This window comes from Pteronotus mesoamericanus, unplaced genomic scaffold (genome assembly GCF_021234165.1).
Source record: "Pteronotus mesoamericanus isolate MK-2021 breed Mesoamerican mustached bat unplaced genomic scaffold, CSHL_Meso_final scaffold_1186, whole genome shotgun sequence".
NCBI lineage: Eukaryota > Metazoa > Chordata > Mammalia > Chiroptera > Mormoopidae > Pteronotus > Pteronotus mesoamericanus.
Genome location: NW_026555302.1, coordinates 6,935,974 through 7,224,331, shown reverse-complemented (window position 1 = coordinate 7,224,331; position 288,358 = coordinate 6,935,974). Strand labels below are relative to the sequence as shown.

Genomic DNA, 288,358 nt, shown 5'->3' with positions numbered 1-288,358 from the left:
GGGGGTATGATAAACACAAATGTTTTAACCAAGGGAAAACAGGAGTTAACTAGGAACCAAATGAAGACAATAGAAGTGCAAGGATGGAGAGGAACATGCTCTCAAAACTTCTAAGAATGGATAAGATTGGTGATTGGATGTGAGAGGAGACACAGAGGGAGGTGACTGGGGTGACTCACAGGTCACTGGGCATGGGGACTGGGTGGGTGGCAGCGTCATGAATGAGGAAGAGGACTTACAGGAGGAAGAATACTTTAGGAGAAGAGCAGGTAAAATGATGAGTTCTGTTTGGAACCATTTGAATTGTAGATTCCTGTGGGATAGCTTAGTAGACAGTGTCTGGGACCACTTGGGAGTATAATCCTGAAACCCAAGGAGAGTTCAGCTCAGATATGTAGCTTTGGGAATCACCCATAAACAGGGGACTGCCTAAGGCAGGCATGCTGGGCAAGGGTGGAATCTTGGGAAAGACTCGTGTTTGTTAGGGGAGTGGTGTAGAAGAGACAGTCAAAGAGGGCAGAGTCAGGGTGGCATGAGTCAAACCAGGAGGGGTAGCATCGTGAATGGCTGAGCAGGAGAAAAGGTTAGGGTAAAGAGCTTCATGCAGGAGTGAGTGGTCAAGAGTAGATTGTTTCAGATGGGTAGTATAGGGTCATTGAAGACCTTTGTCAGCAGCAGTTACAGTGTAATGGGTGGGAGTTGGAAACCAGATTTCAGTGATCTAAGAATGAGTAAGTTGTGAAAAAATAGAAAAGCAAGTATACATAAACATTCAAGAGGCTTTGCTGCAAAGGGACAGGGAAATGCTGCAGCAGCTGCAGGATTGTTGTGAGGATGTGGGGACAGCAAGTGTAGACGTCAGTCCTAGTAGCTTAGCTGGGAAAGAGAAGAGAGGTTGTTGGGATACTAGGTATAGGAGGGTGTGAGGAGAGATGACAGGTTGTTTATTTTTAAAAGACTTTATTTATATATTTTTAGAGAGAGGGGAGGGAAGGGGAATGACAGGGAGAGAAATATCAGCTGGTTGCCTCTCGCATGCCCCCAACTGCGGATCTGGCCCGCAACCCAGGCATATGCCCTGACTGGGAATTGAACCAGCAACCTTTCAGTTTGTAGGCTGATGCTCAGTCCACTGAGCCACACCAGCCAGGGCGATAGGTTGTTTTTAAGAGTGGAAGAAACTTGACTGTGCCTGTAGGTTGAGGGGATAGAGCCTCAAGGGGAAGGTACAGGCTGAGACTATCCAATGGAGCCTGGACTGGAAGGAGAGGGAGCAGGTGAGATCTAGACCACAAGTAGGAGGCTGGACTGACCAAGGGGAGGACTCTCTCTTTAGCCTTTAGACCTGGAGGAAAGAGGGTGAAGTATGGGGTCATCCTAGATAAGATTTTGGGTTAGGCTAGGGGTAGGGGCAGGAAGATCAAGTCATTCACCCCTGAGCCCAGGACTTGCCCCAGCTGCTCCCTTAGGATGTGCAGGCTTCCCCACAGTCCAGCAACTGAAGACGTAATGCCTGGTAGAGCAAGACCTCCTCTTCCTGGCACCAGTGCTATGTGGACTTAGTTCCAATTGTCGTGATGTGCCCTACCAGTTCTTAAACCATTGTAATAACACCTTTGTGTCCATCCATCTATTTTTTCCATTCACCTACATGTGAAGGCTTTACTGTGGGCCAGGCATTGGGCCAGGTGCTGGAGATACAATGGTGAACAAGGCAGGCGAGGTCCCTGCCTTTGTGGATCCTATAGGCTAGTGTTCCTCATGGTCCCCACAGATATCTTGGGCCTGGTCACTCTTTGTTGAGGGGGGCTGTGCTGTATTTTGTAGAATGTTTAGCAGCATCCCTGGCCTCTGCTCATGAGATGCTAGTAGCACCACGCCCCAGTTGTGACAACCAAAAATATGTCCCGTCGCTGCCAAATGTTCCCTTGGTGGACAAAATTACTCCTTCCCATTGAGGGGACAAAAAGTATTACCAAACAAGTGATCACAAAAGTAAAAACAAAATTCCCAAGTGTAAAGACACTCTGAATAAAACAAGCAGGTCCCATGATAGAGAATGAAAGGAGACTTTCTTTGGGTTTGACTATGAAACAAGGCCTCACAGATAAAGACTTAAACAGAGGCCCAAGGTGTGGGACGGAGCCAGTCACAGGAGGAATGTGGGGCTGAAATTCCTGGCCAGAGAAATTCCCAAGGCCAGAAAGGGAGTCTGCTGTTGGAAGAACAAAAAGAAGTCTCATGGGCTGGGGCCAAAGAGAAAAGTGCAAGATGAGACTCATTCTAAGAGCAGTCCAAACATTTGTGCCGTGTTTTAAGTAGGAATGAGATGTGTGTGGATTGTTTGAAGAAGATTGTCCATCTGCTGAGTGGCGGCATGCTGAGAAATTATTACAGTGGTTCAGGCAAGAGACCAAGGGTAGCCCGGTGCAGGCAGGGGAGGTAGAGGGATGTGGATGGACCAGGGATTTGCCTCGGTGTTCCTGATGCCTCGCATGTTTTGTTCACACCGAAGGTTGGCAGTACTGATTCTGGGACGACTTTTACTTTATTCAGTAGCATTTATTGAGGACCCAGCATGTCCTGGTGCGTAAGACACCAACCATGCAGCTCCAAGTCTGGGAGGGAGACAGACACTGAACAGCACTGTGTGGAAGGTGTGCGATTCTCTAAGCATGAGATGTTGTGGAAGCCTGTGGAAGGGGCGCCAAGCCAGCCTGGGGGAAGGAGGAGTGTCAGTGGAAAGTGGAGGAGGTGGCACCTAAACCGAGTTATTACAAAGTCCGTTGACCAAGTGGCGTGCAGTGGAAGGGACGTGCCAGCCTGGCCCAACCGTGCAAAGACGCTGAGCGGACAAACAGCACTGCAGGGCAGGGGCATAAGACCCAGAACAGGGGCAGGTGAGAGGAAGCGGGAGGGGCTGACAAAGGCCAGGTCATGACAGCAGGTGCAATCTTGGGGTCACACGACAGTGTGGTGGAAAGGGGGGCAGATGAGGGGTGTGGGGTCTCCAAGCTCCTCTGCTAGTCTCTGCTAGTTCTCAAGTCTGGAGCTGCCAGGACTGCTCAGTGTTCCTCCTTGGGTCCCACAAGGTCCCCACCGTGGCTCCCGAGAGCCCTTGTCCCGCACCACTCCTGGCGCACCAAGGTGACATCGACTTCCACAAACCCAGCCCCCACTCCCATGCCCTGTGCTCTCACTGGCGCTGCTCCCTAAATCCTAGAAGGAAATCCCCCAAAAGAGAAATCACAAGGTTGTTCTCACAGTTAAAATAAGTGCTATCCACTGAAATGTTGAAAAATAGATTTCTTTAGTAAACCGGCAGCTACTTAAAATGATGTAGAAACACATTTTATGTGAAAAGATATTCGTGATCTGTTGTTAAATTATAAAACAGCGTGTACACAGTATAATCCCTGTATGTGTATGTGTCTGAGAGTAAAACGAAATGTTAAGCGCTTATTAGCAAGTGGACAGAGTTACAGGGGATTTTAATTTTTATCCTTGACTTCTGTACTTTTATAATCTTCTAATACACAGTCATTATGTTTGTGACAAGAAACAAGCAGCAAACAAAGCTGCTCTAGGGATCTATCTGGTTGCCCCCCGCTCCCCTGAGTGGCTGACCTCGGGCTCCTTGTAGACACAGCAGCGTTTCTCTCCAGGACTGCAAGCGAGACTAATTCATTAAGTGCTTTCAGTCCCAAAGATGACAGGAGCCAGGAAAGCATCAAGTCTTGTTATTACGACAGCCGGTAGCCTTGATGTCTGTGTGTTTACTTATTAACGGGACTTGGTGTGCCACCCTCCCCCCAGCTCCAGGACCTTCCCAGCAGACTCGGATACAGAGCACATTCTCTACCTGGTACAGCCCATTGGTCAGAACCACCTCAGGGCCAGCTCACCAGAGGATAAAAACAAGAACACTGTCCGAGGGGGCAAAATGGACTTGAAGGAGTGCTGGCTGGGGTCGGTGAGGCGTTAGGTGAATAGAGGGCTCAGGAGCAACCTGGACTCTGGGTCACTTTCTTTAAGCTGACAATTACTGAATGTCCTTTTCGTGCCAAGCTTGAGTATTGTTCTTTTACCCTTTTTCTCCATTTAAACTTCACAACAGTTCTGTGAGGAATTATTCCCATTTTAGAGCTGTGGAAACTGAGGCTCGGAGAGTGTGGATAGCGAGTTAGTAAGAGTGCTTAGGTTTTAACTTAGCTGTTTATTCACTGAACCCCCTCCACCCCACCGCCGTCTCCCAAGTTAATGGGTACTGCTTAAACGGAGGGAATTTTATTGGAAAATATTCTATTGATTTTGGTTTAGAAGTCACCCAGCATGGAGAAGATGCCAAATGCTATTGTTAAGTGGGTGGATGGATGGGTGGATGAGTGAATGAATGAATGAATGAACAAAAAGAATGATTTTTAAAAGGTCATATAATCATATAAAGACAGAGGAAATCACATTAGTGACTGATCTCATAGATAATTGCTACAGATGGATGTGACCAGGGTTCACTAGCTCTGTTCCTCACCTAAGATTTACAAGTATGTGCCTTCAGTGGAAGTAGACTCCAGGAGAGTCATGTTTTGTTTTGTTTTTTTTAAGATTTTATTTATTTTTAATGAGAGGGGAAGGAAGGGAGAAAGAGAGGGAGAGAAACATCCATGTGTGATTGGTTGCCTCTCGCATGTCCCCAGCCTTGGCCCACAAGCCACACATGTGCCCTGACTGGGACTAGAACCGATGCCCTTTCAGGTCACGGGCCAGCACTCAGTCCACTGAGCCACAGCGGCCAGGGCTGGAGAGTCATGTTTTGAGTGCTGGAGAGAACTGGGATCACACTGGGTGTGTGGCTCAATCAGTCCTCACAGGTCAGGTGCAGAAGAGGTTCCAATTGGTTCTCATGCACAAAGCAAGATGTGTGTTTTTTTCATTTGCAGATTGGTTACCAGGTGTCCTAGCACTTTGCCTGAGGGCTCCATCCTCCAGGTCTAGGGACACAGAGCAGCGAGGAGGCCCAAATAGTGCGCCTCACGGTCCACTCACGAGAGAAATGCTTTTTTTTTTTTTTTCCCCAAGGGTGTATCAAACCGGCAGCCTCTTCTAGGCTCAAATGAAGAGACGCTTTTCTCCATGCGTGCGCTGTCAGCTTTAGGGATGTGTGAGGTTGGCTATGGGTCAGCAGGTAGAAAGGGAGGGACGCTTTGGTGCTCATTTCTTCTCTCCTTCCTCACCTTCCTGGCTGTGCTCAGAAAGAGCTCACACCAGCCGTCCTTTCCCAGCCCTGCGTTGGTCAGCCAGCAACAGGAGCGAGGGCCACTGTGTCCGGGCCACTGCGGGAGCCTAGAAGAGAAACACTTGGGGCAGCATGATGGCCCTTGTCTCCCAGGAGTTCACAGCTGCCTCGGAAAGAGAATGGATATCAGCGTTAGGCTGCAGAGCAGTGCTGTGGATGTGACCGTGAAAAACCCAGGAGTGACGTGGCTGCGGGACAACTGGCCTGGCTAGTTTCTTCTTCTGAAAAATGAAGGCCCTTGGGCTGAACTCTGCTTTTTCCTGTTCGTCTTCTATGCTAAGAACATGTAGTTCTTCCATCACAAGTCTAACGAAATTCACCAGGGAAGACTGGAAGGAGCAGGCTGCTTCTGAGAAAGGACTCGGGACTCTTGGGAGAACTGCATCTCTGCCTGAGAGTGGGTTCCTGGTCCCGGTGGCAGGTTGTAGCAAGTCCCATTTGACAGATGTGGCAACTGAGGGCCAGATCCCCTTCCCCAAGTGGCAGAGAAGTCCTAATGCTTGCAGTCCAACGGCTGCAAGACAACGGCCTTCGCCATTTGAGAAGAGGTGCTTTCCCAGGGGCCTCAGCCAGGGCTGTGAAGGAGTCTGGCTCTCTCTCCTTGACCTTCCCTCAGACTTCACCCTTCCTCACCAGCCCCATCCAATTTGGACTGGGGCACTTCTTTTAGACATGATTTCTAAAAGATCACACACACACACTGAGTGAGCTCTTTGTATTTTATTTGGGAAATCATAAATGGCTCCAGGCTAAATGAAACCCGAACCAATCAAATAACTTTCCCAGGGGCTCAAAAGAAACAAGAGTCACAAAACTGGCGGAAAATTGAGCTGATGGAGACACCCAGGTGGGTGTGGGGGAACCTCGACAAGGGAAACACTAGCCAGTATTTCTATCTGCCTCTTTCTGTTAGGACATTGATGCTGTCTCGTGTACCAGCAACTGGCTCCTGATTATTCTCATAACATCGGGGCAGAAGGGGGAGAAGATAGTGAGGCAGATAAAAGCATTCACATTTGAGGTGTGGGGGAACTGAGCCACACATGGAGAGCGAGTGTCGGTTCAAGTCCTGTGGATAGGCTTTGGGTTCCTCAGATAGAAGCAGGTTGCCCACACTCTGATTCCGTCCTCCAACAGCTCACATTCTATAAGCCCAAGGATTTCCTATTACATTTATTTTCCTTCCTTTCTGTTTCTCATCTGTGAAGGCAAGGTGTCAGGTATCGGGACAGCAACAAACTTGCCCAAGATTCTCCCAGTTCTAGCCCTGAAAGTCTCACATCCAGGGAACCCTCCGAGTTCCAGGCAACCCAAGATGGTTGGTCGCCTGGAAGGTGTGCCATAGCTTCGAAGGAAACCCCTGTCGCGGGAGAGTGTCCCCTTCTGGAGGTGGTCTCACGTGGTAGTTAAGAGCGCGGGCTCTGGGTACCTAGCCAGGGTGCAGATCCTGGCTCTGGTCTGTGTCCGTGCCAGACCCCGGGGCAAGTCACTGGACCTCTGTCCCTCAGTTGCCTCATCTGTCAGAAGGGGATAATGTTCATCTGTACCTCAAAAGATTTCTATGTGGACTCATAGAAATCAACATATAAAAAACACTTTTATTTAAAACAGTGCCTGTCTCCTAATAAGAGCTCAGTAAATGTGAGGTACAATTGTTATTTTGTCCGCGTATGCCTGTTACAAAGATCATAGGCTCTCAGAATCGATGGGATGTCTTCATAGATTTCATCTCAGTGCCCCCAAATTTAAAGCGCTTCACAAATCATAGTGACAACCCCTTCCGTGTCCACCTCCTACCCTCTTTTGCTCCCCTTGCCCCGTCAGTGGTAACAACTGCAGCCGCTGGAGGTTTGTTTGAACGGCCTCAGAGTGGATGCCCCTTCGCCTGGTGGCAGGACAGGCCGGACGTGATGTCTAAGGACCTCTCAGACTTGAATGCATGCGCCAGTCACCTGGGGATCTTGTTCAATGCGCGTTCTGATTCCGAAGGTCTGGGCGGGGCCCAAGATTCTGCATTTCTAACCAGCTCCTCGGTGAGGTCCATTCCGCTCCAGGGACTACATGCCCTCTGAGAGCAAGGCCGCCCGGGGATCAGCCTGTGCGAGTCTGAGCCAAAGCTCTGAAATTCACGCCCAACTGCAGTTCCTCAAGATGAGAGCGTCCGCACTGGAGGCGAGTGGGCGGGCGTTGCGTGGAGTGTTAGAGGAGAGCAGCTCAGGGCCGGGTGCGGGGTGCCGGGTGCCGGGTGCCGGGTGCCGGGTGCCGGGACTGCAGGCGGGTGCGGAGGCCTTGCGGAGGAGTGCCACTTCAGCTCCCAGAGCTGGTTCAGGGCGAGTGCTGCGGCCATTCCCTTCTCGCTCACTGTGTCCATGGATTTGCTCTCCTGAAGGGCAGGCACAGGAGCGTAGTGCTCCGCCATGGCCCAGGGTGAGTGGGCCACACCCAGAGGGTGACTGCGGAAAGGGTCAGAACTGCTGGCCTGAAGGGACAGAAGCCCCGAAGCTGGGCTCCCAGTCTCCTCCCCGCAAACGGCCCCACTGCGCCCTGGCCTGGGAGAGATCTAATACTTCCTCAGCCACTCAGAACGTGGGTCTCATCGTCTGCCTCCACGTTGGGGGGATGGGCCCAGCTCCCCCAAACTAAGGAGCTGAGTACCAAAATAAGCATAAAGAGCAAAGCCCTCACATGTGCGGCATCTTGACTCCTCCCTAGAAGCCCTGAGCTGTAGAGTCCTCTTGCCATCCCTCCCCAAAGCACCAGGGGTACTACTGTCGGGGGCAGCGAACGTGCTCCCGCCCTCGGGCCTGCACAAATGCCGGAGCGAGCTCCCGGGGGGGGGGGGCGGGTCAGGGATGGAGCCGGCCCACTGATCCTGCCCGCTGCTGCTGCCCACGTTCCCTTCCACCAGGCTGGTGCTAACTTGAAAAGCGGCCTTGTGATCACGAGGCTAAGAGCTCTCTATAGACCCCAGTGTCACCCTGGAAGATATCCAGGACGCAGCCTTTCCAGTTTACTCCCCTCCAAATCCGCTGTCAGCAGCCGCGCGTTTTTAATCTCCCACGTGTCTGCCCCGTGCACTACACATTTGTAGCTGCCACTTCGGATCGCCCCCGCATGGCTGCTCCCGGCCAACTGGGCCTTCTCCTTTCTTCCCAGAATGTTCTCCAAGGACAACCCGGCAGTGATAAACGCTTCCACTCTCTATTGTTTCTCTTTCTTGGTAAGCCCCAGCCCCAGCCCCCAACTCCCACCTTCAGAGCCTGCCCAGCCCCTTGGTGCCCCCTCCCGGCAGCCGCCAGGGACGCAGCCTCATGCTTCCTGATGGATTTGACAGAAGTCGAGGTTCCAAACACGGCTGCCTTCCCACCCCGTTTCCCTGAAGGAAAGTAATGCTGTTCTGAGGCGCCTCACAATACGATGCAAAGTAACGGTACCCCAGAATTGCATCGTGTCCCTCCAATTCCTAGAGCCACAACGGACCTCACAGGTTGTCTTCCGTTTGTTTTTTATTGTGATGAAAAACAACGTAAACATTACCATTAACTTATAGTTCAGTAGTTTTCCGTATAGTTGCATTGTTGTGCAATAGACCTCTAAAACTGGTTCATCTTGCAACAGTGAATTTCCTTCCCGCTCACCATAATTTCTCCTCTAGCCGTGGGCAACCACCTTTCTACTTTATGTTTCTGTGATTTTGACTACTTTAGAGACTTCATATGGGTGTAATCATGCAGTGTTTGTCCTTTTGCGACTGGCTTATTTTGCTTAGCATATATAATGTCCTTGAGATTCAGTCATGTTGTGGTATGTGACAAGATTTCTTGTTAAAGGCTACGTAATATTCCCTTGTGTGTATACACCGCATTTTCTTTATATGTTCATCTCTTGATGGACACTTGGGTTACTTCTTCAGTTTTTTTCACCCCTTATTTTGCAGCTGATCACCCACATTGGCAAAGTGACTGGCCCCAGACCACAGAGCCAAGCAGATACCTGTTTGTTCAGATTTTTATTGTTGTCTCCAGGGTTCTGGCATGAGCATCTGGGTGGGTCTGGTCCGACCTGAGGTTTCTGGGATAGGCCCAACTCGAACTCTGCAGGCGGAGAGGCAGGGGTGGCCCCCGGGCAGGTCCTGATGCCTGTCTGCCTGCATGAACGTCCCACTCTGGATGGGGCGGGGTCAGGGGTCCCATGCCGGTGCATGCTGGAATCTTTATAGGAGGCAATTGTTGATAATTTTATGGAGGTGTGCTACTGGTATTGTGTTATATGCTTTAAAAAGAACTGCTTTTAGAAATGCATACCAAAATGTTCATAAACTCCATGTATGATGTCTAGAACGTGCTTCCAAGTAATCAGTAGAAAGTGTAGATGAAACAAGGCTGGGAGCTCATTATTCCATACTCTCTACATGTTTAAAATTTTCCGTAATAAAAGTTTTAATTAAAAAAAAAGTCTAAACTTACATCTGGATAGGGCCACACTTTGTTTATTTAAGATTGGGGGTAGTTATAATAATTTAAAGTGGCTTGAACACGATAGAAGTCTATTTCGCTCTCACTTACAAGAAGCCTGGCCATGGGCAGCTCAGGGCAGACGTAGCAGCTCCATGGTGTCATTAAGCACCCAAGGTTCTGGATTTCTGTTTCAAACCCTAGACACAACTCTCTCTGTCAGCAAGGTCACCTCATAGTCCAGGACGGCTGCTGGAGCTCTAGCCATCACATCCTAATAGACCAGGAAGCAAAGCAGAGGAGCCAATAGGAAGACTCTTGTGAGTCAGTGCACATTAAGCAGCCTTCCCAAGACACCAAATAGCACTTCCACTTAAACCCAGTTGGGCAGAATTTGGTCACATGGCCACACGAGATTCAAGGGAATCTGGGAAATACAGTTTTTTGTTTGGGGTAGCAAAAGGTCCTGCTAAAAACTGAGGTTCTCTCAAAATGTTACATCCCGTATGATTCCATTTAGGTAACATTCTCAAAATGGCGGAATGAGAGAAATGGGTAACGTATGAGTGGGTGCCGGGGTGTGGGTAGTGGGGAGGGAGGGAGGCGGCTGCGGCTATCAGATGGTAGCCCCAGGCCTTGTGAGGCAACTGTCCTGCACCCTGACTATCGCGGTGCTCGCGCGAATCTATACATGCGACACAGTTGCATAGACTATACATATGCAAACATGCATGTGCTCCTGTAAAACTGGCGAGACCGGGACGTCACTGGACGCTGGGTCCTGGTGTGATGCTGCGCTGCAATGTTGCAGGATGTTACCATTCGGGGAAACTGGGTGAAGGGTATAATGGGAATCTCTCTTATTTTTTACAAACTGCATGTTAATCTATGGTCTTCTCCAAAATTGAAGAAACAAAAACCAAACAAGGTCCTATTACTAATGAGGAAGGGGAGATGTTATAAGCAGTCTGTACCATAAACCCAGCTCTCTGCTGTAAAGGCTCAAGCTTCTTAGCATCAGCAAGACTCCAGTCTAGCCGTGGGTACCTCCCAGGCAGCCCATACTTGCCCATGGAGGGGAGGAAAAGCCTTCTCTCTGAACTCCCAGGTTCCAGAGCTGGGCCTATGAGATAACCTAACAACAGGCAGATAAACTAAGATGAAAGGTATACAGATTGATTCATTTTTAATATTATAGGCACAGGGGCACCAGATGGAGAAAAGATAAATAAAGAGGCGGTGAGATATATGAGTTTATATATCATCTTAATAGGGGAAGAGGAGGAGGAATGTAGGAACTTAGGGTAAAGTAAATGATTTTTAGGAAAGATGAATGGGCCCTTGGAAGAGCAGATAGTAGATACGACCGTTTGTGACAGTCTGTCAGCGTGTGATGTCGACTTCTAGTCAGTCTCTCCTGTGATGAGAGTCCATCCTCCCTGATTGATGGCGACACTCTTGGGAGGGGATTTATGGCCACGGAGTGTGTCTGTCTTGAGGCCCACAGCAGAGTTCAGAGACCGCCCCTCCACACGTTTGCTGTTTTTCAAGTGCCTTCAGCCCAAAATAATAAATGTTCCAAAATGGCATATCTTGGGTGGCATGTCTTGAACTCCTTCACCAGGTTAACATAGTTTCTGTTAAAGTGTAAACCTCTAGAGGGCCCGGGCCAAAGGTATGTCCTGTGTCTTTGAAGCTTTTACCTCCTCACCTATATGGTCCTGAATAGAGCCAATGAAACAGATGATTTTCTATCCTCCCAGAAGCTTCGATTCTGAGAAAGCACCAACTGTCTTAAAGGTGTTGCCAAACTAACAGAGAGTAAAAGGGGGCCTTGGACTAATCAGAGGGGGCAGTGAGCACAAAGGGACCTTTTGGATCCATAGGTAGCAGCGGTGGCTACAGTGAGAGCCGGAAGGACTGAGGCATATCTCACAGCAGCTTTTGAAGAATCTGGCCTGTCATCTCCCTCCGTGTCCTGGGGCTCTTTCCTCAAGGCATTACGGAGCAGCAGCTGCCGTCTCAGCCCCGGGCTGCTTTGCGGAGCTAGACTGTGCCCCCTTGGGAAGAAGTGACCTACCCGTCGGGCCTCTGCTCCAGGAACCTTCCTGGAGGCTCTTCCCCATGGCAGATAGCGCAGTGCTCTGAGCTGCCCCAGGGGCACCCGGGATGGGGCAGGGTGGGCTGTGAGGGCCTGGGGTGGAGCCTCACCCACGGCCAAGGCCCCTCAAAGGCAGAAATATTCTGAAGAGAGAGGAAGGCAGGCATCTGGCGAGAGAACAAGGGGTTCAAGCACCGACCCGGGAGAGTGAGGGGAGGCCCAGAGTCAGGCAGACTCAGCATCAAAGGGCCTGGAAAGAGAACATGGAGGTCCCCCTGGCAGACCCGCTAGGCCCCGAGGGACAAGCAGGACAGGGGCCACTGGCCAGGCCTAATGGACTGGGAGTGGCCTCCTGGGCTATGGGTCAGGGCCTCTCAACTCTGAGCCCGTGAACTCCCGGGGTGTCTAGAGGTGGGCTGGCGGTGGGGAGGGGGGGGTTCCATGAATTCCGTGAACTGTGGATAGATTTGGTGAGGTTGGGTTTATTTTCCAGGGAGAGTGTCCATGGCTTATATCTCAAAGGGGTCCATAATCCCCTAAAATTTGAGAGTGCTACCCAGCAGTAGAGATAGGAGCTTGGGGAAGGAGCGGGGAGGCAGTTATAGGTAAAGGGCCAGAGCAGAAAGATGCGTGGGAACGTACTTAGCAGTGGCTTCTAGGCTGAGCTGGTACCAGCAGCCCTGATCCTCCCAGTCCCCGTGGGGTCTGATGTCCTTACCTGCACTCAGTCAGGGTGGAGGTCATGACCAGGGCAGCCAGGGAGCCCTTATCCATGTTGGCTCCTGCTGCTCTAGTCCTTTGTCTCAGTTCAGTGAATCCCTCATGCTCAGGACCTCCAGACCTGTCTGTCCCACTGCAAAATACGCCCATAGCCCCCTGTGCGTCCCCATCGAAGCCCCAGCAGGTTGTCATTGTGGCTAGGGTCTGCGCTTCCCTCTTCAGGGACCCCTTGCCTGGCTTGTCCACAGTTGCAGCTTCAGTAGTAGGCTCGCCCAGTGCTGAGCAGATGATAGACATTCAGAAGTCAGTAAATATCAGCTGGCTGGCTGGCTGGCTGGCTGATGGATGGATGGATGGATGGATGGATGGATGGATGGAAACATGAGAGAGTATGTTGTCCTATGGGTGAGCACATGACACCCAGGGGATAGTCTGAGGACCCTCAGAAAAGCAGCTGAGGCTGCCCTTTAATCTAGCAGGAAAAAGAGGGGAGTCTGACTCCTATCTCCATTGAGGTTAGGCCCGATTCCACCCACAAGATACATTCTGCAGGGTCCTTGGCAGGAAAGATTTATTCTCATTAATTCTTTGCTACAAATTCAAAAGCAAATCAGGCCAAATGAATGGAGGGGGATAAAGGACAATAAGGAAATAATCACACCTGAGGATGAGTTAAATGGGTGAGTCATGGATTGAAAATTACCAGGCCTAGGCCTCTTTGTGGTCTAGTCAGCCAGTCAGCATTCCAAGAGCACTTATTGTGGGCCAGGTGCTGAAGAGATAAGAGCGGTGGGAATCCTGGGCAGGAACACACGCGGCAGAAACAGCCTGCCCCTTTCCCGCCATGACATTTACTTGCGGTCGCAGATCCCCGTGCTGTGCTCTTAAGGGGGAATGTGCATGTTGGTCCAGACGGAGCTCTTTCAGTTTCATGAGAGTGTCAGCCCTACCCTCTGCTCGACTGACTATCAAACTGTGACATGGCCTATAATGGGCATTGAACCGAATGTAGTGTATTGAACTGAAATTCACATGACATAAAATAACTATTTCAAAGTGTGCAGTTCGGTGGCATTTAGTACACTCACAGCGTTGTGCAATCACCACCTCTATCTAGTTGCACATTTCCATCACTCCACACCAAACCCCATACCCATTAAGTAGTTTCTCCCCAGTCTGCATTCTATCCCTATGAATTGGCCTATTCCGGAAGTTTCATATACATGGATCAGGTAATATGTGAACTTTTGTGTCTGGCTTCTTTAACATAATGTGTTTGAAGGTCACCCATGTTGTAGCATGTTTCAAAATGTCTTTCCTTCTTATAGTTGAAAAACATGCTGTTGTAGGTGTATGCCACGACTTTTTATCCATTCATCCTTCGCTGAGCATTTGGGCTGTTTCCGCCTTTGGCTGTTGTGAATACTACGTCCATGAACACATGTGCACGTGTATTTGTTTGAGTGCCTCTTTCAGTTCTTCTGAGTATGTTCTTAGTAATGGAAACCTTCTAAGTTTTTGCCCTAAAATTTAAACATGAATTTAAATTCTGCTGACAAATGCTTGTCAAAAGGTCAGTGAAGAGAAATATTACTCATGGCAGGTTTTCAAACTTCGGTTTTTTGATGCAAAACCCTTTTGTCACACAGCTGACCCCAAACTCTCATGCATAAAATAGAAAAGCAGACATGCTCTGGGTGAGGCCGACGAAGAGGCTGGAAGCCCTGGGAAATCAGCCCCCCCATACTACCACCCCACTCCATCACTCCCCACAAGACTCGAGGAAGCCCCCTTGGTCCCCTGGACTCTGGGCAGCAGCCATCAGAGCCGCCCTGGACGCCCTAAGTTCCAGATCCAGCTCCCCATTGGAGAGCTGTGGGTGTGAACCCTCTGCCCCACCCCCAACCCCACTCCCCGTCAGAGAGTTGTACTTAGGTTGCGTTAGGTCCTCGGGCTTGGAAATACAATAAGAAGCTGCCTTTTGCCGTGGCTGGTGTGGCTCATAAATTGGGTGCCAGCCTGTGAACCAAAAGGTCACCAGTTGGATTCCCAGTCAGGGCACATGCCTGGGTTGTGGGCCAAGCCCCAGCAGGGGGCGCATGAGAGGCAACCACACATTGATGTTTCTCTTCCTCTCTTTCTCCCTTCCCTTCTCTCAAAAAATAAAGAGAAAAAAAAGCTGCCTTTTTATATTGGTGGTGACCTAGTAACTACCAGCATTCCTCTATAGATCTCAACCTCCCCTTGAAGAGGATCCTCCGGAGAAGGCCCTTGCATGGTTTAGAGGAAAGCAAAGCTGAGCCCCTCCTAAACTGACTTGTTCTATCCGACCGTATTTCCCTTTTTGCTTTGGTTGCTGCGGCGCTCAGAGTTGGATTTGGAGCCCGGGAGCAGCCGTGCTGTGTGCTGCCATGGCTGGCCGCCGCTGCTGTGCTGCCCTCCTTGCTGTCTTTATCAATTCAATTTTCATTCTATTGAATGTTACATGTTTCTGAAGCACCTAAAATCCTTTGTGTGAGGAGGTGAGAAACTAAGAAACATTTGCTCACCCTGGCAGCCGTGCCTATACATGTCTGCCCACCATCAGCCCCGAGCACAGGACCCCAGCTGGCCCAAGGAAGGTCATGGGTGGCCAGAACAGCCTCCTCATACCCCACTGGCCGTGGCTACAAGAAGGAGATGCCACCCTGGAGAGATCAGGTGACAGTGGGTGGGCCCAAGGCCTTGCGTATCCATTATCAATTCCAGCTTAACCGACCCTGAGCACCTACTTGTGGACAGCACTCTATAAAAGGCAATGTAAGGATGATCTCCGGCCACTGGGAGTCCTAGAGAGCGGGACAGCGCGTGCCTAAAGGACTGTGGTTAGTACGTAGAAGTGGAGTGGATTGTCACATGCCCAGGAGCAAAGGGGAGAAGATATTTCTCATACCATGAGATCTGGAGGAAAAAAAATGAGGATTTGATACAGGTTTTATACCCAACTGGAAGGATAGTCGTGTTCCAGTCTGGGTTGTGCAGTTAACGTACATCTATAAAGCTGTGTGTGTGTGTGTGTGTGTGTGTGTGTGGCAGTAGGTACCCAGGGGCTTGTAGTAGAGTCTGGTACCACCCAGCCTGCCTGGTAACACTGTCCTTTCAAACACTGTAGGGCCCAACAGACCAGCCAGCCAGACACACAGATGCACTCTTGATGCCTGTGTGTCTTGAAGCTAGAATTACAGAGCCTGGGAACAAGATCCACAGGCAGAGATAAGACCAGCCGAGGGACGCAAGGAATGTTTAGCTTTTATCTTTATCTCTGAGATAAAACCTAAATATTTCCGTATACACCCATGTGTTGAACAATGATGGAAAATATTAACAGTGATTATCCTGGGTCATGAATCTGAGTGACTTTTATTTTCCTTAGACATTTAAAAAATCTTTATTCATGTTCATGTTATGAGAAAAGAAGTCAATAAAAGTTGCATCAAAATAAGCATTTAAAGCTTTTTATACTGTTGATCGCCTGCCTGCAAGGGGTCAGTCAGTGGCAGAAGTAGAAAGAAGAGGGTAGATCCGAGCCTTTTAGATGAGGGAGCAGGGGAGGGGGACAGTCGGCCGGAGGGTGGGGACGAAGCAGATGGGGGAGGGAGGGGGGGCAGGGAGGTGGGCGGAGCCCAGGTGCCCCGGGCCATCAGCGCACCCGGTCTCCCAGGACTGATGAGAATGAGTGAGCTTGGTTGGCTGTGGGTGGCTCTCAGCTGACACAGGGAGCTGCTTCCTCCCAAGGCCTTAAAAGCCCCGGTGGGACTCGGTTAGTGGGTCTCACAGAGGAGCCCAGGCAATGACAAGATGATGTTTCATCTAAATTAATAGGCTGAAATGTTCCAGGGAACATGGTTTTGCATTTTGGCAGTTGAGACTAAAAACTGAGTACTAATATGCATTTGCATTTCCTGCTTATCTGTGCCCACTGGTTTTTGCTTTCCCACTGTAGATAAACTGAGAGATTTATGTTGTTTTCAAGCAGAGGTTCCAAGGCCTCCAAAGGGATCCATGTGAATGATAAAGTGGTGATGTGTCGCCGTGGCCTTGGTTAGAGGCCTGGCTTCCACTGGCTGGGGGACCTTGGGAAAATCACCTCAAAATAAACTGAGCCTCAGTTGACATATGTGTTAAGTAGAATAATAGTACTGTCCCACCGCAGGTCACATCACAGCATTGCTTCACGCTTTATATTAGGTGATGTGAAAATACTACATAAATGATAAAGGCGTGTGTGTGAAGTTACTCTTGTAAATATTGTTTCTTTTCAGAAGAGCTTTGGTTGTTTCTGTAAAGTGTGCGCATGCCCTGAAGGGCTGTCTGGCCATGACCCAAAGTCTGACCTTGGCTCCATCCCCCGAGGGGGTTCGCATGGGTGTTAGGAGACAAGCCTCCACACGCTTGTTCAAAGGAGAGCCCTCCAGATAATGGGCAGAAAGGGCCCAGGACCGTGCAAACGTACTTTTATGTTATGAGTCAGGATCTCAGAGGCGGCCATAACTAGTAGGAGAATATAATCTGTGAATTTATAGCCACGGTTCTATTCAGAATGAGAATTATTTACGATTTGATTATGCCCTTTGCAAGCACATTAAGGGGTTGCTGAGCTTGACTCCCTAGAGCGAAATGGAAAATTTTGAATGTAAAACATAATAATGAAAATACAACCAGTGACTATAATCAATTAGCTTGAAGAAGTGACGCATGCACAGAGCCAAATGCAGGAGACGGTGATTGTTCTTCCGCACTGTGGCCATTAGTCACTATGGGGGTGGGAACCACACATACACTGTGCCTGTGCTTCTTCACGGGCAGTGTGGGACCAGCTGCCTGAGCACCACCTGGGAACCTGTTAGAAATGCACATTCTGCAGCCAAACCCAGACCTGCTGAATCAGAAATCCGGGGCCTGGGGCCAGCAATGCACTGTCACAAGCCTTCCAGGGGATTCCGATGCTCGCTGAAGATTCCGTGACTCTTGTCCCAGCGCCTGCCCCAAAACAGTTTGCGTTGACTCTCTTTGTGACTCTCTTTGTGGTTTCTCATGCCTTATTCTCCATGCCAAAATAACTAAACTTCTTCACTCTGGTTAAACTTACTCTAACACTATCTAGTTGTATAAGCTAGACTAGAGCTATGTTCCCAGCCATAAACCAAAGAACCAGGAGCATGCTTCTCAGCATCTTGGTTATGCTGGGACAGAGGGCAGCTGCCAACCACAATGTGTGGCAAGAACCCAGGGTCCTGAAGCCTTTAAGTGCTTTAAGATCTTGGAAGTAAAACCATCCAATGTGCTTCAACAAAGGTGTCTTGGTACCTAGTTATGGAAAAAATGCAGGGATGGAAAGGGGGATGCAGGTATGCAGGGTCACTCTTAAGCCCCATGATGTAATAGAGACAGCAAGGAGATTAGTGGTCGTCCGGGGCCTGGGGAAAATGGGAAAACGGAGGGTGACTGCCTAACAGACACAGGATTTCCTTTGGGGTGATGAAAATATTTTGTAATTAGGTGGTGATGGTTGCATAGCATTGTGAGTGTACTAAAATACCACCGAACTATACGTTTAAGTGGTTAAAATTTGAATGTTATGCAAATTTTATCGCAAGTTTTTTAGAATGATGTTTTCATGAGGAGGGGTGAGTGCACGTCTGTGTTCCCTGCTCCCACCTCCGGCCACAGGGGAGCCAGGCCGGAGAAGCTGCTCCAAGAGTGCTCTGTCAGCTGGCGACCGCTCTGAGCCCCGAGCAAGGGGCTGAGAGAGCAGGCACCGGGTCTGAGGGCGTGGTTGGACTGCGGTCCCTCAGGACGACTCCCTGAGGCCAGTGTACCTTTTATTGGAGTAAATCCTCCTCCCCTCTAGTTCGAGATTCCACTGGGATTGTGGAGGGGCAGGTTAGAGAAAAAATACTTTGTGCTTTGAAACCAGTTGTTTCCAGTTCCTTGTGATGAGCACAAATTGGTTTATGCCGTCAGAGGCAAAGCCTGGGAGGCCAGCCGCTGCCCCTCGGGGCGGAGAAGGCGCCTCCCTGGGCAGACTCCCGTGGCCGCAGACGGCCCCAGGGAACTGGGGGGTGATCTCAGGGGCCCCCGTGGGGCGTGCAGCCTGGATGAGGACCAGGCCCCTCTGCTCAGAGGTATAATCAGCTCTGATGGGCAGAGGTTGAGGCTGTTTTTCTAATTAGAGCTGTTAGAGGATCCTGGCAGGGCAGCAGTGGCTTAATTTAACAGACCCAGGACTCATTGAATTAGCAGATGGAAAGGGGATGAGAAGGGCCTAATGTGAGAGGTGCTGGGGCAGAAATGGGCAGGGTCGAAGGGGGCTCGGTGGGCATCTGTCAGCAGGGATGCGGTGAGGCCAGACCATGTGGTCAGGGGGGCTGCCTGTGAATGTCTCCTCATTTGTCGAAGTTGCTGTGCAACTGGCCATGGGGCAGAGCGTCCTTCCGTCCTGGTAAAGCTGCCTGGGGGCCTTGCTCATGGAGACCTAGATTCCTCAGGGCCGTTGCCCAGGGTCTCGGGGTCACCTGCCTCCCCAGGGACGCTGCAGCTCCTTCCGCCTCCTCCCTTTCCCGGAGCCCACTGCTCGGGGCCCACGCCACCAGGCAGGGGTAAAGGGAGAAAGAATGGGAGACCCAAAGCCGTGCTGCTTAATTTCACACCCCAGCCACGTTGCTTCCTAGTGACCTGGGCAAGTTACTTTAGCCTCTCTTGTCTGGTCCAAAAAAAAAAAAAGACAATCCTTTGCTCTAGACTTTGCTGTGAGGGTGCACTGAGTGGACAGTAAAGGCAGCACCTGGCACGTGGAAGGCACTCCTCCGCTGTGACCTCCTGCGCTTCTCTTCCGGCTCTGTCTCCAGCATCAGCCTAAGCACGGTTGACACTTGAACAACACGGGGGCTTAGAAGCGCCACCCCGCACCCCCGCACTGTCAAAAATCCACGTATAACCTTTGACTCCCCCAAAAGCTGAAATTCTAATAATCTGTTGTAGACCAGAAGCCTTATCAATAACAAAAACAGTTGATTAGCACATAGTTTGTATGTTATATACTGTGTTCCAAGAATAGAGTAAGCTAGAGAAAAGAATGTGTTATCAAGAAAATCATAAAGAAGAGAAAATACATCTACAGTACTGTATGTATTTATTGAAAACAACCGGTGTATAAGTGAACCTGCGCAGTTCAAACTGTGCTGTTCAGGGGCCCGCTGCGCCTACATGGCCAAGCCCGGAGAAAACATGGCACGGCTCCTTCCCCAGAAGGCCTTATCTTGTGAAGGCCAAAAACCTGCACATGTGAAACACAGAAATAGAGGGAAAAATAGACTAGCGTTTGCTGGATTCCCATTATGTGCCCGAGAAATAAAGAAAGATACTGCATCTCAGTTCCTTTATGTAGGAGATGGCCCAGAACTGAGACACGTGGTGGTGTAAATAGCTGGCTGCTGGGGGGTTAGGGCTTTCCTTCCACTCCCCTCCCTGTGATCATCTCCTTTCACTGACTTAACAAGTGACTTGCGTCCTCCGCATCCCCGTCCCTTCAATGCTGCCAGGCTGGCTGGACTCTTCTGTTGCCTGGCTACCGGGCAGGTGGTCCCTCAATGTGGAAGAGAAAAGCTGCCTAACATCAGAGATTGGCCACGGACGTCACTGCAGGATAAATAAATATAGAACATCAGGAGATTATTCACTTAGAGCCCAGCCTCTCCGGCATGTCCTTGCTGTGATTCACCAGATCAATTAAAGGCACCGTGATTCAGTGTGTCGGAGAGGCTGTGAAGAGGACAGGTTTAACCTCTCCTGCTACTCCTCTACCCTCCAAACCCCACCCCTCCCACCCCCAGTCCACATCCCCTGCCATCTACCCCCAGCCTTACCCAGGCCTCCGATGGATTTGCTCCTCCCTCGCCTAGGATATAAGTCACCACTGCCTGTTTCAAGAAAACCAATTAAGAGACCGTAAATCGCTGTTGACTAGAAAGGTCACTGCACAGGCTATAAATACAGGCATTTCTAAAGCAGGAGTGGGAGTCTGCAGCGCATCCCCTCCCTCCCACCCACTTCCTCAGCTGAGGTTTTCCTGGGGCAAAATCAGGGGACGTCCAGCAGGGGACTCATCTTACAGCCTCTCAGTCCGGGGTGCACCTGGGGATCCTGGGCCCCTGCTGGGACCGCCGGCTTCATTTTGTTTCTCTTCATAGCAATTATGTCTTCACAATGTGTCAAAGGTATGTGAGTTCAAGATAAAAACTTGGAAAACATCGAAAAGCAAAATGGAGAAATAATAACATAGAGGCCCACCCCTTAAAAAATCTGTTAGCCTTTTTGGATATCTTATTCCCACCCTGCTCCCAAGCTGTACGGATACATAATTGTTCTTCTCTACAAAAACATGCCGAAAGAGTGTCAGTCAGTAATGCTGTTCTGCGGCCTGCTTGCTCAACAGCTTTTATGTTAATATCATGTCCCCATGATATTCTATATGTACATATTTAACTTTCCCTTGCTGTGAAGTGTTTGGATTGTTTCCAGATTGCCACCCCTGCAGGACGCTGCGTCAGTGAGCGGTACTGACTGACAGTTTGCAGAGAGCCATAACTGCTCCCTTTGGGTAAACATGCAAAGTGGATTCAATGGGTCCTTGATTTCTAGGATTAGCACCTGTTGACACATTGCCGTCTAGAAGCTTGGCCCTAGAGACACTTCATTGGTGTGTGCTTGTGACCATTTTCCCACCCACTTGCCCCAAACTGACTACCCATTTGTGGATTTAGTCATGTTATCTTAACCTAAACCACCACTTAACACCTCCTCCCACATCCCTCGAAGGCTCTAGAGCCACCAGGAGCCTCACCTGGAGTAGGTGCTCTGCCCCCACCCCCAGCCAGGCCCTTGTGAGATCCTCCTGCTCAGGGTGGGGAGTGGCTGAGACAGCGCTGGGTCCCAGGTGGGTCCGAAGCCAGGCACATGGTGGCGGGAGGGTCCCTGCCCAGGGTCCTTTCTCCAGCGTCCGGTAGATGGACGGACGGGCAGAGCGGGGCGCCTGCGCTCCCCACTGGCACCCGGCCACCAGCTCTGCCTGCACAGTACCCGCCTGAGGCCTGCTGCCAGGAACAGGGAGTGAGACCTCCCTCACCATCAGGAATATGGGAGGATGAATTAGATCAAGTCCATTAGGCGAACTTGACGTCCTTTGACTTACAAAGCAGCATTATTAATAATGTGGGAAATGAGATTATTTCAGAAACATCAAGTGGCCATGAAGTAAAGGATATCAAACCCAGAGGAGAGTCGTCCAACTCCTAGGCAATCTCTTTAGCCTCATTAGGCTCCTCTTAATTGGTGGGAAGTAAACTATGTAGCTGTACTAGGAGGCCTTTGAACAAGGAGTGTTCACCCTAAACACGTCTATTCTTGAGACTTGCTTGCTCTATAGTGAACGTACACGACAGTCCAGGTACCTGCACTCAAGTATCTGTGCACTCATTCCTTCATTCATTCGTTCATTCATTCATTCGTTTGGTGTTTACAGAGCCCCTAGCACACGCTGCTCGGTCCTGACCAGACGCGTGGGATACAGAGATGAACTAGACACAGCCCCATGCCCGAAGGCTCCCTTCCCCGCGTTCTTTCGCAGTTAAATGGATCTGTAATCAAATAAGTACATAACTGAGAGCAGTGCTAGTAGAAGATACACAGCACCTATTCCAGGCTGGGGGGGAACCAGGAAACGCTCCACAGAGCAGCTTTGCCCAAGGAGTGGGGGCGGGAAAGAGTGAGGTCTAAGCATTTCACTCTACAGAGCCCCCAGCTGCCAGGCTTTAGCCTGCGGGGGGCGCGGTAAGGGAGGGAGACAGAGGAGGACCTGATTAGATGTGCTTTAGGGAACTTAGTCTGGAAGCAGATGGAAGGGACTGGGCGGAGAAGGACTGGAGAGGGGCCACTGCTGGGCCAGGAGAGAGCCCCCAGGAGGCCGTGGTTGCTGGCCTGGCTGAGGCCGGCTGTGCCCGAATCCGGCTCCCTGTGCGAAGCCCGTGGGAGTACTTAGCCATAGCTTCCCACCTGCAGAGATTCTGATCTCCCCTCCCCGGCGCTCCCTGGCCCGGTCTGGATGGAATCTGGGCATCTGGATGGTAACAATCTCCCCAGATGATGCGGGTGCCAGTTTGGGAACTCCTGGTCCTCCAGATCAGAGGTTCTAGAAAACAGTGAGTTAGTTTATAGGCTTTGTAAACTGTAAAATGCTGTGCAAATGCAAGTGATGTGCTTCTCAGGATTTTTCTCACAAAGTAACTGTGTCAGCTGTCACCCAATGATCGCTTCTCTCACTGTGTGTCACCAGCAGCAGCTTTGACCTCCAGCCTCTAACTCCCCTGGATCTGTTTCCCTAGCCGTCCTGCCTCTGACCAGTCAGGACAAAGAAGAATTCTTCTTCTCCTATGGGGAACAAAAGAGAACCACTTTGAAAGTGACTAATCCTCCCTCTTTCCCACTATCCACTCACCTGTTCATATATTTTATAAACCCAAGTGACATTCCTCTGGTTTTAACTAAGACAGTTACTCCCAGCCTGCATTTGCTAACCATTCAGAACCCAGTTACCTCCTCCCAAAGGCAATTCCTTGACCTGAGCCACACAGGGAAGCTGCTCTTCCACGGACCTCATTGCTTTCCTGTGTGTGTGTCAGAGCCTGTGAGGACCAGGACCGGCTCTAACAGGTTGAGCTCAGATAACTTCAGTGTGGGCAGGGGGTGGGGGGCCTTCAGGGCAGACAGGCTTGGATGCCGATCCTGGCCCTGCCTCTCACCAGTAGCGTGGGTTTGGACAAGTAATCTACATTTCTGAGCCTCAGTTTTACCATCTCTAGACTTAGAAATGAGACCCCCATCCCAGGGGTCTTGCAGGATTGAAATGAAGTGATGCATGTTAGGTACCGGGTATGCATTATGCAAGAATACTGAATAGCAGAGTTGCAGCTTCTGGGAAGAGAGATGTCACAAAAAATCGTGAGAGCTCAAGGAGTCTGCAAACAAGGCAGCCTGGCTCCATGACTGCTTCCCAGGGCCAGACCTGACCCTCCAGCCTGCCTTGCTTACTGGGCGGTATGCTCACCAGGCACAGAGAGCTGCCCCTCTCTGGGCATCGCGTCCAGGGCTCAGCCCTTGCTGTGCTCCGTGATCCAGAGGACAGCCTCCTCATTCAGCACACGCCAGCCTCCAACCTCCGGCCCCAGGCGGGCACAGCACATTTCCTTGTGCACATACCTGTCTGTCACCCGACCCCTTTCTGTGAGTCCAAAGATGGCTCTGGTCAGGCATCAAGTCAATTGGAAAAAAGTGAAAATATCTGGCCACTCCATCTACATCTTCAAATGCATTCTCAGGAAAGAAGAGTAGGTTCTCTTCTCTCCTCTTCTCTGGTCCTGTTTCTTCTTTCTCCTTTCTCCTCCTTTTGCTCATTTCAAAACATTCTTAAGTCCTCGATCTGATTATCCACCCAGAAGGAAGTTGGCCCCAAGGTGTCCCTTAAAAGGGAATGACAGAGAATGTCTTGGGCCAGACCTGCAATGACTGAAAACTCAATATTTGCAGAAGGATTTAAGTTACAAAGTGCTGTCATCACATTACCTTAGTTGGTCCACATACCGGCCTTAGGAGGAAGGTAAAGTCATTCAGTAATAAAGTAGCACTACCACCCGCATTTTGCAGGATGAGAACACAGACTTGTAAGCGATGAAGGGCCCTGTCCAGGGGTACACGACTCATAAATGGCACAGGCTGGGTTTGAACCCAGAACATTGGACGGGCAGGATCCACGAAGAGCCCAGTCAGGCTTGAATTGAAGACTCCTATTTTGGATGGTGGGAAATAATGGTGCACAGATGGTAGCAGAGGGCACGGAAAGGAAGAGACAGATGATTACCAAAATGCAAGAGACAAGTAAAAGGTGACAAAGATAATGCCAAGCTCCCAAGCCTTGGGGCAGAAGGAGTGCCGTCAATAGAAGGAGGAAATATTCACTACAGCTGACGTATTTTTGAGCGACTGCTACATGCTAGCCACTGCAAAATTAAGAGACTTTTGTGGATTTTCTCACTGGGTCCTCCTAATTGGTCCTATGACATAATCACTATTCTCCCTATTTTAGACATCTTAGAGACGGCAAACTGAGGCCCAGTTGACTATGTGATTTGTCCACGGTTACAAAGCTAATAAACAGTGAGGCCAGAGTCTCAACCCAGGTCTGGCTGCCAGTCTTTAGAATCCACACTCTTAACAACAGCATTGAACAGCCCTCCCAACCCCCCTGCAGATATGAACTGGGGTAAAGGGAGAGCTAGTTTGGTGAGCAAGGCAGAGCTGGCCCCTGCAGCTGCCATTTCCCCTACGGGGCCAAATTCACCTGGGAAGATGGTGGCCTTTGGAACACCAGAGAATGAGCAGAAAGAAGAGATGGGTGGAAGAAAGTTGTGGGGTACAAGAGGAAAATTCCCCAAAGCCCAGAGAGTCGTAAATTAGGGACGTTGTGTAGGCAGCAAGCCAGAGAGGAATGAGCAGAAAACAAAAGGAAACAGATTAGAATCTGCACCAGTTATTTTGTCTCTAATTGTCTACAATATTTCTTTTAAGGCCACTGCACCGAAAATCCAATAGCTGAGCAAAACTCCCCTAATGCCCAGCTCAGCCTGGATGTCTTTGTCCCAGACAGAGGATTCTGATCTTTAAACCAGATAATATATTATCTCTTGATAACATGAACACCCCAAAGGAAGGAAAGGCCCAAGAACCTGAACATCCTGGAACCGGCACGTTGGGAGCAGCCCTTAGACACAGGCAGCCAGGCCCTGCCCGTGGTCTCCTCGGGCTGTGTCCCCGGGGGAGAGCATGTCTGCATGCTCCTTTCTGGGTCACACATGTGCCCTGTCCCAACAGCCCTGAGCTGCTCCTAAGGCCCGAGCAAGCCTCTTTCCCTGGCTGTCCTTCCATGGGTTGCACGCTCCCGCACCAGTAGGGTGGCCTAGGGACCGTTCCCTGGGGACAGTGAATGGAGCCTGGATGTTCGGGGTGGAGTGGCCACACTCAGATGCAGAAGGTCAAGTTAATTGTACTCAATATTGTGTCTCAGATACTCCACATTCTCATTCATCATTAGTCTGTGCACGTCCCCTCTCTTGTTTTATTTATTTTTTTCTCTTTTATTCTTATTCTCATTCTTCTCCTTTCCTAGTCAGCCATTCTAACACCTTTAATGTGTATCCATTTTTTGGTCTTTGTTTTTGTTTTGTTTTATTTATTGAGGTACAGCTGACATAACATTATGTTAGTTTCAAATGTGCGATATATTGATTTGCTATTTGTCTACATTGTGAAATGATCACCACGATAAGTCTAGTTAAACATGTCACCTTATATAGTTACAAAAAATTATTTTTCTTGTGATGAGAACTTTCAAGTTCTCTCTTAGCAACTTTCAAATATATAATACATTATTATTAACTATGGTCACCATGGTATGAGGGGGACTAAAAAAAATAGGGATAATCTTCTTGACAGTGGGCCCCTTGTAGTACAGGCTTCCCCTGTTAGGTGAGTGTCCTAGGAACCCATCTGCATCATTGTACCAGCTGGCGTTGTTGTGAGAGGCTGCCTTCAGCTTCAGTGAATTTTTTTGAAGACTCTTTCAATACGTTTGCCCATTTCATGATGGGTGATTTGAGTGCACCTGCCCAAACAGCACTGAGTGTTCAGCAGTTTTTGACCAAAAAAGTCATGACCCCCATGCCCTGCCCTCCCTATTCACCCGATCTCCCCCTTGGCAACACTTTTTTTGCTTCCCCAGATGAAAAAAGCCCTCAAAGGGAAACGTTTTTCTAATGTGGAAGAGGTGAAACAAAACATAGCAGAAGCACTAAAAGGCATCAAAATAGACAAGTTCAAGAACTGTTTTGAGTGGCGTAAAAAACTGTCTTGATAGGTATATTGCATCAAATGGAGAGTGCTTTGAAGGTGATTGAAGTTTAAATATGTAACAATAAATACACAATTTCTTATAAATAAATCCTGGGTTTTTTTAGTCCCTCCGTATACATTACTTCCCCATGACTTACTTATAACTGGAGTTTGTGCCTGTTGTCCCCCTTCAGTCATTTCTTCCACCCCGATTCCGTGCCCCTGGCAAACCAAGAATCTCTTCTCTGTTCCTATGAGCTTGGAGTTATGTTTGGGTTTGGTTTTTGTATGTGTTCTTGAATATATGAATTGATCTGTATGCTTATATTTTAAGTTTATGTAAGCAGTATTATACCTCTCATTCTGTCTTTGTTTGTTTGTTTTTATTTTTTTCATTCAGCGCTGTGCTAAGGTTCTCCTTGTTGCTATGCGTTGCCATGGTCCACCCGGTTCGCTGCTTTCAACAGCCGCGTTCTCTGAGGTGTGCATCTCCCTGATTTTACCTCCTCCCTCCCAGTGAGGATCAACGAGCTTGCTTGCAGGCCCCTGCCCCCATAAACCACATGGCGGTGAACATCTCAGGGACGACCCCTTACGGATGTATTGAGAAATTTGGGGGACAAAGACGCTGCTCCTCAGACCTGCTGAACTCACGGGAGCACCGGTCCTTGGGGCATGCTACTGTCTGTCCCCCACAGGAGGTCCCCACAGGAGGTGGCTTTGCCGATCCTGTTCATGGTTGTGTTCCTTCCCCAATCAAACATGTGCCCAGAGGGGCCCGCCCTCCTTAGGACAATGAGCGGGGGAGCATCGGCACCAGTGGGCACCCCTCCTTTCCCCACTCCCAATCCCAGTGTAAGGCTCACATTCGTCTCAATGATCCTGAGTGCATATTTAAAGAATTTTGGCCCGAAGGGACCCCCACTAATTACCCTACACTGGATTTATACATGTTTCAGTCGGGTCCTGCCTCCCCATCTCCACAAGCACGTCCGCATGATGATCTTGTCAAACTTGTTCAACTGGCTGTCCCCGTTGGCTCGCTGGCCTGAGGGGAGTCAGGAAATGGGAGAAAGGGGAAGGAGTGTGCAGCACTAGACACCGGGAATGGGACAGGCCAGGGGAGGACGGGGAAGGGAATGGGGAGGAGGGGTGCAGGGCCATCGCGAGAGGCGTCAGCCGCACAGGTAACAAGGGCACATCACCAGGGGAAGGGTCGAATTCTCCCATGGAGCATGAGGGGGGCAGTGGGCTCCCTCCCCTGACTGAGACAGAAGAAGCTCCCACCCAGCGCCCTGCTGCTGCTTTGGGCAGAGGGCTCTGCCCATGGCACTGAGAGAAGGGAACAAGGACGAGACTGGATGTGGCCTCAGAGTCTCCCTTCGGGTTCTTAGGCCAGGGACCTCAGAAACCCAGGCAACTGTGGAGGTCAAAAAAGAAGCCCTTTGCCATTGCTGATGTGGCTCAGTGGATTGAGTGCTTAGATGCAAAGCAAAGGGTCCCCGGTTCAATTCCCAGTCAGGGCACATGCCCGCGTTGCGGGCCAGGATCCCAGCAGGGGGCCCACGAGAGGCAACCACATATTGATGTTTCTCCCCCTCTCTTTGTCCTTCCCTTCCCCTCTCTCAAAATAAATAAATAAAAATTTTTTTTTAAAAAAAGGAGAAGAAGCCCTTTTAGGGATGTCCACTCAAGAGTCTTGGGGCCACCACCTGGTGCCAGCAGGAGCCTATCTGTCCTCTCAGCCACCCCTCCAGCTCTCACTGACCTCCCCAGCTCTTCTCTGGCAGGGACAGATGCCCTTGGCCATGACGCACCCCCAGCTGCTGTCTGCTCAGGCCTGGCCTGTGTGACAGAGCCATCGCTGCCCCAGCTGCCTCACGTAAGTGTGAGGCGCAGGCCAACCCCTCTCCCCGCAAAAGAAGGTGAGGGGTGTGGGTGGGGAGGGAACTCCAGAGAGTCCTGGTCACAGAGGGCAGGCCCTGGGAGTGTTTAGCTGGCAACAGTTTTGTCCTCTTCGGCGGTCATCAGTCCCTGAGTTGGCCACCACTGAGTGCATTCTGTCCAGATCTGCTAGGCCCTGGGGGACACATGGGGCCTCTTTCTCCTGCCCTCGGGGAGCTAATCAGGAGGAGGCTGGTAGGATGGAAACTCCACGGTGCCAGCCTTGGGTCCTAACTCAGACTCTTGCTGTATATGACCAGGCAAGTCACTTAATAGTCTGATTTCCCCCTATGGGTGGGGTTTTTGTACAGTTCAAAGAAGGTGTTAGTTCTCTTTTGCTACATAACAAATTACCACAAACTGAGCAGCTTAAAAGAGCACACACTTAAAACAGGACACCAGGCTCAGCCAGCAGGTCCAGTGCTGCAGGGCCTGACTTCAAGCTGCATTCAGGATGTCCCCTGGGGTCACGTTTTCATTTGAAAGCTCCATGGGGGAAGAATCCAGGCCCACTCTCACCTGATTGTTCAGTTCCTTTTGGGCCATTGGATTGAGGGCCTCCACTCCTGCTGTCCAGTGGACTGAAGGACAGAGGCCACCTTCTGTTCCTTGTCACATGAGCCTCCCCAACATGGCAACTTGCTGCATCAAGACCACCAAGGGAGAAAGTCAGCCAGCACGAGAGAAGCCAGACCCTTATATAACCTGTTCACAGCAGCAACACACCCTTGCCTTTGCTGTGGTCTGCTGGGTGGGAGCAGGTCCCAGGTCACATCTGGCCTCGAGGGGAGGGGAGTACACAGGTGTGACTGCCAGGGCGCAGAGCTCTTTGGGGACTATCTTAGAGCCTGCCGGTCATAGGAGGGGATACAAATGAAAGCAGATTGTAAACTGGAGACTGCCGATTACGGGCACTGAGTTACTGTTATCATTTGCATCTCGTTGCAATAAGGAAACGCGCCTACCTGAGGTAATAGAGAGGATGTGGGGATTTCAAGGCTAAATTGCGCCCTTAGCTCCGGGCCCTCGGGGACACGGCTGGGGCCTGGCCAGCTCGCTGCAGTCCTCTCCACGCACGCCTTCTTGGCGCATGGTTTTAAGGCCAGCCTTAAGCAGCCACAAAATGTCTGGGTCTTCCTTTTCCCTCAAATAACCATGTTTGAAGGATTTTTTAGTTTACAGGTGGCCCTTGCATACCTGAATCTCAGGTTTTGCTCACAGCACACCTGTAAACTGAATTTATGGTTCATCTTTCATTTACAAGTGAGAAAGGTGGTCAGTCTCCAAGCTCAGGTAACTGGTAAGCGGTACGTTGGGCCTCCAATGGGCCTTCAGTCCCGTGACCACCTGTGCTGCCCTGCCTCACTCCCCCGTCACCCCTACCCGCCCCCCTCCACCGTTTCCAGGCTATTTCTGCTCTACAGCCTCCAAGGTACTGAAGGACAGGAGGCCGGGCATGGAGGGCAGAAAGAGGGAGAGCACTGTTCTCATCCGGCTTCCTAACTCCCTGTCTCCTAAACTGGCTGGGCACACCCCAGGGGACTAGGCTGGGACTCTCAGCAGAGTAGGTGCTCCCTGCTGCCTCCCCAGCTTCCGGTCACTCCATGGGCCTCTCGTTGGCGAGCAGGGGAAGGTGGAGTGCTGTTTTAGTGAAGGTGCATAAATCCTCCCGAGGCTGGCTTCATCCCACACCAGATGTTCAGTGAACCCCTGAACCATGGCTCACCACGTTCACGGGCAAAGTCTGGTCCTGAATGACCGCGCTCAAGTCTGCCCAGAGGCCATGAGCAGAGAGATGCAACTTGCTGCCCCCTGGTGCTGGATCAGAGTCATAACCTCCAGGCCCATAGAAGAAATAGTGTACCCGGAGATGATCGCCAAACTTTATTTACAAGGTACCCACTGTGTGCCAGGCATTGTGTGTAATGCAGCAGAGAGATAAGTATAAAACAAAGCTCCTGATCCCAGAGGACACATCATTTCTTGGAGGAGTCAAGATGTTCGCACACGAGCGTTGACAAGTGCCCTCCCAAGTCAGGGTTGGGTAAGTGGCACATGGGTAGGCATTGCTGGAGGAGTAGAGAAAGAGAGGGGGGTGGGGAGAGAGAGACGCTCCTGAAAGCCCTTCCGGAGCCCCAATCATCTCCAAGAGAGTTAAACCCCTTGCCCAGCGTCCACCCCCTGCCTTGCGCCTCCCCCTCCCTGTCCGGGCCTCCCAGATCTTTACGGGCCCTGGAACCCCGTGTCCCTCCACACTCCTGCCCTCCCCACCATGTCTACTGGGTGAGCTCCTACTCAGCTTTTAGGATTCTGCTCCAACATAGCATCCTCCTTGGCCTGTGCGTCTCTGGTTATGTGTGTCTCGCACCAGATCACAAGGTGTGTTAAGTGTCCTTTCATTACGAGGCTGTAAGTTTCTTAAGGATGCAGCCTGCCTGAGGGGCAGAGGGTTCATGGGGGGTGGGCAACGGAGGGTGAGGAGGGGAAGCGTGAACTGGTGGTGAGCACGCAGGGAAGTGGGGCAGGGCAAAGCATTGGAGTGTGGTCCACGGGTTCAACATGCCCTGCAGACCATGTGGTGCGGGGCAGGCTCTGGAGAAATACAGGGGCCCTGGGGCCAGAGCAGAGGCCAAACGGTGGGTAGGGGTGGTGCTCAGAGGCAAACCTGCAAGATCGATTAGGAAGACATTGCACCGGGACGGGCGTGACATGCAAAGGGGCTTCCCTGACATGGAGACGAGGAGACTCGGGGGAGCCAAAGAAGGAGGGTGTGAACATCTGGGCAACTAGGGGAACATCCTGTGGCCTTGTCAAACTCTACGCTGCGAACTAATCATCTGGGACCTTGTTAAAATGCAGATTCTGACTCCTCAGGCCTGCTGTGGGGCCCAAGGTGCTGCCTTTCTAACCCGCCCTGGGTGCTGCCCGAGCTGTGGTCCGAAGCTGGCTCTGGGAGCAGGCAAGTGACACAGGAGCGGGGTCGGGCGCGCGCTGTGCTCCAGGAGCACACGGTGAGGAGCAGGTGGTGTCTTTGGGTGAAGAAAAAGGTGCCCCGCTGCCAGGTGAACACAGCAGGGTGCGTGGCTCTGAGCAGAGTGCAGCCTGTGGTCCTGTGCCCACTCACCCTTTGAACCTGTAAAATCTGCAAAAGCCTTCAGAGCAGCTCGGGTGGAACCACCAACAGACAGAGGTCGGAAGTGGGGGAGCCCGTGTGGAGAGCGGGTGGTGACTTCGCCTGAGTTTGAGCTGCCTGTGGACATCCGAGGGAAATGTCTGTCCACTGGCAGCTGGAGACAGAGCTGGAGCCCCAGCGTGGGGACTTGGAGGCTTGTTGCTGCTGAAGCACACAGTGAGGGAAGCTCGGTGGGGCAAGATGGAGCCCAGGGACCAATCTGACACGCAGGGACTTTCTCCCGGGTAACCCTCCTCTCTCAACATCTCCGCTCCATTTGTTGTCTTGCAGGTCTCCACTCCCCTACTGAATGTAAGTGTTCACAGCCTTTCTTCCACCCTCAAGATGCGAAGCTCCTCCCACCCCCCCGCCGTGTTGGCACAACCATCCCTGGTCCCCATGAGCCTGGGACACTGAGAGGTCCCATTCAGTGGCCTGCAAGAGGAGTCAGCCGGAGGCCAGACAGCCTTGCACTCAGAGCCGCCCTCTGTTCCATGAGCCCATGTTAGTCAGGACATGTCTCCCCGGACTCGCCATAACCTTCCCGGAGTCAGAATGCCACCTCCCTGCCTCCCCTGGGCTGGCCCTCGTTTTCCACAAGAGTTGGAAAGACAGGGGAGAACCCCTACCTCCACCCACCCATCCCCCAAGGACTGGGCGTTTGAGCCAGGGCAGAATTAGGCAGAACTTTTGAGGTTCAAACCCTGTCCCCTCCACCTGGGTCAAGGTCAGTGACCCTGGTATTTGTACCACAGAGGGCAGCGATCGAGGGCAGGGCGTTGGGGTGAACCAGGCTGGGTAGGGTCTCAGCCAAATCAATCAGAGGCTCCCCCAGCACGCGTGAAACAGGGATGACTAAGAACCGGCCCAGTGGTTATCTGGAGGACTGACTGAGATGCCCCAGGCGTGCTTAGGGCACTGCCTCACACAGACTAAGCCCTCTGTAAACAGAGGCCATCTTTCTTTGTGTCTTGGAACCTTAGGGGAGGGGGTATAGTTTAAACAGGGAGTAAGGAGAGGGGACAGGAGAGGGAGAAGAGCATTAAAGGAGAAAGACAGCAAGAGACTTTGAAACTGGGTAGAAACAGGAAGCAGAGTGACGCCTTTGGTTGGCATCCTGCCTCCTCTCTGTCCTCTCTGCCGGGAGCCCCTGCAGGAGGCTGGCCCTGGCCACAGCCAGCCCCTGGTGTCCTGGGGCCGGGACCCTCCCTGCATCCAGCTGGGTGGAAAGTTCCAGGAGGGCTCCCAGCCCCCGCCCCGTGCCCACGCGTCTCTCTGCAGAGTTGGATGGGGCATCGGGCGGATGACAGCGGGAACGGTTGTGATCACGGGCGGAATCCTAGCTGCGGTCATCCTCCTCTGCATCATCGCGGTCCTGTGCTACTGTAGGCTCCAGGTCAGTCCCCGCGCCGCAGCCAGGAGCCCCAGCAAACCACTTCCCCTTTGTGGGGACAGACATGGCAGGCCCCTCTCGGGTGACAAAGCCCGAAGCCATGGAATGGGGGAGGTTTCGGTCAAGGGGGCTGGGGCGTGGCGGGGGGGGGCGGTCAAAAGGGAGCACTGTAGGTCCCACACGCACACTTTGGGGCTCCCAGTGAGAGCCACTGTGCTGTGTCCCCGGCAAGGCTGAGATTTAAGGGGTGCTGGGCGATTCTAAAAGCTGCTCCCTGCTGCCCTCTTCCCCCACTGCCCAGTATGATTGCCTGCCCCTCCCTCCCTGCCTCCCGGCCCCTCCCAGCTGCGCTGAGTGAGGACACTGGAAGCAGGGGAAGGGGAAGGGAAAGCCTTGCAAGGCTGGGAATCTGCTGACGGAACGTGGCCTCTGGTATTGAGTCCAGTCAACAGAGGAGCGGGGTGAGGGTGCCATGCCACTCAAAGGGGGCCCTCCATGCTCTGCCCCCAGTATTACTGCTGCAAGAGGAGCAGAGAGGAGGATGCCGAGGAGGAGGAGGAGGACCACGACCGACCCATACCCCCCGGAGTCCCCCCCTGCAATGCCTGCAGCTCCCAAGCCCTGGACGGCAGAGGCAGCCTGGCGCCTCTCACCAGCGAGCCCTGCGGCCAGCCGTGCGGGGTGGCGGCCCGCCACTGTGCCACCTGCTCCCCATACAGCTCCCCCTTTTACATACGGACGGCCGACATGGTGCCCAACGGGGGCGGAGGCGAGAGGCTGTCCTTTGCTCCCACGTACTACAAGGAGGGGGGCCCCTCATCCCTCCAACTGGCAGCCCCCCAGAGTTACCCGGTGACATGGCCAGGCTCTGGGCGTGAGGCCTTCACCAATCCAAGGGCTATTAGTACAGACGTGTGACCCTCTCGCCCCGACCCCCACACGCACCGGCACAGACACCCCAGCGGAAGGACTGGGGCCAGCGGCGACCCCTCCAGCACACCACAAGGACTGTCTCCATGACCTTGGCTTCCCTTGCCCTGCACGGGAAGGGTCACCAGGATTGAAGCTGTCGTGTGCATTGAGAAGGAGGGCAGGCCTGGTCCCCCGGCCCAAGGGTGGAGCCCAGCAGGTCCTGTCGGCAGCTTTGCCGGTCTCTCCGTTGGGATGTTGTTCCGGCAACCCCTGCACCCTGGGTCTCTCTCACCCCGCTCACTGCCCGGCTTTGCCAGACTGTGAGAAGAGGGAAAGCCATGCAGGGGTCCGGAGGCCTCCAGAGTCCTTGGGGCGTGAAGAAGGGGGACGCAGGGCTGGGGGCCCGGGGACAGCTAGGGTACCGCAGCCCTGGAGACGGAAGAGGGGAGTGTTAAGAGACCTCTTCAGGACTCGCTTGCTAAAGTGAATCCAAAAGCCAATTCACCATCTAGTTTTGTATTTTGGGGTTGTCATAGAGACCGCAGAGCCCATTGCTGCTCAACACAGATGTTGACTCCTGAGCCCATCACAGCTCTGCGCCCTTCCTTTGTGGAATGCAATGAGCTGGCGTTAAAAGCATAAAGTGATTGCAGGGAATGCACCAAAAAGCGACTGCCTAACCTTGGCTCCCCGAACCCTTGCTTGGCTACGGGAACCAGCTGCCAAGCTGAGGACCTTTTTCGAGTCACGTTACTAGGGTTCGAGTAGCGTCATGAGTGAGGGCCCGCCGGCGGGCTCTTGGGGCCGTGGTCCCCCGCACCGAGCAGCGTGTGTGGCTGCAGGCCTGTGAGGACATGTGCACTCTCAGGTGTGTGTGCGTGCACCTGTCCCCACCGCACACGGGCTTCTCTGCCTTCGGGGGCTGCAGAATGGAGGGTCTCAGACGTTGCAGCTGGAAAGAACAATCTGACTGCCAGGCAACAGGAGGAAAAGGCGACTTAGGTGGCTGATCCCCACAGCAATCAGGCGGCTGGTACAGGATGAGGCTGCCACGTAGGCCCCTGTGGAGCGTTCTGCTCAGGCACCCAGCCGTGACATGGGAGAGCCAGACCACCCCTCGCACCAGGGACAGCCGCCCTCACTCCTGAGGACTAGAGGGAGCTGCCTGAGCAATTGGATTCTGCTTGCTGTGCTCCCTCCATCCCCCCGCCCCTGTCTCCCGGTAAGGGCCTGTTCACCGCTGTCTCTCCCCAGCCCCCAGGCCGACTCCCACTCCCCGCTGATAACTCAGCCGTGGCCGTTTGAGTGAATGCATCCGATGAGTTTTCCAGTGGCCGTTTGAGTGAATGCATCCGATGAGTTTTCCAGTGCTGCAGTAAGCGAGGGCTGCATCCCCTCTTAGAGGCATAACTAACTTCACCGCTACCACCACTGACTCCTGAGTCACTGAACGCTGCAGAGGGTGGGGCAGATTAGGAGCCAGCCCCTCTGCTGAACTCCTGATTTCGCGTTTGAGGAAGCTCCGGGCAGTTGGGCAGGGGAATCCACCACACCTTTGCACGCTCTGTTCAGGTTCCTGTCACCTGGCAGCCCAGTCTGTAATTAAAGCTCACTGGGTTGAGACTCAAAGGACCTCGGTCTGGTCTCACTTTGGTCACTCATGAGCTCTCAGACCAGTCACTTACCTTCCCTGAGAACCCATTTTCTCCAGGGAACTGCGAGCTGGCCCGATGGACTCCGAGGGCCCGCGCGTGCTGCACGAAGCCTGGGCTTTGCGGCCCGGTCTGCCAGGCCCTGCTCTCGCTACCCGCCTGATCCTGTGTGCAGGCATGTGTGCCGCGGGATGAAGGACCACAAACACAGGACTGGCAGGCAAAGCCATCTTAATCGTCCGTGAAAAGCACACGTTAGTCTGACTCTCCTGTGAGTGACCTCAAACAGTAACATTTCTCTTACACCAGGAGCCAGCTCTAGGGGGGTGTAACGAGACCTGTCTCCGAGTCCAGAGGGACCAGCTAAGGACAGCAGCTTTAACGCCCCTGCCACCACCCGCCCTGACTGGGCCAAGTGCACCCCCTTGATGTGAGTTGCTGGGCTGGCAGCCCTCGCCGCTCCCTGCCGCCCAGCCGGTGCCTTGCTGCTCTGGAATTCCACAGCCAACCAACCCCAGCAAGGGCTGCCCCCTCCCCCGCAAAACGACAGTGTCATTGTACCTCTTGCCTTTGCAGAAATCAAGACAACCTGGTCAAGCCACCCGCTTCTTACCCCTGATCTTTTGGGGGTCCCCACGTGAAAAGCATCTTGTGCAGCCCTGTCTCCTTAGCTTTCCCAGCCTACATCCTGTCACCCCACAAATGAAAGTCTGGCTGGGCCGCTGGAGAGACGTGGGCCCCGGCTCCCCCACACTCAGCCCCACGTCATTGCTCGGGGCCCGGACTCAAGATCATCCCCCACCTCCCTGGAGCTGCGAGGGCCTCGCCTGTGCAAGAGGAAGCTCAACCCACTCAACAGCACCGTACTTTCTAGCCATGGGACAGTGTTTGGGCACTTTCCAAACTGTCCCCAAAAAAGGAAGAGGAGAGGCTGGGAACAGCCTGTCCGCCCGCCGGCCTGTCTCCACCGGCCCTTCCCGGCTCCTGCGCAGACTTCTCCTGCGTCTTTGATAACTAGGACTCACAACCAAGTCAATGTCAATAAATGAGGAGTTTGAAATAGAAATCCCACGGGGTCCTCCGTTCTTCACCTGGGGAGGGGCAGCCTGGCACAGACATAAGCGGGAATGCTCTTTTTCCTCACCCAGAATATCCATTTTCAACACCAAAGTTGTCTACCAGCCTCCCCTCCCCTCCTGCGTCCACACCAACCTATATCCTCTGCCTTGTCGCCTGCTGTCCTCCCCACCCCCGGTCCCCACTGCCTCAGTCTGAGCGCCCAGGGAGGGTGTGCTGTTTGTGGGAAAGGGCTCCCTGAGGTCGCAGGGGCCCTGCCCACGATGGGGCGCCTCACCGGAGAGCAACCCAAGCATCAGCCCCTCCCTGCCCCCACCCTGCCCTCACTGTCCAGGCCTGTGGTGTCCCCACCTGTAGCTCTGCGCTCAATCACCCAGTCTGAGGAGACCCAGGGTGTCACATGGCCAGCCCCTGCCTGTCGGGAAGGGAGGGAAGAGACTTTGGGGACCAGATCCTCAGCCCTGACCCTGGCAGAGACCACAGAAGCAGGAGCAGAGCAGCGGGAGGACCAGGAACCAGGAAACAGCTGTGTGTGGGAGGGGGGAGGGGAGGCGGAGGGGCAGCGTGGGTCTGTGGGGGGCCTGGAGGGTGCATGAGGGAGAGGGGGACGCTCTCTCCCTGCCTCAGGGCCACCTGGAGCCCTGACTGTGGCTGGCGGGGCAGCTGGCGGCCTTTCCTTGGCAGTGCAGCACCCCTCTCTGCGGGAGACCGCCCCCCACAGTTACAGGTGAGCTACTTCCCCAGGAAGTCCTTTCCAAGGGCGGCTGGTCCTTTCCAAGGGCGGCTGGTCCCTGGGGAGGACTCGCCCAGCCTCACGGGGAGCGCTTGGCCCCACCCTTCCTGTCTGTCCTGTCATCAACCTTCCCGGCCCCCAACCCCCCATCTACACCCCTCCACCAGCAAGGAGCCCCCACCACGGCTAGGAGCTGGGGGTAGGCGACGCAGCCCTCCCCCCTGGCCCACCAGCTCCCAGGCCTGCTCCACCCACTGGGCAGGACACTGTCGGTCTTCACAGGCGGCAGCGCCCAGAGGCTTGGTGGCTGGCTCACGCTGGGCATGGGAGGTCGCCCTCCCTCCGGGTCTCCTCAGAAGATCACAGCTCATCGGCTCCGACCACAGACCCCCAGTCCCCAGGAGGAACACGGGGCTCCAGTGCTGGCCTGCAGGTACAAGTCAGGTGCTGGCTCCACCCCAACCCACTCGACACCAGTGGATCCTCCTGGGCCGAGCTTTGCCTTGGGCCGGAGGTGTCCTACCGCTGGGAATCACATCCTTATTCCTAACGAAGTGCCACTCCCCCGGCAGGGTGTGTGGTCTGGGTCTAATGAAACGTCCTAAAATGAGAGCAGAGGTCTGACCCTCCTGACAACATCCTCTGAATTCTCTCTCCAAACATCAAGGCCCCAGCCAAAGGGGTCCAGAGGGACCAGGGGACTCTAAACCGCAGGAGGGTCTCACAGCCCCTCACCCTTGTCTCCCTCCCCCACCCAGTCCCCAGGACCCCACCTGACAGGGAGTCATGAGCTGGTGACAGTGAATGAGGAGGAACCTAAAGGAGAAAAATGAAGTGAGAATTTTAATTGAGGGGAAAACTGGTCATAAAAAATGTGCCTGAGATAGGCATTGGAAGGGCACATAAAAAACAAACAAAAATGTGTTCCTCTTGGGAGGACATGGGCAATCGTGCGATGGAGCAGAACCCAAGCTTTTCAATGTCTGCCTTGTTAGGTTGTTTTGAGTTTTGTGACTCTCCATTCCCAAAAGGTATTTTTTCTGAGTTAAATTACATCATACTGTGCCTGAGGATAGGGTGCATTCCAGAAGGTCCCATGAGGCCCACATGTGCACCCGGGGGCAGAGCCCTGGGGGAACACCTGCAGAGGCCTCTGCTTCGACCCTTAACTGCAGGAGGTGCCCCGTTGTTGGAGAGCGGCCGCCTGGGCACATCGTCACCCCCTAACACGCTGCCACATTTGAGTCCTTGCAGCTCTGAGGCTGGGACGCGGCAGCCAGAGAGGGCGCCTCCTGGGGGACTCTCCACAGGCACAGGGTCCTCTGGGACACAGGCGTGGAGCAATTTTCTCCCCCTGAGGCAGAAGACTAGGGGAAAGACGGTGCCAGCCAACATAGGTTCATAGTCTATACATTTTTTAAAATAATTACTTTGTCGCGGTAAAATATATCTAACATAAAATTTACCATCTTCACCACTTTGCGTTCGCATTACACTCCCATTGTCGTGCGGCCATCACTGCACTCTGTTTCCAAAGCTTTTTCATCGCCCCAAACAGAAACTCTCAACACTTACGTCTGGATTATTTTTAACAGCTATATTTTAGTTTTCTGTTAAAACAGTTTTAAGGGAAGCTCCTCCTGCCAGTCCTGCCCGAAGGAGGGGCCTCCCCTGTCAGGGGGCAGGGTGGTGAGCAATCTTCTCTTCCCTTCTCCCAGGACAAAATGTCTTAAGCAGAAACTGGCTTCAGGGGAACTCCAAAAATAACAGGACTGGAATGTAGCTTTGCAACCTGTTCTGAGGGAAAGGGAAGGGAAGGCCTGGGGAGGCAGTGTATTTTAAGGCGAAAAGGAAGAGGATTCGGACAGCGAGAGAATCAGCCAGCTGGGCCGTGCAAGGTTCTCCCGGCCGAGACCCCAGCGGGTCGGCGTGGGCAGCGCGGAGGCCAGGCCTCCTCCCTCCCTGGCTGGCAGCACACTCAGGTCCGACGCCCTGCCGGACAACGGCATGGACGGCCCAGGTCCCCGGCGCACACTCACGCGTCCCCAGGCGGAGGCTGCCCATTCGGGCAGCCCGGGGAGCCATCTCAGCTGCAGACCTTACTGCACTGGGTCTGCTCCGCTGAGCAGCCACCGTCCCCTCATGGTCCCCAGGCTGCCACAGTGGTGGAGCGCTGGCCACAGAGAAGGAAGGGGAAGGCGAGCCAACCAGTTGCACCCCAGGTTCTGCACAGGGACTTCAACCAAGCTGATGTTCGAACACACACGTGGTCAGTGGACCCAACCTGCAGAGTTGGAATGGAAATGCATGTGCATCAGGTATCCAGGAAGGGTCCTGCCTCTCCTCGCAAAAAAAAGAAAAAAAAAAGTTTAAAAAGAAAACAAAACAGGAATTTTCTCAATCCTGTTCATCCCACTTGGAATGACTTTTCAATTACAGCTCCGATCCCACACACCAGTCTTCACCAGCACAAAGTTTAGACGTTTTTCAAACGTTTTCTCTGATTTACTGACTTACTCCTGGGCCACCCCTGCAAGGGACCGCTCCCTCTTTCAGCCGCTCTGTGGTGTTACAGGTTAGAGCGCTGGTATTTGGGGTGTCCCTTGTCTTCCAGGGAAGACAGGCAGTCCGTGGAGGGTGGTTTTGCAGCTGCCCCGGCCCAGCGCACGCCCCCTCCCCCCCCCCACCGGCCCGCACAGTGCTCTCTGCGCAGTTTTCGGTCAGTCAGCCGGTCTACAAAGAAAGGAGGTTGCGGCCGCTCAACCCAAGGTGCGTGCTTGGAAATCCTTTGTTCCTTGTCCTTAGGCTCCTCTTATCCTTGGACTGGAGACCACTCCACTGAAAACTTGTATTTTAAGATAGGAGATCTCCTGAGAATTCCTATGTTTCTAAACTGCAAGAAAAAAAAAATCAAATTTTCAAAATTGACTTCAGATCTGGGAGAAAACTTCTATGAACTAGTCAATAGATTTGCTGTTTTTAGTTGAGTAGAGAATAGTAGGGACAGAAAGCCAGGGGAAGGTGGGAAAGGGACTGAGGTGGGTGTTCTGGTGCTGCTGCCCAGATTCTTGTTTGGTGACATTCTAAGGCAGAAACTGGTGACACCTTCTCCCACCCCCAACACACAACTGAATGACAACCACACTTAAGAGCCATTGCCCGTCAGCGCACTTCAGGTTAGGAGCAATTCCCGAGGCCCTGTTTACAACCCTACCCTCCCTCTTACCCAAAAAAGCCGTGTGAAGGGGCCCAACACCTGAGGAAAGCGCAACAAGAACAGCAGGTTCCAGGCTCAGCGTCTGCACTGCACAGCGCCCCTTAGGGCCCTGAGGCCGCCTGACCACACAGCGAACTTTGGCTCTTGAATTTGCCAGAGGAGGGCAGTTTTCTTTCCCACCATCGATGACCACTGGCCCCCCTCTATAAACTTGCTATTTTTTGGAAATACAACCAAGAATCAATCAATGGAGAAAAATTAAGATTTATTTTTGGTAAAACCAGACGATTGATTTGAATAAGGCACATCCTTCAACATGCAGCAAATGCAAAAGCAATCACAGTTGGAATGACCGGGAATGTCAAGAACGGCGACCTGAATACTGGCAAAGCCCACGGGGTTTTGCTAAATAGAAGAAAAAAATGCAATTGTGTTTGAAAGTCAAGGTGCTGCTTCTTTCTCTGATGGCTGAGATGGCAAATAGGTTTCCATCTCAGGAAATCTGATCGACTGGGAGCAGCTGCCGGTAGCTTTGTGTTGATGAGGTTGGGGCGAGGGGCAGCCTAACATCCTGCGCTGCCGCCCTGCCACCGCGTTCCCCAGCCGGTTGCTTCCCGAGTCCAAAGCTTCTTTTAAATTCAGGTAAGTGCTCTGAGCCAAGGGCAGATTTCATTTATGAGCCCCAGTGAGGAAACGTGGGAGATCATTTCCCAATACAGGAGCCACTCTCTGGATTTTTAAAGACATCAAACTAAGCTGAAATAGATACCACAGGTAATAGAAGGGAAGGCACTAAGGACTCCATTATTCAGCTTTACAGATTTATCTGCAGACTAGCGGATGCTGCTTGTGTTCTCCGGCTGTTTGGGCAAGGCCAGTGCTCTTTCTTAGTCTATGTACATATTTTTAAAACCAGGTAGAGAAGCCATGCCGTAGCTTATTAGTTGGAAATGAGTGTTAATGAGTCCAGTCTCAGTCCCCGTAAGGCAGATTTAGACCACAACCTAGAACCTAAACTGTGAATCAATAGGAAAAAGGCGTATTTTAAAGTCCTCTGGAGAAACTGTTTTACGTAGATATCTTAATTTACTTCTCTCTAGGCTTGGTAACATCTTCTCTGCAAATTTATTATTATTCACAAGTGTGTGACCCTTAAGGCTCAGGATATGATCAGCTCATAAAAGCCTTTAGAAAAAAATGTAATCATTTTGTATTTCCTTGGATTGTGATTAAGAGATTTGTAATCAATAATACTCAAAATTCATATATAAAGTATCAACAGTGATACACAGTGTTGAAGGTACTTTAATTTTGAAAAAAATAACCAAGACAAAACCACTATGACTGTTCAACAAATTTAAAAATGAAATACATTGTGCTCAGATTGGCAAACAAAATATTAAAATGAATACTGGTATTAACTATATATTTGACTTAAACAGATATAAAAACTGCTTTTATGAAATAATTTATTGAGCACTTTACAAATATGTACTGGTTTATGTTTTATTTTCAAATGATACAAAGTTTTCATGTTGCTTTTTGAAAGTACTTCTTTACAAATAAGCTACATGGATATAAAGTTATTCTCGTTGAATGATAACCCTAATTAGATATAATCACATTTCCTATTTAACATTAGTTTTTGAAGTACTAGACACCTGTATATGCTGGGAAACAATTTTGATCAGAGATATGCTAATACAGTCCTGGCGAAGATCATGTTGCTGAATTATCACTTTCATGTGTTATACTTGTTATTTTCTAATGTCAGTGCTCATTATGCCACCTCTCTTTAACAGATAGAAGTATAATTCAAACAATTAAAAACTGTGAAAAGGTCAAAACCACCTCAGCACCACCACTGTTCAAGGGGGTCCCTTAGCTGGGTGGGGTGGGGGTCATAGGTATGCTGGGCCTTACCACCGTAAACTGAGAGGCTTTCAAATGAAACTCATTTAAATTATTTTATTGATTTAAAAAATAGAAACTCTATCATTACTACCCCTAGGGATAGGAATCCCCTGGAACTTCTCTGCCAACCCTTAGAAACTTACTGGGGAACCTAAAATTTATACCACAGGGGGGAAAACTCAAGTCCAGACACAATTTCTGATTCCACCAGTTGCTTCTAGGATGCTGTTATCAGTCAGAAAGTTTTATGTTAATATATGATGTAATGAGAGTTGTTCTGTGATAATAATTAAATGGTGGTGTTTGGGTATCATGTATGTTCATATGCCCACAAGTTCTTGTTCTAAGTCAAATAAAACAAAATATCTATTGTAGGAATGAAAGATGAACTACTGAACATACAAAAGAAAATCTGGAAACCTGAAAAATGGAGGAAAATAGAAACAATCAAGTAGAAATTAACCTAAGAGTCTATTAGATAATAAATTTTATTTGTTCCTTTAAAAAATATAAAGTTTTATGCTTTAAAAATAATTTTTTTCATAAGAAGACCCAGAGCTAATATACTGCTTCTTTTTAAAATGATCTCTGAAGCAGTGAACAGAAAACTGACAATAGTTTCAGATGATTACACTTATGCATGGAAGGAAAAGTATTTTTTAACAAAGGCTGACCAGTAAAAGTTAGGATTTTTTGAAATTTCCTTTTCTAAATTATATCGAAAGGAAATAATGGAAAACCATATTCAACTGAATGAAGAAACAAGAGTCTTTGTTTCAGCTCTGATCTGAGTCACTGACATTAGACACACACAGGTCACACTGGCTCTTTTGAGATCCGAGGCAGCCCAGGTCAGCCGGCCCACGGAACAGTTCTACAAGGCACCATCGGTTTGTGTGATGTAATGCTAGCATCTGAGACCTAGAATGTACAGGAAAAAATTCGAATATGGTATATAGATCTTTCTTCAATTTATTTCCTCTGAGTGTATATTGGATCGATATTATATTCACTATGCTTTGACTTTTTATTCAGGTGGGCTTTTCCTCGACTCTGTTAGAAGGTTCCTTCCTAAAATCCCAAATGAAAATCAACCCTTTAGGTATGCCTCTACCTGAGTTAGAATAGATTTATCTGTTTTTCCTGTGACAGATATTTCCAAATAGATAGATATCTATATCTTCTGTTTCCAGAACTCCTTCCATGCTTTAATCCGATGACTTCTCTGCTCTCCTGCCAGCAGACGGGCCAAAACCTAGTTGAGACACTCCAGGAAGGTGGTGATAGTTCCTAGGACGGCCATGTAATGGGACAGGCCCTTCATTAGGTCAAGATCACTTACCAGAGTTCTGCTTTCAGAGCTCAAATTTAAACAAACAAAAAATCCTGCTGTCTTCATAAACACTGTCTCGATCTTTCTAACAATCACAGAACATGGTCTGACAATTCATATTGACCATTAGAACCTCTTAGAAATTATCTACCATTTTTGCTTCCTCTCACTAAGTATACATCTCTTGCATTTCTCTAATTGCTAACCTAATGGTACTTCTAACTGGCAGATAAAGAAATGAGGTGCATTATATAATGTTCTATTACTGTTTAACAACTAAACATGGTAAAGTTAGGTAATGTACCTATGTAAATTTTATTACTCAGTTGGTTATTAAAATTTTTTCTTCTTAAAGGACACTCACACTCTCGTCCTAGACAATTATAAAATTCTATTCAGGGGAGAGAGAAATGGTGATTAACAAAAATTAACAAAAGCATCAGAAATATGCTAGTAAATACTACTTTAAATGTTCTGCTGTTCATCTGTAGGTCTTTAACTTACATAAAAAGCATGTCTGTACAATAAACCTATACTTTGTTCTCTTCCTACTCATGACTTTTAATACATTCATTTTTTTCTACCCATTTCCTGTCTTCTAAGATGGTTTCTTGCTCCATCAGTGATTTTCGAACCCCATCAGCAGTGGGGCTCTCTGTTCCAACTGAATCTTATGAAGAATCCCTATGAAACAGCCAAAGCAGAACTGTTCCAATACAGGGTGGGGGTAGGGGGTCGGGGGGCACAGTAGACACAGCGTGAAAATCAGTGCTCGAGATAATTCAGAAGAGCTGAGGTAAAGGTACAGCCACTTAGAATGTCTTCATTCCCTATGAGTGTAAACAATTCCCCCATTGTTTCCAATTTTAAAAAACATTTTTTTGAGTACAGCTGCTTTTATCTCAGCTCATTAACAGAAAAATAGCATAGTGACTTACATAAACTCTTTAGGTATTTGAATACAAATTTCCTTTTTTCATACTATTCAAAAGTGCAAATTAGTATAAACTGTAATCCCACAGCTAGACTATTAAAATGAGTTTTTGAAATATTTCCTATATGATACAAAAATCACTCTGTAGTTACTCTGAGATTATTTTCCTGTGCAATAATTCTGCTGCTCTATTTTTAGATTTAAAAAAAGTCAGTTATATATACCATGTTACATTTCCAACCCTATTTGCTTGAAAGACAAGAAAACAAAGTCAGGTCAGCTTTTAGCTTTGTCAAGCTTAGGTTAGAAACATTTTACAAGAAGTGAAAAATAGAAGGTCTTTTCCCCCAAAAGCAGCTCCCTTGTGCATCTCAGGCGATTTCCGCACATTCAGCAACTGCCCTGCATGGACTCGGAAGGCTTTCAAGCCGACTTTAATGAACGCACAGCCCCTGCGGCCCGCGCCGCCACCTACAGCCGGCAGCCCTGCTCCTCGATGAGCCGCACGGGCTGGACAGGCAGCACCAGGTGGGAGATGCGGCTCCACAGCCCACTCAGCTTGTCCGAGTCCATGTGGTTGAAGGAGTGGGGCGCGTTCGAGCTGGTGAACCGGGCCCAGAGCAGATCTCTCACCTTTTCTTCCGTCTCCCTGGGGCCGACGCTTGCCTCCAACGTCTCCTCCTCTAGGAGGACGGTCAGGACCAGGGCCACGTCTTTGAAGGCGGCATTCTCGTGGTCACAGTACTTGTAGAAGATCAAGGTGGAGCCTGCGGGAAGGGACTCGAAGCGGTGCACCACAGCGGCCTTCTGGCCGTTCTCAAATCCTGAGCTCAGGGCCATGTCAACCAACAGCTTGACCGTGTCGCTGTCCTGCAAGGTTCGCCCAGCCCCATCGATCTGAATGGCTGAGACCTTCTGGGAGGAGGTGTAGGCGTCAGCGACACGGTGGCTGAGGCACTTGAGAGTCTCCCTCCCCTCTCGAGCCGCTGTGAATATGATGGTGGCCGGCTCGGTGGGGTTTGAAGCGTTGAGGTGCTTCTGGAGAAACTTACGTCCCCTCTGCCACAGGAAAGGGCTCTGGCCTGGGAACGCCTCCTTCAACTGGCTGAACTGAGCCAGGAAGGCCTCCAGAGCTGGATTCGGGGACACTTGTTGGGCTGGTGAGAAATAGCTATGAGCGGAGCTCAAAACAAGAGCCACAACAACCAGGAAACCAAAAATGATGGAGCCTGTCAGAGAAGGAGAAAGATAAAAGACAAAGTGGGAGAGAACATGAGTCAGAAGTCAGGCCTGGGGTGAACTGGCATGGGATGCGGTGCTGTCAGATTTACCGGCTGTGGTTAAGTTTCTTTTGCCAAAATGCTTTGAACTTCCTGCTCTTAAAATCTACCAGATATAGGGTTTTCTTTTTTCTGATTTCTTAGCTTTAATTATTTGAAGATACAATATGTTTGTTAAAAGGTAAAAGCTAAATTTATGTACTGGTTGCTATAATATATATGTTGCTGCAATACAATATAAAGATACGATTTAGGAATGAACTATCAGGATAGTCTACCTTTTCAAAGTACCTACACTACCTATAACAAACCGTTTTTTGGTTAAGCGGTCAAAATATAAAAATGCCACTTGAGAGGTTCATACTGAAAAGGCAGTTCAGATTCTTGTTTACTTTCCTCCTGTGGGACATTCCCATTTCGTTCAGGATGGAAACTATCCCCCAGGCCCGTAAAGGAAAAACCCCTTAAATCTATTGCTCTATCTTACTGCTACCTACTAACTTAAAAAAAAAAAAAATGATTAAGCTGTTTAAATCTGCAGGTTTTTTAGTATTTTTCTCTGAGGATTTCTGAGTATGAATCAACACTATACTAAGACCAGCTTGGTTCTTACCATAGCTCCAAAAATCCCTGTTATTGATGTTTCTGATGGCTTCCTGTGCATCCTCATTGTCTTCTTCCAATGTTCGTGTTTCTTGTTGATGACTTTCAGCTTCTAGGGGGGGAAAAACATTATTTTTAGACAGTACACTAATGAGAGTGCCTATACCTTTATAGCTGTTACCAAACCAAAGAATTACTTCAGAGATTTCTATCCTTTATAAAATTTTCTTTTATACAAAGCTAACTTTTTCCCTGTCTTTTCCTTATGGTTCGTTATTATTTTTATTCTACCTGAAAGAATAAAATGTAGTGCTAGAAAATTCATTTAAGAATACTGTTGCTACATTCACAGTTCTTCACTGGTCCTTACATCAGGGACAAAGAAGCAAAGGTCCCAATAGTGCAGCCAAACCTATCTAAATAAGTCAACCAAAAATGTACAAAACCAAGAAGTGATTTAAGAACTGTCAGCTGTACACAAGACTCAACATCACAGGACAATGATGCTCAGATTCTGGTGTTCAAGTCTCATGTGGCTCCTTGGGGCCCCTGAGTCCACACATAACAGAGGCACTAAGTTTAGAAGCAGGAGAGATGACCGTACAGTTGCAAAATAGCTTGCAAAAGCAAGTCTGAAACTCTTAGTGAAGGAGGTAGACACAGCCGGGACTACAAGGTTAAGAACGTTCATCAACTATATAAAAATGTAGTTGTGGGTAAGACACCAATCTTAGAGTGTGGGGTGCAAAGCAGCGCAGGATTTTGTAGTGCTCTAACTCCGCGCTCTGCAGTGTACTCTGGAGTGCAGAGGGGTATTCGACCCCAGCCAGGTACCTCACTCAGCGGCGAGAGCTGAGTATTGTCCCTAACCCTTCCTGGAAAAACAACTCAAATATCATACTGTATTAAGGGAAGAAACAGAATCAGCTTTACCTGCGAAGGATATTTCATTTAGTCATAAAAAAAAAATTTTTTTTAAACTGTCCTATCACAAAACGTAAAGACTGAAAGGATCTTTAATGATCCCCCGCTCCAGCCTCCAACCTTCCCTTTTATAGCCAAAGGTCCAAGGAGGGTAAGGCTTTGCCCGAGGCCACAGGAAGAAATGTGGCTGAGCTGAGATTAGAACAAGGCTTCTCATCTCCTCAATCAGCTCATTCCATTAAAGTAAGTTGCTTCCCACAAATAAACTATATTTTAAAACAATATTTTCTTCCTCTCCTCAATGGACCTGCAAACCAGTGAAATTCTGATGGCAGATAATGGTCCATGTAACTTTCATTCATTTCTGCAGTTAACAAATACTCATAAAGTTGTTTCTCTGAGCCAGGTGCCACAAGACACAATGAATGAGAGAGAGACTGCCCCTGCTTTCACTGAAGTGACAGACTATTCTAATGATTAATGAATGAAATATATATTTGCGATCAGTCATGGATTTATAGTTAAACACAAATTTCTAGCCCTTAGGTCCCGGAGAAACAGGGTATCTTATATTTTATATTCCTCTGCATTGACAAATAGTCATTTCAGATTGGGCTCTTCAGAGTACTTGTAACATACAAATCCACACATCCAATCACAGAAGGTGGGAGCTGGAAGAGACCAGCTGGATATCATCTTGTCCAACTTCTTCATTCTACAAATAGGAAACTCAAGTTACCGAAGTTAAAAGATTTGCCCAAGGTCACCTAAGAGGGAGGGCCACAGCTAGAATCCACGGCCCTTGGGTTCCAGAAAGGACTTAGCATGCCGGAACTATTATCTTCATAAGGGATGATATGATGCTTGCTCTTAATATACAAGCCAGGGGAGAGGGGCTAGGAATCAGATATAGAGAAATTAATTGATTTGCTCTAAGTCCTATAAAACTGAAATGACTGCATTAAGGGTGCTTGCACCATAGATGTTGGCTTTTAAATTTCCCATCTCTTGATTTTTGTAGCATTTAGTTTCTCCAAAACTAAAAGATTTTAAAAATTGTAAGTGAAAACATGCTCATGAGAAAAAAAGAAAAAGCCAGAGGTCAATTTTGTAAAAGTCATGACCTTTTTTTTTTTTAAATCATACTACAGTAATACAAACAGTAAATAAGTGAAACCTTTGTTTAAAAATGCAGTTTATTTAATAGAATGGAATAAGCTAGTCTAGGAGATAAGAAAGCTCATTCTAATCACAACTCAGCCATCTCTCTTTATGTGACCTTGGGCGAGGTCTTGAGATGTTCTCCGGAAAGGACACTGACCTATGATGTGTTGTCAGTGACACAGCAATGCAACACGGGACAGAAAGGTCAGTGGGCTCTCTCACCTGGCTCCACCAGTCGCCTCCTCAGTGTCCCCTGGCTCTCCAGTCCTGCACTGGAGGGACCAGGACTCTGGGCCCCCAGGGAGTCTATGGCAGGTGGCTCCTGGGCAGCTCCAGGCCTGCTGCTCGCTTCCTCAGGGAGGTCCAAGGAGCTGCTCCCTGTCGGTGCATCTGCTCTTCCTGCCTGGTCACCTGGAGAACCGCTGGGCTCTGGACGCAAGGATTCTTCACCCAGACTTTCTGAAGAGAGCTGATGCTCTTGTTCGCCATCCTGAAAATTCTGGCTAGTCTCATGTTCTGTTTTATCCTTTGGGTATTTTTCACAATTTGTTTCGCTGGGACTTTCTGATAGATCAGCTGTACTGGTGCGTCCTGAACCTATTGTTTCTACCTCTTGGGGGTCTTTGTTGAGGCCAGCTGGAGGGCTCAGGGTCTGAGCTTCTTTGGTGGCACTTGCTGTGACTATGGTCTCCTGTGCCTGAGAGTTTATTGATGGTTCATTTTCCAAATCCTTTTGAGAGTCTATGGAGATAAAAATTTATCATTTTATTGAAAAAAAATTTTTCCTTTTGTATTTTAACAAAGTCCCTGAATAATAAGTAATATTTACATAGAGTTTTGTGGTCAACAAGGCATTCTTCCTAAAATTATTTTTCTCGACATCCACTAAAGGAGATTAAGACAAAACAAATTTATGTTAATGAATTTAGCAAGTACTATTAATGTAAAACTATTCTGAATGACAGAACCAATGTTTGGCTGCATTAAAACATCCTCTTCCCTAATGAAGTAATGGATCTAGCCGATCATCATCAACAGCAACTAAAACCATTCTGCAAAAAGCTGATGAGTTTTATGACCAAACAGACAACTGCCGAACCAGGTGATCAATCTTAACGTCACCCAAAGAGGGAAAACCAGACATCATTAACCTCCCGATTCAATGCAACAGGAAGTACCACCTAGGAAGTCTTCCTGCACAACAACCGAAATCTGAATCTGATCATGCTTCTAGAGCTAACTACCAGGTTCCAAGAAACACAGGGAGGGAGGAATGTATTAAATTATGCCTCAGGAATGCAATCAGTAAAACCCAGAATGTGGGACATTCCAAGGGACAAAAGACTCTGTTTCTTTAGTAACAGCAAGAAACAAAAACGAATGGCAAGGAAAGGGGGAAAAAAAGGAGGGGTGGCCTGCTGATTAAGAGAGACATCAGAGACACATCAACCAAATGCAATGTGTGGACCACACTGTTTAGATCCAGTGTCAAAGAAATCAATTGTTAAGGAAATATTTATGAGACAATCAGAAAAATCTGGATGCCAGATATTTGATGATATTAAGAAATTTTTTGTTCATCTTTCACAACAATAAAGGTATTGTGATAGTGTTTTTTTTAAAAGAAGCCTTACCTTTTAGAAATAAGTATTCAAGTATTTATGGCTAAAATTACAGGTCTAGAATTTGCTCCAATTAAATGATATGGGGGAAAGGGGAGGAGAGGGAATCTAGGTGAAACAATATAAGCCATTATGTTGACAGCATATGAAGCTGTTCAATGGCTACATGGGATTCATTTCATCCCTCTCTCTACTTTTATATGTTTGAAATTTTCATAATAAAACTTTAAAAAATTAAGCAATCCAAAAGATACATCAATCAAATGCAGTGTGTGATCCTACTATAAAAAGAAAAAACAAAAACAAAAAAGCACCAACTGTGATCGAAACAAGTGAGTAAATGTGAATACTCACTGGATATGTGATGAGATTAAGGAATAACTTTTTATTTTTTTAGGTGTGATAATACTATTTTGGTTATTATTTTTAATCTACTTTTAAAAGAAAACTATTCACAAATAAAATAATGTAATATCTTGGATTCACATTTAAATATTCCAAGGCAGTCCACAAATTCAGCATTATATAGGTAATAGTTGAAGTTAGATGTTGAATTCATGGAGGTTCATGATACTGTTCTTTTATATTTTTAAAAAACATCTTAGTAAACGATTTAAATAAACATGCTCTTCAGAAGAGAATCTGAAAAATCTACTACATATTTTGCCAATTTTGTATATATTCTCTGTATACACATAAGTAGGATGAATTTAAGTTTCATCTTTCCCTATAATTGAAAAATCCCCTCTAAATATATAGTACATCACTGTTTTCTTAGTTTTTAAAACCATCTTGATTTTTTTAGATAAGTAAAGATTTGCCTACAATCTTTTTCTAAATTTCATTGTATTCTTCCAATACTGTATAATTATAAGTATGGTTACTGTTTTAGAGATTCCAGTCTCTAAAACAGTAACCATACTTATAATTAAGATCTGGTATTATGGTAAAATTCAGTAAATATGAAAGAATAAGAATAACCATACTAAATTAATGAATTAAGTTAACTTCTGTTTTACTTCCAAACTTTCAGATTTCAGTCAGTCTTCAGAGGTTTTCCCTCAGGACAGCCCTAGCTTCCTACAGCACCAACGTCAGCACGCACGGCACAAACTCATCTTACCCTCTGGCGGATCCCCAAGTCCTCTCTCCGCCATGTTTGTCTTCTGCCTCTTCAGAGTTTGGGATACTTTTTGTTAGTGTCTGGTTTTCCTTGTGAAGATGTCTTGTTTTCGTCTTCTCCCAGGTCCCAACAGACTCATGCTTCCCGTGGACCCAGGAAACAAGGCATATATACAGTCACTAAAATATAATGGAAAAAAAAAGTAAATGACTTTTTATTTATACATGGGAGAAATGCCAATTTCAGCTTTATTTATTACATTTGTTTGGTTTCAGTAGTGTTTCCTCTCTAAAACTTTTTCTAGTGAAGAAAAAACATTTTCTGCCTTTCTTGAGGGTCGTGTTCCATGTTCTAGACTACAAATAGAAAAAAGCTTCAGATTATTAACTTTGAATGCCATAATCTCCTACAACATTCCAGTGTGGCTGAAAGGATAAGACCAAGTGACCAGAATCTTAAAGAGAACATCTATGAAATTGAAATAAAAAGTAATTCTAAGAAGAGAAATTTAAGTCACTGCTGACTCACTCACTGGAGATGTCCTGTATGTCTTCAGTTTCTGTCCAATATAAATTCCTCAGACTTTACTTGTCAGGAGCTTATCTTTAGCTCCTGTCAGGAGCTAAGTAACAATGCACAGGGGCTACCTGCAAACTAAGATAATTGCCTTGGTATTTAGAGTAGGAAACACACATTTGGAGTTCCATTACTGCCTTTTTAATGGTATTCTTTTGTAAAATATAGAGAAGTATCTCTTTATAGAATGCCTTTTTAGGCAGTACTCCAAGAAGTCTGAAATGTAAATTAAGAGCCACATACAAAAGGAATCAAAAGCAGAGGCGATTTATAAGCAATAAAAACAATTATATCATTTTATAGTCAAAATCTTATTTTTTTTCAAAAACAATTATTATCTGAAGTTACCTAACCTTCATTATCTGTAAAAATGATTAAAGCTTGCTATGAGGATTAAATACAAAAGTATATGTGATCCTCAAAAAAATTAAGAACTACCATATGATCCAGCTATTCCACTTCTGAGTATTTGTCCAAAGAATTTGAAAAGGTACAGGCACCCCTATATTCATTGCAGCATTATTTACAACAGCCAAGATATGGAAACAACCTACGTGTCCATCAGTGGATGAATGGATAAAGATGTGGTACAAATATACAATGGAATAGTACCCAGCCATAAAAAAAGAATGAAATCCTGCCTTTTGCAACAAAATCAAATTGTATGGATGAACCTAAATGAAGTAAGTCAGATGGAGAAAGACAAATACCATACAATTTGACTAATGTGTAATCTAAAAAAAAAAAAGAACAAAAAATAAAACTAACAGATACAGAGAACAGATTGGTGGTTTCTAGAGAGGTACTGGGGCAACTACATGGTGAAGGATGGTAATAAAACTTTCAGGGGTGATCACTTTGTAGTATATAGATATTGAATTATAATGCTATTCACCAGGAGCTTATATGTTACACACCAAGTTTAACTCAATAAAAAACCAAAAATAAATATATGTGAAAGAGTTTTGTAAAGTGTTGTATTTTGACAGGCTAGTCTTCTTTATATGTTTCTCACAACAGAATTTTGTGAAATTTAATCTTAAAAATTAAAATTTTGATCCCAAATGCCTAGCACAGTGTCTGGTGTAGAGTAAGAACCCCCTATTTTAATGGAAAAGAATATGAACGAACGGGTGAGTGAAGAGCAGTGCCAATTATAAACAGGAAGGGCAGGGAGGAGTTAGGGACAGGCCTCCTCTCCGCATGTGTACACCTATGGACCGTGTAACAGAGAAAGGATCAGTGTTTCCTGGGGGGAGAAGAACTGACTGGACCAGGGCATGAGAAAACATGTTGGGGCCAAGAAAGTGTTCACATTTTTATTGAGGTGGTGCTTAAAATTGTCATCAAATTTAAAATCTGTACATTTTATTGCATGTAGAATATCCTCAATAAATCTTACAACAGAATGCTTTCAAAACATATTACTTGGTAACAAAACGTACTACTCTAGGTCACAGCCAATAAACAATCTGCAGGCTTCTGGCCATGATGGAAACGTAGATAGATATGCTTTACCTCCTTGTACAACCAAAAGGAGAACCACCAATTTAAAAAGAAGAAACAATGAGAACTGCCGGAAAATCGAACCGTATGGAAGTCTGACAAAGGATTTAAAGAAGAAACATTCATCCAGACCAGTAGGAGGGGCAGAGACTGGAGAGGGTGTGCAGCGAGGGGGTGGCTGGCAACCTGGATGGTCCCACATTCATGAGCAGAGAAAAACAGTGAGGAACAACTGGGGACGGAGACAGACTGCCCAACCCAGGGTTCCAGCACGGAGAAAATAAAGCATCAAAACCTCTATAAAAGCCTGTGGGGGGTTGCAGCAGCAAGAGAAACCACAAGTCTTTCAGGAGAGTCCATTGGAGGGGCCCACAGGGTCCTAGAATGTACACAAGCCCGCCCATCGGGGAATCAGCACCAGCGCAGCACTTGGAAGGGCACAAGTACTTGTGGGAAGCAGGGGAAGTGACTGAAAGCCAGGTGAGAGCCCAGCAAGAGGCATTGTTCCCTCTCTGACCCTCCCCCACATACAGTGCCACAACACAGCGACCTGAGTTGCCCTGCCCTTTGAATGTAACAGGGACGCCAAGAAAAAGAAATATGGCCCAAAGAACAGATCAAAACTCCAGAAAAAGAACTAAGTGATGAGGAGCTAGCCAACCTATCAGATGCAGAGTCAAAACACTGGTAATCAGGATGCTCAGAGAAATGATTGAGTCTGGCAGCAACATAAAGGAAGAAGCAAAGGCTATATAAAGTGAAATAAAGAAAAATATACAGGGAACCAACAGTGGAGGGAAGAAAACCAGGACTCAAGTCAACAATTTGGAACAAAAGGAAGAAATAAACATTCAACTGGAACAGAATGAAAAAACAAGAATTCAAAAATACAAGGAGAGGCTTAGAACCCTTTGGGACAACTTTAAATGTACCAACATCTGAATCATTGGAGTGCCAGGAGGAGAAGAGGAAGGGCAAGAAATTTAAAACTTATTTGAAAAAAAACAATGAGAGAAAACATCCCCAATCTGGCGAAGGAAACAGACATACAAGTCCAGGAAGCTCAGAGTCCAAAACAAGTTGGACCCAAAGAGGACCACAGGAATACATATCATAAATAAAATGCCAAAGATTAAAGATAAAGAGAGAATCTTAAAAGCAGTAAGGCAGTTACCTACAAAGGAGTTTTCATAAGACTATCAGCTGATTTCTCAAAAGAAACCCTGTAGGCAAGAGGGGGCTAGAAAGAAGTATTCAAAGTCATGAAAAGCAAGGACCTACATCCAAGATTTCTCCATCAAGCAAAGCTATCATTTTAGAATGGAAGGGCAGATAAAGTGCTTCCCAGATAAGGGGAAATTAAAGGCATTTACCATCACCAAGTCCTTATTTATGAAATGTTAAAGGGACTTATCTGAGAAAAAGATCAAAACTATGAGCACTAAAATGACAAGAAATTCACAACTATCAACAACTGAACCTAAAAAACCAAAAACAAACAAGAAAAAACGAAGCAAACAACTAGAACAGGAACAGAATCATAGAAATGGAGATCACTTGGAGGGTTATCAGTTTATCAGCAGGGAGGGGGAAGGGGGAAAATGGGGGAAAAGGTACAGGGAATAAGAGGCATAAATGCTAGGTACAAAATAGACTGGGGGAGGTTTAGAATAGGATAGGAAATGGAGAGGCCAAAACCTTGTACGTACAACCCATGGACATGAACTAAGTGGGGAGAAACACTGGAGGTAACAGGAGTATTAGGCAGAGGGGGCTAAAGGGGAGAAAAAAATAGGACAACTATAATAGCATAATCAATAAAATGTACTTTAAAAAAACCACCTGCAAAGGAACCACCACAGGTATTCCTATAATCTTACAAATGCTCGAGATAACATCTTTGTCCTCTCAAGGTACAGGCCGTTCCTGTAGCCCCTGGTATTCAGGCCCTTTGCAAAGTGTCACGTGTCATGCTGTGGTATCTGAGAGGTCTGGAGGCCACTAGTCCAGAAGCAGGTCAATCTTTTGAATGTGTCCAATCCGTACCAGGAAGTGTGCGCACTCGGAACCTCCCTTCATCATGGAAGTGAGGCGGAGCCTCATCCTGATGGAAATGGGGAAGTTGGAGACTTTCTGCAGCAGCATGAAAAACCATTCTGTACTTACGTCTGAGATACCTTGGAAGGCACCTTTTGCAAAAATGAACTGATGGAAGACCCCATGTATTTCTCATGGCAGAAAAACATTTACGTTTAGGGGAATCCTTTCAAGGTCAATGGTGAAATGTTGGTTTCCAGTGGCCACTATGTGGGGGTGACGGTGAATTCATTTTTCCACTTAGGAAAACTTAGGCTCATCACCGGAAGTCATCTCCACTTCCTGTGACCCTGAACGCTTATCGTTTGCTTTAGCTGTCTCCAGGAGGGCCTGAGACAGGTCCCACAGTGAGGTTTTGTTCTCCACACATGGAGCATGAACCAGGTGGCAGGATGAGGAATGTCTGCCTGAATTTCAGTATCCTGGCACTTCTCTAAGGAGCTACCCAAATTTGCCTCGCTGCCTCCTCTGCTGGCTACCCTTCGTGCTCCATCTCCTCGGACCAGTGGTGATGCTGGGACAACCTGGTAGGTGTTCATTGTCTGGCGCACGGAATGACCCTTGTACTGTAGGGATTCAAGCAAGTCTCGCGGGCTCCAACATATATGTTGTAAGAGTACTCTACAAATAGATGCATATTACATATTTATATATATATATAAATGTTATGAATAATAAAAATTTAGAAGTATCCAATTCTCTTTAGTGCCCTGTACAGTTTAATATATACAAAAAATTAAACACACAAATAGAAAGGATAGACACAAACTTCCGTTTAGTGCTTGCTTCAAGGATGGGATTTGACTACCTCTGTCAAGTGTCTTTTAAAAGCACAGAGATAAATGTGGCAAAACGTTCATGTGACCTAGGTACATCGGTGAATGTTATATTCTGCACTTTCCTGTATGTTGCAGTTAATACTTTTTTAAATGTGTAATAAAATATATTGGCTTCTGTGGGGAAAAGAATAAGAAAAGGCTTCCAATGGTAGCTCTTTGAGCTGAGAAGCAATGAACTGAGTCACCATCCAACCACATTCCCCCATACATTTTGTCACAACCAGTTGGGAGGAGGTAAGACAAGGAAAAGCTGCTAGGAAACAGTAGGACCTTACCCAACCTCTGGTCCATCCTAGCCACGGGGACCAGGCAGCAGGAGGGGCGGGAGGGGGTGGGGAGCTGGCAGAGACCCGCAGAAGAGGGAAGGCGGGCAGCAGGAAGCACTGGTATCCGCAACACTGAGATGCAAATGTCTTTTAAAAAGGAGAAAGAAATAAGAACTTCAGCAGCTGAGAAGGATGTAAGAGAGTAAGAGAATAGGTCCATCCAGGATGGTAGTTCAGATATAAATGTCATCAGGACAAATGTGTGGCAGTCAGGGCCCAACAAGCATGTATCTTTTCTTCTATTTTTAAAAGCTTATTTTAATGAACGATGCCACCTTAGGCTCTGGAGATAAAAAGCAGCAGATATCTTGGCCCTCAAACAATTTACCATCCTGCTGTGGAAACAAACACCATAAAACATACACAACGACAATAATTGCTAACATTTATTGAGCGCCTTCTTTGGGCCAAGCAGCCTTCCAAGCACTGTGTGTATGAACTCATTCAATCTTCATGACAATCTTATGATGTACGGACTATGGTTATTCCTTCTCTTTTCCAGATGAAGGAAGCGGGTGCAGAGGTTAACTTGCCCCGGGTCACGCAATAGCCAGAATTTGAAGGCAAACCCAGGTCAGCTGGCTGCAGGGCTGTCTGCTTCCTCTACAAGCTGTTCTCGAGTCGCACGCCCAAGGTCCCACGGAGACCGAGGGCCGCTGGGCAGACTGAAGAGCCGGGAGGGGTATGACTCATCTCACCTTACTGGTACCTATAACATGCTGATGGCCACATACTCTTTAGATGCCACAGAGTTCTTTTTTTCGCCTGGGCTTGCCTGCTTGCCTGGGATTCCTTCTCCTATGACTTAGGGATGAAGCTTCACACAGTCCCCCACAACCCCGGGCAACTTTCTCTTGAGGAGACATTTTCTTCCCCGTCTGCCCCAGCGTGTTTCCATTAACCTTCTACTCCTGGGTCTGCCATAAAATACCAGGAAGTATTTATAAAAGCCATCTTGTAAACGGCCACTATTATGTGTGAGTAATATTAGCAACTCCTCCACAGTAGGGAAAGAGACTGATGTGGCTCGCATAATCCAAAATAGTGGCTAACCCTCCAGATCATTTGCTATGAAAATTTTAGAAAAATTAGTTTGACGGTATCATTAATTCTTATACTTTAAAATTCATCTATTCATTAACTCTGGAGCATTCTAGGATAATCTACAATTAGATTGTAGTCCAAGTGTGGTCATAGTGAAAGGACCAAAGCTGAAAAGCTACAAAGCTTTCTGAATTTTCTCCCTTGCTCAGTTTTATGAACTCTCCCACATGTTGTTATTTCTGGGAGCAAATCTGTGCAGGTATGTGATAATCACGTCTGAGGACAAAGTACTCTTCTTACTGTAATATTAAAATTAATATTTTTGCTTCTTTTGCATATATATTCACATGGCTTATACCGACACCACACAGAACTGCTTGTGAGCAGGGCTACAATAGTGCAATCACTTTAATTAATGAGAAGAAATGTGACTGAGTTGTATCCTGAAGTATCAAGTGACTTTCAGTCTGATGGGAAATCTGTTTGTGTGACCAGCAAGGTATAGTAACAGTCACTACCTTGCAGCTTTATCAGCACCCAATTCCCATCCTTTTAAGCCAGTATCTAAACACCATGGAAAGGCTGCTGTTATCTCCCTCCAAGCCCGGTCCACAGAGCACCTGCACAGGTCTCCTAAGGCACTATTTATAAAATGCAAATTCCTGAGCCCCGTGAACAACCTAAGGAATCAAAGTTTCTGTAAGATACAAAAACAGAAGACTTTTCCTCTATTTTGCTGATAATTAAAATTCCACATATATAGAGAGTTTCTCAGTATAGATCTGAAAAACTTTAGAGGACAATAATATTGATTCTAAGACCATCCTCAAAAGCAATTCTTCAAAGTAAATCTTCACTTTGGAGTTTTTATCCAAGGGTTGATGATAAACTACTAGTCTTCACTCAGTTTAGCAGTCCACACAGTTTATTCAGCAATATAACAGGAGAAACTTCCACCAGCATAGACATAAGGCAGATAGATACAGGGTAGATCTCGGGTACATTCTTTATACAGACTCAGGTTTCATATCAGGTGCCAGGCATGGTTTCTTACATAAAAACAGCCATTCATTCCTCACCTCCTCCTCCCTAAAAGAGCCCTCATTTTCTCCGGGGAGACAGGGTGCCCTAGCCAGGCACTGCCAGCCCCATCCCTTTCCCTGGCTCCCCAGGCCCCCTTGTGAGCCAGGACCTTCTAATGAGATGTAAGAAGAAATCGGTGAGGGGCTTTTGAGAAAGATTTCCTTACCAAGTAAGACAGGGTCTTCTTGAAAGGAGAAATCTTTTTGCTTCCTACCTCCAGCCTTTGGGACTGAAATGCCTGAAGCAGCAGCAAGCCACACTGCAATCACAGAAGATACTATGAGGACAAAAGCCAATGTGATAAGGATCCCAGAGGGAAGAAGTGAGAGAGCCTGGGACCTTGAGAACATTGCTGAGTTGCTACATAAGCACTGGGTTATCTAGCATCTTCAGTGGAATTTTAAAGTTGCTCAGTGGCCTCTGAGATGTTTTCAGCCGTTTCGTCCTAAGTTTCTTAACCCGATCTCTGGTTCCACAGTTGTCACAAGTGAAGGCCAGCACGTGGCTAATGTCCAGCAAGACCTTCTTAGTTTTAAGAAAGATGCTTTCCTTAGACTGCTCGTAATACACGTGGAGTCAGGCTTGGTAACGCCTGTCTCATACGGGTACTTTTCCGTTTCCTGGGTAGGACGTTCTAAGGATAGTCTTTGTTTCTGCAGGGCCAAGAAGTGTAGACAGTGGCACTTCTGCATGTTCTTGTGCGTCCCTGTGTAGGTACTGCCTGGCAGAACGGGACTTCTCTCGAGTGGCCAGTTATCGATAATGTCAATGCCACACAGAGGCCAAATAGAGCCAACAATGGATAAATGATTATATATGAATAAATTATATATATATAAAATTGCTGATTAATGTATAAGAGGTGGGGTTTAGAATAACGTAGTGTCTTATTAAAGTGTCTAGTTTTCACCAAAATAATCTAGAATCCAGCTACAATGAAGATGCTTCCCCACAGAAGTTATCACTAGAAATACCATTCTGGAGGACATGGTTAGGGGCACCTCCTCCAGCATGACCTTGTCACATGTCAATCATTAGGTTGTGGAGCTTTCTAGGAGGGGTAAGCTAATTCCAAAACATAGGGAACATGAAATAATCTGGTTCTAGGTGAACAGTCTGGCTGCAATGCTGATTAAATTCATGCTGAACAGAACAGGTGTAGACCATGGTAACAGCCAACAATTTAAACGGTTCCCCAAAGTAGTGACAGTCTGGATCAGATTTAAAAGGAGTCATTTTTCCATCTTCCTTGGGTTGCTAGTACAAAACCCTCTAGACTTGCCGTGATTTTGACTGTTTAAGAAGTTATTTGCTTTGGCCAAGTTTCTTGTTTAAGGTCGTGTCTGTTCTAGTCAAAATCAACTGTAATGCAGGGTTAAAACCAGCAATTCTAGAGTCATGTATCCTTTTTCTAACCAGCGGAGGACCCAGAAGAAATGGATGGCAAGCTTTTTCAAAGGTCCACCTGGTAAGATTTTGGGGAGCCCACTCAAGTGGGAAAGACCAAGGAAGAACAAGGCTTCTATTAGCAGGATTATCGGGATAACACTCAGGGCAATAATCAGCCCTGTTAATGCGGTCCAAGAACACCTGGTAACATTCATTTTCGATAAGTTCAGTTTGGTACAACCAGTGGCCTAGTTCTAAACTAGGGAACCACTGTTGTCCACAGTCAGGGCAATGGGAGTTATCTGAGAACATCTGGGCCTCCAGGGATAACACAGAAAGAGAGCAATGTAACAATAAGAGGCAACAATGACAGAGACACCCAAATAACCAGTCCTATCACAGATGTGGTTTAGCAATTTCTCAGTCCAACCAATGCTACTTGGAAAGAGTTAAATTTGGCTTGCACCTCCGTGCAATTCTTCAAGATTTCGTTGTCTTATTTTTCACTCAATTGCAACTCAGTTTCTCAACTCAGCGACTGATCCAGTCTATAACGTTATCAGTCACCTGCTAGGAGCACAGATCTCAGAATAGCTCCTTCTAATCCCAGCTAAATTAGTTACTTTTTCTTGTGTGTTAATCAGCTGATGATCTCACGCAGAGGCACTTGGCTCACTCTGCTTTGCGGGTCAGCTATTAGGTCTGCTTGGTCAAAGAGAGGAGCTGACAGGTCCAACGGATCTCTGTGGGCGCTGGCACTCCTGCCGCTGTGACTCACGTACCCAAGTCTTAAGGTCTTGGCACTTTCCAATGACGTAGCGGGGTCAGAAGACCTGGGAGAGTCCTCTTGAGCGTAGATCCAGTGAAGTCTTTCCTGAGGACCTGAGTCAGGACCCCAACAGAGAAGGAGCTGACGCTGAGCTGGCTGGAGGGTCTGGGAATGCTTCACATACCTGTAAATGATAACACTTCAGACAACTCATAATGGGTTTTGAGTTGCTCACAATATTATGACAAACATGCATTTGGAAATCATTTGGGTTCAAACCAATTTACCTGTTGGGAGTTATTCTCATGCTTATTTGGGCACAAGGAAAGGTTTTGGTTCATTTAAGATTTGTACTAGCCTAATTTTTTTTTTTTAGGACTGTTTCCTTTCTCTACTTCTTTGTACTTTGAGAATAACCAGGTCTGTATAATCATGTTTAACCTGGTAGAACTTTGAGATTTCTTGTATACGTCTTCTGTGAAGTGGGTGCCGCATACAGTATTCCCACCAGGCGGGAGAATAGTAACAAAGGTGACAGCCTTTCTATAACAGACTTCAATCCACCCAGGAAAAAGCTTACAAAATTAGTAAATAATATTCTTACTAGGGAACAACAGGAAGTTGGATGCAATCCTTTTGAAGGCTGAAAAAGAAACCAGGAGGGGTAGGTCTCCTTGCCCGCATCCATTTTAACAGGTCTGTGCACATCGCAAGGTAAAGGCAGAGTCCTGAGAGATTCTCGGAAAACACGGTAAACCAGTTGGAATCTGCAGATGTTATCATCTCTGCAGTCCTTCCCGGCATGGATGGAACACGTAAACGAGGTGGGGCAGCAGGATGCATGGAACAACCAGAGAGCCGCCTAGGGGGTGCCTCCGGTCGTCAGAGTGCGATGCACTCCCTGACTTTCTCTCGTGTTATCTGTGAATTTTGAGGCTTGCCGTTTGAGAGTGCTAAGGAACGCAGGGAATTCATGAGCGCTGAGACTGTATAAAAGCGTGGCCTGGATAGCAGAGGGAGGGACAGCCTTAGCTGTGGCAGCCAAAGCATTTTCCTTACAGACATTGGCAGTGGCTGTGCCTCTCAAGATTTTAAAATGGCAATTTTCCAAGGCAACTGAGGGGCAGCCTCTGACAGGGCTGCAACATGGGGTCAGTATGCTGACCGAAGCCCCAGGTGAGGTGCAGAAAGCATCAGTGCAGATGTACTGGTGTGTTCTTTGAGGTTAGGTAACAATGGGTGGGTGAGAGCTACCAATTCAACTCCTCGGGCAGAATAAACAGATGGTAGGGCTCCTCACTCGATGACCTCTGTCCTGACCACAGAGGGCACAATGGCCTTCCTTGAGCTGCTATGGACAAGAGCCACCAGCAAGTTTTGGCTGTCATACTGGGAAATCTTGGGCGTCCAGTACATGGAACTTGTGCACGATGAGTAACAGCCCCTATGATCATGGGGTTTAACTTAGAAATGAGTGGTAAAGTTATATGACTGAGTCTGACAGTGAAAAGATACAGAATTTTGGATTTTTAGAGTGAAAAAAGGGGAAATTTAATACCCCAAGATACTATTTCATATCCCCCAGACTGGCAATAATGAAAAAGTGTGACAACGGGGGCTCCGTAAGCTCTAGGCGAGAGCGCCCCTCCCCGAGGACATCTCCATGGGCAGGGGCGAGTGGAAGCCCTAAATTTAGCCCCAAATGCTCAGAATAAATCCACCCTTACCCCAACCTTCATTTCTCCAGCTTCAAGAGTCAAGCAAGCACTAGAGCTCCAGGCATTCGTTCCTTTACCAAGAGAACACTAGCTCCCACAGGCTCCAACCAGACCACCCCTCCCCGCCCTTCAAAGCAATGCCTGTGGGCCGGAGTCAAAGTGGGCCCTGAGGGCTCAGAATAAGGGTGTCTGCCACCAGCCCCTTCCTCATTCCTTGGCCTTATCACCACCAGGTGAACAAAGGCCTCCGAAAATGCTCCTGGCGAGATTCACAAACTCCACCCCCACAGGCACAGCTTCGCTGCCAACACCTGCTTGAAAGCACCAGGGCCAAGAGATCCCACCAAACCTGTACCCTCTTATGTCGTTACCCGTGAAGCCAGAGCTTCCTAGTCACAGTTCATCCCCCTCGTCTCTAATGACTCTAGGGGCAGTGAGACAACATCCCCTTCCCTTGTTTTATTTTTTTCTCCTAAAACATGTACCATTTTGATATATTAAATATCTCAGCTATTAGCCCCTACTAAAATATTAACTCCTTAAGATTAGGACTTCTTGTCTTTTTATTTACTGCTGTGCATGCCCAATAAACATTTCTTGATTGAGTAAACAGTAACTTGAATCCTTAGACCCTAACAATGAGAGCATAAATTAGTGTACCTACTGTTGAACTAATTTGGCATTATCTAGTAAAGCCAAAGATGTCATTTCTGATAATTCAGTAATTCTGCTCTAGGCTTTTATACGCTAGAGAAATTTGCACGTGCATTGAAAAACAGGAATAAAAATTTTTATTCACGGTAGTACTGTGTATATAGCAAAATAACAGCCAAATGGAGGTACTATCACACAACAGAATACTGTATGGAGACACACAGATGGGGCTCCAGAATATAATACTGAGCTGAAAAATAGAAAACAAGTAGCAGAATACACACACACAGTTCCATTTACATAAAGTTGCAATATATTGTTTAGGAATAAATATGCAATAAAGTTAAAAAGAAAAAGATAAGCACAAGGATAATTATTACTTTTACTGGGAGAGGGAAGGGGATATGATGGAGAGGACAATCATGAATTTTTTCTTTCTCTGAATCATAAATCCTAATAGCTTACATAACCTCTACTGCATCGTGTATAATTTAAAAAGAAAGGGTAGAGTGGGATTAGCCATGGGCTAGAAAGAGAGATTAATAGGTAAAACCAAGCTTCCACCAGGTGGACGAGGAGAGCAGCAGCTCCTCTGCTTGGAGGACAAGAGGGCGGTGGGTAGTGCGAGAGTGAGGGAGGCAGGAGCCCTACAGAAGGCTCTGCATCTTTGTTTTTCTCATAAAATTGTAACTATCTTCACAGGAGTACAGTAAAACAGGCCTACCTATGGCTGCTAAGGACGAGAAAGTTTATCTTGGTGTCCCCCACCAAGGCGCGCACCTGTCTGCAGAGGGGGTATTATGTCGCAGGGTGCAAGTTAGAAAAAGGCACCCCCTATCCAGGCAAGAGACGACCCAGAGAACCTCACTTAGCCGGGTATTCGGCAGTAACCCCGTCTGTGACAGAACACTTAGTGACAGTAGTAACATTCACACGGAGTGCCACTACCTGTTCTAAGCACTTTACATGTATTAACTCCTGTAATCCTTACAATAATCCACTTGAAGAAACAGAGAGGTTGAGCAACTTGCCCAAGGTCACACAGGTCACTGAGAAATCGTTTTGCCTCCAGACAGACAGCTTCTGGAGCCTGTGCTCTCCTCAGCCACTACAAAATACCACATTTCTGAGGCAGCGACTATTGAGCTTAGAAAGGCTTCCTAAACTATTCGCAAAGTTCAAAGAATACTCTTCAACTGTGTGTGTATATACTGATTGAGGTAGATGGGAGAAATTATCTGTCATAATTTTTCACTTCCACACAAAAAGGTTGAGGATAGATTTCAGGGAATGCTGAACCCCCTGAAATTATGTATACATTTTTTATGTACACTTATGCTTTTTTTTTTCAGGAAAGAGAGTACTATGTACTTTTATACTCTCAAAGGAATCTGAAATGGTTCAGAACCATTAGATGTTGCTTCCTTCCTCAACTCTATTAGCTTAAGTGAAAAGCAGTTGATTTGAGGCAACTATATGATTACTATCAGACTTGTAGAAATGCTGAAAACATCTAGAATCACCATTTCTCTGATTATTAAACATAATTGCTTAAATTATTAAATTATGTAATTCTTTAAATTATTAAGGAAACCACTGTGTACTAGGACTAATGTCAATTCCTACAGATATATAGAGAAAAGTCTTACAGGACTTCTAGATGACCTGGAAATCCAGGCTGGAAGCAATTTTAGGTAAAAGCTAAGGGTTTTTATATGGATATAAAAAGACTATAGAGATCTTAGGAAATTTAGGAAGGCCCACACAAGAAGCTATGGGATGCCTTTACTTTCAAACAAACCTAACCAACAACAGTGGGCAAAAGTTAAAGTTTAAAGAGTTTCCCTACTGCACAAATACTACACTAAAGAAAAACACAAATCAGGATTTTTTTTGTGTAAGAACTAACGTAAATTTAAGATTCTTCCTGAAACTTTATTAGAAGAAATGCAGTCTTATTTAATCCACTGAAATTTACATATACTGACGGCAGCTGAATGTATATAATTTACCTTCTGTAAATATTCTGATTATATTTCATTCTTTGCCATTTCTTGAATAGACATTAGTAAGCAAATTAAAGTCTACCCTTGATAGACAAATACTATTCCCCTATTCTTTTTAGTCATAGGATAATGGAGGTTTCAGAATGAGTCAGGATTGGGTGACATCTTCAAGCAAACATATCCCTTACACTTCAGTTCGGTCTCAGCTAAGTCCTCATGTGCTATACAAAATCAACAGATAGGCACACAGAAAAAATGTAAATGCTTTAAACCATCTTGAGTTCCCGTTTTAAATATTTTCTTCCATAGGAAGGCTAATCAATAATCAAAACTGTTGATTTTGTTTGGTACAAGGTTGTTTCTCTAAGTTTCAAAACCTCTAAAGTGAACTCTTTCGAGTTTCCTATTTCACAACTAGTTTGGAATTTAGCCGATGGGAGATGAAAGAAAAGGAATCAATCACTCTTCTTTTTAAATTTGCATAAACTAAATTCTATGTTCAATATATTGTGAAAATGAGTGCTCCCAACAAAGTCTTCAGCCTGAGTTTTGCAAAGCACTACTTTCAATCTGGCAAGTCTTGCAGCCAGAGCAGGCACACAGAGACCATCTCCAGCAGTGCTGAGTACACACACTGTTCCCTCTCGTGAAGGACAGATAAGGCAAAGGGAAAATAGGATCCTGGCTCGGGCGACAGCTGCAGAACATCCTCCCCTCCCCCAGCAACTGACAAGGCAGGTGTGCGCACACCGCTGGCACACCGTAAAGGGGAATACTGGCTTAGGAGTGTACTAGCGCACTGAGATCTACCTTGCCCTAATGGACTAGAAGTCCAGAGTTCAAATTCTGCCTAGTTTCGAGTTAAAACCTGGGCCGCTAAACCTTTTAAACAGGGAGACCTAATGCCCAGCCTAGGTTTTTCTATACTTGTACTAGCTATTTGTGTCTGTTTAAAACTAGTTTCTAAGTCTTGCATGCTGCTTCTCACCGTATCTGCTGTTATAATCTGCCAGGATTATTATTTTCACAATTTTCCCAATTCTCTATTTTTCTGAGTACAGAATGCCTTCCTTTCCTACCTTGCTTTCTCCCTCCCTCCCAGCTCCCCTAACTTGTACCTCAGCTTTAGATTGACCAGTAGAGGCAAAAAGCAATGCAGAGAATCAATGAGTTGGCTAAGATGTTCAACAGAAGGAAGCCTGATTCTTAGTTTTAGCTCCACTCCCCGACCCCCCTTTAGTATCTACATCACGCCAACACATTTCTATTAAACTTTTTATTTTGAACTACAGTTATGCACCACATACTGACGTGTAGGTCAACGACAGACTGCATATAGCACCACATAGGGGCCTGTGGTCCTGTAAGGTTACAATAGAGCTGAAAAGTCCCTATCACTCAGTGACTTCAAAGATGTAGCCCAAAACATTAGTCATGTGTTTGTGGAGCTGCTGGTGTAAACAACCACTGCGCTGCCAACTGTATAAAAGTGTAGCACACAGTTATGTATGGTGCTTATACTATGTTACTGGTTTGTGTATTTACTACACTTTTTAACCTTTATTTTAGAGTGTACTTTTTACTTATAAAAAAATTTTGCTGAAAAACATCTCCTTTACCAAGTCTCTTGACTAAACCATTTTCTCTTGTACTTGATTCAATCTCAGGTTGCGTAGTTGCAGAAACACACTCTACCGGCTTGAGGCCTAGAAGTAACAGGCTGCACGCACCCTGTGGCCCAGGTTGTGCGGAAGGCTATCCCACGCAGGTCCCCAAAACAAGCACGCCCCAGGGTCCAACCCTACATTCCATTTAGTTGTTAATTCTCCTGAGTCTTCGATGTAAGTTTTGCCGATTTTACCTGTTTTCTGTGGCCTTCCCTGGGGTCTGTGACCTTGGCACTTTTGTTATTTTGTAGACCATCCCTCAATCTGGGTTTGTATAATGTTTCCTCATGATTAGAAAAAAAGAGGTTATGCATTGTTGACAGGAATGACACCACAGAAATGATGACGCGTCCTCCCAGCTCCATCTCCTCACTAGGTTCCTGGCCCCCCTGGTGATGAGAACCTCTATCGGTTGCTCACGTGGTATCTCCAACTGTCAGGTTACATTTTTCCTTTCTAGTTAATAACTATCTTGGGGGACACATTGTACAGACTGCAAATATCCTGGTTTTCCTCAAACTTTCACCTACTAGCCTCACAGGCAGATCTGTCCACAGTAATTACTACAGTATTGTTTGCCTAATGGTGAGTTTCTATTTCCTCCTCTTCATGTTTATTCATTGGAATTCTTCTGTAAGAAAGAGTTGTCCCTTCTCCCTTATTTATTTAGACAACTATGTCAGCCCGGAGTCATGGACACTTGTACTTTGTTCTATGCATTAAAATCCCATACTATCATTTTCGTTTTGTCGTTCAAGTTGTTCCAGCTTTGGCCGCGAGGAATTCCTTTCAGCACGCCCCCGGACTTTTTGTGAGCACTTTCTTAATTTCACACACCACAAGGTGTTCCAGCCTGATCTTGTATTTTCCCTGCCCCAAGCCCTGGAATCAACTACTCCAAAAACTCCTGCTCCCTTTCATGGGAGGACAGTGTTTAAAAACTAAGAGCAGGGCGCTCACTGCTACTGTGGTTTCACTGTCAGGCCAACAACTTGGACAACCGCCACTAATATTTGCTTCCTTACTAAACTCATTGGCTGGAGTTTATCGGCATTACTTGGGACCTTGTTAGAAATACAGATTCTTGGGCCCCACCCCAGACCTGTGAGGCCAGAATCTTTCAAGGTCCGGTGCAGGAGTCTGTGTTTCAACAGGGTAACAGGCTCACCAGATGATTCCAGAAACACGGCTTTAAAGAGGAAAAGCTACTCTTCCTTCACTATAAACCCTGTATTCACTTTCCTATGTTTCTCTCTCATAAAAATAGGGAAAAATTAGCCTTGGCTAATGACTTGGGTATTATTCATACTTTTACTGCCACAACTAATAAAACTATGTGAACGCCTCATTTGTTGAGGTACTAAACACTTCCCTATGGTTATTTTCCTATTATGCTTTTAAATGTGGTGGTCATAGTAGTGGTTACAAAGTACAAATGCTCTCACTTTTATACAAAGAAATTGTAAGTGAGCCGCCCTCAACTCCTGCCCATATGCCTGGAAGACCCAACAGCCGCAAGGTGCCCGTACAGATATAAACCCCGTGCAGCACTGTCCTCTGATGTCAGGCTGCCTGGGCCTGAATGACCTGCTCAGCACCTGACCTGCAGCACTCTCCTCTTTGCCTCGGTTTTCTTAACCACCAAATGGAATGACGCTGCCTAGGTAAGAGAGGCATTGTGAAGGTTAAAGAGAGATGTGCAGCACTCACCATTACGGGGCACAAAAGAAGTCCTCAAAAACTTTATTATTATTTGATTATTAAATAAAAGTGCACCTAGAGGTTTTATTTCCTGGAATGGGGAAAACAGGGGAAATTGTGCTAAAGGAAAGCCCTGCTGTACCTTCACTAGTAGGTCAACGGGGTCAGAGAGCCCTATTTATATACTTAAGATCCTCAGAAGTTAACAAACCAACGTTTTAAATTTGATTTTTTTTGTAAAAACATCATGAAAAAAAGGTTATGAGATTTACATTAGGTATACTATGGTCAAGGGCTAAGGGGAGTATAAAAAATTACAATTTGATCTGTTGAGGTAGTGGAATTACGGGGGCATTTTCTTCCATTCTAGTTTATCAACATCATGTGCCACAAACTCCTTTAATATAATATTAGTAAAGAGGAAAGTAGCCCAATTAGTAATAACATTTTCCATTTATTGCATCTAAGCTGTCCCACTTAGTATTCCAAATAACTACGTATCTCCATTTCACAGATGAGGAAATGGACTCGGTGATAAAGCAGCCTGCCACGCCACGCAGTGACCGAACAGCAATTCAGCTCAGCTCCAGTCCCCCGGTCTAAGCTCCTAAGCACGTTGGGACCATCCTTCTTTATTCACAAGGGCTGGACTGGCTGTGCAAAAGTAAGGATAAAGTATAATCGCTCTATTGAATTCTCTCTTGTGGGACACAGGACACATAAGATCTAGAATGTTAATAAAAATTTAATCCAATTACAAATCGACATGAAAAATGAAAAACAGCATAAAGCAAACAAGGCTTCTCTGAGCACACTTCCTTCCGAAAACTCTAGTGGCACTTCAGAGAAATGTGGATTTCCAAGAAATACAGTTTAATATGAACTGTTAGGCAAAAAATGAATTATATATACAGGACACAATACATTATTAAAATACCCTACAATCCTCAAATAATTACTACCTAAATTCTTAAGTTACTTTATTTGTGAAGTATAGAAGCTCTTGGCCTAGTATTATCATCTCTACAATAGAAGCGAAACTAAGTGAAAGAGAACTTGAATGAGTCACTTATGGTTTCCTGATAAACTATAAGCAAAACTAGTTATCAAGTTATGGACTCTGCATTCAGCGTAATAAAATTAATGAGAGGGGGTGTTCAAAGTTTTCATAGCAAGTGTCAGTTTCTCAAAATGTTCTAATTCACACAAAGACATTTTTACTTCCTCCACCATAAAGTTCCTTTTTAAATTAAATGATATTCCAACAAGCCATTCATATTCTAATCATGTGCTTAACTGTCACAGCCCTAGTTCTTAAAAAAGAGACAAGGAAAGGATCTCTCATGGATCCAAAATAAAATGTTTTAAAACCTAAAGGCGGCCCTGGCTGGTATGCTCAGTAAACTGAGCGCCGGCCTAGTGAACCAGAGGGTCACGGGTTCCATTCCCAGTCAAGGCACATGCCTGGGTGGGGGGGCCAGGTCCCCAGCAGGGACAAGTGAAAAGTGGCTACACTGTTGTTTCTCTCTCTTTCTCCCTCCCTTCCCCTCTCTAAAAAGAAAGAAATAAAACCTTAAAAAAAAAAAAAAAAAGAAACAACCTAAAGACAGGTAAAACTGAAACAAAACCCAGTAAGTTGAATCTGGTTAAAATAACTCATTTCTGCGTTTGAGTTTAAAGTCTAACAATTAAGTAATACTGATAAAATATGGATTACTAAACACTTTCTTAAAGAAGAGAAAAAGAGGGTAAACTTTTTCATCGGCTATGAAATACAATTGGGAAGACATAGTATGTAAGCAAAGTGGTAATTGTAGGGTCTTACTAAAACTTCAAACTTTGCCCTTTTTGGGGCCATTAAGGTTACAAAAAGGTGAGTAGGGATTACTATTTAATAAGGATTAAGATGACAAAAGATGGGATTTTAGGTACGTAAGTAAAGGGAGTAATTACCCTGCACAGGCACATTTCCCCTTTACATTTTGAGCCTTACAGGAATTCTGCTTCTCTCTCAAAGTCCAAAGCAAACATTTAACCCCACCTTACCCTATTTAGTAAGATTGTTTCTCTTTCTTTCTTTCTACTGCAACACAAAAATACCCCCTACCAGCCTGTTTTAACGTTTTTTGTGGTAGGCAGGTGGGGGTGGGGAGAGATCGTTTCTGAAAGATTTTTCAAAAAGACATCAGATCGAATATTAAAACATGGAAAAGTTGTACAGGTGTTTGAGAGACTTACCAATTCCAGCGGAGTTTTAAATCTTCTACGGTCAATGTCAGAGGAGCACTTCTAGTGTTCGGGTCCACGAAACCAGGCGGCACCCCTCGGACGCGGGCCGAAGAGAATGTCGCCCAGTCCCGGTCCACGTGACGATGACCTCTGCTGGGAGGGGAGGCGCCCGCGGAATGCTGGGACTGGTAGTCGCCCTGCCCCGCCCCCGCAGTGTACACCCCCGCCCCCCACCCCGCCCCGCTCTCCGCTGCCCAGCGAGCCGCCAGCGCCAGGCAGTGGTGAGCGCGCGCAACAGAAATGCAGACGTTCCCACATTCTCGTGATGATCCTCGACCGGGAAGGCAGGCATTTCTCTGCAAGATGACCCTGATTCTTATAATGACCCCTAATTTAGGGGCTGGAAGAACCCATGAAGCCAACGCAGTGAGAGGCGCTACCCAATGATACAGGCCAGCACCAGTCAGACTTGACTTGAACCCAGCCTCTACCCTTAGGAGGTGCGAGGTGCGTGTTGTCAAACTCAGTTTGCTGCTGTCCAATGGGGTTGTTGTGAGCAAAAGAGCTTATGTAGTAACGGTGTCTGCTAAATGACAGTAGCAAATGATGAATCAAAATAGCTACTATATGGATCTATTGATTTTATAAATGTGAAAATTGAAAAATGGAGAGTAATTTACCCAAGAACACATAATAGGATAGGGGCAAAGTCAAGTACATTTGACTGGCACAACACAAGTTTGAACTGTGCCGGTCCACTGATACTCAGATTTTCTCCCCAATAAATACACGTTCTGTGGAGTTTGGCCTCCGCAGAATCAACCAACTGCAAATGGAAAACAGGACTTTCCCTCTCCTTCCGAATCCACGCAGGCAGAAGACAGACTGTATGCACTGTTCTGTGCCACATTGCAGAATGAAGTTGCCCATGCATGCGTTTTGGGATGGGCAGCGTTCCTGCAACCAATCCTCCTTGCATAGGGAAGGAAGACTGTAGTTTTTTCCACTGTGCTGGGATCAGGGGCCCTAAGCCCCTCCCTGTTCAAGGGCCAACTGTTAAGTCTAAAACTCCTGTTTCTGACCTACGACAATTCAAAACAACATAGAAGAAATCTGTTCATGTAAATCTCACTTCCCTGTACTTCATTTTTTCCCTAAAACACTGTAACACACTATTTTAGTTATTTTGATTTTTATCTGACTTCCAAAGAATATAAACTCCATTTATTTAGAAATCCAGTGTTAAGAACACCATGTTTGTAGACTTAGGACTAACAGCTACGTATGCACATTAATGCCAGTCATTTAATATAAATTGTAATTTTTATAGATGTCTCCCCTAATACCCTAAGGATAAGAAATACACTCGTTAATTTAATTCAAATTTTTAGTTATTAAATAACTAGGAATGGGTGTGAGGTGGGCAAAAGTAGGCAGGGAGGGCTGTCTTTTCTGTGCTCTTTCACTGCTGGATCCCCACCACCTACAACAGGATCTGGCTAGCACACAGAGGCTCAAATATTTATTGGAATAATGACTCTATATGGAACAGTGATCTGTTTGGTATCTTCACCTGTCAATCATCCTCTTTTGGCAGAAGTCACAGGATTTAAGAACACTCTTAGGTGCTGTTTGATAATTGACTTCGATTTCTAACTCAACAAAGAATAAACAGAAGAATATTACAGTCCATTCACTTCACTGGATTTAAATTTTCTTAATTTCAGTGTAATATTTCCCACTAGACATTTTCATTTGTATTGTCTTTATTTTATCATTTGTAAGAATGAGTAAATGGAAATCATGTCTTTAATTTTCTTCCTCGTTTAATATTTTAACTATTTCCTTATCAAAAATAACAATGTTACGTCTATTGTACTAAGTTATGGCCTCAAAGTTATTTGCTTATCTGAGCACAAATGTGAATATCATATATAATTATTTAAAATTAATAAAAATTGTTAAATGAAAATTGTTTCATTTTAAATAGCTGCTTTACCCCTGGCTTAGCAGCTCAGTTGGTCAGCACATTGTCCTGATATGCCAAGATTTCGGTTTTACTCCCCAGTCAGGGCACATACAAGAATCAATGAATGCATAAAGTGGAAAAACAAATTGATCTCTCTCCCCCCATCTCTTAAAATCAATTAATAAAATGTTTTTTAGAATAAAATGGCTGCTTTATTTAGAAATCCAGTGTCAAGAACACTAGGTTTGTAGACTTAGGACTAACAGCTAAGTATACATATTAATGCCAGTCATTTAATCTAAATTATAATTTTGTCTTTCCTAATACCCTAACGATAAGAAATACATTAATTTAATTCATTAATTTTTAGTTATTAAACTAAATAACTAGGCATTAATGAATATGAGATGGGCAGAAGTAGGTTTGAATTCAGCCGCCTCAGGAGGCAGTGGGGCTAACCCAAGCAAGTCACCGAAATTCAAGTTTGTTCGCTGATTTTCAAAGACTACAAGAATCTGTAAATAATGAAGGCGGGCAATTTGAGCACTTATAAAATTGCACCTAAGTGCACTGTGCCATCGTGACATTCTGTTGCAGTACTGAAACTATTGTAATCATCCTAACCTAAATGTCTTTCCATACAAAATGGAAACCTACTTTTGCCCACCCCTTTATATTGTTATAATCATTTTCCCCCCTTACCTGTTTTCTCCTTTGATTCACTAAATCACTCCACATATTTAAAATTCCCAAAGTAATTGTCTAATACCCAGAGCTCATGCCTCCTCTTGGTGGCCCAGCAATTCCCTTTTGATATTGGCCATGAGTCTACTGTCTCTGTAATGTCACCTGTGTTGGGCACACCTGTAGTGTGGAAAACATCCACAGCAGAACATGTGACTTGCCTAGCTTTTCCTCACAGTTAGGATGGAAGTGGGAATTTGTCAGGTTGCTAGGTGCAGGGGGCAGATGTGGCAGTGCTAGGATTATGTATTCTTATTACTTAGATGGAATAGGGAAAATCCTAGGCAATTATGTGTTCATGTTACAGTTACCATGCATCTGATTTTACTGTTGATTCCCATGATTCATTTCTTTGGGAAGCCATTCCTAAGCTTTTACAAGCATTTTTAATGACAAAATAACACATGCACTGATTAGTCAATAGTATGTATAACCTCTTGTCCCTTCTCTTTTCAGTATGTTCCCCAAACCTAAGTTTTACAAGTCTATATCCACAAGTTGCCTGTCCTGGTCAATGTTTTCAAGAGGCTTTTAATATATGCATTGATGTTCATAATATGAATGTTGTGTATTAATGCTTTAAAGTTTTATATCCTTTAATAATTACATTACAGATCTTATACTATTATATAATGAGTAATATAATAGTTACCTTATAGAGAAAACATTACTTAAAACAAATAAAAGCCAGGTATTAACTAAGTACCAATACTTTTCAGCATTTTGTCAGAAAAGAAGTCTCCACATTTTCCGAACATACAATCTAACCCAGCCTGACAGCAGAGAATATGCTTTTAATTTTCCCTTAAAAGGTTTTTCTTTTTAAGTAGCATCTCCCTTGTGACTGTCCCTCCAGTTTCTTTAGCTATATTGTACGTAGTAAACAAAACTGAACAGGCTAAAACCTAGGTGACTCGGTAAAGCATGTAATTCCTTGTGTCTGTGGCCAAAGTGAAAACGTAGTACATTTTATTTCATTAAATTGAAATTTGTGTCCAGTCTGAACAAATGAGTTGCTCAAAAGCATTGTACAGTGGTTTAAAATACTTGATAAACAATACCTTCAAAATTTTCAAGTCATCATTATAATTTGCATCCTAATTACAATTTCAAAAATCTATTCATTAAAATCAATTGTAAGAAAACGAAGAAGACAACTTTATATTTTGAAGGTAACACTTTCAATATTTAGATTTCACACTAATTCAATTCCCCTTGCTTCAGTCTATGTAAATTCGGTTAGATGTTTTCAGATTATCTATCTCCATAAGTATGGTATGTGGATATGAAATAAACAGTGCTTTTATTCATGCCTTCTTATTCAGCAAACTAAATGCAGAAAACCCTAAATCAAATGCAGTATATCAAGTCATTGCCAGAATCAAAGGAAAAATAACGGATCACAACTTAAAATTACAGCTATCTTTAATCAATGTACTTGTTCGTTTCTCTTTGTCCATAACACAACAATAATAAGGTTCCGGGAGAGTGCTGCTGGACACTGCTTCTCTACAAAAGCCAGGAATGCCCACTTTTGCTGCTGCGCGTACGTTTCGCAAGTGTAGACACCCGAGTATGCCTGCAGTTTCGATTTTGTACACTCTCAACAGGTGACTTAAAATTTAACTGCTCTCATAAGGAGCCTGAAACCAAAATGTTCTCCAAGAAAAGATGACACCTGCAAAAATACCGTTACCATCATTATTCCTGCTAGGGACAGTGCTGGGCTTGGCTAAGGGAACAGTCGGTCAAACAGGTCTCAGGAAAACTGCGCAACAAACTGGGGATGAGGACCGAAATGTCTCGCTCCCTCCGCCTTTCCAGACACCCTGGGAGCCAGCACGGGCGGCTCCCGCGTGCGGGCAACAGTTGCCACGAGCAGCTGGGTTCAGGACACGCAATTTGCCCAGCCAGCTGTCCCTTCTCCACCGTCCCCTCCCCTCCTTCCCCCAAAGCCGAAGACTGCGACGCCTTCCTCCCTCTTCTCCTCCTCTTTGGTGCCTTCGGCCAGGAGGCGGGAGTGACCCACAGCAGCTGACCCAGCGCAGGCACTGCCTCTCTCACAGCCCTCGGACACACCATGGGCCCAGAGGCGGGTTTGCAGCACAGCAGCGACGACGCAGGTGGCAGCCCCAGCGACTCTCAACTGCCCCCCTGACCACCGCGACCACCGCCTAGAACCCCGAAAAGCCATCGCCACTAACGGCAAGTGACTCTAGGGCCCCCCCAGATCATCTTGGTGATAAACTCTAGTTACGACAACAGCTATGGCGGGCGAGGGGCGGAGGGCAGAGCCGGTGATAGAAGGATGGGGCTGGTACGTCACACCCAGGCCCCCGCTGCGGGAGGGAAGGCGCCGGCTCGCCCCTCAAAATGGCGGCGGCAGTGACGCGCCAGCCTACGAAATTCCTTCGCCGTCGCGCCACGCCCGGCGGGAAGTGAGGTTTTCGGAAGATCCGCCGGAAGTGTACGATGGCTTGGAGCCCCAGGTGTCCAAAGAAAAATCCCCGATGGGAAAACGAGTCCAGATGGAAGAGTTCCGTCCCCATTATGGAAAAGAGGAAGTGAGAGAAAGCGCCTATAACCTCCGGTCTCGGCAGCGGAGGCAGCCGCGACTCCAGGAAGCCGGCGAGATGAAGACGCGAAGGGCTGTCCGCCTTGAGCAACAGCATTCACAGCAGCCTTTGCTACAGCCATCACCAGTTATGACCCGGAGAGGGATACGGGACTCTCATTCCTCTGAAGGTGAGAGTAACGGAGGTAACGCTCCCGCAAGCCCGGGAGCGAGCGCAACCTGCTGGTGTCTCCTCCGAGTTCATCCCTGCTGGCTTTCGGGTGGCTTCTCCGCGCGCTTGAAGTGCGTCCCCTCGTCGTGTCTACCCCCACCCGCTGGTGGGAGAGAGGCACAGGTGGGAGGACTGAAAAGGCAGTTGTGCTCTGCGCACCCCAGGACATCCGTTTAGGGGTGTCAGGATTGCCTGCTTCTGCAGGGACGGCGAGTTAGACGGCAGGCGGGTCACTCCAGGCTGGGTTTCATTTCGGTTTCATTTCGGTTCACTCTGTCCTGCATCTTTTTCTGTTGAAGCTACTTCCATTTCCTCATTTAATTCTCAAGAGGCCAAAGTTCCCCAGTTGTGAATTATGGTTCAAATCTAACCTTCCAGCCTTTATCCATCACTATCCACGTGGGGAGAGAGGGAGGAAATTTGTGAGTGAGCGTTTTGTGGGATAGCGTAGTTGGTGAACTGACTTGAGACCGCACCCAAATGCATGCACCGAAATGGGGTGTCAGTTATCCTGAACTTGAAGCCCCGGTGTCTGACAGACCTGAGCTGATTGCTCTCTCTCAACTGTGGTGGTCTGTGCCCAAAATTCGCCACGTTGGGGGCCCTTGGTGTAATTTCATTGGTTAAGTAGCACACCAAAACAAGACTCTTAGTTGGTTTTCATCTAAATGGGCCAAAAGTATACTGACAAGATGAGAGGAAAGTTTTACGTGAGTCACAGGTGAATGAACTCCCGTAATCCAACCTCCCTTGCTCCCCAGCCCCCACCTAACCGTCACAGGGACGTTTCACGTCAGCCCCTTGGAAGGCACCTAAGAGGTAAGAACCAGGAGATTTGAATCACAATGGGATTACATAGTTAGACCATTGATGGATGTGAAGAGAACACGGATTTTCAGTTTAGAGCAGAGTAATAGCCTGCACATTTGGAAACTTTGTTAAAGATATGTAAGTTACTATAGGGTGTCGTCACCCAAGATAGTTATTTGTATGGAAAATAATACAGTATTTAATAAATAAGAATATAAGAATAAACTGTTTTGCATACTCACAACAGTAAATCTACTTTTGTCCCGCCCTGTTTTTTAAATTATGTTTTGATTATGCTATTACAGTTGTCCTGCTTTTTCCCCCTGTGCCCCCCTCCGCCCAGCACCCCCCAGTCCCTCAGGCTGTCCCCCCACCATATTTCATTTCTGTGGGTCATGCGTATAGGTTCTTTGGCTACTCCATTTCCTATACTGTACTTTATATCCCCACGGCTCTTCTGTAACTACCTATTTGTACTTCTTAATCCCCTCATCTGTTCACTCATTCCCCCACACCCGCCTCCCATCAGGCCACCATCGAAATGCTCTCCATACTCATGATTCTGTCTGTTCTTGTTTGCTTAGTTTTTTAGATTCAATTATTGATAGATAATGTATTTTTTTTGCCATTCTATTGTTCATAGTTTTCACCTTCTTTTTCTTAAACAAGTCTCCAACATTCCATATAATGGTTTGGTGATGATGAACTCCTTTAGTTTTTTCTTGTCTCGGAAGCTCTTTAATCTACCCTTCAATTCTAAATAAGAGTTTTGCCGGGTAGAGCAATTTTAGTGGTAGATCCCTGCTGTTAGTGACTTGAAACATTTCTTGCCCATCCCTCCTAGCCTGCAAAGTTTCTTTTGAGAAATTGGCTCCTGGGAACTCCCCTTTAGGTAACTAACTGCTTTTCTCTTGCTTCTTTTAAGATAGTCTCTTAACCTTTGACATTTTAATTATGTGTCTTGGAAGCCCCACTCTGTAAGTTTTATCTTTTAAGATTATAACACTTCTGACCTATGATATATATTTGAAGGAACATGTTATATTTGAATACTTATGTTAATTCTGTGTCTCTTTCAATATCTGGAAGAATGCTTTGCACATATTTTTATTTAACATTAAATATGTTCAATGGTATTGACTCTTTCACAGAGCCTAATGCAGTTATGTAAGTTAATTTTTTAACATGTAAAGGATTTACCTGTATTTTAATATTATCTGTAAGGATCTAAACATTTTTCACTCTTCTGCATTCTTCCAAATCCTTTATAACACTCTAGCTCAGTGATTTTCAACCTTTTTCATCTCATGGCACACATAAACTATTTGCCAAAATTCTGCAGCACACCAAAGAAATACCATTTATTTTGCCAATCTGACAAAAAAAAAAAAAGTTAGTTTTGATTCATTCATACCAGGTGGCTCTTAATGTGTGGCTGTTGTCATTTTTTTATTTGACAATCTAAAGGAAAAGAGATCTGTGCCCCTGACTACATAGTGAGGTATTGCATGTTTTAAAAATTCCGGTGGCATAGTGGTTGAAAATCGCTGTTCTAGCCCATATTTTAAATTTTTTAAGGCAATATACTCTTGTTGTAAAACATCAGTGGGGAGTAGTTTATTTTTTCATGTTAAGAGTAGTTCTGACTCAATCTGTAAGTTTTGGTAAACCTAATTTCACACATTTCTAAAGGAATTAATTACTTTCATTTCTGCTCATATATTGCTGTCAGTATGCATAATCTTTACCCAGCTCATATATCTGACTTTTGACAATTGTCATATCTGTTCTTTAGAGAATGAACCATCTCCGCAAACTGTTTTAAGCCAAACAGTCTCAAAGAGATCTATGACGAAAACACTAGAGACTCCAGGTGAGAAGAGTGATTTTGTTTTCTTTCCTTACCTGCCAACTTTTTTTATATACAGATAAGAGTCTGGTTTATCAAGAGTCCCAAATCATACCATATTCAGTTTTAGGGAATGTTCTTAATAGGTATTTTATTGAATTAAGCAGTGGGTCAAGAAAGGACAGTATGTACTTAAGTACCTGCTAAGTACTAGCCACTTCATATATGTTAAGTCAATCATGTAACTGTCACAAAGCCCTTTCGTTTTCCCCAAGTACCTCACTGTCGCTCTCCCATGTAATAATTAGCTACCCAGTAATTCAGGTGGGTAAGTACCTTATCTACCTTTCATTTAAAATGGATTAAATGGTCTGCGTAGTAAAATCATGATACAATATGGTAAGTCTTGTCAGTTTGATACATTTCATCAACTCTATAATATGATCATCTTCAGACACACCACCATGTGTTTTATGTCCCACCTAGAAGGAAAAAATGCTGCTTACTTGTAATATGCCATAGATTGCGTGCTGCATCCCAATTTCAGAGATGTTGAAGTACAAGAATGTTTGCATCTTAGTATCAATGTAACATAGAAATAGGCTACATTTGATCATCTATTTAAGTTTTAAAACTTTTTAACTATTTTGAAAAGCAGGGGAAAGGATTCACTTCAGTTATTAATGCTCAGTATCTTTTGTTTTAGGTACATTTATTTTTAGTTTGTTTGTTGTTTTTTATATTGGGACAATCCCACAACAAATGATTGTAACTTTTGAAACTGATCATCTGTGGATTTGTTTTTTTTTAACCCAAATCCTGATTTATTTTCTTATTCATTGCTTCTGTAAAGATTATACTTTAGAGTTTGAACTGTTCTATTCTCAATTTAGATCAAAATAAATCTGGTTCAAGTTCAGTTCCCTTTATGCTTAATTCCTTGAATAGTGTAGACTGTGCTAAGATTATAAACTATTGTAGAAAAATACTTTTAAGTAATTGCTGCTATACTCAGACTTTCCAGGCCATTTGGAAAAAGCATATTCCTGAAATTTTATTTACAGTAGATTTAATTGCATGTCTTTTATACATGGAGAAGGAATAATGTCTTATTTTTAAAATTTATGCGTAGTTAAGTGAATCGATGTACTGAAGACTGTTGAGCAGCAGCCTATAGACCACTTGAAAAATATAATGTAGTAGAATGCTTTGAACAGTGTTTTCGAGTTCACATTAAGCCTGTATTGAAGGATTGATAATGAGGTACATGGCTGCAGAATGTGTGAAAAGAACCCTGGATCTTGGTCGAGTTACTTACCTCCCCTGAGCCTCAGGCTTTTATCTGTGTGAGTTACTGTGCCTAACTCACAAGGCCACAGCAGAAATGATACAGTACATGCAGAATCACTTTGCATACAATAAAACTTAGAAATACAAGGGGTTCTTTTTCCCCTTCTCATTGCACTTTACAAAAGATGTGAAGTTCATAAAATTTTGCTTAAACATGTCTTTTTCTCCATAATCTCATGCTATAATTGGAAATGGGAAAAAACCAAAACAAAACAGTTCTCAGTATGGAACCCATGCATAGATTACATAGATGGAACCCACGGACTATAATGATAGCACACTGTGCTTACAATATGACTAGAAATCAGGTTATGTGCATCTTTGGGGGATTTGAGATACTCAGGGTTCTCTTCCTTTAAAAGGCGCTTTAAATTTTTTTCTGTGTCTAGCACTTGGCGTGCTCCCTCCCATCTCATGCCTCTTCATGAAAGGAGAGTTTGGGGAGTTACGAAGAAAGGTTTGTAAAGTCTGTCCAGCAGAGTTACTAAACAGGAGTCACTCTTCGATGGAGGACCATTTTAAGTACAAGTTTAGTTTAAGGATAGGCCCTTTGTCTTCTTACAGAATCATAGGCTTTCAGTTTAGCTTGGAATTTGAATATTGTATATTCTTTAATTGTATACGAGGCCACTGGTGTGGTGTGAGAGAAATTTATTCAATGATACCCTTAAGAAAAAGACCTAAAAACCAAGAGGACACTTTCTAAAACAACCTAGTAAAAACAGCTACATCATTGGTCCTTTAATACCTTCTGTAGGTACTCTCTTTCAGGTGTCTTACATAGGGCTGTATACATAGTGGCATATACAGGAAGTGCTTCCTAAATGAAAAGATGGAGACCGAAGTAGTAATCGATGTCTATAGATAAGTTTGAGTTTTAGCTTTCCATTAAACCTGAAAAGGGTGGGAATACAGAGGAGAAAAAGAGGATAGTAGTTGTAATGAGAATAACAGATTTACTTTTAAAGTTAATTATTTAAGTTCTAAATACCTGATGTATAAAATGCTAGCAGCTGAGATGTTTTGTAGACTCTTAGAGCTAGAAGATGTAGGGAAGTCATCCCTTAATGGATTGATCATCTTCATGATGTGGAAATCATTCCCTCACTATCTGCTCTGTTTTGGAGATAACACTGATAATTTTATTTTTTAATATTGAAATAAAAGGTACTTTCCTGCAACTTTTCTTGTTGATATTAGTCCTGCCTTTTTGAGCTACACTAAATCAGTTTAAACATTTGTTTTCATCTTTAAAATATACAAAGTGTACATTTGTTTTCTTCTTTAAAATGTATAAAAAAACATGTTCAGTGAGTATGTTTTGGACAAATGAACGACTGTCCTTTCAGGACTTCTAGAGACTGTAACAGAGAAATTGGGTTAAATGAGTTTTGTGAAAACATAGGCAGTCAATGTAATGGAGGGGGCAGTGATAGCCAGTTCAGTGTGGTTTTTGCAGTTCTCATATGGAGCCAAACACACGGCTTTTTTATAGAGACAACTGAAATTATAATCCAAATTTAGATACATATTGGGGTTTAGAGTGTTATGTGAGGCTCTTTGACAAAGCACACCTTGGATTTCTAGACTAACACTTAACATTTTATTTAATGAGATTGGCCAATATCTTCTTTAAAATTAGAATTTACATTCTTGGAAGAGTGTATTAACTCTCAGGGAGGTAACCCTGAAATAAAGTATGGCGTAAGTAATCCACAATAAGGGTATACTAAAAATGGAATTTGGTTCTTTTTTTAATTAAGATTTTTTTTCAGTTACAATTGACATTCAATATTATATTAATTTGAGATGTATAGTGTCAGATTTTGGTTCTTAATTGAGAAATTTAGGAAAGTTTTATTTGGTATTTCCTTTTAAACAAATGTAGTCTGCTGAGAAAAACTACCAATTTTTCCATCAAGTCAATAAATTTTTTATGGCAGGAAACTTGTCTCTAGTTCACGAGTGTATCCTTATACTTAACATAATGGAAAGCTCAGAGAAACCTTTTTCTGAATTAATAGATGATTGTATAATAAGTTAGTGTAATGAGCATCTTACATATTTTTAAATATTTTCCCCCCCTATATTAGTGATGAGTGAAGATATTTCAGTCAGCAGCCTGTGTAGACCCTCTCTAAGAAGTTCAAGATCTGGTAAGAAGTTATTTTGTTTGTTGGTTTAACGTTTTTATAAACATAATTTTATTTTTAAGTACAGTAGTACATGTATTCATATAGCTCAGAGTTCAAAAGTTACCAAAAATATACCGTGAAAAGACTCCCTGCGCCATCTGTTCTTTACCCACCCAGTCTCTTCGGGGCAGTCGGTGTTGTTGGTTTTTTAGGTATTCCTCTGGAGATATTTTATGGAGATAGAAGAAAAAATTCATGTATAAATGACCTTTTCCTCTTTTTTTAAACGCAAATTTTAATCCAATAAATACTCTTTTGCACCTTTTAAAAAGATTCTGTTTATTTTTAGAGAGAGGGGAAGGGAGGGAGGAAGAGAGGGAAAGAAAAACTGGTATGTGAGAAAAACATTGATTGGATGGTTCCTTCCTGCACACCCAAGCGGAACTTGTGTCTGGGTGGACCTTGCCCAGAACCCAGGCACATGCCCTGGCTAGGAATTGAATCTGCACCCTTTCAGTTTGCAGGACAACGCCCAACCCACTGAGCCACACCAGTCAGGGTTACACCTTTATAGTGTTTGTTTTTATTTTTATTTAACATATATTGTGACACTTTCATATAAGTATAGGAAGGACTGGCTTGCCCATCCTTTTTAAGAGGTATTTCTTGTCTTGTGTGTTGCTGTGATTCTTTTTGTTAGCATGATAATTTTAAATGGGTCAGGGACTTTTTATTCTTCCTAGTATAAGGCTAATAAAAAATTCAGTACTGAGGCTTTGTAGCTCAGGGCAATAAAATTTCTCTGCCTCAATTACATTTGTTTTAATCCAAAACCTTGAAAGAATGTTACCCTTAAACTGATTTCATAACTGTGAAAGAAGACTAGCAAAGTCATTCCAAGTAGTCTATTGCTACTTCACTATCAGCTTTTTTTGGCCCGTAAGTATGCTTTATTATGGGAATCAAAAAGAAAACTTGTTTATCTTCACATTAGATTTTTATTCCTCAGTCATATTCTCTAAGAAAAAATTAGGTTGGTTTTTTGTATGACTATCAGGTATTATAATGATAAAGATCTGTTAAGATTTTGATGGCGAACCTGTGGTAAAGACCCACATGATGCATTTCCTTTCAAGCTCTAATCATTTTCTTGCTATCTCTTGCAGATTCAGCATACAAAACAAGTGGAAATACTGAAATGAGTGAATTAGGTTTGTTAATTTCTAATTCTTCAAGGTTCTGTTTGAGGATTCTGATAATCTCCTGTAGAATGCAGGAGAACACATTTTTGGTCACTGGTGGGAGAATATTACTTTGCTCATTATCTGGGCATGTGGGGCACTATCCCTATGATCAAGACCTTATTTTGTCATACTAGTGTTAAAGTTCATGTTAAGAACAAATACATTTTAGTTTTATTTAGCCTTTGTTAAACTTACTCTATTGAGAGAAAGGAGATAATCGACTTACCAGTTAAAGTTTTTATTGATTTAGAAAGTGAATTTGAGGTGATTTTCATAGTACGTTCAGTGTCCTTTGCCATGTTTGTTGACCTGGTTTAAATTCTTTTCAGTGGTGGGCAGGGTTTTTTTCCTTTCCTCCTCCTCCTCCTTTTTTTTTTTTTTTTTTTTTTTTTTTTTTGTATAGGACATGAAATACCAAGATCTGTTGCTTTAAGTGAATCTACATTGATTGTGGTTGGACTTAGTTTGAAGTTAAAGTTTTTTTCTAAATTTGGAGATGAGTCAGACAGAGGGAAGCTTCGTTCTTCTTTATTAGTAGTTGCAGCTTCTTTTAAATTTATCTTTCACTTAAGCTGAGGCTGATTTCTGTGGAGACTTGGGGATTTACGGTGTCTGGGTACTGAAGATGACTCCCGCAGCCTGTAGCTACCGTGTGTACTTCTTTCAGAACCTCAGGGTCTCTCAAGGGCTGTATTTGAAAATGAGGGGGGGAAAAGTTTTTAAGTCAGACTTTTTTTTTTTTTTAGTTTTTTTTTAAACTTTTGACATCAGACTGCTTTTTTTCTTTTATGAATGTATTGGGGTGATTAAGTCAGACTCTTAATTGGAAGATAACTTGGAGATAATTCAGCACTTTAACTTTCTATGCTAGAGTTAGATATCATTTTTATTAGTACTTTGTAATAAAACCCAACTTTAAATCAGGTGTTTTCCAGTTTAAAGGAAATTTCTGTTAGATTACTATAGAGAATGGAATATATCAAATGGCTCTTCGTGAAGTTTGAATGCTAGTAATGTCCCCAAACTATTCTTTAATCTCCTCCTCCTGCTGCCCCATTCTGACTGTTCTGAAAAGCATGGTTGGCATTAAATAATGTTGCAGGTAGCATTCTTAGAGGTATCTGTACCAGGAGACAGCAAACTATAGATTCTCAGTAAAATCTGACCTGCAATCCTGTTTTTTTACAGCCTATGAGCTAAAAAAAGATCATTACACTTTGTGAAATATCTCTATATTTCAAGTATATATGAAAACTGAATTAAAAAATTTTGGGGTTTTTTGTTCGTTTGTTTGTTTTAATACAGAGAGCTTGCATGGCTCACAGATCCTAGAATATTTGCTGTTTGGCCCTATGTGGAAAAAGTTTACCAACCCCTGATTTATGCCAATGGCAGGAATAAAGACAGCAAATCACCCAAATTGTCATTTGTTTGTTCTAATAGTAAATTCAGAGAGGTATGTACTTACCTGGACAGGGACTTAGGTAACACTCCATGGCAGTTTGTACTGACAACACAAGAAGACAGGAGACACAGTGACTCCTGCATTTTACCTATTCTTCTCTTTGAGAAAGCATGACAGTCTCATTTATGAAGTCTTGATATCTTTGCCCCTAGGCAAAACACAAGATAAACAAAGTTTATATTTGTTTCAGTACCTTCACTCTTCCCATCAACACATTCCACAAATCTGTAGGAATAGGAAAGTTTGTATAGTAGTAGAAATATACGTGGAACTTTGTGTTTTCCTTAAAAACTGTGATCATACAAAAGAAGATGAACAAAGTGTTACAATTAGTGGTCTCACCAGAGGAAATGGTTGTAAGTGATCTCTTCAGCACGTTTTCCTAATTGGTTGAGGAGGTTGGAAAAGTGACAGCTTAGCAGCACATTGCATTATTGCCATGTGTCTACAAATTTGTCAGAGCCACAGCTTTTATAATTTTTTTCCCTACAGATAGATAGAGGGAGGGAGAATGAGAGGGAGAGGAACATCAGTTTGTGGTTGCCTCTTGCGCACCCCCTAACTGGGGACCTGGCCCACAACCCAGGCATGTGCCTTGACTGGGAATTGAACCAGTGGCGCTTTGGTTTGCAGACTGGCACTCAATCCACTGAGCCACACCAGCCAGGAAAGCTTGTATAATTTCTTAATACAACTTTTTAAATTAAAGGGTATTATTGCTCCAAATAGGATTTTAATTTATCAAAGCTTCTGCATGAGCATAGGGAAGAGTAATACTATCAGATTATCTACACACACACGGTGAGGCAAAAGTAGCTTTACAATTGTGGGTACTTGAAATACAGTTTATTCTTGTATTATTTATTAATTATTGTGTTTCCATATGAACAACCATAAAACTACTTTGCCCCACCCTGCGCATATATAACATAAACACACACATATACACACATATATATGGGGGGTGTGTGTTTATGTATTTTATTTAATGTTTTAAACTTGTGCATGTAACAGCCAAGGAGTTTAAAATAAAGGAAGCTGAATAACAAAAGAGGGAAATGAAATTAAAACTTACATAGTCATAGATGCGGTTGATTCATTATCAGATTTCATGTAAATATTTTGCAGCTTAGGTTAAAAAGATGAAAACAAATGGAATTTTAAAAACTTTGCATGAAATCTAATTATTAAGCACTAAATTCAGATGATTTTTCTTAAGTTGCCAAGTGATTTTTTTTACTATAGTATGAGAAATATGACCTAAAACCTTAACTTAAAAGTTTTTGTTCACTGATCCTAAAATCTATTCATTCATTAAAACAAACTTTTTTTTTTTAAGAGAGAGGGGAAGGAGGAGAGAGAGAAACATTAATTGTTGTTCCATTTATTTATGCACTCATTGATTGATTCTTGTATGTGCCCTGAGCAGGGAGGGATTGAACTCTCAACCATGGCACTTGGCATTGGGATGACGCTCTAACCAACTGAGCTACACAGCCAGGGCAACATTTATTTTTAACCACCTGCTATGTGCCAGTGACGGGCCCAAATGCTAGAACCAGAAATATCGAATCCCAAAAAAGTACAGAAATTGTTTAAAAATTAATGTAATCTGTTAACATCAACAAGCTAAAGAAAAATTACATGATTAATGGACAGATGCAGGGAAAGCATTTGACAGACTCCAACACCTGTTCATTATAAAAACTCTCTGTAAACTAGAAATAATAGAAGGGAACTTTCTCAACGTGATTAAAACTATCTGCAAAAAACTCTACAGCTAACATACTTAATGGTGAGAAACTGAAAGCTTTGTCACATCAGGTACAAGGCAAGGATGCCCTCAGCACTCCTTTTCAACGTTGTGCTGGAAGTTCTAGCTAATGTAATAAGACATGAAAAGGAAGAAAAAGGTGTACACATTGGGAAGGAAGAAATAAAACTGTCTTTGTTCGCATATTACATGCTCATCTCTGTAGAAAATCCAAAAGAATACAAGAAACTGCTGAAACTAATAATTATACTAACATTGTAGGATAATAAGGTTAATATACAAAAGTGAATCACTTTCCCTATATATACCAATAATGGGCAACAGGAGTGTTTTAAAAATATTTGATCTTTATTGTATTTTTTTCATTACCATTTAGTCCCCGTATGCCCTCCTTCCTGCAGCAGGCGCCACATTGTTGGCCATGTCCATGAGTGCTTTTACCTTTTTGCTCAGTCCCTCCACTCTCTTACCTCCCCTGCACTGTCACCCTGCTCTCCATCTATGAATCTGTCCCCGTTTTCCTTGTTTGTTCAGTTTGTTCATTAGATTCCACATGTGAGTGAAATACTATGGTATTTGTCTTTCTCTGACTGGCATATTTCACTTAGCATAATGTTCTCCAGGTCCATCCATACAATTGGAAAGGGTAAAATTTTTTCTTTTATGGCTGAGGAGTAGTCCATTTTGTAAATGTCCCAAAGTTGCTTTGTCCACTTATCTACTGATAGACACTGGGCTGCTTCCATAGCTTGGTGATTATAAATAATGCTGCAAGGAACATGGGGGTACTTATGTTCTTTCAAATTAGTGTTTTGCATTCCTTTGGATATGTTCCCAGAAGTGAGATCACTGGGTCAAAAAGGCAGATCCATTTTTAAGTTTTTGAGGCATCTCCATACTGCTTTCTTCAGTGGCTGCACCAGTCTGCATTCCCACCAACAGTGCAAAAGGGTTCCCCTTTGTCCACATCCTTACCAGTGCTTGTTTGCTGATTTATTGATGGTAGCCATTCTGACTGATTTGGGATGGTATCTCTTTGTAGTTTGAATTAGCATTTCTCTGATGATTAGTGATGTTGAGCATCTTTTCCTATGTCTATTGGCCATCTTTATGTCCTCTTTGGAGAAGTGTCTATTTAGGTCCTTTGCCCATTTTTTAACTGTGTTGTTTGTGTTTTTGGTGTTGAGTTTTGTTAAGTTCTTTATAGATTTTGGAAATCAACTTCTTATCAGATGTATCAGCAAATATGTTCTCCCATTCTGTAGGTTGTCTTTTCATTTTGTTGATGGCTTCCTTTGCTGTGCAAAAACTTTTAGGTTTGATGTAGTCCCATTTGTTATTTTTTTCTTTTGTTTCCCTTGCCTGGGGAGACATGTCCAACAAAATATTACTATGAGCAATGTCCAAGATTTTGCTCCCCATGTCTTTTAGGATTTTTATGGTTTCAGATCTAACATTTAAGACTTTGATCCATTTTGAATTTATTCTTGTGTGTGGTGTAAGAAGTTGGTCTAGTTTCATTTTTCTGCATTTATCTGTCCAATTTTCGCAACACCATGTATGAATAAACTATTTTTAGCCCATTGCATGTGCTTGTATATGCTTGCTTCCTCTTTTGTTTATTGGGAGTTTTTTGATTACTGCTTTGATATCACTAGGTGTAATCTGATTCTTCCTGTTTTAGCTTTGGAGGATTGTGTGTTTCTAGGAATTTATCCTTTTGTCCAGGTTTTCAGGTTTGTTGGCATATAGTTCATAATTTCTTACAGTCCTTTTCATTTCTTTGGTGTCAGTTGTTATTTCCCCTCTTTCTTTGTGATTTCATTTTTATCCTCTCTTTTTTTTTCCGTGAGTCTGGTTAAAAATGTGTCCATCTTGTTTATCTTTTCAGAGAACCAGCTCTTGGATTCATTTATCTTTTGTATCATTTTTTTTAGACTCTATTTCATTTATTTCTGCTCTGATCTTTATTATTTCCTTCCTTTTACTCACTTTGGGCTTTGTTGCCATTTTTCAAATTCCTGTAAGTGTGAAGTTGGATTGTTTATTTGAGCTTTTTCTTGTTTTTTGAGATAGGCCTGTAATGCTATGACTTTCCCTCTTAGGATTGCTTTCCCAACATCCCACAGATTTTGGATTGTGTCCTCATTTTCATTTGTTTCAGGGTATCTTTTTAGTTCTTCCTTGATCTTGTTGTTTACCCTGTCATTGTTTAACAATACGTTATTTAGCTTTCATGTCTTTGTGTATGTTTTCAGTGTTCTTGTGATTGATCTCTAGTTTCATAACATTGTGGTCTGAGGGGATGCTTGATGTGATTTCATCTTAAATTTATTGAGATTTGTTTTATGTCCTAACATGTAGTCTGTCCTTGAAAATGTTCTGTGTACACTTGAAAAGTATGTATATTTTGCTGTTTTGGGGTGAAATGCTCTGAAGATATCAATTAAATCCATTTGATCTACTGTGTCATTTAAGGCCACTGTCTCCTTGTTGATTTTCTGTCTAGAAGATCTATCCATTAAAGTCAATGGGGCATTAAAACACCGGACTATGATTGTATTTCTGAGATCTCATCTTCTCACAGCTAGATGTTGTCTGCATTCCTTTCCGACTCTGGCACAGGAGACTGGGGAGTCCAGCTTGGTGTTTAGACTCTACACTTCTAAGGCGGGGACCTCCCAGCTGCTGAAATATCCCTTTGGAACTTCAGCTGCTACCCGTGGGAGCCCAGCCAGACCTTTCGTGCCGCCTCCACAACTCCCTACCAGTCTCCTTGTGGTGAAGTGGTTTCTTTTGTCTGTTCTTGGTTATAAGGCTTCTCTCCAGCTAGTGTTCAATTGATTATTCAGGGTGATTTCTCTACAATTTAGTTGTAATTCCAAATTGGTCCCAGGAGGAGGTTAGTGTAGCTTCCACATACTCCTCTGACCTTCAAGAGAAGTTTAAAATTGCAAACAAAATACAATTACTATCAGCATTCCCTCAATTTAAATGCTTATATAAATCTGATAAAGGTGTCCAAGATTTGAGAAAAACTACAAAACCAATTAATGAAGTCCAAGAACTACTAATAACTGAAGGAAGTATTCCCTTTTAGTGGCTAGAAAGACTCAATATTGTCAAGATGTCATTACTTTCCAACTGACTCTATAGGCTCAGTGCAATTCCAATCAAAATCTTGGCAAGTTATTTTGTGGCCTTTTGACAATTTCATTCTAAAGTTTATATGGAGAGACAAAAGACCTAAAATAACCAACACAGTGTTGAATGTGGAGGACAAAGTAGAAGGACAGTACTCAAGACTTACTATAAAGCTACAGTAATCAAGACAGTGTGGTATTGTCAAAAGAATGGTCATATTGATCAGTGGAACAGAATAATGAGCCCACAAATAGACCCACATATAGTCAACTGATTAGTGACAAAGGAGCAAAGGCAATATAATAGAGCAATGTCCTTTCAACAAATGGTACTGGAACAACAGGATATCCACATGCCAAAAAAAATGAATCTAGACACAGACCTTACACCCTTCACAAGAGTTATCTCAAAACAGATCACAGGCCTAAATGTAAACACAAAATTATAAAACTACTAGAAGGTAACACAGGTAAAAACCTAAATGATCTTGGGTATAATGGTAATTTTTTAGCTATAAACCAAAGGCACAAGCCATGAAAGAATTCATTGATAATCTAAATTTTGTTAAAAACTAATGCTCTGTAAAAGACACCTGATAAAGGACTATTATCTGAAATGTACAAGGCCCTCTTAAAACTCAGCAATAGGAAAAGAATTTGATTTCAAAATGGCCTAAGATCTTAACCAGAGACCTCAACAAAGAAGAGATACAGATGGCAAAAATCCATGTGAATATGTACATATGAAAAGGTACTTCACATGTCATCAGGAAAACACAATTTAAAACAACAATGAGATACCAGTATGTACCTATTAAAATGCCCAAAGTGACAACACTAAATGCTGGTGAGAATATGGAAAAACAGGAACTCTTACTTATTGCTGGTGGGAATGTCAAATGGTACAACCACTTCGAAGGTGGTTTTACAATTTCATATAAAACTGAGTATATTCTTACTATGTGGTCCAGCAATCACATTCCCTGCTATTTACCCAAAAAAGTTGAAAATGTCCCCTCAGAAACCTACACAGAGATATTTATAGCAGTATAATTCATAATTGCCAAAACTTGGAAGCAACTAAGATGTCCGTCAGCAGGGGAGTGGATAAACAAATTGCTGCATCTAGACAATGGCGTATTATTCAGTGCTGAAAAGAAATGAACCATCAAGCCATGAAAGGACATGGAGGAACCTTAAATGCATGTTACTATGTGAAAGAAACTAATCTGAAAGGGATATACACTATATGATTCCAACTACATGATATTCCAGGCAAAGCAAAATGATTGAAATAGTATTTAAAAGATGAGTGGTTGCTGAAGTTTTCGGGGGTGGGGAAGGAATGAAGGGACGCACGGGATTCTTAGGGCAGTGAAAATAATGTATGGTACCACAGTGATGAGTACCTGTCATTATACATTTGTCTAAATGCATAGAAGCAACAAAACCAAGAGGGAACCCAACCCATGTAAGTTACAGTCTTGAGGAGACTGTAATTTGTTAATGCAGGTTCATCAGTCTTAACAAATGTACCATTCTGATGGGGATGTTGATAATGGGGCGACTATGCAGGTGTGGGAGCAGGGAGCGAATGGGACATCTCTCTCCACCGGGTTTTGCTGTGAACCTTAAGCTGCTCTATAAAAGAGTCTTCATTTAAAAAAAATTTTTTTTTGAGTGCTTACAATGTGCTATTATGAACAAGACTGATGGAGTAGTAAAAGGGTAATAGACTGGAAATCAGAAGAGCCAGTGTTTAAGTCCTTTCTTACTACTTGTTAGCGCTGACACCCTTAGACAAGTCACTTAGCATGGTTGAGAGTTAATCTAAAAAGTGTATTTCCTTATAAGTTTATGGGAATCAGATAACAGATGTGAAGGGTTTTTGTTTGTTTATTTGTTTTTAAACTAGCACCTATAGAGACTGTTACAGTTATCAACATAGAATTTAATGTCTGCAGACACAGGTTACATTGTAGAGCACAAATAAATAGACCTGTGGGTGAAGGAAAAATTAACTGATTTTAGTTTGTATCAGCCTTATTCTTGAAAGCTCCCAGAGGGAAATAATAAACTCTTTTTTGATTTAACAAAAAAAATAGTTTAGTGTGTCTTTATGTTCACTTTCCTTAATTTAGATTCTCTTAATTTATACTTAAGCTTTAGCTTTTGATGTTACGTACATATATGCTTTTCTCTTGTAGAAGCCACCAGTGTCCAACAGAAGATCAATTTCTCTGAAGAAGGTATTTTCTTTTAAAATGTTATACAGTATATTCTCATTTTTTGTTAATGTTATATAAGCAATCTTGATGGATACTTAAGAGTAAGAGCAGAAAATAGTGTCTTTTTCTTTAGGAAAAAATATTCATGCTTATCTGAACTGTCAGATGGGCAGGTGAAATAGTATAGAATGAGTGTTGATATCATTCATGTCCATTTTAAGCATCTTTTGTCTGAGTTAATGATTTTAAGCACAGCTAGTAATTTCAGTTTCTGACATGTGCTGCTTTTGATCATTTTATTAATGCAGGTTTCCAAATTCTCTTAACCAGTCTGTGTTTGAATAGTACAAAACAATTTAGTCCATTTTTAAGCCCACCATAATCAGAAGTGAGTCACCTGCATACTAAAATGTTTGCATATGGGCACCTATATAACCTTCGCAGACAAATACAGACATGCGTGGGTGCAGGTACTAATCTTGTCTGAATTTATGCACTAATAAAGTAAAATCAATAAGGTAAAAATTTTCCACTACTTAATACTCTTTTTTTTTTTTTTAACTTTATATCACATCCTCAGAATGTGATCTTACAAATATTACTGTGAATATTTGTTTGGAACTTAATTATATGTCTTAGAGAACATAAAGGAAATGAGCTTAATTTTAGCTTATTTAAAACTTTGACACAGAATAGTAAACATAATAAAGCACAATTCTGTATATGATAATTAAAATGATTCCCTTTAATGTTGATTGTTTTTGTTTTTTAATACAGATCTTTAGAGCATTAGAATAAAGACTATGCTGGTGTGTCCTTTATTTCTTTGCAGGGGACGCTGAAGAATATCGAGACAGCCCCACTAGCACCCTTCCTACTTTTAAGGTCAGCTTCACGGATTCAGCTGCCTCTAGAGGTAATACTGCTTTATACACATACGATGCTTATCTTAGGAGTTAGTTGTCTTTTTAGTTACAATATAAAGGTATTCTGTGTATTTGTGTTTTTAAAAAATACTTTAAAATATTTTATTAAACTTTTAAAGTATTTAAAAGTTTAAACTTTAAAAGTTTTTTAAAAGTTAAAAAGTATTTAAACTTTTATGTATTTAATAAAATTACTGATTTCATGTGTACCTCTGATTAGTAATAAAATGTCATATAATACCTAAACAGATAAATCACTTTTTAGCCTGATTTGATATTTATGGAATACAGTATTTTTGTGTTCACAAGAAGAGTTATTTTGTAGTGTTTTTCTTTTTTAATTTGATAGGGAAACTGATCACATTGGCATCAATACTCACTGCACTATCAGGAGTGTTACTTAGCTCTTCAGAAGTTTTGATATACTTAGAAAATTACTTTTATGTCTGAGTTGTTCAAATACACACCAAATATGCAATTGGAGTTCACCTCTATATTTTTACTTTTGATTACTCCTTTTTCTCTCATAAAATGGGCATTTAAAAAGTTAAGTATGCTCTATATCATACTATATGTATTTTTTATTTTTTAGATCAAACCAGCAGATCAGGTCAACATCCTGAATTGCCTTGGCAGTCACCACAAAGTAAGTGAGGCCATGTTTTACCATCCTTCAAGTCTGCCTGTGGGCTTGGTCACTGCTGTTCTCATTTTTGAAGACGCTCTTTTACAAGTTCACTGTCTGGTGAATGCTTTAAAAACCTCATTGTGCATCTTAAATTTGCTTCTTGAACTAATCATGTCTATATTCAACCTTGAATTTGAATTAAAACAAAAGAAAAACTTGCTTTCAGTGATTTGTTGAATATTCTTGCTTGCAATATAAATTTGTTGATTATTTTAATTAATGTAGTAATTTGAGCCTCCTTATATAGACATATTCTAATAATGATATAAAATTTTATAAGCGGTATAATTTCAACTCTTAACAAAGGTTTGGAATTATGAATAAAGAAGTGATAAATAAGCTACAGTAAAAAGTTAGTGGTAAGCTAGGTAGTGGGTATATAAAAGTTTTATAGACTTGTTTACAACTTTGTAAATTTTTGTAATATCATCTTGAGAAAAATATAAACACAAAAAAAGATTGGGAAATAATGTGCTAAAAAACAAACAATGATTTGCTTAAGATAGCAGAATCATTAGTGACATTTTTCTTTTAATTTGTTCCTGTGTTTTGCAGATCGTCTACAGCGAATGTGTTTCTTAGGTTAAGCAGAAATGATACTGTCTTTTATTTTCACAGTTTTATTGTTTATTTTATTTTTTTATCCTCACCCACGGACATTTTTTCATTGCTTTTAGAGGGAGACGAAGGGAGAGAGAGAAACATTGATGCCAGAGAGAAGCATCGATCAGTTGAGCTCACACCTGGACTGGGGATCGGGGATCAAACCTGCATCCTAGGTAAGGGCCCTGCCCAGGAATCAAACTCACAGCCCTCTGGTAATGGGATGGCAGCAGCAACCGGCTGAGCCACACCAGCCAGGACCTTTTTTTCACAGTTTCAAATCAAGCCCCAGAGTTTGAGTTTATTAATAGATAAAAAATATCCTTGTGTATATAAAATCTTCAAGGACTCTTTTTTTTCCCCTTTCACATCTCCTTTTAAAAAATGCTTTTTTTAGACTTTTTTTTGCAAGTCCTGATTACGCAGAGACATTAATCACGAATTATGCGAACTCCAATCATCATATTCTAATCTGTTCTCCAAAAAAGGAGAAACAGGTATGGATTATCCTACCTGATGATCTAAAAATAGGAGACTTTTTTTAAAAAGACTTTGGAAATCTATTCTGTTTTTTGTTTCATTTTGTTTTGTTTTGATTCCTTAACTAATTTTAATAACATGACATAAAACCCCTACACTTGGTATAATCATTATGCTAAATACATAGATTAATACTTCATTCTTTTAAAAATATAAAACAAGATGTGAAAATAGGCAAATTTTCATTAAATCATCAAATAAATGAAAAAAATTTTTGAAGTATATTTTATTGATTATGCTCTTACAGTTATCCCACATTCTCCTCCCCCCATTCCCCTCCCACCAGCATTCTCCCCCGCCCTTAGTTCACGTCCATGGGTCGTACATGTAAGTTCTTTGGCTTCTCCATTTCCTGTACTATTCTTAACCTCTCCCTCTCTATTGAAAAATGTTTTAAAAAGAAAGTTTTGCTCTCCATATCATTTAAAGGAAAATTATCATTTGACCAATAATCAAGTTTATTAAATTTTTAAAGTATTATAAAATGTTTAATTTTTATCAGCTTCAAGATTTATGTTGTTCCCAAATTTTGCATATAACTGAATTTTCAAATCTGCTAACACCCATCGAATTGATTCTGCTCTGGATTCTAAGGTGTCAGTTTTTTTTGGAAATTTTTCTTTGCTTCTTCTAACATTTCTTGTGTTTCTTCTTGAGAATGAATAATGAAAACATCACCAATTTGATAAGGTATTATTATAAGCAGTCATCATCTGCAAGCATGATGTCCCCACAAGCATCTTTTAAATTTTAGAGTTGTTTCTTTTTTACATCTATTTCTTCCTTCAGCTCTGTGATTCAGTTTGTATTCTGCACAAATGTATTTGTCTTTTGATGATTTTCAAAAGTAGCAGTGACATCTTCTGCAGCCACCCTCATGGTGGCTGCTATCTGGGGACTGTGAAAAATCTGTTTCATACTCACTCTGTTCATGGAATTTCACTTTATGTATATGTATTTGTTAGTTTTCAGTAGGCTCTAGGTTTGTGACTTAAAAACTGAGAGGTAACAAGATGAATAAGCTGCTGAAACAAGAATAAATCATTTGTGACAAAGATGCTATGAATCAACTTAAATATTTGCCCTTTGTTATTCTAAACCTTTGATTTTGGAAGTTCTTAAATGTATCTTCCTATATAAGTTATGCCACACTCGTGCATTGGAATACTATTTAGCTATGAAAAATGAGTTAATTCTGTATACTAATGGATATAGGTGATCAAGATATATTTCCTTGAATCTAAGATACCATTGATTTTATGCATCACTAAGAAAGAAAAAAGACCCAGTTAAACTATGATATACTATTAATTATGTAGCTCTAAATCTGGGGTGTTTTTTTAAAAAGTGCTCTTTAGAATTAGTGAAAGGAAATATAAAAAATTAAGTGTCTACTTTCTAAAAAAACATTTTGTTAGTATAGACTGAAGACAAATCTGGAAAAATATATGTCTGTTTTATTCACCATGATATTTCTACATGTAATGTTTTGCACATAGTAAGCACTTAATAGACATTTAGGAATTTTTAAGGTATACCTTTCTCAAAAATTGCATTTCTTTTACAGCTAGCATATATTGTGTTCAGGAAAAAATTAAGTTGAAAATAAATTTACATCAACGGGTAGAAGTAACTCATTTCTTCAGAACCGATTTGGAAATTTACCTGTTAGAATTACAGTACCATTTTCTAGTTCCATTGTATCATTTCATAGTTGTCCTTAAATACTACCCCAAAACGTGTCTTTTATTTCATAACTCTGCAATGTCCAGAAATCTGCTTGTATAATACATAGTGTTATATATGGACTGCCAGGGTTTATATATCAGCCCCACTACTTTGAGATATATTTGCAAAATATGAACAGTACTAGTATTAACCACATAAAATGTGAGAACTAAGTAAAATTATACTAACACCTTCAGTATTCGTTCAGTGCAGTTCATCATTATTTTGATGATATTGATCCTAAAGCTGACTTTTAATTACCCAATTCTTGAACATTTTGACATTTAGAAAAGAGAAAACAATTACGTATTGTATATGTTTGGGACTGGTGAAAGAAAGGCTTTTTTTGTTTCTTTGATTTATAGTATCCATGATAAACAAGCAAAACATTTATGCAGTATCTTCCTTGATATTATTTCCAAGTATCCTCTGACCTTATTTCTGTTTTCTGTTTCAGGTCGAGACTTCACAACTCTGGACAGGCAACATTCAGGGCTGAGTAAGTGGTTGGTGGGTGGTTCTTCATTGGTCAGCTAATTCTAACCTGTCTTACTCTGCCAGCAAAAGGTACTAATGGTGGGAAAGGATTGAGGGTGGGAGGTGGAGTGGGTAGGGCAGAGGAAAGTGGTGGCGGGAAAATGGAGACAACTGTACTTCAACAATGAAAACATTTAAAAAATCAAAAATAAATAAATTTAAAAAAATCTTTTTTAAAAAAAGTGCTAACAGGATTTTAAGTCATTTTGTCCTCTTTGCCTTTTAGTTCACACATTGGTACTATATGTGGTAATTACTCTGTGTTATAGAAATGTTTACCCAAAGTAATTTATTGGCAAGTGTGAATGGTCAACTTTTTCATCTTAAATAACATCAAAATCAAGTTCAGGTGTTACTGAACACAGTCATTCTCACCAGAGCAAAGGACTTGTACAGATTTGTTTCTTAGGTGATTATATAAGGGTGGGCAAAAGTAGGTTTACAGTTGTGAGTACATGAAATGGAATTTATTCTTGTATTATTTATTTATTAATTATTGTATTATTTATTATTACTATTATTAACCTACTTTTGCTCACCCCTGTATATTTATTTGTTACCTATTTTTCTGGGAAGTAGTTCAGACTCACATTTAACCCTTTGACATTATTTAACACTGGAGTACGGTATACATGTACAAAGTATGCACAATGATATTTTGATATGCATTTGCTTCAGGCTCGGGACATCAAAAAGCCTCTCAGGAATGGGTTGAACAACGCCCCCAAATAAGGGCTAGGATACAAAGTAAGTTGATAAATCTCTACTTGTTACTGAAATAATTTGATTTGCTGTTTTTCTTGATTATTTAACATACAAAACATTGAGTTATTCAGATAAGCATTTAGATTGTTTGTGATTTCATTAATAAAGGGACAGCTCTGATGACTAGTTAGCTATTTCCATCTACTTGGACCGGCAGGAGGTGAACTCTGTGCAGTATAGACAGTGGTATGAGCCAGCCAGTGGGTGTAGGGTATAGACTTGACAAGTTGTCAGTTCTGTGCACCAGCAGTACAATCTGTATATGATGATGAGAACCTACTCTTCTAACGGTACCTGTTTTTTATTTTTAGCAGACTTTGTTTACTTTTATATAAGTAAACTTGGGGCAGCTTTGTGTACCCATTATTTTAAGTAATAAAGGCTGAAATCCACTAATTGTATTTTCAGTTTTAGGTTTAGGAGGGATTAGAAGTCACAAAATTTAAGAACTATCATAAATAGATGTGATAAAAAAAAAATCATACTTTGAATTCAGTGTGCATGGTAATTTCTGTAGCAATGTGCTTATATTAAACCTTGAATATATAGAAAAAAAAAATTCATGCCTTCCGTGACCCTTATCGTCTCTCCCGTCTCTACTCTTCTAATCACAGTAGCTCTCAAATTCATCAGATATCCCCTTACTTTTATTATTTATTGATTTGAGAGAGAGAGAAACAAACATTGATTTGTTGTTCCACTTATTTTTGAATTCATTGGTTGACTCGTATGTGCCCTGACCAGGGATTGGACCCACAGCCTTGGCATATTGGGATTGACGGTCCAACAAACTGAGCTACCCAGCCTGGGCCTCCCCTTACTTTTATTTAGATGATGTAAAAATCCCCATCATGCATCTCCTGCTCATGAAATGACTGACTGTAATTGGACAAGATAAGCTCTGTGGCTTTGTTTTCCATCAGTAAAGTAGTAATGGTCACAATTCAATTTCCCAGCTGTGAAGTTTTACCTCACCAGTAGGTGAGTTCTTCAGCTGCCTAAGCTGGATTACTTTTTGCCTTTGCCTTACTGTTGGCTGTCATTTCTTACTGCTTTGTGTACCTGCTATTAGAAGACCATTTTCTTTTACAGTTTGCACGTTTTGTCCTACTAGAATTAGGAAACCAAATATTAATTATTCAGCTTATTAGGATTATAACAAGATAAATAAATTAAAACTTACTGTGAAGATCTGACAGATACTCTTGGAAATAAAAATGCATGAGTTTGAGCATATGTTCTATGAGAAGCTCAGAGACATTATATAATAAGTAATTTCTTATTACTTAACTATATATTTTGGGTAATTAAAAACAGATTACTTCCAAATAAGGGAAGTATAGTATACAGTATTATAAAAAATGTAGTCTAAAATTTTTTGCATAAAATAATTTAAAAAAAAGAAAAACTAGGAGACTTTTTTATATAAAGTGAACATGTTGCTCAAAAAAAATTTGTATAATTTTTATTTTATCCAATAAAACACTGCAAATACAGTGTAGAAGAGAAAATAATTACATTGAAGATCTGATTGGAATGTAGAAATAGATTTTTTAGTTACTAAATTGAGAGCTTTTTTCTTTTAATTTATCTGTTTGCATTCCTACTTTGTCTTAAGTTAGTATATTTATTATGGTTTAAATTGTTAATATACTGATCAATAGTCCTGTACTATATGTATGTATATATGGTTTTGAGAGTTATGTGGAAATTATATGTCATGTGAGTTTGTACACTAAGGTGCAGATAACACCCTGGCCGGGTTGCTCAGTTGGCTGGAGTATCATCCCAGTGTGCCAGGGGTGCAGGTTCAGTCCCCAATCAAGGCACATGCAGAAATCAGCCAATAGAGGCATGGATAGGTAGAATAACAAATCGATGTTTCTCCCCCCACCTTCTTCCCTCCTCTCTTCCTTACCTCCCTCCCTCTTTCAAATCAATTTTTAAAAAGACGCAGATAACAGTATTTTAGACCTTTAACTTCCCAAGTACTTGAACAATGAACAGGGAGAAAATATCTTCAGTGATAGTAGAAGACTGCTGTGATTTTCAAACAGCTTTATAGATTCTTCTTCAATCTGAGATCATTTTTTAAATAGTTTTCTTAGCATTCCACATTTCATGTCTCATCACCTTCACTATACATTTTTGCCTATTTCAGATGGAAAAAATGTCATCATTAGATTTAGGGTTCAAGAACCAGGGACTTTAGATCCTTATTGTCACCTCATGTCAGCACCAATTGTCTGCACAGACAGGTCCTAAGTCAGGTTTCTACCTGTATCCCAACTTTTGGGAAAGACAGAACTGCTATCTTGATTTTTCTTTTTTCCCAGGTGATAAAACAGTGAGAACAGGGAAGGATGTTTATGGAGACGTCAGAATTCTGAGTCTGTGTCTCATTAATGTACATGCTTTGGAGCCTGTCTCTAAAAGCAGTGTAAAGAGGAAAATTTGGAGTTAAGAGTTCTTGGGTGCTAGTCCCAGCTATTAATTGAGTCATCTTGGTACACAGTTAACTTTTGTAAACTTCAGTATTCTTACCTTTAAAGTAGGGTCAATAGTGCCTATAACCAGCTTACTCTGATGAGCTTACTAAATATGTGAACACAACTTTTCAATTCTATATACCACATAAATAATTATTGCTTATTTCTTGTTAAAAATATATTGTGTAATGATAATAACAACTATGAATGATTTGTGACCTCTGCTTTTTGTAGAATGATTGATAGTTACCATACTCTTCAGACTGGAAAAGCTTAAGCTTTATCTTTTAAAAGTTCTTTGTTTTTAGGAATTTTTGTGACTCTCCCCAATAATATTTTTAATAAGCAGGATAGAGATTACCTTTTATACAATTCCCTGTCTTAGCAGTATATACCTTGCTAAGTTTGTGTTCTAGGAATTATATAAATATTTCATCTTATATATCATTTCTCAGCCTTTTGGCTAAGATCAGGTGTAGTATGTGTTCTTATCAGTTTAGTATCTGATATGTCCTCTATCCAAGGACATTATATGAATGGATTTCATATAATGGGGTTTAGGAGCTTGTTCCATCCACTCCAAGCCTCAACCTGGAATTGCAGTACTTCCAGGAATGGTGCACCCCACTGGGGGAAAAAATTCACCTTATATAACTGTTGTTTAGCTATTCTTCATTAAAATGATCACAGAGGAGCACTTACCAGCATTTTCATCTATTACTCATTTGATCTTTGCAACCATGGAGTAAGGTATTCAAGATAAACATTATCGTTGATAGGTATTTCCTTAATGAAAAAATATGACAATTTTATTGTACATGCTCTTTCACTATATGTTGCTCTACTTATAATTCTCAATTTTTTAAGTCATTTTACTGAGACATACACTTAGTGCATACACCTTAATGAGTTTGGAAATAAGTACATGTGAAACCATTACTGTAATCTATGCCATAAACATCTACCACTTCTAAAAGTTTCCTCTCAACCTCATTATTTTTGTGTGTGATAAGAACAAACATTATCAACTCTCTTAAAAAAAAAATCAACGCTCTTAGCAAATTTTTAAATATACAATACAATATTGTCAACTATGCTGTACAGTGGATTTCCAGGAATTATTCATCTAGTGTAACTGAAGCTTTGCACCATTTGACTAATACCTCCCTATTTCCTCCATCCCCAGCCCCTAGAAACCACCTTTCTGCTCTCTGCTTCTATGAATTTGACTGTATCTTAGATTCTTCACATAAGTGGTACCCTGAAGTATTTGTCCATCTGTGTCTGGCTTGTTTCACTTGGCCGAATGTCCTCCATATTGTTGCAAGTGGCAGAATTTCCTTTTTAAAGGCTCAATAGTATCCCATTGTGTGTGTGTGTGTGTGTGTGTGTGTGTTTTTTTTAATCTCTTCTTCTGTCAGTGGACATTTGGGTTGCTTCTGTGTCTTGACTGTTGTGCATATTACTGCAGTGAACATGAGTGTGCAGATCTCTTCAAGATCCTAATTTCCTGTATCCAAAAGTGGGATTGCCCAAACCATATGAAGTTCCATATCCATTTTAAATTTTTGAGGAGCCTCCATACTAATTTTCATAAAGCCTGCACTGATTTATATTCCTACAACAGTGTAGAGGGCTTTCTTTTCTCCAAATCCTCTCCACATGCCTCACTCTTTTGTTTTGTTTTTGTTTTTGTTTTTTGTACTAGCCATCCTAACAGGTAGGTATGAGATGGTTTTGATCATATATCTGTGCTTTTTTAGTTTGACATAACCTCATGTTCCACCTCTGCTTTTGTTGCCTATAGTTTTAGTGTCATCCAACAAATCATTGCCAAGGCCAGTATCAACAAGCTCTTTCTCTGTTTCTTCTGGAAGTTTCATGGTTTTGGTTCTTATGTTTAAGTTTTTAATCCACCTTAGGTTGATTTTTGTGTATAGTAGTATATAAGGGTCCAATTTCATTCTCTTACATGCGGGTATCTAGTTTTCCAAACATCATTTATTGAGGAGATTATGCTTTGTCTGGCACCCTTGTCTAAGATCAGTTGTCCGTATCTGTGTGGGTTTATTTCTGGACTCTTTTCTCTTCCACTGCTCTGTATGTCTGTTTTTATGCCAGTACCACCCTGTTTTGATTATGTTAGCTTTGTGATGTATTTTGAAATCAGGAAATGCGATGCCTCCATCTTTGTTCTTTTTACTCATAATTGCTTTGGCTACTTGGAGTCTCTTTGGCTCCATATGAATTTTAGAAGTGTTTCTCTCTGTAAAAAAAAAAAATGTCATTAGAGTTTTTATAAGGATTGCACTGAATCTGTAGCTTATTTTGGGTGGTATGGACATTTTAAGAATATTGTTCAATTTATGAACATGGGCTATCTTTCCATTTACTTCTATCTGCTTTAAATTTCTTTCATCAGTATTTTATAGTTTTCAGCATACAAGTCTTTCATCGCCTTAGTTAACTTTATTCTTATTTTTTCTGATGCTACTGTAAATGGGATTGTTTTCTTAATTTTGTTTGTGTTTTTTTCTCAATTTATACTTTTTGAGTTATATGAATATTACATTATGTAATAACTATTATTTAGCTATTCATCATTAATATCTTAGTATAGCACTTCGCAGCATGTTTTTATATTATCTCATTTGATCTTTTCAAGCATGGAGTGAGGTATTATCTGTTGGATGTTTTTATACATTAGTAAGTTTGGTAACCTAATTTAGAAGCTTCTAAAAGATGTAGTTTACTAGGCTAAGCTAATCATTGTGAAACAGTATGCCTTTAGAGGTAAGGTTGATGACATTTTGTTACATTTGAGGGTTTTTTTTTTAATCTTATGACCAAAAATAAGGTGGTTTCTGGATCTCGGCCACGCTAATTGTATTCATCCAGTTCAGTTCAGTGTTTCCCAAGTGAAAGCTGTTGAGAAACACCAGGAAGATCTACCAGAAAGATCATTTATATGTGTAACAATTGTAACTACAGGCAAGTGATAGATGCTAGTATTGGTTAATGTAGGTCATTCGAATGAGTAACTTAGCCTCTCCACCTTCGGAGCCCTCTCTCTTAGATGTTAAAGTCTGTGGCCAACCCAAGAAGGATGGAGGGGCAAAAGGAAAGAGCTGGAATAGTTTTTAATTAGTTTCCTAAAGTAATGGTAGAAGAAGAGATTTGATGAAGTTGTGAGAAAATTTTTTTTGAAACCTATTTAACCACAAACCTAAAACAAACCTGTTACTTGTCTAATAACAGAAATGATGAAACATTTTTTAATGTAGTTTTTATTTATTTTATTTAACTTTTTCAATTGCAGGTGACATTTAATATTTTATTAGTTTCAGGTATACAGCATAGTGGTTAGAGGTTTATATAACTTACAAAGTGATCCCTCATAAGTTTGGTGCCCACCTGGCACCATACAGAATTATCACAATATTACTGACCACACTCCCTTTGCTGCACTTTACATCCCATGACTGTTTTGTAACTGCCAATTTGTACTTCTTAATCCCTTCACCTTTTTCGCCCAGTCCCCAACCAATGTAATTTTTAAAAATTATTGATTTTTGAAGTGGTCAGAAGCACCAGGGGAAATTTTTTAATCAGTTTAGAGGTACAAAATAGGGTTACAATTGAGATTTTCATTAAAACACCTTATCCAGATAGCTCAATAATCCATAATCCATAATTTGTCCTTTTTTTCTCTTGGCAGCATCATCACCAGACAAAAGATTAATATGTCTTTTTTTTCAGATAGTGTATGTTTCCTTTCATTGTAGTTGTGCTTATTTACTTGATCCTTTTAAACTTCACAACTTCCATTAAATAATTTGGATCGAACACTTCAAGGCTTTCTCACAAAGCGATGTACTGAGAGTGTGCTTTGTGCTGGACCCCTGCGTGCTGTCAGGGACTGCGAGGGGAATAGGTCTCTGTCCCAGGGAGCTGTCGCTGTGGGTTCTTCTGCTCTATTCTGTTTCTGGCTGATCGCCACCTTTTTTTTTCCTGGCGGAATTTTTATTTTCTTTCTCTGTTGGAAATAACTTCAAGTTGTGAAACTAACTGATAGTCTTTATTACTCCTATTATTAGATAACAGCATTCAGAAATCAAAGCTTGGAAACCAGTCTCCATCACCCTTCAGCGAACGTAAGTTTGTTTAGTTTTTATTGAGTCTCTAAAACTGGTGATCCATAATTGGGTGTTTTTTTTGACAGCAAAATAACAATGCTTTTTGAAGAATTGTATTGTAAGCACTTCAGAGGAACACGAATATATTTTACTAGCAGTGAAGTTCTTTCAGGATAAACTATATGGAAATGACATCTGATTTTCCCCTTCACTCTATTTTATTAACTGAGCGGACTTTGCTGACTAAAAAAAAGGAAAAGAAAAAAAGTCTTCACAGAGCATACTCAATGGGATCACCATGGGCTTGCAAGTCCACAGCCCTGTATTTGAGTTAGACTGGATCACTTACCTTCTTTATAGCATTGGGGACAGGTTTCATTTTGTAAGCCTGTTTATTATCCTGAGTGAGTTCTAAGAAAATAACAGTGATTCTCAGACTTTTTGGTCTCAGTAACACTATCCACTAGTGAAACTAATAGTACCCCAAAGACCTTTTTAAAAAAAAATGGATTATATCTATTCATATTTACCTAAAAATTAAAATTGAAAAAAATTTTTCTTATGTTACTTTAATTTTAAATAATTTAGTAAGAAGAGTGACAGATTGTTTTATATTTTTTCTAATCTCTTTAATGCCTGTCTTAATAAAGTGGAGCTAGATTTTCATACCTGCTTCTGCATTTAGTCCTTACAATATACTGTTTTGATTGGAGTATCTGCAGAAAATACAGCTTTATAAAGAATTGTAGAATTTCAGTAGTTTCAGATAATTGTGGATATTCTTATTTTGGTACTTTTCCAAACTCAACAAGTAGTAGTTTCTAAATATTATTATAAATATGAAATCTGAAACCACATCAATGAGCTTTTTATATTCTGTAAAATCCATTGGTCGTCATCGTCCTTTGGATAGAATATCATGTACTAGTCATTTGGAAAATATTGGTTCACAAAGTTATGAAGTTCTTCCAAATGTTGAGATTTTTGAAATACAGTATAAAAAAGATTACATTTGTTAATACCACCACCAACCTCAAGACAAAAAAGTCTTTAAGAACTGGGAGTTTTCAAACTGATAGTTTCAGATACAATATTTCCACAATCCTAATTTTCACTGGAAACCTTGAATTTTATAATTGGCAACAAATATTGTCAGTTGTCAGGCTCACTTTGTTTATTTTCAAGAAAATGTCTAACAGATATACAAGTCTGACTAACCATAGTTTGTCACTTGTTTCAATGAAAAATTCCGTGAAAAGGCACTAGTTCAGCTCACAACTCAGTTACACAAAGTTCTTTTTCTGAGACAACCATTGTACTGTGCTCTGTATCAAAAGTGCTTTGTGTGTGCTTCCCATTTCTTCACACAGAAAATTAAGATTTGTATTCAAGGGTTGAGTTTTAATAAGAAATAATTTCAACTGCTTTATGAAGGGCATTCTTAAGTGAAACTGATAACCTTGAATGCATGGCCATGAAGAACACAGCAACTACACTAGTACAGTCGGTGCCACCGCCCTGTGGTTCATTCTAAGCTTGTTTTTCCCACCATGGTTTTTTCACTTTTCCCTCTAAGACTTTTTGTCATTTCGGCATTGAAGAGACATGTGCATGTTTATACACATAACTTAAAAACCATGGGTGTGAGATTTTTGTGCAAATGTAATAAATTGTTTCTTGTTTATTTTTTAATTTAAATAATTTTTAATTACAGTTAATAATACAGTATTATATTAGTTTCTGGTATACCCCTAAATTATTTATTTAAGAAAGTGAATTATCAGCTCCCCGCTTTAAATTCCTCTTTTGTTTAATGGTTATAAAGATTACTATTGGTTTTACAAGTCACTTGCCCTTGAATCTAAGAAAATTATATTTGCATCTGTCATTTCTTTTGCCTGAGCAGACATGACTAAACAACCCAAAAATGCATCCTTTGTCAAGATGAATTTGTGGCTAGCAGTTCTGCTTTTTCTTGTTGGATGTTGGTGGTACATTCACACTCCTGAGGTAGAAACTGCTGCTGTTCAAGAGTTCCAGAACCAGATGAAACAACTCATGAGTAAGTACCAAGGTCAAGATGAGAAGCTGTGGAAAAGGAGCCTGACATTCCTAGAAAAACATCTCAATAGCTCCCAGCCTCGGCCTCAGCCTGCCATCTTGCTGCTCACTGCTGCCCGCGATGCTGAAGAAGCCCTCAAGTGTCTGAGTGAACAAATCGCTGACGCCTATTCATCCTACCGTAGTGTCCCCGCCATCCGGATTGATGGGACAGGCAGAGCTACTCAGGACAGTGATGTTGTGAAACTGGAGATGGACCAGGAACTGAGCAACGGATTCCAGAATGGCCACAACGCAGCGGTGGTGCACCGTGTCGAGTCACTGCCGGCAGGCTCCACTTTGATCTTCTATAAATATTGTGACCATGAAAATGCAGCCTTCAAAGATGTCGCCTTAGTCCTGACTGTCTTGCTGGAGGAGGAGACCCTAGGAACCAGTCTAAGCCTAAAAGAAATTGAAGAAAAAGTGAGGGATTTCCTCAAAGTCAAGTTCACCAACTCGAACACACCCAATTCCTACAAACACATGGACGTAGACAAGTTGAGTGGGCTCTGGAGCCGTATTTCCCACCTAGTCCTGCCCGTGCAGCCTGAAAGCGCCCTGAGAAGGGGCATCTGCTTGTAAGGGGTGATAGAAGAGAAATCATGTCTCAAGTTCTGAGAATTTTTCAGACTTTCTAACCAGGGACAGAATTCAGAGCTCTTTGAAAGAACTGGTTTCTTTTTAAAGGAAGTTCCTGTGTAAACATAGACCATGTAAATCATTTGTCCAAGCTATTACCTGTTATTTGAGAGAAACGTTTCCCTGTTTCCACTGAGATTTGTGTTACTGGTATCTGAGAACTGGAAGTTATGTGCAGTCCCGTAGAAGGTTGGTTTAGGTTCTAGGTTGAATCATTATTGCAGTGGTATGACCAGTAAGAAAGGCCAGAAAATCCTTCCTACACATCCTCCCAATTTTTAATTGTAGACTCTATACAGTTTGTTGAGTTACTAGTAAGGCAGATCCCTAAATGTAACTGGGGGTTTTCCCATTTTGTTTTATTTTATATCACTTAGGTGTGAGTTCCTTAGTCAGCTTCTGCTTATAGGAACAATAATGAAAGGTCATCTGAGTGTGTGTTTGGGTTTGTTTGTTTTTTTCCTTTATTTTTGGAGAGTGGGGAGGAGGAGGCAAAGGAAAAGAGAGAATATGTGAAATGAGGAGGGACAAATGGGGGAAAAGACAAGTCTTTAAGGTGAAATATTAAAATAAGCCACAAAGACTTGGATTAGTCAAACATAGTTATCTAAACTCCATTCTCAGTGACTTCTGTTGGGATTTGTTTTTCACATATTCTTTCTTTACCTCTTAAGAAATTTTTGGTCCTCCCAGAGATTTTGAGGCATGTATATCACAGGGTTAAGTAAGCATACTTGTTCATTTTAACTGTTAAGGGCAGGTAAACTCTGAGCAGTTTTTTTGGTTATGTTTTAAAGCTTTGTTTTGAACTAAGAAATGTAGTTTCAGGGGGAGGGGGGAAAAGGAATATAGTTCAGGAATTGGTAAGCCATTTGTTGACCAGGTTTCCTGGGCTATTAAAGGATTTAATTTTCTGTGTGTCCGCTAGTTACAGTCTAAATCCTTTAGTGACACTCCTAGAACAAATACTGTATAAAGATTTTTCTATGCACTTGATAAATTTTATTAAGAGTGCCTCAAGCCAAAAAGAAAGTGAACTTTACCATATATGCAGAATGTTAAAATGTACTATTATACATTACTGTACTATGGAATTTCAGTGGTAACTTTGCATCTGTAATAGCTTTCTCATCTATCAACTGCTTTGTGTTTTTTTTAGAATCTTAAAATTCTAACGTCACCTTGTTGTTTTAATTATCAACAAACCTTTAACTGAAAATACTGTTCTTAGAAATCTAGAGCCAGTTATTGGCTTCACGATTTACCTTTTGTGTATCTCATGACCAGTAGTAGAGTGTGCGGTCTTCTTCCCGCTAGTACCACCTGTATTCATAAATTTATACCCCTTATTGTAATTTGTTCCAGCCAGAAGTCAAATGATCTGATTAATAGAGGATTCTAAAATAAGAGTTTTTGAAGAGGCTTATTTTATATCTATATATTATATGGAGAAACAGATGTTTTTAATAAATGTTTCACTGACCAAAATAATTCTAAAGTAATTAATTTTACTTACCTTTCAGGAAAAATAATTATAGCAGCTGATCTGTAAATGACTTTAAAAGCTATTTTAGTAATTTAAATAAATTTACTTTTCTTAGTTTGTACTTTCTGTATGTGTTGTAAACTTAACGATTCATAAACTTTTAAAAATTAATCCTAGAGTTTTCTTTACACTTGCTAGGAGAAATAAAGACCACAGAATTGGATGGGTCCCTTCACAAGTACATTGGTTAAAAGTATAATCACCATGATTTTCTATTTTATCCCGGGATTTTGAATTATCACTAAAATGGAATTAATTTAGGTATTCCTAATTTGACAAAAGAATCTGTATCAGTGTTTCTGAAATTTTTAATTCTCATCTCCTGAAGAGCCTTTTTAGATATATTTTTTTCTAATCATCTACCCCCATGAAATGTGATACCACACATACTCTGTATATCTGTTTAGGGATCGTGGACATTTTTGTGCTTTATACAGATGGAGCGTAATAGTTTTTTGCCCCCATCGAGAATGCGTGCTCAAGAACATCTGTGTTTGAGGTCATTGCTGCCTAAAATATTCTATTGTCTGTTTATGTAACCATTCTTTTGCCAGGGAAAATTTAATCATCAGCGTGAAAATAGGGAGTAGGGTCTCTAGAAATTAGTCACATTGTGACTTAGGGTGGCAACATTAAAACACAGGGAAAACCACAGTACAGTACTAGTCATACACATATCTAGAAACCTAAATGCTTTCCTTTCAATGACTTCCTTACATGTTACTGAAGTTTTCTAAACTTTCAGTCCTCAAAACAGAGACAGAAGTAACTTGACTTTCATTCTGCAAGGAGAACTGTAGCAGAAAGGGTTTGCATAGACCATGCCTAAGCTGAAGATAAACCCAGTTTTCCCATGACCTTGCTGCTTTGGAAAGTGGCCTGTGTCGGCAGTGGAAGGAAGCATTTCTCATGGAACGCAGAAAAGTAATGACTGTTCTGCCATATTGTCCCCATCAAGGTCATAAAGCATAATTTTACAGTATGATTATACTGGCATTAGCCACTTGGAATGAAGACATGAGTCCTGAGTCTGGGAAACCCAAGTGAGCAAGCTGCCATTGACTGGAAAGAGGAAACTCCTATTAAGTTTGACCTCTCTTTGGCCTAGATTCAGAAAAGAGACCCGGTGTGCTTGCGGACTCCTCTATGTGGTAGGAGGGATACAGCCTGTCGCCTGAGCATACAAAGGAGAAACCCCTCAAAATCTACACATTGTACTCTTCCCATTTGCACAGGCTTGGAACCTTCTGGAATGCTGCATTCCCTGCCCTCTGCCTTTCCCCATTCTCATGCGCTGCTAATTCTTTCTTGTTTCTTAAGGCCTTAGTTTTTTAGACAACTTCACTGAGACCTTCCCTATTTCCCTTCCCACAACACTGGTCTAGCTGCCTTGTCTCTCTGCTCTCACTCATCCCACATCACCTCAGACAGCAGTTAGCTCACTCCCACGACCTCATGCCTCTTGAGAGCAGGCGTGTCATTGATAACACAGTGACAGTCACACAGAGTGCTCACGTATTTGTTGAATAAAAACTGCACGCCCTTCCTAGTGAGCTGGAATAGGTAAGTTGTATCTTTCACAGTGTTTTACTGACTGTTTTTCCTGTTATTCCTGAACCTTTTTCTAAAGCTTTTATGACTATTTCATCCTGGAATCAATGGTGCTATTTGTAATTTAAGACAAAGGGGACCAATTCACGTGGAGCAAGGAAACCAGTCCTTTTCTGGGGAAGCACACAAGGATCCTAAGTGAGAGAGCCCCAAGGGGAAGGTGACTCTTAAGAGACAAAACTGGAGGCCCTGAGGTTTTCCACAACAAGATGTGGAATTTGAATTTTCTTAAAAGAGCTAACGAGTCTCCTTATGTCTTCCCATAGTATAGTTCAGATAAGAGATGGTGTGGAAGGAAGATGAGTAAGATATCTGAGAAGTGGAATTCACCAGGTTTGGTAATTGAATGTGAAGTCACAGAGAATTATTAGTATCCTTTACAGAGGACTCTTCAAAATGCTGTATTACTAAACATCTTTCTGTTTATCTCAAGTATCTTCTCTCCCAAAAATACTAAGCACACAGTGGTAGACTAAACTCTGCGTGTCTTTATGTTGACTTTTAGCAGTTTGAAGTAGAGATAGTCACGTATTTAGCCAAGGATTGCTTGATTATAAATAAAAACCCTGTCTAACGAGCAAAAGACAAAAGGGAGGGTTGGGGTGGGTGTTGTAAGGCTCTATGTCTCCGACCCCAAGACAGGAAAATACAGGAACTGGGAAGACTGTTCCGGATGGAGACCTCAGCAGCCATTCCCTCTGCCCCTCTTCTTAGGGTTCGCTGTACCTTAGTCACTTCCCCTTTGTGGCTGTAACACACCACAGGCACGAATCTGATTGGATGATCCCTGAAAAAAGCATGATTACACATCCTTGGCTAGGTCACCTATTTAATGGGCTGGGGTGGGATGGCCATTTGCTGAGATCAGACCAAAGAATAAGCAGAGATGGTTAAGGAACATCTGAATACATCTTCAAATATATAAAGGCCTATATCTATAATGTGATGCTAAACTGGTTAATCCATTTTTTTAATCAATGAAAGGAAATTAAAGGTAATGTAAATAATACTAATGTTCTAAAATCTGGGTCCTGGTCATGACTCTGTCTAGATAAATTTGACCGAAGCCAGCCCTTTTTGTAGCTCTGCTACAAAGGTGTTCTGATTTCTTCCCTCTGTGTTTTCTATGCTGAAAAAAGGGAAACAGTTCTCAAAACTCCAGGCACTATCTTCATAGATAATAGCTACTCTTTGTTGTAAGATCCTCAGAAGAACACTGAGCTTTCTCTAGTTTCAGTCTGTGTCTTGGGCAAGTGAGGTGTGGTGGGCAATGTGTACCGCCGCTTCAGACCTAACATCCGAGCGTTTTCCCGCTTTCAGAGGCCGCCATTCTTAGGCTGACCCAAGAGGAGAGCCTGCCCCTGCCCTACTTCCTTCTCCGCAGGACGTTCGCCCACAACGGGCCTATCCGTGTCTTCACGGGCAAAATCCGTTCTCACTCTCTTGTCGTTTAAATGGACTTCCTCTGATGTTTTTGTGCTGCACAGATGGAAATGCGCCCTACAAAGGTTTTTATATTTGAATATGTAGTAAGTTGTCCTTCACCCTTGTCCGTATTTTGTTATTTACTGAGTACTTACTAAAGCTGTTCTAAGTGCTTTACACGTATTAACAGATTTAATTCTCACAATAACCCCGTGAAGTGGTACAGTTACCCCAACTTAACAGACAGGAGACTGAAGCACAGAAAAGTATAAAGTGACAAGAACACCCAAGAAGCAAGTGGTAAAGCAGAGATGGAGCCCAGACAATCTGGCTTTAAAATATGTGTTCTGACCACTGTGTGCATATCCTCGAGATCCCCATATATGATATTTTCCCCCAGCCTCTTTAGGCTCTACATAGGCCGGAGAACTCTTCCAACCTGTGGATGCTCATTGGCAGCTCTCCTTTAAATCTTTTCCTTTATTTCCTTCTTGCTCAGCTTTGTGGAATTGAGCACTGCTCACACCAAGGGTGTGAAGAAGTTCGAGTAGAGTGGAACAGTCATCACACAGCCCTACCTGTTGACTCATATTTACTTTATGCTGGCATCATGCTTTGTAACTAAAGGCCTGCGGTATTGGTTCGCAGTTCACCTTTTTTCAAAATACCTACGTGCAACCTGGGTGTTAGCTTTCCCTGCATACCACACAGCCTGTTTTTGCCCTGTCTCAGCCTTGATGAAAAATGACACCTCTTTGAATTCCTAAGATAGACACCATTTGTATCAAAAGCACTGGAAAGTTTACAGAGACAGAGGGGAGAGGGTGATGAAGAACACCGGCCCCAGAGTTGAGATCTTGCTTGTCCAGGTCCCAATCCCAGCTCCGCACTTTCTCACTGAGTGATGCCGGCAAACTAACTTCTCTCAGCCTCAATTTCCTTGTCTCTAAAAGGGGGGAAATCATGGCAACTACTCTGTTATGATGTTGTGAGGATTAAGTCAGGTAATACATGCAAAGCACTTAGAAATGCCAAGCACATCAAAGGTACGATGGTAGCCATTTTTGTTCCCCTAAATTCTTAGCTGTGATTCTCCCCTGCCCCTTCTGAATGGCACTGTCTGTGACTGGCTTCTATTTCCACCTTGTGAGGTGACCCTTATTATGCAGAATACTCGGGATTTTGCCCAAGTTACACCTTCACTACAAACCCCACCCATCACAAATTTCATTAAACAAAGAGCTTCCAGGTACTAGAATCCAACCTCTCCAAAAATCTGGGGGATTAAAAGTGAGAAAGCTTTCCATCATTCATATAGAGTTCTTTTTACTGTTCCTGTGGCTTATTCTTATCTCCACTACTCTGCTTTTGTCCTTAAGGACCTCACTTTTATACAAGCATCTGTAATTTGTTGATGCTATTTTCCAAATGCCGCATAGCCCCCGGCCCCCATGTTGAACAATGGAGTTATGCTACCTAGATACCCTTAAAGGAAGAATTTGTTGCGCCAGCTGCTGGGAGTGCAGTCAATGGACAGACCGCACTGTCAGTCACTTCATGGATTGCCCCAGATGCGGAGAGCCACTTTGCCCAAGGTCATGGCCAGCGAAGGGGAGAGTAGTGCGCATTCAGTGACTGATGCGGGGAATATAAAGGCTCAGCCTTCTCAGCCTTCTCAGCCCAACACAGTGCAACTTGGGTGGGCCATTGGCACTCAAGCTTCCCATGGGGCTGGCTGAGGCTGTAGGACCTGTATCACAGTGTGACTTCTCCTTCTCCCCCATGCCGCTTCATTTCCTCCCTTCCATGGGTGTTCATACCAAGGGTACTTCCCAGTAGACACCCTGCACACTAAATTTCGTCTCAGTCTGCTCTTCGGAGACTCCAACCTGGGTCACGCCAGGCACCATCATAGGCATCGTACACATGGTATCTCATTTAATTTTCATAATCCTTTGAAGTAATACTATAGATGAAACAAGGACACAAAACTGTACTGGTAGAGATAGGATTTGAACTCACTGTCTGAGTCCAGAGCCTACATTCTTAACCATCATGCTACATTCTATCCCATAATATCTACTTAAAGAGCAAAAATGATATTAAGCCAGATCTTACAAACCACAAACACATAATGGATACAAGGGAAATACATATGTTAAAGGGATATAAGGGAAATAAATATGTTAAGCCCATAATATTTTGCTTGATGTTTCTGATGGAAGTCTCTTATAGTCCATAATCTGTCCATTGTTCAACAGATGAGTCAAGCTGTGTTTGAATGGTGTAACACTTGCCACTTGAAATATAACATCTTAGTGGGCAGATTCCAATGAAAGCTTTTCTTTTGAAAACAGTCCCAAGAATTAGATTTTCTGTTGTTAACTGGTAGATTCTAAAGACCAAATGGGCTCCTCTGAATTATTTTTACTAGCCTTGGATAAGAAGGTTTGACAGACACAGGGAATAAAGTGCTTTCATGTTCAGGAAATGCAGCCGACTTCCTACCTCTGACTTCATCTCTAAGTTTTAATTGTTATTGAATCAGCAGGTCTGCTTTCTGAGTCATCCAGTTGTTCCTGAAGTAGCCCTTTGGCCTTTGCCATTTTATCCGAGGAGATCAATGTGTATTAGCTGGTTGGACTAGAGGTTAAGCTCAGGTTTAGTCCTCAGTAAATAATCTTCTCTCCCCTTATATCATGTTATCTTGTTTCTCTAGAAAAGGGGCACAAACATCAAAACTAACAGCAGTTTCAACATCTACCTTAAATCCTTCACCAGATATACAGGGAAGAATATAAAGATATGTGCATGCTCAAAATTACCTTTTATATGAGTTGAAATGTAAATAACTCAAACAGGAAAGCTAATATAACTCATAGTTATAATTATAAAGTTGTTTAAGTCCTTTTCTCTTTAAAATCTTAAGCATATGAGTTTAAACAACAAAAAAAAAAACACATTAAAGCGTGGTTTCTTCATTGTTTCTTCAAAGCATCAACTCTCCTCAAAACAATGCAAACAGTGCAATGAAGTTAAAATACATAAAGAGTGTAAACAGAAATGAATAAAGTGAAAAGCAAGTTGAACAGGAAAAGTTTGGAAGGTAGATGCTGAGATAATCAGCAAGCCTGGTAAAATCCAACTTTCAGCCAGAATGAGGTCATGCTCAGATAATAAAATACTTCTGGCGCCTTTCAGCTGAGGTTCTTCAAGTGCTTTGCTGACATTATCTAATAGCAAATATTATTACCCCCATTTCATAGGTGGAGAAACAAAGATATTAAGAAACTAAATAACTTGTTTAAGCAGGCACAATGAGCTGGTGATGGAACTAGAAAATTATTTCAGGAATCTAATCTACTTTTCTCTTCATAGCACCAGGTCAGCTTTCCAGATACCAAAAGACATTTATTAGTGTAAATTTGTAGTGAATGTACTTTTAAAACTGTTATCTCCTGTAAACAATTCAATGAAAATGCTTTTGGTGTAAGTCATGGTTGCTTTTTGTGGGAGAAACTTAAGAGATGATTTAAAGATTTTACTTATTTACTTTAGAGAGAGGGGAAGGAAGGGAGAAAGAGGGGGAGAGGAGCATAGATGTGTGAGAGAAAAATAGATTGGTTGCCTCTCACACGCCCTGAACTGGGGACATGGCCCGCAACCCAGGCATGTGCCCTGGCTGGGAGTCAAACTGATGACCCTTCAGTTCTCAGGCTGGTGCTCAATCCACTGAACCACACCAGACAGGGCAAGAGATGATGTAAAAAGAAATTCTTCCAGATTCGAAAAAGTACCCACATTAGGTTTAGGTTATTCAATAGAACCCGTTTTAGGTACCTAACACAGACCCACGGTGAGATTCTATCAGTTAATGCCAGATGCCCTAATGGTTGTGTGTGTGTATGTGCGTGTGAGATGCACTCTTTTTGGTGGGGTGGGCCATGGAGGGGACAGGCCTCGCAATTATTCTGTGCTTTCTGTTCCCACTCAGCTCAGGACTGTCCCTGAAAATTCTGTCATCTTTATGGGAACATTTTATGGGAGGAGGGGGTGGTTTGTGGTGGTTGTCCTTTCAAGAATGTTACTCTCTCCCTTTAGTCCCATAAATTTAGTCTAAGCTCCTATAAATGTTTTATTGTCTGTTTTATGAACACAAACTTTTTGGTACAAAGTCACTGTCACTACTCCTGATGAAAACACAAATACAATTTCTTTACATACTACTAATATCAAATACTTCTGCTAAAAGTAAACTATAATCACAGCATAAAGTTTTATATTAGCTGCACGTAAACTGTAACTACATTTCAAAATGAAGGATTAATAAATTTCTCTTTCATTTTGGCCTGAGCTCAGGATTAAAGTGGCTGACAAGAGATCAGTTAATTTAGGGCAGAGCTCTACCTAAAAATGTCCATAGATGTGTATATCCATGCATATATACAGGGTGGGGTGAAAGCAGGTTTACAGTTGTTTGTATGGAAAATAATGCAATAAAGAAATTAATAAACACTTACAGGAATAAACTTTCACGTACTCACAACGGTAAGCTTACTCTTACCTCTCCCTGAACATCCTTTATCGCCTGTTTGATCTGGTGAAATGGTGACGAGAAAGTTGGGGGAGAGAGAGGAACCACGAACTCAGCAAACAGAACGACGCGTCACTTACACTCTATAGCTTCTGAGTTTGGCCAAAGCCCGGAATCCCACCCTCCGGCGTTCTTCCTGGAGAGCCTCTGACAGCTTTGAGCAGCCAGCAGTGAGGTGGAACAGGCACGCAGTCTGGGTTCAGAAGACGAGGTTCCAGCTCTAGCTCTACCACTCCAACCTTGTGACTGAGACCAAGTCCCTTCGCCTTTCTAAGCACTGGCTTCCTCATCTGAGTGGGATGATGGTAACACAGCAGAGGTTTTGATGAGAATAAAGCCAACCATGTGTGTGAATAGCTGAGGCTATTAGGGGTTATTCAAGAGCTATTTCCATATATATTAATCACATAAAATACGTATGTAGAGTTGTAATCACACATATGTAAAATAATTATCAGCATGTTAGAACAGTATATATGTTTGCTTTGCCAAATTTTTCACTTCAGGCTTGATAGTGTGTGCAATCACTTCCGTTTCCAAATTCATCTAGGTCTTCTCCATCACTCTTATTTCTGCCTGTCAGTTTTTCTGTCAGTTCCAGCTGCTTTTGTCCGCTTATAATATTTTGTGAGCCTTCTGCTAATGCAGTAGGATTCGTAAGCAAATGCTCACGTGTTCTCATTTCTTGTTTAACAGGTGGGGAGCATCCAATCTCAGGATTCCAGGAGTGCTTTAGTGGCTGATAAGCCTCACTCAAAACCTGCGGGTCTTCTTCCAGCCTGGGTACCCAGCTGCCTTTTTCTATTTTTGGATGGGCCACAGAAACCCTCCTGTCAAGAGTTTAAAACTTTCCACCGCCTGTCAATAAGCTGGTACACCCCTTGCAAAATATAACCTTGTTCTGACTTATATTCTTCAGCTTTTTTTTTTAATTGCAGCTGTCTTGCTCTACTTTATTGTGTGTTTCTATTACTGGTCTATAAATCATCATCGAAACAAAGAGATGCTGCAGAGAAAAGTGCTCTTTAAGAGCGTTCTAAGGAAAAGGGGTTACCAGTATATAATAAAGGGGTCACAGTGTCTATTAAGCAATGTAAAAGGAATGTCAGTAGGGAAAGTCCTAAGAAAAAGAAGGCACTCGGCATGAAAAGAAACTAATCTTTGAAGGTTCATGGGAATTCAATATTTGGGAAAATGTAACTTTTAAAACTTAAAAACATTCCAAAACCACACATTTAAGAAGTATTTTTATTCTTTACAAGCACAAAACTTAATTTGGGGAAAATGGGAACGACTTAGTACTTAGATTTAAATATATTTGTTGTCTCATTGACCAGTCTTGTTGAGGAAACCTAACAAGATAGGAAGCAAATCATAGCAACAAAGTGATCAAGTCAGCCTCACCTTAGTCCGGGTCTGTCCCTAACACCAGAGTGCATCCCTTTTACATATTGTTATATACTTGGGTATAGGCATGTGTCCACAGAATATGTATCCAATTATTTTGGTTTTTATGTACATAAATGTCAGACTGGAGATATCATTTAAACAAGTTGTTTTTTTGTGGTCAACAATACTTTCATTATGCAATGTTTTTAAGATGTACTCATTGTTTCCAGTGTCTCACAACTGCTACAATAAATGAATCTGCGATTCTAAGCCTCTCTGAAAAAAAAAAAAAAAAAAAAGTCAGCCCTGATTGGCACAGCTCAGTTGGTGGGGCGTTGTCCTGCAAAGAGAAAGGTCACAGGTTGGATTCCTGGTCAGGGCACATGCCTGGGTTGTGGGTTTGGTCCCTGGTTGGGGCATGTTTGAGAGGCAACTGACTGATGTTTCTCTCTCTGTCTTTCTCCCTCCCTTCCCCTCTCTCTAACAATAAATGAAATTAAAAAAACAAAACAAAACAACAAAACCAAACCTTAAAAAGTCAGCCTCAGTTTTGTGCTAAATCCTGGTTTACTTTTGACCTTGTCAGAAAAAGAGGAAGAAAGAAATGCACTAACCCCACTGCCCGGCTTTGTTCAAAGAGCACTTCAGTACTCATTTTAAGGGAGGGATTAGCCATGAAAAGTGAAATGTGGATTTGCAGCAATTTGCCAGATAATTCAATCCCAAAAAAGCTACTTTGAACTGAGCAACTAGCTGTTTAAGACGTGGAATTTGTTCTGCCCTAGAGTTCCAGCTAGTTCTTCTGGTCTATTTCATTGATGAAATGAACCCATCCATCCATCCATCCAATGAGTTTTTATTAACTGTTAGAGCTAAATGCATGGCACTGTTAAACAGATTTATGTTTTATTCGTGATCTCATAGAAGGGCATACATACTCTTTGTGAGGGCGTCTGTCCTTTTCATGTCAACTGTATACTTCATAGAATATACTTCCTAAATCCTAGCTACCTTTACCAACCACTATGAACCAAGAATTCAGGGTGGGAAGAAAGTGTAAGTCCTCCTGCTGATTTAACTGTTTGTCTTCAGTTCCATCAACTTTTTAAGTCATATCCTAGACAGCAGAAAAGGATATATACTCTAGAGCCAGAATCTCTGCTAACACTATGTCCATACAGGATGAATTCCTTGTTGTAGATTCACAGGGCAAATGGTTGTAAGTAGAGGGTTTGGAATCAGATGTGGATTGGATCAACAATGCCCTGCCCTAATATGAAAGTTTCAGGCCCTCATAAACCTTGAGGTATTGTATCATAAGCATTTCATTCTCGGCACCTGGTTCATACAAAATCAAAGTTAATTGTATTTTTGATTATTTGGAGTAGGAACTTTAAAATCTTTTTTTAAAGTTAGGAAATAAACTTCCAGACCATCCAAAAATAAGCGTGTGCATCATATTTAAGCTTGTTTCTTTCTAAATTTATTTAGCTGCAACATACAATGAAAATCTCTAATCTCTTTCCTTAGAGTCTTAACTATCCCAGACAGGAACAAATCTTATACCTAGCAATACATCAGAACCAACCTGTTTTAATGTTTACTCAGCAAGAGATTGTAGGTAAGTTGAGTAAAAGGCTCTGTCTTAATTTTACTAGACTTCGTTTTATTAGAATTTCTTTTCTTCCAAGCTGTATTTTGTTTTGTTTTGTTTTGTTTTTTAATGGACAGGTAACTTCTCGCATTGAAGAGGAGTGAGATTCTGAATTATGGCTGTGTTCAAATCCCAAGTTCCTCTTTTTCGAAGGTAGACAAACACTGTTTGTTGCCTTATTGGTGTGTTTTATCTGTGACTATGGCTGAAAGGTGAATACATTCCACGTTCCGTATTTCTAACTAGCAATAGACCTTCACATATGCCCTCTCCCAGGTAATTCCTCTGAGCTTTTCTTAGTTGTTTTTCTTACTGCCACTTGCACCATCGGGATACCCACGTTTCCTGTTCACAGTACCTCAGAAGTGCAGCATATTAGTATCTCCATTTAGCTCCTACAGGCTCTCCAGTGAGGGGGAGTTACGGCCGCCTGCTTTTATGGATACGATCTACTGAACAAGCATTTATTGAGCATCTACAGTGTCCTAGTTACTGTACTAGGCACTATTGCTGTATAGAGAAATAAAAATCCTTAAAAATTACACTTAAAAATCCTCAAAACACTTGAGAAATAGTCTCTGGGGAAATAGCTATTGGATTTCAGAAGGTGGAGAAAAGTGATGGGTGGGGCGCTTGTGCGCGGTGAACACCTAGCGGAAGGTGCCAAGATTTGCAGCAGAGCTGTCATTTAAGCTAAATCTTGACAGATGATAGAAAATACCACGCAAAGACAGGGGATAGAGGATTATGATAGTAGAAGATACGTTGATCACAGGGAGTTTTCCAAAGCAGAGTTATATCAAAGCCAGCACCCAAAGGGAGGAATCACCCTTTTACTTGCTCTGGAGTCTTAAGCCATTAGAGTGCACGCAGAACAGAACTGTAACCCTCGCGAATACAAGGGCCACTGACAGCAGTGGATAATTGCAGCAGCCGCAGAGCTGCGATCGCTCTGAAACTGACTGGGGTAAAGAAGATTTATTTGGACGACAATTGGTGAAACACCGTAAACTCTTGAGAAGCTGCAATTTCTAGACTTCGAGTCCATCCTTGCCAACACCCCCCGCCCCCTGCTTGCTTTCTTTGGCCGAGGGTGAAATGCACAACCAGAAGGCCCAAGTAGAGTCAGAAGAAAGAGAGCGAGGAAGGTCTCCGCTGCGGATCTACTTTGGCTCCTCCCGAGTCCTGCAAGGCTCAAACTTCGCCACACTAATCATGGCGTCCTCGAGCTTCCTCTTCTCGCTTTCGGTCGCCCTTACCTTTTGGCCACAATCAACATGGCCCTAACCGAAGGTTGCATTCCTGTGGAACCGTCTCGGGACAGTTCTCGCGAGGTTTGCCTGGGCCCCTAATGCTCCCGCCCTGCCTCGCGCCGTCGCCGCCACCGCCACTGCTGCCGGCGCCGCTCCTCCTCCGTGTCAGTTGTTGGGCTGTAATGGCGACTGGGCCGCCGCTGCCGAAGTGACTCCCGGGCGGGGGAGCGGGGCCAGACCTGCGCCAGAGGGAACTGCAGAGAACCGCAGCTCAGGGCTGGCTTGCTGTGGGGGAGGGGAGGCAGCCTTTCCGCCTCTCCTTCCTTCTCTGCAGACCCTCGGCTCCCGGGAGCCGGTGCGAGGCGGGCACCGGGTGCGTCCCCGGAGCCGGGAGGCCAGGCCGGGCAGCCCTGGGGCCGGTCGGGGCGGCGTCACTGTACCCTCCGCCAGGCCCCGCGGGATGCACCGTGGGAGCCGAGGGCGGAGGCGACACTCTCAGGTGAGCTTCGGAAGGACCTGGCTGGGACCACGGACGTCCGCTTAGGCACCGCTGCCTCTGTCCGCGGTCCCGGGTCCCCGGTGACGGCGAGAGAGGCGGGGCGGGGCGCAGGGGCCCTGGCCCATCCAGGGGTTCCCCTTGACGAACCAGCCTGGGTCCTGAGGCTTTGCCGGGAGGGCCATCCTGAGACGTGGGTTTCAAGCCCCACCGGTACCTGCCGAAGACGGGCTTTCCTTCCTTACCTGCCAGTGCCGGCCACTTCCCCCCCTTCCCTGCCCCTCCCCTCTTCTGCAAAAGATGTAAGATACCTCTCTTCTTTGGTCTCTGAAGTGTCTTATTCATTTAGAGATGAGGCATATTTTGGGAAATTCCGGGGAACTGGCAAGAATGACTAGTTTCTGTTCCTTTTTGGTGGGGATAAACATTCTCAAGTATGGGAAAAACTTTGATTTTCTGCTCCAGTGTAGCAGCTGCTTGATGTCGTCTTCCGATTTATTAACACACAATCTAAGGGGGAATTTTAAAAAGCTTTACGCTTTGAAAGTTGTCATTTCCCTCTGCCTGCTTTTAAAATGTAGCCCAACATGCTAAATAATATTTAGCTAATGTTACAAATATGGGGTGGAATTTGGATGGATTTTTTGTTTTCAGATAGGAAGTTGCACATAGGTATAGATTTCAATGTGGCTTTAGTTTAGCAGCAAACCCTCCGTATAGGAGAAAAAAGCAGGTTGTCAGGAATAGTGGTCCGTATCCATGTACTCCACCAGATTGTTTTGTTTTGATGGTGATCCTTGTTTTGAATTTGGAAAAGTCGTTAATGGTTATGTTGCCATGCAAACGTACCTCCTCCTGCCCTCTCTATTTTCAGGGTTTTAAAGGAAAGGCTGACTTAGGCACATCTAGTACCGACCAGAAAAAGGGTTGTAGAAGCAGTAATAAAACACTGAAAGCTGCTCTCCATTTAAATGTCTTAGTTTAAAATTTTGTTTTTAAATAAGGTAGTGTGCTCCTAATAACATGAGACTGTGACTTTGGAGGATTGGTTGTTAGACCTGTGATAGAAGTTGCCTCAGACTCAAGAGTGGGCGTGTAATTGTTTTGTTTTGCTAAATTGACAAACTCCAATCCAATGTAATAAGTGAACCATTGAACCTCATTGTGTGGAATTTAAGATACTTTAATCAGAAAATAAACATCAAGTTAGAATACATTGTATGTGTGGATAAATATGTATATCTCGTATTTTCATGGTCAGTAGTAGGATTCTGTAATAATGATGAGTTATATGTAAACAATTTTGTATAGGTGTGAAAAAATTTCTCTGATTCTCTGGCCTGCATTGCTATGTAGTGTTATGTAAGAGTATTAATACTTGAACAACCAGCCTCCTGTGGAGTAATCAAGTTGTGAAGTAGGAAGTTTTGAATTTTTTCCCTAATGTTTCTGATTGCTGATCTTTTGCCCATTTTATAACCCATCTGCCATATCATAGACAGAATACAGGGCATGAAGTCCCTATCCAATTTTATTTTTATTAAATTGCTTTAAGTTATAGTGGGAACAAAAAAGAAGCTGCTGTCTGAAGTAACTGACATCATTTTTTGCTGTGCTTCCACATATTTAGTCTTCATAGCAATTTTGTGAAGTAGGTTTGGTAAATATTGTTCTTATTTTTGCACTTGTGGAAATTGACACACAATGAGGATCTTTTATGTGAGTGCTGCCCTTATTTCTGCAGTTGATTTAGAATTGATCTAGAATAAGCTTTATTTTCATTATTTTTTAATTGATGACTTATTAGTTTCAGTATGCAACATAATTATTCAATACTTGTATATGTTGCAAAATGATCACAACAAATCTAAAATTCTAGAGTTTTATTTTAAATTTAATATTAATATTAAATATTAATATTAATATAGATGCTTCTGGTGTTTGGCTTTTTAAAATCTAAATAAAAATTTATTTGTGTTCTTTTTTTAATTTTAAATATTTTATTTATTTATTTTAGAGAGAAGGGAAGGGAGGGAGAAGGAGAGAAACATCGATGTGTGAGAGAGACATCCATCAGTTGGCTCTTGCACAGCCCTGGCTGGGGACCTGGTCTTCAACCCAGGCATGTGCCCTGACTGGGAATCAAACCTGCAGCGACCTTTCGGTTCACAGACCGGCATTCAGTCCACTGAGCCACAGCAGCCAGGGCAAAAATTTATTTTTGTTCCGTTTCACATGTCGCTTGTTCCTTATGCTGATGATTGTCAGTTCTTTAAAAACATTAGTATTTTTATAGCATTTTGTTAATTATTACAAGTCATGAAGTCTGGTAATATATTGCTTTACTTCTGTAGGTACTTTTTGCTTGAACAATGTTCCTAAGAAATTGCAGTTAATTTGTTTTCTCTCATTTCGTTTGGATACTCATAGTTCTGTCATCTTTGGTACTTCAAATCATTTATACTCTTGATTATGTAAAAGAAATATTCAAGCTACATGATCAGTAGTGAAACCAAAAACTAGTAACATCTTGGCGATTTTATTGTAGAGTTATATTGTAGATTTAAAAAGTTCACTGGCCATCCATACTTGTGATTGCTTTTTGCAGAGTGGGGCAAGCTATGAAATAAATAAATAAATAAATAAATAAATAAGTATTTTAAAGATCTAAATGGCTTTGTTAAGCAACTCATGAATCAGGCAGCATCCTATGTAGGAACCAGAAGGGTGCTCCCAAAATACTGGTAGTTACCTTTATTGACTTTTTACCCCATATCACACAATTTCTGGTGCACAAATAGTCCCCTCAAAAACTGAATAATCAAACAATTGCATAGTTCTTTTTTCTGCACTAGTATTTTTTGCTTATTGTTATCACAAAGTAACTTTACATTTACTAGTTGTTATCCTGGGTTATTATTTGACTTTCGCATCTAGTCTGTAAATTCCATGATGGCAGAGATCCTGTGTTAGCTATTTGGTCCCCAGTGCCTAACACATAGTAAAACAGTAAATATTGGTGGAAGAAATGGACTAAAGAATGGTCTTGACATAATATTTAAAAAACAAAACCAAAACCACATTAGTTCATTGTTCCTAGGCACACCTCAGTTCTTTTTAGGAATATACTCCAGGGGTCTATTCCAGTTCCCTAGGAAAAAGGGGCGTGACAGCCTGGAATTAAAAAGCCACTGTGAATAAGCCACAGGTGGATCCCGAAAACTTTATTGACTATTTTAATGATTTGCCTAGCTGTTCTGGCAATAGTTAGTGTAATTTAAAGAAAATAGATGGTTTAAGAACCTACCTATTATACTAGTACTATAATTATAGACTTGTAATAACTTTAAGTCACTTTTTAATTACAGCATAGGGAGTTTTAAATCTTAAAGTCCAGCTAGCCCAATTCTCACGTTTTATACATAAGTAAACAGAGCATGAGGCGAGGGAAATAGCTTACCCATAGTTGGTTTTATAACAGGATGAAGAATTTACTATATAGCTTCTAAGTCTACATTTGTTTAATGTGTCAGATGATTATCAAATGAGAGCATAATTGTGAACAACCAGGCAATCTATTATACATCAGTGTTAATTAAAAACTCAAAACAGATCTCTCTTCAGGAATCAAAAATACTTGCTAACTTAAAAATAAATCTCAACCCTCTCCTCTGTAATTGGGACTACACATTGGTACAACTGGAACAATGTTCTAGAAGGATATTTGGCATTACCTATTAAAATTAAAAGTACACTCTTTTTTTGATAGTCATTTCATTTTTAGGCATTTATCTGACATTTTAATACAAGAGCACAGGAACAAACTTACAAGGATGTTCATTTTAGCATTATTACAAATAAATGTCATAAACATTTATAAATAACAAGAAAGTGTCCTAAATGTCCATTGGTAAGGGAATAGTTAATACTGTAGTATATTTATGGTGTGAGGTACTATGCATTTGTCAACATTTACTTCTAAGAAACAGCTGAGTGTATCCTTGAGCATAGGAACCATGTAGCAGGCTCTCTGGGTTCAAATACTAACTGCATCATTTATTAGCTGTGACTATCAGCAAGTTACTTACCCTCATCTATACAGGGGATATAATTATTCTCTCTTGCAGGTCTGTTGTGAGAATTAAGTTAGTTAATATTTAAGCGTAGTAAGTACCACATAAGTGTTTGCATTTACTATTATGTACTGACATGAAAGAATGTTCATTACATAATATTGAGGGAAAGAATAAGGTGCACTACACTGTGGAATGTGATTCAATTTTGTAAAAGCAAACATACACACATAGGCAAAGAAATGTAGTTTGATTTTCTTTTGTGTGTGTGCATGGGTAAGAATCTGTAAGTATAGACATTAAGCCGTTAGCTGTGTTATCCCTGGGAGGATGGATGACTTTCGTTTTTATACTTTAGACACTGTTGTATCGTTTATCATATGTCCTACTTTTATAATGTTTGAAAACTTTTTTCCTAAAAATACTGAAGCAGAATTTTTCTTCTATTATATGGTCATATAAATGTATTTTTGAAGATAGATGTTATTCAGAGATCTACAGATTTCATCAACAGTATATCACATGATTAGATTCTGTTTCAAAACTTTTGTTGATGGAAGGTTAAAATTAATCTATGAAAATCTCTAATGTATTTATTCTTCTAGTGGCTTTGTGACCTTAAACCTCATTTCTGAATTTCAAAGTAAGCATGTAGGCCGGATCAGTATTTTTTTAAACACAAGATTCCCAGACTGTGCCCCAGGTTACCTTGGAGCACCACAGTGAACTCACACCAGCACTGTGGGGTATTTTGAAACTTTTGAGGGAAATACAGTAATACTTGACATCTGTGAGATGTCTGTGGGACATCCAACATCTGTGGGACACTGTTCAAATGTTTAGCTTGAGGTAGTGAGTGCTGTACTCCTTTGCATGACAGTATGTCTTCAGAAAGCTAGGTTTTCGGGGGTTGCTGTGATTAAAAAACAAGTACTGTGCAAACATTGTGAAACAGTAAATGAAAGTGATGGTGTTCAAAGTGATTTCAAGGTTTGAGAAGTTGTAATGCCTCTCCAACACATGCATCCCACCAATAAGTTTGTTATTAGTAATAAAATAAAATATTTCTTTTGCCCTGGCTGGTGAGGCTCAGTGGATTGAGTTCTGGCCTGTGAACGGAAAGGGTGCCAGTTCGATTCCCAGTCAGGGCACATGCCTGGGTTGCGGGCCAGGTCCCCAGTTGAGGGCATGCAAGAGGCAACTGATTGATGTATATCTCTCACACATTGATGTTTCTCTCCCTCTCTTTCTCCCTCCCTTCCCCTCTCTCTAAAAATAAATAAAATCTTTAAAAAATGTATTTCTTTCAATTTATATGTATTTTTCAGAGTTGTTATGACATAAATACTAAGTTGTGTGGACCTGACTACTTAAAAAATGGAATTGTTACATATTTTGGGGGCTTTGGGGCACCATGAAGAAATTACTGAGACACTTGTGTTCTGTGAACTGAGAAGGCTTGGGAACCTCTAGAACTCTTGACTAGGAGACCCACATATTTTCCTTGAAGACATAATATTCATATATATCTATATATAGAATAGAATGAAAGGTTTACTAAGAAAGAAAAACCCTTACTACTTTCAATACACTGTGATATTTTCAATTTCATTTTTTGGTTTCATTAAAAAATGCTAGCTCCAATGCACCAAAAAAATTTTTTTTGTCTACTAATGCGTCATTACTACAATACTTATTTGATCCCTAACTGGAGCTTTAATATGCTTTGTACTGATTTGTTATAAATGAAGTTGGACTATGCTTATACAATAGATGGATCTCTGAAAATTTGTGTAAATATTATATTTTCTATGATTTATTTTAAATGCTATAGAGAAATAACAGTGTAAAGGAGATCCTTTTACAAATAGGATTTTTTTTGCAAACAGAAGAATCATTTGTCTATGATAAGTTTGGGTTTTGGTGAATTTTTAAAAGTTAACCGCTTAAAGTTTTTGTTGCTGTTCTAAGTGGACTTGTAAAAGCTGCTTATGGAATTGTGGCATCTCTCACTTCTAAAATATTACATTTAAAATAATTTATGAATAGTAGCACTGCCACAAATGAATAGTAAGTATTAAACAATTTTTTAGTTTTGGGCTTCTTTCAAAATATAAAATGTATGCATACACATAACTACTATTTATGTTTTACATGTTACCATAAAAGAAATTTTCTGCCTAGAAAATGGTTAACCTCTTTATGTTGTATGGCATACCTGTGGGTGTTTTTTTTTTTTTTGCCTGTTTGCATTTAAGAATGGATTCTGAGACGTATCAATGAGACCATCATCATTCAGGGTCGGAGGAATAACGCATCATCCCCACAGTGCCGTGTAAGAGGCAGCTATGTATATAATAGTATGGGGATGGGTAAGAGGAATGATTAAAAAAAACAAACCTGAGGATCCACAAGGTGGAGAACAACTACCCTCGGTCAAAGAGGCAGTGAAGGCTTCCAATAAAAGAGAAAGTAGTTGCCTTTGTTTCCATAACGGCCTCTAAATTAGCTAAGTTATTGACTGTGGAAGGAAATTTTTCAAAATTACTTATTTTTCCTGTTTATTTTTTCCCCCTCAAAAAATGGTAAGTGCATCTGCTTTTTAAAAATTGAAAAACATATCCACTGAAAAACTGGCTGCCTATCCTAGACCCTCACTCCCTCTCGGAGATTTACCTGGTGTTAACAGTTTCTTCTGTATCAGGCAGGGAAGCTTTTGTAGTGAAAGTTTTACACTTAAAGGCAAAAAAAAAAAATAATCCAGAGTTGCAAACTGTAAGGCCTTTATGGGATATATTTCTTCAAATTAATTTAGAGGAGTAAATATTCAGGATAACTAGATAGTGTTTAATTAAAGCAAAATAAAGTAAAAATATAGTCCTATTTTTAGAGGGTTGGGTTTTTGTTTGTTTGTTTGTTTGTTTTTGTTTTTTTCTTCTTAAGTAAAAGGCTAGGGATGCCTTCAGTCAGGTGCTAGTTTAGCTCTTCCTTTCTTATCAGTGGGGGACATTGTGTTCTTTGAGATCCTCACCGTGCCTCCTATGCACCAGCATCCAAACTGGTGCCAAATATTACATAGTTTCTTCTGAATTTCCTGGATTACAATAAGTCAACCTAGGTCATTTGTGTTTGTATATTGTACTATATTATGGGAGTGTTGGTTATTGAGATAGTTCACTTGGAACAATGTAGTAGGTCTGACTTAGAGCTGGAATGTTTTCACTTTCCCTAGCCTTGTCCTTACTAAATTTGTCCATTTCATAAGACTAGTTTGTACAATTATTGCAAGCTTGTCTTTTTCTCAACCTTTCAGGCAGAAATGGTTGTTAATAGGGTCTGATAGAGATGAGAGAACTGATATGTAGCAAAGGTATGGAAAATATTCTCTGTGATAGCCAGACTGAAGTCTTTCTGTCATCTTTTATCCCTAGTGCCTGGCACATAGTAGGAGCCCAAAACATAAATGAGCTGAATGAGTCTATGTTTGAACAAGAGCACTGTCAATAAACGTGTAAGGAAAAATAGCTGCTAGATGATGATTGTGAATTTGCTGTCATCTTATAGCCTATCTGTGAATACCCATACCACAGGTGTAGGTCAACATTTCTCAGACGTTTTGGTGTCATGACCACTTTATACCCTTGTGTTACTGAAAACTCAAAGAGCATTGGTTTATGTGGGCTATCTGTATTGTTATTTAATGTATTGGAAATTTTAATCTAATTTATTTTCAATAACTAAATGTATCATATTTACAAATAACCATTTTTTAATGAAAATTATTTCCCAATACAAAAAAAAAATGCTTATTGAGAAGAGAGGAATTATTGGACATTTTTCAAATCTTTTTAATGTCTGGTTTAATGGAAGACATCTGGATTCTCATACCTGCTTTTGCATTCTCTCTATTGTGATATCATATATCATGAGGCCTTTGGGAAACTCCATTAGACACACTCATAAGAGAATGAAAGTGGAAAAAATACAAGTAATACCTTAATATTATTATGGAAATAGTTTTGACTTCTAAAACCTCCCTCCACCCCCTGGAAAGGTTTCATAGACCCTCAGAGATCCCTGGATCACACTGAAAACTGGAGGTGTAGATTATAAAGTCAGAGTAGAAAAGGACCTCAGGGGTCATATAGTACAGTCAGCTCTAGTGGATGTTTCTGGCTTGTGCAACTGGACTGAGATAAGGAATAATACCTCGTTTGCTTTTCAGGAATAATCATAAGTTAGCTTTTGGAAGATGTTGAGTTTGATGTGCCTTTGATATTTCTGAATAAACATTTCGATGTGGGGGTTAGGATATCAGAGATAAGATCTGAACTGGAGTTTTGGCAGTCATTGGCAAACATGGTATTTGAAGCCTTGAGCGTCGGTACAGTCACCCAGGGAGAGAGTTTCGTGTTGGAAGAGAGTCAAATCCCCTTGAACCTTAGCATTTAAAGGAGAAAGACTAGCTAGCAAAGGAGAATGAGAGGGCTGGAGAAGGGGTGGGAAATCGGAGTGTAGTGTAGAGAAGCAAAGGAAAGAGTGTTTCAAGAGAGGGGTCAGTTGTGATCAATGCTGCCAAGATGTCAGGCAGGTTGGGAACTTTTTATTTCAAAGTATCTATTAGATTTAGAGATGAAGAGGTCTTTGGTGATTTTAGTGAGAGCTGTTGTAGCAGCCACATTGGGATTGCAACTGTATTGTAATTGAAAAGTATTCTAAGTGGACACTGACTATATTGAACTTCTGAGAAGTTTGTGAAGGAAAAGAGAGCAGTAGCAGAGAAGGGTGCTGGATTGAGGGACTTTTTATTTGTTTTCAGTACAAAGACTCGATTAAGTATAAATGCTGATAAGAATCTTGGAGATGGATGAAGACAGGAGATGCATAGGGAACAATATAATCGATGGTTGAAGTTTTCTTGAGAGAGTGTGGAGGTGGGGAGGTCCTGAAACAGGTGAACTATTCTTATGGCTCCCTTCCTCTGAAAGTTACTTTTTCTGTTCTTTTCCCATTCTCCCTATTTATGAACCCTTAGGCTGCGTGATGAGAGGGAAAGTTAAATGGTAAATATAATTCTTTTAAATTTATTGGCTATTAGTTTACTGTGAACCTTTATATTTATGAGGTGAGTATTTTGGTAATACTTGAAGTGTGGACTCCTTGTTGACTTCAGATTATGTTTGCTGTGAGTTGTCAAATCCTTTTTTAGAGTTGCATCCTTACTTGATTTATCGGTATGTCTACTTTTTATTTATATCATTTTAACCAGATTCCTTTTACATCATTTATTATTGCTTTAGTGAAATTGTGTTTCCATTTTCTTTCGCAGGTTAGATTCATCCATGATCATTGTTTTGCACTTTGATTTATGTTTTACATGATGCAAATAGAATCGTGTCAAGTACAGTTTATTTTTTAATCCTCATGATATTTGACTTTAATATGAACAAAGCAGTATTGTTCATTTACACTATAACTGCTGCATGAAACAACTTGCTTCTCTACAAGACACCAGTTAAACTCACTGTAAAATATTCATTAGAATAAAACTCAAGTGACTTAAATGAATAATAAAAGTATTTTTCATTTTTTAGAAATTTAAGAAGCTGTCAGTACATTAAGAGACAGTACAGTAGAGTGACATACATTCTATATTATTGGTTTCTGAAAACTATAGTCACTGCTTAAGAGAGGAATGGCCAACACTTGCTCCTTAAAACACAAATGTAATCTTGTCAGAGACCCTGAATGATCTTATTTCTTTCCTTCTCCAGCTTCCTCTCACCGTTTTCGCTGTCCGACACAGGGGGCTTAAACTGTGTCATGACTCTTTTGTCTCAGGGCTGTTCCCAATATCCTTTCTGCTGCCTGGAAAGCTTTCTTGCCTGTGCTTAGTTAAATTTTTCATTTCTCCTTTAAGTCTTAGATTAAATGACACTTTTCCTCTCTACTTAACAGGTTGGGTGAGTTCCTTCTAGTTATGTGTTTATAACTCTTGCATTTTTTCCTTAATTATTTTCATCCCATTTGTAATAGTTGTTGAATATCAACCTTCCAGGCAAGCTTTTGCACTTCTTGAGTGTGGGGCCCGTGTTTGTTCTTTTCACAGGTATATCCCCACTCCTAGGCACTACTCATTCCTACTACATACTTGGCACTCAGCAAATATTTGTTAAATGAATGAGTGGCATGGGTCAGATTGAGGAAAAGGTTTTTCATGAGTGTAGAAAAATACAGTCTGATGCAGCAATGGGAGGACCAACGAGTTTGCTAAAATATCTCACCTGTCCTGCTTAAGGAGGAAAGGGAGAATAAAAAGCTTCATCTGTAGACATTTGTGAGGAAGCCCTGTCTTTTGGGGTGAGTTTGATAACAGTTGAGGCACATTGGCTAAATGAGCATTCTCTAAAAGCAGTTAAAGTGCATTGAAGTTAATGGAACAGAGATTCTAAAGATAGAAGGTAGGTGGGAAAGATAATAAAATAAACCATGTATGTTATCATGGCCTTATGATGAAATTACAAGAGAGGAGAGAGTGTTGTGTTACGGATGGTGGCTGAGTTTGAATATTGTGAGGGGCAGTACATGAGGATCCTTAGAGGGTTTGAGAGAGTGTGCTAGTTTTCAGCTCTCTCACTTACTAGATGAATGACCTTGGAATAGTTCTTTGGTCTGTCTGATACTGTTTCTTCATCAGTAAAATGGACATAGGGATAGTTGCCTCATGGGTTGTGATGGAGGTTACAAATAATATACGGAAAACAACACAGTCCTTGGCCCACAGAGAAGGAACACAGAAGTTGATAGCTATGATTATTAATTGGTCCCCCCCTTTAGTGTTTGAGGTCTGTAATTTTGGCTTCTGGTTTAAAAAAGATTGTTGCTATCAGGTGTTCTGGAGCTTCAGAAGAGAGAGATTCTCAGGTCACTGGGGGGTAGGATTAGTTCTCTCCACTGATGCTTATTTTTATGGAATCAGCAGTGTTTTTGGAGGCTTCAGGCTTCGAAGAGTAGAATTGAAGACGATCTCTTGCGCTGTAGTTCTCAAAGCTGCTGTATTTTGGGATCTTTGTAGATTAAAAATACAGGTTTTTTACCTCTTCTGAGACCCACTGATTTAGAATCTCTTGTGGGTGGAGCCTTGGCATCTCGATTTAACATGCTGTCCTGTCCAGGTGGTTTCCCTAGAGCTGCTTGAGAAAGCAGGCTCAGGGAACGAACTCGGCAGCTGCTTGGAGGCCGCGTGCGGCTGCTCTGAAGTTCTCTTGCAGTGGGAGCGATCGGGAGTGTCGGTATGGGTTACTTGGGGGGGAGTTTTCTTCATAGGCTTAAAAACTAGCCACAGAGGTTGAGTGGGGGGAGTAATGATTTTAAAGTATTGTTACTTAAAAGATATTTAAATAAAAGGGTGTTTTCTGTGTGGTCCTGTTTGACATGGATTAAACAATTAGCAGATATGATGACTTTATAATTAAAGATGCATTTTGACAATGTACTGGCATTAAAGACATATTTTGTGCGTTAACCTTAATACCAGTTCACATCGGGTACCCAAATTAAAAAAATAAGCCATGCGTGTTATCATATTATGTTTTAATAAATGCATGTTCAGATATATGGATACATACGCATGTGTATGTACCGTACTTTGCCATGTGTAATGCACATTTTTTTGCCCAAAATTTTGAGGAAAAATAAAGATGTGTATTATACATGAGTAGTACCTGTAATACCTTGTATCTGTTCTTGTGTTTTGTAATTATTTGTTACATAAAATTTCTTGTACCATAGTATGTTCAAAAATAAATGCTAAAGTTCCTTTATAATATAAAAAACAAGCATCTAAATATAGATAAATAAAAAGTTAAATTAAAAAATTAAAAGGAAAGATTTCTTTTTCCTGAAAGTTAGGGCCAAAGACGTGGGCGTGCATTATACACGGCAAAATACGGTACCTATTGCATCTCTCATTCAGTGTGATAAAGGTCTTTTTTCAGTTTTGAGAGAAGTTTTATTATGTTGTAGTTTTATTTGTAGAGATAATACCTTTTTTAGATTTAGAAAAGTTAATCATAAACAGGTATGGTTTAAATATGAATAGTAGATATAAAAACAGTGTAATTAAAGGGTAATTAAAGGTGAGAAAGGGAGGTGAGGAAATCAGGTAAGAGATTAATATAGAAAACAGAAAAGTAGGAGGGAAAATATAACAAAAGAAAATAGGAGGTGAAGGGGAAAAAGAAAAATGTACTACTGATATTTGAAGAGAATAGGCCAGATTTGTTTTTTAGGGAATAGATATAAACATTTCCCTAATTTTAAGCAAATCTTCTTGAGCGAGACTGGGCTGGAGAGTGATAGTACAGGGAAAACAGTGTTAGGAGCCTCCCCTCCCCTCACAGCTCACTTTTACCTGTAGGATTTTAGAGGGAATGGTAGGGTGTGGGTTTTAGGAAAAGGAATGCATTAACTTTCCTGATTGAATTAATCAAATATGATCTAGGACAGTGTGCCTAGAGTTCTGTTTTTAATTATTTAAATTTCTTTGTTAGGATTCTGGCTGCTTACTGTCCATTGGATACTGTGTACCTTGGAATCTTTGCTACTGGGATTCAGTATAGGGTGATCAGATAGAGTTCAGGTCTGTTGAAGATGGGCGCTCAGTGATACCACCATACTTTCAGAGTCAGGGAGCTTGATTGCTAACAGACACAGAATGCTTAACAAGGTAGATGTGTTTACCAAGTGGTAGCCTGGTAGTTAGCAGGATCAGCTCTCTAGTAATTCCTGCAAAGAATTGGTTTGGCTGGGGTCACGGCATTTCCCTCTGAGAAACACTAAGAGATTGAAGCCATGGGTCCGGTAGTTATTTTTTGCTCTAGGTGAGTTGCTGGGAGAAATGTCTTCCCCCTTTCTGAGTAGTTTCTGCCATTCAGTGAATCTAGGTACAGTGTTTCATTGCTCCAGCTTAACTGCTCATTACCTTGTTCATGTCCAGACAGTGAATAAATGAACCTTCAGTACAGTTTATACATAGTTCTTATACTGTTTTTTTGGCCTAATCATAATAAGGCTTTTACTTGGTGATAGCCAGAGTAATGGCATTATCTTTTGCTTCAGCCTTCTGATTCATTTTACACCAATGATGTGCTTTTATTAAATGCTTCCCATTGTTTCCATGGTATCATATATTTAGCCTATATGGCCACCTGTAGCCCTCTTCTTTTCTCTGTTATCATCAGCAAGGGCAATTATGCTTTTGTGTGTGTACCTTGTAATTTTACCATAAATTCTTACAGGTTACTTGCAAATTAGTATATGAATTCCATTTCCCTGTTTTCCATTTCTTTTCTTTCCCTTTTTTTTTCCCCCCCAGCTTGTGGACCTAGTGATCTATGTCATGTTCCTCTTCCTTTTTTGAGTAGTTTTCCAGCCTGACTTTTTAACCACCTCTTCTGTTTCTTTGATCATGTTTTCTTTGCTTTTTTTAAAGTTTACCCCTGCTCCCATTCCTATTCATCCTTTCACTGGCAGCCCTGTCTTTGATTCTTCTTTTTTCTTTCCTGTTTAAATTGAGATCCTAACAGCTTCTAACACTGTTGTTTGTTTATCTGTTGATTGAAGGGCGCTGTTGATATAAAGATGAATCAGAAGATACAGTCTTGAAAGACATCCTTATGTGGACACCGATACATACATGCTACTTGTAACTTTATTATATAACCATCACATTGTATACTATTTGCTTATGTGTGTCTCTTCCATTAGTTTGTGAGGGTTAAGTGTTCAGCTAATGTTTATTGAATGAATAAATGAATGAGTGAATGATGTGTATATGTATGTGTGTGTAATGATATGGGCTATAAAAAGTGAACAGAGTGCTACGGGAAACAGATAAAATTGTAATTCTGTTGAAGGACAGTCTGGGAAAGGTTTATGGGAGGTGACATTAGATTTTGGCTTTGAAGGGTATGACTGCCAGAGAAAATTTGTGAAAAGAAGATATGGAGATAATAAAAATTTCTGAATGCTCAGAGAATGCTCTCTAGGTATGGCTATTTGGGAGGAACAGTTAGTATACAGTGAAGAAAGATAGCAAGGGTACAACTGTAAATTAAGGTTGCGAAGACTTCCTAGTTTGGAACTTTATCCTGTAGATGATAGTCATTGAAGAGTTATAAAAGCAGATTTGTTATATTATGTTTTAGAAAGATAATTTTGGGTGCAGTATGAAGAACAGACTAGGAGCAGAATAATTTAGGAAGCTTTTTAACCCAATCTAGGCTAAAGATGGTGCTCTGAGTAGAGGCAAGGAAAAGAGAGAGAGAGAGAAATTAGAAAACTATTTTAAATTTTTTTCAGCAGCTTTATGGAGGCATATTTTATATACTGTAACAGAAAAACATTTAAATATAGCATTGTATACCTCTCTTCATTCTTGATAGATTAAATAGGCAAAAGAGAGCACACAGATGTTCAGTAAATAAATAATTCCAAAATTCCCATATGGTTATAGAATAAATTTGTTGTCATGTTGTCTATGAAACATTTTACTGGGAAGGTAGCTTCTTTATTGCCGAAGAAATGATCTTGCGTACTTTTAATCTGTTTGATTTGGTAAACACATTAAAGTGGTTAGAAAAGGCATTTTGCAAATTAAAATGTATCCTTTATTTTTTTAAAGATTTCATTTATTTTATTTTTAGGGAGGGGAAGGGAAGGAGAAAAAGCGGGAGAGAAACTTCAGTGTGTGGTTGCCTCTCACGTGCCCCCTACTGGGGACCTGGACCACAATCCAGGCATGTGCCCTAGGAATCAAACTGGCAACCCTTTGGTTCACAGGCCAGCACTCAATCCACTGAGCCACAACCAGCCAGGGCGTGTATTTTAAAACGTGTATTTTAAAGATAGAATTTTGACAGTTTAGATTCTCTTCTTTCTCTGAAGAGATTTTTTTTCCATTGTACTTTTTCCACAATAATTTTCTGTATTTTTATAGAAAATGGTGATTTACAGAAAATTTTTTTTTTTTTTTTTTTTTTGCATATTCTTACATGAAGAACAGACCTACTTAGAGTATCAGGAACTCTTAAGAGGGTGTAAAGACAACTTTTAGAGACAGCAAAATCCTTTTCTGACTTTAATGAAAGGCAAGATAAGTCAGGGGCATTTTCTTTACTAACATTATAGTATTGATACTCAGTGAATGCTGATGCTATGCTTTCAGGTAAATTGGCAGGATGAGGAGCAGCAAATCAAAAGAGGTGCCTTTACCAAATCCAAGGAACTCTCAAAGCAAGGATACTGTTCAAGGTATGATTTTTTTTTTAAATTAAAACATTTTTTTGTTGCTCAAATACATTTGTCTCCATTTTCCTGTCACCACTTGATTTGTTTGTTTTTTTAAACTGAACTCAATTCCTTGTTTAGGTCATATGTATAAAATTCAGGGCTATTCAGTAAATGAAAATTATATTTATGCTTTGATTTATAAAAGGGGTAAATAATTTAAAAAGTAATATATTTTTTAAAATTTTTACTTCTTGATTTTAGAGCAAGAGAGAGAAACATGATTTGTTGTTTCAACTGGAAGATTGAAGCCTGGAGTCGTTTTCTAATCTTTATACATTATAATATGAAATATCATATAATGCAAAATTTTGTATATGTTCAGCCGGTTGGGATAGATGGTTGGAGATGTGTAATGGGAGTGGGGGTGGGTGTTAGTCCAGCTGTCCTAAGGACTGACTGGACCGGTGTCTAAGCAACCCCGAACCATATGTTGGGAAGCTCAGCATGGGAGAGGAATCATGTTTTGGCTCAAGATATTACAGTACTTGCTGAGGGTAGTCTCCTTAATAAAGTGGTTCTCAAACTTTTGAGTGCATTTGGGATCTTATTAAAGTGCAGATTCTGAGGTCTACCTCAAAGATTCTGATTTAATAAATGTCAGTGTTCCCCCACAGATAAAACCACATCGTGGGATGCACTTTCTCAGACTAAGGCTGCTGCTGTAAGTAGCTATAGTTCCATTTATTTCTTTCTGTTTTAAAGTTGATTACGTGTTATGATTGAATAGATTAAAATTTTTCTATAGTGCTTTTTGGTAGAAAAATAAGGTTAACATTTTGGTAAGAAGTTATGTACCATATATTACAAAATGAACATTAATGGCAATTAATTTACTATTAAATAGTAAAAGAATAATCAAGACACTTTAGGTATCAGGAACATTAACACCATGACATATAAAAATATTAAAATAACTAGTGCTTTTTATTCTTCATTAAATTTGCTCAAAGGGTATGTTGAAGATTTAAAACAGAATGAATTTGGGAAGGTGAGGTTATGCAGAAGTCAGAGTCGAGGAGTGAACAGTTGCTTCTTGAGTGCCCTGTGCGTTGCCTCTTCTCTTCTGTGGCAGTGACAGGGGCTGCTCTCAGCGCTGCTGCAGAGTGACTGTGGGCGGCCTGTTCTCCCTTGTGCTCTGTCCAGTCTTGTCAGGGCGGTAGGAATCCAGATGTGGCAGGTGGTGCACAGTCCCTTCGAAGGGAGACCTTTTCCTTTTTCATTTGCTTTCTGAGCGCATCACTCTTCCAGTATGTCCTTTTTGTTTTCTTTTCCATCCTACCTGAATTTGAATCATCTCTTTCTTTGCTGTTTGAATATGGTATTTTCTGTCCCCTAATCTTTTGAACTGGTTTGAAAATCAATGTGGAAAAGGTGATACTATAACCTATATTTTGTCATAATACAGAGTCAAATTCAGACTCCATAAATAGCAATATATATTCTCTCTTTCTACATTATAATGTAGAAATAGCTTCTGTCCCTCTGTTTAATTTAGAGCTAAACTAATTTAGAGCTGAACTGTTAGCTGTTTTTCAAAATGATTGAGTTTTTTAAAAATAATTTTTAAGGATAAGGGGCTCAATATAAATGGGGGACGGAAAGCCTGATACAGAATGATTACAGGATCAATTTAATTTTATGAGTATATTGCACTGCGAAAATTCAAAAGAAGTTAGAATGTTATACAAATTTCTTACATCTCTGGTGGAATTTTGATGATTTTAATGTCATTTTTCTATACCTTTTCTGTTTTCTCCAACTTTTCTTCTGTAAGCATGTAATACTCTACTATTTAGGGGAAAATGCTTTTTAAAAATCATTGAGAACATTGGTGGTTGTACCAAAAGTTAACTTCTATTATAAATTGTATAGAAACCTGAATTCTATCTTGTGAATTTTATGCTTACGATGAAACTTATTTTACAGACATAAGACTATAAAAAGTTGTGGCTGTTTGAATAGTCCTAAGTTATAGTCTAGTTGAATCATTGTTTCCTCATTTTTGCATGTAACATGCACAATATTGTGTGTGTGTGGTATGCAGCATATAATGTCAGAAAATTTTTACTGCTTTAAAAAACTCAATTAAAAAATAGGGCAAGACAAATAGAAACTTTTTAATAGTTTTCAGAATCTTTTTGATTTTCTTGCCTAAATTTGGGGAGTGTTGTGCTGCCCATAATTTAGTATAGCTTAGTGTGTCTATATTAGTATAGCTGAAGTAGTAAATAAGGAAAAAAACCTATTTTTTTGTTCATTAAATTAAAATATTCTTGAGATTATTTTTTCTACTTTGGAGAAAGGTATTGGACAATATAGTTTTAAATAACTATGTAAATTGAGAGTAGCTGGTTATTTACAGAATTAACCTATTTGTTGTGATGGTGTTTAACTTTAGCTGAGACACATTGAAAACAAGTTAGAAGTAACCCCTACAAGCACGGCTGTGTTTGATTCTGTTATGGATACCAAGAAATCTTCCACAAGTGCTGTCCGAAAAATAAGCAGAAAAGGTACGTATGGAGTTACTTGCAAAGATCTGAATATATTCAATACATAACGTTGATGTTGGTTTTATTTCAGTTTAATTTCTTCTTTTAGTCCCATGTATTTGCCATCTCTCTTGTTGGATACTAAGTCTCATCAGCATTTAGGTTTTTTCCCCTTGAGTACTGAGTAGTTAGGAAGCAGCCTCAAATTTAGTGACTGTGGGTGGTGTTTCCCACATATTTAATTAGGGCTTTAGCACTGTTGCATGACCTTTGACAGTGAATTTTCGTTTGATTTTAGTGGTGAGAATTCGATTTTGAGGCTTTGGGGTTATATATGTCCTTTTTTTTTTTTTTTTTTTTTTAAATTCTCAGGTCTTTATTGCCACTTTGAAATTTAAAATCACAAATGGAATGTCTGTCTTATAGATACTGTCATACGTTCACACAATGCCAGTTTTCTTTGTTTACCTTTCATAATTCTGTGGTTTCCTAATCAGTGGGCTGAAACCTGCAGATTAGTACTTTCCACTGAAACTGTTGTTTTTTTTTTTTGACCTATGAATCTATTGGGTTTTTTCCTGATATTTTCTTTTTGAGTGAGAGCCTTTGGCAAAGAGGAATTTTATATGTCGAGTTTTATTTTGCATTGTTTGCACATAATAAAATCTTTCTCTATAGATTGGGTTACTGTAATAATTTAAATAAACCCTGTATGTTTTCCACCTACTTACATAGTATAGAGATACCAGAAATAATAGATACCTGTTATTTTCTTAGATCATTGCCAAATTCAGAGACAGTCGTATTTCATATCATATGTTCTCACAGATTTTTTTTTTTTTCCTGCAGATGGTAGATACCTGGATGATTCTTGGCTTAATGCTCCAACCTCCAAATCTTCTAAATCACGAAAAGAAAAATCTCGTAGTCCTCTCAGAGTTACCACCCTGGAGAGTAATGTAAAGAAAAATAATCGTGTGGAATTCCGAGAACCTTTGGCTTCTTACAGGTTAATGTTTTAAAAAAATAAGTTATCAAATAGGGCTAGCCTGGAATATTTACAGTAAGATTATAGTTTATTTTCTGAACTTTTCATAGCACTCTGGCTCTGGTATTATTACCTTTTAATTTAAAAAATAATAAAGCACACATCTTTTATATTATGAAATACTGACTTTTTACTTTTATTGATTAACTATTTGGGGAGAGCCCTGATCAGTAGTTCAGTTGATGAGAGCGTCATCCGGATATGCCAAGATTGTGGGTTCGATCTCTGATCAGGGCACATACAATAAGCAACCAGTGAATATACAAATGAGTGGAACAACAAAGTGATGTTTCTCTCTCTCTCCCTCCCCCCCCTCCCCCCCCCCTTTCTCTCTCTCAAAAAAAAAACCAAAACAACAAAAAACCAAACAGTATTTAGGGATGGAAGAAGTAGTACTATTTGCTCCAGGCCACTACCACCATTTTATTAACTATGTTTCCTACAAACAAATCACTCAGGAAATGTTGCTTTTTTCCCCCTTAATATCTCAGATTGGATATTCTACATAGTGAACTTTGTATAGCTTAGGTTTCTTCTTTTTTTGATAGCATTAATCAGTTACTTAAAATTTCTTCTTGAGAATATGGGTTGGTTTATTGTTTTACCTTTGCCAGTACTTATTTTCAGCAACTTATGTCGTCTGATGTTCAAGGTTGATGTATGAATTTTGATAGTATGGATGATATAAAATGCTTCGTGTTTTTTGTTAGCTGATAATTTAGGATATTCAGCAGATAAATTTATCATTTTGTATTTGTTTGAGGGACATTTTACTAATGATATAAATGTGCTTGTGCTCTTAGGATAGCAAATGGTAATAAGTAATGAACCTTAATATTTTTTTGGACCTTAATATTTTTTTGTTTCATTTATAAGCATTTTTAGTATTTTAAAGTGTCAGTAAATCAAGGAGTTTCATGATGGTGCTTGATAGTATGGGGAGATGGAGGTGGGTTATGAGGTGAATTTTCATTATGGTCAATTTGATGCAGTTTTGAAATAACTAGTGAAAATACTCAGTGGACATTTGAATATTTGGGCAAGAATGTATATGGAAAGATCAGGGCTGGGAGTATAAATTTGGGTGTTGTCACTAGTGTTGAAATGATAAAAATAGTGAAAGAAATGTAAAGAGAAGGCCAGGGACTTAATCTGGGTAAAAGTTCATAGTTTAGAAAAAAAAGAAAGGAAAAATTTGAAAAATAATCGAGTTCAGAATCTTTAACCACAAAAATATTTAGTAACTTGCCTAGAAACATAGTAACTATCAGAAGTGAAACTAAATTACTGACTCTATGTATATATTCTAATGTTTTTCCTGCTAAGAATACTACCTGATACTTAAAATTGTGTAAATTATTCATGTTTTAAGAAAAAAAAACCCTATAACATAGCTGTGACTAAGACGCCCTTCACCTGGCCAACTCCCTCTATCACTTCAAACTTATCTTTTATCACCTTATGTATGAAACATTGCCAGATATGTTTCTCCCCCCACTCTCTTCCCCAGCCTATTTAACTCTTGTGCTGCCATAATACTATACAACTGCCTTTATTTTCATATTGCATTTAATTTTGATCCCATATCTACCCATTGCATTAATTACATAAGGCGGTAAATCTGTCTAATTCTGAAAGCACTATTTAATGTCTGTTATTTACTAAGTATTCCATAAATACTTTTCCTAGCATTTTATTATTAAAACTTTCATATTTACAGAAATGTTGAAAGAATTGTATATTGAATACTCTTATATGTATTCAGCAAATGTTTAGTGAGTGAATGAATCCTTCCTTTTTTCCTTTTCAGTGTTCTTCCCTTTTTAAGATCGAGCCATGATATGTAACCTATCTTTTTATGCTTTATTTTATTCTGTACATGTGCTGATTTTAGACCTAAATCATTTTAACTGAATTGTTACAGTTTGGCTAAGATAGTGAAAATAATTGCAATTAGTCTTGATACCTTGTGGAAGCTACAAGACTCAGTTCTCAGCCCCCATCTTGTTAATAATCAGCGACTCAGAACAGGGTCTAATGTGTTTTGTGTCATGGACCCCTGTAATAATCTGATGAAGCTGTAGACTATCTCCTTAGAAAAATACACAGTCTCAAATGCTCACAGTAGATATGGTTGATAGAGTTACCATGTTATGCTGTAATAATTTTTGTGGTTGTGTTTTATGCCTTTAAATGAAACATCTAGATCAGTGCTATACAATAGGCCCATTAATGTGGCCACGTGTGTAATATAAACATTTTTCGTAGTTACACACACACAAAGATGTTTTACATTCTTTTGTTGTTGTTTTACATCTTTTGAATTCATATGTAATTTATATTATAGTACATAACAAGTTGAATTAGCCATATTTCAAGTACACAACAGCCACATGTGGCTGACGTCTGCTCTTTCAGACATAGCAGGTTGTGGTGGTTGTTACATGTGCTTTTGTAATTTGGTTGGGGGTTTCTTCATGATTCAAATGCTCTTCTTACTGCTGAGGCCTTTTTGTCTTCATTATGCTCCCTTTTAATAAACTTGTTCTGCCCCTTAAAATATAACTTATTAGAATGATGTATAAAATAAAAATAGTCTCTGAAGGAAGATTTTTGCGAGTGTTTTTATGAATAGAGAATATGGACTCTGTGACATGGACTTTGGCCATGAGTGGACTTCTTGCTCACTCGGAAGTTGCTAGGTGTGCTTTACATGGTTTGAAGCTGCCAAAAAAGCGGTTGGTGGCTCAGAGAGGTTTGGCTTTACTAACCACATTTATTTGAAGGAAAATATTTATTGTACCCATACTTTATTTCTGCTCCCACTCTGTTTGTTAATTTGGTACATTACTTAGAAGTTACACAAATGAAGTGACAGTAAAAGAGTAAAATGAATATCCATTTCAATTTAATTCAAAAATGTCAAGTGAATATCCAAAATCAGATTATAATACTATTTTCTGGCATTCTTAAGGAAATCTCTCTGCAAATCTTTTGCGTTTTTCTTATTTTATAATACACAGATTATGATTTGGAACCTGATAGAGGGGTCATTGAGTCTCAATATTACTAATGGTTATTTTATTAGTTTTAACTTACTGGAATTTCTGGGAGTTTTTTGGTCTCTAATTTTACTTTAGCATTCTCCATTTGTGAGACTGGTTTTAGTGCAACTGTTTTTTGTACTTTTTATTGAAAACTTGTTATTTTTTAATTATAGGGAAATTCATGGCATACCTTCCAATATAAGTCCCAGCCCTTTAGAGTCAAAGCATATATATAGCGTGGATGTTAATGAAGAAAAGCCTGCAAGTGGGAATCGGATGGTAAGCAATCGAGAAGAACGAAATATACGTGGCTGTGATTTTGAAAGTTCCCAGTCATCTGTCATCAATGATACTGTTGTTAGGTTTTTAAATGATCGACCAGCAATTGATGCACTGCAGAATTTTGAGAGTTTGATTAAGATGGCAGCTCCTATGAGAACTGAGGAAGAAAAGCCTAATAGGACAAAAGGAAATGAGAACAATTTGAAGGCTTCTGTCAGTACCGTGGGCCATGATGTCGATCCAAAAGTGTTGCAGCTAACTGACTCTTCTCCCTCTTCTACTAGTACTTCTAATTCCCAAAGATTAGATATCTTAAAGAGGCGACAACATGATGTCAAACTGGAGAAACTCAAGGAACGGATTAGGAAACAGTGGGAACACTCAGAAGAAACAAATGGCCGGGGCCAGAATCCAGGTCATACTGACCAGCCAGTCATGGTGGTTAATGTTGATAGCTCAGTGACAGCAAAAGTCAGGAAAGTGGCAACTGCACCCCCTGCTCCGGCATATAAAGGTTTGTGATCCGCCCTCGTGTCTTTCTCTTTCTGCCTCCATCCCTCTGTCTCCTCACAGTGTATTTGAGTAGAGATAATTGTCTTTAGAACAGATAAGAAATTAATTTAAGGTGCAGGTTAAAAATGCAAGTTTCTGGATCCTACACTGGACCTATATCAGAATTTCTGGGGATAGAGTCCAGAATCGGAATTTTTAGTAAGTCTGTCAGGACCACTGTATGAACACTTAATAAACTGAACAAAAGGGGAAATAAGAACTTGGTACATTTTCAGAGAACTGAAGGAATATTCTCTTATTCTATCATTGTATTTGGATTGTTATTAGGAATTCTTTCAGAAGTAATATTTAAAAGATAATTCAGTCAGTTTGAGTTAATACTTGGTTACAGAGTATTTTGGCACTGACATTTGGTTCATGTTATTTTAACTTTCAAGTTTTGACACAGGTTTTTTTTCCTATGTTTAAGAAAAATAGTTAAGTCAAATTTATGCAACATTGATAGATTTCCATTGAGAAAAAGCTTTTCAGAGAGAATTTCTGTGTTTAGCCAGCTCAAGTGTTTATATATGGTGGTTTTAAGGAGTTTGTATTTTTATGTTTCTGAAATTATTTTTCTAGGGTCATCATGTAAAGTTTTTAATAGTTAATTCATTGATCAGGTTAGTCTCTGTTAGCTTTTGTCATGAAGACTTCTGCCATTGTAACCTTTCTTTTGTGCATATTTTTCCAAGTTCAGTTTTTCTGGATAAATGTGTGAAGATCAAAAACATTGTCAAGATTTGTTTGTCCTGTTAATTTTAAGTTATGAACAAACGAAGACAGTTTTTTGCTGTAGTAAATTTTGTTTTGTATTTTTCTACTAAGTCTAATTTTTCTCTGACCCCTTTTTTAATTTTTAGTTCTAAAGTGTCTTTAGTCATTTTTTCCTGCAGAACAAATTTTACTGTGTACAGTTAGAGCAATTGCCAGTTTTTATTTTGTTGCTTGTTCAATTTTGTTAGTGATATTCACTGAATTAGATAAAAATGGGTAATTTGCATTTTATTCTAGCTAATTTGTGATAAAATTTTGAGGAGTTCCCTTTAAAAAGAATACCAGAAAAAATTGCTCTGTTATCCATGATTGGTCTAATGCATTGATAATAAAATTCTTTTATATCCTTTAGTTATTTTGAACCATGTAGTAGTTGTCCACACTGTTGGCAGAGGAAATAGCAAATGGTGGGGTCAGAATGTTCTTGCTGGTTCTGAGATAGTGAATGATTATCCAAAACTTTTGCTATACTTATATCAAACCCATTAAATGCATATTGTACATTTAAGGTTTGTTCGCTTTAGAAGTTAAAGTTCTGAAATTCCAGTTACTCCACTAAGGCAAAGTTAGGATGGTCAATTTTAACCCATATTTTATTTAATACTTTACAAAAATCTAAAGTGATAATTTCATTTGTTCAAATACATAATAAAAATTCACTTGGTTCAGAAGTCAAAAGATGCAGAGGGTGGACCTCGAAAAGCTCTTTTGCTCCACCCACCTGTTCCGCTTTCTGGAGGTTGCTGTGTTAACAACTTGTGTATCTTCCAGAGATAATTTTTTTTTCTGAGATAATTTATGCATCCACAGAAATGAGAGAGAGAGTTTATGTATTTTTTTCATACAGTTGTTAGCTTACTAAATTTTAAACCTTGGTTTTTCATTTATGTTTTTGTGTGCTTTATTTTTTTAAAGGAGACTTTGGAAATGGCCTCTAATTCTACTTTAAAATTTGAAGTACTGAAAACAAATGGTGTTTATGTGATTCTTTCTTGTCTTAAACCTAGTTGTTGGCATATCTTTTTTTTACTGCTGGAGATGCCCATGAATGTTAAGAGCCTGTATAGGTCATTCTTATTTTATTTCAGGGCCTAGTATAGTGTCTTGGACATAAGTGCATAGTAAATTTTTTATTCTATTCAATAAATTCAACTAGTAAGAAAAAAGTGAACAAAGAATGGAAATAAAGACTGGGGGACAGAAAGAGAAATTGCTATAGACATAAAAGCTTCTTGAAGTTAACTTACAAGTAAAGATGTAAGGCTCCCATGGAGATAAATAGTTCTTAAAGAGGAGAGGAGAAAGAGTGATAGGGTTTGAATGTAGAGGGAGGGGAGGGGGTGATGATGAAGGGAGACGCTGGGAGAGAGGGAGACTTGCATAGAATTGCCATGCCTTCTCATTACAAACTGTAGTTTATAACAGAGGGAACACTATGTTTATACATTTTTTTCCATATATAGATATAAGAATAATTGTTTGCCCCTTGCCACAAGTGTCGGGTGAAATTAAGTTTATGCTTTTATGCCCAAGAGCTGAATAGATCATTTACTATTACACATGTAAATAACTCACCAGTACATTTCATCTAATGCCTCTCAAGTGCTTTTACAAATTTCAACTCCAACTTATTTTTTATATTGATTTAATCTTATAATATTTATTGACCGCCAAGTTTTGGATAAGTTGAACCATCTGAAAATATAAATCTTTGCACTACTCTGGTTATCATCCCTATTCATTGTTTTATTACTTTGTAAAGTAACACTCCAAGTTCAGTGTATTTTTTAAAGAGTAATGATAAATTTGAAGTAGAAAGTCAGAACAGCAAGTCCTAGGAAAAAGCACATGTGTAATGTTTTTTGAAAGATTGAACATGTTTTAAAGACCCATTTTTCACACTTTGGTGCCTTTTGCCCATGTAGGCAGCAGCTGGCCCATTGTTAGTTCAGCCATAGGCAAAATCAGACAGATGTTAGCAACTAGTGCCTGTCTTCAAAGAAAAGAATAAGTAGTGTAGTCTTTCTTTTAGTCTTGAAAAGGATAGTTTATATCTCTGAACTGTCTAAATTTATGATTAACATTTTTAATCTCTTAGTTTAGTGTGTCTCCATTTCTGGTCTTTTTTGAACAAATGTACTGTATATTGCTTTATCTCACTGGAGCTTACTTTTTCCAAATAGCAGTTGTCAACACATTATGTGGCTGCTAATTATGCATTCCTCTCTTAAAAGCTTAGAAAGCTGCTCAGCATTATTAGTTATGAGGGAAATGCAAATCAAAACCACAATTGAGATACCGTTTCATACCTACTAGGGGGGTGGTAATAAAAAAGACAGACAATGACAAGTGTTGTTGAGGGTGTGGAGAAATTGGAACCCTCATATATTGCTGGTGAGAATGTAAAATCGTGGAGCTATTTTAGAAAACAGTTTGGCAATTCCTCAGAAAGTTAAACATAGAGTTACCATATGACCCAGCTATTCCACTCCTAGGTATTGAAAACATATGTCTACACAAAAACTTGTACACAAATGGTCATAGCAGTATTATTAATAATAGCAAAAAAAAATAACACCCTCAAATGTCCATCAGCTGATGAATAGATAATAAATGTTGGTATACGCATGTGATGGAATGTCATTTGATGATAAAAAGGAATAAAGCTTTGATACATGTTATACAGTGAATGAACATTGAAAACATTGTGCTAAGTGAAGAAGCCAGACACAAAAGGCCACGTATAGTGTGATTCTGTTTATTTGAAATGTCCAGAATATGCAAATCTGTAAAAATAGAAAGTAGATTAACAGTTGCCAGAGAACAGAAACCATAGTGTGGGGTTGACTGCTAATGTTTACAGGGTTTCTTTTCAGGGAGATGAAATGCTCTGGAATTAGATGATGATAGTTGTATAACTTTGTGAATATACTACAAATCACTGAGTTGTACACTTTAAAAGAGTGAATTTTATAGTATGTTAATCATATCTCATTTAAAAAAGAATATAACAAACAATAAAACAACTTTGATAAGAATGTTCTGTACTGTTGGTATGCATTAGGTTTCAATCCTTCAGAGACCAGGATTCGAACACCTGATGGCAAAGTGTGGCAAGAGGCTGAGTTTCAAAACATGAGTAGAGAGCTGTATCGAGACTTAGCACTTCACTTTGCAGGTGAGAGTAGAGCTTTCTGCGGTTTTGAGTGTTTTATCATGCATTCTCTCTAACTTAAAATATTTAAACATAAAATGGTCACCAAGCTGAAGATATTTCCCATTTCTAACTACATGTTATATTAAAGTAGTGGTGTTTTTAGTCTGTCATAAGGCTCTCTTAGACCCTAGGCTCTGCTCCAGGGTTAAAATTAGCACACATGGCTGATGAGACAGAAATGAGGCTATTTTTAAACTGAAGGACTTTCAGAGTAGGGCCTGTCTGATTTGAAGAAAATACAGCACTCAAGTTGAAGTTTATTTCTTCTAGACTTCTGAGATCTTTGAAATGCTCAGTAATTTGACAGGCAGCAGATAAGAAGATACTAACATAAGGCAAAAATGCAGAAAGAAAACTGAACCTTATAGGAAGGGAACAATGTTAGAGAATTGGAAATATGAGGAACTTCTGGAAGATTGGAAGAGGGAAATAGGAAGGTCATACTCATAATGTTATTACGTATTGAACATGTAGTATGATTTTGGACAAGATGTTGGGTATTTAGTGTTCTGTAATTTTTACAATTGAGGAAACAGACTCAAAGAGTAATTTTCCCAAGGTTGCATAGAGCAGTTACGAATTGAAGCCAAGATTCAAAGCCAACTCTGACTGTAAAGCCTGATATTTTTCCAGGAAACCACCATGGAGATTCTTGTAATAAATTTTGTGGCATTAAGTGTTCAGTCTAGTTTTTCTACTGTTATTATTGGAACACTGTATTTAGTTAACAGCAAAGATTTGGGAATTAGCTTAGAAGGGTTCAAATTGGGCTCTGTCATTTATTAGCTGTGTATACTACCTGTGTTACATAACCCCTCTTCCCTGGTTTTCTCATCTGAAAAATAGGGATAATCACAATATATCTCAGAGGACACTGTCATTATAGACAAATGGAATGTGGTATGTCAAAGAACTCTTAAAGAGGTTTGTCTGTTATGCTCTTGTTATGGTAGATGAACTCTGCCCCTAGCTAGGACCAGTTGCTCTTTCCCCTCTGCTCTTGTTCCCCTTTGCTCTTGTGTCTTTAAGGACCTGACTTTAGCCCTCTTTCCTTTCTTTTACATCATCAAGTTTGCTCTCTCTACGAGGTCATTCTATCGACACACTGATAACATGCTGCTATTTCAGCCATCATATATGAACCCCTCTTTTGGCCCTACTCTCTTCAACTACTGCCCCTTTTTTCTCCTACTCCCAGCAAAGCTTCCAAAAGTTTCCCTGTACATACTGTCTCTGATTTTTCTCCTCCCTTTTACTCGAGTCTTTTCTCTTAGGGTTTTGTTCCTACTTCTTTATGAACTACTATTATCAGGATTATCAGTGACTTCCATGTTGCTGAAACCAGTGTTTAATTCTGATTTGTCATCTTGATCTCTCAGCAACACGGGACATGATTGAAACTCTTTACTTGACATTTAGGATACCTTAAGTGCTTGGTTTTCCTCCTGAGTCCAGCTGCTCCTTTTCAGTTTTTTTCTTAATCGACACCCTGATCTCTAAACATTGGCATGTCCCATTCTCAGTACGTGGATCTGTCTCCCTCCTCTCCCCTTCCTTCTCCCTTTTTTTGGGGGGGGGTGGGGGGGAAGAGAGGTGCTTTTTATTTATCTACATACACATGAGACAAGCTTATCTAATCTCAGAACTGTAAATATTTGTTGTTGATTCCCAAATTTGTGTCTGGCCCAGACTTCTCTGAACTCAGACTCATATCCCGCTGCTAACTCTACATCTCCCTTTGGATGTGTAATAGGTTTCTTAAGCTTAATTTATCTAAAATTTAGCTAACTAACTAAATGGGATTGCTGTACACCCCTTAAACCACTCCTCTGGTACTCTGTCCATCTCAGGTAATCTATTCTAATAATTTAGGCCTTTTGACCCCATATTGCCCTTACACTTCTAATACTGTCTGAAATACATCTAAAATAAAACCACTATGTAACCTGCCTCTGTCACTATCACCTCAGGCCAAACCATCAGTCTTTTGCCAGATTACCGCAGTAGCCTTCTAACTGGTTTCCCTGCTTCTATATTTCATCTGAGTTTGTTCTCATCACAGCTGTTAGAGTAAGCTTGTTAATATTTCATTGAGATTATATCGTTCCTTTGCTCGAAATCTTCTAAAAACTTTCCATCTCATTCTTGAATAAAACTCGAAGTTCTTATAATGACCTATAAAGCCATACATGATCTGGCCCTCAGTTGTGTCTCTGACCCTGGTTTTTACAACTTTTCCCTTCACTTCATGCACAGCGGCCTCCTGCCATTCTGTAGACACTAGGCGTGCCCCTGCCTCAGAGCCTTTGACTCATACTCACTACCACTTGGCCCGGAATGCAGTGCTCTCTGTATTTTAAAGTATATTTATGTAGATCTGTAATGGAGATTAACTTACACACACAGGTATGGACAAAAGTAGGTTTACAGTAGTGATACGTGAAAGTTTATTCCTGTATTGTTATTTATTTATTATTTATGGTATTATTTGTATTACGTAAACCTGTTCTTGTCCACCTCTGTATATATTCCTTAATTAGAATTGAAAAAATTAGTGATAGTCATTTGTATGTGAAATACCTTGACATATTTCACTAGCATAACCATAAAACAACCTAATTTAGGAATACTATATCGAGTATTTTATGAAGTTTTATTTTACAAGTTCATGAATATCTCAGTTACGTAGGAATTTTTAAATGAAATGGAATCTGAGAAAAGACTTACCTCTGAGATTCTATAAATGCTATGGCTCCTGGGTTGCAAAGCATTAGTTGCATTAGTTTGTGAAAACAACTTAAATTTCTCCAGTGTTTTTTTGGGGGGGGGGGAAGCACCACAAAGAACTGGAACCTACCGGTGGAGTAGTGGTAATCTTTAGATCTTTCTATGCGAGGAGTTGGCATCAGTAGTTTCGGGATCATAGGAAGAGGCTTAGTGAAGGTTTCTTTCTCCCTACCTGAATCATGCGCTTTAAACTGATTGTTCATCCTGGGGGGAAGATGAGTGAGTGGGTAGGAATTGTCTTAATATTTGCTGTAAATGTTTCTGCTTTTCAGATGATATCTCTGTGAAAGAGAAACCTGCTGAAAAAAGTAAAGAGAAGAAAGTGGTCAAGCCAGTACGAAAAGTCCAAAAGGTAGCACAATTTTCAAGTCCAGAATGCAAGACAGGTTAGTTTTCTCAATATCCTGTACCTCCTAAAGTTAGGTATTACTGAAGTGGTGTCTGTGTGGAAATAAAAGTTTGTAATCTAGATGTTCTCACTGTTTGGCACATATAAAAATAGAATACAGTTCACATATTTTGTTTGTGTTTAATTGACATAACATAAGTTATATGTATTTAGAATGTATAATTTGATGTTTTCATATAGGTATATACCCATGAGGCCATATGTTCACCTTGATATGGAATCTATCTATCACCCACAAATTTTTTTCTATCATTTTTAATAGAAATTAATCAGATTAAAGGTAATGATTTTTATATAGTAAACTTCTGTGTACAAAGCGATTACTTATGAATGTCACTAAGGAAAGTATGGTAGTCCAGGCCTGTGGTGGTCAGGCTGGACTCTGAATAGGTCAAGACTGGGAAAAAGAGAATTTCCTAGTTCCATGGTGTTCCACATTTCAGGCTCAATCCAGATTGCCCAGATTTATAACCTAGCTTTGTTCCTTCGGTAAATGAGTAGTTTTAGTATCCTTCGTGTTCCCCATGTGTAAAAAGGGAAGGCAGTAGTACTTTCCATGAGGTGGTTGTGACAACTGAAGTAATACCTGATAGGACTCAGTATAGCACTTGGCGTATGGTAAGCACTCAAATGTTTAGGATTGATTCCATTAATCATGATAGTTATTATTCCTGGCTATACTGAAAATGGCTATTTAGTGTATCATATTCATGTCATTGGGTAATTTAGGCCAAAAGAGAGTGAAGAAAGTTGGGAACTTGTCACTTTCAGTTCGGAGACTTTTTGAATACATGCATTCATTATGCAAGACATTGTGCTAAACTAAGCTTAGACAACACAGTGGAAAGCAAGATGCGCGTAGACCCTGCTCTTCTGGAGTTTATAATTTTGTCAGGAAAACAGTGGATTCATAGTTAGAATAAAGGATGACGCGTGTGCGGTAGGGACTGTGCGGGGTCTGTAGAAACAAAGAACAGGAGTAGGGGGCACTGGTTTGTGACCAGGCACTCGTTTTTCTGGTCATAGACTAATGGCTACCGTGGCAAATAACACATTTTGTGACACCCATTGTTAACTCTAGCTGTCATAAGGGAATGACCCTCACTGCACACAAATAAAAAATAAAATTTTATAAGAGCATGAATTTTCTGAATGTAAACTGAATTAATTCTTATATTAAAAAAAAATCCACGTTATTTTTTTCATGAGATGCTATGTAATCCTGTTGATTGGAGCATAGTTTGAAATGAAACACTGGGACCACTATGCCCTAGACAGTATTTGCCCAGTTTTGTGGTAGGCTAATTTCCATGTGTGCGCTGGGGCAATGACTGAGACAGAGCGTCATTAAATGTGCAAAAACTGTATTAATAGTTTATCTATAGTGAAAGTCCTCTTTTTGTACCACAAACTGCATGAGACTATTCTAAAAAGCCAGAATTTAGAAATAACCACCCAGCATATTCAGAAGCCAACATTTATAAATAACTACCCAGTATATTCATGTTTGCTTGCTTTTGATCCAGAAAATTAAGCTGAAATTGAAGAGAAGCCTGTTCTCTCATTTTGCTTAAGAACATAGGCTTTTTTATAGGTTGAGCAATAGACTTAAAACCTTTCAGGTATTTTTAGATAGACTGTTTAAGGTTAATAACAAGGTGCAAAATGTTTCTTTGCTAAAATAAACAGCATGCATTTATAATTCATGACTTTTTATAATAGATGTAGTCATTAAAACAATACTTTCATTTAAACTTTTAAATTAAAAGCCTTGTTTAAAGAAACTCTAAATGCAATGTCTTTTATTATATCTACAGTTAAAATAGCATCACCAAAAGCTTGAAAAATAGAAGAAAACAAAAAACCATTACCCTCACTTAAAGTACTAGTATTATAGTGTGTAATTCCTTACCATAGTATTAAAACCTTAATAGTATATGAATGTAATCATTATATACATAAAATTTTTTTTTCTTAGATACTTTCCATAGAACATTTCTGTTATTTCTCTTGGAAATTGTGATTTGAAATGGACACACAATACTCTTGTCTATTGGAAGCATAACCAGTTGAATTAACCATTTACCATTCTTCAATATTTAGGTTACTTGCGATATTATGAAAAATAATACAGTGAACATTTAAAAAAATTTTTCCTTTTGTAGTATTTCTATTAATACAATGCTATTACTTGGATTATTTGAGCAAGTGAATGAGTACTTTTCGGGGTTCCTGACATGTAAAGTCTATGTTTACATGTATATGTTAAAAAGAAAAAGAAAAACTGCCCTGGCTGGTGTGGCTCAGTGGATTGGGTGCTGGCCTGCAAACCGAGGGGTTGCTAATTGGATTCCCAGTCAGGGCACATGCCTGGGTTGTAGACCAGGTTCCCTGTTGGGGGCGTGTGAAAAGGCAACTGATTAGTGTGTCTCTTGCACATTGATGTTTCTCTCCCTCTCTTTCTCCCTCCTTTCCCCTCTCTCTAAAGTAAGTAAGTAGAATCTTTTTAAAATAAATAAATGAAAAGAAACTATACCCACTTATATTTCAATAAGCAACACATAAGTAGAATGATTTTATTAATTTTACCAGCACTATCAATGTAAAAATCTATTTTTCAAATTTAATTAGGTTTAAAGTACTATATTGTTTTTATTCAATTTCTTTTTTTTACTGTTGTTCAATTACAGTTGTTCCCATTTTCCCCCTATTGCTCTCCCAGTCCCATCCAACCCCCACTCCCAAAGTCAGTCCCGACCCCATTGTCCTTGTCCATGGGTCCTTTGTACATGCTCCTTGACTTGAAACTTCCCCTTCCTTCCCCATTATCCCCCTCCCCACTCCCTTCCAGTCACTGTCAGTTTGTTCTTTATTTCCATGTCTCTGGTTCTTCTTTTGCTCGTTAGTTTGTCTTATTGATTAGGTTTCACTTACAGGTGAGATCATATTCCGTTTCTTATATTACTTTGCATTTAATTATATATTTTTTTATGGTATCAATTTTCTAAACAATCTTTTATGTCATTGTGTTTTTTAAGTTACTGTATTTTAAAATAGTGGTCTAATTTTAATTTTTTTACAATCTGAAAATTGTAAATAAAAAGATTTTCTCCTGGTAAACAGTTATATTTATTGGAACATTTTTTTATTTTTATGAACTTTTATAATTAGGACAATTGAAAATGTTGTGTTTATTTTTGAATGTCATTTTATGCATAAACAAGTAGTGTGCAGTTCTGGTATCTGTGCTAGTGTTGATAAACCAGTTAATGTAGTTGACATATTTTCTTTCTGTGCCAGAATTGTTGGATTCAGTGACCTAATTTTTGAGGTTTCAGTTATCATTATTAATATTTGGTACTTTAAAAGCATTTTACACTTATTTGAGGTGTATGGATAAATCAAAATTTAAGCCAACTGTTCATTGATTTTGGAGACTTAGGGTTAAAAATAAAAATAGATTGTAAACCTTTTAACTTTGGCATAAGATAAGCATAAGATTATTAGAAAACCTGTATGATCGACTAGGTATAAACTTCTTAGAGCTAAAATTTAAGATTTAAATTCAATGCAGTATGTATGTATGTGTATTTTAGGTAGCAGTCGTCTGATAAGTACATCTTCTTGGCGGGATGGACAAAAATTAGTAAAGAAGATTCTGGGACCTGCCCCCAAAATTGAGCAAAAAGAGCGAAGAACAGCATCAAGTGACAGAAGTGGAAGAGAAAGAGCTACTAAATCTGGTAAGTAATCAAATTATTAAATTATCTCAGTAATTAAAATTGAGAAAAACAATTAAAAGTTGGCTTGTGTAAGTACTTCGGGTGAACTCTTTTGGGAATGCCTTTTGTCTTTGCTGTATATATATATAATTGTGAATGTAGCTGAGAAAAGAAGATGTTCTATTGGGCTTATCTGGATAATTTCTACATAGAGGTGTTATGGTGATCTTTATTATGAATATTTAAGGAGCGATATTAAACCCCAGTGATGGCTTAAGAGCTTAAAATTGATTGAGTTCTAGGTATGGTGGAAGCTTCTGAAATTATATGCAAACTACAGTCATGTGGTTTGATAACTGAATCTTACTAATGGTCTGGGCGCAGTGTTTTCTGTTTACTGTAATCTCTAATCCTGTCTTTACTTAAAATTCTTTATGATTTTTTTAATCATAAATTTTGACCATCCTTTTAAATATTTTATTAAAATACTATGTATTTTGGAAAAAAGAATTCTTTTTATCTTATTAATTACATATAACTGTCTTCGTGAATAACAAAGCATCATTCAACCAAATATTATTAGACTTTTAGGAACCTTAAGAGAATCAAATCCAATCTCTCTCATCCCCACATACACAAACACAGGCACACATCCATAAGGTTGATTTTTTTCTTTTTTTAAATTTGGCAGATTAGGAAATAATCCCTGAGAGAGAGAATTGAGTATGTCGGCAGTGGGTGGCGAAACTTGATCTAGGATCCACAACTTTTTAGTTTGACCTTTGAGTCTATTTTCTGTTTTTGAAATGTCTTGAATGCTATTTGCAATAAGTAGTTGCTTTTTCATGAACACTAATTTTGGGAAATGAAAGCTGGCCTGTAAGTATTTATATTTCTTTTTTCAGCAACAACATTGCCTTAATTTGAACTTCTGGAATGGATTCAGTAAAAAATGCAATTGCAACTATAATTTTGTATACATAAGTCAATATATACTTTGTAATTGCTCCTCTTCACTTTCATTTTTCTTGTAAATAAACTCACATGCATTCTCAGTCTTAAATTAAGCCATATCAACAAATGTCTAGATAATAAAATGATTCTTTACTATATATTCTTTTCTGTCATTCGTTGGAGAGTTGTGACAGCTTAATATTGTTGGTATTTCTAATCAAACTTTTGGGGGCTTGGGAGGGAGGGTAACATTAAATAAGCACATGAGAGAAATATTGATAGTAATTCTCTATTCATAGTTAAATACATCAACAATAATATCTCTCCTTATTTCAGAATGTTAAAAGATGCATTTTGTTCAAATGCCAAGGAAGCATGGTGTTTCAGAACATAGAAATTCTTCCCCTGCTATAAAAAAGATGTTTTTGTTTCCTTCTATAATGTTGTATAGAAGACTTTATACAATATTTAAATTAAAGTTTAGGATAAAGCGAAATTCCCCAGGTTTCTCCTGAATGCAGTAAATTTTAGGAAAGAATACAGAATTTTAATATATCACTAACCATTCATTCTTTGCAGGGGGTCATATTGGAAGAGCAGAATCTGATCCCAGATTAGATATTTCATATAGACACCTTCCGCGAAACTCAGAACGTTCAAGAAGTAGAGCTCGGTCCGAAAATAATATAAAGAGATTAGCTCCGCCTCTTCCAGATAATAAACAGGAGGAAAATATTGCCTTAAATAAGGATTTTTTACCTGTTGAAATTCGTGGAATTCTTGATGACCTACAGCTGGAATCGGCAGCTCAGGCTTCAAGGCAAGAAACAAGAGAGTTACAGAATCAGAAGTCATCAGCAGCAGTACAGGCTCCAAGGAGTCATAGCCCAATAAAAAGAAAACCCGACAAAATAACAGCTAATGAAGATCCCCCTGTTATTTCTAAAAAACGCCACTATGACACCGATGAGGTACGACAATACATTGTTAGACAGCAGGAGGAAAGGAAGAGGAAGCAAAATGAAGAGAAGAAGGCTCAAAAGGAGGCCACTGAGCAGAAGAACAAACGATTACAGGAGCTCTACCGGAAACAGAAAGAAGCCTTTACTAAAGTCAAAAATGTGCCCCCTCCCGAGCCATCAGCAACTAGGCGACTACAGGAAACTTACTCCAAATTGCTACTGGAAAAGACCCTGCTTGAAGAGCCGACTCATCAACATGTTACACAAGATACACAGGTAATAGTAGTGGCAAAAATACAAAGGGATGTAATTTGTGGTCAGGAAAAGTTTATTTGCTATACTATTTAAAAATTACCAACCATTCCTAAGATTCAGACATATGCTCAAACAACATTTGTAAACATGATGACCTTTCATGAAATGTATGTACTATATTTTGCTGTGTGTAATATGCTCCTGTGTATAATGCGCACCCATGTTTTTGGCCCAAAATTTCAGGAAAACAATCTTTTGTTTTAATTTTTTAATTCAATTATTTATTTATATTTAGATACTTGTTTTAGAAACTGTTTTCATTGTAAGCTCATTAAGTTGAACAAAAGTGGTTATCATTTTTCCAGGGTATTTGCATATGGATAGCATTATTGCTTTCTAGAGTTACACTTCTAATGCATAAGCATAAATAAAAAATTAAAAACATTTATATAGGTACAGGATTAGTAGTACCCATGTACAATGTACATCCTTATTTTTCCCTCAAAAATTTGGGCTAAATGCACATTATACATGGCAAAATACGGTATACAAAGAATTATTTGATAAATATGATTGAATGTAAGTGCTCGATTAGAGTTTTGCTATTTTTCTGTTACTAATCTCTCTTCATCTCATCATTACTGTTGGTTATATCCCTGCCTAGTTTTCATTGTATACTGAGCAAATGAAGTTAGAGTATGACAATGAAAAGCCTAGTTTTGTGATCTGTGCTGAAATGAAAGAATATCCTAGTTCATTGTGATGATTTTGTGAGTATTGCTAATGTTTTTTAAGAATAGTAAGACTATCATTGTGTACCATGAGCCTACATACTGTTTTAAAGTTTTCCAGACTTAAGCTTTGATAAATTTTCACAACCTTAAAGAAGTATAAGTACTACTAGTATTTCTACTTATCCGGTGAAAAACTGAGGTTTAGAAAGAGTATTAAATTCTCCAAATTATGCAGATAGTATTAGGTGCCCTTGTTAGATTTCCGGTGTAAGTTTGTTGTTAATTGCAATGGCTGTTTTTAAGACAAACTAAATTTGAATTGTTTTTGACAGAAAAAGCCCCTACATTTCATGATATTTGTAAAGGTGCAATGACTTAATTATTTGTCCCATGTATACCTAGAATATGTCTTGGTGATGGAGTCAGATAAATTCGATGTCCTTTTCTCCTAGACCAGACCAGGGTATCAGCCATCTGGAGAATCTGACAAAGAAAACAAAGTGCAGGAACGTCCCCCAAGTGCATCATCTAGCAGTGACATGTCTCTGTCAGAACCTCCACAGCCTCTTGCCAGGTACAAAGAGGAGAATGAGAGATGATCAAGGCTCGTTCTTTCCATTTAATATAGTGGTCTATGCTCAGTTCATTTTGTTGGTCCGTGTGAGCAAGAGTTTTATTTATAAATGGGTTTATATCATCTGATGGATACTTAAGCATGGTTACACCTATATTTATTGTATCTCCTATTATATGTTCAATCTTGACCTGTCTTTTAATATCCAAAGTAAATGCGAGTTCTTCCTGGGGATCACCTGCAGTTGGAAGCACTCTTGTTCTGAACTAAACACACAAGAAAAGTTTGTTGGATGAATGAATCACAGTGAAATTAATATTTTAAAGTATTTGTGGTGACTAGTTTTCAAAAGGCACTTCTGTATCCATTACTATTCAAAATTTTTTCATATGACTCATACCAGTTTATTCATCTTAGTCCTCAAAAGTTATAAATTTGGGGGTACATGTGAGCACATGAATAAGAGGGATTTGATTTAATATCAGATTGGTGATTGAGGGTTATGTCACCTTATATTTTTGTAAAAAAAATTTTTTTTGCTCTAATATATTATTTGCAATAAATTAAAAAAAACTATTTGTGGAGGCAAGTTAAGGTGATTTGGAGATTGCTTGGTTATAAATTATACTTTAAAATTCCATTCAGGAAAGAGAAAGATTTTGACATTCTTCTTTGAGACTTCCCTAAGAAAAATTGAATCACACACCAATTTTGGCTTAATACACATGATTCTCCCCCTCTAGTAATACTATAAAAATACCTAAAATTTATTGACTGCTTGTTAGGTTCCAGGCACTGATCTAAGTACTCTGTACATGTTACCTTATTTAATTCTTGGAAGATTTTTTGAGTTAGGCACTGTTATTCCTGTTTTACAGAAGAGGTAGTTGAGACCTAGAATTTAATTAACTTTCTCAAATATCTAAGTGTTAGTGACAGAGGTGGGTTTGAACTTAAGCAGCCCAACTCCAGAGGCCTGTGCTTTTTACCCACCCTGTACCCTGCCTCCCAGTAAACGGGATGTTTCGTGTGCCTTGTTTAAGGGTGTCAACACATTTTAAGTTTTAAGCATAAGTAAAGGTTTTGAATTGGAACACCTGTGAGTAGATGTCCTCTCCAGGTCGTGTCAGACACATTACTGTTGTCAGGCATATCTTCCTGGCTTCATTTCTTCAATGTTTACCTTTCCCTCAGTTTCCTTCTAGCTCTACACAAGTGACCCAATACTAAAAACAAACCAAATGTAATCTATTATTAAACCTTATTACTCTGCACATGTTTCTGTCCTTTCTTTTAATATAAAATTCTTCGTCTTGTGATAGCTAACCTATTGCCTCTTCTTTCTCTCTACATGTTCTTAGCTTTCCCATTTCTGTTAATAGTTTTAACACATTTCAGTTAGTTTATGCTTAAAAGCAAGGCATTTCTTTTCCTTTCTTTTCCTTCCTTTTCATGTCTCATGACTCTGTTAGCTACCTGGAAGACTCCAAATTACTTATCTGACCTTGAAGACCTTGAAGATGTAGCTCAAAAGCCACTTTCCTTGGCTGGCAGAGTTTACTTTTCCCACTCTACATCCTATTGAACTTTATATATCATTTAAAAAATTATTTATTGATTTGAGAGAGAGAGAGAGAGAGAGAGGAAAGGAGACAGAGTGAGAGAGAAACATCAATTCGTTGTTTCACTTATTTATGCATTCAGTGGCTGCTTCTTGTATGTGCCTGGACCACAGATTGAACCTGTGACCTTGGCATATCAGACAACACTCTATCCAGCTGGGCTGACCAGCCAAGGCCTGAACTTTATATATCTTTGTATTAGTGCTTAACATTGTATTTTAGCTGTTTATTAGTCTCTTGTCCCTGCTAGATCTTGAGAAACTAAAGAGTAAGTATTAAGTCTTAACTGGATTAATTCTTTCCATTTTTGTTTCCCCCTATTCCACTACCATCAACTTAGTACCTGCCAAAAAAATTGGCATTCTAAACAGTTGAATTTAAAGATTTTGTATTTTTACTGAGAAAAACTTTATAACTTCCTTTGCGTTCCCATTGGCGCCACCTTAGTTGGGCTGTAGTGACCTTATATCTTGCATTTGTAAGAACCTCTATTCTGTGGCACAGAATCTATGCACTAGTCTTCCTTTCTTTGTTCTGTTGATATCTTCATTCTTCATAGTAGCCCTTCAGTATAAAAGACTGGTGCAACGTAATCTCCAGCCGAACCTTTCATGACATGCTTTTCAGTTTCCTTATCACCCTGGTTACCCTTCCAGCAGATGATATTTTTTTAACTTTCTTGGGAGGACTTCACATTTATCCATACTATTTTGATCTAACGTGCAGCCTATCCAAATAACTTTGAGTCATAATTTGATAATTTGTAGGGTTAGCCATACCTCCCAGCTTTCTGTCATCTTCCAGTTTGATAAACATATCTTCATGTCGTCATCCCACAGTGACAGACAAGACCAAGGAGGAAACTTCATGTTGTTTTGTCTAAGAATCTTTTTAGTAGTTAACGTCAGCCTTTAATACATGTATAGTATCCCTTAATATGCAGGGTATCAATAGTCTGGAAACGTAGGTAAACTATGTAATGTCATCTAGGACATCTTTATTCTGTTCTTAAACTTTATGGACACCCTGCACTGTATTGTGTATTTTTTACTGATACTCATAGTGTTACATTGGTACTCACCGTTTTGATGTTAATTCTTTAAAGAACTAGATTGTAGTAATCTCCTTATTTCTTTAATATGCATGATGTTAAACATAAATGTTTGGTGTTTATGAAATACTTGTTGATTGGAATAATATATATCATGCCTATGTTAATATTTAGCAATCTTAAGCATTCTCTTTTAACATAACATTATTTTGAAAGGAAAAGGTAGTGCCAGTGTTGTAAAGAATTTTGTCCACAGAGTTTTAAAGGTAATAATGCCTTCACTTTAATAAAAAATTTAAAATGTTTTAATTGAAGAAAGCAGTTGGCAAAACAGTATGTATGGCCCTCACCAGGTGGCTCAATTGGTTAGAGCATCGTCCTGTACACCAAAAAGTTGTGGGTTCGATTCCTGGTCAGGGCACACACCTTGGTGCAGGTTTGATTCCCAGCTGGGTCGCGTACATTAGGCAACCAGTCGATGTTTCTGTCTCTCCCCTGCCCTTCTTCTCTTTCTAAAATCAGTAAAACATATCCTCAGGTGCGGATTTAAAAAAATGGTAATTATGATAAGATTTCATCTTTGTGGAAATAACACCAAAACAGAACATGCACATAGGAAAATGTTTGGAAAGATATAATTCTAAATGAAATATTAATAGTGCCTCTTTGTCATTGTTTAGCTATGAGTGATCTTTATGTTTTTTGTTCTTTTTACCTTTCCCCCTTTTTTTTTTTTTTGCAGTGAGTGTACATTACTTTTACAATCAGAAAAAAACAAAACTTAAAAATGGTGGCTTAGTTATGAGTTGCTGTGTTAATTAACATACTGTGACTTTCATTTGCAGAAGGGACTTGACGGAACCTACATGGATGCAGCCTGACAGATTGAGCCCACGAGCCCATCATTCTCAACCACAGCCTCTTGTTGGAACAGCTGGAAATTTACTCTCCCATCTCTTGAGTCTAGAGCATGCAGGATTTTTGCATAAGGATTTTGAATCTATTTTACCAACCAGGAAGAACCATAGTATTGCTTCAGGGCCATTAACTTTTACACCTCAACCATATCTGACCTCACCAGCTGCTCATCCAGATGCCTTGTTAAAACCTAGTGCCAGCCAATATAAGAGTAAACTGGATCGTATCGAAGCCTTGAAAGCAACAGCTGCTTCTTTGTCCAGCAGGATTGAAAGTGAAGCCAAGAAATTAGCTGGGGCTAACATTAATTATGGGTCATTATGGAACACTGAATATGATGTGCAGCAAACACCCCAAGAAGATGGACCTTGGACCAAAGCTGTAAGTCCACCTGTGAAAGAGGATACTGAAGATGTTTTCTCTGCCCGAATTCAAAAGATGCTGGGAACCTGTGTATCGCATGCAACTTTCGATGATGAACTCCCTGGTATAGGCAATCTTAGTGAATTTAAAAAGCTTCCTGAGATGATAAGACCTCATAGTGCCATATCAAGCTTCCGAATGAGATCCCCTGGCCCTAAGCCAGAAGGGCTGCTGGCACAGTTGTGTAAGAGGCAGGCTGACTCCTCTAGTTCTGACCTGCAGGCTTGTTCTCAAGACAAAGCCAAAATGTCTCTTGGGTCCAGCACAGACTCAGTCAGTGAAGGGCCTCTTCTCAGTGAGGGGAGTCTCTCCGAAGAAGAGGGAGGCCGAGATGGACGACCCCCTTTGAAGATAGCAGAGGTCTTAAAAGAAAAGGAGTTTTGTGCTGGAGAAAGAAATGCTTATGAACCCATCAAAGAGTTTCAGAAGGAAGCCGAAAAATTCTTGCCACTTCCGGGGCACTTAGGTGGTACACAGAACAAAGGACCGTGGAGAGAGCTGGCAAAGGGAAGTCCACATAGTGTCATTAACATTTTTACAAAATCATATCAGTTATATGGAAAAGGTAAGAGAAATAAGTAAGCCTTATAATATTTGTATGTTATCTTAAGATAAATTATTTCATAATTTTGTAAAGGTAATACTTAAGTACAAATATTCATTGTTAATTAGGAGGAGGATGGAAACATTGTCTAAGTTGAAATTATCTGTAAGCTTCAATTAGAGAATTGTAACTTAATCTTTAAATTTTTATTTTTTAGTATTTATTGTCCTAACACAATCATTGGTTGGTAGTTATAGAAATTTTGGTCTAATTTAGAGAAGTCTTAGATGATGTTCATGATTGGTATTTATCAAGTGTAGCTAGGTTTTCTGACCATAGATATGTATTTAAGTAGTATGTATATTTCTTAATATAGTGAATTGTGAATTATTGAGAATACAGTGGTCAAGAATGAGTTGGGGGCAACTATAATAACATTTCTAATCTGAAAATGAATCTATTACTGTTCATCAAAACTAATTTAAAAAACAAGACTTTGAATAGTAACGTAGCTCCATATTTGGTTCCTGAAACAATAGCTTCTAAAGTTTCCTTCTTATCCCTGAGATTCTGCAACACAACTTTCCTGTGATGGACTCAATTCCTTCAAGTCCCTTTCTCTGTTCTTACTGCCACAGGTGGATTTTACCTGTCTGATGCTAGCATAACCTTAGAATTTCAGGTTGGAGAGTGAGGCTGAGCCTTAAGTTAGCTATTGATACTCTGGTCATTTATTTATACTCTATATGGTGAACCACTTATTTGATAAATGCATTGGTTTCATCTGTTCATTTTATACTTAATTGGATATCACATTGCATTTTCCCAGTATTCATATGTAGCCATTTTGTTATGATCTTATATAGACTTATATATGCTGTTGATTTCTTTGCTTTAACATATTTCAGTAAATGATAATTTTAAAGTTCTTTGGGTTTTAAAGTCCCTTTGATGAAAGCAAAGTGCTTTTAAGTTAGCACGCTTGTTTTTTTAAATAAGAAATTTGGGTTTGTTCTTAAATCCTTCTATTAGATTTTCATTAATATTTTATAATTATACTGAAATATTTATAGTTAAAATGATATGTTGCCTGGGATTTGGTTCAAAATAACCTTTAAGGGGAATGAAAGATGGGGAGAATAGGAAGTTTCATTGAACTGGGTTGATAATGTATTGATAATTGTCAGAGTTGGGTGATGGATATATCTCTACTTTTATATATGCTTGAAAATCAATAAAAAGTTAAAAATGTGTTGTTAGATATAAAGATAAATTGAAAAGAAGCACTAATAAAAGCAAGCTAAAATGTCCCTAAATCTATGTTGTTAATCCTTGTGTTGTGGAATGCTTTGTTTGTGGCATTTTATTTTTGTTTTAAAACACATTTCAATTATTGCTTCTAACAGGGTTTGAAGACAGATTGGAAAGAGGAGCATCAGCGCCGCAGCCTTTGAATGCCAACACAACCCCTCTGAGCAGCGTTTCCTATGAAGATGATTTTGTCTCTTCTCCTGGGAGTGGGACTTTGACAGAAAAAAAATCAGCTCTTGAACCTTGGTAAGAATATGTTGACAATGTGGAATAATCTCTGAAGAGTGAGAAAAATGTATAAATGAGAACTGTGGTTTTGCTTGCTTAAAGATACATGTTGAGGTCGCACAGACAGTGGTTATTAAGAGCACAGGCTCTGGATGCAGACTGTTTGGGTTTAAATCCTGGCTCTCCTGATTATTAGACTTTTGTCTTTGGGTGTATTACTTAACTTCCTTGTGCCTCAGTTTCCCTCTCTGTGAATGGGAAAGAATAATCATCTCATGGAGTGTTATGAATATTCAGTTAAATGCAAAATACTTGGAACAGGGCTTGGCACATAGCAGAATATAGGTTGTGAAGTCAATCTGAGTTCCCACTAGAAGGTTGCATTGGTGTCCTCTGATAGAATTGAGGATGACCAGAAAGATCCTTGGCTTCATGATCCCAAGTAATCAGTAAAATTTTTTAATAATTGGGATAATATCTTAAAATTTTGCAAAGCTTTGAAGAGTAACTATTATAATGCTAATATTTATTGAGTGCTTAATGCACAAGGCACTGAGGAGACTGCATTCTTATTATAGCCTCATGTGATTAGTGTGATTGTTACCATTCCTACTTCAGGAACTGCAGCACTGAAATTAAGTTACTTGTACAAAGCCATATAACAAGTGAACCAGACTTTGCCAGAGAATTTCCTCCCTAAATTTTGTTACTATATAATCTGTAATTACTTACATTCAATATAATTTTCTTCAAAAATTACAAATTGTAATCCACATAAAATTATTGGATGATCTTTTAAAAATAGTTATGTCTAGTTGGACTAATGAAAATGGGTATTAAAATTACAGCACGGAAGTGTAGTTTTAAGTTTTGAGCTCTAAAGAAAAGATTAAATTTTAAAATCAAAACTTGTAAGGATTTAATTGTGACATTTAATATCACAAATCAGTATGATTTATTGCATTTTATTTCTGGGTTGATATAGAACATATTAAATTGTTCCCTGTAAGATTATCAAAAGGAAACTAATGATCGTATATCAAATTATAAATCTGAATAGAAATTGAGGCCACATTTTCTAGTATCTAACATTGTATTTTTTTCTCTTGTGTCTGAATTGTTCTTTTTTATTGGTTTCACTTTAGTAAACAGCTCCCTGACATTTTTCTTGGTAATAAATTGAGCCATAGGAAAGAATCCAAGTTTATGGTAGTAAGAAAACAAAAATGGAAAGTGGAGGGCACCTTTGAGTATAATTACATTTTCCTTGTGATTAAATAGATTTAATGTATCTGTACCTTAGCTGCATTTTAAGACTTGTTATTTCTTTTTTTTAACCGCTACTATTCTTTGACAGTATTGGTGGCAGCATTTTGGGCATTAAGGAGGACCATTCTAGCAGGAAGTCTGCTTATGATCTTTCCTCTGTCGATGTTACCTCCCAGCACTCATCAGGGGCCCAATCTGCTGCATCATCTCGTTCATCTACTTCTTCCAAAGGAAGAAAAGGAAAAAAGGAAAAGATAGAATGTAAGTGGAATTCTATTGAGCTGGCCAAAAAGTCCATGTGGTTTTTTCTGCAAAACACACTTTCTTTTAATCCAAATCAAATAACTGTATTGATTTGGGTATTTTGAGTATGTTGGCTATCTCCTGGTGGTATAACATTGGTTGTTCTCAGTTGATGTGTCAGTTTGATTGCTATTAACTTCAACTCACCTTCCCAACCGTGGAGCATTGTCCAGTGAGAAATCTCCAGCACAAAACTTTACAAACCACTTTTGATGTGTTTGATCAGTCACGGCACCTTCTCCATACACTGCACAAATTTTTTGTGTTTCAGTTGCGTTTTCTTTCTTAAAATAATAAAGCATAAAATGCTGAAGATGTTCCATATTTTCTTCCATCTTTAATATTAAAATGGCTACACAAAAATTCACCAAATTTGATAAGTTATTTTTTTAATGCATGCTGATATGACAGCTGTCACAATATAATCTAACAAAATAGTTTCGAATGAAGTTAAAGACAACTAAGTGCTATTATAGCCACCTGACAGGAAAAAGCAAACAAACTGTTTGGCCAACCCAATACATGGTGATTTTTTCTCTCTTACCAATGATTTTGTGGTAGTGACCTAAAGTTGAAGATTATAGGTAAACAGTCATACAAGAAATATATATCAAGCCCTGGCTGCTGTGGCTCAGTGGATTTGAGTGCCAGCCTGTGAAACAAAAGCTTACCAGTTTGACTCCTGGTCAGGGCATATGTCTGGGTTGCAGGCCAGGTCCCGAGTGGGGGATTCGCATGAGAGGCAACCACACACTGATGTTTTTCTCCCTCTTTCTCCCTTTCTCCCCTCTCTCTAAAAATAAATAAAATCTTTAAATATAGATAGATAGATAGATAGATGTCTCCCCACTGAGCCCTCTGCTCGGAGACGACTACTAACACTTGCCTGTTTTTCCAATATGTATATAAAAACACATACGCACACATCTTGCTTTTAAAAAGAAATAAAATCATATTGTTTTGTAGCTGCTTTTTAAAAAACTTTATAGTATATCATGTACATCTCTAAGCATCATTATATGTAATACTCGAATGTTCTTAACTGTAAAATAAAGATAACAATAGATGTTTCATTAGGTAATTTCGAAGTTTCCATGAAATTAACAGATAGAATGTGTGCTTAGCACAGTACCTGGTCCTTTGGACACTCCAAGTCTTTTTGAGTGATGGAGGAGAATACCCTTCAGTCCCCTCCATTTTGCTCCTGGCTATGTTGCTGTAGAGGTGAGAAGAGACAGTCATTAGGCAAAGATCTCTTAAACTCACAAGATGGTCCTTAAGGAATGATATGCTTCCAAAATGGTTTTTACTAAATATAAAAGTTATTAATTGTTTAAAAAAAATGGGAGGAGAAATCAGTTAATAATTTTCCCTTGAATAATATCCCCTTGTTTGTATATACCACATTTTTTTTTATCCATACATCAGTTGATGGACATTTTGGTGGTTTTAACCTTTTGGTTGCTATGAATGATGTTGCCATGGACATTCGTGCATAAATACCTGTTTGAGTCCTTGCTTTCAGTTCTTTTGTGTATATACTCAGATGTGGACTTCTTAGATCAATTGGTATTTCTGTGCTTAATTTCTTTTTATCCTCACCTGAGGATGTGTATTTATTGAATTGGAGAGAGAGAGAGAAAAAGAGAGAAAGAAAGAAACATCAATATGATAGACAAACATCAATAGGTTGCCTCCTGCACATGCCTTGACTGAGGATCAAACCCACAACCTAGGTGTGTGCCTTGACCAGGAATTGAACCCTTAACCTTTTCTTCTATGGGATCGTGCTCCAATCAGCTGAGCTACCCGGCCAGGGCTTCTATGCTTAATTTTTTGAGGAACTGCCCTACTGTTTTTCCATAGCAACTGTGGTATTTCACATTCTCACCACAATTGCACAGGGGTTTCAGTTTCTCCACATTTATGCCAATGCTTGTTTTCTGTGTTTGTTTTTTTTTTTAACTATAGACATCCTAATGAGTGTGAAATATTAACATTTTTAGTAAGAATGCGCTCAAGATAACTTGTGGCCCATGCAAATAGGAAGTATTAAATATATGGGATCACATTTTACACACAGATTTGTTCTTTCAGCGGGTTAGAGATGTCTTTCTGTCAGTACATGTGGATTGCCCTTTGTAATGACTACCTAGTGTTTATTATTTGAATATATTGTAGTTTAGCCAGTTCTTCGTTGCTGGGCATTTACTTTCTCCCTCCCCCCCACCCTACTATAAATACTGCTGCGTTGAATATCCTTATAAATGTATCTTCATGCATTAGTCTGGTTTTTTCCTTTAGGGGAATATCTTAGAATTGAAATAATGGGGCAGAGTATGCAGTGTTTAAAATTCCGGATACATTTTGCCAAATAGCCTTTCAGAAAGCTAGTGTTATTTTATACTTCCAATATGAGAATGCTAGCAGAAATTATTTCTTATAATTAACCTAGTAATAACTTGCAGATTGGAAGCATTCTGAAAGTCTCTTGTAGGAACCTTAGACATCATTCTACCAACAATTTGTACAGAGTCTTTTCTTGTGGTATGCCGATTCAGTGGGAGAGGCTATTTCATAGCTGTTCTGAGGCTTATGAAAGAACTCTGTGGTTCTGTAAATTTGGGGAAATTCTTTTAAGAGTGAAACAGTCCTTTTACCTGCTGGATTTCATCAACACTTTTAGTATGCTAATATGCGTTATTTATTTTAGGAAGAGGCTGAAGCTGTAGCATGAAGTATTCAGATTTATTTGACTACAGAGTCGTTCCTTCAGCCAGCATGTTATGGCATTAGAAGTCAGCTGTACACATTTTATGAAATGCCCATCTTGCTCAATTCTTTTCTTTTGCAATTTCATGCTTTATGTTAATGTCTCACTTAAGGTTAGTTACTGGCAAAGCATGAATTCTTACTTCTGACTTTCATACCTTTTACTGCAATATACTCATTATACAACTTAAAATATCATGATATATTAAATAGGAGTATAAACAATATGATTCATTACAGGTTTTTAAAAATTATAATCTAAAACATGATTGTATGTGGTATAGGTTGTGTTTTGGGATTCTCAGTTTCCAAATTCCCTCTCATAATCCCTTAAAAAAGTGCTGTAGCCCTCACTGGTGGGGCTCAGCTGGTTGGAGTGTTGTCCCGTAACTGAAGAGCTGTGGGTTTAATCCCCAGTCAGGGCGCATCCTGGGTTGTGGGTTTGAGCCCCATCTGGATGCATACTGTCGCTGGTCCAGTGCACATGGAAGGCAACCAATTGATGTTTCTCTCTCATGTTAATGTTTCTCTCCCTTTCTTCTTTCTTCTCTCTCTAAAAGCAATTAAAAAAAAAACACTATATTTTTCACATCATCATCTTAAACTTAGTTACTTCTTCATCTCCAAGTTCTAAAACAAGTGTAATTTTTATTGTATATACTCCATCTGGTGGTGAAAAAGAGTATCTTCATGATTTGTACAAAAACTTCCCAGTGAGGTTGAAAATAGTAGATTAAAATGGTAATCAGCCCTGGCTGGTGTGGCTCAGTGGATTGAGCGCCAGCCTGCAGAACCAAAGGGTCACCGGTTTGATTCCCAGTGTAGGGCACATGCCTACTTTGCAGGCCAGGTCCCCAGTAAGGGGGCACACAAAGTGCAACCATACATTGATGTTTCTCCTTCTCTTCCCCACTCCCTTCCCTTCTCTAAAAATAAATAAATAAAATCTTTAAAAAAAAATAAAGATTGTCATTCCATACTAAATCCTGTACCTAAATTCTGTACCCATTAAAGAATGACTCCTCATTTTCCCCTCCCCCGTCCCCAGCAGCCACCATTCTACTTTTTGTCTCTATGAATTTGGCTAGGAAATTTAACCATTGTTGAGTGCACAAATAGTCCAATATAAGTAAGTACCTATAATTATTCTGCAACTATCATCATTATCCATCTCCACAACTGTTTCATCATCCCAAACTAAAACTGTGCACCCATTAAATAATAACTTATTTTCCAATCCTCTCTGGCTCCTCGTATCAGCTGTTCTACTTTGTGTCTCTGTGAATGTGCCTGCTCTAGGTACCTTATATAATTGTATAATCATAGAGTATTTGTCCTTTTGTGGTTGACATATTTTACTTAGCATAATGTTTTCAAGGTTCATCCATGTTGTAGCATGTCAGAATGTCCTTCCTTTTTAAGGCCAAATAATACTTCATTGTATGTGTATGCACATATTTTTGTTTGTTTATACATTCGTCAAAGTGTTGAAGAAAACTTAGGTTGCTTTTACCTTTTAGTTGTGAATAAAGCTGCTATGAACATGAGTTTACGATATATTTTCCACTTTTCCATTTTCTTTTATCATTAAATATAGCTGTGTTTTAAAAAATTGTTTAGTTGCCATTAAAATGTACATATAATTCTTTGTTCTGCTTCTTTTAATGTAACAAATATTTTCTCATGCTGCTGTTGAAACATATCATCAAGATGAATGATGCATTAAATGTAGAGTCATGAGGCCTGGGTTTATGTCCCATTTCTGCTGTTGACAACATATCCTTAAGCAAGTAGTCTCATAGATCTCTGGTTACCTCATCATTAAATGAGCACATGTTACCAGTTCATAATGATGAGGTCTCTAGTTACCTCATCATTAACATATGTTACCTACTTCATAAGATGTTTAAGGAAATAAGGTAATATATATGGAATGCATTTTAAATTACAAAGTGCTGTTTAAATATTTAAGTTACTGTTTTCTATGTAATTTAGACAACTCTTCTGTCATAAATGTAGGTTGAACTTTTAGAAATTATATATATAAAGTTGTTCACTGAATATCGTACATAATTTTTGTTTGTTGGTGTCAATAATCTCTTTAAGATTACTCCTAGAGGTGAGATTATTCTGAGTCAGAGACCATGAACAGTTTTATGAATCTGGCTACGTAGTTCTTGTCGTAGTTTTTCGAAAGGATTGTGTAGTCCAATTGGCAATTGATACCATTTTTCTCCAGCTGTGGATGTCCTTGAAAGACTTCTTTTTTGTTTACTTTTTCATAGATGTAGAATAGTACTCTATTCTTGTCTTTCTAAATAATTTGACTTAAGAGCCTTTTATTCTTTAATAGCAAATAGGGGATGTTAATGGAAGACACTTCATGTTCCTTAAATGAAAGCAGAAGAATGAACTTTATTTTAGATATAAAAAAGAAACTTTAAAAATAAGTGCATTTTTAAATATTCTACTCTGTACTAGTTATTTATCAGTTACCTTACAGTAGCTTCTATTGGGAATCAGCTTTATAAGAAATTAACTTTACAGGGCTGGATTCACTCCCCGGCAACAGTCAGAGCTCGCTTCTCGGTGAGGAAAAAGTACCTTCTGGCTCAGATCGCGGCTCTCATCAAGGGAAGGCTGCTGAGACCAGCAGCAAACCTTCTGTCAAAGTTGAGCAGACTCTGGACACTGATAGCACTTTGGAGGATCTTTCTGTGAGGTAAAGGGATATCTGTTTTACACAGTAATTCATTTTAATTAAAGTTACAATATCATTGATGTTCAGAGGATCCATTTAGTAAATTTCTCTTATTTTATGACTAGGTATTGTAGGCTTGTTCATAGCTCTAGTCTTTACCTGTGTTTCAGAGTGTGGCCATCCCTCATCTAAACTACTGCCAGGCTCTCCCTCAGGAGCTCTCTGCCTGTAGCGCACCCTCCTTTCTGCTCCGAAGGCCACTGCCACAGCCCTTTTCGTGGCCCAGCCCTCTGACCAGGCAGCTACGTTCCTTGGGGTACTTTGGCAGCTCACAGTTTACCCACAGATGAACTCTAAGAACTGAACTTTATTGGAAGTGTTTTCACTAAGCTACCACAATCTATCTCATTTCCTTTGTTTATGCATTTCACTTCTCAACGGTGTTCTTTTACTCTTTCAAGACAACTACTTAGCATTTTTTTAGTCTCGTTGTTTATTTCTTCTTCTGAACTTTTCTCTCCTGCTCACCTTATTAGATGACTCAAGCAGATTTTAAAATCTCATTCTTACTCATATATTGTTATGGAGTTTGCATACTTTGTTGTTTTTCTTCCCCTTTGGGTTAAAAGGGATAACAAAAGAGTAGTTTATGTCATTTCTTAACACTTAATACAAAATGATAATTTTTCTCCTTCACATATATATTAAGACTTTTATAACAGACTTGATCTTACCTTTTATATATAGCTGTAATTATAAGTTATATATAATAATTACATATTTATATAATTATAAAAATTATATTCCTATATAATAAAGAATTTGGCCTCATACTACAATAATGGTTTATGGTGCATTTACATTGTAGAGGTGAGTTAAGTGGCAATTTAATCCAGACTCCTTTTCCATCTCTTTGATTGGGATTTGTCCCGTGACCATTTGCAAATGTGGCAATAAGAGGAGTGCACAGAGTAGTTTATTCAGCATAAGGACTATATTGAGTGAGTAAATGCCTGAATCACAGCTTTTCAAAGCTGATGTTAATTAAGTAATGCATGTTGTTATTATGAATTGCTTTCTGGTTCCTAAAGTAGTTTTCCCTTCTCTAATGTTTTTTTGAAACAAATCTTCTAGTATCTCCTCAGACAGGGGAAGATCTCAGAAAACTCCAACTTCTCCCCTGTCTCCAAGTTCCCAGAAATTGTTGCAGTTTGACCTTCCAGGAACTTCATTGGAAAGATCCAAATCCGCAGTTGTAGTGCCTCCAGCTATGACAGGACTGAAGCCTAATGCAGCTTTTGCCGATGTGAGCATGACTACCAGCAGAGCAGCTATGGAGATGACTTCAACACCAGGCAAGTTGACCTGTGCCGTTGTAAATTTAAAAATAAGGTTCATTTTTTAAAAAATTTCTTACAGTTGAATTATAGGGAAAAAAATTTTTTTTTAAATGAGTGATTATATTGTAATGTATTAAACAGACTGTGCAGGAAGATAAATATTTAGAAGCATGAGAGCTTTCATAGTGGTGATTTTCCTCATCTTGCTCACATAAACAAAAATACATTGAAAAATGTATGTCATCGATGAACTCCTAAGTGTTTACAGGCATCTGTGTATGTGTACACCCATGCATGTGCATACATCTCCCCCACGCGTGCGTGCACGTGCGCGCGCACACACACCCACAAGAAATAACTATAAAAATACATTGTACTCATAAGTCACTGTCACTGATTTTGGCTCGTAAAATGAGAAATGAGTTCTAGAAATGTGAGATGTAATTTAATCTCATGTTGAACTTCTACATTTGGCAATTGTTATGTCCTCCAGGTTCTAAACGCTTTTCTCCTGCTGGCCTCCAGCATCGGATGGCAGCTGAACTGAGTTACCTGAGTGCCATTGAGGAGTCTGTGCGCCAGCTCTCGGACATAGAAAGGGTCAGAGGCATTTCTCTTGCTCAGCAAGAGAGTGTCTCTCTGGCTCAAATCATAAAGGTATTTGTGGAGTTTTTTTGTAGAGTTTTCTTTTTTAGTTCTCGGTGTTTTTTCTCTTTTCTTTGGTATTTAAAATAGTCTTAATGATGAGGAAAAAAACAGTAGGTGGTCACTAAATATTTTGATAAATGGTAAGTGGTTAATGTCTATCCTATTTATTGTCTTTCCTTTAGGATTTAATTGGTTCCTTCAAAAGATGTGTGTTGAGAAAATAGCATTGTGTTTAATATAGTCACTGTGTTGTAATAGTTTGTTATCTTAGAATTAATGGTTAATCATTTGTTTATCTTGAAGGCACAGCAGCAACGCCATGAAAGAGACTTGGCCCTTTTGAAATTGAAGGCTGAACAAGAGGCTCTAGAGTGTCAGAGGCAGTTAGAAGAAACTCGAAACAAAGCATCTCAGGTAGCTTATTTTGTAGCAAGTACTAGCTATAAAACCTAAATGTGTCTCTTTGAAATCACTTTAGTATTTTTTAAAATTATATAGGAGTAAAAAAGATGTAAAATATGCCATACAGTTAATGTCATATCATTTGATTTTTGTAGCAACCCTGTGAAATTAAGTAGTCAGGATTTAGCCCTAATTTAATAAGTGGTACATAGTAGTCACTTGTCTACAGACACATTATCACATTGAAAGTAGAGTTAAGACAAACTCCAGCAGTGATTTTAAGGCTCTAGATTTTAAATTTTAGATTTTGAGATATGAAATCCATGTGGTAGTACAGTGGTTTTTCTTTTTTTATAATGCATTTACACCATGGAACAAATTTATAAATTCTATGCTATGACAGAAGTTCTTCTTACCCTCTGTTATTACAGGTCCATGCAGAATCATTACAGCAGGTGGTTAAGTCACAGCGAGATGTAACTGAAGTCCTTCAGGAAGCAACTTGTAAAATTGCGGCCCAGCAGACAGAGGCTGCTCGCCTCACCACAGACGCAGCACGCCAGATCTGTGAGGTCGGAGCCACTGAAACCTCTTTTCTTTGTAGTTTTTATTTTTTTTCCGGTAGTTCTTTTTAGTCAATCTGAGTAACTTTGGCCTTTTATTGCAGTGTCTGTACATTTGAATGTGTAGAGGCAGGAAAAAAAAAGATAAGGAACTCTAAATTTCTGCCCCTGAGTAATCTTTTTTTTTTTAAGAAAGTACTGACTTTACTGATGGGTAATTTAGAAATAATACCATGCATTCACTTTAAGTATAGTTTGATGACTTTTGACAAATATATAGTTACCTCTATCTATATATTTCTATACCTTATCTATCCATCCCTATAAACACCACTATAATCAATATTCCCAACGCTCTAAAAAGTTCCCTCAAGCCCCTTTGCAGTAGTCAGTCCCCAACTTTGGTCCCAGGGAGCCACCAATCTACTTCATATGAAGATGTTTCATTTTTGCCCAGTGTTGTTAATGTCTTCTATTGTACCAAAGATAAACCAGGAATAATTTTACTGCTGTCTCCATATAGGATCTCATAATCTATAGATACAGTGTCAGTTTATTTTAGTAATTCCTATTTAGGATTGCCTGTGAAATGATTGTTATTAAAAAGCCATGAACCTACTATATGTTGGATACTGTGGGATTGTGCAAATAAGCATAAAGTAGTGTCTTTTTTCTCTGGAAAATTTTAGACAGCATTAACAAAGATTTCAAAAACACTTCAAGTTGTTGAGGCATTGATTGAAAAAACACGAAATGATTAATACATGCAACAATGGCACTAGTAGTTGAGAGTAGGGAAAATGTACTTCACATCGTTGCTCAGAAAAGACTCAGATAGGAAGTAGTAATTGAATTGATTCTTGAAGGAAGATTTCATTTTTGGTTTACTATGGCTCATTATATAACTTGAAGGTTTTCTGTCTAATTTATAGATTTATAGCTGGGTGAAACCTTAGAAATTATGCTGTATATATCTCTTTATTTTTGTAAGGAAGCTGTTGAGGCTTAAAGAGTCTAAATGACTTGCCCACAGTAAATCACCTATTATTGCAAAATTTGCTTGCTCTCAATCCAGTGATCTTTCTGACACTCTGCTCCCTTTTAGTTCTTCATCTACCTTTTTGCCTTGTGCGTTTTCATATTTAGATGGCAGAGTTAACTCGAACTCACATCTCAGATGCCATTACTGCCTCTGGAACTCCTCTGGCAATGCTGTATGACCACCAGCGGCAGCACGCTCCAGATTTCGTGAAACAACTGAGGACCAGAGCTGAAACAGATAGGTTAATATTCAGTCGCTCATCAAATATGTATGAATACCTGCTATGTTCCAGGCACTATTGTGGGTGCTGGAAATCCAGTTATGGGCATAGAGTCTAGAAGGGAAGGTAGACATTATCAAATAGTCACTAAAGGGAATGGACACTGTAAACTGAGGCAAGTGTTAAAAAATAAAGGAACGCTGTCTCTGAGATACAGAACAAAAGAATTTCAATAGCCTGTCAGTGCAAGGAGGTCAGGGGAGGTTTTCCTGAGGAAGTGAAATGAAGTTTATGGTGAGATATAGTGGATGAAAAGGAGTCATGATATAAAGGAGGTGAGGAATAGAGAGGTCAAAGTGTATAAAGGTAGGAAGGGAAAAGAGGCAGAGAGCAAATGGGAAAATGGTAGGAGAAGATGCAGCGCTCAGATCATGGCAGAGCGTTGCAGACCTTCAGGACATTGTTTGTTCCAGAGCCATGGAAAGTCACTAGAGAGTTTTTTATGCAGGGCTGGGTAATGTGATCATGTTTGGGTGTCTTTTTTTGCATTACATTTTGATGGTCTCTAATTCATAGATTTTAAGTCTGTTCACATTCATTGATACTTGGGGTGATTTTTGCTTATTTCTCGTAATAAAGCAGAAGATATTCTTTAATGTGTTATCTCTATGAATGAATGCCTTCAAATGCCTTAAATGTTATTTCATAATTCCTGTTCATTCAAAGTTTTATCTCATATTAATGTTAAGCAGTATTTAAAATCTTACTCTTATTAGAGACTTTAAATGTTTAATCAGTTTTTATTTTCCTTTTAGGAAAAGTCAGTCTATTTCACTCTCTCACAGTAAAGAAGCGACCCCTGACTCAAAGCATCAGAAGTATTCTCCTTCATATGATAGTTATTCTGAGTCTTCAAGATACAAGAATCATGATAGAAGGTGAAAAGATTTCAATGTAGTAAAGTCTGACAAATGGCTGAGACTTTTTTTTTTTTTTGACTTCTTAATCTCATTTCTTTAAATGAAGTAATAATATCTCCTCTTCAGAATTCTAGCTTCCCCATTTAATGAGCCGATTTATAAAACAGTTGTTTCATGTAATGATAAAACTGCCATTCCTTGAAAACCTCTATTGTATAAGCACTGTATAGGTTTTTTTAATACTTACTCTTTCATCCAGATTACCCTATTGTTAACATTTTACTACATTTGCTTTAGCAAGTAGAACTTTTCAAGAAGGTGGTAGAGGTCAACACCATCTAATGTTGCAGATTTTCAATTGGATTTGGCAATTAGAGTTTAGGTACAGTTTATAAGAACAGTTCCAGTAGAGTAGTTGGGGCAGAAGCGCACTATAGTAAATCATGATGTTGATGAAAAGTAAGGAAGTGGAAATACCAAGGAGAAGCCCTTTCCTAGCAGCTTGGTTTAAAATGAAAGGCAGTATGGGCATGATAGCCTGAGAATAGTGGTTGCTCATGACAATTTAAACTTGAAACCTTCCTTTCCTTCTCTTTATGAAAAGTTTCTTCTCAGACTTATGTCTAGGTATTATTTTTATGTTTTATATTACATCTTTCATCATTTTATATCTTGATCAGAAGCCCCATTTCCTTAACCAAGTAAGTTTACTTTGAAGTTATGATTCTTACCATTGCTTTTTGTTTGTTTGTTTCTATAATATTCATAAACTGAAATAGTAGTGGTAGCAGCCGTCAAGAAAGTCCTACAGTGCCATCTTCTAAGGAAAATGAGAAGAAGCTTCATGGGGGAAAGATGGAGAGTTCTATTGATGAACAGGTTCAGACTGCTGCAGATGATTCTCTGCGAAGTGACAGTGTCCCATCTCTTCCTGATGAGAAGGGTAACTTCCTTTCACATATATGTGTAATTATTTGTTTTGGGAGGTTTCTTGAACCCTTTGGGATACTTGTGACGGAGCTAGTTAATATAATTAGAACATGGTCATAATCAGGAGAAGGTTATACATCTGATACTAAATGTGTCCAGGTGAAACTGTTTTAAGGCCGTACACTATGCCAGTAATCCTCACCAATAGTTTATATGATTGTATGTCATGATCCTGAGGGGAGACAAAACTAGATTTAGGAGCATGTTCATATGAATGAAAAATATATACTCAGCACTGAAAAAACTACTTTTATCCTATTATAGATATGTAACATTAGCATTAAAAGAATACATTATTAGAACTTTACATGTTAAATGGTATAAGAATATAATTTCTTACAAATAATGACAACAGATATACTAACTATATTAAAATTAATTACTTAGTTCTTTCTAGATCATAAGCAAAAGATGTATTTCTAGCAAATCATGGACAGTAAATAACATAAAACAATTTGGCAACAAATGACACCTTTAAGACCTGAAGTCAGAATATTAGCAGCCTACATTCTAGAATTTATTTTTTTATTTTATTTTAAATTTTTTGTTATTTTATAAATTTTTAATAGTTCATTTTTTATTGTTTTTTCCCCATTACCATTTATCCCCCCCATACGCTCTTCCACCTTAACATACCCTCCTGCCCCCTCACAGTTACCACACTTGTCCATGTTCAGGAGTTCTTTTTTTATTTGATTCCTCCACCCCTCCTCACCCATCCAGAACTGTCAGCCTGTTCTCTAGTAGTCTACCTCTGTTTTGCTTGTTAGTTTAGTTTGTTCATTAGATTCCACATATTAGTGAAATCATATGGTACTTGTCTTTCTCTGACTGGCTTATTTCACTTAGCATAATGTTCTCCAGGTCCATTCATACTGTCACAAAGGGTAAAATTTTTTCCTTTTTATGGCTGAGTAGTATTCCATTGTGTAAATGTACCATAGCTGTTTTATCCACTCATCTACTCATGGTATTTGGGCTGCTTCCAAATCTTGACTACTATAAATAATGCTGCAGTAAACATAGGGGTGCATTCATTCTTTCAAATTAGCATTTCGGGTTTCTACAGATAAATTTCCAGAAGTGGAATTGCTGGTTTGTAAGGCAGTTACGGTTTTTGAGGTAACTTCATACTGCTTCCCACAGTGGCTGTGCCCGTCTGCCCTCCCACCAGCAGAAGGGTTCCCCTTTCTCCACGTCACCACCAGCACTTGTTGTTTGTTGATTTACTGATGAGAGCCATTCTGACAGGTGTGAAGTGATATCTCATTGTGGTTTTAATTTGCATTTCTCTGATGATTGATGATTAGTTGAGCTTCTTTTCACATGTCTGTTGACCATCTGTATGCCCTGTTTGGAGAAGTGCCTATTCAGGTCCTTTGCCCATTTTTTAATTGGATTAGTGCAGGGGTTTTTATTATTGAGTTGTGTAAGTTCTTTATGAATTTTGGACATTAACCCTTTATCAGATGTGTCATTGGGAAATATGTTCTCCCATTCAGTGAGTTGTCTTTTCATTTTGTTGATGGTTTCCTTGGCTGTGCAAAAACTTTTTAGTTTAATGTAGTTCCATTTATTTTTTCTTTTGCTTCCCTTGCCTGAGGAGATATATCAGAAAAAATAATGCTATGAGCAGTGTGTCCAAGATTTTACTGCCTATGTTATCTCATAGGATTTGTTTGCTTTCAAATCTAATATTTAAGTCTTTAATCCATTTGAATTTATTCTTGTATGTGGTATAAGAAAGTGGCTGAGTTTCATTTTTTTTTTTTTTTTGCATGTATCTGTCCAGTTTTCCCAACACCATTTATTGAATTAACTATCATTGGCCCGTTGTAAGTTTTTGCGTCCTCTGTCAAATATTAATTGACTATAAAGGCTGGGGTTTATTTCTGGTCTCTTTATTCTGTTTCATTGATCTATATGTCTGTTTTTTTATGCCACTATCATGCTGTTTTGATTACTATGACCTTATAGTTTAATATTACATAGTGTGTTTCCTTCCACTTTGTTCTTCTTTCTCAAGATCATTGTTGCTATTCAGTATCTGTTGTGGTTCTATATACATTTTTGAAATAATTTTTTTCTAGTTCAGTGAAATGTGCCATTGGTATCTTTATAGGAATTGTGTTGAATCTATAGATTGCTTCGGGTAGTATTGACATTATAATGATGTTAATTATTCTTATATATGAACACTGTATATGCTCCCACTTATTGATATCTTCTTCAGTTTCTTCAGCATCATACAATTTTTTGAGTATAGGTATTTTACATTCTTGGTTAAATTTATTCCAAGGGGTTTTATTCTTTTAAAGCAATAGTGAGTGTGATTGTTTTCTTAATACCCCTTACTGATAGTTCATTGTTAATGTATAAAAATGCATCTGTTTTCTGGATATTAATTTTGTATCCTAAATTCATTTATCAGTTCTTATAGTTTCCTGGTGAATCTTTAGGGTTCATAATGCAGTATCATGTCATCTACAAATAATGACAGTTTTATTTCTTTCTTTCCAGTTTGGATGCCTTTTATTTCTTCTTCTTCTTGTCTGATTGCTGTGGCTAGGACTTCCAGTACTATGTTGAATAACAGTGGCAAAAGCAAACATTCCTTTCTTATTCCTGATCTTAAGGGGAACACTTGTAGTTTTTGCCCGATGAATATGATGTTGGCAGTGGATTTATCATATACGGCCTTTCTTACTCTGTGGTATATGCTCCCTCTATTTCCACTTTGCTGAAAGTTTTTATCATAAATGGTGCTGTATTTTATCAAATGCTTTTTCTGCATCTATTGATATGATCATGTGGTTTTTATCCTTCATTTTGTTTATGTGGTATATCATGTTTATTGATCTGTGAATATTGTACCAACCTTGCATCCCCAGAATAAATCCCATTTGATCATGGTAAGTGATCTTTTTGATGTATTGCTGTATTTGGCTTGCTAATATTTTGTTAAGGATTTTAGCATCTGTGTTCATCAGAAATAGTGGCCTATGATTTTCTTTCTTTGTAGTGTGTTTATCTGTTTTGGAATTAGGATAATGCTGGTCTCGTAAAGTGAGCTTGAGAGCCTTCCCTGCTCTTAAATTTTCTGGAATAGTTTGAGAGGTGTTAATTCTTCTTGGAATGTTTGATAAAATTCATCTCGGAAGGCATCCAGTCCAGGGCTTTTGTTTGTTAGGAGGTTCTTGATTACTGCTTCAGTTTTCACTGCTTGTAATCTGTCTATTTAGATTTTCTGATTCTTACTGATTTACTTTTGGAAGATAGTTTGTTTCTAGAAATTTACCCATTTTGTCCAGGTTGTCCAATTTGTTGGCAGATAGTTCATAATATTTTCTTACAATCCTTTGTATTTTTTGGTGCCAGTTGTTACTGCCCCTCTTTCATTTCTGATTTTATTTATTTGGGTCCTCTCTCATTTTTTACTTCATGGGTCTGGGTAAAGGTTTGTCAATCTTGTTTACCTTGTCAAAGGACCAGCCCTTGGATTCGTTGATCTTTTGTATTTTTTTAGACTCTATTTCATTTATTTCTGCCTTGATCTTTATTTCCTTTCTTCTACTCACTTTAGGCTTGGTTTGTTGTTCTTTTTTCTAGTTCCTTGATGTGTAAAGTTAAATTATTTATTTGAGCTTTTTCTTGTTTCTTCAGATAGGCCTGTTTAATGCTATGAATTTCCCTCTTAGGACTGCTTTCCCTGATTTTGGGTTATTGTGTTTTCATTTTCGCTGGTTTCAAGGTATCTTTTGATTTCTTCCTTGATTTCATCGTTAACCCATTCATTGTTTAAAAACATGTTATTTAGCTTCCATGTCTTTGTGTATTTTGCAGTTTTCTTCTTGTGATTGCTTTCTGGTTTCATAGCATTATGGTCATTGAAGATGCTTGATATGATTTAAATGTTCTTAAATTATTTGAAACTTCTTTTGTGTTATCACATGTGGTCTATCCTAGAAAATGTCCCATGGTCACTTGAAAAGAACGTATATTTTGCTGCTTTGGGGTGAAATACTCTGAAGATATCAATGTAATCTTTTTGCTCTAGTGTGTGATTTAAGGTTGCCATCTCCTTATTGATTTTGTCTGGAATCTATCCATTGAAGTCAGTGGGGTGTTAAAACCCCTAATTATGACTATTTCTGTTCATTTCTACTGTTATGTTCATCAAGATTTGCTTCACGTATTTAGGTGCTCCTATGTTGGGTACATAATAAATGTTTACTAGGTTTATGTCCTTTTCGTGGATTGTTCCTTTTTTCATTATGTAGTATCCTTTATTGCTCACTATAACCTTGGTTTTAAAGTCTGTTTTGTCTATATAAGTATTGCTATCACAGCTTTTTTTTGTCTTTTCATTTGCATGAAATATCTTTTTCCATCCGTCCCTCTACCTTAAGTCTGTGTGTATCTTTCATTCTGAAGTGGGCCTCTGGGAGACAGCGTATGTATGGGTCTTCTTTTTTCATCCATTCAGCCTACCCTGTGTCTTTTGATTGGAGCATATGAGCCATTTACATTTAAAGTAATTTTTGATATATATGTATTTATTGTTGTTTTATTCTTTTAACTGTGTTCCTCTGTTTTTTTTTCTTTTTCTTTTTCTTCTCTTCTCCTTCTTTCTTCTTTCTCCTTTCTTCTTTTTCTTCTTCTACCAAGCCCTTTAACATTTGTTGAAATTCTGGTTTGGTGGTAACAAACTCCATTAGCTTTTTCTTGTCTGGTAAGCTCTTTATTTCTCCTTCAATTTTAAATGCTAGTCTTCCTGGGTAAAGTAGCCTTGATTGTAGGTCCTTGCTTTTCATCACTTTGAATATTTCATGCCACTCCCTTCTGGGCTGAAATGTTTCTATTGAGAAATCAGATGACAATTTCATGGGAGAGCCCTGGTAGGTAACTAACTACTATTTTCTTGTGACTTTTAAGATCATCTCCTTGTCTTTAAGCTTTGCTGTTTTATATAAGCTTTGGGTCCATTTTGTTTGGGACTCTGCACATCCTGGACTTGTGTATCTTTTTCCTTTACTAGGTTAGGTAAGTTTTTGATCATTATATCTTCAAATAGGTTCTAGATCCCTAGATCTAGATCTAGATCTTCTCCCTCTAGTATCCCATGATGAGGATTATGTTATGCTTCACGTTGTCCCAAAGGTCCCTTAAACTATCCTCATTTTTAAAAATTCTTTTTTTTTTTTTTTTTTTTTTGCTGCTCTGATCAGGTGGGTTTTCTTTTTTCCTATCTTGTCTTCCAAATCACTGATTCAGTCCTCTCTTTCATCTAGAACCTACTGTTTATTTTTTCTTGTGTATTATTTATTTCAGATATTGCATTCTTTAGTTCTTACTGGTCCTTTTTTGTTTTCTATGTCTTTTTTCATGCTATAGAGCATTTGTAAAACATTACTTTGAACTCAATATCTGATAAATTGCTTGCCTCCATTTCATCTGGCTCTTCCTCTGGAGAATTCTCTTATTCTTTCATTTGGCTGCCTCTTTGTGTTTGTTTCTCTGTATTAGGTAGATCTGCAAAGACTCTAGTGCAGGCCTGTGTCAGACAATGCCTGTGGCTGACCCTGGGTAACCTGTTTGGAGCTGTCAGCGATCCACAACTTGTGGCTCTCTCTAATGGGCCTGCATACATGCAGAAAAACTCAAACTGCACACCACAACCGGCTTTTAGCAGCACCAGCCTGGGGGATGGTCAGCTAACGTCTCAAAGCACCCAGTGATCTGCCTCTGCCTTCAGGCTGTCTGTTAGGCTTAATCACGGAAAGTGCCTCCAGCTTTCGTCATCAGGGCTTAAGCCTAACAGGGTAGGGCAAGAGGAATTCCTGCTGGTGGGGCTATTGCTTGTCCTCAGGCTGATTCTGCATGGAAGGGAGTGCTCTGCCTGAGAAGGATGGTTTCTGCAGTACAGGGAATGATTAAGCACAGGGATTCTCGCACCTGACCCTTCAGCTCTCTCCCCAGAGCCACCAACCCCAGACTCGCTTTACATGGCTCTAGTCTGCTGTGCCCTCCGTCTCCTGGAGCCCAGGGTAAGTGGCTCCAAACACAGTTTTGTGTGTTGGCCCTTTAAGAAGTTAGCTGTGTCTCTAGCCGTCTCACCCTGGTGGACAAAAACCCTTGCTGCTTTTCACAACCAGATGTTACGTGGGCACCTTTTCTGGTTCTGGGGCTCTAGGCTAGGGAGCCCAGCTTGGGGTTTAGACCCCACATTTCTCAGGGGGAACCCCCTGGTTGCTATAGCCCTCCGGAACTTAAGCTGCTGTCTGTGGGAGCCCAGCAAGCCCTCTCACACCTCCGCACTTCCTGCTAGTCTGGATGTGGTGATATGGATTCTTCGGTAAGTCTTTGGTTGTTAGGGCTTCTCTCCACCCAGTGTTCAGTTGGTTATTCAGGATGATTTTTCTGTTATTTAGGTGTAATTCTAGTTTGGTCCAGGAAGGAGGTTAGTACACCTTCCATCTACTCTGCTGCCAGAGTCGATCTCTCTAGAATTTATTTGTTAAATAACTGGCTCTTAAGTGATGTTTTAGATTGATAGTCTGTAACTTCAGTCTTCAGAGCAGGATGGGCAAGATAGTTCGGAGTCCAAAAAGAAAATATTTAATTTTTCTCATCCTTTAAAAATATTTTTTGTATGTTTCGTAATGAAGATCATATATGGATGTGGCAGTCTATAGTTACTGCAGCCCCTAGGCGATTAACATAGATCTTGGTACCTAGAAGTGGGTTGCTACATAACAAATACTAAAAATGTGGAAGTGGGTTTCAGACTGGCTAGTGAGTAGAGCCTAGAAGTTTTAAGATACTTGTTAGAAAAAACCTACATTGCCTTGCAGACCTGTTGGAAGGAATATGGACATTAAAGGTGATTCTGATGAAGTCTGATGAAGATGGAAATCAGGAACTTTTTGGAAGCTGGAGAAAAAGTGATGCTTGTTACAAAGTGGCAAATAAATTGGCTGAACTGTGTTCTAGAGTTTTGTGGAAAGTGGAAGTTACAAGTGATGAACTTGGATATTTAGCTGAGGAAATTTCTGAGCCAAGTGTCACAGTCATGGCTTCATTGCTTAGAGTAAAATGTGAAAGGAGAGATAAATTGAAGGAATTGTTAAGGAAAAAGGAATCAGAACTTGAAGATTTGGAAAACTCTCAGCCCATCCATGTTGTAAAAAAACGAGAAAACTTTCTGGAGTGAACATCAAGGATGTGTGACTTGACAATCACTCCATAAAGAGATTTACCCATGGATTTAATCAGCCATCTGTCTCCTCAGAAGCCAGGAAAAGAGATGGGGTTATACCAGCAGAGACACTGCTAATTCGGATTGAAGGGCAAGAAATGGGATGAAATTTAGGAAGGCTTTCTGACTCTTGGGATTCTCTGGGATGAGACAGTGGAGCTGTCCAGCTGTGAACATGCCTTGTCCTCAAGAAAGCAGAGGAATGATCCTAAGGGTGAGTCACATGCCAAGAGGCTCAGAGCACACAGGCCCAGGTGACAAGGCTGTCTACTTATTGGTTCAGGGGGTGGGGCCACCTCCTTGGTTTAAGTTGCCTGGGCTGCCCCTGCTCAGGGCCTCAGGAGCAAAGCCAGTTCCAAGGGCAGAGGGGTGCAGCTGCCTCCTAGGGGCGACAGGGCAAAGCCACCTGGGTGGGCCTGGAAAGCATGGCTGCCGCCTCAGTGCGCTTGGAGGGCAGAGTGCGGAGCCAAAGAGGATTATTCTTGAGCCTTGAAATCTGATGGAATTTTGTCTTGCTTTGTTTTGGATTTGCTGAAGATGTCTTACCTCTTTCTTTCTGATTTTTCCCTTTTGTAATAGTATTGTCTATTCTGTATTTGTCCCACCACTGTATTTTGGAAGTACATAACTTGTCTTGTTTCACAGGTTCATAGCTAGAAAGGAATTTCCCCTTAGGATGAATGATACCTTGAGTCTCGCCCATACCTCATTAGGCAGTACTTAGGTGAGACTTTGGATGCGTAGTTGATGCTGGAATGGGTTAAGTCTTTTTAGGGCTCTTGGGAGGGGTGAATGTATTTTGCATGCAGGAAAGAGTGAATTTTGGGGAGCCATAAGATGGAATATTATGGACTACTTTGTGTCTCCTCAAAATTCCTATGCTGAAGCTCTAACTTCCAGTATTTTAAAGAACTCTTTAAAACGCAGCAAGAAAATCAACAATCCAGTGAATGTGGGTGGAGGAGATGTCCCAGGATGGAATGCAGCCTGTGACAAATGAATCTAACTGTATTACAAATATGTGACATAACCACACTGGAGGGGTGGAAGGAAAAGGAACTGAACTAAGTTACTTTGGAAAATGATATTTTTTAGTGGAAATTGTAAGCCTAACTACAAAAATAACAGTATACACACACTTCCCTGCCACATACACAGGGGTACAGGCTGACAGTTCTTTACATATATTTTGGGGTTGAACAAATAAGTATGTAAGTAGTTGTTGGGTGGTGGGATCCAGGTTTCTCAGTGTTGAAGAGAGAAGTTATAGATACACAAGAAAGGAAGAGTAGAATGAACCCTGTGGTACTGAATCCATTAGAAACATCCACATTTGGATGGATGGATACAGGAAAGAGTCTGTGTGTAGTGGGGATGTGTACATGGGTATTATACATGGATATGGTACATAGCTCTGTCCCCTGATAGAAGGAAGAAACAACAAAACCCCAGTAGTGACAAAGACAACCAGTGCGCTGATTGTGGTTTTTAAATATTCTCCAATGAAAGAAACTAGAGCTTTTTAGAAAAATGACTGATTTTAGGACCGGGCAGAGAAAATACAAAATGAGCTTGAAGCATCCTGTAGTATCAGAAACTAAGGGTGTTCAATGAATGAAAAGATTGTTGGGGTGCGGCATCTGAAAGGCACTCAGGAGCCAATTTCAAAGAGCTGTCATGTTTTTAATTAAGCATGTAATCAATGAGTTCTAAAAATTTTTAAATTTGCATTTCTTTGCTTGCTAGTAATGTTAAACTTTTTTTTTTACTTTATTTTGACTATTTGCTTTGTGAAGCATCTGATCATGACTATTTCTTATTTTTCTGTAGGGGTATTAGTTTTCTAATTGGTTTGTAACAGCTGTTTATATAAAGTACATTGCACTTTTACTGTATTTCTTGCATTAATCTTTTTAGATACTTTAGAGTTTTTTTCTTGTTTGTAAGTGAATTTGGATTTTGTTTATTTCATGCTTTCTGCTAGTGATTAGTTATGTGAATTTGTTATATTGCCTCATAAAGAGGCAGCGAGCGCTACTAATTGAATACCTAGTGAAAAGTGTTACAGTGATAAAATCTCCATATTCTTTTAGATTCAGCTTCTATTGCAACAGAATATTCCCTGAAATTTGATGAATCCATGACAGAAGATGAAATAGAAGAAAAATCATTTCGATCTTTACTGCCTTCTGAGAGTCATCGCAGATTTAACATGGAAAAGAAAAGAGGCCATCATGACGACTCTGATGAAGAAACTTCTCCAGAAAAGACTACACTGTCGTCTGCCAAGGTGGGTTTCCGTTTACCTGTACAGGTACTTCATAAGTAGTTGTGAATGTGTTTTCTCAAAGTTGTGAGGATATACTTTGTATTTGAATTCAGTTGTCAGGTACCAGAAAGATTTTCTTAAGGTACCAATTTTATATTACATTTTTTTGCTATAAAATCTGGCTTTGCCTTCCTTACAAAGTAGAATACAAACTTATTCCTTAAGGCCTTTGAGGATCTGACACAAAGTTATCTGTAGCCTTTTCACTTGCTTCACTCTTTAAAAACTTTATTCTATTTAAAAAGTTGTATTAATATCATTCTTACTAAATTGTAAGCCTTTTGGATAACAGGGACAAAGTCTTACCCTGTTTTATATGCCTGGGACACTACAGCCTTACAGTAGTTGTTTGTTAAAATTTTAACGGCTGAGTAAATTAGCAGATAAATGTTTCTATCATGTGCCTTTTTTGAAGAATGTTTTCTACATGGTTTGCAACATTTTACATTTATTTAATTTTTATTTATATAATTTTTTTATAAGTGCATACCTCTTTTTTTTTTTTTTTTTGCATACCTCTTTAATGAAGTTAATTATGTTCTAAAAGCTTTAGATGATGATCAACTCACAATAAACTCTCTACAATAGGAGCTGAGCATGCCATTCTCAGGAGGACAAGATAGCTTTTCTAAATTTACTATGGAGATGGTTCGACAGTACATGAAAGAAGAGGAAATGAGGGCAGCTCACCAGTCTTCACTCCTGCGTCTCCGTGAAAAAGCCTTGAAGGAGAAAACTAAGGCTGAATTAGCCTGGCTAGAGCATCAGAAAAAGTAAGTTCTTTTATGAACATAGTTTTCACTGTTTAATTTCTCCTTTTATTAAAAGGAAATGCTTTGTTTTTGAAGACGTTTTTGTTTCCTTATTTAATTTAATTTGATTTGATCAACTCAGTTTCAGAAGCTACTGGGCTGGCATCCTTGGATCATGTTGCTTTTAAGACCTTCTACTCATAACATTTTCTTTGCATTTCTCTTTCATCACTTAAATGTTACTTCATACTTAATTCCCTTATTTTATTGTAAATTTCTCAAAGCCGTCTTCTCTTTACAGGACACAGTCTCGGGGTTGCATGTATTGCATAGGCAGTTAAATAATGGTTGGGACGGGAATCGCCGCATGCAGCAGCTGCTCTCCCCATTTGTTCCCATTTGAAAATGTTTAATTGGCTTAGAGACTTCAGTGGTCGGAATTGTTGACATAAGAATAGAAATTTAATCTAATCTTTGTCTCAATGGGAAATATTTGCAGGCATCTGCGGGACAAAGGAGAAGATGATAAAATGCCCCCACTTCGGAAGAAACAGCGTGGTTTGCTCTTAAGGTTGCAGCAAGAAAAGGTATGTTAGGAAAAATAACTAACTTATTATACTGGCAAGTTAGATTGTGGAAACTATTATTTTGCCTAATCTTTTTTCTTATTATTACCTTAAATGAAATTTATTGATATTTACCACTAGTTATGCCTATCCTAATATAATTATAGGAGTTGCTTGACAGTCTACCATATTTCTCCTAAATTAGGATTGCATGTCACTGCTATCTTAATACTATGTAGAGTGAAACCTTCTGCCTTCATTTAGTACGTAAAATAAAAGTCCTTTGACATGCATATTTTTAAAAATTAAGGTATTTGTAAGAGTCTATTTAGATTAATTTTTTAGTCACTACTTTCCCAAATAGATTTCCAAGACATATTAGTTACAAATTGACAAATATTTTGGCTCAGTGAACTCAGAAAGAAAGACCTGGGATTTGAGTCCTGGAGAGGCAGCATGATGTAGTGATTAAAACTTCAGCTCTAGAGTCATTGCCTGGGTTAAAATCTGGAGTCTACTGCTATTCGTTTAAAAACTTTGGACAAGTTACTTCTCTGTGATTCCGTTTCCTTATCTGTAAACTTGAGGATAATAATGCTAACATACTTTGTAGGGTTCTTGGGAGGAATAAATGAATTAATACACATAGTAAACTTAGAACAGCCCTTGGCACAATGGTAAGTGCTCAATAAATGTTAGTTATTATTATTATTTGAATTCCATCTTTGTCACTTGCAATTGTGTAATCATGGTCAAGTCTAAGTAACTCTCTGGGACTTAATTTCCTTATCTGTATAAGTAAGATTATATGTATTTCATATGGTGGTCGTGAGAACTAAATGAGATAACATATGTAAATGTGTTTCATATTGCCTTGTCAATATGAAGTCAATCTAGTTTTCTTTTCACTTGACCTGTTTCCAGTTACTAGTTACCCTGTTAGATGGCCAATGAATGCCATCATTTGAGTTATATATTGTGTTACTACATAAATAGCCTTTTCTTTTAAGTTTACCCTAGGAAACATTACTGATCATATGAACTTGAAAGAATTCTGAAGTTTGGTTTTTGTAAAAAAAAAAAAAAAAAGAGGAGGTTATATCTTTTTAATCCAGAAAAATTGGGTTTAAAAAACTTTGTTATTTTTGCCCTGGCTGGTGAGGCTCAGTGGATTGAGTGCCAGCCTGCAAACCAAAAGGTCGCCAGTTTAATTCCCAGTCAGGGCACATGCCTGGATGCAGGCCAGGTCCCTGGTTGGCGGCATGTAAGAGGCAGCCAGTATCTCACACAACAATGCTCCTCTCCCTACCTGTCTCCCTCCTTTCTCTTCTCTCTAAAAACATATAAATAAAATCTTTTAAAAAATAATACAAAAATTTTGTTGTTTCAAAAATTTAAATAACTTTTTACAATGTTACAATAGTTTTCTGTTTGTAAAATACAATAAAAACTAGAGTTACAGATATTTTCTCGCATTCTGTGAGATTGTGTTTTCACTTCAGTAGTGTCCTTTGAAGCACATCGCGTTTAATTTTGATGAATCTAATATTTTATTTCATGCCTGCTGATAACACATTTTTTTAAATTAGGTTTTATTAGGTGTCATTATTTTGTTTTAAAGATTTACTTATTTATTTATTTTTAGAGACGGGGCAAAAAAGACAGGGAGAGAAACATTGATGTGAGGGAAAAACATTGGTTGTTTGCCTTCTTGTATGTGCCTAACCGGGAACTGAACCCACAACCCAGGCACATGCCCTGACTGGGAATCTTAACTGGCGACTGTTCTCTTTGCAGGATGACACCCGAACAACTGAGTCACACCATCATGGCACATTTAGTTTCTGTTAGTTTGAAAATGTACTTGTTTCATATTAATTTTTGAAGCATATTTTCACTGGGTATAGAATTATTTCAGCATTTTTAATGATGCCATTTTCCAATTGTCTATTGGTTTCCATTGTTTTTATGGAGAAGTCTGTTTTCTTAGTATTTTACTTCCATGGGCTGCTCTTAAGATTTTTTTTCAAATGTGTCTTTGATTTGTTTAGTAGTTTTGCAATGATGTTTCTAGGTGTCTTTTGTATTCATAACTATTTAGGGTTTGCTTAGCTTCTTGAATCTGTTGTTTGTTGTATTTCATCAGTTTTTGAAAAGTATCTCTTGTGTAGCTTCTGCCCTATTCTTTTCCTCCTTCCTTCAGATGCTCACAGTAGGCATTTGTTAGGCCTTTTGACCATTTACTAAATCTCTCTTCTACTCTGTTTTGTTTTCATGTTATTCTTTGAAACATTTTTAAAAAATGTTGTGCTTCAATTTGGAGAGTTTTTCTTTTTCTTTTTTTTTTGACTGGCCTTTGAATTCATTAGTTACATGTTTTGTGCACTGTCATGTGTACTGTTAAATCCATTTAATTAGATTTTTTTTTCAGTTCTTTGTTGAAATTCTCTACATTTTCATCTATTTTTCTATATTCTTTTGAATACATTCATAATCATTTTAATTTTTTTGTCTGCTAATGCTAATATTTGGATATCTCTGTCTGCTGCTATAGATTGCTTTTTTTTTTTTTTTTTTTTTATCATATTGTCCTTTTTGCATGCCTGGTGATTTTGACTGCTGGACACTGTATAAATAACTGCAGGGCTCCAGGAGATGTTCTCTTACCTTAGAGAGGATCCGTTTTTCGCTCTGCCATGCAGTTAGGGTGCTCAGCTGTTCGCTTTAATCCTTTTGGGACTGGTGAGCTGGCTTGGCATTGGGCTGCAGCATTGGCAAGCCTCAGTCTACTTATGTTTTACATTGACACTCACTAGGTTGTGATCCTCCAGGGATTCAGCTGAAAGCCAGGTAAACCTTTCTATCAGCACAAAAGAGGGTGGAGATTGCTGCTCTGCTTTTGAGAAGTTTCTGATTTAGTTTGTTAGCCTTCTCTCTGTGCTGCTTCAGAAGAGGCAAATATTTTGAGGAGGAGACTGAGTTTTTCATGGAATTCCATTTGACTTGAAAGGATTACACAGATACAAAAATTCAAACTTTCAAGCATAAGTCAGAATTCTGAAAAATTTCTATCCACTATTGAATTTAATACTAAAGAACTTTTGAGATCAGTGATGATATTAATTAATGATTTCCAATTGACTATAATAATGTGAACATTGGGAAGATCTGCATAACTTACTGAACTATCATTTTCTAATGATGAATGCATGATATTTTTAAAAATCACTCCAGACAATAGAGATTTACAAAACTCAATATTCTTTTCAATAAATTTTTTTGTTTTAGAAAATATAGTAACTTTCTTCAAAATACATATAATGCTATTGTATACTCATGAGAAAATGAGAATAAAAAAGAGCAAATAATGTCTTAGTATTATGAAAATAGTTTCACCCTAAGAGACCCTGAAAGGATCTTGAGTGCCCCCAAGGAGTCCCATGGACCATACTTTGAGGACTGCTGTTCCATAGAAACTAATATGTGTGTCCAAGGAGGCCAAAAAATGCAAGGATGTTCATTGTGGCATTGTTTATAATAGTAGACAGCAACCTTATCCAACCATACGGTAATAGATATTTGAAATATATATACCTCTAATGTAATTTTATACAGCATATAGGTGTAAATCAGCACAGCAATATCAGAGGCAATTTTTAGCCCTGACTGGTGTGACTCAGTTGGAGTGTCTTCTTGTAAATTGAAAGGTTGCAGGTTTGATTCCCGGTCAGGGTACATACGTAGGTTGCGGATTTGATCCCCAGTCAGGGTGCAAATGGGAGACAACCAATTGATGTTTCTCTATCTCCCTTTCTCTCTCTCCCCTACTTCCTCTCTCTTTAAAAAAAAAAAAAAGTCCTCAAGTGAGGATTAAAAAAAAAAAGCAATGTCGGTAACTAAAGCAAGACTGAAAATATTTATGTATGATATTATTTATAAAATTTAAAAACATACAAACCAAATAGTATATGTTGTTGCAGGTAAGTACAAATATTTGTAGAAGAATTTTAGAAGAACGTACTGGAAGCATACATTCCATGAGAATGTTTAGGAGTTGGGGTAGGGGATTGCATACTGGTTTTATCCGTAATGTTTAATATTAAACCCTAGGAGAAACTATGGCAAATTATTAAAAATTGTTCATTTGGGATTTTGGAAATGAAATATTTATTGTCAACTATTCTGCATTTTTCACATAGTTTCAAAAAAAATCTTTCAAACATTATTGCAAGAAATTATAAGTAACATATTGTTAATGTATTATGCTTAATTTTATTGATAAGAAAACATGAAAAAAGTTAAATTTTAACAATTATTAACAGTATAGTGTATCATCTTTTGCCCACTTAATTAGCAACAGAACTTAATAATATCCTGTGTGGAGAAAGTTTGGTACAGTGTAGTCTTACATGTTTCTGGTGGCATTTTAAGTGGAGACAATTCTGTTTAGAAAGCAATTTTTATAACTATTTTAAGGGCCTAAAATAATTCTTTTTTTTTGACTTATTTGTGTCACCTCTCTCTCCATATCTCTTGCTCACGTGCACGTGCTCGCTCTCTCTATTTATTTATTTTGAATCTCTCCTAAAGAATTAATGCATAGTATGAAACAATTACAGACATTAAGATTTGTTGGTGATGGTAAAATATTTTAAGGGATTTAAGAGATTAGCAATTAAAAAAAGGTTACATTACTTAGTTTACTTGATATGCAACTATTAAGTGTGTAGACTAAGTAACACTATGGAAGAATGTGAAGGTTATATTATGTTTACAAAGGGTATATGAAACAGAATTACAGTCTGTTGTAATTACAGTTATTTAAATTAAAGGATTATGTTAGATTATTTTAGATGGGTAGAATGATGTGACTTTTTCCTTTTTAAAATATTTACAAAGTTTTCAATGTTATTACTTTCATCTTAAAATACTGTATATATTTATATGTGATGACTGGATGTTCTTTTTAAAATATTACTTTGGACATTTTTTCCTCCAAATCTCAGTACCTTTCTAACTCTTTAAACCTTAGGCAGAAATTAAACGTCTTCAAGAAGCCAATAAGGCAGCTCGGAAAGAAAGACAACTGATCCTTAAACAGCAGGAGGAGATAGAAAGGATCCGACAGACCACCTTAAAACTTCAGGAGAAGTTAAAATCTGCAGGGGAGAATAAATTGGTAAATTACATGAAATTCTTATTTCTTTGTTTTCTGCCTCATGCTGCTTGCTAGTACCTAACCCTGCCTCATTTTCTAATATGATGGGAACGTTCATTCTAGCACCAGGATATAATGATGAACTAGGAGAGATTGTTATGTATGTGCCTTTATGTATAGTGGCAGTATTTTTTTATCATGGAATATTCAGCTTTGAAAGGGACACATGGCATGTATATTAGCTTAAAAATGGTTTCCATTTATGAACTCTTTTGAGACAAAGAGCCTTGTTCTTCCTTAGCAATCCAGATATATTCCTCAGATTTAATGAGGGAGACTGTTTTTTTGCTCTTTGTATGATACTTATTTCAACTATCCAGTGTTAATATAATGATACATGGTTCAAAGGAGATACTCAGACAAAAACAAAATTTGGATCTATTCTGAGATACTGTAAAGTATCAATATAGCTAGTGTTGGAAAACCCAACCTGCATTGCAGTATAGTTAAATTACTCTCTAATATTCTTTGCTTTGACTTTTAAAACGCACCTTAAATTTTGAAACAATCTTAAATTTATAAATTTCTACCACAGTACAAAACTGTTTTCTTGATTTGAGAGTATTTTGCTAGCAATTAACATCGATATATTACTATCATTTAATCTGCAGACATGTTTCTCCAGCTGTCACAGTCATGTTCTTTTTACATGAGTTCAGAATCACATATTGCATTTAGCTTTCATGTCTGTTTGGTTTTCTTCAGTCTGGAAAAGTTCCTTGACTCTCATGACCTTGACACTTTGGAAGCTTACGTGCCAGTTAGTTTGTAGAATGTTCTCCCACCTGGGCTTGTCTAGTTTTCCTCATGATTAGATTCAGGTTGTGCATCTTTGGCAGGAACATCATGTAAGTGTTCTCAACACTGTGGCACCTGATTTTGATTTAACGCAGTAATGATGATGTTCCCTTAAGGTGGCAGGAACGGAAAAGAGATGGAAGAGGGCTCTACTTTGTTTATGTTGTTCACAAAGTAAAAACAGTCATAGCCTGGCCAGGTAGCTCAATTGGTTGGAGCAGTATCCTGGTAAGCCAAGGTAGTGGGTTCGATTTCCAGTCAGGGCACATTCAAGAATGATACAATGAATGCATAAGTATGTGGAACAAAAAGATCAATGGTTCGTTCTCTCTCTCTCTCTCACACTCTCTCTCTCTCTCCCCCCCCCACTTCCTCCCTCCCTCCCTCCCTCCCTCCCTCCCTCCCTCATCCCCCATACCCTCTTCCTCTCTCTCTAAAGTCAGTTTAAAAAAAAAAACAGACTTTGCCTTGGCTAGATGGCTTAGTTGGTTGGAGTGTCATCCCATGTACCAAAAGGCTATGGGTTGGATCCCTGGTCGGGGTGCATACAGGAGGCAACCAATTGATGTTTCTTTCTCTGTCTTTCTCCTTTTCTCCTTCTTTAAAAATCAATAAACATATCTGCAGGTAAGGATTTTTTTTAAAAAGTCATGATTTTTTCCAACCCATCGTCCAGAAAAGTTGAGAGAATAAATGGCAAAAGTTCATTAGAAATAATATATTGATTAAACCAATGGCTCCTAAATGTTTTTTTCTAAATGTTCTTATTATAAACTTTTTAATTGGTAAAAATATTGTTATCTATAAGAAATATTTATAGAAAAGAGATCCATTCATCAGTGTGATGAAAATAATTATGTGTTCCCTTCATTCTTCGTGTCTGCACATATATGTTTTATATTGTTATAATGTCTGTAATTTTATATTCCTTTTGAGTGGTTTAATTTTTAAAAATTAGAGGGGACATTTAGATACCAGGTTACTAGTGGCAGGAGTTATCTTAATTTTTTTTTTTTACATCTTAAAAAATTATTGCACTTTGACTTTTATTTAATTTTTTTTTAATTGACTTTGGCGGGGGTGGGGGGAGAGAGAGACAGTGATTTTTGTTCCACTTGCTTATGCATTCATTGATTGCTTCTTGTATGTGTCCTGACCAGGGATCAAACCTGCAACCTTGGCCTATCGAGATGATGCTCCAGCCAACTGAGCAACTAGCCTGGGCTTGCACTTTGATAATATATGTAATCATGTGTAAAATATACAAAATATGAAATGTATATTTTAGCCTGTTTTAAATATATGATATAATTTTGTCCTTTAATACCTAAATTTTGGTTATTTTATAAATACTGTTTTGAAATGACAATGTTTATGATCACTGGGAAATCTTAAACTCCGGTAAAATTGTAACTCTTTACCCCCTTTTCTTTGCAGGACTCTCATAGTGATGATGATACAAAGGATAGCAAGGCAGTTAGTCCTGGCCCGGCCGACGTGGAGACCCGCAGCCCTTCCCCGATTTCCGTCTCCAGCAGTGAAACCAGCAGCATTATGCAGAAACTGAAGAAAATGAGAAGCCGCATGGATGAGAAGTAATTCATTTTTTATAAATATCTTGTGTTTACATTGAAAGTAACAGTAACAAATAATATTTAATGTACTTCATTAGATTAGATTTATATAATATAATATTTTATGGTATCAGTAGTATTTTAACACAATTATTAAGTCTGCCTAGAAGTAAGCTCACTGTAGATCTGATTAATAAAACAAATATTATTGTTTTCCATACAGCGGGTCCCTTATTTTAACAATCAAAGTAGTAGTTGCACATACACCCATGACAATTTTTTCTCCTTTCTTTTACTAAAAGTTAGGAGAAGTGTGAAATTGGCACCTTCTCTGAAATGTGAGGACGGGTCTACTGACTTAGGGGAGCAACTAATTAATGGCATATCCTGAGGTCGTCTCATCCATCCTGTGGCTGCCCGACAGGTGTCAGGCTTATTCAAGTAGAAGAGTGTAATTGAACCCTGAGAGTAGGTGTGGAGTGCTCAGGTGAAACCACAAAGCCTGAAGTTCTCCTGGGATGTTGAATGATTGGCACTCTGCCACTCTTTTAAAACGTTCCTAAGTCTAAGTTTTTTAAGGCTCTTTTAAAGAAAGCTATTCCTACTTACATGTAGCTCACTTGTATGTCAGCTTTGACCATATAAAAGGACATTTATGTGAGAGTTTACTCTTTTAGATGTATATTTAATTAAAAATTGTTGCCAATTGCTGCTTGTACACCCTATCTTTGACTGTATAACTTCCACCTTCTTTAAATATGGAAGAGACCCATTACAGATTTTTGTTGATGGCCATTTTATCTTAAGTTACAATTTGAACCACAGATGAAACCTAAGTTTTTTCTTCATATCTTGGTAGTGTGTACCACATATTACCAAATTTAATAGTTCTCTATTCATAAATATGCTCTGTATTCAAAATAATGTTCTATATTCATTAAATCAATCTATGATTTGATTAGTTTCTGAACAGCCAAGCAGTTATGTAAATCAAATCTTAGTAAATATTTACTATAGGTGCAGTGTTTTACATTGGGACTTCATTGCCTAATTGAAATTGCATTTCAATAACTTAATATTGACATTTCATAACTTAAAAATACCTAAATTGATTATAAAAATAAATTTAAAAAAGTAAATACAAATTTTAAAAATAAAAAAATATAAGGGGGTGAAACCAAATACCAGTGTGTAAATATTCCTTTTGGACGATTTCCATGGGATAGGATAATTAAAGCTTCTTCAAATAGGAATTTATTGATATTTAAACTAGAGATGCTTTCTTTCCTTCCTAATAAAATTTTCCCATAGTTTGTTTAGACATGCTGTATTGCTCCAAGGATCTCTGAATTCAGAGTAATCTCTTTCATAAATTTTCATAACTGATGGACAATGAACATCTGTCTCCAAATGTCTTTGAATGATAAATGTTGGAGGAAGGACAGCTAATGGAGTAATGCCTTCATTGATCCCTTGTTGTCTATATCAGTAAGATCTTCATTGCTGGTCTCTATGAATAATAACCAAATAAGTTTAATCATGCGTAGAAGAAACTGCTCACCCTTGTTTATCTGTGAGATTAGTCTGTTTATGTGGTGCTTATTTCAGGTTTGGTTCAGCCTTGTCAAATTCAAGGTTGAATTAATTTATTCTGTTAATTATTTTCTCAGAATTCAAAATATTAAACACCTAGACTTTTTGTAGTATTGTTCTCCCTTTCTTTGTGAACTGCTGCAGTAAACTTATGAGAAGTTTGTAAGAGAGAATAGGCCTTGAAGCATTCATGGCTTTTTTTTTTTTAAGTGACTTCTTGATTTGTTGTTTGAAGTGATACAGTTGTGTTTGTAGGTAGGGATTGGGTGAAGACAGTAGTGGCAAAGAAATTAGCATTAAGATTTGGATGGCAGTGCTGAAATTAGAGGATGAACAGGAGTATTTTCCAACATTACCAGCTGAAAAAGAATACTGTAGTTATGCAATATTCTTTTATCTCAGAACAAAGTAATGTGAAAACTAGTTTTTAAACACCATTCAAATCATCAAAAGCTTTAGAATTAGATCTTCAGCAGCTCAGCAAATAGTTAACTTTGCTATAGTTGACACCCAATAATAACAAAATCATTCGAGCCTTTGCTGCTAGGCACTAATATTTGTTCTGAGGGATATGAAGAGGAATCAAACGTGAATCTTGTCCTCATAAGAATTGATAGTCTAGGAGGAAAAAAAAAAACAAGTATCATGTTTCTTTAGAGAAGTATATATAAATCAGTAAATCAGTTGCTAAGGAAGTTCACAAGAGGAAGAAATTTATACTGAAAAGAGTATACCAAGGAAATTTTCATGGATGAGTGTTTAGAATTAAACATACTTTAGAATTAGAAAGTACTGTATAGCTTAAGAAGAAAAAATCAGACACAAACATATTATTTTTTGGTTTGATCATTGCAGATCAAGGCAGCATGGAAAGTGAAGCCTGTGGTTACAAAACTTCATTTTGTAACATTCATTTTAAATATTTAAAAATATTCCCAGTTAGGAGTAAATGAATTTACTTGGTTTTAGTCAAAAAGTTAAATAGCCCTGGCTGGTGTGGCTCAGTGGATTGAGCACCGTTCTGTGAACCAGAAGATTGCTGGTCTGATCCCCAGTCAGGGCACATGTCTGGGTTGAAGATTGAGCCCCCGTCGGGGCACATATAGGAGGCAACTGATCAATGTTTTTCTCGCACATCGATGTATCTTCTCTGTCTAAAATTAATTAAAAAAATATGTCCTCGGGTGAGAATAAAAAAAATTAAAACACATTTTATTTTTACTTATAACAGTATAGAATTAAAGAGTTACAGATCCAGAAAGAATTTTAAAATGATTTAGGGTATTAGGTTTTTGTTTGTTCTGTTTAATATCTTTCAGAACCAAATAATTTTAGAACTGGAAGTTTCATTTAAAATTTAAATCCTCTTTCAAATTATAACATGGTTTTACAATCTGTCAGAACAATCTTAAGTTACATTAACTCAGTAGGAAAAAAGGGTTCTCATTTATGTCACATGGTCTAGCAGTTTGTTGTGGTATTTAAAAAACTATGAGGAGGTACTTGAATGGAGAAAGAAAGAATCATAAAATGATGGAGCTTTTGAAGGGCTCTTAGGGAAGACATCTAGTAGAGTCTCTTAGTTTTACAGGAAGAAACGGATGCCCACAGATTAAGTTACTTGTCCCAAGTCACATACATAGCGTAATGGCAGAGCTTGAACTAGAATCTGCTCTGTGAACTTTAGCCAGCTAAAGGTAAAGTTGAGCTAAGGTGGCCTATCTGCTTTGAGCCTCAGGTTTTTCAAAAAAACTATACGGGCGCTGGCCAGGCGGCTCAGTTGGTTGCATTGTCATCCTCATGTACGAAAAGGTTGACAGTTTGGTCCCTGGTCAGCGTACATATATCAGTGTTTCTCTCTATCTCTCCCGTTTCCTCTCTAAAATCAGTAAAAGATATAAATACCCTCCAGCGATGATTTAAAAAAAGAACTACATTGATGACTTAAAGTTACCTAAGTAGAAACTGACCCTTAAACTGGAAAAGTGCCCATTGGCTGATTGCTGGATTGAATAGCTGCATAGGTCAAGTTTAGAGTGTGAAAGTGTGACTTTAAAAGGAATCACTTATTCATGAGTTTCTTTTTTCAAAAAAATTTTTATAATGATTTTTTAAAAGATTTTATTTATTTATTTATTTATTTATTTATTTATTTAGAGAGCGGGTAAGGGAGGGAGAAAGAGAGGGAGAGAAACACAGATGTGCTAGAGATACATCAGTCAGTTGCCTCTTTCACAACCCCAACTGGGGGCCTGGCTCCGCAACCTAGGGATGTGCCCTGGCTGGGAATTGAACTGGTGACCTTTCAGTTCAAAGGCTGACACTCAATCCACTGAGCCACACCAGCCAGGACACTCATGAATTTCTTGAGATTAAACATTATAGGAACATAATCTCCATACTATATTAAATCTATTATACCTGTAATCCTCGTCCACTGTTCTGTTACCATCAGAGAGGCCTTGTTGGTGTGATGCCGTAATACCAGTTATAAAGTATATTAGTAGCATTTTCTATTAGTAGACATGTATGTCTCTATGATTGACAGATTTTATTTATTTCTTACTTGTACAGCATCTTGAAGGAATTAACTGTAGTGTGAAGTACTTCTTTTACCTCAATTTTACTTTCTTCAGCTTTTAAAGGATACTCTTTATTTCTAGAATATACTATATTAAATAGGAAACATATGCTCTGGGAAGGAGTTCTAACTTTAAGTTAAACTTTTTTTATACTGTTCCTTAAACTATTTTCTTTTCTTTTTTTATTGGCCATTTCTTTTTGTTGTTTACTTCTAACCTAGAACTTTTGAATATGCTTAATATTTGCATGTGAAAAAAAAGATCAGTATTTGTTTTAATAGAAAAAAGTAACCTTTATTAGGCTGAACAAAAAATTAAATTGTATCTCTTTACAGATTATTTCACATTTCAATATTCTACTTTTTGTACTAGGTCATGCATGCATTTAGCAGTTGTACACTTAAGAGGGTGGGTGAAATTTGAATGTTATGAATAGATTTTTTGGACCTTTTGCCAAGTACATGTGTTTTTGCATATTTTGATACTTGGCATCAAAATAAGTTTATTATACATTCATAAAGAATGGCAAGGAAGATTGCAGTGTCTTACTGAAATTTGACAACATTGTTTTTCCTTGAACATTGGTGCAGAAAATCAAGGCAATCCAGATACTTGTGCGTGCGCGCGCGTCTGTGTATGAGTAAATGAAGGGGAGTTGAAATAGTAAGTTGTATGCGGGAAACAGACATTGAGATAGTCTGTTTTCTAAAGATATGTATGTAGGCAAGATTCCACATACTTTTTAAAAATCCAAATGACTGGCTGGATTTACACCTAGATTTTCTCACTTCTGTGATGTACTGATATTATTCCTTGCCCTTCCAAGGCAGTAAAGATTGCCTTGAGCTAGAAGTTATTGTTGTGTGCATGGGAACAGGAGCATGCTCTGTCAAAGAGAATTAACCTTTCCATACTATGACTAGACTTACTTATTTTTTCATGTATGTAATTACCTATTTACTATTTAAAACGAAGGGAAACTAGTCGGGTTTGGGTACTTTTATAACTTTAACATACGTAATTTTCTTACCTTTAACCTTATGAATGAGCTGTCCACAGCATGATTATTCTTAATGGCAGTATTTATTGGGACTAGCTTAATTCCTAATTATGTATCCTGATAATTTATAAGATGGGTATTGTATATCAATAGTATTATTCAAGTAGGCCCTTGTTAAATATAAAGCAAGATAACCTCCGCTAGGTCCAATTAGTAGCAATAAGCTTTATGTTGTAGAGGTGAACAATGTATTTTTAGTGTAAGTTGATATTTAAAATTATTCTTTTCAAGTTGATCATGATGGTAAGGTTAAGTAAGACAAATGTAATGGTTTTTAATTTAAGTTCAAGAATTAAAAATATGAGGCAAGGTGCAGATATAAAAATCACTTGCTCAAGATAACATATGTATGTAGAATTGCTGATACATAGGTTCACATCCATAATTGTGGTGGTCTTATGTTAAAGCCTATGGGAAAACATATTTAGCTCCACAATATACTTATTGCTTTATTCACAAACAAGTAAATTTACCTAGAAGTATAGGTGATGGTTAAGCAGCATTTAAGAAGAAAGGCATGTTTATTCAGAAATCATTGGTAAGATCTATAAAAAATACATGTTTTATATGTCACACAGTATAACACTTGCTTTAACCAAGTAGCTTGTGATGTTCTTTAGGAAACATATTAAAAGTTCTTCACTCAGCTCTTATGCTTTCCCTTTCTCATTCTTTCTGCCTCTTGATCTCTTGGTTTTAAAATCTTCCTCCTTATTTTGTAGACACTGCTCTCCTGTTCACTACTTCTTCTCTGTCTTTACGTCTCATCACTGGGCCTCTCTCAGTGTCTGTTTTCCCAACCTTCATCCCAAATTCCAGCTGTATATCTACAACCAGTTGGTCAGGTAACTTTGCACCTTTTTCAGTGCACTCTTTGATAGAGCATGCTCTGTTCTTTTTGTTTGTTTCGTTTGCTTCTTTTTTTCTTTCTTTTTTTTCCCCCCTAACAGCCCAGAGGCCTCTTTTCAAATGTCCCATAGAAACCTTTTTGTTTCTGCATTAATTTGACATGCTGACTGTTCAAGAAATGGAGTGGCAGTTCTTGTGCTTTCTAATGAGTGTCCATTGGGTACCTGGGCGCATTTTTTGTTGATTAGCTGCCGCTACAGATCTCACACCAGTCATCTGAGCAGCCCACCTTTTATGTCGCATCTACATTCAAGAAAAGTTTAATAGTAGCTCTTTAACTGGTCAAAAAACTTTTCCTAAACCAGTAAGTTCTCCTAATGTTTAGAAATTAATTTCAAAGATGGGATTAAATTGAGAAATTTGAGGTATTCGGTGCATTCTTTTACTCCAGTAAATAAAGTTATGTTTATATGCATACTGCATCTGACTGGTGCTCAGAGTCCTCTCCATGAAAAGCACATCAACACCTGACATTTTATCTCTTAGGTAGTGGCTACCAAACTCACTATACCTGAAGCAAAACCAGATTGAATTTGAAAGTAAAAGGCAAATCGGGACATAAACATGTTTTTTGTTTGCTTGCTTATTTGGGGGCTTTGGATTTGTTTTCTGTTGTTGGTTTGGTCTTTGTCGTTTTGAGTTTGTGTGTTTTCTAGCCTGAACCTTCAGAAAAAAATGCCCTTATGTCTTCTCTTATGAAAAAGAATCACCTATGAAAAATGAATATATATTATAGGTCATGGTTGTGCAGATGTCCTGAAGATTTTTTCCCTGAATTTACCACTCTTTTTCCTTTGCTACTCTTACAAATAAAACATAAATTCTCTCATTTTCTGAATAAGTTGACTCATCTAAGTTCCTATGATCTCAAACTTTTTTCAGATGAGTAGTAGGTATTCTTTTTTACACAGCTTGTTGATAAGGTAATGAGTGATAGTGCTCACAAAGTGGTTTCTGCCTACAGATTTGCTCTCTCACTGTTCTTTAATGGCGTGACCATAGGTTTCTGACCAAAAGGGAGCAAAAACTAATGCAACGGCGACAGCATGCAGAAGAGTTGCTAGAGTGGAAGCGGCGTTTAGATGCAGAGGAAGCAGAAATTCGTCAAATGGAAAAACAAGCTTTGGCTGCCTGGGACAAAGAATTAATAAAGCCCAAAACTCCTAAGAAAGAGCTGGAGGAACAGAGAACAGAACAGAAAGGTAATAAATACTAACTATTACAAACTAAAACCTACTATAACAAAAGATTTACTTCATTATTAAAAGTGTTAATGATTAAAGGTGATGAAGACAATACAGGAACAAATCCTACAGAAATCAGAAAGTTGAGAGAATACTGTAAATACTTTTATGCTAATGTACTTGAAAACTTAGAAGAAATGGGTAAATTCCATGAAATGGAATGGGGATATTCTATAACCAAGTAACTGGAGTTTAACACATATTAAAAAATTGATAATGTGGTGAATTACTTAGACAAATTAAAGGAGAAAAAATACATGACATCTGAATGGATTGGACTCAGAGAAGTCACTTAATAAAATTTAAGAAGCATTTGTAGTAAAACAAATCTCAGGTCAAAGTAGCAACAGAAGGGAACTTTCCTTTACCTTATATAGGATATCTGTTAACAAAAGCAACAAACCAAACCTAAAACAGACATCACACTTAATGGTAAAACATAGAAGTCTTTCTCTTCAGATTTAGAAATAAGACAAAGATGCCTATTTTCACCTGAGTGAAGGGAAGAAGCAAAACTCTTCTTTATTATGGATAAGGCTGTGCACATAGAAAATCTAGTATTCACATGGCAGTTATTAGAATTAATAAGTGAGTTTAGCAAGGTTGCTGGGTATAAAATCCATAAACAAAACTCAATTACATATCTGTAGACCAGGAGAAATTGTTTAGAAAAATCTAATTTTTAAAAGAGATACCATTTATAATAGAAATAAAAAATATGAAGTACCTAAGAATAAACTGAACAGAATGTATACAAGATCTTTATGTTTATAAAATTAAGAATTTTCTTGAGACATGAGAAAAGACTAAAATAAGTAGAAAGCTTTTCCGTCTTCACAGATTCAGTGTCATAAAGTTGTTAATTCTCCCTGAATTTATCTACTGATTCATGACAATTTAAATTAAATACCCAGCAAGATTTCTTCATAGGGCTTAATAAGCTCATTTTAAAACGTATATGAAAGAGCAAAGAACCAAAAAGCAAAGACACTCCTCAAGAACCACAAAGTACAAGAACTTATTTGATGAGATATCAAGTCCTCTAGAAGTATAATAATTTAAATAATATGCTGTTTGCACAGATAGACAAATAGACTGTGAAACATTCTAGAGAAAAATCCAAGCAGAAAAGGAAATTTGAGTTTTGACACAGGTAACTTTGCAGAATAGTGAAGAAAGGAGGGACTCACCAGTAAATTTTTATAGGAGGGAAAAAATGAAGTTGGATCCCTACCTAACATAAAAAAAGTCCATCTCAAAAGGCAAAGAAAAGCTTAAATGTGACAATTAAAACTATAAAACTTTAGAAGATATTGTAAGGGAATATTTTTATGACACCAAGGGGTGTGCAAGATTTAACATGTTGTACAAAACAAAAACCATGAAGTGAAAGATTGATAAATTGGACTTCAATAAATTAAGAATTCCTGTTCATTAATATACCACAAAGGGAAACAAGGTAAGAGATTTGCAACATATCTTACTGACAAAGGAATAATATGTAAGCAACTTCTATGAATGAAAAATAAAATGATAACCATATTTTTAAAAAACAGGCAAGAGCAGTCACTTCACAAATGAAGAACTCCAAATGGTGAATAAACATGAAAAGATGTTAAACTTCATTAGTGTCAGGGCATAAAAACCATAAAGAAATACCATTGCGTACCTGTGTACATTTCCTCAAATTTTCTGGCTTAAATTCCGCCCCCCACCCTCACCCCCCTTCTGGAGGCCAGAAGTACAAACTCTGCATGTTTGCAGGGCTCTTGGTACCAGAAGACAATTCTTTCCTTCCTTCTCCCGGCATCTGGTGGCTAAAATATAGGCATTCCTTGTATCTGTGTAACTTCAATCTTGCGTAGTCATCTTCTTTGTGTCTGTCTTGTCTTTTGTATCATAAAGAAACTTGTCACTGGCCTGGCTGGGCAGTCCGGTTGGTCGGAGCGTTGTCCTGTACACCAAAAGGTTGCCGATTCCCCCAGCGAGGGCACATACCTAGGTAGGGGTTTGGTTGCCAGTCGGGGCAGTGCTACAGGGGGCGGTCAGTCAGTGTTTCTCTCTCACATGGATTTTTTTTTTCTGTCTCCCCCCACACTTTCTCTCTAAAATAACATATTCTCAATAAACATATTCTCAGGTGAGGATTTAAAAAAAATAAAAAGAAAGAAACTTGTTATTGGATTTAGGGCCTACCCACATTCTCTAGGATGATCTCATCACAAGATCCTTAATTGCATCTGCAAAGACCTTTATTCCAAATAAGATTACATTCACCGGTTCTGGGGGTTAAGACATGGGCATATCTTTTGCAGGGGTTGTGTGGGTGATCATTCAAGCCATTTTCAAGTAACTAATCAAACCTGTTGGTATGTAGGTGGAACAAAGAATGCTATTCTACTCCTGGTTATAGACTAAAGAGTACTGAAAGCTCGTTTCCCAGGAGAGATTTGTATATCTATGTTTATAGTAGCATTATTTGCAATAGACAAAAGATGAAAGCAACCCAAATATCTATCAACAGATGAATAGATATATATATAAGGTGGTACATACATGCAATGGAATATTATTCAGCCTTAAGAAGGAAGGAAATTCAGATAGGTTATAACATGGATGAATCTTGCAGATATTATGCTAAGTGAAATAAACCAGCCTCAAAAGAACCAGTATTTTATGATTCCACTTATAAAAGGTACCTTGAGTAGTCAAATTCATAGAGACAGAAATGGAATGGTTGTTGCTAGGGGCTTGGAGAGGTGAGGAGAGAATCAGTAGTTATTTAAGAGTATAGAGTTTCAGTTTGGAAAGATGAAGTTCTGGTGGCAATGGTCGCAAAATAGTGGGGATGTACTTAATCTCACCAAACTCTACACTTAAAAGTGGTTAATATTGTAAGTTTTATGTTAGGTGTATTTTACCACAACTTAAAAAAATAAATATAAAAAAAGTCAGGTTGTATAGCACAAGGTCTAGAAAGACACAACAACACAGCAACCCTTACCTGTCTGCCATTGGTTTATCTTTGGCATAAGGTGTGGAAATTGTGTAGGTGAAAGTGACAGGGGATAAGTGTATGAACTAATTGTTCTACATCCTTCTGCACGGTTGGAAGGTTGTTTGTTTTGTACTACATTCTTGTACCACTTTCATAATTAAAAAAATAAGGGAAAAGGCAAAAAAAAAAGGAAGACTTCCAAAATGAAGCCTTCTACAGACAGCAGATTGGAGAAACTTCGTGGTTATCTCTCAGGAGGTAGTAGTATGGGTGACTTTCACTTTTTTCTTTATACAATCTTTATATTGTTTGAGGGACATAATGCTGAAATGTGAAGGATTCTTCTATTGCCTACTACCTAAAAATTAAATCATTTTCTAAACGATTTTAAATTTTTTCCACAGTATGTCTTGGAATAGATAAATATCCTGACGATTTTTAGAATTCCTTCCTTCATTTAACCATTCCAATTGTGCAACACATGCACAATATAAAAATAAACCTTTTTACATTTTGACCTGAAGTGCTTTTAAGTGTCAAGTCATTGGGCCCAGAATATTAAGTGAGGTTTAGAATTAAGTATACCAAGTATTAGCAGTACTGACCCAAGGTGAGATAGAACCTAATTTTTGTGGGACATTATACCTGTAGAGATAAAGAGGCAAAGCAGTGTACATTCATAAGATTAATATGTATACATTCCTAAGTATAATATTAAGAATTTCCTGTTTAGTGTCAAATATATTTGGTTTCTTAGAATGAGCAGAGGCCACAATGGACAAGAAATTCCAGAGGCAAGACAATGTTACAAATTCTGAAACTGCTAAATGAAATTCATAGTGTATCTCCACTGATGCATGAGCTCTAGTTTACTCATTTTTATTGCTATGTAGTATTTCATCATATAAATATACCACAGTTGATTCATTTTACTGTCAATAGACGTTGGCCTTCCAGTTTTTGATCATTATAACAGTCCAGCCGATGACCACGGGCATGTCTCCTGCTGTTCACATGCAAGAATTCTCTAGGATGTATCCCTGGGAGCGGAGTTGCTGCATCATAGAGTGTTCTCATCTTTTCTGAATCCTACCAAATTGTCTTCCAAAGTGGTTGGACCAATTTTCACTCCTAAAGGAATATGTGATTGTAATAACTCCTCATCTTCACTAACACTTAGGTTGTCAGTAACTATCATAGCTGATTATATGTTACAGATAACCTCTCAGTTTGTGTCAGCCAGAATTCTTAATTAGACTAACAAATTTGATAGTGAATGTGGTCCATTAAGTGATGGGATTAAAAATTGTATCTAAATGCAACTAGTGAAATTATGCTAAAAACAAACATATAGTATAACAGTGGAACATTTCCCTTGACCAAGATTGTGTACTTTTTCTTGTTTTCACCCTCTCTTCCTAGAAATAACAAGTGAGGCGGATTCTCCAGTACCTTCCTACTCTCGTCTACACAGTGAAAGTTCTATTCCAGAAGAACTGGGCAGCCCCGCTGTTGACTATATACCACGTGAGCCCACCGTTCAGGCGCAGCCAGGCAGTCCGGATCACAGTGTACTTACTGAAGACATGGTGTTTTCTCAAGAACTGGAATCTTCTACGTCTCCTAGTAAACATGTAAGTTTTTGTGTATTTACATCTTAAAGCTTTAGGAAAAAACCTAAAAGATATATTATTAATGGTTATATTCTTCTATTAATGGCAGTGTCAACTATCACTCATACCTGTAATATGCAGGAAATAACATTGGAGTAGAAATAAAGCTTTTCATTGACTCCTAAAGATTTATGTATGACTTTTAGCTATAGCAGCGTTTATAATATTATATGCTATTAAGTCTATTAATATTGAGGGTATAGGAACTTCTAAAGTCTTTGATAAAGATAATGTGTGGGAACATAACAAGTTACTTTAAAATCTGTGTTTTTCATATAATAGAAATAATAACTTAAATCATACCAGTGCACCTTTTCTACAGTGTAGTTAACTCCTCTGTAACTCAATCAGAATAAAAGTAAGGTTTCATCTTTTTAAGGCAGATCCGAAATGGTTTTTGATTCTAAATTAGAATAATGGTCACTTTTAGAATAAGAAAGTTTTCCACATTGCCTTTAATTCTATACTTCATAAATAAAACTTAGCTTGGAAAAATTTAAGCTACAATCTTAACTTTTTTTCTTTTTAACTTGATTTTATAATGTATATAAAGGACTTAACCTAACAATATCAAATATTAAATGAACACAAACATTGTTAAGGCCTATGTTTCCAAAAAGTAATCCCCCTAAATTCAGAATGGCATATTCTTTGTTAAAGTGTATTTTTGTGGACGTGAAGAAAGAAGAGCGTTTCCCTGTTGGAGATCAGTCAGAGTCATGTGTGTTACAGCACTTGAAAAATTTGGAGAATAAATATCTTTTTTTTAAATCCAGTGACGAGCCCTTTCCATGTTATGTTGCAAAATATTCCAATGCTTTGTGCAAGTACTTAAAAACAGTGCTTTTAGATTATAAAAAGCTTCTATTTAAATTATCATGTTAGTGATTTCTTGGTTGTTTTCTGATATAATGGGCTTGTTGTATAGATAATGTACTTGCCGTGTGATTCCTACCTTTCAGGAATTTACAACCAAACTATGCCTTTTTACACACTCTTACTGTTTTATTACTTCCTATAAATTGATTAGATTTTACCTAGTATCCTTATTGAGTTTCGGATAGCCATCGTCTGATCAAATATCAAAAAACAGGCTTTTTTTAATCACAAAAAATATATATCAAGGAAATCAAAACTAGTGTGTCTTGAAGTGGTTTTTATAATAAAAACTAATGTTTATTGAGTGCTTACTTATTAAGTGCCAGGCAGTGTGCTAGATGGCTGGCGTGGATTATCCTCACAGTGCTGTAGGCACTGCGTTAAGCTCCACCTGACGCTGAGCAGGGTAGACTTGCCCCGAGTCACAGAGGTGGGAAGTGATGATCGCTAGGGATCAGATCAGGCGTTCTTACCCCCTGGGTGTCTGGGTAGAAATTATGTCATAATCTCTTGTGGGCAGTCTTCTTATGCTCTGTTTTCTTCCCTTCCTCCTTCCCTCCCTTCCTTCCATAAAAATAGTATATATTTAGCATTTTAAATTTTTTCAGCTTTATTGAGATATAATTGACATATAACACTGTAGAAGTTTAAGGTACCCAGTGCAGGATGACTAGACACACATATATTATGAAATGATTGCCACACTGTTTAGTTAACATCCATCACCTCATAATGTTACAATTTTTTTCCTTGTTATAATAACTTTGAGGATCTACTAGCAACTTTCAAGTATACCACACAGCAGTGTTAACTACAGTCATCCTGTGGTACATTATAGTCTCAGTATTTACCTTTTTTTCCCTCCATAACCTTTTTTTTTAAGAAGTTTTTATTTATTTATTTATTTTTGGAAAAAGAGGGAGAGAAACATCAGTGTGTGGTTGCATCTTGCGCACCCCCTACTGGGGACCTGGCCTGCAACCCAGACATGTGCCCTGACTGGGAATTGAATCAGCAACCTTTTGGTTTGCAGGCCGGCACTCAACCCACTGAGCCACACCAGCCCGGGCATCAGTAATTTATCTCGTAACTGGAAGATTGTACGTTTGACCACCTGCACCCAGTTCTCCCATTCTCCATCCTCTGCCTCTAGTAACCGTAAATCTGATCTATTTTTTTATGAGTTGGGGTTTTTTTCAATTCCACATATAAGTGAAATCATACAGTATTTGCCTTTCTCTCTCTCTGACTTAATTTCACTTAGCATAATGCCCTCAGGATCTGTCCATGTTGTCACAAATGATATACCACATTTTCTTTATTCATTCATCTGTTGATGGAGAACTACCATATGATCCAGCATTTCCACTTCCGGGTATATATCCAAAGGAAACAAAATTACTATGTTGAAGAGATACCTGCACCCCCAATTTAGTATTTTTTAAATTAAAAAGAAGGTAAATATCACTTATACAATAGCTACTCATAGTTTTTTGTAAATGTCTCTTAACGCATGCTTTTTGAATCATGTTTTTCTGTACCTTTAAAAAAATTGAGGTCTTTTTTTTGGTAAAATTTGTAAACTGGTTTTTCACTTTTATGTCATAGATTTATTTACAATTTTTTATAAATATTGTCTTTAACTGATTAGTATTTCGAGTTTAAATAAAATTTACAACTATATCACAGAGCAGTTCCCATTTGGTTTTCTATTTAAACAGTCACCTCCCAAAAGCTGCACATCTGTGTCAAAGCAGGAGTCGGGCAAAGGGAGCCATAGGACTGGAGGGCAGTGTCGTCCACCTGTCAAGTCCCGTCAGCCCTGTTACAGTTGGTCAGATGAGTCATTGTCTATGACACAGTCAGGTAAGACTAATAATAAAGAGTTTTTTACTTGGTACTGTATTTGAGTTTCTCTTAAAAAGTTTTGTCTAACCATATGCTGGTATGATGTTATCCTTTATTGCATTTGCTCAGTCTTTTTTCTTGCCAAGATTAAATTGCATAATTCTTTGCCTTTTACCGGTAATTAATTACATCTCCAGTTAACACTGCATATGGCAAACTGTTATATTCTCTGGTGTTAACGGGCATCATTGATTCATCAGGCATTTGTAGAATTTTTTCCCAGGTGTCAGGCGTGCGTGCTTATGTGTTCCCATAACACTCTGTGCTTCCACTTGTTATGTCAGACAGCACATCAGTTGCAACCAAACCTCACCCGGCAGGTCTCCCTAGTAGAATATAGACTCCTGGAAAGGAGGGTCTGTGTTTTGTTAACAATTGTAGTGCCAGAACCTAGCAGGGACTTTGCATCGCATGTGGTAGGTATTTATTAAATGTTTCTTAAATGAATTAATGATGACCTTAAGGAGAGATGGGAGGTGGTAGAGCGGGGTAGCATAAAGCTCAAAGGAGGAAAAGTAGCGAAGAGACTGCAGAGAGCAGTGAGACGCATTATCTGTTTTCCCATAACCTGTATCCTATAAACCTCTGTAGTACATAGATTTTTAAAGAACGAGAAGCTTCTCCTTTAAAAGACTTTAAGGAGTTAGTTGATCTTGGAAAGTGTATCTAGAAAGACAGTACTCAGTTTATGTAGGATTTTGAGGAATATTAATACCATACTGAATGTATGCCTTCTGAGCTCATTTTTAGTTTACTTTTGAGAGTAAGTAAGCATTTAGTAAAGGAAAAACAAAAAATATACGTATTTTTTGGTCTTTGAGTCTATTGTATATGCCCCTTGTTTTCAATGTTTCAAACAACAGTAAAACATGGGATTTTTCCCACACTGATCTCTTTGAGTAACTGAATAATATTTCAAAGAGTGCATATACCATAGTTTATTTGATCATTCCCTTAGAAATGGTCATTTAGATATTCTAAAAAAATTTGTAATTGCATATTATGTTATAATAAACATTATATAATATGTGTATATATTCTTGTTGAATATTTCAGTAGGAATAAATTCTTAGAAATGGAATTAATGGGTCAGCCCAGATGAAGAATCAACCAATGAATGCATAAATAAGTGGAACAACAAAAATTGAAATTTCTCTCACTCTTTCTCCCTCCCTCCCTCCCTTTCTCTCTTTGAAATTCATTTCTTAAAAAAACCTTCAATAAAAAAAAGAAAAATGTGTTTTGTTGATAAAAATTGTTTTAAAGAAAAAAGAAAGCTAGTAATATTGTTATATGTTTGCTTTCATGTACTCTGGTAAAAAGTTATTGCCAGTAGAGTAACACATCAGTAGACATACACTTGATACTTGGAAACATGGATTCTTATCTTGGTTTTATTACTTGCTGGTGACTTTCTTTAATTTTCTTTCCCATACTGGATAATGTTTTCCATCTGCAGCAATGAAATATTTTAACCATCCTTGGATAAGTTTACACACCAAGATTAATGGTAATACTTACAAGATTCTGTTTCATTGGTAAGAATAGTTTTAAAAAAAAAGCTCCAAGATTTCTAAATTATAGATGCCATCTATGTATTCATGATGATAGCATTATATATAGTATTCATGGAAGTGATCGATTTTAATATAGCTAAATTATATAATCCCTTTCTCACTTGATAGTTTATCAACCAAATTAATGTAGTCAGCATGTGTTAAATAATCAGAAACTTAATTTTTAATTGTTATTCTGTCCATTGGGTTATAAACTGAAGTTACCTGCCACCTCCACTTTCCCCCATCCCCCAAAAACCCTGTAAGAAAGAATGTCATGAAGATAATATATTCACCGAGGGGGTTCCTTGGGTAAAAAAAAAAGTTTCCAGAGAGTCCCTTATGTATTACTGATTATAAATACTGTGTAGTAATACTAGATTTGGGCAGATATATGATGTATTTCCATGCACTGTTACAGACTTTTATGTCATTTCTAATTACCTTTAATTTGTGTGCTTTTGGCTTCTTTAGTATTTAAAAATACAAAAATTTCCCAAGGTCTTTCATCTAAAAACTCCAAGTTTCTCATTGACCACTTTTAAATATTCACAACCATAGATGATAAAGCTATTTTTATTAGAAAAATCACTGCTGGTATATGCAGTTTTTAAAATATGTTAATTAAAATAATTCTTTTTTTGGCAAAGTTGTAACTAAGTCTGTGGGAGTATAGTGGTTTCCTGTGATATTTTATCAAAGGAACATCTCAGGTTTTGGAAGCACATAGAGCTTATCAAGCTAAAAGAATACACTGTTTAGAAGAGCAGAGGTATGAGTTTATTTTAGAAAGTCTGTAATTTTGAACTCAGCTTGCAATCCTATCCCTAGTTATTGTACAAGAATAATCAGTTGAATCACTATAAAACCTACCACTAAGAGTTCAGAACCTTTGAACTCTGAAACCAATTGATTATTTTTCCAGAAATTAAAAGAAAGCACGAGGGAGATATTCAGTAGCTCTCTACTCACCACTACCTAAAATATTGCCACATAAAAATGTTTGTTTTATGTAAGTATTAATACTGCCACCATTTATTGAGCTTTTATAGTAGTCCAGGTACTGTGCTACTTGCTTTACATATCTTATTTAATCTTCACACCAGTACTAGAAATCCATAAGCATCAAACACCTTATCAGCCAACCAGTAGTAGATTCAAAGTTGAAAATGACCTTTATTATTACTTCATTTTATGAGTGTTGACCAGTAAGTAGTGGGCTTTGCCCAAGCTAAGGGCTCAGTATGATGCCACTAGGGGTATAAAATGGGTATAACTTCCCTAGTATACCTTACATCTGTGACATAGAAATAAGATGGGTATAACTTCCCTAGTATACCTTACATCTGTGACATAGAAATAAGAGGACCTTAGATTTCATTATTTCTAATCTAGATATTTGGGTCACGTTACCCAAAAAAAAAAAAAGACCAATCTTTTTGTGTTTAAATAAATCTGTAACTAATTATATATTTTAATCTGAAGTATCTGAAAAATAAAGCCCTGATTATGAATTTATGATGTAATGTCATAGTATATCTGCATCTTCAGATCTGTATACAATAATATTTCCATTATAAGGCTATGAAATGTCTCACTAAACATTAGTGTTTGGAAATGACACCATTGTGATTCAAGGAAGACATGTAAGGGATAGTCGTTTTTATTGTATGTCATTTCCATGTGTAATGAAATAAGCAATGACTTTAAGTGATACTTGTTTTCATACATGTGTGTTACACTAATTATAATGAAATGTCTTTTTCATGATATTTCTATGACTGGACAGCAACTTTGTATGTGTGCATGTATGTGTATGAACTTTTGGGAAGAAAATAAGATTTACTTAGCTTCATTTCAGTTACTTTAAATATTTTAAGAGCTTCCAAAGAAAGATTACGGCAGAGTATATTTCTTTGTAATTTCTCTTTCCTTTTTTTGTGGTATAAAGACATCAGCTGATAACTCATTAGTTTAAAAGAGTAAAATTCCAGTCTGATTTTAATATGACTTAAAAACTATTAAATTATCTATTAATAACTAAGGTGGATGACAGTTGAATATGACTAACTTGTTGTCAGGAAGTAAGACCTTACAGAATGTCCAAATTTCACTACCCTAAAATTTTTTCAACTTTCAGTTGCTTATCTTTCCAAGATGCAGTACCTTGAGGTTTATTTACATTCTAAATACTACTATTAGGAAGTGAAAATAAATAGGAGGACCACCCCCACCAAAAAAATAGAGATTAGGGGAAGGGAGAAATGCATATAATTAATACATTTTTATTTTCAGGAGCTCTCATTTAATTTTAATTTTTGAAATAATTTTTTTAGGATTTTATTTTTTAAATTTATTTTTTAGAAATAAGGGAGGGAGATAGAGAAACATCAATGTGTGGTTGCCTCTCCCGCACCCCTTACTGGGGACTTGACCCGAAACCTAGGCATGTGTTCTAGACTGGGAATCAAACTGGCGACCCTCTGGTTCGCAAGCCAACACTCAATCCACTGAGCCACACCAGCAAGGACTCAAATTTATTTTTAAATGTTAGATTGACTTTATTTTTTTTAAAGTTATTTTTCAATATTATTTTGTATTAGTTTCTAGGCCGATTTTATTTAAATGGAATATTACATTGCTGCTTTTTATAGGTGGTTACTGAGCTTTATTCTTGAGTTAAAATTAAATAAAAGATTTTATCTCTCTTTCAGAAACCACCTCTGACCAGAGTGACATCGAAGGTAGGATCAGAGCTCTGAAGGATGAACTGCGGAAGAGAAAGTCAGTTGTGGACCAGTTGAAGAAGGAACAGAAAAAAAGACAGAAGGAAAGACTGAAAGCCCAAGAAGCCAGCCTGATCAAACAGTTAGAGGTTAGATCTGGGAGGGGAGGGGTTTAATGTTAAGGGTAATGCAGGCGTGAAGCCTCAAATGTTTTTAATATTGTTAATAAAGTAACGAATTAGGATTTTTCAATATTAGCTTGGTGCCACATTTTATCCTAACTCTTAAACAAAACAAAACAAAACAAAAGTGAGGTTTTCTGAACAAACTCTTGCTTAAAACACTAAATTAAATATTAAATCGAAATGGTAAATATTATAACATTAAGTATAAAAATAAGTATTAAAATGAATTAAAGTATTAGAATAAGGGTTTTTTTTCTGAATAAGAAAGATTACACCCATGAAAAATTGATCCATTCTCTCTTAAAGCAAAGAACCATTAGATAAATAATTCTAGCTATTGAAATTATGACTGCCTTTAAAAAAAAATTTTTTTTTTTTGTTAGAAGAATGATGCTTCATGCCACACAACTTACTAGTACAGCTCTTTGTACTATTTGGGTGGCTCCTAAACAACTGTAAACTTGACTTTTCTCCCCAGATCTAGCAGCCTTCTCTGATTCTACAGGCTAGAACCTTCATTTTGATAGCTTCCTCATTCTTTTTTCTTCCATTTATTCAGTCACCAGATATCATTGAGCCCTTTTTATAAAGCTTCTTGCTTGTCCCTTTTCATTCCTACCTCCTGCCATCAAATTATTTGAGGCCCTTATGACCTCTTTCCTCTACTGTCTGCTTAGCCTCTTAAATGTCCCTGCTTCTGGTTGCTTCCCGGCCGCTTGTACACATCCTACCAGCCCAGTGTTCATGACAGAGTTGGCCAGAGCTTCCTGCTCATCACAAGAATCCCTTCTCATGGAATCGCCAGGGAAGATCATTCTGCTTCTACCCAGACACTTCAGTAATGAAAAATTTCAAATTTTCAAGGCAGTTGGCTTCATTGTTGGACTGTTATTGGTACTCTAAGTATTAGAAAGCTCTGTTATGTGTAGCCAGAATTTCATTCCTTTTAATTTTCCTCATTGTGATAACAACAAACATGTTCCTCCTACATTTATTAAATCAGTCATCAAATATTCAAGTGCCTATTTATGTGCCCGGAAGTCAGCTAATTACTTAAACATATTTTTCATCTTATTTTCAAGGCAATGAGGTGTGGATATTACTATTCCTATTTTACAGATAAGGAAACTGAGTTTCAGTCAGATTGATGATATCCAAGGACACATAACTCAAATGTGGTAAAGCTAGGGTTTTAATCTAGTTCTAATTCCAAATCCTGTGCCTTACTGTTATACTACACACCATCTTCCATCTGGAAAATAGACGCTGCTAACAGATCTGCAGAAAATTGACATTCACACAGTTACACAATAGGATTGGGAACTGGGATTGAAACTCACACAGCTGTTTGTAATTAAGAAAAAGGGGTTAAGATACGTCAACCATACTGGGAAGTTCACATTGGAAAGGAGTGGAGAACAAAATTTAAAAATGAAGAATCATTTTCAGGACCTTAGAAAACAGACTGATGAGTTTGGACTTCATCCTATTGGTCAGCTACCTTCAGCCTGACTACACATTGGAATTAACTAAGGAGCTTTTTGAAAAATACTGATTTCCAGGATCACTCCTGGGGGTTTTGATTTGATTGGTTGAGGGTGGGGCCCAACAATTAAAAGCACTACTATAGGTTGTGAACCCCTGAAAGCCACATGGAATATTAGAAGATTGAATAGCATTGCTCAAAAATGTTCGTAAGTGATAACGTTAGCCAGAGAGATCTCTAGAGAAGTGCCATAAAATCTATTTCAGTCAGCATTTTATTAAATGCTTTCATTAAAGACAGAAGGAAGTTCTGTGTTTAGGTTTTAAAAGTATAGTATGTGATGGAAAAATAATATAATCACAGCAAGTTCACATAAAAAAACCTTTTTGATTTTATTTGAACACAGATTTAATAAATCAATTATACTTATATAAGCATCACTTTCAGATCTGAGATGTCACAATTCTCATATATACCTAGCGAGTTAGATCATCTAGCTGTAGCACATGTTTAATACCAGAAGTCACCTTATTAAGTAAACATTGAGAATCCAGAGGAAGGTAATACGGATGGTGGGAGTCATAAAAGTAAGGATTTTAGCTCAGGTTTTAGGGATCTTTAGCATTAGACAAGCATCCATCTGCTGATTGATTCATTCTATAATACTTATCGACAGCTTGCTTTCAGCCAGACACACTAAACACAGTGTTGAACAAAATACTTCTAGTCTCAAATAGTGAGAAATGTAAGAGTAGGGATTTCAGCACAGAAGACTAAGGAGGTATTTGATGGAGAGCTTTCCTTAGATTTCATACAAATTAGAATTATGCATTAGTGAAGTTTTGTTTATAGAATGGCTAATAACTGGGAAGCATTTTCTGCAATTCTGAACGATCATGCTTCCAACCACCCTTCGCTCTCTTCAGGGTTTATATTCCTAAGTGCTTGTCCCCTTCCCCTAAGAAGCTCACTGCCATTGAAACGCATCATAAGGGCCACAGGCAAGTATTAGGCCACCCTTTAAAGAATAGTTAAGTTATATCACCAGCCAAAGAAGATTTTTAACGTGGCAGTGCCTGAATTATTGCTTCATAAGTATTAAGATTCTCCAGATTGAGGCTTTATCATTTTCTAATTGATATTAGAATTACAATTCTGTGTCTTGCTAATACATGGAGTATTTTAAGAAGGTTGTACAAGTAACTGTTGAGAGATCTCTCAGGAATGATGCGCATGCTGGGAGAAAGATTTTCATGTTACATCTTCTTTACTGTTTGAATATTTTATAAAATATTCTACTTTGTAATGTAAAATAATTTTAAAAATTCTGTATAGTGATTCCTCTGATTTTTCTAAACTTAGTCTTATGATGAATTCATTAAGAAAACTGAAGCCGAGCTTAGCCGAGATTTGGAAACATCACCTACAGCCAAGCCTCAGATTAAAGCGCTCTCCTCAGCCTCGGAAAAACCCAAGGTCAAGCCCCTTCCACTGCACAGGTAGACATTTTTGGTAACTTATTTATATTCTGTCTTGTTTGAGAAAAGAATAAGGAAAGATTTTTTAGTAGAAGCTATCTAAAGTAACTGAACTTATAATAGTAAAAATATTCATTTATATTTTTAGTTTTACAAAATAAAATTATTATATATGATATTATTATAAACCAAGTTTAAATTAAGGTACAGATTTTAAAATATATTTTGAATCCTGAAATCTGGCGGGTGCAATGGAAATAGTATTCTCTAAGTATTGCCCATCGTAACATTATAAGTTTGTATAGACCTTTTGGAAAAATAATTTGGCAGTGTTTCAAAAGTCAACAACAGTGTGTAACCTTTGATTCAATAATTCTACTCCTAGAAATCCAACTTGAGAAATTAAGGGTCCCAGAAATCTCTAATTGCAAGAACATATTTATCTCAATGTTCTTTATGTTAAAAAAATTGGAAGCAGCCTTAACGTCCAAAAATGAGTGAATAGCCCAATAAATTATGGTCCTTTCCAGGGTAGAATACTATGCAGCCAGTAAATGCAAATACAGAGACACTAAGAAGCAGCATAAGAATATATAATTTGGGCCCTGGCTGGTGTGGCTCAGTGAATTGAGGGCTGGCCTGTGCACCAAAGGGTCACTGGTTCGACTACCAGTCGAGGGCACATGCCTGGGTTGTAGGCCAGGTCCCCAGTAGGGGATGCATGAGAGGCAACTGCACATGGATGTTTCTCTCCCTTTCTTTCTCCCTCCCTTCCCCTCTCTAAAAATAAATAAGTAAAATCTTTAAAAAAATATATATATGTTTATGTATATAAACATATATATAAATAAATATATACACATATATATACTTAAAATATTCAAGTTATATGTATATAAAAAACTTGGCAAATTAAAAAGTTAGGTTATAATATTTAAACTAAATATTGAACAGTGAATAGGGATTAGGCAGGTCAGTGGGGCTGAGCAATAGGCAGACATTTCAGACAAAAGGGCATTCATGAATGACCAAAAGCATATCATAGAAGCTGAATATAATAGGATTTTGCTGGAGTTAGGAGAAGAAACTAGAAAAATAAAAACCAAATTGTAAAAACTTTATGCTCATTTTTAGTAAGTGTCTATTTTATTTTTTAGAAGATGTAAAGCATTTCAAGGTTTTAAAGAAATATTTTGGAAAATTTTGTTCGTTTGTTACAAAAGTAATACACGCTCATTACAATTAATTTAGCATTGCCTGAGTTTGAATCTTGGCTCCAGTACTAGCCAGCTATTCAACTTTGATCACGTTATTTAACCTCTCTGTGCTTCAGTTTTTAATAGAAATGTATATTCCTATAATAACACCTGACTAGTGAACTTGTTATGAGGGTTAAAAGACATAAATTAGAACAGAGCCTAACATGTAATCAGCACTATGTATTAATTGCTATTATTATTATTATTATTATTAGAATATTCAGGAAAGCAGTAAAAAAAAAAAAAAAAAGTTTAAATCATATCATACCAAACTGTCCCCAAAACTAAATGTGAACAATTAGATTTATTTCTTTCTAGGACTTTTTTGCTTAGATTTTAGGTGTATTTTTGTTACATATACATTTTTTCATTATAAACTATAAATTTTATTTTAATTTCTACATAACATACTACTGAATGGTTTTTAGAGTTTTATTAACCAAGCTGCTGAAGGATTTTAATCAGAGAATGATGCAGTCATTTGTGTGTAGAGCTATCTTTCTGACTTTAATATGAAGGAAAGAAAAGGAGTAAGCCTAGAAGTAGGGAGAAAGTAGCCTAAGCCATACTTCAAATAATCAGCAGTAATAAGAGTAGAGAATAGGAAAGAAATGTTAGGAATATTTAAGAAGTAGGCTTGGCTAATTAAAAGGCTAGACAGGGAGATGGGAAATCTGAGACAATTCCCAGGTTTCTGTTCAATAGTTGGTAGGACCAAGGTTTCTTTAACCTAAAAGCTATCCGGTAATCCTCAGGTGTCCTTTTGTGGGAAGCTCATGATTTTGGTTTTAAAGTGTTAACTTTGAGGTGCCTGTAGTTTGTCTTAGGAATTATCCAGGAAAAAATGTCAGGGTTAGATATATGAGGATGAGCAGCATATAAATGGTGACAGAAGCCATACTATAGCAATATCACCCAAAGAGGGTCTATGTTCAGAGGGAATAAAAGGAAGCCAAGTACAACAGATGATAAAATGGCAACATTTAAGAGCATTATAAAAGGCAGGAGTAGAAGCCAAATGAGAGGCAGTAGCATGAGATGGAGGAATGAAGAATTGAGGTGGGGGGAGTTTTTTTGAGGCTTGAAGCATACGTATAAGCTGAGGGGGGAAGTCTCCAGAATGAAAGACCCGAGACTGTAGGAAAGAGAGTGGGTAATTGAGGAGTACCATCCACGAGGCTGTGGAAATGTGTGGGGTTTGGGGCAGAATGAGGTTCGAACAATTAGCTTTGAACAGGTGTTGAGAGACACTTTTTTCTTCCCTGCAAACAGGAGGAAAGACAGTTGGAATGGCTGTGAATTATAGATAATTTTGTAGGTTAAAGGTTGGAAGCAAAAAAGTTCCTGCCGATGGCCTCTGTTTTTCTCATTAAAAGAAGCAAGATCATGTACTAAGAGTGATGAGGGTCAGAAATAGGCTTGATGAAAGAGGCAAAGGTTGGAATAACCTCTGTGGAGAAGAAAGAAGTGGTTTTCTAAGAATTGACTCCGTTTTGTTGTTAGTTACTGTAGTATTAGCCATCCATTTATTTCTGTTCATTAATTTCTACTTCAGATCTGAAACAGCAAAGAATTGGAAATCACTAACAGACTCAGAACGTTCCAAAGGCTCCCTGGAATCTATTGCTGAACATGCTGGTATGTAACTAGAAAAAATAATGATGCTGTATGTACACAGACTGAGGATTTATGTTGATGCCTACACAATTCTCCCTCTACAGCTTTTTGATTAAAAAATGAATTTCTTAACGATAATATATTTAATATTTTAAATTACTTTTATACTTTAAAGTAATTTACTGATTATGCATTAGTTATGTGAATAAGTCTTTATTATCTCAAATTTATGATTAAAAACTGAGGCATAAAGACATTAATCTAAATGCCTGAGGATGTTGGCAGCATCTCTAAATTCTTCCTTAATCAACTTTTGTTTCTGATGATGTGTATTTTTTTCCTATACTATTGCTCAGGGTAAATGGTTACATATATATTTTTTAATTTAATCCGAAGAAGGATGAGAATTACTGAAAATAAAGTATAAGTCAATAAGGAAATAAAGCAGTACTGAGGCATGAAAAGCCTACCTAATAATAATGGTGAAATAACAATTTGAACTCAGAACATTTAATTTTTGATTTGTTGGCACATCAGATCTTACTTATTTTTCTTTGCAGTTTTAGCTCATAAAGGGCTATCTTTGCAGAAATAATTGGTCTTTTTTCTTTTCACTTTTTACATTTAAGAGCTTAGTTAAAATCCCCAGGGAAATTCATTCTTTTGGAAGTGTATATAGGAATATATTTGTCCCTCCTTTATTGCTCTCCTGTTTGAAGAATGTATATAATATTTATCACACAATTCTGGTTTTACATGATTTGAGAATGACCGTGCAAATCAATGACTCCAAAAACATATCCATTTTTCTTTACTTTTTAAGTTAGAGTAACACTTAAGAAATTATTTCAATTTTAAATGTTTATTTATTGTCGGTACAGTACATTCTCTGAAAGGGGAAACTTATCTACTATAGTAAGATTTGGCTTTTATTTAAATTTTGGTTCCAGAAATTGAGAGATTGCAATTAAGTAATTTTTGTGATTTTTTTTTTTTTCCCTTCCAGATGCTGCATTGGCAGGTTCTGAGAGATCAGTATCAGAAAGGTCTTTATCTGCATATGCAAAGAGAATGATTGAATTGGACAGTCGGACAGAAGAGCATTTTCAGACTTCATCTCCAATTCTTAGATCATCAAGGAAAACCAGAGCAGAATCTGGAGATTCTCTAGAAAATATACCTTCATTACCTCTTCTCAAAGAATTAAATGCCCCTCATAGAATTCTGGATGTGTCAGGTGCCAAGGCTGTTGAAGAAGAAGCTAGTCAAAAATCAGACATACAAGAAGTAAAATACACAAAATTGGAGGAGGATGCAGTTGAAGAGGCCTGTGTTGAACAATCTGGGAAGTCTGATGTCTTATTGAAACTAGACCTGGAGCAGGGAGATTCATCTGAAATTCTTTCAAGGAAAGATCTTCCTCTACATGCTGCAAATATTCAGAAAGACTTAATTAGATCAGCCATTGAAAACCATAATAAAAAGGAGTTGAAAGAGAGACAATCAGACCAAGATTTAGATCATAGTCAAAACATCCAAAGAGAGAAAGATACTCATCAACAAAAGAACATAAAGGAAAGGGACTTGTCTTTCTCAGAACATCTTTTTGCTCCTAAAGAGATATCATACTCTGAAGATTTTGAAGTGTCTTCTTTCAAGAAAGACATTTCAGCTGAATTGTGCAAAGATGATTTTGAGGTATCATCTTTGTTGTCACTCAGGAAAGACTCTCAGTCTTGCAGAGATAAGTCACAACCAACAAGAAGCTGTAAAAGTAGAGCCACTAGCTTTGGTACTGATGATGAAATCAGTGAGTGCCTCAGTGAGAAAAGCCTTTCTATTCGTAGCAATATACACTCCGAAAGGCTCTTAGAACTCAAGTCCCCTACTGAGCTTATGAAAAGTAAGGAGCGCAGTGACGTAGAGCATGAGCAGAGAGTTACTGAATCCTCTTCTTTGGCTTCTGTTGCAGATGAGTTACTTGATTTCCACATTGGTGATAGGGTGTTGATTGGTAATGTTCAGCCTGGAACTCTTCGATTCAAAGGTGTGACTAATTTTGCCAAAGGATTTTGGGCTGGAGTGGAGTTGGATAAACCTGAAGGAAATAACAATGGAACATATGATGGCATTGTATACTTTGTGTGCAAAGAGAAGCATGGTATTTTCGCTCCTCCTCAAAAAATATCTCACATTCCAGAAAACTTTGAAGACTATGTAGATATAAATGAAGATGAAGACTGTTATTTAGATGAACAATATCACTACAATAACCAAGAACAAAAAGATACAGAGGGTCCCACATTTGATCAAGAAGAGGATGCAATTGAATATTTGTATGAGAAATCTTCACCTAGTATGCATGATGTAGAAGCCTCAGTTGATAGAAGCCTTAAAATAGATACAGACAATATACAGCACATTTCTGGGGTACTTGAAGCCCAAGTTCACCAGCAGTCTTCAGTGGATTCACTGATTTCTTCAAAGGAGAACAAAGAGCTTGTTTCTGATGCCACAGAAGAGGTTTCCATTGCTGTAGAAGATGATACTTTAGACAATACCTTTTCTGAAGAATTAAAAAAGCCACAGTTTACAGAAAAGGAGGAAAATCTGTATCCCGAGGTTTCAGAAAAGCTTTCTACCCCACTGCTGGACCTTTTAACAAGAGAAAAGAACCAGCTGGAAGCCCAGCTCAGGTCATCACTAAGTGAGGAAAAAAAGTCAAAGCAACAACTGGAAACAGTCAGCTTACTAACAGACAGTTTACTAAAAGTTTTTGTGACGGACACAGTCAGTCAACTACAACAAATCAAAAAAGCCAGGAATGAGAAAATCCAGCTTAGCAATCAGGAACTTCTTGATGATGATCAAAAGAAAGTACCATCCGAAGGCCTATCCCCAAATCTTGAGGAACAGTCACCAAGTGTTCCAGGTTGCTTCTTAAGGTCTGAATTAGATGATGAAAAAGAAGAGATTTCCTCACCAGATATGTGTCCCAGACCTGTAAGTATTTTGCCCGGAAGAAATGTGAATTAACCTTACCTTTGTAGTGCACTTTAATACAGTTGAGTTTTTTGTGATGTGGTGTTTATTAGATGAAGATCACTGTACTACTTTTAAAGGCCTTGTAACTGTTTCCCTGTCGGAAGTATAACTGTTCTCTATTATGTCATGAGTGGTCACTGTGGGGCTGTCACAAACACTGGCAGGTTTATGCTAGATTGGCAACCCCTGCGTACTGTTCACAGATTAGATCCCCTTGCAGATTCGTTGAACAAATCTGTTCCATGGAGCTTTCTAATGGTTCTCAACCCAGTTCTTTTTAGCCTGTGAAATTATTTGTCCCCATATCTACTCAGTCATAGTTGCCCTGCAAAGGTTACCTGTTGTGATACTGATTCTCGTAAACCTGAATTATATCCATTATGACATGTACTTGGACTATTAACTTGTTTAGGTTGAACAAAAGTAAGGATTTTGAGTAACTAGCCCAGATAATCACTAAAGATGAGAAATTTCATATCCCATTTCCATATCGCCAGTGACAAGACAGTTCTACAGAAACAGAATAATGATGATACAAAAAAGAAACAACAACTACTCAATAAAAATTTATTTAAAAATCAGCTATATAAGCAGAATTATGGGAAGCAGAATAGTTTTTAAATTGTTTCTTAGTGACCATTGTTTTTGTTTTGCTTATTTATTAGCGACATAGTAAATACACAAATAATATATTTGCTTTATCTTAAAGAAAGACTTCAGTGATCTGAGGTCCGATACAGGCTCTGTTTGAGTGGTTCCATTTCTTGCAGGAGAGTCCCGTGTTTGGTGCCAGTGGGCAGGAAGAGCTTGCCAAGAGACTTGCTGAGCTTGAGATCAGCCGGGAGTTCCTGAGCGTGTTAGGAGATGATCAAGACTGGTTTGATGAAGATTTTGGTTTGAGCTCTTCTCACAAGATCCAAAAAAATAAGGCAGAAGAAACCATCGTGCCTCTCATGGCAGAACCTAAAAGAGCTCCCCAAAAGCCATGTGAAACACTCTTGGCAGTCCCACATACTGCAAAGGAAGTAGAAATTCTTGTACATGATGCAGCAGAAGAACTTTGGAAATGGAAAGAATTAGGTCATGATCTTCAGAGCATCAGTATTCCTACAAAGCTGCTTGGCTGTGCCAGTAAGGGCCTAGATTTAGAAAGCACTAGTAAAAGGGTCTACAAACAGGTATGTACCATGGAAGGATAGTTCTAACTTTTAAACTTCTCTCTTTTCTGAAATTTAGATTCTAAGCCATTTTATTTTGTTTTTATTTTTCTCTGTTAAGGCGGTTTTTGACTTAACAAAAGAGATTTTTGAGGAAATATTTGCCGAGGATCCCAACCTCAATCAGCCTGTCTGGATGAAGCCATGCAGAATCAACTCTAGTTATTTCCGACGAGTCAAAAACCCCAACGACCTTGATGAAATCAAGGTAAACTGCAGACCAGGGAGTATCTCCTTGACGTGCTGTTCATTTATACAGATCTGCGCGTACTGTAGAGTCAGGTACCCCTCTGTGCTGTTCACCCTCTGTCCTCAAAGCCTGTCCCATTGGGGGCATTCAGTAAATACTTGCTGATTAATTGAACCCATGAGCAGCAGAAGCATGGGGGTCAGAGGGAACCCTGAGTCCTCAAGATTTGCAAAACAAAACATAACTTTTAACAGACTTTTCATATATGTACAGTTTATAATGGTCCAAGAAAAATTAGGGAATCCTCAGGGAGATAAATTATTACATCTCGTAGGCATTTTAGGTGAGTTTCTGCTAATTCAGAAGTATAATATTCTAGTGGTACACCTGAAAACATGTCACATATTCAACATGCCCGCCCTAGACACATAGGTGTCACCTTTCCATATTTAATTTTGGAGATTTCAGATTAGTAATGGGGTTTTGAAAAATGTGAGATAGTAATACAATATATAAAAAAAATTATTAACTTAGATGCACCTGGAAAGATGAGGTGCCCTGAAACCACAGGACTCCCAACAAACTTTAAAGTTACACTGCTGGAAATTCTCTGCCTATTCACGTGCTGCTTTAATTCAGCAAAGGTTGAATTTTCAGCGCAGTGCTTAGCAGACTTCAGTGTGCATATGAGTCGCCTGGGCCTTTTGTTTAAATGGAGATTCTTACTCAGTAGGTCTGGAGTTGGACCTGGAATTCTGCATTTCTGTCAGGCTCCCATGTGACGCTGGTGCTGTCGATTCCAGGACCGCTCTAAGTTGCAGGGCTCTAGAGTTGTGTTTTCCAAACTTGGTCGATCATAAAAAAGTTTTTTGTTTCCCTCAAAGAGCATACCTCTCATTACTTATCTTATTGATGTATTATCTTACATCATCCAGGAGTCTCTGTGGGCTGTCAGAATACATTAAACGGATGTATACATTATTCTGGTATTTAATGTGATGGCATTGCCTTAAACAGCAGTGTTCTTAAAATTGAGATATAATTGACATATTAGCAGTAGATGTACAACATAGTGAGTCGATATTTGTATACAGGGTCTGGCACAAATAACGATCCTTTTTTTATTACAAAACCAGAAGCATGAAATTCTGTAACATAACAACATCACTCTCAAGCAAACCACATGACATTTTAGGTGAAATGGTCAAATTAAAACTATAAATTATTACCCCCATATTATTACCCTACCAATCACACTCAAGCAGGCGTTATTTCTGCCGGACTCTGTCTATTGTGAAAAGCTCACCCCAAGAAGTCTAGTTATTAACCACACATAGTTACAAATTTTTTTCCTTGTGATCAGAACTTTTAAGCTTTAGTCTATTAGCAACTTTCAAATGTATATAATACAGTATTACTGACTATAGAAAGCTTTTGAAAACATTTTATGCTGACAGAACCCCAACAGGCATTTATGAGGTATAAAGTGTGCTTACACCAGGGTAGGCAAACTGTGGCCCACAGGCTGAATCCAGTTCCGCCACACCCATTGGCTTACATACTGTCTATGTCCACTTTCCTGCTAAAATATTTATAATCTGGCCCTTTACAGAAAAGGTTTTCTAAACCCTGCTTAGATTAAGTACTACATAAATAAATAAATAAATAAGCTTTCAAAGATTAATTTGATTCATTAAAAACAATTTTTTTTTAAAAATGATTTTCAACTTTGGGGAAGAAAGTATCAGAACCACCTCAGGAGCTTCCTCAAAACACTGGCATGCTTCATTCTTTTCGGCCCCCCCCACAGTTGGTGCACCCCTGGATGTGTGTGCGTGTGTGTACAGGCGGGAGTGGTGGGGTCTGGGAAATATTGGTAGTTTAAGAATCATCCGAAATGATTCTGATTCATAAGTGTGCCCTTCCCTCCATTAAGAACATTGTTTTTCAATAAGTAATAATATTGTAATATGTGGACTTAAATACATATTTAATATACTTTAAATATAGTTAAAATAGCAAAAAATACAAGTTATTTTATTAATAACAAGACAAATAAGTTGAAAATAAGACAAGATACATAATATATACCCATAATATCTGAGTGTGTATATCAATATAATGCACAATGATGCTACCCACTAATATTGAAATAACATTTTGTAAAGTTTTTTAATGATAATAGTTCAAATAGTGTTAGCAGTAAAACTATTATGCTTTTTATACTGAAGTGTTGGCTAGTATTTTTAAATTTTAACATACTGAATCTTGGACCTTCAAAATAAACTATCCCAGCCAAAGCTGTATACTTTGCTCACGTAGTGTTGCTCCCAAATTTATGTTGGATTTTTCATGGTCAGAGATTTATTTTATGCTTTAATAGTTTCGTCAGCTTGAAGTTAGCTAATAGTGGTTCTTGGTAGAGGGGACTCTGAAGCTATTTTTCTTTACCAATTCATCAATGGGTTTTACTTTTTATTAACATCTAAAATGTTTATTTTTTTTAGTTTTTTTATTGTATTTTTTACTTTACTATTTATCCCCCCTATACCCTCTCCCACCTCCACCCACCTGTTTTACTTTTGCATATTGTATAGAAACAAAAATTCTTTAAGTGAATAAAGTCTGAGCTTTTGGAATACTTTTCAAATTGCTAAGTGGAACTGTAAGTGGAAGAAATTTGTATGTTCTTTTATTATTAATTATATGCATTGCATAAATCTGTTCGCTGCATTACAGCACAAAATCTCAGGAATTTTGTTATTTGTGTTTTATTCATTCCTTTTATTTTTACAGAACTTCATAGCAACTGAGGTACTCAAATTGTTCAGTCTTAAAAAGGAACCAAACCACAAAACAGACTGGCAAAAAATGATGAAATTTGGAAGAAAGAAAAGAGACCGAGTGGATCATATCCTGGTTGGTGTATATAACTGAGCTATTTCTATTTTGACCATCTTTTCTGAAATCAGAACATAGAGTCTAAAAGAAAAGGAAATAGAATTAATCTTAAGTCTGTAATAGTAGAGTCATAAAGCTTTCATTTGCTGCATTTCTGCTCCTCAGTTTTGGAAATTGCTTTCTTTTGAACTCAGTAGATGAATATTTAACTTAACAGTATTTCATAAGTGTGGCGAGCTTAGAAATAAAAAGTTGAGAGGAAGCCAAGTTTAAGGAACTGAATTGAGAAGGGACCAGTGTAGACTGAGTGTAAATCCCTGTTCTGCCACTTACTTGGAGTGTAATCTTGGGCTAATTATCTAGCCCCTTTGTGTCTCATTTCCCTATGTGCAAAATGAAGGCGATAATAAAAGTTGCTACCTGAAAAAATTATCAAGAAGATTAAATATTTATGTATGTCGATACAGAACAGTTCCCTGTGGGGAAAAAGGAAAATGAAACTATTTTGACACTGACTTTTTAATGTAATTTAATTAATTTTTAGGTAGCATACATTAATTTACATACATATATCTTCAGGAGCAGGGGGACTGTGGACTAAAATACACTATAAAATCCAGAAGAAAAACATGGAGGCAGATTTTTGGACTGTAAGATCCCTTAGCTTCCTTCGTTGAAGTTTTGTGTTGGGCTTCGTGCTTTCTGATGGCCAAAGTGAAAAGGAAAACACGTTAGTTCTCACCAGCTGAGAAGGCAGTAGTTTATGCGCCTGCGGACGAGCACAGCTTTTGCCAGTACTGATGAGAGCACTGTGCTCATCGAGGGCGCGCTGGCAAGGATCACGGATAGTGTTCTGAGCCTGTGTTTCCACGGTCGGGGCAACAACGACTTCATTAGGGCAGTGCTTTTCTAAATTCTGTTATTGGGGAAGAAACTGCTCACAGAACAGATTTAATGCTAAAGGCTGAGATAACATAAAAGGAAAAGCTGTGCAATTTGTTTGAACAAATAAACAGATTCATGGGAGGTGTGAAATCTTTCCTGGGGACACACTTATGTGTCCCAGAATATGGTTCTCCCTCAGCGCCAGCTTGAGAGGTGTTGCATTAGGCTGTTGCCTGTAGCGTTCTTCATACGAGAGGAACACCAGTTCCTTGGTCGGTTAAAATATTTCTTATGCATCCACACAAAAGGATTCTTTGATCAAATAAATACAGTACAGGGGAGTCGGAGTTAATGAGCATGTTAATTTACTGGTGGTCCATTGCAAAACTCCCAGAGCGAGCCCTCAAAAATGTATTTGACCCTAGAGTCCTTTTGGGTGGCATATCTGTTCCTGCAGCGTTAAGTTAGGGAACCAAAGAATGAATGTTTGCATATCCTTCAAACAACCCCCCTCAAAGAGGAAGAGTGTTAGCAGCCACCTTGTCATACATTTTCAGTCGTGGCCGAGGGTGCGTATTGGCCCTACCGTTCTTCCCTCTCTCGCTGGCTCCGACTCCTGGGTGACACAGCCTCTTCCTCCCGAGAGTCTTCCCGTTTTCCTCATAGTGGCAGCCCGGGTCCAGGCTCCCCTTGTCCCCTCTGCTGCCTTCTTCAGGATGCATCTGTGGTCAGGCTGAGTCAGGAGCTGCTTGTTACATGGCTTTTTTGCCAAGTTAAACCTCTGTTTGAAGACCCCCGTTGCTGCAAAAGCTGTTGAGTTTGGGACTAGATCAGGGCTGACAGTCTACTTTCTCCACCCAGGCTCCATGCCATGGACATCATTATGTATAAGAAATCTAATATGTTTCTTTTATAAGTAGTTTTTACAATTTTTATTATAGATAAGCAAAAAACCTTGGGCAGTTCTAATTTGATTAGTTGTGGTTTACCTTAGGAATCCAAAAATCCTAAAATGCAAAAGGAGCAAGTATTGCGTAACAATGATTTTAAAAATAAGCTTAAGTGATAGTACATTTTAAAAAATAAATATTATTCATTTATTTATAATACTCCAGAATCAGATCCAGTATTGTCTTTGAATATATGCATTTTATAATTATAAAATCACATAACTGGTAATTTGCTTTTTTTTCTCTCCCCCTTAAGTTCTTATACACATTATCATAAAATGACATAGATGACATGCTTACAGTCCTTAATTACTGTAAAATACTAGAATATCGTCCAATTCCATTTTGACAGATTTGAAGCCATTTTGACACTTTCAAAGCTACTTTTATTTTAGTTGGCAATTTTTTTCATGTTTTTTGCAACTTTGAAAGGGGTGTTGATATCATCATATAACTCACACTTTTTCCCTGGCTTGTTTCCTCATCCTGTGTTCCCATGAGTGGGACTGCAAAGTCAGCAAATAGGATAAACTTTCTAGCTTTTATGGGAATTTCTAACCTTTGTGTTTCTAAATTCTAGGTACAGGAGCTCCACGAGGAGGAGGCCCAGTGGGTGAACTATGACGAGGATGAGTTGTGCGTGAAGATGCAGCTGGCTGATGGGATCTTTGAGACCTTGATCAGAGATACTATTGATGTTCTGAATCAAATCAGTGAAAAGCAGGGGAGAGTCCTACTTGTGTGACATCTTGCAAATAAATCGAACACTGAGTGCTAATATGAGTCCTGGGCCTTTCTGCCTCCTGACACACACCCTGTCTCCATCGTAGCAAGAGCGCTCCTGGACCTCGTACCTGTTCTCAGAGACTACTGTGTGGAGTCCACGGGACAATGCGGTATATCTGGTATTACAGCCCCTGCCTTCAGAGACGGCCCACTGGGTTGGTTGGCGATGGTCGGGGGCAGCGTTCACACCTGATGCTGACACACAGTACAATTCTACACCTCTTGTTAGCGCCCCCACTGGCTCTCAGATGAGGGCAGCAAACACCAGACTTACCTCGTAGCTTACACTAGGGTATTGATCTTGAGTCTAAAGTCAGGTAGGAGAGGTATATAGATAAAGGCATCACACCATTTTTGAAAGGTAATCCTGGTCTATGATAGTCTCTAAACAGTATTAAACCCTTAACCACTTCTGAATAGGCAAGTTGAATAATGAGTGCCTATTTCACAGTCTGGAGCTCGTTTCATTTATCTTTAAAGACCATTCTCTTCCATTATTGTAGTTGAGCAGCCCCAAGCGGACTGTCAAGTTAACAAATCAGTGATAGCCTTGCTTTCTGAGCACCATCTAAAGAATTACAAACCTTTGCATTGTTTTTAGTTTTCTCTATTTGGGCATGAAAACAAAGAAATGCCTCCGCTGAAGACTGGGCTCAAAGGACCGATGCAGGGCTGGCTTTCGGCCCCATGTCTGCCCCGCACTTTCCTTGCTCTTCTGAACCTCTGCCCGCTGCTCCCAGAATCCCAGACCCTCAGGACCGTCTCAGGCATCCAGGCATGGCAAAAGCGGACATCATTCATTTTGGCCTTCAAACTTCCAACTCCCATCTCTCCCCGAGAATTCAGAGACGCTGTTACTTGAATGATTTAGGAAATGAGTGTGTGCACCAAAGACAAAAAAAATATTGTCTGTTGTTTGTGTGCTTGTTTTGTGCTATGGAACATTTTTTAATTTATTTTAAGATAAATTATTCAGTTGAAAATGTGTATCCCTATTCACACGTGAAAGATGATTCTTAAAATAGTTTCACTTCCATCTTGAAGCTTCTCTGGTTCATAGTCTTTGCACAGGAAACCTGCGGTTTTAACAAACCCATACACAGTGGAAAGAAGATGGGCTTTTCCAAGATCACCTGCAGTAGCAGGAATGGGATAAAATGATTTAAAGACACTATACAATTCGCTTCTGCCTCTCTGGCAGCATTGCTTCTCACAACTATTACCTGTACCTGAAAACTTGTCTAGACTCCAGCTGCTACATTCGAGCATGTGCGATGCTCTCCTGGGACCTCAGTGCCCTGCCTTCCCGACTGGTTCCTCTTAATCAGTGTGTCCTCCTGCAAGTATCTAGAAGAATGTGGATAATCTTAGGCGTGAATGTAAATGCCTTAATATTGAAGGTCCAGATTAGAAGCATGATATAAGACATCCACTGGATTCCTATTTACAAATATCCTGGAATGTTACTGCTTCAAAATATGTCAGAAAAACCCCAAAGATGGTATAATCTTTGTGTGCACGTTCGTTCCTTTCTGCATCTTTCCTCCAAACTTGCCTTTGCGTCTCAAATGTTTCACTATGCACACTTCCATTCCTCTTTGGTTTCATCTTGTCATTATGAGAAACTTAATGAAATAACATTGGAATATTTGCATTTTGCACAATGACTGGTATGATAGCTCTTGACAAATAAGGAAAGCACTGAAATGTTGTGGTTGGTTCTTGGGAAATGCTCGGATTGATGTATTGCCAGCATTTCTTCTGGGCTTTTGATGTTGAGCTCTAGTCTCGTAGCCATAATGAGCGAATTGACTAAGAGAAGCTAGGGTTTCTTGGGGTTATTAACCAGTGGTGTGGAGATACTATTTTCATGTGGCCAAGGAAAAGCATAGGCTTTTCTTTTCAGCTTGTGTCACTTGGGAGACAGCAAAACATCTTGTCTACATCCTTTGGCTGTTTGTAGGATAATATTTTCCTTATGATACTGAAACTTTCCAGCTGCTGTAAATTTTTTACAAAGGAATATAAAAATAATGTAATAGGAATATAGGTTGTTTTTATACATCCTCATTATTTGGACCTAAATCAGTTTTTAATAAGAAATTTTACCTTTATTCTTTATGACATTATGATTTCAGAAAAGGAAACAAATGCTCTAAGCCCGTGGAATCAGCAGTCCAGGCCGTGAGCCCCAGTAGGAACGCTGCCAAGATGTGGCAGCTCAGGTCTGACGCGCCCCAGCCGCCTCTGCCGTCGCAAGTGTGCTGCGCGCCACGTGAGAGACAGGGGTCGGGCCGTCTTGCTCCTTGCTAGAAATGATTGTCCATAGTTAGGAGAAAACAAAGGAATCTATAATTAACAGATTTCTTATTGTTTTATAACTTTGGATATAAGTGAAAGGGGTTTCTTGTTAGGATTGGAATCATAAATACAAACACCCGGCCGCTTGTTCCTTATTGGGATCTTTTTAATCAAGCTCTGCCTCTTAACCATGAATCTAGGTATTCCCTCTTTGTCGTCTTTGTTTCTTCTCCCCACGACCCCATCCTCTTTCACTTTTTCTTCATAATTTCTCTAAGAAGAAGATCTTTGCATCAGCAGTAATATCTTTTAAAATAGCACTCAGAATTTAGTAGTAAACCAACATATAGGCTTCAGATTTATTTCTGAGTCCAAAACAATTTGTGCTATCCAGGGTGCTTAACTCTGGGTTAAATAAGTACAGGGTAGATTCCCTCTTCAGGTCTAAACAGGAATTTTTACTCTAGGGAAAAGTGCGAAGAGCTCAAAAGTAGTTAACAGGGAAGGTAATTTGTTTTTCTTTTACCTAAAAGAAAAGAAGATTCCTTCTGTGACTACAGGTCTCTGAGAAATTATCTTTCAGAAGAGATTTCATTGCTCATAAGAGTGTCGTGGCCTATTGATAAAAACAATTTTGTTCACTTTCTTGTCTTGAAAAAAAAGTGGCCTTAGCTTTTTGCAATACTTGAATAAAGTGTGTACTCGCACAGCATTAGAGACTCATAACTTTTCTGCAAGAAGTTCAAACTTACATCTTCTTTTACTACCTTAAGAATACTAGTGAATAAAACATTAATTCAAAGAGCAAATGATAGAAACTACAATGATGTTTAACGCAAATTGTAGGAATTTACATGTTTACAAATCATCTTAAACTGGTTGTGCAGCAATTCAATAAAATATCTTTGTATTATAAAAATGTGAAGAAAATGTAAACTGATGTAAAGGAGGTACTGTCATTTTAATTAACCTATGTTTAATAGCTTTTCCTTCCGGACTTTGCAAAGCCTTCTTGGGAAACACATTGCAAAGCATTCTCTGGGAGGCCTGGCCTCCGTGTGTGTACTGTATCGTGCAGACATGAAAAATAAACCCGTTTACTGTGTATGTGTAAATAGCCTGGTCATCAGGCCATTTTCAGCCAATAGTCACATCCAGTGCAACTTTGCACAGAAGACTTAGGGTGTGGTTTGTAAGTATGATCTGTAAAATAACTGGGATGCATTCCCATGTACACCTGTGTAAATAGATTTGTTAACTGAAATGTACTTTAAGAAAAGATAAAAAATCTGTAAATAAACCGATTTATAAATTAATTTCATGTCAGGTGTTCATTTTCTCACTCTTAGAGCCACGTTTAAAATGCTAGACCCCGAAAAAACTCACTAATTCCTGCTTTCTCATTGGGTGGCAGAGAGCCTGTGCTCAGTGGTAGAACAAAGCAAGGGTGTGTGGGAGCTCTTCACTCTGCACAGAAACGCCTCGCCACCCACATTGGAGCAGTCCATTCATCACCCTTTCCTGTTCGAGCACTGTGCTGAGAGCCAGGGGGCAGCTAAGATCACAGGTATATGGTCCCTGACCTCACGGAGCTTCAAGTCTAATGCAAGAGTCATCAAAAATAAAATTTCAAAAACAAGGCATGACAGGTTGCAGTAAGTGCTGCAAAGGAAGCGGACCCGGGTTTGAGAATATACAACAGGACCCAACAAGGGTGGAGGTAGTTAGGGAAAAGCTCAAAGTAAACTAGAACTCTTTTCTAGAGTGATGGGCTTCTTCGCTGTCATTCATGGCAAATGACTTGAGTTCTGGATGATCGCCCTTGCAAAATAACACAGAAGGGCAGCCATCTGATGACCAGGTATGGAGGCTATAATTTATTTCTAGAAATATGACCTTGGAGTAGAAGAGCTAGACATAGAAGAATAAAAGAATTTCAAAGATGGAGCTCCCTGAAGTGTGTGGAGCTCAGGATAGTAAATCTTCCCTGATCCAACAGATTGGAAGTAACCTGGTAAACTCCTCACCTCAGCTCCATCTCTGCCACACTTTTAACCCCTACACAGCCACAGATGTTAGAAGAAATTCTCAGAAAATGACTGACCCTGTATTGCAGCAGATTCTAAGAATTCTTTTTGACTCATGAAACAGATATTTGAGTTATCCACTATGTGCTACATACTGTGTGTGGTACTAAAGACTCAACAGTAATGACAGGTTGAATCTTGGAAAAGACCCAATACCTGTGTCCTTGACTCAAAATATATGAACATGGCAGCTAGGAGGATGGCAGTTGACACACTAGAGCTAAGAATGGTGAGTATCCACAAGAAGTACATGCTGTCAAGACAAACAATTGCCCTACGACATCCCGGAAAAGCTCTGAAATGGGAGGCTGTGACTGTGACAGAAAAAGCTGCGGAGCATGGGACTGTTTCATTGGTCACTGGGTGGCCAGGCTGTGGGGCTGATGTTAAAAGCCAGGTAAGTGCCACCCAGGGAGAAGACCCACGCGAGACATCAGGTCACTGAGAACAGACAACAACAGGCCAGGCTCAAGTGGTACGGGGTTTCCTTACAGCAAGGGAGGAGGGAGGGCGCACAAAGTCCAGTCCCTCGCAAAGCACCGGTCCCCCACGGCCAGCATGTTCACTCCAAAGCTGGAGGGGGTGATGTGACTGCACGCACCCCACTTCCTGCTGCAGTGGTAGGAAATACAGAAACTGAGGGCCACCGCCACCTGCGCTTAAGCAGGATGAAGGAGGACACAGTCCGAAGCAGGAAGGCATTCCCACAGGGCTGTTAAGGCCGGCCAAGGCCAAGGCCCAGGCTGCTCACGACTGCCTTTCCCGGCAGGGATGAAAACACAGGATTGATTGAAGTTGGAGAGAAGGAGTTAGGGTCTCCTGGTCCCCGTCCCGTCTGGGGGGTCACCGCCCATCTCTCTCATGCCCTCAGGGGGCCATTTGGTCTCTGGAGAAGCAGAACTAGGAGGCCCTGCGCTGGAGAATTCAAGGCCCAGCAAAGCTCAAAATGAGGCAGCAGACTGAAAGTGAGAATTAAGTTAAAGCCTGTGGACTGAAAGGGGGGACCGTGTCAGGCTTATCCAGACCCTCCTTCCCCAGGAGGGAGACCAGAGCACCCTCCTCTAGACAAATGGAGCGGCCTTGGAGGAAAGCCCTGTCTTTACTCATGTTCGGAGGCGCCTCCAGAGTGAGAGATGGCTTCCTACCTCATCTCCTTCCAGTGAGGCTGGCCAGTCAAAGGCCCACCCATGGATACAAAGTTACTCATCACATTTTGGGCACATTGTCCATCCGTGAATAAATAGCCTACCATGGCCAGACATTTGGGGGAAGCCACCAGTATGAAGTAGACCCAACCAAGGAGAAAAAAGAACACGAGGAATTCTGGTGAAACAACAGTGCATGGCACAGAAGAAGACCACAAGAAGCAAAAACTAGAATTAAAATTAAAATCCTCAGAGAGCTGAGGCAAAATTGCTCCATAAAAATAGGAATAGGATGCCCTAAAAGAGTAATGAATCCGAGAACAAGATAAAGCTCTTGCAAATTAAAAGGATAGCAGCCATAACTTAAAATTCAGTACAAAGTTAGAAGATAAGGTCGAGGAAACCTAGAAAGCAAAGCAAAAAGGTAGATAAAAATAGGAGAGAAACAGATAAAATTAGAGAACCAATCAAAGAAACCCAATATCCCATTAATTGGACATCTAACAAGAAGAGAGAAAACAGGAGGAAATTATATGAGAAAAAATTCCAGAACTTACACATGTGAGTTTTCAGTTGCAATGGCCCATGCGTGCCCAGAACAATAAATAACCCCCCTATCATTGGGGCATATCATATCCTTGTGAAGCACCAGGACTTCACGGGTAAGGAAAGGATTCTAAACGTTTCTGAAGAGAAAAATGTAAAAACTCATATAAAGGATTAGGAATAAAAGTATCATCACTTCCCTGAACAGAAACATTGCAGGCCTGAAGAAAACACAGCAGAATTTCCAAAAACTGAATGAAAATTATTTTCATTTAAAAGTCTATGCTCTGTGTAATCGAGTGTTCAGGTATAATATGAGCATTTTTGGAAAAGCAAAGTTCTTACCTCTCAAACATCCTTTCTCAGAGGGCATAACCATGAAAGATAAAATCCAGAAACAGGTGTTCTACCTCAGGAAGACTGAAGGAAATCCCAGAATGACTTGGAAGGGCATTCCCAGGGTGACATCTGTCTTGCTCACCAAGAGAGCCATGAGTCCAGATTGGAACGGGGGGCGGGGGTGGGGAGGGGACAGAGATCTCCAGAAGGAAGGTCTCCGGGTGAGAGGGAGGAAGGAGAAGCGTAAATAACCTGATGGTCTATACAACATGAAACTTGGCATTGGGAAGCTGTAGAGAGTGAGGAAGGGCTGAGTAATAGGTTCAAAGAGGAGTGAGTAATAGAAAAATGAGGAAAAACAAACCATTATATGAGTAAGAAACAATTATGGTACACTTCTCAGCTCAGCTATGAACAATTTTTATAGTTATAATTAAATATTGAATATTGTGATAGCAGTATATTGAGAAGGTGTAGGAAGAGAAGGGAGGTTTCAGGGAGCTAATCTGCATCCACCACATCAGGAAGTGTGAGGGTTAATTTCATGTGTCCACTTGGCTAGGCCGCAGCACCCTGATATTCTATCAAATACCAGGTTAGCTGCCTCTGTGAAGGTGTTTTTAGGTGAGATTAACATGTAAATCAGTAGGTTTTCAATAAAGCACATTACCCTTTATAATGTGATGGTCCTCATCCAATCAGGTGAAGGTCTGTTTGTTTGTTTTTACTCTATGGGCTTCTTTCAAATTTTGTCTATTGTCTTAACACATCCTCTATAGCAAGACCAAAAAAATTGTTTTCTTTGGTCCAGATCTAGGACAGACTCGTGCGTTGTATGTAGTTGTCCTATTTTTCACCTCCTTACCACGGAACATCAGCTCACAAGTGCAGGTCTGCAGAGGAAGAAAAACTGAGGGCCCATGGGGAAGAGGGAATTCTGCCCGTAGGCAGCCTGCGACTCCAGCCTGCCTGCCTGCTCTGCAGGTTCTGCACTCACCAAGCCAAGTCCTTAACCTCCCTTCTCTCTCTCTCCCCACACACATTCGATTGGTTCTGTTGTTATGCAGAACTCAGAGAAATACAGGAAATCAATAGCTAAAGTATATAACTGATGACTTAAGAGATAGCATATTTTTCTGAGTACAGAGTTAAAGATGCTGAAATGAAATGATTAACGAAGGGGCCTTGGAGTGATGGTAAGGAGAGGACTGGGGTGACTACTCTGTGTGTATGTGTGTGTTAAATTAAAAGCTTCTTTTGCCATGTAGAAGCATTACGTTAATAATAAAAACTAATATGGCACATTTAGATATAACTATACTTCCCTTTCTCTTATAACTTCAAAATGACTCCAGTACTACTGTTTGCAAAAGTGAAATTTGGGTCCCAACTTTTCAACCTACGTATTTTTTTAAAGATTTTATTTATTTATTTTAAGAGAGAGGGGAAGGTGGGGAGAAAAAAAGGGAGAGAAACATCAACATGCAAGAGATACATGAATCAGTTCTTCTTGCACACCTCCAACTGGGGACCTGGCCTGCAATCCAGGCATGTGCCCTGGCTGGGAATCGAACTGGTGACCCTCTGGTTTGCAAGCCGGCACTCAATCCACTGAGCTGCCCCAGTCAGGGCATCAACCTAAATATCTTTTATTTCAAGTAAGAATTCGACTCAAAGTAATGAAAAAGTGTTGCTATCATGCCTAATTTAAGTGGTATGTGCATTTAACATAATTAAAATATTTTAGCACTTCTGTATGTTTAAAAGAGAGATTAAAGATGTGCATTGGACGGTATGCAGATAATGTAGGGAAAAGAATTGTCAGGTATCATTGACTAGTGGCCTCAGTGTGTCGACTTGTATAGATCTGTCCTCTGAAGGCCACAGTTGCTCGTGGCTCTTTAACTTCTAGTAGCTATTAAAATGTATTTAGGTATCATGATACTGGCATCTTTTGCAAGTAGATACCAAATTTTCATGGGTTTTTATTTTGAATAAGAATATTATTTAAAAATACATTTTATGCACTTGCCTCCTCACCTGAAGAATGCATGTCAAGAAACTCAAAACCACGCTTTTGGTTCCAAACTCATTCCAGGATTCTGAGTTTCCCCAACACAGAGGCACGTGTGTGGCGGCCCATTTGAAGTACAGTCAAAATATTTTTTAAAATAATAATCATCTAAATAACTTCCCTAACTGCTCTGTCAGTGTTATTGCTACTATTTTGAGAAAATTAATTCAAATGATTAGATGAGTGAAGTGGAGTTAGAGCTCAAATTCCTTCTGCAAGTCTCAAGGTTGAGTTCCCTCACTTAGAGACAAGGGGTAGAAAAGATATTTACTCAAGGATTCCTTGGAAGCTGCAATGTTGATAATTCCTGCTTGTGGCCTTTGAGATCGTTATCTTGTTAATTCTTCAAAAATACATATAACTTGATATCTTAAGAAGTACCTGTACTGTTTTGTTTTTTTTTTTAATCATTTTGGGGAGACACAGATTAGAAGACAGGAGAGAGAGCCTGCCAGTTTCTGATGAAGTCAAACCATTTAAGGGCGTGATGTGGTGGAACCATTTCCCAAGCCTCTGGCCTGCTCCCCTCGGAGGTTAATAATGATAAGCAACATGACAGTATTGACTCTTGTTAGTCGCCATTCTAAGCATTTTGCTTCTGAGTGTTAACGTATTAACATATATTATTTCACTAAATCTGAAAACTACCCTATGAAACAGATACTGTTAGTGGACCCATTTAATAGGTAAGGCAGTTGAGGCACAGGGAGGGTAATTAAATTGCCCAGTATCACTCAGTTAGAGAGTAGTGGAGCTGGAATGGAATCCAGATAATAGATCGAGAGCTCTATACAGCACCTGTCCATGACACGTACCCGCATTAGGTCTCGGATCCTAAATTTGGGTCTTGTTTTTTTTTTTGGAAAACAGACCGCTGAAGCCTGATGTTGGTATCTGTGCAGAGAAGAAAGAAAAGCCCTTGGGTCTGCAGCCAGCACTTTGACCTTCAGCGAGTCCATGTAAGATCAGTTCCTATCTGTGAGTTCAGACCCACATCTGCCCTCATAGGAAGAAGGGAGGAATGTCAGTTTCAACATCCTGCTGTTTAGAAAGAAGCTCCTGGTGCTTTCTTCCTCAGCCCTTCCCAGGTAACATCTTGCTTGAGACGAGTTTCATAATAAGTTGAAAAACCACCTTCGTTTCTCAGAAAAGACGTTAGATTCCTGTCATATGGTGGCCTACAATTAGTCACTAAAATTTACCTACCTAAAACAATCTGCATGTCTATGGATTTGCGTGTGTGATATGATAACTGTCAGCAAAGGGGAAGGCCGCAGGCGGGCACAGCTCCCAGAAGAAGAATTTTAAAGGGAAGTGGAGAATTCTGAAGGTGCAGGCTTGGCCCCCCCAGTCCCAGGCCTCAGGATGGCACTGGCTTCCCTCAGCCCACGGAGTCCTGCGGCAGGGACAATCCGGGCCACGTTCTTCCAGCTCAGCTGTGCCCAGGCCCCAGGACTTCCCGCCGAGGCTCTCTGCTTTTCTTTATTTTGGCTCCTGACAGCTCTGGCCTTTGGGTTGGCCTTGGGCAGCTTCCCAGAGGTAGCTGAGCTACAATGCATTGTACCAACGTCACTGACTGTGTAGACTTTCCCACTTAATCCTTGGAGGAAGAACACAGAAGGGTCTCACAGGCCGCATCACTTGCCTAAGGGCACACGGTGAGTAAGTGGTGGAGCCAGGATGTGAGCCCAAGGCACATGCAGCACCAGGACACCCACCAGAGCAGGCCTCCCTCAGCCCTTAGCCTCAGGGGCACCGCTGAGAGACCATCACGGGGTTTGCTGGGTGCAGTGGAAAGGACCACTACTTGAAGAGCAGTTGGAGGCCAGGCCTGGACAGCCACCACGCAGGGCCTCCCTGGGAGGGCAGGGCCAGGCCACTGGAAGGTGCCTGACTCGCCACAGCAGCGGCACATGGCCCACGTCGGAAGTGAGCGCCGAGCCCACTGCCAGGGTCCACAGACCCACCCCCAATGTTTGTGGGGCGGGACAAGACCGTTCGAGGCCACAGACCCTAAGTCTAATTGCAAAGTTATCGCTAAAGCTAACAAACTGGGTCATAAGACTGTGTTCTCCCCTCCTACCTTGACCCATAAGCCCTCACGAGGATCCAGAGGCCAGGTTTGGAGCTAGAATTCGTGGACTCGGCAGCGCTCTGCGCCTGAACAGGGAGCTGCAGGAAGGAGGGCGGCCCCCCACCCCTAGGTCCAGCTCCCTCCTGCCTTCGGAGAGGCCTCCCCACAGCATAAGGACCAGGGCCTGTGTGTTCAAGCTCTGCCCACGCCTTTTGCAAAAACCTGACACTTGGCCACCTCTGGGGCCACTCAGGGGTGCTGTCACCTTCAGGAAGATGGCTTCGGGGAAGAGGCCCTGGAAGCACACATGTGGCCGGTGGCCTGGGAATTCCACACTCCCAGGTGCCTGAGCGTGGCCTAGAAGGGGGTGCGGGTGTGCCCCTGGGCCCCACGGGGCTGTGCCCTGGGGAAGGCAGCTCCAGGGCAGAGCCTTCTAGAACAGCAGGCCCCAGGGAGAGGCCCCTCCAAGCTGTGTCTGAGGAGGTTATTGCCTTCACCTCCTTGTGGTGAACGTTGAGCACAGGAGTGAATTTCTCTGTGCTTGTTTTCCACACTTGTAAATGAAGACAATTACAATAAGGAATAACTGAGTTATTCAGAATGGGTAAAGTGCTTGGCAAATAATAGCAAGTGTTGTGTAAGTGCCATCAATTAAGTGTAATTATTACTTACCCTTAGTCAGGCATTCTCAAAGTTGTTACCAGATTGAGCCATGCAGGAAAAAAAAAAACACCAAAAAACAAAACACACACACACACACACACACACAACACACCAAAACACACACACACACAAACCCACTCGTTCTTGACTGGTTATGGGCAAGAGCTATTCCTGGAGATCTGGAGAATTCCAAGAAGCAGCTGCTTGGGCAGCCTGATGTCTCCTCAGACCAGAGTTGCAGTAGGACAGGCAGCAAAAGGGGGAACAGAGGGAGCGAGCGAGAGGAACGGGCGCAGGCTTTGCTGCTAATTCATCCCAGTTCTTGGATGGGTGCTTTCCTCGCCTCAGGTTACAGGCGTGTGCAGGGCAGACCAGGGTCCCTGGCTTCATTTATCGTACCTTCTTGGGACAAGGGCTGGGGAAAGAAGATATTTAACAAGAAAGCGAAGACATACACGTGATCATTACAGATAGAGAAAAGGGGAGTGAAAGAAGTCAAACAGGGTGAACCGAGGGTGAACGGGGGGCGGCGGGGCACGGGCCGGTGGAAAACGGCTTTCCGTGGGATGGCCCCGGGGCCCTTTCTGAGGAGGAACACTGAGATGGGCCTAATGAGTGAGGAATCAGAGAAGGAGGGTTCCAAGAAAGTGGCCAGCGCCACGGCCCCGAGGTGACAGTGTCTTGGATGCAATGTAAGAAAGAGACACTTATGTGGCTTAAGGGAAGTTAGCAAGGGAAGATGGAAGGGAGGCAGGAGTCAGGAAGTAGGGACCAGGTCGCGCGTGTCTCAGAATCCAGGGTGCCCACGCACCATCTGGGCATCTTGTGAAAGCACAGATTCTGATTCTGAAGGCCCGAGGTGGGGCCTGAGATTCTGCATTCCTGATGAGCTCCCTGCTTAGGCCAGTGCTGCTGGCGTGTGGACCACCCTTTGAATAGACAGGCTTTTGGCAACAGGTTTTATTATAACTTTATTGAGAAGACTTCGGAAGAGCATAAGCAGGCATATGACTTGGTCTGGCTGTATTTTTACAGCTTGCTCTGGCTGCCAGGTGGAGACTGGGTTAGGGGTAAGAGTGAATGCGGCACATCCGCGGGGAGGCAACTTCAGTGGCCCCGGTGGCTGGTGGTGGCTGCCTGCATCGGCTGGTAGCCAAGGGGGCGGAGAGACGAGGCTGGAGAGCAAGCCAATGATTGGCTCATTGAAGGCAGTTGCAAGTCAAGTGGAAATGTTGAGTCAGATGAGTTTTGAACTCGAGTGAATTAGAGCTGAACATAAAAATTTAGGAGCGTCTGTTTGCAGATGGAGCACCCCAAGAATGGACGGGATTGCTTACAGAGAAGGTGCAGGAGAGAGGAGGAGCTGAGGGCTGAGGCGCAGGTTTCTGACTCCGCAGTGAAGGATGACGAAGAGCCAGAAAAGAGGGCTGACTGAGAAGGAGGTGTCGGTGAGGCAGAGAGTGAGGAGTGAGCGGTGTGGCCGCCCAAACAGTGGGCCCCAAATGTCCACACCCTAATCCATGGAGCTCATGAATACATTACCTGGCATGGCAAAAAGGACTTTGCAGATGCGATTAAGGTTAAAGACCCTGAGATGGGGAGATTATTCTGGATTATCTCGGGGGAGGGCAGTCTTACCGGCAGAGTCTAAAAATGAAAAAGGAAGGTAGAAGACAGGGTCGGAGACACGAAATGATAAAAGAGGCAGAAGAGATTTGAAACAGGATGCGGACCCGATCCACCATTGCAGGCTTTGACGGTGGAGGGGCCCAGGAAGGTGGTGGCCTCCAGACTCTAGGAATGGCCCTCAGCTGACAGTTATCAAAGACATAGGCCCTCAGTCCCACAACTGCAAGGACTGAATTCCACCAACAACCTCAATGAGCAAAGAAGCAGATTCTCCCCTAGAGCCTCCGGGAGGGAACGCAGCACTGCCAACACCTTGATTTTAGAGCCCGTGAGACCCACGTCAGACTTGTGACCCACAGGACTGTAAGGTGATACATTTGTGCTGTTTTAAGACATTAAGTGTGTGATAATTTGTTCCTGCAGCAATAAAAAACAAATTCATGTGGTTTAAACTAAAAGCCATTTCCCTGGCTGGTGTGGCTCCATGGATTGAGCACCAGCTTGAGAACCAAAGGGTCGCCAGTTCAATTCCCACTCAAGGCACATGCCTGGGTTGCCAGCCAGATCCCCAGCCGGGGGCGCGCAAGAGGCAACCACACATTGATGTTTCTCTCCCTCTCTCACTCCCTTCCCTTCTCTCTAAAACATAAATAAATAAGTAAATAAATAACTCACATTATTTAAAATAAATAAATAAAAGCCCAAAGAAGGAAGTGTTTCAGGTAGGTAGCCCTCGCTGCGAGGTGGAGCAAGAGGAAGTGGGGTGTGAGCACCGGGTAGCCATGGCGGGAAGTTTCAGCATAGCGGTGAGGTCAGGGGCCTGACCACTGCGGGCTGAGGAGTGAGGGGCCGGGTGAGGCCCCGGAGGCGGTGAGCACAGACAGCTCTGTTGTAAAGCCTGATTGTGAAGAGAAGGAAGGAAACAGGGCCTTATCCGGCAAGGGGATTGTTCATCCGGGAGTTCCCCTTGGTTGGTTTTAGTGGGAGCCAGGGAGTGTGTTGGTTGCTGGAGGAATCCACCTGGTAGAGAGGAGGAGTTAGCTCTGCGAGGCCGGTGGAGGTGGATCGGGAGCAAGGTCCCAGAGTGACGAGGGGCCTGACGGAGAGCACATGTGGAGGGGTTGGCATTGATGGGCGGAAGGAGCTGGAAGCCAAGATGAGTGCAGGCACAAGTGTGAGGGTGGGAGGAAAAGGAGCTCTCGTCCGAGGGCTTCTAGTCTGTTACTGGACGTGTAACCCCGAGCAGCTGTCTTAGCCTGTCTGAGCCTTGGTTCCTTCCTCCACATTACTTACTTATTCATTTGTTTGTTTTTATTGATTCTAGAAGGAGGGGCAGGGAGGGAGAAAGAGAAGGAGAGAAACATGGATGTGAGAGAGAAACATCCATCAGTTGCCTCTTGCACGTGCCCTGAATGGGGACCAAACCTGCAACCCACGTGCCCTGACAGGGAATCAAATTGGCGACCTTTTGCTTTGTGGGACGATGCCCAACAGCTGAGCCACACCAGCCAGGGCCCGCCCCATCATTTTAGTCCTGGTTGCCCTGCCTACTTTCGTCAAAGGAAGCCACAGTCATTCCACCTTTAATAATCAGCGTGTGTATGCGTGTGCGTGTGATGGGGTGGAGGGCGAATGAAGTGAGGGTGGTACCCAGTCCCTTTGAATTACAGAGTTTTCCGATACTCACTGTCCCCGCACATGCCTCTCCCACTCTCAACCTGCGACCAGGGAGGCTCCCCCTGAACGTGGGGTTTTGCCCCAAATATCCCTTTCACAGATGTCCCCTCTCAATGCTTCAGCAGCCAGGTTGGAAAGCCTGACAACAAAATGGATTCTACCATTATTTTGCTGTGCGGCTGTGAGCAAAACCCTTCGCTTTTGCTGGGCCTCAGTCTCCTCTCCAGACAGAGAATAGAGCAACTAGGCCCAGCAGCGGCCATGGAAGGAGGAGGAGCTGGACAGAATTCCACGGGCACGCTCTCTGCTGGTGGGGTAGACTTCTGGCCCCACTCCCACCCAGGAGGCTCATGGAAAGATGGTCGGGGATTTCTGGGTTGTCTGTCCTCATTTCTGAGGTCTTGGAGGGCCCAAGCTTAGAGACCCGGGCCTAGGTACAGCCCTCTCCACTCTGCGGCATCCTCGAAGCTCCCTTCTGTCTCGGAAGCCGGCTTCCAAGGACTATAATCAGGGCGCTCTCACACTCTGGCTGTGATCGGGTTTGGACAATGGGAGGCATTGGCAAGACATCAGAGGATGGAGGAGAAAGAGGGGAAAGCGAGACTTTCCTGGTGCCTCCCTGCTTCCCTGTGTTGGTGGCAATGGCGGTGTTTCGCTGTCGCAGCTCCTGATGGGCGGCCCCTCTTCCTGGACTCCAGGTTTCATCACAGAGTCCCCCCCACCTACTGCCCCCTCCCCCCAGGGGAAGAGTGCCGAAGGGACTTCTTGCTGGTGTTGGGCGCTAGGGACCTCACAGCTCTGGCCAGTTCTCCTAACCCCGCACACACCCCTGTGAATAGTCCCCTTAACCCCCTTTAGCAAGCCCAGTGAATGTGCTTTCACTTTCCCTCAGGGCTGGACTGATTTAGACTCCTGCACCCTCAGAACTGGTATCCTGACCGATCTCAGCTTGGAAAGGTGCATCTCGAAAGAGGGGAGTTGTGAAGGGACAAAGCGAAGGTCCCTTCTCTGTAGCTGGGCATTCACCTGCCAGCAGCACTCCTCTCTGACCCTCAGTGCGAATGAGTAACTGGTAAGTCACTTAATGTTTTGCTACCGGATGACATATGTCACCCAACTCTATTCTGTCACTCATAATAATTACCTGCATTTGTGTAGAAGATGCATTCCTCTCACCGTCTATCTTGTTTGTGGTTGACAGCCTCCCAAATTTCCTTTTTTTTTTTTTTTAAAGATTTGTTTATTTTTAGACAGAGGGGAAGGGAGGGAGAAAGAGAGGGAGAGAAACATCAATTAGTTGCCTCTTACATGCCTCCCTGGGAACCTGGCCCACAACGTAGGCATGTGCTCTGATTGGGAATTGAACCGGTGACCTTTGGTTCACAGGCCAATGCTCAATCCCCTGAGCCGCACCAGCCAGGGCCCAAATTCCCTCTTTTTTATTCATGCATAATGTGTGAATGAATCGTAAGTGGGAAAGACAGCAGGGTTCCTTCTACCTCAGTCTCCTCATCTGTAAAAATAGGATAATAATACCACCTCATAGAACCGGTGTGAATATTAAATGAGTGATAGCTGCAAGTGCTTAGAACAGCAGGAGCAAAGTAGTAGCTAATGCTATTATCATTCTCATTGGGTTCATCTTGACTCACTTCCTTCCAGCTTATATGCAGGAAGAGGAACAGAGGACCTGGGTAGGCATTCCTAAGTCACCCCACTCCCGGTGCTTTCCTCGGCACCCTTTCCTCCTCTCTACCCCATTCCTGAGTATATTTCCTTCTCTGTCATCTTGTCATCCCAGGAAGTGTCTAGAAGGGCAAGCAGGGCAAGTTGTGATTCTTGTATTTTCTGCTCTCAGTTGTAGACCAGTGGTTCTCACAGGGTGGCCTGGGGAGCCCTGGCTTCCCAAGGAGCCCCAAAGACCAGAGAGAGTTGCTCTAGGTTACATTCTTCTGCTTGCTTTTGTCTGTTTAAGCTTTTTAAAAACTTGCCCCCCCCCCCCCCCCCCGCCAAGATTCTGTTTGAACAAAGACTTCCAAGATTTTAAAAAGCTGAAAATCCCTGTTCTGAGATATTGGAACCCCAGATTTTATAACTCTCAGTCTCAATTTCTTTGGCCTTGCCAAGAAACTTTCTCTGATCTATTCAGATAGTTTGTATTCTTTTCCATTTCTGACACTCTGAAACAGATATGTGAACAAACCCATCTTTGTGTACTCAGCTGGGGTGTCTTTCCCAGGTTGGAATGTTCAGCAGACGTTGTTTCTGTAATTACCAGCCCCATTCCCCCTGCCCACCTCAGGAAGGTAACTACAAGACTGTTTAACAATGGGGACATTTGAGGCACTTGACTTTTCCCGGCACCTGATCCAGCTGCTGAAATACTTCCAGCCCCTGGAATCCAAGGTTACTGGGGGACCTTCTGTCCTGATCATCCTGGGCCAGGCCTGGACCCAGGGGCTGCTAGGAATGAGGGAAGTGGGTTCCCAGTATCTGGAGTTGGCTGGGGGAGTTGGGGAGGTACTAGCAGTCCGACCAGTCAATGGGTAATTTCTGTGTTCGGTTCAAGATGTTGTACACAGAGAATATGAACACAGGAAGACAGCAAGCGCCCAAACCTCCAGATTTCCCCGCCCCTATCCTGGAGTGCCACAAGGCTTCATCCCATACTTCATTTGGGTCTTTGGCTCAAATGTTACCTCATTAGACCTGGGGCAAGAGCAGCCCCTAACTTAGATCCTGAGCTCTCTGGCTCTTCCAGCCATATCCCTTTTCACAGAGCAAGAAACCCATGGGTGAAGGGAATGGGCCCACCCAAAATTCCTGCTCCTTACTCATCCTTAGAACATACTATGGTACCCAAGACCCTAGAACTCACTATCCCAATAACACCAGGCCAGCTTCTAGAGACTGCACCAGCTTTCTTCCAGGGTCTTCCTATCCTCTTGAGGAGCAAAGGAGTGGCTCCTTGCAGGAGGTGTGGATGGACCTCAGACTTGCAGACTGGGGTGTTACAGGCGCAGACACAAGGCTCCTTGCAGTATGGGATGGAGTTGGAATGCAAAGTGTAGTGGGAAGGCCAAGGGCCAGGGACCAGTTACCGCCTAAGCTGCCCCATTCTGGTGCGCACCTTGGGGTAGCCAAGAATTCTAAACTTAAGTTTGGTCTTCCCGATTGTTATGAAAGTATCTGTGAAGGATTAAAACAATAGAAATTTTACATAAAGATTTAACTTGATAAGTGGGCCTTGTGCTGTTGACCCTGGCCCTGCAAATGTTAGTGGCCAAAGAAAGTACCACTTCTTCTACCGCTCTGTTCTTACCTTATTGTAGATTTCTTTATAGCACGTGTCACCATCAGATCGACGTTTACTTGTGTATCACCTTTCAATCCCTATTTCCCCTAGGCAGTAAATTCCGTGACTGTAGAGTCTTGGTTTTGTTTACTGCCTTATTCTTAGCGCCCAGAGCAGTGCCTGGAGCAAAGAAGCCACACAGTAAACGCTGAATGAAGAATGAATCTAATCTCAGAGGGCTTGCATGCCAGGTGGGCTAACCCAGAAGAGAAAAAGGAAAAAGGTCATTTGTGACAATCAACCCTCTAAGGAGCACCTTCTCCCCTTAAAATCACTCAGCAGTAGAACTACAAAAGGTGACTAAGAAAAATGAACCATTAACACCTTAGTACACAAGAACACAAAATTAGTTATCAGGTTACTTGTGAGAGGGATATTTAAGCAGTGTGTAGAGCTGTAAGTAGACTGGGGAGTTAAATATGGGGGATCCGGGCTGTTGGGAGCCCCAGCTGAAGTTCTGGTGCTAACAGACTAATGAGGGTGGCAGGCCTGTGTGCTGAGGAGCCCCGATTCCACTGCAACGGCCATGCCAATCCAGCCCAGCATAAGGTGGGGAGGAGGCTTCTCGTCCACCATCAGGAAGCCCTCAAATAACGTCTCCCTTAAAGGGCCACGGGGTCCCAGAGGGTGTGGGCACGTCTAGTCTCTGCGGGAGTCATAGTGGCCAAAGACTCAGACCGGTCATCTCTCCCACCAGTTTTTAATTTACAACGTCTTATCGCTTATTCGAACTTATTTTCGGTTGGATGCGGGGCCCGTGAGAAGCCAAATGACCTCCCCAAGTCCCCAGCAGCTACGTGAAAGCTGGTCCGGCCTCTGCCCCGCGGACGCCCCACTCGGTTCATTTGATGGTGGGGGTTCCAGGGCCTGGGCTGCACTCCCGGCTCCAGGCGCGATGGCGCGGCTCTGAGGCTCCCGTAAACCGCGAAGGGGGCGCTCGCGGCCCAGCCTCGGCTCCGGCGCGCAGGTCTTGCCCCGCCCACCCGCCAGCCCGCTGGCGAGGCGGGGCCTGAAGGGCGGAGCCGCGTGGCCCCTCCTACCGGACGGAGGCTGGAGGTGCGGCGGCGCCAGCGCGCACCAACTCACCCGAAACTTGTGCGCGGTGGTGGGCGCAGCCGCGGAGGATGGGGTGGTGTAGCCGCTGCTCCGGGCCGCCGCCGTCGCTGTTGCTTCTGCTGCTGCTGCTGCTGCTGGCGGTGTCCGGCGCTGGTGCGGCCCCGCGCTCAGCGCTTTACTCGCCCTCCGACCCGCTGTTGCTGCTGCAGGCGGACACGGTGCGCAGCACCGTGCTGAACTCCCGCAGCGCTTGGGCTGTGGAGTTTTTCGCCTCTTGGTGCGGCCACTGCATCGCCTTCGCCCCAACGTGGAAGGCGCTGGCCAACGACGTTAAAGGTGAGAAGCCTGGGGCGGGAGGGAAGGCCCGCCCCTCTCTCCCCATCTGGGCCGACCCTCCCCACCCACCTGCCCTGCGGAGGGCCCCTCCTATCTGGCCCGCTACCCCCGGACCCTCACCTCCGCCCACCTCTGCCTCTTGGTCCCTCCCACTTCAGCCAGTTTCACATCCCTGAACTCCATCTTTGCTCCCTCCCTTCTCAGTCTTTTCCCCGGGTCTCTGGCCCGAGCTTCTCTCTCTTCATCGCGGCCTGGGCCCCCAGACCTGCTCTGCTTTCCCTTCCCGGCCTCTGCCGCCTTACTGCCCCCATCCTTGAGACGGGGTCTCCTTTGTTCCATCTCGGCTGCCACCTTAGGGCTTCCTCTAGTCCAGCCTTGTGGCTGTCTCCTTTCTCTTGCTCAGGGATCAGTGTCGCCTCCCTGCCAGGTTCCCCAGCTGCTGTGGTATCATATCAGTGCTGGGGAGAACAGGAACTGACGCTCATTCTGCCCCCGTGGCTAGTTGACCCAGCTGGTACGCAGATGTCCTCTCTCAGTGTTACCTTTGAGGCACAGTTTTTCTGTTTCCATTCCAGGCCACTCCGACCTGCTTCCTCTAGCTCCTTCGCTTCTGGGCCACATCCTTCTCTCTTTCCCGGGGCCAGGCACCCCCTCAGACTCCTGTTTTAACCTGGTGAACCAGCTGCCTGACTGAAGGCAGCCCCTTGATGTGTGCCTGCCCCTTGCTCCATGTTCCCATTCACAGGTCTGATAACTCTAACCTTATTGCCTTGATTCTAAGAGCCTCATCGACTGAGACACACCATTATTTTACTAACAGCCTGAGGGATAGAAGGATAAGAAGACTCCTGAATGTAGTAGAGATGCTCTACTACAGGAATGTTAAAATTTTTAAAAACCTAAAACTTAGAGCTGAGGAAATACGATAATAATAGGAATCAGTGTGTACAGAGTGCTTACTGCATGTCAGATACCTTTCTGAGTAAGTGTGTGGCACACATTATCCCGGAGTTAGAGACCGCTGCGGATCTGCCTAGCCCAGGTGGTGGGTATGTGGGGGGCAGGAGTGGCTTGGTGTAGTGATTTGCTGCCTCTGGATGGGGCCACTCCCTGCTGATGGTGCTAGGGCCTGGCAGGGCTCTTTACCGAAATGGCCACGGACAGAGGACTGTGGGCATCTCAGGACATGGGCCTCTTTCTTGGAGAGAGGAGAATTGGAACCTCTGCTCCCTGGCTCTGCTGTTGGTTTTTTTGTTTTTTGTTTTTTGTTTTAAATCAACTCAGCTGTATGTGGTTGTCTAGCTCATTTGTAGATGCTGGTTTTCAAAGTCAGGCTACCACTTCCCTTGAGTCGCTGTCTGGTGGTTTCCGAAGTAGCCGTGTTGTCCTGGAACGTTATTTTTAAACACAACTGATAGACTATTTTACCTCCCAATTTACATGTAAACATTTGCCTGCATGCCTCTCTGGTCCCATCACCTGAATGTGCTGTTTCTCAACAGCTCTTCACACTGCCTCAGTGATGTCAACTCCTCCGATCAGGGCAGGAGGGAGGACGCGTGTTGAAAGTGGACTTGGAACACCCAAGGGGACATCAGGTGTTCAGGGGACCTCATGGGCCTGAACATCGTAAAAATCCTGAGATTGGTTTCTCCTTTGAGGCTATAAAAGGTCTTTAATGGTCTCAGATGGACTCAACCTAGAAGATTATTGTACTATGAGAGTGCTTAGCTTCCAGCTGACTCATGGGTTTGGCCTTTTGCATCCCAGAGTTTTCCAGTGAATTGCACAGACAGATACTGCCTGGCCTACTTCTGAATAAGGGTTGCAAAAGGGGTCTTTTCCCCAGAACGTAGAATGACGGTCCCTTAAAAAAAAAAGAAAAAGAAAAAGAAAACCTCAGAAAGGAAGATGGGAGCGTCAGAGTCTGTGGAGAGACATCAGTCGGAGGGAGGTGAGAGCGTTAGGGGGACCGTGGGGGTCTCCCATGAGCGGTGGCTGGCAGGGATGACAAGCGCCCTCCTCCAATCCAAGGGGGCGTTTCCTGGTGAGGCCCTGCTGAGAAGCCGGGTTGCTCCCCTGTCATTTGTTCTGAGGTTCCTTGAGAAAATTTCGTTGTGGGCCGGCAAAGAGCTGCTTTCACACCACCCTGGGCCACCGGAGTGTGGCCCCTGGCCCTGGCCGATTGGATGAGTGTCTTAGGTAGGAAACTGTGGAAGGCCCCAGGGAGCTTGGGGGTGGGGGGGGGGAATCCTGCAACCCTGCCCAGCTGGCCTCGGGCATTTAATCGGACTGGCTGGGGCTCATTTCTTCAGGGACTTGTGGGGTCGGTTCTCTAGGCCAGTGGTTGCCATGGGGGCAGAGCGCTTGTTTCTAAGGATCTGGCTCACCTCTTTCTAGTGCAGAGCATCTCTTACTTGCCATACTGTGTGTTTGGGAATTTGACTGTGTTCATCTTAGACCTTGATTACTCTTCGCTGGCTAATCAATCAGCAAATATTTATTGAATGACCTCTGTGTGCACAGCATTGTTTGCATTGCGTTGGGGGGAAATGAGCTACCCATGGCAGGAAAACAGGCACCAGGAAGAAGCTGTGTTTGAAAAGGGACGAAGGAGCAGCTCGGTTATTTCTTTTTGCAGGAGTTCAGGGAAGAGGAGGGTCAGAGGTGGCTGGCTGGTCACCAAAAGCGTCCATTCAAGCCGTTTTGTATTGCACCCTCGCCCAATGCCTGGCACTTTGCCAAGGGCCTTTACAGGCCAGTGTTATATATAAACTGTATGAGAAAATGTCTGAGCAATAGATACTGTCCTTTTTCTTTCCCAGAGAAGTAACTTGCTCACAATTACATGAATGCTAGAGGAGGGTGTTGAACCCAGCTCTCTCTGACTTTCCAGAGCCTGGGCAGGTGGAGAGGCGGAGGGAGGAGGAAGGGATACCAGGTGGGATATGGCCTGTGCAGGGCCACGGGGTTGGGCTTTGTAAGGCGCAGATCTGCGCGTGCTGTGAGCAGTGTTGGTTTGCTTCCCTTTCTCTCCCAGGGCATAGACCACGCCCCTCCGGCTTGTACCCCTGCAATGCCTGGCCCAGAGCCTGGCACGTGTAGGAGCCCACCGAACAGTCCTGCAGGCGATGGCATGTGCCTCATGGCGCTCATGTGAATGTGCGTGACTGAGCCTTCTGCCGGCACTGTGGTTCCTCTTGACTCAGATCTGGCGTGTCAGCCAGGTGTGAGGGGTAGGGAAGGTATTTTGTTCATCTGTGACCTCACTGCCCATAAGCCTGCAACAAGGAAGAAGGGACGAGGTGGTGACCTCATAGTACTGGCTAACTCTTGTGTCAGGATAATTCCCAGAGACGTTGGTGGGGCTTTACCTCTGACCATTAGACCTGACTGGCTCTTGTGGGTCTGGCCTCGGCCTCAGCTGAGACCCAGGCTTGCTTAACACCCACAGGCCTCCTGGCCATTTTTCTGGCCAAGTGTTTGCCATTCAATATCTCCAGTGGTTGTCAGAGCTGGGAGGGACAGGAGAGGATATCCACCCTGGCCTGCATTTGACCCATGAGGAAACAGACCTGAGAGGAGACACGTGGAGCCCACAGTGCGTTGGCCAGTGATACCTGGAAGCGAGTCTGAGGCCCCAGGTTGTGAGTTGGGGGCGGGGATGCTGCTGGTGACTCCAGAAGCAGCCTGTCACCCGCTCACCACGGGTGTCCTCACCGCCACCACCCCAAAGTCATCAGCTGTCCTGGACCAGCTCGCCTCCCCACCCTCCCCGCTTCATGTGCTCATTTCCTCTGTTGTTAGCAGAGAAGTTATTCTGCGAGGGCAGTAATTGCACCAGGAAACTTTTTTCTACGTAAGAGCAGGGCTGGACTGATACTGCTGCTGATCCTTTGGTGTTGGGCCTGCAGGTTGTGGTACTTAAGGCACCTGACTCTTTAAAAAGCCTCTCTCAGCCTTTGCTTTCCCCGTGGCGCACCCAGGTAAGGTCCTCTGTTCCTGTGCTGTTAGTAAAGTGATGAATAGTCCGGCCCATGGTGACTCGCACAGGCTAGATCTTTATGTCATTATGGCTTATTAAGGTATTGACATTGGTATTCCTGAGAAGCATTCCTTAGCCAGGACTCTCCCTCCACCTCCCCCTGGGCCTGGGGCAGGTAAGAAGAGGCCCTGGTTCCATTTCTGGGAGCTACAGGGAATCGGGGTTCACGAAAAGGAGGCAAAGACCACCCAGGAGCAAGGAGCTGGGAACTCCTGGGCATCCGCTGTCTGTCCTACCAACACCCCACGCTTCCTGAGTCCGTTTGTAGGGAAGCCAACAACAGCTCTCTGTTCTGTCCTGGGCCCTCAGACGCCAGCAGAGGGCTCACGTTCTGGGTTCAGATCCCAGATTCACTGTGGATTGGTTGTGTGCCTTGGGCGTGGTTTTCTAATCTCTGTTTTATATGATAAGTACCTTACTTTCCTCACGCAGTGGTTATGAGCCTTAAACTAGTTCACTAAGGCAAATGATAAATTCTCCAGCCATATAATACAGTGCTCCCTAACCTTTTTGGCACCAGGGACTGGTTTCGTGGAAGACAGTTTTTCCATGGACTGGAGGAGTGGGCTGGCTTTATAGCCTGCCACCAGATGCAGCTTACTAGTCACTTGCCAGCCATTGGTAGAGTTTTGATATGAGTCTGCAAGCAACTGATTTATTATGGGCTCTGTGTAGTCATATCTCTGTGCTAACGATAATTTGTATTTGCAGCCACTCCCCAGTGCTAGCATCACCGCCTCAGCTCCACCTCGGGTCCTCAGGCGTTAGATTCTCAGAAGGAGCTTTAACCCAGACCCCTTGCATGCGCAGTTGACAGCAGGGTCCGTGCACCTGTGAGAACCTCATGCTGCCGCAGATCTGATAGGAGGCGGAGCTCAGGCGGTGATGTGAGCCGTGGGGATGGGGAGCAGCTGTCAACACAGACGAAGCTTCGCTAGCTCGTCTACCACTCACTTCCTGCTGTGCAGCCGGGTCCCTAACAGGCCGTGGACCAGTATCCAGGGGTTGGGGACCTCGGATATGATATCGTAGTCGTCTGAGTCCGAGCTGAGTCTGTGGTATTGACCGTGCAAGTTACAGAGAATGCTATGGAAGCAGAAGGCAGAGCGGTTTCTACCGCCCTCCCTCTCCTGGAAAACTGTGACTGAGCAAACAGCCAAAGTATAAAGGCAGTGTTCTGACGCTGGTAGTGTCCAAAGCCAGGGAGCCCTAGGACACCTTGGAGGCCTCTTGGTCCCTGTCATTGTCTGTAAAGCAGGGAGACGATGGCCACCTCCAGTGGCAGTGGTGGAGCGGGGCCACTCGGAGTGTCCCCAGGTGCTCCCTGAAGGCCCGCTCTCTCTTCTCTCCTCCCACCCTGGTTCCTTCAGCATCTTTGTACCCTGGCGGGCAGCGGGTGCTGGCTATGGCCGAGGGATGGTGACTTCCATTCCTGGAGAGGAGCAGAGCAGGTAAGGCCCACGGTCCTTGGCCACCCGCCCGGGGCCCTCGCTGGTGGAAGGATGCAAAATCATCTCTTCTCTGCCCGTAGATTGGACTCACCTGCTGGTCCTTTTGAGCACAGTTGGGCTTCTGCTGCGGGTCTCCTCAAACGAGGTGACCAGAGCTTTAGATGCAGAACAGAAGGAGCCGATTTGGGCAGAGAAACTGAAGAGTAAAGGCGCAGGCCCTCTTTCCCGTGATCCAGGGCGAAACCTTATACCTGGGCAGTTCTTCTCTCCTGCCCTGGCAGGTGACTGGCATTAACCTCATCCCCTACCTGGACCCCCCACTCAGGATACTCTGAGGCTGAGAGCCCTTCCAGGCCGGGGTCGACGGTATCGTCCGTCAGCAGTCACCGAGCACCTGTTGTGTGCTGGGCGATGGGGAAGCTGGGCAGAGAGGATGCGCAAGTGAAAAGACAGCTTTAGAGATGGACAGCCTTGTGACCGTGTGGTGGAAACACAGGCAGGGACCTGAGCCTTGCGCTGTGTGGCAGCTCTTCCTGGAGGGAAGTCATGTTCAGACTGAGTTGTTCTTGATGAATAGGAGTTTATATGTATGTGTAGGGGGCTGTAGCTGTGGGCTGGAGGTGAGAGAGGGAGGGAGAGAGAAAGAGAGACATGAGAAAGAGAGGCAGAGAGACAGAACTACTTTCAGGGAAGGAGAAGAGCCTCAGCCTTTTCTGTGGTCAGAGGAGGCTGGGTGGACAGGGGCCAGATATAACAGTGACCTTATGGCTGTAGATTTTCTTCCAAAGGCAATCGGAGCCACTGGAGTAGAAAGTGCCATAATCACCTAACAGGGAGAAAGGACCGCTTGGTGGCTGGGTGGGCTGGTGGAGGGCAGCTGTCTGGACAGGGGCTGCTGGAAGAACCCTGCACTAGCTCACGGGGGCGGGCATTCACGGTGAGGTGAGTAAAGAACGTAGGATGCGGGGCGGGGTGATGGGGATATGCGGGGAGTGGACTGGATTTGGAGGCTGGTTGGGATCCATGGATCAGTCGTGGGCGGACTTCCCGACTAACCTCCTGCCCACCTGCCTCCCTGCCCCCATCAAGTTGTCCCAACACTGGGGCGGCGGGTGACAGCATAGAGCAGAGTGTCCGGGGGGAGAGGGTGACCAGCGGGATGTGGTCCAGCCTGAGCAGGGCCACCGTCTGCGCAGGCTGCCCTGCAAGTGCTTGAGAGCTGAAGGGAGCACGCCAGCTTGCAGCTGTTTGGACAAACCCCAACTGCCGCCCTCGTGTGCCAGGGGAGCCAAGACAGCTCCCCAAAAGAGCAAAACAGGGGTTGGGGAGATGGCATAGTGGGACGTGGCCCGCTGTCTCTGCTAAACACTTCCATCCACCGCCTATCCCTCCACCCCCACTCACTCCTCCTGCCAGGATTCCAGAAGCTTCAGTGCCAGGAGTGGATTGGCAATGAGTGAGGAAGAGCGGGGAGGAGGGACCAGGAGGGAGAGGGTGTCACCTCGGGCCTGCTGCGCAGCCCCAGGCCCCTCCCTTGTGTGGCCCCAGAAGGACCAGGACCGGCTTGGCTGCCTCCAGCCTTTCCTCTGAGAGATGGGCCGGGGCTCTCTGGGGGCGGTGCCCCCCTTCCTGCGTCTGTCTGTGGAAGGGAGGGTGACACTCCTTCCTTGGGCATAAAACATCCTCGGGAGCGCTGCTGCCGATATTTTTAGACATCCTAAGGAACAGGTTCGGGGTGAAGTAAGAGGTCCTGGCAAAGCCGTGATTCTCAGGGATGTTGTTCAGAATGAGGAATCTGTACTTAATGGGTGCTGGGGGTGCTTCCTGTGTGACTCCCCTCCACCCCCACCCTGTCTTGTATTCCAGATGGCAGGCGTAGGGCCCCGTGGGGAGCATGGGTGCCACCGGGCAGGCTTCCTCCTTGACTCGTCTGCCAGAGACGCCAGGGGCTCCGGGGAGCCGGGGGAGTCAGCCCTGACCCCGCAGGCAGGCGCTCACACAGCCAGGCCTGCTGGCCTCGGCCTGCTCTGCAGCCCTGGGGTCTCCAGCGGAGCCCCTCACAGCCCCCCTGCTTCTTGGAGGGCTCGCACAGTTCCCGGCCAGCTTGCCTGACTGTCGAGGTTCTGCTCAGTTTCCGCCTTTCCTGCCAGGCCCATTTCGGTCCCCAGGGCTGGCCTCTCCCGTGTCCAGACTCCTTTGGGGCTCTGCAAACACAGCGCGACCGCCTCACCATCCCCGTGGCTTCGCGTGTGCTTCTTGCCTTCCAGCTGGAACTTTGGTGGGTGTTTAAGGGCCACCTTGATCTTGACTTGGAGCTCAGGAGGCCTGCCTGGTGGGTGCGTCGGTTTTCTGTTCCCCAGGTCCTGGGCTGTGGCCGGAAGGGCGCCATTATTCTCCCTGCCAGTAAGTTAGGGAGGACTTGCAACCCCGGGGCCGCTGCTGGGAGCTTCAGTCTCCTTCCAGACTCTGGCCTCAGGGTGCTTTTCCCCGTGGCTCCTGGACTCCGGTGCCTTCCCCTTCCTCCTGGGACTTCCTGCCTCCGCCTCTGGCTGGGGAGCCAGGCCCCAGCGCCCTGTGTCCCACCCACCCGAGCCACCCGAGCTGGGCCGAGCGCCAGCTCCTCAGATGGCAGGAGCCTTCACGGAGGGCCCCCTGGGAAATCCCAGACTTCCTGAGGCACGTTCTCTGTCCTTCTGGCGCTGGTCCTCTCTAGAGGGCAGCAGGGACAGAGAAGTCGAGACTTTTCCCCGGAGGGCCGTCTCTCTTCAGCCCCCATATCTCTTTGCCCCTCCCTCCAATGAGGGGGAACACAGATGCCATTATAAGACAGCATTGTTTGTGCTATTTAACTGTTTCCTAAGCACAAGCCGAACGCAGAATAATGAGACTGTACCAGAGGTCCTTTTCTGAGGAAGGAGACGCCTCTCTCATAAGAGCTTCGGGGGCCATGGGGTGGGGCGTGGCGGGGGTGAGGTGTTGCATGGGGGAGGTGAGCAGGCAGAGGTCCAGCCCCCACCCCACATGCTCACCTGGAGCTTTTGTCCTTTCAGACTGGAGGCCGGCGCTGAGCCTCGCTGCCCTGGACTGTGCTGACGAGACCAACAGCGCTGTCTGCAGAGACTTCAACATCCCCGGCTTCCCGACCGTGAGGGTGTGTAATGAGGAGAGGGCGCGGGCAGGGGAGAGGGGGGCGCGGGGCGGGGAGGGGCACCCCACCAACTGCTGCCCAGCTCCAGGGGCTTCCCCGATGCTCCCGTCTGTGTAAGTCCCAGCCCTCGGAGCACTGTTCCTTTGCTCCAGAGACACCTGAATGCCTCCGGTAGCAGGGATCCCCATCGCGTCACCGGAGGCTGGTGGCGCACCCAGCGCCTGCGGGCCCCGTCGCCATCGCCACCACTACCACTCTGGCTGAAGGTAGCCAAGGCCTTGCCGGCCAGCCTGCCCACCGCGGGGCACGGACAGCTTAACTGACATCCGAACCGCGTCCCAGGCTCTGCGAGGGAGGCCAGCGGAGCCCAGAGCAGCAAGGCCGGTCGCACCCGCGGAGCCCCTCCCCAAACCTCTGTCTCTCTGACTCTCTCTCTGTCAATAATTAGCCTCCTCCCACCAACATGGCATCTAGAAAAGCAGCTCCCTCTAAAGTCACTAATAATAATCACAAAATGCCTTTGAAAGCTGCAAGGCCACGCATTGTCCCCGAAACAAGCTATCTCTGAGCTGGGGGGCCTTGAGCTTCCAAGTAGAACCTAAGCCGTAGCTCAGCCTGCCTTCTCTGGGAGATTTCATGGGGGGAGGCAGGCTCCAGCGGCGTCCGGCTCTAACTGCGTGGGGCCTTTCTGTTCCTCGTGCCCAGCGAGGCCTCCTGGGTTCGGGGGTCCCGTGGCCCAGTTGAGCTCCCTCCTACACTGTGCTGCCGGTCAGGGTCAGGGTCAGGGTCAGACCTGGTTCAGCCGGGGCCAGGCTGGTCCGGGGTACAGCGTGGTGAGCCAATAGCCCTGGCCCTGTCATTTAGAGGTGTCAACAGAGAGATTGTTTATACACCGTCCCTTTCTAGTTAAAAGACCTTCCTGGCGGGGCCGTGGCCCCGAGACACGTAACTGAAAAGATGTGAAATCACTCCACAGGGAGAGGTCGGGACACTGTGTCCCTCGCGCTGATCCAGGTGAGCAGCCCTGAGCGGGGGCTGCGGGGAGACCGGTGTGGCCGCAGGGAGTCCCTGTGTGCAGGCTGTTTGCTCCCCGCAGCGGGGGGCTCCGTACAGGGCTGTGGCCGCCACCCAGTCCCTGTGGCCAGGTCCGGGCGTCCTATGGGGCTCTGCGGGGCCTGGCACATGGGCCTTCCGCCTCTGCCTGGGGCAGCCTGGGGCAGGCTGGGGCGCGGCGGGCGTGCAGGTGGCGGCCACGCAGTGGCCATCCTGGAGCTCCTCGGTGCCTGCCCAGGTCACGTCGCGCACGCAGCCCAAGTGCCCCAGTGAGTAATCATCTCCGGAGCCGCCCGGCTGGCTGAGGGAGGGGACCTTCCCCGGCCTCCACAAGGGCGGCACCTGGCTGGGCCAGGCCCGCGGTCATCTGTCCACTTCTTCAGAGCCCCAGAGACAGCAGCGTGACCTCCCTGCCTCTCCCGGGGAGCCCACAGGTCAGTGTCGGCAGGGAGAGCTTGCGATGCCCCGTCCGCAGGAGCCTCCTTCCAGGCGCAGGTGGGCCAGGCTGCCCGGGGGTCTCTGCTCTGGGGCCCGTGTTGGGGCCTCCAGACATTGTCGGTGTGACCCCCGGTGAGGCATGTCCATTTACAGTGAGACCCAGAAGCTGGCCTCTGTTACCACTAAAACAAACGTTTCACAAAACGATATTTTTTCTCAGTGCTGTACATTCTGATGCTTTCTGTTCTATTTATTTTTTAAAAAAATACTGTGACTCACTACACTGACTTCACAACTGACGCCTAGTTGCTTCTAGTGTTTGGAAAACACTGCTCCAGCAGACTCCCGGTCCGCGGAGAGCCTGGCCCACTGAGAGCTGCCGCAAGGGCACAGGTAGCTGCCCTGTCTCCTGCCACCTGGAGACTGGAGCCCGTCCTCACCCCTGCCCTTAAGGGCTGAGAGGGCTCTAAGATAAGGACATGAGTTGAGAAGAGGAGGAGAGAGTTGCTGGTGTGATGGGGATAGGCCCACACAAGAGTTGGGCCACCCCCGGTGACATATGCTGTTGTCCTCTGCCTCCTGACCTTTGTCGCCTTGAGCCAACAGTGAGCCTCCACCAGCCCAGCCTGTTTAGCAAACTCCCGGCCCCGCAGGGCGGGCCGGCTCTGTCAGGCCCATCAGACTGGCGCTGGGGCCGAGCTGGGACCGAGCTGGGAGAAAACAGAAGTGTGGGGAGGGGTCGGCCTGCAGCAGGTTCTGGGTGGTGCTTGGGGACCTGCTGGCTGAACGTCCGAAGGGAAGGGCTTTGCCACTGGCCACAGGGGTGCCCCTCAGCGGGTAATGGACCAGGACCCTCTGGGGCCAAAGGCCTGGCTGAGATCAAGATGACAGGGGCCGGCAGGGTGGGGTGGGAGGGTGCCGAAGTCTCCCCTTGGCGAGGTTCTGAGGAGATAAGTGATGTGGGTTTAAATCCTGGCCCCACTGCTTACTGTATATGACTCGGGAAGCCACGCAACAGTGTCCCAGCCCCAGGCCTCGGCGTCCCTGTCAGTAAAGGAGAGATGTTAAGATCTACCTAATAGGATTGTTGCCAAGTGTGAAAGGAGGCCTTACGTGAGAAGGTGCTGGGACGCCATGCGGCGTTACTTGGCGTTCACTACATAGTTGTCTCCGTCCCATCGCCCCGGGGGCTCGTGGTGGCGCCTCTTGGGTCACCACATAGGAAGCCGTCCGCCCATCCGCAGCTACTAGGTGAGTGTTTGCTGGGTGCCCAGCGCTGTGTTCGTCATGGTGGGCGAAGCTGGACACGTAAGACATGGCCGGAGACGTGAGAGAGGCCACCACGAAGGTCGTGTCCGCACGCACGCTAGAGCTCACCAGCTAGGTGACAGGCAGCGGGGGAGCTGCAGGCAGCGAAGGCTGGCTCACGGGGCTCCTTCCCAAGCATCGGAGAGCCTCGCACGTAGGAGGGGAGCTTCTACCTGGTGGTGCTGAAGGACAGATGGGGTTTGGCTAGGAGGGAGGAGGAGCGTGGGCAGGGTGGGTGGCGAGAGTCACAGCCCTGCGTGGGAAGAACGTGCGGTGTGCCGAGAAGACTGGTCTGGCCGGGGCGGAGGCTCCAGTGCAGGGCTGAGGCGTGGCCGGGAAGCGGGCACCCAGCCACGGCAGGTCCTCACGTTCAAGGCTGGGAGTGTGGACACCCGGTGGGATGTACGGGGCCTGGGCTGTTACCTTGTGCGGCTCTTGCTAGAGGGTGAGATGTCAGGGAGGGGGACAGGACTCGGGAAGATGTCACGTGCGCCTCTCTGGAAAAGGGAGATGAGTTCCTTGTCTGCAGTCCTCTGCCCTCTTCCAGCCGTCTTCTCTTCTACTTCCACAGCGTAGGGATGGTAAAGCTTGCAGATCCTCGGGGGTTCCTTGTAAGATATTTGGAGGCTGGGTCATTTTTCTTAAAACTTCTGAAAGCTTGGAGTCCGTGCCGTTGATGGTCACCGCTGGGAAGTGTGTTTTCTATTCAGCCCTGTTTGGCCCCCGGAAGGCAAGGCTCCTCGTTAGGCTGGTAAAGGTCTGCCCGATGCAGCGGGTCTCCTGCCTCTGGGCGGATGCGGCAGCGTTCCAGGGGCGCCAAGCGAGAGGAAGATGGACACTCCTGCGCAAAGTGAGCAAGAGGAGAGGGACCGGGTGCCGAGTGGCCCTGGAGAAAAGCAGGCTCACTGCTGAGTTCTAATTGCCTGTTTCCAAGGCGCTGTGACGGTTTTCTCTGGGTAGGGCACACACCTCTCGTATTTAATAAGAGCACAAAAATGTGCCCTGACCAGATTTTATTGTGATTTTTAACATGAGCTTCCAAGACGATCAAAGGGCAGAGATTCTCAGTTTTACTGAACAGATGTCCCCTGAGCCCTTCCCTGTCCCGGGCAGTGGGATGAGCCAGCCCTTGCTAGTCCTGCCCTCCGTGTCGGGGAGGTGGGCAGCTGGGTGGGTGGAGAGTCCATGTTGAAGTCCTTCGTAGCCGAAGTGTAGCGAATGGGGGGCCGCGGGGGTAAGTTTGGGGTCAGCCCTTGGAAGACCCCGACTGTGGTGAGCTGCGACATTATTCATTCAGCGGCAGTGGGGAGCCATGGAAGAGTTCTGAGGAATGACATGACCAGATCCACATTCTGCCTTAGAGAAGGAAGCAGAGCGGCCGCGAGGAGGGCGGCGGCGGAATGAAGTGACGGAGCATGGCGTGAGGACAGGCAGGGACTGCTACAGCAGGCCAGAGCTGGGAGGTGGGCCCCGCGCCCGACGAGGCGGCGGGTCCAGGGGTCTGCCCGAGGGGCGTGACAAAGGTCAGGTCCGCCGAACTCGCCGACTCGCGGGATGAGGGGCCGTGGGAGAGGGCGCACGGGTCGGTCCCTGGGGGAGATAAGAGCACAGCTGGAGAAACCGGGTGGGCGTGGGGGTGACTCAGGCCTGGAAAGTGGGGTGTCGCCCCAACACCTGTGCAGAGGGCACCAGGAAGAAACAAACAGAAGTCGAAACAGAGGGAGCAGATTGCCAAATCAGTGAGACAATGTGATGGCATTGGCAAGGGAGACAGACGTAGGTTGGTTGGTTCTGTCACTCATTTATTCACTCCCCCGTTTTGAAGCCTTCTGTCTGTGACCGTGCCTCCCCGGGTTGATGAGACAGGGGAGCGTCATCTCTGACGTGTGGCTGTAGGAGAGCCTGTGGGCAGGAAGACAGCGAGGGTTGCAGGCCCGGGGCAGGTCAAGGGCAAGGCTGGGACAAGGGCCAGGGGCAGGCTGTGGAGGTGGTGGGCCAGGCCTGGTCAGTGTCAGGCAAACCAGGGGAGGGAGGCAACATGAAGGCAGAGAAGGAGGGTGTCAGGAAAATGTGGCACATGCACAAAAATGGCAGACCCTGGCCGTGGGGAGAAGCAGGCAGACGACAGCAGACACCGCAGCGGGAGCGAGGTGGCCACTGAGTTGGCCAAGAGGATGTCGGCTGAGTGGTGGGGCCACGCGCTGCAGCAGGCGGGTCAGGGGCCTGAGGGAAGAAGGGAGGACAGAGGAGTGGAGCAGGCTCTGGAGTATTTGGCCGCAGTGGGGACCGGGGAGAGGAGGAGGACCACTCTCTGTTCCGTTCTCCTTCCTTCCCGCCCTTTCTTTCAAAACAAAACAAAACAAAACAAAACTTTGATTAAGAGGTTTTGTACTTATTTGTAGGCATAGGGGAGAAGCTGGCAGGAAAGGGGAAAGGGGAAAGAGGAAAGGGAGATTAATTGATAGGAAAAAGTTCCTAAAGGGCGTGAGGTGCGGGAGCAAGAGCTGGCCGGTGACGTCGCTCCAGGAGGTACAAAGGAAGGCTGGGTGGGAGCAGAGGTACCTCAAAGGAGGTGGGGGCTTCCTGTAGCCCTCCCCCTTGGTGGGGGCAGCTTTTGGAGTCCCTGCACTCCCCAGCGTCACCCCTGCCAGCCGAGGCTCCACCCCGACACCACGCTGCCCAGGGCTGGGGCCCTCAGAAGGTTCGGGAGGCCGCTTGCCTTTTGTTTTCTTTAAGGTAGCACGGGTATATAATAGTATGTAAGTTTCAGGTGCACAACATTGTAATTGAGGCTACTTTTTGATGGATGTAATGCAGCCTCTTTTAATAAGTACCTGGGTGACCGGTGGGCTGATGAAGAAGAGTTACTGTGTTACTTTGTAGTAACTGAATGTGGCAGCTGTGGCCACGGGGGAAGCCGCCCGCCCAGTGTCAGGGTTCACCCTGTCAGGGGCGCTTTATGCCTGTGGGACACGTCGAGGTCTGTTCTGTCCGCATAAAGAGGTGCTGTCGTCGTGGGTCACTGCAGCTTTAAGGCTCGTCCTCTGGGATATTGTTTGTGAGCAAAGCAAACTGCAAAGAGGCGCGTTTTTAGTTTTGTGTCTGAGAAACACTGTCAGTCCATAAATTTCTTAACATGCTTTTCCTATTTGCTCTCACATCACAGTCTAAGACATTTGTGATCATTTTTACGAATGTTAGGCTGACATGATTTTGTTAATTCCAAACGGTGTTTATTCTCTACGAAGAGCTGCATTAGAAATATATAAGTATATGAGGCACGTATCAGTGGATGGTTTTCACCCAGAGGAGAAGTTTGTATTAATGCTCCAAAAAGAGAGAGAATAAAGCAGTGAGCAGCGTTGGGCCCAGGCGAGGTTCGGGCAGCAGGAGGGGGAGCAGGAAGGGAGAGACGGGCAGTGTCTCGTCTGTGCGTCTTTGCTCCTCGGGTGGGAGACGGGGACAGGCGGCCTCAGGCTTTGCGTTTTCTGCCTACAAATGGTTGGAATAAACAGTGCCAGGCGATCTGTGTTTCCTAGTGTTTAAGAGGTAGGAACAAGGGGAGGGGACGGTGACAGTGACGATGATGATGCAGCAGTTAATATTGAATGACCCCTTGCTGTGTGTACCAGGCCCCATGCTAAGCACTTCAGGTGCATTACCGTTGACTTCTCACAGCAGCTCTTCAAAAGCGAGGAGGACGTTATCCTCGCTTTAAAGATGAGATGGTTCAGAGAGAGTAATATTTGCCCACGGTCACACAGCCAGGGTGTAGCAGCGCCAGGCCATGAACCCAGGTCAGGCAGACTTTAGGACCTGCACACAGCCACTGGCTTGGGACAAGGCCAAGAGGCCCCGCTGTGGGAGGCAGAGGCCAAAGGTAGTTCAAGTGGCCCTGAGGTGAGGGGCCACGGGAAGACTCCACTTCCCAGCCCGTGGGCCCTTCGCCAGGCAGTTAAGTGGCTGTTGCTCAACTCTGTCCCCTTCTGGGCCCGGGAGAGCACAGGCCAGCGCTCTGGCAGCTCTCTTGCCACTTAGGCAGAAGCCCAGATTTTGAGGACTTGTCCTCCTTCCTGTCTGTCCTCTTGCCCAAGGAGTGACAGACTGGGCCCGGAGTGTCATATACATGGACGAAGGCAAGGCTGTGAGTTAAACTGGTCTGTCTGTATTGAGACTTGTTTCTTCAGAGGCTGAGGCCCACCATTCAGTGGGAGCGACTGGGGAGCGTCTGGTGAGCCAGGCTGGGTGTTTTCAGCGGACAGAGACAGCAGCCTCCAAGCTCCTTCCCCAAGATAAGGGACAAGGACAGATGGCCTCCGAGAGCAGCTAACATTTTGCAGGGGGCAGGAGGGTGTTTGAAGTGACTTCACTTTATTTTTTCAGATGGGCCTGCAAGGGAAAATAGCGTCAGTCTTTGTATTCGTACAACAAACATTTTCCCGTGGTTACATCCACCTCCCGTCAGGTGTCTGAGCTGCTGCCTCCAGCCTCCCTTGGTCCTCAGAGCTGTGGGGTTGGGGCCAGATGCGAGGACAGCGGGGGAAGCAGTCAGTGTCCAGCTCCAAGAGCAACTCCCTCCCCGCTCTGATTTTCTATTTGAAGAAACGAAGCTCCCCAAAGTCAAGTTCTCTGCCCAGAACCCCGCATGCAGAGAGCACCTGGGCCTACACGCAGCTCCAGGCAGCGCCGTATCGTGCTCTCGGCTGCACGTGACTCTTCTTTGTGTTTGTTTCAGTTCTTTAAGGCCTTCTCCAAGAGTGGCCCGGGAACGATATTGTCAGGTGGGTGTTCTGGCTCCCGCTGGCCTGTGGGCGTGGTGGCGTCCTCCTCTCCCTGCCTCCCCCTTGCCCCCGGGTTTCTACTGGGCTGAAAGCACAGCGACATCTGCAGAGGGATGAGCTCCCCGGCTGCTCATGACTGTCCCTCTTGGCCAGGCTGGAAGATGCTGTCAGGGAAGTGTGGCTGACGAGCCCTTCCATGTGGGCCCATCCAGGGTCCCGGGAGCCGGGGGAGTCTTCCCCGGCCCCCAGCATCGCCCTTCACGTCAGGGGCTGGCAGCCAGAGGGGCAGACCAGGCATCCCCTGGGGAAGCCCTCCTGGGCCCGGGCCTGAGGGACTCTCCTGCCCGTGACAGAGGGAGGGGTCCCCGGCATAGCTCAGGGCTGTAAGTACAGAGGGAGGCTGACCGTGCTGCGCTGCTCTCGGAACTAGCAGCCCTGGGCCCTTTGTTTCTGTGAGCGAAGCTGACCATTCCTTCTGCTCTCCTCATGCCCCTGCCGGTGACCAACTTCATTTACAGTGGCGGGCGCTGACGTGCAGACGCTGCGGGAGAGGCTCATTGATGCACTGGAGACCCACAGTGACACCTGGCCCCCTGCCTGTCCCCCACTGGAGCCTGCCAGGTACTGGGACTGGGGCAGGCTGGGTGCAGTGTGGGCCAGAATCACAGGCCTAGAGGTGAGAGGGTGGTGGGGACAGCAGGGAAGGGGATGCAGGTTGGCTTTTCCTGTTGCCTTGGGGGCAGATGTCTCAGTGGGCCAGAGGGTTCCCTGTGGCTGGAGGACCTGCCCAGGAGCCCTGTCTCCCTGGGGCTGACAGGCAGGTGCGAGGACCTATCCTGCCGGGTGGGAAGGAAGGGGCGGGGCTCTCCAGGTCGGGACTTGCTGCCGCCTCCCACTCCTGGGCCAGAGCAGGAACATTTGGGGTTACAGCAGAATTTCAGGAGATCTAACCCGGAGGGCGGGCGGCTGGGAGAGTGGGCGTGGGGGGGATCAAGGGCCATTTAGAGGAAAGGGCGTGGGTGCTGGGAAGAGGCAAGCCGCAGCTTTGAAAAGTGCAGGTGGTCGTTTCTCCTGAGCAGTGGCTGTGACTGGGGCGGGGCATGACTGCGTCCTGTGCTGTGGACAGTCAGACACGGTGGCTGGTGTCCTGTATCCGCCGGCCAGGCAGGCTCCCAGGATTGCCTCTTTTCTAAGAAAATGAGGTGCTGAAGATGTACCAGGAGGGGTGTGAGAAAATGAGAGGCGGAGAGTCGCTGAGAAATGGAAGAAGTGAGGACCAGAGAGGTGGGGGCCAGAGTGGATGCCCCTTTCTGTCCACGATGGGGGGACACTCTGGCCCCCGCGTCTCCGGCGCATCCGTTTGTGCTGCCACTGGGCTGGGCTCCAGCACTGGCCCCACGGTGCGCCTTCTGTTTAGAGGTGATGACCGCCACGTCTCTGGGCCCAGTAGAGGAAACTAGATCGTCAGGTTGGGGGCAACGGGAAGATGTCGTCCCCCGGTGCTGTCTCGCCTGCTGGCCTCTTAAGCGCGTGTGATGATGTTCTGCTTTTAAGGAGGGGAAGGAGACCAGTCATTTCTGTGTTGTGCAGTTATTTTCGGTTGAGACTTTGAGTTGTGGAAGCAGTTGGTAGCTTACCTCTCTGACGTGAGGGCTTACTAAAACTGGTCGCCTTTTGAATTTCCACCTGTGCTCCGGGCCTCAGTTTCCTCATCTAAAAATAAGAAGGTTGGGTTAGATGGCTTCTGCAGGCACCTCTACCCAGGACTTTCTGAGTCCTCTGTTCCCTATTTATGCCGCCTCTAGGGGAGGAAAAAGCAAATCCCTGCTTGGTAGTGACGTGCCACGGGTCAGGCCTCTGTCTGGTAGGTGCTTACCGCCAGTCCACTGGGGCCACACAATCCAGATTCTCTACGCCTGGGCCTTGCCCAGAACATGGAGACACGTGGTCTCCAAGTGTCGCTTCCCAGCCCTCCTCCCCAGGCCACCTCCTCACACTGCTCTCAGAGAGACGGGGTGGCAAAGCACACCAGGCAGGCAGGCGAGGTGAAGACCCAGGGTTCAGCGAGGGGCACCGCCCTGGAGCCCCAGGGGCGGGCCGGCTGCCACTCAAGGGCAGGCGGGGGTGACTGCCGTGAAGCCGGGGCAGAGGAGGTTGTGTGGCTGGCTGTACTCGCAGGGCTGTGTCAGCTGGAGTGGCCAGCAGTCCTGCTTCATTCCCGCCCGCGGTGGGGTGACTCCCGGCCTTGTCTCTTGCAGGCTGGAGGAGATTAATGGGTTCTTTGCAAGGAACAACGAACAGTACCTGGCCCTGATCTTTGAAAAGGAAGGCTCCTACGTGGGAAGAGAGGTGAGCTGCCCTCAGGGCCCTTGAAATTCCTGGTGACCCTTGGGAGGGAGCCCAGCGAGTTCTGGAGCAGGGCTGTTTCGGTCAATTCTAGGGTGTCTGTCATTGCACTTCTGAGCCCAGCACGGGGCTGACCCCTGCTGGGAGAAACGGGAAGTGCAGAAGCTGGATCTTCCTGTTTAAAAACTTTTATTTTCTTTTTCTTTTTTAAACTGAAGCGTAACTGACATGCAATGTTACATTAGTTTCAGGCATACAACATAGTGATTTGACATGTGTACACATTTCAAAATAGTCACCACAAGAAGTCCAGTTACCCCCGTCACCATGCAGAGTTAATGCGCTATTACCGACTCTGCTGTACCGTACATGTCCTGGGTCTGTTTTTATCTCCTTCACTGAAACCGAATTTGGTAAGAAGACCCACGGTTGGTCGAGCGTTGGGTTAGATGGCCAGCACACATAGCTGCTAATCTTCACGATTAACGAAGGTGATCATAAACCGCGTTGAAGACCACACAGCCGTTGACTTCGTAGGACAGAGCCTTGAACCCACCAGCTCTGTCTGCCCCCAGAGCCCACGCCGTTTCCACGCTAGCCCTCCTCTCATCCTCGCAGATTTGGAGTAAAAAAAATTTGGGCGGGAGGTAACATCAGAGACATCCGGCCCCTTAGGAGGAAGTAGGGTCCCTTTCCGTAAGGTGAGGCAGGCAACAGACCCAGGCAGGCTTGGAGTTCTAGTCCACCACTTAACGTGATATGTCACGATTAAGTTACTCGATTTCTCTGAGCCCCGTTTCCTTGTCTGTGAATAGCCGAGAGTTACCTTTCTTCAGAGCGCTGTTGGGAAAGTCAAATGAGGCGGCTTGGGCCAAGGCCCTGGATGAGTCGCTGGCTCGGAGTGGGTGCTGTTTAAAGACCCAGTCCCCAGCCTAATGCAGTCACTGCCCCTTCCACCGATGGCTCGTGGACCACTCCGGGCCGTGTGTGGGCCTCTCCCAGACGCGGAGGTGGGACAGGCCAGTGCATGGGAGCCGTCCCAAGGCAGTGCCAGGGGACAGAAGCGACACAGGAGTGGGGATGGAATTAACCACCACTGTCGGCCCAGAGTGGCTTCCCCCCAAGACTCATCAGGCTCAGGTGGGAGCTCTGTGCCATCTGCAGGCCCATAACCCCGAGAGGGGAACACGGGGAGGTGGGCTTGCCCAGGAGCGCCTGACTGTCCCCAGGCCCCAGTCCAGGTCTGGGGTCTCACCTGTTGCAAGGAAGTGGTGGATAAATGTTCATTGGGATCAGCTCTTCCTCTCCCTGCCCCAAGCCCCCTGAGTAACCAGGGACAGGGACTGTGTCCATGCAGAGGTCCTCCGGGATGATGGTTAGTTTGAGTGGCAGGAGGGCGTGGTGGCCAAGGGCCCAGGCTGCGGAGCCAGAGTGAACTAGGATGTATGTGGCCCAGCTCAGGCGCGTGCCAGCTGCGTGACCCGGAAACCCGGTTTTACCTCTAAGCCTCTGTGCCTTCATCCACGGTAGTTTTATTTTTTAAATGAATACTTATGGGCCTACTGTTTGCTAGTTATTGTTATGAGCACTTTTAGAAAATGAACCCATTCAGGTTGGTATTGTTGTCTTTACAGTTCTGCAAGTAGGGAGATTGAGTCTGGGAGAGGTTTAGGCTGAATTCAAACCCAGGCAGCCCTGGCGACCTGCGCCGCCTCGCCTGGCCACCTGAGGTCAGCTCCTGTTATTTTGAAGGTTAAATGAAGCAACCTAGATACAGCATGTAATACATACTCAATAAATGTTAGCTACTGTTTTTCTCTTTCCTGTGTCTTTCTAAAAATAAAGTCACCGTGGATGACTGTGTGTTTTTCTGACTTGGAGTATAGATAGAAAACCGTACAAATAATAGGAGTAAGATGAACCCACATTTTATTATGCTTTTTACAAATTGCTTTCATTGGGAAGAAAATGATGATAAATTGGGACTGTCCTGGAAGAGTCAAGATGTGTGGCATGCTCAGTTCCAAGGCCCCTCCACTGAGACAGCATTTGGCTCTTGTTGTGGCGGGGCGGGGGCAGGGTGGGGGAGTAGATGCAGTTGGTGGCCCGAGACTCTGTTCATCCGAACAGTCTCTTGTTATCTGAGAGGTTCATGGAGGGTGAAGCGCTGCCTCCAGGTGCTGTCCAGGGCTCCCTCTGCCCCGTGGCTTGGCCCCCTGATGTCTGACTGCCTCTGCAGGTGACCCTGGACCTGTCCCAGCGCGAAGGCATCGCAGTGCGCAGGGTCCTGAACACAGAGGGCGACGTGGTGAGCAAGTTTGGTGTCACTGACTTCCCGTCTTGCTACCTGCTGTTTCGGAATGGCTCCATCTCCCGGGTTCCTGTGTGAGTGCGCGGTCTCTCTGCCCCATCTCCCTCCCTGCTCCCTGTGCCAGTCCCTTCTTCCTGCCCAGAGAGCGGGCCACCTTCCACAGGGGCTGCTGGCTCCTTCCTCTGCGGAGCCTCTGAGGAGTCCGTGGGCAGGCGAGGAGCGCCCTCTGCAGGAGAAGCGGTCTGCCCGTGGGGTGTGGGACAATGTCTCTACTGCTGGGGTCGGCCCAGGCCCAGACGCTGCCCTCAGGCCCCAGCCCAGGAGGTCTGCCCCAGGCCCCTGGCGCACCCATCTGGGCGCGCGGCCGTCCCCACCTCAGCCCTAGCCCTGTTCTCCGCCGGCCTCTCTTCAGACAGACCCGCTGGCAGGCGGCGGGCCTGGCACGCACTCAAATATGCCTGACCCTCCCTCCCTTTGGTTCTCTAATTGCAGAAAAGTTCATTAGGAGCCAGACAATAGCCAGTTCCAAAATGCCAAGAGAAAACAATCAGGCCAGCCGCAGCCCCTGTCAGGCTCCCGCTGCTGAATGGCCCGTTAAATGGCGCCAGATGGTGCCTCAGTGCCCTCCCCGGGCAGATGATTGATGTCGGCGTGGCCCTGCCGGTGGCCCGAGGGCCAGGAGAGCAGGGCTTGCTGGAGGTGCCCAGTGAGCTGTTCCTCTGGGCCATTAGTGCCACCGGCCCGAGGCTGGGCGGGGCGGCCGCTGGCCCCAGCTGCCCAATCACCAGGCAGCTGGGCCAGACCTTGTCCGAGCGTTTGCTGGGGGAAGGAAGTAGGATGGCCCCGGGGGACAGGGGGCACTCCCTTCCTGCACAGGCCCCGAAAGCGCTGGTCCTGGTGGGGAGAGGCGGCATTGTCTCCTCGCTGGGAGTTGGTGGAGGGGAAAATTGTTTGTGACTGTGCTGCCTCGGAGCCATCTGCTCGTTGATAAACATCGGGCCAGGACAGCGGAGTGGAAAACGATGCGCCCCGGCCCGGCCACACTGCGTGGGGCCGCGTCCCTCCTCCCCGGGCCCTGACCGAGAGGTGCCTCCTGCCCTTGAGAACGCCCTTCTGTCAGGAGAGAGAAAGAAATCAAAAGGATTTGAGAATTTGAGTGGCTTTTTTGTTATATTTTTTAAAACTCGCATAGTGACCTCCTTCGACTTCCTTGGGGCACGCTGTCCCCTTTGGCAGCTCAGAGCAGGCCGGTGAGCGGCAGTTTCCTTGAGGTCAGCCGCCACTGTGCGCCTTCGGTTCCCGGGGCAGGTGGTCGCCCTGTCCCCAGAGGTGCTCTTTCTCAGTCTCTCCAGGGCAGGGGAGTGGCTTCTCCAGACGGGATTTTGGCCTCAGACTGGTGCCCTTAGAGGCTTTCCACAGCGTGAACAGTGACTAGAGATGTTAGGGCGCAGCATGGGTGCCTGGCTTTGACTTCACCTGAGGATAAGACTGAGGATAAGAGCCAAGTTCAGATGTTTCTTAATAAGCGTTTCTGTCCGATGAGCCCCGGCCTCCTCTCCGGGCAGGAGCTGGCTCACCGCCTCCCCTCTGTGGCTCTCTGCCCTTGCAGGCTTATGGAATCCAGGTCCTTCTACACCACTTACCTGCAGAGATTTTCCGGGGCCATCCGGGAGACCGCCCAGACCACGGCTGCGCCAGCCACGGCTAATACGGTGGCTCCCACCGTGTGGAAATTTGCAGACCGGTAAGGCCACACTTGGTTTTCCTCACCCCTTCCCCCACCCGACCTCTGCTGGCAGGTGCCCGCTTCATATCACAATACACTCTGTTCCTTGTCGTGAGCTGAGCACATGCCATCCTGAGCCCAGACCCTCTGGGGGCTGGCCTCAGCCTTTGGCGGGGGGCCCCGCTGCCAGCCGGGCCCACGAGAGCCCTACTCTGTAGGAGCAGCAGCCTTTCCTTGTACCCTCCGTGAGGGAATGAAGGCTCCCCCATGCCCGCGCTCCTTAAGCTTAACTGTGTTCTCAAACGAGTAGAATCAGCCTGGAACCATAACGTGTGGCCTCCAAACCAGCTTCCCCCACTCGCCCAGTGGTTTCTTCAGAGCGCCTGCATCGTGCTAGGCCTTGTGAGTGCGGACCGCACAGGGCAGTGGAGTCCTTGCCGCCCAGTCCCTTCATGGCGTCCCTTCTGGAGAGGCACCCGGCTTCACTTGAATGTCTTTGGCGCCAGGGAGCTCACTGCTTTTTGAGGCAGCCTGTATCTGTGTGCACAGTTGTAAGCATGAGAAAGCTCTTCCATCCGAGGCTCTGCTCTTGCGGTACAATTCCTGCTTTTTTGGGTGGGAAACAGGGCTGTAAACCTCTTGTGCTGGCCCCCAGCGGCACACCAAGTGGCACTAGCTGACCCGGGAGCTCAGAGCTGCGTGAGAGAATTGGAGGAAAGGCCCTCTGATTTCTGGAAGGAATTTGCGTCCCAGCCTGAGAGACTGTGAGGGGAGAAAGTGGTCATGGAGAAATTTTTAGTAAATCGGGGGAGAAGGAAACACTAAGCGGCTGGAGTGGTGGTTATGATCTTTCAAATTATGATTATTCAAGTCGTTCAGATTGTAATGGCTGACACTTGCTCGCCTCAAGTGAATGCAGCTTTGTGCTGGCACCCAGCTTCTGTACTTGTCTCTGAGCCCCGAGGCCACTGCTTCGGGCAGAATGCAAGGATGGAGAGGTAAACTGAGGCCCAGGGATGCCACAGTGGAGTGGGGAGGGGATTTGCTGTGAGAGTCAAGTGCAGGTGGTCGCAGCACCCACCGCGTCTGCTGGCCTGGCTGGCGCCCTACGACTGGAGGAGGCAGTGTGACCCCCGAGCCCAGAGGGGTAGATCGAGTTGCCCCGCCCCTCCCCACCCCCGCCCAGGGTAGCTCCCGTAGAATGGTGGCCAGAACTCGGTCTCAGAAGGTGGCTGGAGACGCAGCCAGCACTCCCAGAGCCCATCCCATCAGATCCCCAAGCCCAGACCCCAAGTGAGCATCTGGGCCACCCTGGCCTGGGCTGGGCGGAGCAGCCCGCTTGGAGCCTGCAGCTTTCCCCTGGGCGGGGCGAGCCTAGAGCCTAGGAGGCGTAACTGGGAGCCCCACCCAATGCCCGAGCCCTGGCAGCTGTAAGGACATCGGCCCCCCCAACAGCACACACACCGCCTCTCTTCCTGCCTGCCCACCCATCCGCCCTACTGAGCCCAGCGTTCCCAGAGCCCTGTAGTGTGGGTGCGCCTCTTGGTCTCTATCCCTAGGTGGCCTTTGTTCAGAACCGAGGATAAAAATCACCCTTGTTCTAGTGGCCTGATTAAAACACCTTTAGTGAGGCGAGGGAGGGGCTGGCCTGGGCCTGTGGGAGTGAGGCCGGGAAGCCCTACAGGCCAGGAGCTGTGGCGCAGGCGGGAAGGGGGAGGCATTTGTGCTTTTATTTAATCCCCTCAGCCGCCTACCTGTGGGCGATTTACTATTATCCCTCTCTTGCAGAAGAGGCTCGGAGAAGTTAAGCAATACACCTAAGGTCACAGTGACTGGCTGAGCCAAGGGACAGCTTGCAGGACTCTGGGACCATCGGCGGTGGCCGTCCTGGTCTTCCCCTTTAGCCCCAGGTGCGCCTCCCCAGCCCTGCCCCGTGGTTAACGCGCGTCTCTCTCTGCCTCCCTCTGGGTCCTCAGCTCCAAGATCTACATGGCTGACCTGGAGTCCGCCCTGCACTACATCCTGCGGGTAGAGGTGGGCAAGTTTTCCGTCCTGGAGGGACAGCGCCTGGTGGCCCTGAAGAAGTTCATGGCAGTCCTGGCGCAGGTGAGCAGGGCCCTGGCCCCCGCTGTCCGAGCGGCTCCACCAGCGTCAGCGCTCGGCCTGGCCGGGCGGTGTCAGCCCGGCCCCTCCCTCGGGCACTCGTGGTCTGGCCCCACGGCCGTTCTGGGTGCATGGGCTGCCCGGCACAGGGGCGGGGCGGCGGGGAGTGTGGATGGGCCAGGCGGCTGGATTTCCCAGCTGCTTCCGGGCTGTGGCTCTGCCTGCCAGAGCCTTGTGCCTTGGAGTGAGCGTGGAGCGTGGCCTCTCCCTGTCGTGGTCACAGGGAAGCAGGGCCCATGGGACGGCACCGTGAAGGAAAGAAGCCTTTTCATAGTCTTCTCTGTGCTGCCCCAGACACGGAGCGGAGTCCGACCCAGGGCCCTGGCCCTGGCCTCCCTTAGTCCTTTGTAGTTACCTGCCCACAAGGCCACTCCGTGACGTGTAGTTGCTACAAACAGAGGGTCTGATATGTGTCAGGCCTCTAATGTCCCTACTTCGCTGCGGGGTGGCGAGCATGACCTCTAGTTAAGGGGCCCAGGAGGCTCAAGGGCCGGGCCCTCGGGTCCCCAGCCCCCCAGAGAGGAGGAGGTGGGATGGAGGTTTGACCTGACCCCTCAGGTCCCAGAGCCTGGGCCCTCCCTCTGCTCTGCTCCCTGCTCCTCTCTGAAGGTGACTCACGGGCCACCTCCTGCGCCCTCCCTGTGTCCTCCTCTCTGGTGCCAGACCTCCTGCCCGGGTGCCCTACTCAACCCCTCAGCTCTGACCACGGGGGACCGCTGAGTCAGATCCAGGCTCTGGTCCCCTCCTGAGCCTCACTGCTGACTCAGCACCCGTAGGGCTGGGCGCCGAGCCTCTGGGTGCAGGTCCGCGGCAGCTGGGGCTGTCACCTCCAGGCGACCTGCCCCTCTCCCCGGGAGCTGCCTGCCAGTCTGTTCCCGCTGCCCCTCGCTAGCCTGGCCTTCCGCTCACTTGGCTTAGTCACGTGCATGCATGGCCACACCGAGGACCCATGAGGCAGCCAGCACTCACCACAGAGGGCTGTTACCATCTAAGGCATGACAGCCCTCGGCCCCTGCCAGCTGCTAGGTCCCCAACTCTCTGAGGCCTGGGGTGGCTGGACCAGAGCATCAGAGGAAGAAAGTCCTCGAGCGGTTCTGTGTGCTCTCCTGCCTGACGCATGCCTGGCCTCCAGAGTGCTTTGCTGACATCACTCGGAGGAGGTGAAGAAGACACCCCTGCCCCCAGTCTAGGAATTGTCCAGGGAAATTATTTCCTGTGAGCCACTCAAAGCCAGTTTCTGCCTGGCCCCAGGGGACTGTGTATAGCCAGTGTGAGGGGAAGGAGGGCCCAGGGAGTGCTGGAGTTGGGCAGAGGCTTCGGCAGCACCCTCTTGGTGGGGGTGGGGCCGGCTGAGCTTCTGCCCTCAGCAGGGGCAGGGCCTGAGCTTGGGGTGAAGGACCCTCCCTGCCAGAAGCCAGGGCCTCAGACAGAGGCGGGCGGGCCTTGGGAGAGAGGGGCGCCGGGCCTGCGCAGGACCAGGAGCAGGGGCCTGTCTGAGCTGTGCCTCACATCCCAGAACTGTGGACTATTTTGGCCCTGCCCTTGTTTGGGCAGCTTCTCTCTGAGTAGCAATAATGGTGGCAGCTGCCATTTCTTGAGCTCTGACAGGGAGCCAGACTCTGCGAAGGCCTCATTGTGTTTCGACTTATTTGTATTTCTCAGAACAAATTCCACAGGGTGCCTGTCCCATCACAGAGGAAAGCACCTCCAGCCAGTGGATGGCCGACGTGCCATGTAGCCCATGCCCTTACCCTCTGTGTGCGTGGAGCACGCAACCCCGAGGGGCGATGGTGCTCCCTCTGCCCCTCCGCCCCCAGACGGTCCCCGGCTGTGCCTGGAGGGAGGCGCTCTGCGGGTTCGGAGAGTGACCCCCGCCCTGCCCCCCACCCCGGCCCGCCCCAGCTGGGGCGCTCCCTGCTCTCTCACATGAGTGGCTGGCAGGACTGGCCACTGGGTGGCGTGTGGCACCAGGGTTTCCTGACTCCCAGCAGAGAGGGCGACTCCCTGGAGCCCAGAGCCCTTTAGTCCACCCTCCCTCCTGACACTGTGGCCTTGGAAGGTGGAAGGTTCCAGGTCCGGGTGACGGGCGAAGGTCGGTGAGAGAGGCTGACTTGAAGCTGGAAATTCCTGCCTAGAGCCCACGAGGGGGCACAGCAAAGCGCAGGATTCTTTCTGGCCACGTCTCCCCCGGGGATGTGTCCAGACCAGGAGGTTCGATACGATTAGGGGACGGTTTTTGCAGAAGACTAGGGCGGTTGGCAGGTTTCTCTGCTTCGTGATCGTTCCCGCCCCCAGAGCCTTTCTCTGCTCGGACTGTTCTCTGCGGGTCTCTCCGTGCTGTCCTCCCGGCCGGCCTGCTGCGGCCCCCGCTCCTCCTCATGCCCCGGCCCCGCGGCCTGTGTGCGCATGCACGTGTGTGCGCACGCACACATCTGTCCCGTCCCCGGAGTCCTTGTGGTTTTAAAGTGCTGATACTAATCAGATTTGAGCTGACTTATTGTCAGAGCAGCTTTGCGTGTTCCTTAGAGACAACTCGGAGTTACCCTCGGGCTGGGGTCTTGGCTATAAGCCCGTGGGCTGCCTTGTCCCCACAGGCAGCCGGTGGAATACAAATGAAAGGCTGCTTGTCGGCCTCGCTCAGCCGGGTAGTCCGTCAGCAAGTCCTGCTCTGTCAGGAGGTCACCTGAAGAGGGCCCCCTGCAGCCCAGGGCTCCCAGCAGCCATCCCACCCCACGTGTGGGCGGGGTCAGCGCCCGAGCCACAGCGGCAGCCGGCAGCCGGAGCCTCCAGGCCTTCGTGCTCCAGCCTCTCCCCTCTCCCCGCCCCCCCGACCCCCCCACCAGGTGCCAGAGCCCAGGTGGTAAGGCTCCACGTGTGTGTGTATTGGACAGAGTGATTTCCCACCTTGGCCCGCCTTGCCCAGGCCCCCATGCCCCCGCCCTGCCCTGTGTGTCCCCGGGACTGGGGGCCTCAGGGGGCGCTTTCTCATCTCCACTTTGCACTTGCGTCTCCCCTAGCACTTCCCTGGCCAGCCCATGGTCCAGAACTTCCTGTACTCCATGAGCGACTGGCTGCGGAGGCAGCAGAGGAAGAAAATTCCCTACAGCTTCTTTCAGACGGCCCTGGAAAACAGGAAGGAGGTGAGCCCAGCCAAAGCTCCTCTCTGTCTCTGCGACTGTGTGTGTCGGCGGGGGGTGGGGGGGGGTGGGGCACGGGTAACACTGACCTCTGACCTCTACCAGTTTGCACACAGGAAGAAGTTGGTGATCTTGGTTGGGTCCTTCCATTATTAATTAATAGATTACTATTGGTTGCACTCTCTACATGCATATCTTATTTAATCTCCCAACATTAGTTGAAAGTGGATATTATCCTCATTTAGCAGATGAAGAAACTGAGGTTAAGCCCTGAGTGGTGGGTTGGGCATCGCCCCCAAAACCCAAAGGTCGCCAGTTTCATTCTCAGTCAGGGCATAGGCCCGGTTTGGGTTCAGTCCCCACTCAGGGCGCCTATGAGAAGCAACCCATTGATGCTTTTCTCCCTCTTTCTCCCTCCCTTATCCTCTCTGTAAAAAAATTTTTTAAAAAACCTAAAGAATTGTTAAAAAGAAAGAGGTTAAATAACCTGTTTAAGCCCATAAGTGGTGGGGCTGGGATTGAGAACCGATCGTGAGACTGTGGCCGTGAGAGTTCATAACTCCCGCCCTCGTCGCCTCCAAGCAGGTCCTGCTGCTCGCGCAGCGTGGCCTCTCCAGGGTCGCCCGTCAGGGCCCCTGCCCCCACCGCCATGTGCAAAGGGACCCCTGCAGAGGGAAAGCCAGGCAGACTTGCAGGACGCCCCAGCTGGCAGGGACCCCTGCGATCGGCCCCTCACTGTACACACGGAGAAGCTGCGGCTAGAATAAGCACGCAACTTGATCTGTGTCCCAGGTTTCCATTTCTGATGCTCCTTTGGTGGGTGTGGCCAGAGGAAGGGAAATGCCACCTTCCAAGTGATAGCCTGGGAGAGAGACCTCATTGGCCTTAGGGCTGCGTGTGGACCTTTGAGTCTCCTGGAAGCTTCTCTTCTCGCTCCCCCCCCCGCCCAGTTTCCTTCTCTGTTTGTGCGCTCACATCCATCTTTGTCCCTCAGGGCGCTGTGATTGCCAAGAAGGTGAACTGGGTCGGCTGCCAGGGGAGTGAGCCGCATTTTCGGGGCTTTCCCTGCTCCCTGTGGGTCCTCTTCCACTTCCTGACCGTGCAGGCGACGCAGAAAAATATAGACCCCTCTCAAGAAGCAGGTGAGTCTGCGCACCCCGGGCCTCAGCCTGGCCCTGTCCTGCCTCCACTGCTCCCTGCTCGGCTCCTTGAGCGGAGTCTGTGTTCGCAGCCAGCCACGCACGGCCAGCATGGGACCCGGGGCAGGACCCAGGGAGGCCACCCCGTCCTGCCCCTCCCCCGGGCTGGAGCCCCACGCACTAGGGCGTGAGGCTGCTCCCCGGCTTTCTCGGAGCCACAAGCTTGCTTTGTTTTCAGTTGTCATGAAAAATGAGTGGTTTCATTCATACACTCCTCTATAAAGAGAAGAACTGTGTCTATTTCACAGTTTACGTGGTTGGTACCATGTACTTTGAACCGTTTTATTGTTTCCCACTGAAAAGTCATTGTTTAGGAGAAGCTGGGGTAACACCTCACGCCCTCCTGCTCTGTCCCCAACCCCCGCACTGTACGGCGGCGCTCCGTGACTCACAATGCGTCACCCCTTGCCTAGTGACCAAAAGCGGGGTACCCGGTTCCATCCTCATTTACCAGTCACTGTGGGACAAGTGGGCAGGGGGACTGTGCCGGGGCCAGGAGCCAAGGGGGAGAGAAGGATGTTCATAAAGAAAGGAAGGGCTCCCCGGCGTCGGGAAGGGCAAGGGGAGGGGAGCTGTGCTCACCTAGAAATAAAAGGCTAGCGTGAGGGGCAACAAGCATTTACTTGAGATTTAAAAAAACAGTAATAGCTATTTGGGAAGCACCGACTCAGGCAGCCACCCAAGTAGTGTCCTGATGAGGAGACGGGGTAGGGGGTGTTTATCGGAACGGGAAGGGGAGCGAGCACTTGCGGAGAAGGAAGGCGCTTCTCTTGGTGCAGAGAAGCCAGCACGGAGATGCTAGTTCTAAGTAATGTTTTTAATGTTCAGTCTGGTAGCCAGTGGTCCAGTGGTCATAATCACTGCCTTTTTTTTTTTTTTTTTTTTTTTTTTGGTCATCTTTGCAAATAGTCCCTTGGGACATAGTGTTGCTTTGTGCCCGTTCCAGAGACCTGAGGCGTCGATGGGCCAGGAGCCTGCTCTGCAGTGGGGGGCTCTGTTTACTTCGCTTGCACAGTCGGGAGGACAGGAGTTTAAGCTGGGAAAGGGAGAGCGCCCCGTCCCCGACAGAGACACAAGGCATGAGGGGAGCTGCTGGGTGTGGGGACCGCAGCCAGCCACTGTGTCTGCCGGTGTCTGTGGAGTGTCCCCAAGGTGCCGGACGCCGCCGCTCTAGCAGCGGGGCCTGGCGATCAGGGATGCGACGTCCCTGCCTGAGGGAGACGACATCCCAGTGGCAGGAGAGACGGGCAGGAAAGAGGCCCAAGCAAAGTGGGGTGCGGGAGGGCCTAGGGAGGGGGTGCTGGGGTTAGACAGGGCTGCGAGAGGCCTTTCTGAGGAGGCGACCCCGGGTGGTGAGGGGGCGCGGCTGGGGGGCGTCTGGGAAGAGAGCCCCCCGGAGAGTGCTGGTTGGCTAGGGCCCCCGTGACCAAGTGCTGCACCCTGGGCGCTTGAACAGCGGACGTGTATTTTTCTCACAGTCCTGGAGGCTGGAAGTCCAAGATGCAGGAGCTGGCGGGGCTGGTGTCTGCCGAGGCCCCTCCGTGGTTTGTTGGTGGCCGTCTTCTCCCTGTGTCTCTCTTCACACGGTCTTGACCGTGTGCATGGCAGGGTCTGGATTTCCGCTTCCTTCAAGGACGTCGGTCAGAACACACCCTAATGACCTCATTTTAATTTAGTTACCCATTTAAAGGCCCTGTGTCAAAGTACAGCCACATTCTGAGGTCCTGGGGTTAGGACTTCAACACTCAGGTCGAGGAGGTGAGCAAGGGCCTTGGATTTCGGCACTTTGAGAACCCACTGGAGAGTTTAGGCAGGGCATCATGCAAATGATCAATCTTTAGAAAGATTCCTGGGTGGAAGGCGGGCTGCAGCGGGGGGAGGGGGGAAGGCAGGGCAGCCAGTTCCGAGGTTGTAGAACTAGCTGGTCAAGGAAAGGCCCAGCCAGAGCGGGAGGCGTGCACGTGGCGGGACTTGGCGATGGATTGGATGAAGAATAGGTGTGATGGAGGATGCAGGGTGGGCCCCGGGGTTGCTGGGCCTGAGTGCATGGCAGATGATGGTCCTGTGAGCTGAGAAGTGGGAAGGCTCAGGTGGGAGGGAGCGGGCCGGGGAGAAAGTGGGCCACATGGTCGGCACCCATTAGATGTCTGAATGGAGAGGCAGGCACTGAGTCTGGAGTTCTGGGGAGAGGGCCAGGGTAGAGGTGCACATCTCGCAGTTGTTAGTACACAGACGACAGTTAAAGCCGAAGGAAGGACACAGTTAAAGCCAAAGGAAGGGTGGGATGAGCCCACTGACGGGTGGGCAGAGAAGAGAGCGGAGGCCTGAGCTCGGGGCCCTGCAGCGGCTGGACCTCCGCTAGCAGAGCAGGGCCAGCAGAGGAGACCAAGGAGGGGCAGCCGTTGAGCTTTCAAGAGGGTGCCCCAGATGGGAGCCACTGGGGGCCTCTCTGGCAGGAGCTGCACCTGGGGCTTGGTGGTGAGAAAGGCCTGCTCGGAAGGGGCTGAAGACAGAAGAGCAGGGAAGATACTGGGATGTAACGGGTCAGAGCGGGGATGTCATTGCTGGGCGGGGGGGTTTACCTGTCAGAACCATCTCACAGTAAGGGAGAAAATGATGACGCAATAACAAAAGAGACTGTTAATTGGAGAAAAATCTTAAAGGAGGTGAGAAGGGGTGAGGCCCAGAGCACGAGGGAGGTGAGGACAGCTGCAGGGCACGGGGTGTGGCAGGCGACTGGGGTAGGTGCAGGTGAAGGCTGGAGCTGGGGCGCGGAGGAGGAGAGAGGCTCGGCTCGGGTGGGCATGGGCGTGGGGGTCAGCGGGGCGCGGGGGTCAGCGGAACGAGGACTGTGTGCCAGTGTCCCAGAGGGCGGAGCGGGGAGACTAGATCAGCTTTTGGAGGGCTGGGGCGTTGCCCCAGGAACGAGAGAGAATTTGGAAGCAGTGGTCCCTGACTGCAGCCCTCAGGTGTATGGAGTGTTTGAAGACAGAGGGTTTCAGCGGGACCAGGTGGGGGGAGTGTTGTCTTCAGGGAGCAGCCCAGAGCCGGGACGTGGGGGACTCGTCAGGCCTGGGCTGCCGCGGGTCCAGAGGGCCCGTGGGAGGGAATAGCGGGAGGGCAGGTGGAGACGGCTTAGAGGATGTGCCCGCCAGGTCCGGGCGGACTCCCGATGCCATGCCCAAGGGAGGAGGCCCGGCGGGAGCGAGGCAGCGCAGGACCCCTGAGGCAGGTGGGGTAGGGGCACGGGGGGTGAGCGGGGGGCACTCTGGCCCTGCCTCCCTCTCTGGCCACTTCTCATGGAGCCTGAGTGTCCTGCTGGGAGGTTTAGACTTTAGTAAGTGACAAGGGCCCAGGTGAGTGGCAGAGGTAAGAAGCTGGGGTTTAGGAGTTTGGGAGGAGATGGAGTGAGTTCTAAAGTGGTCCTGAGGGGTGGAGAAGTAGGCAGGGAGTGCCTGGGCCCCTCATCGGATGGCTGGGGTGGGAGCCCTCGCGGAGGTGACCGTGGTGGGGCCAGTGGGGCCGGCGGGGACAGGCAGGCTGGAGGGCCCCTGTGCAAGGCGTCTCCTCTCCCCGCAGCCAAGGCCCAGGAGGTCCTGCAGGCCATCCGTGGGTACGTGCGCTTCTTCTTCGGCTGCCGAGACTGTGCCGAGCACTTCGAGCAGATGGCTGCTGCCTCCATGCACCGGGTGGTGAGCCGGGACAGCGCCGTCCTCTGGCTCTGGTCCAGCCACAACAAGGTCAACGCCCGCCTCTCAGGTAAGGAAGGGAGGGTCACCGCCAAGGCTGGAGTGACCTACAGAGGGAGGATGAGGTGGGAGACTTTGAAGTCTTGGACCAGAAGTCGGACACGGGATGCCTGTTGCCCCCGGGTAACGCCCATGGGTCCCAGCGTTTCCCAGCGCACAGAGCCTTTCATGTGCCTGCCAGCCCTGCTGATGTGGCAGTACCATTAGACCCATTTTCCTGATGAGAAAACGGAGGCTCCTACACTCTAAGATCCTTGCCTTCTGATGCCCTCACTCTCTTTCGCCTGCACCAGGGCCCCTCCCCCCTGGCCTGCTGGGGTCCCTTTCCTGCCTCCTCGTTCTGCTTTTTGGCTCTTGGCCCCTAACCCAAGCATCAGGACTTTTCCACCCTCTGCGAGGGGCCTAATGATAAATCGTGCTGGAAAAGACCAGGTCCTCCGTAGAAATACCAGGGGCTGATTTCACAGGGGGAAGCCTTGTCTTCTGAGGTCCCTCATTGGCAGGGTTTCTGTTCCCTGGGAATCTGAGGGGTCCAGCGGATAAAAGCATTAAACCCCCGTGGTGACCAGAGCTGGCGGGTGCAGTGGGAGCCATCTGTGGACGGGAGCCTGGCCTTGTCTGTGGGGAGAGAGGAGTGTGTGCGGCTGGGACAGACTTCCCAGCCGCGGGAGGTGGGGGATAAGGCCCCAGGCGCTGGGCTGGGTGTTAAAGGAGCTCAGCGAAGCAGGTGGTGCAGACAGCTGCACTTGATCTTGGTCTCCTGGGCCTTCCTGGTGGACTTTGAAAAGGAGACACGTGCCTGTCTCTCCTCCCACCCCGCCCCACCCCTGCCGCCACATGCCCCATCTGACCCTCTGCCCGGTGACCTCTGCAGGCTTCCAGCTTCCCCCGGGCCCAGCTGCCGCCGGAGGGAGCCAGGGCCTCTCTCTGAGGGACCTAAGGAAGGCGAGCCCCTACCCTCTCCGGTGGCGCCCTTTCAGATCAAACTCATCACAGTGCGGGGAGGAACGGGCTGAGTGCTCACTTCGCAAGGCCCGCCCGCTGCTACTTCTCACCGGCCCTTGGGGTGTGCTCGTCGCCCCCTCCCCAAAATAACCATCTGGCTTCTACATCACTCACTGCCGCTTCATCGTAGCCAGCAACTTCTTTTTGTCCCCTATTGAGTAGGAGAGGTGCCTCCTACTCAAGAGACGGGCTGATTGGCATCCCCTGGAGACACAGGAGGGGAAGTGGCAGGTCCCCTGGGGCTAAGCCTGCGCTCTGCCCGCTGTCCGGGCCCTGCTTGGGGTCCCAGCGGCCTGGCGGGTGCGGCAACTTCCTGACTCTCCCGAGTGTCCTCTTCCTGCCCGGGGCCCCAGGCCTCCGCGTGCCCACCCATTGCAGACCACCTGGGGAGGAAACGCCACTAACGCCCACCCACCCCAAAGGGCTGCGGTGGGATTGCCTGTGGAGCTACTGGGTGCCACAGACTCTGGTTTTAAAAAATATTTTCCCTTTAATTACAAAAGTAATACATCTCCACTATATAAAACTTGGAAAATTTCAGAAAAAGGCAAAAGACAAATACTAGCAGACCAGTGAAAGACTGCGAGACAAGTCCTTCTGAGTCTTCTCGCGCTTTCCCATGTCTGGTCCAGGAGTCCCGACCAGCAGAGAAGCTGACAGGGGGGGACCGTGGGTGGGTATGGGGCAGTGACTGGAAGGGAGCGGCAGCACTCCCCTGGGGAATGGGACCCCTCCCCCCAACCCGGGAGCCGCCACCGTGGTGCTGAGCCCTGGGGACCAGGCCCTGTGCTGCCTGGTCAACCGCACTTTCCATGGCGAGCCCTTCTTGCAGGGGAGTAGGCAGGCGTTCTGAATGGAAGAATGAGGCCTGGGCGTCTCGGTGGTCCCAGGGCCCCAGCCAACCTGTGTGTGCTTCTCTCCCCAGGGGCCCCCAGCGAGGACCCCCAGTTCCCCAAGGTGCAGTGGCCGCCCCGTGAACTCTGTTCTCCCTGCCACAACGAAATCCGGGGGACTCCTGTGTGGGACCTGGGCAGCACCCTCAGCTTCCTGAAGACCCACTTCTCCCGGAGGAACATCGTCACGGACTTCCGTCCCCCGGGGCCAGACCCCCAGAGCGCTGCGCAGTGGATGGCAGCCATCCCAAAGCCAGAGCTGCCGGCCCGGAATTCCACTGTGGGCCCTGAGGAGGCGGAGATCATGGTAGGCCCAGGGACAGAGCTCCCCGGGACTGTCGCCCTGGATGTTTTAGCGGAGAGACTTGGGGCCAGTCGCCCCCCAGAGGTGCCAGCAGGCCTCGGCGTGACCGGAGCTGAGCTAGACCAGGGCCTGCCTGAGCACATAGAGCTTCAGAGGGAGGAGGTGGAGCCGCCAGAAGGGCGGCGACCCTTGACCAAGCGAGACACGGGAGCCGCATTGCTGGCCGAGGTTCTGGCCGAGAAGAACCTCCCCAGGGGCTTCTCAGAGCTGAGACGAGTGGGCCGCAGCTCCAAGCAGCTGGCCAGTGTCCCCGAGGGGGAGCCAGAGGCTGGGGCCATGCGGGGCCAGGGCCCGTGGCTGCAGATGCTGGGAGGGGGCTTCTCCCACCTGGACATCAGCCTCTGTGTGGTGCTCTACTCCCTGTCCTTCATGGGCCTGCTGGCCGTGTACACCTACTTCCGGGCCAGGATGAGGGCCCTGAAGGCCCACGCGAGCCATCCCGCTGCCTGAGCCGCCCACCTTGTTGCGGGGGGTCGGGCGGGGCGGCAGCGAGAAAGGGAGCTGCAGCCCCTGGGGCTCTTCCGGCGCCCTGCCCTCGTCTCCCCCTTGCTCCTTGGCCAGGGAAGTCCAGGAAAACCAGATGCTCCAGTGAACCCTCCTTGGTCCTTGTGGGAAGGGGTGTTCAGAGACACGAAGACACGCACAGGGTCCAGCTTCATCTGGCAGCACAGGGATCGGGGGCCGGGGGTGGGGAGGGGGGAACGGGGGGGCAGCCTTGGGCAGTGAGGCCCTGTCCCTGGCCTTTCAGCACCAAATTCCTCTTTTGCAGCTCATTTGAAGTCCTGCCTCATTCTTGCTGAAGCTTCAATGTCTCCTGCTTGTTCTTGGCCCTCAGTTTCCAAGGCTTCCCATCAGAGGCGGGTCCCCGGGCTGAGCGGGCTGGAGCAGAACCCCTCACTCCCTTCCGGGGCCCCGTCCGTCCCGCTCCCATCCCACCGGAGAAGGAGCGGCTGCCCGGGCCCCGCGGCCTGCCCATCCTCCAGCCCCTGAGACCTCCTGGGTGGGCTTTAGGGGGTGGCTTTAGGGTGGGGACTGGAAGCTTGTGGAAGTCCTGCTGGCCTCCTAGGTGACATTTGTGGCAGGAGCACCTCAGGCTGGTCCTTCCCAAACCTCTGCTGCAGGAAGCGCACGGGCTGGGCTTGGCGTGGGCCGGCCCAGCTGCGGGGCTGATGGTCACTGGGGAGGGAAGGGTGAGCGGCTGGCTTAGCGGACCCGGTAAAGGGCAGTGTGGGGTTTCGCTTAGGGATGCTGGGACCTCTAGTGCCTTACCCAGGGCTCTGCCACGGGAGGCAGAGTGAAGCGCAGGAAAAAGATGGTTGCTCCCAATGTGCTTTGGCTCCCCCCAGCCTGGGCCCATCCCTCTGGGAGCTGGGTCTGCGTTGCTTTCGCCAAAATAGATGCTCCTCCTCGAATCTGGAGGGCCCTGGAGCGAGCGGGGCATTGTCTCTCTCGAGGGCCCACCTCCCGTCACGTAGAGGTGAAGGCGTCAGGGACAGGGGTGCAGTACACATGCTTGGTTTTCACTCTGCCCACTGCTTAGGAGGGCTGTGGAATAAATTATTTTTGTTAAGGCAAGCACCCATGTGTCCCTCAACTTGCTGCGTGGAGACCTAGTGCCCGGGGTCTGGGCAGAATGTGCGGAATCCGGCCGTGAGGCATCCGGCCAGACGTGCTTTCCCCTGGCTCACAGAGCCCCCGGCTTGGGTTGGGGACACGGTACCCCAGCCGGTCGCAGCCCCCTTCTCCAGGGCCGGGCCCTCCCGACTGCCCCCGAGCTCTCTGTGCCCCAGCCCCCATCGGTCTCCTGCGCCCAGGCAGGCGCCCTCGTCTGCACTGGCTGGGCTCTCCTCAGCCGCGGGCTCCCTGGGAAGGAGGGGGCTCATCTGTGGGGCACCTAGGCTGCTGCCCAGCAGGGAGGAGCCACTAGATCAGAGGGCCTGCCCTAGCCTGGCCTCTGGGTTTTACAGGGATCAGAGCAGCTGATAATGAACCTCATTAAGAGAGAGCAGGAGCCTCAATCCGATTTGGGGTTTTCTCTTTGACATCACCCTGCTCAGACCGTCTG

General features: G+C 42.6%; 6 protein-coding genes, 2 non-coding genes and 1 pseudogene across 12 annotated transcripts; 5 read left to right on the top strand and 4 right to left on the bottom strand.

Annotated features, from left to right (window-relative positions):
* Window positions 1-32,967: 32,967 nt before the first annotated feature.
* Window positions 32,968-33,975, top strand: LOC129081889 (protein FAM163A). The gene is made up of 2 exons (XM_054587546.1): window positions 32,968-33,060; window positions 33,568-33,975. The coding sequence occupies exons 1-2, from the start codon at window positions 32,968-32,970 to the stop codon at window positions 33,973-33,975; spliced, it is 501 nt and encodes a 166-aa protein (XP_054443521.1).
* Window positions 33,976-40,906: 6,931 nt separating this feature from the next.
* Window positions 40,907-71,247, bottom strand: LOC129082001 (torsin-1A-interacting protein 2-like). Of its 2 annotated transcripts, none has more exons than XM_054587704.1 (5): window positions 71,159-71,247; window positions 51,546-51,724; window positions 49,023-49,541; window positions 46,723-46,824; window positions 40,907-46,058 (listed from the first exon to the last, which is right to left on the bottom strand). In XM_054587704.1, the coding sequence occupies exons 2-5, from the start codon at window positions 51,577-51,579 to the stop codon at window positions 45,301-45,303; spliced, it is 1,413 nt and encodes a 470-aa protein (XP_054443679.1). In that variant the 5' UTR covers window positions 51,580-51,724; window positions 71,159-71,247; the 3' UTR covers window positions 40,907-45,300. The 2 variants fall into 2 exon arrangements, with proteins under 2 accessions (XP_054443679.1, XP_054443678.1); XM_054587703.1 differs by lacking the exon at window positions 71,159-71,247 and adding an exon at window positions 61,188-61,324.
* Window positions 58,176-61,194, bottom strand: LOC129082003 (torsin-1A-interacting protein 2). Its single transcript, XM_054587705.1, has one exon. The coding sequence runs from the start codon at window positions 60,715-60,717 to the stop codon at window positions 60,322-60,324; it is 396 nt and encodes a 131-aa protein (XP_054443680.1). The 5' UTR covers window positions 60,718-61,194; the 3' UTR covers window positions 58,176-60,321.
* Window positions 71,248-75,815: 4,568 nt separating the features above from the next.
* TOR1AIP1 (torsin 1A interacting protein 1) lies at window positions 75,816-109,291 on the top strand. The gene is made up of 12 exons (XM_054587702.1): window positions 75,816-76,607; window positions 79,254-79,331; window positions 82,751-82,813; window positions 83,959-84,003; window positions 92,626-92,667; window positions 93,479-93,562; window positions 94,165-94,218; window positions 94,938-95,039; window positions 97,589-97,630; window positions 98,347-98,415; window positions 105,020-105,076; window positions 106,965-109,291. Exons 1-12 carry the CDS (start codon window positions 76,130-76,132, stop codon window positions 107,741-107,743), a joined length of 1,893 nt encoding a protein of 630 aa, XP_054443677.1. The 5' UTR covers window positions 75,816-76,129; the 3' UTR covers window positions 107,744-109,291.
* LOC129082108 (U8 small nucleolar RNA) lies at window positions 95,241-95,383 on the bottom strand. Its single transcript, XR_008530370.1, has one exon. It is a non-coding gene; the product is annotated as a U8 small nucleolar RNA (small nucleolar RNA).
* On the bottom strand, window positions 95,892-96,321 carry LOC129081840 (prefoldin subunit 4-like; annotated as a pseudogene).
* LOC129082124 (U2 spliceosomal RNA) lies at window positions 101,366-101,550 on the top strand. The gene has a single exon (XR_008530386.1). It is a non-coding gene; the product is annotated as a U2 spliceosomal RNA (small nuclear RNA).
* A 12,123-nt stretch (window positions 109,292-121,414) lies between the features above and the next one.
* On the top strand, window positions 121,415-235,503 carry CEP350 (centrosomal protein 350). 4 transcript variants are annotated; one of them, XM_054587699.1, is made up of 39 exons: window positions 121,415-121,771; window positions 137,069-137,154; window positions 137,808-137,854; window positions 139,592-139,706; window positions 140,535-140,694; window positions 143,954-144,576; window positions 148,456-148,569; window positions 151,668-151,781; window positions 155,401-155,547; window positions 157,060-157,718; window positions 158,884-159,005; window positions 162,524-163,584; window positions 164,970-165,120; window positions 166,460-166,632; window positions 171,994-172,168; window positions 173,282-173,502; window positions 173,981-174,144; window positions 174,439-174,549; window positions 174,969-175,109; window positions 176,247-176,383; window positions 177,178-177,300; window positions 178,065-178,225; window positions 187,624-187,820; window positions 188,448-188,632; window positions 189,111-189,198; window positions 194,210-194,356; window positions 196,631-196,788; window positions 202,725-202,847; window positions 203,914-204,113; window positions 208,576-208,787; window positions 211,427-211,571; window positions 215,884-216,044; window positions 218,929-219,065; window positions 221,859-221,941; window positions 222,927-224,923; window positions 225,736-226,143; window positions 226,244-226,390; window positions 229,169-229,291; window positions 231,689-235,503. In XM_054587699.1, the coding sequence occupies exons 2-39, from the start codon at window positions 137,082-137,084 to the stop codon at window positions 231,851-231,853; spliced, it is 9,468 nt and encodes a 3,155-aa protein (XP_054443674.1). In that variant the 5' UTR covers window positions 121,415-121,771; window positions 137,069-137,081; the 3' UTR covers window positions 231,854-235,503. The 4 variants fall into 4 exon arrangements, with proteins under 4 accessions (XP_054443674.1, XP_054443673.1, XP_054443675.1 ...); XM_054587698.1 differs by having other exon boundaries at window positions 178,062-178,225; XM_054587700.1 differs by lacking the exon at window positions 148,456-148,569 and having other exon boundaries at window positions 178,062-178,225.
* A 15,389-nt stretch (window positions 235,504-250,892) lies between these two features.
* QSOX1 (quiescin sulfhydryl oxidase 1) lies at window positions 250,893-286,967 on the top strand. Its single transcript, XM_054587697.1, has 12 exons — window positions 250,893-251,176; window positions 259,723-259,823; window positions 267,355-267,400; window positions 267,919-268,021; window positions 269,659-269,749; window positions 271,986-272,131; window positions 273,667-273,801; window positions 275,760-275,889; window positions 278,964-279,086; window positions 280,078-280,225; window positions 283,862-284,041; window positions 285,962-286,967. The coding sequence occupies exons 1-12, from the start codon at window positions 250,909-250,911 to the stop codon at window positions 286,741-286,743; spliced, it is 2,253 nt and encodes a 750-aa protein (XP_054443672.1). The 5' UTR covers window positions 250,893-250,908; the 3' UTR covers window positions 286,744-286,967.
* Window positions 286,968-288,358: the final 1,391 nt, after the last annotated feature.

Excerpts from the sequence above, each read along its gene's own strand:
- LOC129081889 (XM_054587546.1), top strand. The coding sequence starts at position 32,968 with ATGACAGCGGGAACGGTTGTGATCACGGGCGGAATCCTAGCTGCGGTC. Across the intron at positions 33,061-33,567 it reads TGTGCTACTGTAGGCTCCAG|TATTACTGCTGCAAGAGGAG; the intron begins GTCAGTCCCCGC and ends CTCTGCCCCCAG.
- LOC129082001 (XM_054587704.1), bottom strand. The coding sequence starts at position 51,579 with ATGGCGGAGAGAGGACTTGGGGATCCGCCAGAGG. Across the intron at positions 46,825-49,022 it reads GAGGCGACTGGTGGAGCCAG|AAGCTGAAAGTCATCAACAA; the intron begins GTGAGAGAGCCC and ends TTCCCCCCCTAG. Across the intron at positions 46,059-46,722 it reads CAGGGATTTTTGGAGCTATG|GCTCCATCATTTTTGGTTTC; the intron begins GTAAGAACCAAG and ends CTTCTCTGACAG.
- LOC129082003 (XM_054587705.1), bottom strand. The coding sequence starts at position 60,717 with ATGTTCTCAGATAACTCCCATTGCCCTGACTGTGGACAACAGTGGTTC.
- TOR1AIP1 (XM_054587702.1), top strand. The coding sequence starts at position 76,130 with ATGGCGGGCGAGGGGCGGAGGGCAGAGCCGGTGATAGAAGGATGGGGC. Across the intron at positions 79,332-82,750 it reads GAAAACACTAGAGACTCCAG|TGATGAGTGAAGATATTTCA; the intron begins GTGAGAAGAGTG and ends CCCCTATATTAG. Across the intron at positions 105,077-106,964 it reads TCCATCACCCTTCAGCGAAC|ACATGACTAAACAACCCAAA; the intron begins GTAAGTTTGTTT and ends TTGCCTGAGCAG.
- CEP350 (XM_054587698.1), top strand. The coding sequence starts at position 137,082 with ATGAGGAGCAGCAAATCAAAAGAGGTGCCTTTACCAAATCCAAGGAAC. Across the intron at positions 155,548-157,059 it reads AGAAAGAGCTACTAAATCTG|GGGGTCATATTGGAAGAGCA; the intron begins GTAAGTAATCAA and ends CATTCTTTGCAG. Across the intron at positions 157,719-158,883 it reads ATGTTACACAAGATACACAG|ACCAGACCAGGGTATCAGCC; the intron begins GTAATAGTAGTG and ends CTTTTCTCCTAG.
- QSOX1 (XM_054587697.1), top strand. The coding sequence starts at position 250,909 with ATGGGGTGGTGTAGCCGCTGCTCCGGGCCGCCGCCGTCGCTGTTGCTT. Across the intron at positions 269,750-271,985 it reads GCTCCTACGTGGGAAGAGAG|GTGACCCTGGACCTGTCCCA; the intron begins GTGAGCTGCCCT and ends CTGCCTCTGCAG. Across the intron at positions 272,132-273,666 it reads TCCATCTCCCGGGTTCCTGT|GCTTATGGAATCCAGGTCCT; the intron begins GTGAGTGCGCGG and ends CTGCCCTTGCAG.